Source organism: Pan paniscus, chromosome 3, assembly GCF_029289425.2.
Source record: "Pan paniscus chromosome 3, NHGRI_mPanPan1-v2.0_pri, whole genome shotgun sequence".
NCBI lineage: Eukaryota > Metazoa > Chordata > Mammalia > Primates > Hominidae > Pan > Pan paniscus.
The window spans coordinates 150627176-150915533 of NC_073252.2; the positions used below are offsets into that span (position 1 = coordinate 150627176).

General features: G+C 40.9%; 5 protein-coding genes and 1 pseudogene across 19 annotated transcripts; 3 read left to right on the forward strand and 3 right to left on the reverse strand.

The window, feature by feature from the left end:
- Positions 1 to 19952: 19952 nt before the first annotated feature.
- On the reverse strand, positions 19953 to 38108 carry TIGD4 (tigger transposable element derived 4). 3 transcript variants are annotated; one of them, XM_055111920.2, is made up of 3 exons: positions 37820 to 38108; positions 30005 to 30093; positions 19953 to 29848 (listed from the first exon to the last, which is right to left on the reverse strand). In XM_055111920.2, the coding sequence occupies exon 3, from the start codon at positions 29304 to 29306 to the stop codon at positions 27768 to 27770; it is 1539 nt and encodes a 512-aa protein (XP_054967895.1). In that variant the 5' UTR covers positions 29307 to 29848; positions 30005 to 30093; positions 37820 to 38108; the 3' UTR covers positions 19953 to 27767. The 3 variants fall into 3 exon arrangements, with proteins under 3 accessions (XP_054967895.1, XP_054967896.1, XP_003815943.1); XM_055111921.2 differs by having other exon boundaries at positions 31728 to 37989; XM_003815895.4 differs by lacking the exon at positions 30005 to 30093 and having other exon boundaries at positions 37820 to 38097.
- Positions 38109 to 38125: 17 nt separating this feature from the next.
- ARFIP1 (ADP ribosylation factor interacting protein 1) lies at positions 38126 to 171039 on the forward strand. 10 transcript variants are annotated; one of them, XM_055111923.2, is made up of 10 exons: positions 38225 to 38428; positions 49107 to 49223; positions 88543 to 88644; positions 122493 to 122601; positions 129715 to 129810; positions 131433 to 131545; positions 139950 to 140171; positions 141706 to 141863; positions 147114 to 147288; positions 169192 to 171039. In XM_055111923.2, the coding sequence occupies exons 3-10, from the start codon at positions 88552 to 88554 to the stop codon at positions 169345 to 169347; spliced, it is 1122 nt and encodes a 373-aa protein (XP_054967898.1). In that variant the 5' UTR covers positions 38225 to 38428; positions 49107 to 49223; positions 88543 to 88551; the 3' UTR covers positions 169348 to 171039. The 10 variants fall into 10 exon arrangements, with proteins under 10 accessions (XP_008967156.1, XP_008967154.1, XP_008967157.1 ...); XM_055111922.2 differs by having other exon boundaries at positions 38291 to 38563; XM_008968906.6 differs by lacking the exon at positions 49107 to 49223 and having other exon boundaries at positions 38147 to 38563.
- On the reverse strand, positions 52837 to 67093 carry LOC103785625 (ribosome biogenesis protein NSA2 homolog; annotated as a pseudogene).
- Positions 171040 to 172276: 1237 nt separating the features above from the next.
- On the forward strand, positions 172277 to 239024 carry FHDC1 (FH2 domain containing 1). Of its 4 annotated transcripts, XM_063603590.1 has the most exons (14): positions 172277 to 175301; positions 176069 to 176249; positions 177567 to 177633; positions 202247 to 202871; positions 212738 to 212799; positions 213455 to 213557; positions 219901 to 219986; positions 220080 to 220180; positions 222148 to 222218; positions 222355 to 222462; positions 224243 to 224313; positions 227317 to 227434; positions 231715 to 231879; positions 234000 to 239024. In XM_063603590.1, exons 4-14 carry the CDS (start codon positions 202374 to 202376, stop codon positions 236070 to 236072), a joined length of 3456 nt encoding a protein of 1151 aa, XP_063459660.1. In that variant the 5' UTR covers positions 172277 to 175301; positions 176069 to 176249; positions 177567 to 177633; positions 202247 to 202373; the 3' UTR covers positions 236073 to 239024. The 4 variants fall into 4 exon arrangements, with proteins under 4 accessions (XP_063459660.1, XP_008967158.4, XP_034815167.3 ...); XM_008968910.5 differs by lacking the exons at positions 172277 to 175301; positions 176069 to 176249; positions 177567 to 177633 and adding an exon at positions 194742 to 195282; XM_034959276.3 differs by lacking the exons at positions 172277 to 175301; positions 176069 to 176249; positions 177567 to 177633 and adding an exon at positions 195299 to 195557.
- Positions 181413 to 194639, forward strand: LOC117980091 (PSME3-interacting protein-like). The gene has a single exon (XM_034959278.3). The coding sequence runs from the start codon at positions 186600 to 186602 to the stop codon at positions 187398 to 187400; it is 801 nt and encodes a 266-aa protein (XP_034815169.1). The 5' UTR covers positions 181413 to 186599; the 3' UTR covers positions 187401 to 194639.
- Positions 194091 to 199490, reverse strand: LOC103785621 (uncharacterized). The gene is made up of 4 exons (XM_063604067.1): positions 199335 to 199490; positions 197990 to 198283; positions 195797 to 197312; positions 194091 to 194597 (listed from the first exon to the last, which is right to left on the reverse strand). Exons 1-3 carry the CDS (start codon positions 199488 to 199490, stop codon positions 196305 to 196307), a joined length of 1458 nt encoding a protein of 485 aa, XP_063460137.1. The 3' UTR covers positions 194091 to 194597; positions 195797 to 196304.
- Positions 239025 to 288358: the final 49334 nt, after the last annotated feature.

Sequence of the window (288358 nt, forward strand, 5' to 3'; positions counted from 1 at the left end):
TAACTTTCATGCGCGTCCGTGTGAAGAGACCACCAAACAGGCTTTGTGTGAGCAACATGGCTGTTTATTTCACCTGGGTGCAGGCGGGCTGAGTCCGAAAAGAGAGTCAGCGAAGGGAGATGGGGTGGGGCCGTTTTGTAGGATTTGGGAAGGTAATGGAAAATTACAGTCAAAGGGGGTTGTTCTCTGGTGGGCAGGGGTGGATCTCACAAAGTACATTCTCAAGAGTGGGGAGAATTACAAAGAACCTTCTTAAGGGTGGGGGAGATTACAAAGTACATTGATCAGTTAGGGTGGGGCAGGAACAAATCACAATGGTGGAATGTCATCAGTTAAGGCTGTTTTTACTTCTTTTGTGGATCTTCAGTTACTTCAGGCCATCTGGATGTATACGTGCAAGTCACAGGGGATGCGATGGCCTGGCCTGGGCTCAGAGGCCTGACATTCCTGCCTTCTTATATTAATAAGACAAATAAAACAAAATAGTGTTGAAGTGTTGGAGTGGCAAAAATTTTTGGGGTGTGGTATGGAGAGAGAATGGGCGATGTTTCTCAGGGCTGCGTCAAGCGGAATTAGGGGCGGCGTGGGAACCTAGAGTGGGAGAGATTGAGCTGAAGGGAGGTCTTGTGGTAAGGGGTGATATTGTGGGGATGTTAGAAGAAACATTTGTCGTATAGAATGATTGGTGATGGCCTGGATACGGTTTTGGATGAATTGAGGAACTAAATGGAATAAGAGAAGGAGAAAAACAGGTATAAAAGGTCTAAGAATTGGGAGGACCTAGGACATCTGATTAGAGAGTGCCTAAGGAGATTCAGCATAGTCCTGCCAGCAAAGATTATTTATTTACTTCAAGAGTTTAGAGTGGCAGTTTGGGGATAGCACCAGGAGATATCAGCTGTGATGGCTTGGAGAAATAGTGTAAACCGGCAGTGTAAACAAGAGCAGGGCATATATGAGTAGTTGAGAACGGTGAATAGGAGTGTGACTAGATAAAAGATAGTAGGGATGACAAGTTTTTTTGGGGCACAGTCTAAGTTGGTCTGGTGTCAAATGAGACTGGGGCCTAATAAAAAGGAGCATGTATACAGGAGCTTAAATGGGCTGTACCTTGTAGAAGTGCAAGTGGTAAAAGTATTGTCCAGTCCTTTTTAAGTTGGTGGCTGAGCTTGGTGAGCTGTGTTTTTAAAAGACCTTTAGTCCGTTCTACTTTTCTTGAAGATGGAGGACCGTAAGGGATATAAAGGTTTCACTGAAACCTACTAAGAGCCTGAAAAACTGCTTGGCTGATTTGACTAATAAAGGCTGGTCTGTTATCAGACTGTATAGAGGTGGGAAGGCTAAACTGAGGAATTATGTCTGACAGAAGAAAAGAAATGACTGCGGTGGCCTTCTCAGACCCTGTAGGAAAGGCCTTTACTTATTCAGTGAAAGTGTCTATTTGGACTAAGAGGTATTTTAGTTTCGTGACTCGGGCATGTTGAGTAAAGCTAATTTGCCAGTCCTGGGTGGGGGCAAATCCTCAAGCTTGATGTGTAGGGAAGGGAGGGGGCCTGAATAATCCCTGAGGAGTAGTAGAATAGCAGATGGAACACTGAGAAGTTATTTCCTTGAGGATAGATTTCCACGATGGAAAGGAAATGAGAGGTTCTGAGAGGCGGGCTAGTGGCTTGTACTATAGCATAGCCTGCCTTTGCTGGTGTGTGGCGATTAGGCCTGGTGGAACTGCCATCAATAAATCAAGCGTGATCAGGGTGAAGAACAGGAAAGAAGGAAATATGGGGAAATGGGGTGAATATCAGGTGGATCAGAGAGATACAGTCATGGGGGTCAGGTGTGGCATGAGGAATAATGTGGGAGGCCAGATTGAAGTCCGGGCCAGGAACAATGGTAATTGTGGGACTTAAAGAGTGAGTACAGCTGAAGGAGCCAGGGAGCAGAAAGTATATGTGTCAGGTAGGAGGAAGAAAATAGATTTTGGAAGTTATGAGAAATGTAGAGAGTGAGTTGAGCATAGTTTGTGATTTTTAGGGCCTCTAAAAGTATTAAAGCAGCGGCAGCCACTGCACGCAGACATGAGGGCTAGGCTAAAACAGGTCAAGTTGTTTGGACAGAAAGGCTACAGGGTGTGGTCCTGGCTCTTGTGTAAGAATTCTGACCATGCTAACCATGCCTAGGAAGGAAAGGAGTTGTTGTTTTGTAGAAGGTGCTGGGGTTTGAGAGATCAGTCGGACACGATTGGCAGGGAGAGCACGTGTGTTTTTATGAGAATTATGCCGAGATAGGTAACAGATGAGGAAGAAATTTGGGCTTGATTGAAGTAATGGGGGCTGTCTGTGAAGCTTTGCAGCAGTACAGCCTAGGTAATTTGCTGAGCTTGATGGGTGTCAGGGTCAGTCCAAGTGAAGGTGAAGAGAGGCTGGGATTAAGGGTGCAAAGGAATAGTAAAGAAAGCACGTTTGAGATCTAGAACAGAATAATGGGTTATAGAGGCAGGTATTGAGGATAGGAGAGTATATGGGTTTGGCACCACGGGGTGGATAGGCAAAACAATTTGGTTGATAAGGCGCAGATCCTGAACTAACTTGTAAGGCTTGTCTGGTTTTAGGACAGGTGAAATGGGGTAATTGTAAGGAGAGTTTATAGGCTTTAAAAGGCCATGCTGTAGCAGGCAAGTGATAACAGACTTTAATCTTTTTAAATCGTGCTGCGGGATGGGATATTGGCATTGAGTGGGGTAAGGGTGATTAGGTTTTAATGAGATGGTAAGGGGTGCATGATCGGTCGCCAAGGAGGGAGTAGAGGTGTCTTATACTTGTGGGTTAAGGTGGGGGGATACAAGAGGAGGACGCAAAGGAGGCTTTGGATTGGGAAGAAGGGCGGCAATGAAATATAGCTGTAGTCCAGGATAGTCAGGGAAGCAGATAATATAAAGTGTCTCAGCCTAATAAGGGAACTGGGCAGGTGGGGATAACTAAAAAGGAGTGCTTAAAAGAGTATTGTCTAAGTTGGCACCAGAGTTGGGGAGTTTTCAGGGGTTTTGAAGCTTGGCCGTCAATACCCACAACAGTTATGGGGGCAAGGGAAACAGGCCCTTGAAAAGAAGGCAACGTGGAGTGAGTAGCCCTCATATCGATTAAACAGGGGATGGACTTACCCTCCACTGTGAGAGTTACCTGAAGCTCGGCGTCCGTGATGGTCCAGGGGGCTTCCGAGGCGATCGGGCAGCGTCAATCTTCAGTCGCTAAGCCAAGCAGATCTGGGAAGAAGTCAGTCAGAGAGCCTTGGGCTAGAGCTTTAGGGGCTCTAGGAGTGGCTGCCGGGAGAGCTGGGCAGTCTGATTTCCAGTGGGTCCCTGCACAGATGGGACATGGCTTGGGAGGGATCCTGGGCTGTGGGCATTCCTTGGCCCAGTGGCCAGATTTCTGGCACTTGAAGCAGGATCCTGATGGAGGAAGTCTTGTAGGAATGCTTGACTGCTGCGGCTTAGGCATTTTGAAGTTCTTGTATGCAGGAGGTGTGGCTGGGTTTTGTCTCACAGCAGAGGCAAGTAATTGTAACTCAGAAATGCATTGCCGTCTGGCTGCTTTCTCTCTATTATTGTACACCTTGAAGGCGAGGTTGATTAATTCCTGTTGTGGGGTTTGAGGGCCAGAATTTAATTTTTGGAGTTTTAATGTCGGCAGCAGATTGGGTAATAAAATGTATTTTGAGAATAAGACGGCCTTTTGACTTTTTAGGGTCTAGGGCTGTAAAGTGTCTCAGGGTTGCTGCCAAACAAGTCATGAACTGGGCTGGATTTTTATATTTGATGAAAAAGAGCCTAAATGCTATCTGATTTGGGATAAAGAAAAAGGAGCATTAACCTTGACTATGCCTTTAGCTCCAGCCACCTTTTTAAGAATAAATTGCTGGGCAGGTGGGGGAGGGCTAGTCATGGAATGAAACTGTAAGCCAGACCAGGTGTGAGGAGGGGAGGTGATAAAAGGATTATAGGGTGGAGGAGTGGAGGCTGAGGAAGAATTGGGACCTAGCTTGGCCTGTTGAGGAGGGGAGAGGTCAGATGGGTCTGTCGAAAAGGAAGATTAGAAAGACTCAGTGACGCTTGGGGTTGGTACTGAGGGGACAGGCGGGAGGGAAAGAAGGAAGATTTGGGACGAGTTGCACTGGGCACAGAGACTAGGAAGGGACTGATGTGTAAAAGAATGCCTGGATGTCAGGCACCTCAGACCATTTGCCCATTTTACGACAAGAATTATTTAGATCTTGTAGGATGGAAAAATTGAAAGTGCCGTTTTCTGGCTATTTGGAACTACTGTTGAGTTTGTATTGGGGTCAAGCGGCATTGCAGAAGAAAATAAGACGCTTAGATTTTAGGTCAGGTGAGAATTGAAGAGGTTTTAAGTTCTTAAGAATACAGGCTAAGGGAGAAGAAAGAGGAATGGAAGGTGGAAGCTTGCCCATAGTGAAGGAGGCAAGCCCAGAGAAAAGAGTAGAGACACGGAGAAGGGGTGGGGGTTTCTTCCCCTCCAGAAAAGCAGAGAAAGGGTTGGGGCATGGAAATAAGGGATTGGGGCACAGAGATAAGAGATTGGGGCGTGGACATAAGCGATTGGGGGATTCTTGTCCCCTAGGAAAGCGGGACTTGCTGCTAACGGTGAAGGAGAAGGGGTTGAGGGGTACTTGCCCCTGCCCCAGGAAAGCGGGTCTTGCCACTGAGGGTGAAGGAGAAGGGGTTGAGGATTACTTGCCCCTGCCCCAGGAAAGCAGAGAAGGGGTAGAGACAAGGAGAGAAGGGGTTGGGGTACTTGCCCCTTCCCCAGAAAAGCGTGACTTGCCGCTAAGGGTGAAGGACCAAGGCAGGCATCCCTGCGTGGTCTGACACCCTTGAAACGTGGGTGTATAATCAGAGAGGCATCCCTGCAATGATTAAACACCAAGGGAAGGCTGCCTTCCCAGTCCGTGACCGGCGCCGGAGTTTTGGATTCACGGATAAAACATGTCTCTTTTGTCTCTACCAGAAAATGAAAGGAATTGAAATTAAGAGAAGAGAGAGATTGAAGTGTGGCACCAAGATTGAAAGGAGAAAGAGGTTGAGGGATAGTGAGGGAGGTTGGAGAAGAGAGTAAAAAGAGGCCGCTTACCGGATTTGAAATTGGTGAGATGTTTCTTGGGCTGGTTGGTCTGAGGACCTGAGGTCGTAGGTGGATCTTTCTCATGGAGCAAAGAGCAGGAGGACAGGGGATTGATCTCCTAAGGGAGGTCCCCCGATCCGAGTCACGACACCAAATTTCATGCGCATCCATGTGAAGAGACCACCAAACAGGCTTTGTGTGAGCAACATGGCTGTTTATTTCACCTGGGTGCAGGCGGGCTGAGTCCGAAAAGAGAGTCAGTGAAGGGAGATAGGGGTGGGGCCGTTTTATAGGATTTGGGAAGGTAATGGAAAATTACAGTCAAAGGGGGTTGTTCTCTGGTGGGCAGGGGTGGATCTCACAAAGTACATTCTCAAGAGTGGGGAGAATTACAAAGAACCTTCTTAAGGGTGGGGGAGATTACAAAGTACATTGATCAGTTAGGGTGGGGCAGGAACAAATCACAATGGTGGAATGTCATCAGTTAAGGCTGTTTTTACTTCTTTTGTGGATCTTCAGTTACTTCAGGCCATCTGGATGTATACGTGCAAGTCACAGGGGATGCGATGGCCTGGCCTGGGCTCAGAGGCCTGACAATAACTACTCTGCCCAAGGTGTTCCAAGAATTGCTTACAATCTAACTGTGTTTTGTCTTCATTTCCTTGATGACTCTTTTGTGCAATTGCTTCTGGGTGTCCCTTTCTGTATTCTTAGGGAGAAAAGGCAAAAGTTTCTGGCACCTTAATAGGAACTGTTTTGTCAGCTGCTCATAACTAGAAAAGCTGAATCAAGTGGTCTTTTAGTCTTTCTGAATATTTCAAGCATCTAGAAACCAAGGTCTTATTCATTTTTGCATTTTAAATGTTGTTTGATTTACAACCAGAGGCCTTATTTACCAATATCCAGTAAAAGTCATATTTTAAGAGATATGTACATAATATGGCTGACTTGCTTTCTAGCTGACTCATGAAAAAGCCATATACTTACATATATGAAAGCAGATATATGCATATCTCTGGCCGATGCCAAATGAAATCTCTTATCCACCTGCATGACACATAGTTTAATGTGGTACATCAAAACTGATTGGGTCTTGCCTTCCAGAAAAGGAGCTGGCATAGACACAAGGGTGGCATGAGTCAGAAAAAGATGAAAAATACTTATCAGTTTCTTCTTGGACCTTCGTGTGCTTTTGCACTTCATACACAAAATATATTATGTCCTTGGAAATGGCCCTTTATACCTCCTCCCCTCCTACCATTGTGTCAGTCTAATATATCATAGCGTAAGCCAGATATAAGCCTCCTTTTGGACTGAGCTGGCTGGTAAATTAACTTATGCTAAACGGCTGTCTGCCCATGACTGTCAACTCTATCATCCTTGTCTGTCTCCTTTTCCCTTTCCCAGACATTTCATTTCACTATGGATGACATTTCATTTTATTCTCAGTGCATTTCAAATCCTTGCAATGTATGAAAATTTTCAGTGAACAGAATACTCCACTGACCCTTCTGAAACTGACAAGGATATTTGTGTGCCCCAAACTAGTTCAATAATACAACACTGCCTGGCTTCCTTTTCAGTTTACACTGGAGAAGCTGAGTTCATAAAAGAGAGCATTTGTCTCACCTGCACTTGAATCCCAAAACTGAACTTAAACATTATAGACACACGCTATGTCTATAATTTTTGACATTATAGACATGAAGGTCCTTAATGGGCTAGTGGGCAAAAGCCATCTAGGAATCAGAAATCAACAGATATTTTCCGAGCACTTGTAGTGTGACCTTGGATGCTAGTTTCAAGATCACCTTAATGATAGTAGTGGCATTATGGCAGCGGCTGGGGAGGCACGGCCTAGGCTATGCACTCCACAGAGCCAGCGGGAGCTGGGAACAGGTGGGAGCCTCACCCCCTTCCGAGTTAGAGGGGCAGGAGCCCCAACCTCCTGGGTGCACTGCAGCTGCCCAGCCACAGCTGCAGACCCGGGCATCCCTTCACTCTCGGAGACCCGGGAAGCCCACCTCCCCTCGCAGGATTGGAAGTGTCTGCTCCAACTGCCAGGCCTCTCCCTGCTCCCAGTGCCCGCTCTGATTTTGGAGCAAAGTTGAGGCTGAACCCAGGCACTGTTGCAACCCAGCTGGGTGTGCACGCGCTCAGGGCAGTGCTGACTCACCAGCCCTTGCCACCTCAGCCCCCTCCGGACTTTGGGCACCGAGGAACATGGGAGGGAGGCCGAGGGGTGGTGAGGGCAGCTTGGCACAGGCCTGCAGGCCCACCTCGACATGAACAGCCTGGGCACCGTGGGCTCGTGGACAGCAGGTTGATGGCGGTAGGGGGCAGACAGGTTCCTGGGCAGAAAGCAGTGGGTCCTGTTCTGTTCCATTGATCTATATCTCTGTTTTGGTACTAGTACCATGCTGTTTTGGTTACTGTAACCTTGTAGTATAGTTTGAAGTCAGGTAGCGTGATGCCTCCAGCTTTGTTCTTTTGGCTTAGGACTGACTTGGCGATGCGGGCTCTTTTTTCGTTCCATATAAACTTTAAAGTAGTTTTTTCCAATTCTGTGAAGAAAGTCATTGGTAGCTTGATGGGGATGGCATTGAATCTGTAAATTACCTTGGGCAGTATGGCCATTTTCATGATATTGATTCTTCCTACCCATGAGCATGGAATGTTCTTCCATTTGTTTGTATCCTCTTTTATTTCCTTGAGCAGTGGTTTGTAGAACTCCTTGAAGAGGTCCTTCACATCCCTTGTAAGTTGGATTCCTAGGTATTTTATTCTCTTTGAAGCAATTGTGAATGGGAGTTCACTCGTGATTTGGCTCTCTGTTTGTCTGTTGTTAGTGTATAAGAATGCTTGTGATTTTTGTACATTGATTTTGTATCTTGAGACTTTGCTGAAGTTGCTTATCAGCTTAAGGAGATTTTGGGCTGAGACAATGGGGTTTTCTAGATATACAATCATGTCGTCTGCAAACAGGGACAATTTGACTTCCTCTTTTCCTAACTGAATACCCTTTATTTTCTTCTCCTGCCTAATTGCCCTGGCCAGAACTTCCAACACTATGTTGAATAGGAGTGGTGAGAGAGGGCATCCCTGTCTTGTGCCAGTTTTCAAAGGGAATGCTTCCTGTTTTTGCCCATTCAGTATGATATTGGCTGTGGGTTTGTCATAGATAGCTCTTATTATTTTGAGATATGTCCCATCAATACCTAATTTATTGAGAGTTTTTAGCATGAAGCGTTGTTGAATTTTGTCAAAGGCCTTTTCTGCATCTATTGAGAGCCTTCAGAAATAACACTGCGTATGTACAACTATCTGATCTTTGACAAACCTGAGAAAAACAAGCAATGGGGAAACGATTCCCTATTTAATAAATGGTGCTGGGAAAACTGGCTAGCCATATGTAGAAAGCTGAAACTGGATCCCTTCCTTACACCTTATACAAAAGTCAATTCAAGATGGATTAAAAACTTAAACGTTAGACCTAAAACCATAAAAACCCTAGAAGAAAACCTAGGCATTACCATTCAGGATATAGGCATGGGCAAGGACTTCATGTCTAAAACACCAAAAGCAATGGCAACAAAAGCCAAAATTGACAAATGGGATCTAATTAAACTAAAGAGCTTCTGCACAGCAAAGGAAACTGCCATCAGAGTGAACAGGCAACCTACAAAATGGGAGAAAATTTTCGCAACCTACTCATCTGACAAAGGGCTAATATCCAGAATCTACAATGAACTCAAACAAATTTACAAGAAAAAAACAAACAACCCCATCAAAAAGCAGGCAAAGGACATGAACAGACACTTCGCAAAAGAAGACATTTATGCAGCCAGAAAACACATGAGAAAATGCTCACCATCACTGGCCATCAGAGAAATGCAAATCAAAACCACAGTGAGATACCATCTCACACCAGTTAGAATGGCAATCATTCAAAAGTCAGGAAACAACAGGTGCTGGAGAGGATGTGGAGAAATAGGAACACTTTTACACTGTTGGTGGGACTGTAAACTAGTTCAACCCTTGTGGAAGTCAGTGTGGCGATTCCTCAGGGATCTAGAACTAGAAATACCATTTGACCCAGCCATCCCATTACTGGGTATATACCCAAAGGACTATAAATCATACTGCTATAAAGACACATGTACACATATGTTTATAGTGGCATTATTCACAATAGCAAAGACTTGGAACCAACCCAAATGTCCAACAATGATAGACTGGATTAAGAAAATGTGGCACATATACACCATGGAATACTATGCAGCCATAAAAAATGATGAGTTCATGTCCTTTGTGGGGACATGGATGAAATTGGAAATCATCATTCTCAGTAAACTATCGCAAGAACAAAAAACCAAACACTGCATATTCTCACTCATAGGTGGGAATTGAATAATGAGAACACATGGACACAGGAAGGGGAACATCACACTCTGGGGGCTGTTGTGAGTGGGGGGAGGGCGGAGGGATAGCATTGGGAGATATACCTAATGCTAGATGACAAGTTAGTGGGTGCAGCGCACCAGCATGGCACATGTATACATATGTAACTAATCTGCACATTGTGCACATGTACCCTAAAACTTAGAGTATAATAAAAAAAAAAAAAAAAAGAAAGCGGTGGGTCCTCGGTGAAACCCCACTTAGGCCAGAAACGGCCTGAAGCCTGGGGGCTGAGCTGCCAGTTCCGCCGGGAGTGAGAACTTATGGTGCTTTTTCCAGGTCCGCCCATTGCTGCCCATGGACCAATAAGCACACACTTCCTCCCCTCTGAAGCCCACCCCCAATCCCCAAGCCAGACTAGGGGACGACCTGCCTGTGGATGGAGCCATCCACTCTGGGCCTCCTCTTCACTGAGGGCTGCAGAGACAAGGAGACAACCTGCCTGCAGATAGGAGCTACTCACTCTGGGGCCTCTCACTCTGTCTCCTCTTCGCTGAGGGCTGCAGAGAGGGTGGGATGACCTGCCTGCAGATAACAGCCACTCACTCCAGGTCTGTCTGGATGACCCGTCTGTGGATAGGAGCCACCTACGTGGGTCTCCTCTCCCCTGAGGGCTGCACAGATGTTGGGATGACCTGCCTGTGGGTAAAAGCCACGCACTCAGGGTCTCCTCTCTGCTAAGTGCTGCACAGATGTTGGGATTACCTGCCTGTGGATAAGAGCCACCCACTCAGGGTCTCCTCTCCACTGAGGGCTGCACAGATGTTGGGATGACCTGCCTGTGATAAGAACCATCCACTCTGGGTCTCCTGTCTGCTGAGGGCTGCACAGATGTTGGGGTGACCTGCCTGTGGATAGGAGCTACCCACTCCAGGTCTCTTCTCCACTGAGAGCTGGACACTCATTGGGACAACCTTCCTGTGGAAAGGAGCTACCCACTTTGAGTCTCCTGAGAACTGTTCTATCACTCAATGAAGCTCCTCTCCACTTTGCTCACCCTCCAGGTGTCTGCCTACCTCATTCTTCTTGGATGTGGGACAAGAACTCAGGACCTGCCGAATGGCTGGTCTAAAAGAAATGTAACACAAACAGGGCTGAAACATGCATCCCCTGCTTGCCACATTGCTGGGAATGAGAAGGAGGGAAGAGCTGTGGTCCCTTGTGAAGCCCAGACCAAGGGGCTCCCTGAGCCAGGGCTGTGACACCCTCTTTGGGGTTTTGAAGTTCCTGGTGTCTTCAAGCTTCAGGGTGCCACCACATTCCCCTTGTCCAGAAGCGGGTGCCTGCAGTGGAAGCCAGGCACCTTAGAGACTTTAGAAGAAGGCAGAGCAACCAGTGCTCAAGGCCCATCCACTCCCACCCCAACCCCAGTCTCAGCTAGAGCAGCTCTTCTTTTCCACTGAGCATTTGCTAGAAGGCATTGGGAGGGGTGGGGAAAGCAGCCTCAACAATAATAATGCATGCATGTACTCTGTAAATACTATCTGGGGATGATGGTGATATTATTGGGAATTCTAACCTATATATGAGAAAGGGAAACAACAGCTTCCTAATTTCCAAATGCATTATGTTTCATTGGGGAGAATGGTTCTATCAGGTGGATCAGGCAGAAGTAACATTATATCCTGTGAGAGAAAGATCTGAAACTTTTAATTGATTTATATTTAAACCCCAACCCTCCAACTGGTGAGCTGTGTGAACCTCAGTTTTGTCATTTGTAGTAATGGAACTCATGAACCTCCTTTATGGGATTATTGTGAAGAACCACTTTGTTTTTTGTTTTACAGCTGGAATCTCAATGCCTTGAATAGTACCAGGTGGTGGTAGGTGCTCGATAAATATTTGTTGAATTAATAAATGAAATGACGGTCATGAAACTGTCAAACCCAACATCTGGCTCATCGAAGATGCTTCATTTTCTTCCTGTGCAGATGACTCAATTGGATGGAGTCAGAGATGTTTTCAGGGAGGGAGTAGAGTAAAATAGTAATAATAGCTAACACTCTATGTACCAGATACTGTTCTATAGGCTTTCCACATATTAATTTCTTTAATCCTCAATTCCTAGAGTCTTCACCAACCTGAGAAAATTTCCTAATCTTTGCCCTTAGGAAAGTTAGTTAACCTATCTCTGCTTCATTTTGCACATTTAAAAATGGAAATAACAGTACTCACTACTGACCTCATAGATTTGTTATGAGAATGAAATTGGTTAATCCATATATAATTCTTAGAACAATTCCTCATACAGACTAAGCACTCAATACGTTTTTAACTCTGATTAGGTTGTGAAATCTCTATTACTCTGTATTTTACTAATGATGTTCTTCTGAGTTCAATAAGTAAATGCTTTAAGAATTCTGAGATGAGAGAGGTCAATGTAGGCAGTAGGGGCACTTACTAGAGAACTTACTAGGATTTAAGCTGGGCCTTCACTAAATGTGGGTGGGCAAAGAGGAGTGGGAAGGACATTCTAGGAGGAGAAATATATGTAGCTAGGGGTAGTGTTAGAGTCATCCTCTAAAGTGCTTGACTTCTGGTTTGCTATTTAATAGTTTTCCCATCTGTAAAATCAAGAAAATATCTGCCCTATGGGTTACTTTTATTAGGATGTTATATGAACTAATAAACATAAAATGCTTAGTACAGTGCTGGGCACATTGTAAGCATATAGGTAGTTGGTACTACTGTTTACCATTAAGGGCAGACATAGGCCAGGTCCAGCGGTTCACATCTGTAATCCTGGCACTTTGGGCAGCCAAGGCACGTGGATTGCTTGAGCCCAGGAGTTCGAGACCAGCCTGGGTGACATGACGAGAACCCGTCAAAAATTAGCTGGGCATGGTGGCACACACCTGTAGCCCCAGCTACTTGAGAAGCTGAGGTGGGAGGATGGCTTGAGCCCAGGAGGCAGAGGTTGCAGAGCCAGACCCTGTCTCAAAAAAAAAAAAAAAAAAGAAAAAAGAAAAAAAGAAAGAAAAAGGAAAAAAAGGGGGTAGACATAGAAGTTTATGAGACAATGCGAAAAATAGCCAATTCCATTCAAGAACTGAGCTAGTCGTGGTTCCCCAGAATGTATCATTAACTTTGCGATTTTTCACTTATATAAGACCTTATTAATAACATATATCTGGTTTAAGTGGAGTCTTAAGTTTTAATGGTTTGGATTTGGGGTATGGAGTGGGAATTGGTTTTAAGTATATGACTTAGAATAACTTTCATACTTTTATACTTGTATTTAAGTTGGTTAAAGTTACTTTGCAACTGAATTACTGAAAAGTAAACCAAATAGTAAATTTAGTGGAGAGGTGATTTGCTCTTTCTTCAAACTCTTTCATGCAGACAGAGGTTTGCTCCTTTTAACTTGCTGCCAGGGCAAGAAACAAGAAGTAACATGAGACACATGACTTTCCAGCCACTCCTTAAAATGCTTAATATAAACTTCTAGCTCCCAAAATACTTTTCTTGACCTCAGTGTTCTTTTAGACTGGTATTTCCTACTTGATCCTTTTATCCAACTCCAACCCCAACCCCAATATCTTCTTTTTTTTTTTTTTTTTTTGAGATGGAGTCTCGCTCTGTCGTCCAGGCTGGAATGCAGTGGCACAATCCCGGCTCACTGCCAACTCCGCCTCCCAGGTTCACGCCATTCTCCTGCCTCAGCCTCCCGAGTAGCTGGGACTACAGGCACCCGCCACCATGCCCGGCTAATTTTTTGTATTTTTTAGTAGAGACGGGGTTTCACCATGTTAGCCAGGATGGTCTCTATCTCCTGACCTTGTAATCTCCCGCCTCAGCCTACCAAAGTGCTGGGATTACAGGCCTGAGCCACTGCACCGGGCTAACCCCCATATCTTAAAAGAGCATGAGTTCAGGCCTAACTTTTCCTTTCATATCTATTGTGGGAATTATTTTAATCATTTAAAAAAGTTTCTTTGTGAAGATTACATGCACACTTGGAATGAAATGGCATTTTCTCATTGGAACTTCATGCAATCAAGGGTGGAGTTTGCAGATTTATCTACAACACATGCAAGCTCTAGGTGAATTAATAGACTCATCTTCTACAATCTATATTTGGAAATATTGTAAATGTACACTTTCTTCTTTATATATGACATGAAAGATCAAATTAAAGACCTTTACAAATTTTTCCCAAGTGCCTTGTTCATTTCTGCGTCAGGTCCTTTGCCCAGTTTTCCTTACCTGGATTTATTTCCCTGCACTTTACCTGTTCAGGCTTGAGACTCTGCATGAAGCCGTCCCGACTACATAGCTCATACCAAGCTCTTCTCTGCACTTTTGGAATTATTTTATCTCACTGATTTGAAACTTAGCTTTATCATTCAGTGCATTTATTCTGTCTTCCCAAATTAAAGGGTAAAATCCAAGGTAGAGAACAAGTCTTTAGTTCCTGTGTATCCCAGCTCACTACCTAACACAATGCATTGGCAGAGAAGGCCCTCAAAATAACATTTTTATGTTTATGTGACAGTCTTCTTCTCAGTTCTGAAATAGCTTCGCTAATAATGATTGCATGATTGAATAATTTTCTTTGCTCTGAAAACAGAAAACATGTCATTCTTGTATTTCTGATACTTCGCTAGTTGATAATATCAGAGAGTGTCGCAATGAGCAAGTCATTATGGAGATTCTGCCTGGTACTAATTCTAGACTCTATGTTCAACTTCTAGAGAGCACAAGTCCACAGATAGTTCTATTTATTAATTGGATTTGGCAAGGAGAGTTAATTCCTTGCAAAAATAGACAAGCAAACTATTAAAAATAACATTCAAAGGAGAAGGCTAAAAATAATATACAAAAAAGCGAAATTGCTTAATTCAAGTAAAAGTGTAGAAAAAGAATTCTATTAAAATTCATTTAAGTATTTAGTGATAACGTTGAAGTGTTTAAAAAAGAGGCCAAATGTGGAATGTTAGCTCAATCTCCTCAGCAACTGTTTTTTTTTCTTTCATTTTTAAGATTTTGTTCAGCTTTTAATAATGAAGACTTTATAAGTAGTGAAAAGATGAAGCAAGATTTCTTAACAGTGAATCTTCTGAAATGTTAAATAAATTTTATATACAGTTGGTCCTTCATATTCATGAGTTCCACATCTGTGGATTTAACCAAACTCAGATCAAAAATATTCCGGGAAAAAATAACAACAAAAAAAATGGATGGTTGCATCTGTACTGAACACGTACAGACTTTTTTCCTTGTCATTATTCCCTTGACAATATAGATAACAACTATTCACATAGCATTTATATTGTACTAGGTATTATAAGTAACTTGAGATGATTTAAAGTACATAGAAGGATGTGTGTAGCTTATATGGAAATACTAAACCATTTTATATAAAAGGTTTGAGCACTCATAGATTTTGGTAACCAAGGCGTTCCTGGCCAATTCCCCGTGGATACCAAGAGATGACTGCACATGTCCCTTTTCTGGAGAAAATCCAAAGCTTTATTTGTATTCCCAAAGGGGAGCTTGTAATCAAAAGAGATTTTAAAAACACAGTGTTCTTCCTACGCACTACTCTGTTTGTTTGTTTGTTTGTTTGTTTTGAGACGGAGTCTCGCTCTGTCACCCAGGCTGGAGTGCAGTGGCACGATCTCAGCTCACTGCAGCCTCTGCCTCCCAGGTTCAAGTGATTCTACTGCCTCAGTTGGGACTACAGGTGTGTGCCATCGCACTCTGCTAATTTTTGCATTTTTAATAGAGACAGGGTCTCACCATATTGCCCAGGCTGGTCTTGAGTTCCTGGCCTCAGGTGATCCGCCCACCTCAGCCTCACAAAGTGCTGGGATTACAGGCGTGAGCCACTGCACCCGGCCTTACTCTGAGTTTAATAGGAGAGATGAAAATACTTCCAAATTACCTTTATTCCAAGTATGTCTCGAGTTTCAGTGCATTTTTTACTTACTTTGAAGTAAACAAAAACCCTCTACCTTTATCGGTCTCCAAGTTAAAAAGAAAAACAAAACACAGGTAGCATTCAAAGGCTTAATTTATATAATAATCCCTTGGACCTAGGGAACTTGACAAGGATTTCTAGAGTTGCTCTTGAGAGCTTTGAACATCTGGAGTCCTCATAGGAGTGGGGCTGCTAAGTCATTAAAAAGTGTTAGCTTTTTAGTTTGCCTGATTAAAAATATAGTATCATCTCCCTTTGGTCCCACAAAACCCACTAGAAGCACTTAACTGATTCCCACATAGTTAAACCATTCTCTGGGCAGTTAATTAGGAACTATGCCTTTCCCAGACTCCAAGAAGTTTTCAAACTGCTCAGCATAGTGTGTCTATTACACACATTATTAAAAGAAGAAAGGTTGCCTGTGCTTCTGGTAAAAACTCCTGCAGAAAATAAAAATCAAAACTATCTTGTAACCAGGAGGATTATGTGGAATAAAGTCAGTTTTCAAGAAGTCTGGCTTTTTATTTATTAAACAGAGTGGGAATGGAGCAGGGTGAGAAGAAACACCAGCTTTCAGTGAAAGTCATTTTAAAGAAGCTTGTCCCTGTTTAATGCGCTCATCATAATGCAGTGAATGACACTCCAGCGGAGAACATCGGTCACTCCAGTGATAACAGAATTTGGAAAGGATGGTGAACAGTTCTAAAAATATTTTTTAAATCTTTTATGCTAAGGATAGCTGCAGAATATAATTAAAATACCAAAGAAAATACCCCAAATTAAAAATTTGAGAAAGAAACTTATATTCTGTGGTTCACATATCCTAAAATTAAACTTTTTACTCTTCCTTCTTGACACCTGAGCCCCAACCTGTCCTACAGAACACATCTTGTTACTATACTGAATGAGAATAAAAAAGAATGGGATATTGTTTATTAATCACTTATTCTCTAAATAAATATTTGTTTTGCCTTTTGTCATTTTTTTCTTTGAGTGTTTTCAAATCTTCCTTTTGAAGTTCAAACCTTAAAATACAGTTTTCAGGTGGATTATTTACTTCTTTTCCAATTACTCTCCAAGTAGGCTGTTAATTACCAATGAGGCCATTTGAGATCACTGACCTAACATAATTCAAGCTGCCCCATAAAAAGCTATACCTCAACACAGAATTAGGAGAGCCCTGGTTATCATTCAGTGTGTGCTTTATTATTACATACTATATTTATATATATTTGTAAAGAAGTGGCAGAAAGGGAATCAGGAATATTAACAATAATATTAAAATCCCTATTATTGTTTTTGTAAGGATGTCTTTTATAGCATGACCTATGTATTTGTTCCACATATGCTCATTCTTACCAGCTTATAATTTATGGATGTTTGGTGCGGGGCAGTTACAGGGATCTCAAATGGGCTCAGTTCAGGTTCTATTTCAAGGGTAGGTATGGGAAGATTTCCCTTCCTCACCCTTACAATCTCATGAGGTCTCCAGGCCCTACTGCCCTTCTCTGGGGAGTTCAAAGAGAGGTTGCCCACATAGAGAAGTGGACAAAATAGGCCAAAGTCTAAGGCTAAGACTGGAATCATTTCTGCAAGGTGGTCACCAGGAAAAGTACTGGCTGCTGTCAAAGGAAGTCCTCTCTAGAGATGCTGAGAGGAGGAAGAGGCATTAATGCAAGCCCATAGGTCCAGGCAATGGACATTGCTCATTCCAGTGAGGGCTGGACCATCTGCAGAGCCAACTCAGCTCCCACAGCTCCTTGAACTTCAAATAATGTCCCTCCCAGTGACCTTGGCTCTAATAGTCCTCATTATTGGGAGGCTCCATTGATCTTCCTGCTCTCAGTCCCCTCATCCACTTTCTTTCCATGCCTGGAGGGAATCCTTTTCAATGTTGAGAGGCAACTCCTCTTTCCTCAAACTCTACTTTCTTGCTAACACTTGGCTATGCTCCACGTCCCACTATTCTGCTTATGATCCAGGCTTTCAAAAACAAAGACGGGAAGACTTCTCCCTCACCTCCTACATTTTTTTTTCCTGTAAATAAGATAGCTACTACTTTCCCAGCCCTAACTACAGGTCAGTCCCTGCAAGGCCTGCCCTCTACCTCACCACACTTTTCCTTACTCTAGAGGCTTTCAGTTCCTGAACTGATACAGCCTCTCTCTCCCCAAGAGCCTTTGTCCAGAATGGTCTTCTCCTTCCTCTAGTTGCTCATGTCTACTTAACTCCTATTTATTATTCAAATCTCAGGTCTCAGCTCCTGATACTTCAGTGAATCTTTCCCTGACCTTGAGTCTAGGTCAAATTCCCATATTATGCAATTTTATAAAAGTAGGTACCACTCCTTGAGAGCATTTATAGCAATTGCAATATTATATTTGTTAGTGTCTTTATTGGGTAGTGTCTGCTTCCCACACTATACTGCCAGTTCCTTGAGGGCAGGGATTTTTTAATCACTCTCATCATTAAATCCCCGGTGCCTAACAAGAGGAGCATGACAGGCTCTTGCTGAATAAAGTCCTTTTTCTCCCCACTGTAATCTTTAGAGTCACTAGGATTGCATCAGTTCTATTTGTGAAAACCCCCTCAGTAACTAAATAAATTAGGTCAGACCAATCTGGACTTCCAAAGGATTTAGTATAATTTCTCTAGCAGAATAACTAAATCTGGAGGACAATGACCAAATTTAGAAGAAAAAGGCTGAAAGTTGAAATTCCACTTGTACATGTAGCCTAATTACAATTCCTAATTCCGCTTGTACTTGTAGCCTAAGTACAAGTAGATGTTGTAAAAGGTTATTAGCTTCATAGTAGATTTAAATTGCACATACTACAATTCAGGAATGAAGAAATATTCTTTTTTAAACAAGTTAAACTTTACTTGCTCTCAAGCCCCCATTTCTGTTTGGTAGCAGAAAAATAACAAACTTAATTTTTCCACTTAAATATAACTGTCTTGGGCTGGGTGCAGTGGCTCATACCTGTAATCCCAGCACTTTGGGAGGCCAAGGTGGGCAGATCATCTGAGGTCAGGAGTTCAAGACCAGCCTGGCCAACATGGTGAAATCCCGTCTCTACCAAAAATATAAAAATTAGGCAGATGTGGTGGCACACACCTGTAATCTTAGCTACTTGGGAGGCTGAGGCAGGAGAAATGCTTGAACCCAGGAGGTGGAGGTTGCAGTGAGCCAAGATCACACCACTGCACTCCAGCCTGGGCAATGCAGCGAGACTCTTTCTCAAAATAAATAAATAAATAAATACACACACACACACACACACACACACACACACACACACACACACGTTATTTAGACATTGTAATCTTTAAACTGTTCCCTAGCATAACCTCTGGGTGCAGATGCAGGACTTGTTACACATAGAAAAGGCATAACTAAACAGTAAACTAGTCACTCTATGGTGTGGGGTGAATATCTTTCTGCAAAGTACTCCAAGAGTTGAGAGATGCAATTCTGGATCTTTTTGGGGGAATGGCTCCTCATTTGAGCAGGTAGTGACATGAAAATGGCTCCTATCTCTATGCTAAGTCTATTTTGTAATACAGAAAATAAGGTGTTTGGGAGGCTGAGGCAGGCGGATCACCTGAGGTCAGGAGTTCGAGACCAGCCTGACCAACATGGAGAAACCCCATCTCTACTAAAAATACGAAATTAGCTGGGCATGGTGGCGAGCGCCTGTAATGCCAGCTACTTGGGAGGCTGAGGCAGGAGAATTGCTTGAACCCGGGAGGCAGAGGTTGTGGTGAGCCAAGATCGTGCCATTGCACTCTAGCCTGGGCAACAAGAGCGAAACTCCAAAGAAAATAAGGTGTAATACCAGCCAATAACCCAGGCCGTGACCTTGCATTAATGATTAGAAGAGTTTTTTGCCTTAGAAGAAAAAGTTAGGGGAAAAGAAAACAAAAGCCAAGTCTTTATTCCTAATACAGGAAACAAGACTATCTGTATCTTTTAATTTACTTTTTCCATTGAGCAAATATTTAATCATGTCAATAGTCTGCTATGTATTTAGTAGGTACTCCTGGGGAGATACAAAGGAATTATACGATAGTCTCACCTTTAAAAATATTCACAATCTTCTTGAGATTTGACAACTAAGAAAAAAATAATTTAAAGTGGAGTGAAGTGGGGCTCTTTATCTTTTGATTTTCTCCTTGACACAATGGCTAAGAGTTTTCTGATCAAAGAAGCCGACTCCTTTGGCCTTAAATTAGGCTAATGTACAAAGATGAACATATAATTAATTATGTTAAACCAGCAAGTCTACTTTTTCACCAATTCAATACCATGCTATAGTTTCTATTTTACTTGGCAAGGAATTTTCTAGCCCTGTGGTGATGGTAAAATATTCAACAAGAAGAATTTGCAAGTCAAATTTAGAAAATATCCTCTTCAGTTCAGGCCAACATCATAGCATATACACTCAAGTATAACAAAAGAAGTTAAAAAAATTTGAGCCTAGACATTTCATTCAATATATAAACATGTATATTGAGTCAATTCTCTATTAGAAACATTTAAATAGTTTCAATCTTTTATTTTTGTTTTATGCTATTATAGTACTGCAACCTTTTTTCCGAGGTTCTGCAATACAAAAAGCTCTGAAAACCTTTTTGTAACCCATTTTGTGGTAAAAGCTGAATGGACGTGAACTTATTTAGCAATAAAACCTACGAAGTTATTAAGCTATTTATGATCTTCACTTATCTGACTTCACATGAATATATGTTTCACTGCAGAATTATTTTATTGTAGGGTGTTGTTCCAGTACCTACTGGGGGTGTTATACAATATACAGCATATGCAATATTATCTTTTTTAAATATGAGAAGTTCTGAATTCTGAAACACATATGCCCCAGGGTTTTGAATATGGGACTTTGGAACTGTAGGCATTGCAACAAATATCCTTAACATTTTTGTTTTGTCAGGATAAATGTATATCGTGTATACATATCAAGTCAAATTATCTGGGTTTGAATCCTTGTTCTGTCATTTATTAGCTGTAGCTATACTTAAATTTTTTCATCAGTAAAATGGGGATAAGATTTCGAATTCTAGGGATTAAATGAGGTAACATATGCAAAACACTTAAAATGTCTGGCAATTAGTAAGCATTTAATACATGTCAGCTATAATTATGATAACATAAGAGTGCACCAATTTATAACCAATTTATCTTTCTAACAACAGTGCATCCATTTCCCTATGCTTTTGTCTACATTTGGTATTATCATTTTTGTGTATTGTGACAGGCCAAAAAACAAAGAGAGAGAGATCCCATTGTTTTGCTTACATTTCTTTGATTTCCAGCGATGTTGAAAATATTTTCCTACTTTCATGAACCATTAGTATTTTTACGCTCTTTTTCTTGAGTGTCACAATTTTATAAAGATCTTCCCTATTACAATATTTACATTTCCCATTACAATATTTACATCTACCTGTATTTTTTCTTAGTATTTGCAAGCCTATTTGTTACTGTCTTTCCTTCCTTCCTTTCTTCCTTTTCAGAGTTTAATCCTAAAAGGATTAATTTTCGTATACGACTTTAAAAATATCCTATAGAGTTAGCCAGTTGCCCCAGTACCAGTTAAATACCAGTTACTGAATAATTCATCTTTTCTCCGCTGATTAAAAACTCCATTTTTATTGCATACTAAATTACTGGTCTTCTTCTAGATATTATATATTAATCCTTTGATTGATCTATTATTTCTTTTCTTTCTTTTTTATTTATTTTTTTGAGACCGAGTTTCACTCTGTCACCCAGGCTGGAGTGCAGTGGCGCAATCTCAGCTCACTGCAACCTCTGCCTCCTGGATTCAAGTGATTCTCGTGCCTCAGACACTGAGTAGCTGGTATTACAGGCATGCACCACCACACCCGGCTAATTTTTGTATTTTTAAATTTTTTATTTTGTAATTTTTGTATTTGTAGTACAGCCCCATGTTGGCCAGGCTGGTCTCGAACTCCTGACCTCAAGTGATCCGCCTGCCTCGGCCTCCCTAAGTCCTGGGATTATAGGCATGAGCCACTGCACACAGCCTGATCTATTATTTCTCTTGCCCACACCATATTGTTTTGACTTCTGGTATGTCAAATACTCCATTATTTTGATTTTTCAAAATTTTCTTAGGTATTGATACACATTTATTCTCCCACATGAAAATCAGAATGCATTGGCAAAGTTTTCAACAAAACTGCCTGGGGATTTTGATTGGAATTAACTTGAGGAAAACTAGCATATTCCATATTGAGTCTTCTCATTTATTCAAGAACATAAAATGTCTTCATTTCTTCATAAACTTTATGTATGTTTCATAAACTTTAAAGTCCTTTTTAATAGCTATAGCTGATTAACAAGTTCTGAAATAAGCATGCCCTTTTAATTTTTAGCAAATGGAAAACTAAATTGATTAACATGTGAATACCTTTATTTGTACTAGGTAGTTGTGAGGGACTGAATGTTTGTGTCCGACCCCCGACCCTCGGCAAAATTCGTATGTTCAAGCCCTTACCCAGAATGTGATACTTGGAAATGAGGGGGAGGTAATTAGGGTTAGTTGGGATTTCATGTTGGGAGTTAGTGCCTTTATGAGAGACACCAGAGAGCTTGCTCTCTCTCCATGCTCACACAAAGAAGAGGTCATGTGAGCACAGAGTAAGAAGGTGGCAGTCTGCAACCCAAGAGGAGAGCCTTCATCAGAAACCAACCATGCCGATGCCCAGATCTTGGACTTCTAGCCTCCAGAACTGTGAGAAATAAATTTCTGTTGTTTAAGCCACCCTGTCTGTGATACTGCAATATGGAAGTCCAAGCAGACAAATACAGTAATATATTTGTTACTTAGTGTGTCCCCAGACTCTGGGTTACTCCAGGCTTCACAAGTTAATTATAGCCCAAGGAAATAGGAGAACTGAAACAGCAAATATGGCAATAGAAAGGGCTATTTTGTTTGTAAAGTGCATTTTACTGTATTGCTTTGCATAAGGATTCAGAAAAAATAAAGGATTCTAAGTCACCTTTTTCCCTCGTTCAAAATGAAAACCTCTCTATTTTTATTTATTTTTTGAGACAAGGTGTCTATCACCCATGCTGCAGTACAGTGGCATGATTTTAGCTCACTGCAGCCTTGAGCTCCCGGTCTCAAGTGATTCTCCTGCCTTACCCTCTTGAGTAGCTGGGACTACCAGCTCCTGCCACCATGCCCAGCTAATTTTTATTTTTAAATTTTGTGTAGAGATGGAGTCTTGCTCTGTTGGCCAAGCTGGTCTTAGACTCCTGGCATCGAGCAATCCTCCTGCCTTGGCCTGAAAATAGTTTCTGGGCTCCATATTTCTAGAAATGCTGGTTTCCCTATTTTATTGCATAGAAGAATGCCAATGAGAAAACTGTTATTGATGTTTAGTGACCACATGTTACCATTTGGGCATATTTGGAAGTGGTAACATGGAAGTACAATATAGTCATTCCTTATACTTGTGGAACACTTTACTAAATACATTTATATATATATAAATTTTTTAGTATTTATTGATCATTCTTGGGTGTTTCTCGGAGAGGGAGATTTGGCAGGGTCATAGGACAATAGTGGAGGGAAGGTCAGCAGATAAACATGTGAACAAGGGTCTCTGGTTTTCCTAGGCAGAGGACCCTGCGGCCTTCCACAGTGTTTGTGTCCCTGGGTACTTGAGATTAGGGAGTGGTGATGACTCTTAACGAGCATGCTGCCTTCAAGCATCTGTTTAACAAAGCACATCTTGCACCGCCCTTAATCCATTTAACCCTGAGTGGACACAGCACGTTTCAGAGAGCACGGGGTTGGGGGTAAGGTTATAGATTAACAGCATCCCAAGGCAGAAGAATTTTTCTTAGTACAGAACAAAATGGAGTCTCCTATGTCTACTTCTTTCTACACAGACACAGTAACAATCTGATCCCTCTTTCCTTTCTCCACATTTCCCCCCTTCTATTTGACAAAACCGCCATTGTCATCATGGCCCGCTCTCAATAAGCTGTTGGGCATGCCTCCCAGACGGGGTGGCGGCCGGGCAGAGGGGCTCCTCACTTCCCAGACGGGGTGGCCGGGCAGAGGCGCCCCCCACCTCCCGGACGGGGCGGCTGGCCGGGCGGGGGCTGCCCCCCACCTCCTGGACCGGGCGGCTGCCAGGCGGAGACGCTCCTCACTTCCCGGACGGGGCGGCTGCCGGGCGGAGGGGCTCCTCACTTCTCAGATGGGGCAGCCAGGCAGAGACGCTCCTCACCTCCCAGACGGGGTGGCAGTCGGGCAGAGACACTCCTCAGATCCCAGACGGTGTCGCGGCTGCGCAGAGGCGCTCCCCACATCTCAGGCGATGGGCGGCCAGGCAGAGACGCTCCTCACTTCCCAGACTGGGCGGCCGGGCAGAGGGGCTCCTCACATCCCAGACGACGGGCGGTCAGGCAGATGCTCCTCACTTCCCAGAGGGGCTGGCGGCCGGGCAGAGGCTGCAATCTCGGCACTTTGGGAGGCCAAGGCAGGCGGCTGGGAGGTGGAGGTTGTAGCGAGCCGAGATCACGCCACCGCACTCCAGGCTGGGCAAGATTGAGCACTGAGTGAGCCAGACTCCGTCTGCAATCCCGGCACCTCGGGAGGCCCAGGCGGGCAGACCACTCGCGGTCAGGAGCTGGAGACCAGCCAGGCCAACATGGCGAAACCCAGTCTCCATCAAAAAATACAAAAACCAGTCAGGCGTGGCGGTGCGCGCCTGCAATCCCAGGCACTCGGCAGGCTGAGGCAGGAGAATCAGGCAGGGAGGTTGCAGTGAGCCGAGGTGGCGGCAGTACAGTCCAGCCTCGGCTGGGCATCAGAGGGAGACCGTGGAAAGTGGAAGACGGGAGAGGGGGAGGGGGAGAGGGAGAGGGATTTATATTTTTGTATGCAAAATTTTCTTTCAGTCTCGTTCTATGAATGGAGTAAACTCAGATTCAGAGAAATATATGTCTATCACAAGGTAGCAGAGAACTACAGTTTGATTTGACTTATTCCACTGAATGAAACTTTTTCTGAGAATGTATTGTATGCACACTATGGTCCCCACCCTAGGTCTTTCTGTGCTGTGGTGGTCGGATTTTCTCTTAGCTTCTTGACAGACTCAAGCCATACTGTACTTACTTAGCTCAGGCTAGATCTAAGGATCTAGCCTACCACTGGAGTCTGAAACCACAGCCAGATGTGTAGTGCTGCCTCTCCTAAGGTGCAAACCTCTCTCTGCCAGTCCCTACCAAACTGGAGCCCCTAATGGACCAGCAATTGAAAAGAGTGTCTCTTAACAGCTGAGGTATTTGCTTGGAAAGCTCTCCTTCAACCCTCTCTTTCCTCTTTTCCCCATTCTGGTTAATCTGCTCTGTATACAGTGAAAAGAAGGTTTGAGATTTGATCTCAGGTCCAAATGGGAAGCCAGGCAGGCCACATGAAACTCATAGGCCTTAATTTACTCATTGTCCTACTTTATCCTGAACTAAACCTTTCACTAGTAGTTAAGTGGCCGTTGGAAGTGAAATGATGTCCCAAATTCAACATAAGACTTGCTCTTGATGAAGTAGAAGGAAGCAAAAACATTGTTGAAACAGTAGGGATTTGCAAGGCAAGAATAATGAAAATAATGCCACATTAAATTGAAAAACAGGCAAACTAAAGTTGTGTTTTGAAAAGACAAGCAATATTTAGTTCTAACTTTGTAATGATTGTGTATGTAGAAGATAAATCAGGAGCAAGATATGCAGCAGTGATTGTCATCTGAGGAAAAGTTAATTTCTAAAATTTTTATTCAAAAATTGCTTATATGTCTTCTAAACTACAAAAGAGTGCACAGTAACAACTTATCTTTGAATGTAAATCTGTGGGCATTTTAAATTCTTATTTATAATAGCTTTGTCTTATTTTTTTAAATTAATTTTACTTTTTTTGAGACAGGGTCTCACTCAGTCACCAAGGCCGGAATGTGGTAGCACAATCACTGCTTGCTGCAGCCTCAACTCCTGGGCTCAAGCAATCCTCCCACCTCAGTCTCCCAAGTAGCTGGGACAACAGGCACGTGCCACTGCATCTCGCTAATTTTCTTATTTTCTGTAGACATGGGGTCTCCCTATGTTGCCCAGGCTGGTCTTTAACTCTTGGGCTCAAGTGATTCTCCTGCCTTGGTCTCCCAAAGTGCTGGAATCACAGATGTGCACCACCATGCCCAGCCTTGTCTTATTATATTATCTTTAGATACATTATGCCTCAGAAATATTTATGGATCATGGAATGGATCATGTCATATAGGAGAAAAAAAAGAGAGTGCTTTCAGTACTTTGGAAATATTGAACTTATTTTAAATATTTTCAAAAGAACTACACTGGAACCTCTGTGATTGACTGGTACAGAATTACCAAATCTGATGGCGTCCCAGTATTTCACTAGTAATAGTGTTCTCAGAAGAGCTCTTATGAATAGTGCTACCAGCATGGATCCAGCATATTTTCTTTGCCCTCAGTCCCCTAAACTCAAGGGAAGAAAATAATACAATTTTCCTTCATAGAGTATAGATAAGAAGCATTGTGGTACATAGAGGAATACAGGACTAGGTGACAGGGAACAGCTGCATTTTAGTTTTGGCTCTGAGATATTTTTAACCAAATCATTTCATCTTTCTAGGTTTTAATTTCCTCATCTATAAAAATGGAGATAACAATTCTTTTATCATTGAATATCTGGAATGATTAAATAAAACAGACCACAAAAAAAGAAAAAAATTATTGAGGAGCCAATATATGCCAAGTGCTATAGTTAAAGGTGGAACTCCTAAGAGCTCCATTAGACCCATGATTGTACCAAATTACAATTTTAAATCAAATCATTAATAAAATGCTTTCAAGTAATCCTTATTTCACTCTAAAAGAAACTTTAATTTTAATACATTTTAAGGCTTACTATTACCAACTCTCAAAAGCAGAATAAATCAACAGTTGAAAAATAAAAATGCTTCCTAAAGATATTTCCTTCCAAATGTGTCATCTGTTGGCAGACTAATAATTCATAGTAAAAATAATCTGTATGTTTTACATTTTTATAAAATATTTTTCAAAGGGGATACTAAATTGAGTGTAATAAGTTAAATAAGCAAACTAGCTAAAATTTAACAATGGAAAAGTCTCACAAATTATTGTTACAATATTCTACTATCTAAAGACTACTTTATAGATGGAAATCAATTAATTCCATACAATATTTTAAAACATTTTATAGATAAAACTTCCTCAAACAGAATTTTAATCCAAAGTGTTACCCATCAAATTTGGGGGAAAAAAGGATTACATACATCAAAATATGCTAAAAGGACATTTAGTTTTACCTGAAAATAAAATTCAGTAAAATCCAAAAAATAATTAAATATAGATTAAAAGCTTGAGCTGTTAAAATTAGAAAAATATCTAGGCATAACTATTACACTATAAATATCACAAGAATTTAATAAATGTTTCAATAATATATTTTTCTATTAAACACAAATATACATATAAATATTCAGGAAGAATCCATAGCTTCTAGTTACAGATGACAAACCTGATAGGGTCACAGCTTTTCATTTGACCTGATATACAAATAACTTGAAAGTAGTAAGACTCATATTTTTAATCATTTTGGTATATAGTTAAGTCAGATTTTATTTTCAGCAGGTTTCCGTAATTTCTTATTAGAAAGGTCAGCTAGTTATTTGAAAAATAAATTAAAATTACTTTATCTTTGATATTTAAGTCTAGTTAGAATACATATGGCATATATATATATCTTTATAAAAATAAACTATTGCTAGATTTTTTTCTGAGATTAGGTAGATAAATTAAAATATTCTAGAACATAATCTGAACTTAAAAAAACAAAATAGAAATCACCAATTCAATGTGTAAATATAGCAGAAGAGTTCCTTTTATGTTTGACATATTGACCATATGTGTCTAGTATAGCCCTTTGAAATACTTTTACTCCCTAAAACCTTGTTAAATAGAAATTTGTACTTTTTTATTCAATCATTATTTACTAGGGAGTTTTGCTATTCAAACCAAAGGTTTTTGCAATTAAACCAAGGATTAGCAGTTTTCCATTTTTTATGTTTAAGTGGTGTGGTACAACTCCTTTACATACCTTATATAATAAAATGTATCAGGAAAAGCTATTACTCTTTAGATGTACAATACATAGTTACTTAGGTGATAAAGAGTTAATAAAATTTTCAAGGTCTGCTAAAGAATTTTGAAGTCCGTCATTCATATCTTGACTTCTGAGAAATTTTTTCAGAGTATCTAAAGCAGTTATTGCCTCAGATTTTGATGGTAAAGGGAGTTCAGTTCCTGGAGATCCATCATCATCCTCTTCATCAGAAGTGTAAAATCCAGTTTCATCCGATTTGCTTTCTTTGGTGCATACGGAATCACCATTTGGTGCTGCTTCACATGTCTCCAAATCATCATCCAGGGCAGCATATTCTTCTATAGATAAACCTTCAGGAAATTCTACTCCTGCCCCCAGAGCATCAGCAACCAAATCCAGACCAGTATCCTTCTCTGCATTTGTTATGTCACTTTCTCCCTTTTGAGATTTGAATCCTGCCTCTTCATAGCTTTTAACAATAGTCTCTGGGGTTACAGCCCTCCAGCAAAGATGCAATGTATCAACTGCATCTAGTAGTGAAAATGTAAATTCTTTGCTACCTTCAACAGAGCTTAAAAATTTCTTGATAAGACAGTGTCGATATTTGATTTTAAGGCTTTTAATAATGCCTTGTTTCATAGCTATACATTTGGAAGATAAACATGATGGAAAGAATGCTAACTCAATGGATTTTAGGTTCTTTACCTCTGGATGTGCTGGAAAAGACTCAACAAAAATCACCACTCTTCGTTGCTGGACTTGAAATTTCTCATCAAGCTTTCGCATCCATTGTTCAAATACATCGGAGGTCATCCATGCCATTCTGTTAGCTTCATAACACACAGGCAATGATTTTAAACCTTTGAAACAATGTGGATTTCTCTTTTTTCCAATGACAAGCAAAGGAAGTTTCTCTGAGCCATCCATGTTTGTGCCAACCACCAGAGTTATTCTGTCTTTGCATAACTTTCCAACTGAACATGTTTCGCCTTTAAATGCAAATGTATTGGTAGGTAACATTCGATAAAGCAGCCCAGTCTCTTTTATATTAAAAACATTTTTAGGATGATAATCATTTAAATAATAAGGAAGTACATTTTGGTACCAGACAGTCGAAGGGTCTACTGGTACACCTGTAGCTTCTACAGGTTGAGCTCTGAATACTAAACCATACCTGGATTTAAAACGATCCAGCCAACCATTACTGCACTTAAAATCATTATGGCCCAGTTTCTGGGCAAAATCATTAGCTTTTAGACGTAACATCGGACCATTAACTGGTACATTTAGACACTGAGCAATTCGATACCACCTCATTAATGCCTCTTCCAGATCTGTGTAAAAAGCAGTTCTCAGTCTTTTTCTCTTTGGATCAAATCTTAGAGATTCAAAGGCTTCTAGAACTTTGTCTTTATTCTTCATAATAGAAGACAATGAATTTTTCTTTATTCCATATTCAGCAGCAATCTCTGCTTTTTTCTTGCCACTTTCCACTGCATTTATGATGTCGATCTTTTCCTCAATGGATAGGCTTTTCTTTTTCTTCACTGTTACAGGCAGAGTTGAGGCATCTACAGAAGCTTCTGCCATCTCAGCCAGTGCTTATGTAGAGATTACTCTTCTTAACTTCCTGGTGACTGTTTCTTTAAATAAATTTGTTTTCCAGTATAATATAGATTGCTGCTTTCTATCCTACTTTATACACTAAAAGTTGGTAAGTGTCTAATAGTCTTATTTTGTAGGAACTTGATGACAAAATATGCTTTTTCAAAGATCTGAAGAAAAATATTATATGCAACTAGAATATTTTAGAAGAGAAACTTCCTTCCTAGTACCTTGTATAGCTCAGTTTATAGCTTATTCAGAGTTGTAGAAGTCAAGCTAAAATAGAAATCTCATTATATAAAACCTGTCCAGTCCTGCTGATGTATTTTTGGAACTTCAATCCTTTAAGATGATCCATTTTATCCATGCACACATTCAACCTCCTATTAATTCTCCATAGAAGGCCTCAGAGATAAGAAAAAACGTTCAAAAGTTTTCATGCAACTATTACCCATTAATTTTCAAGTTTGTTCATGGTAAAGAAGAAAATGGTAGAATCCTTCTAGAACTTGCCAGTATATCTTTTTCTGTTGTTTGAAAAATTTAAAAAAAAAAAGCAATTTTAGCGATATGTCAATTGAATATTAAAATAATGCTTATACCCAATTATGATGTTCTTAATAATGAAAATAATAGAAGCATGGTTCTGAAAATACAATAAAGTTTCCAAGAGAAATGCTTACCTCCCAAAGGCCTCTCTGTAAAAGCTCTCTAGTTCTGTTCTACAGATTTGAATTCTCACTTGCCTTTGAATGCTTTATAATATATAGTTCTGAAATAAATCAGATAAATTTAATCTATTTTGAAAATGTGGGCTTACCAAAATTAAAGAACTAAAAATGATGCTGGATAGATGCTTGGTGGCTATTTTTCACATGAGGTCACAGACTGCACCCTCTAACTTCTCCAAAAGAAAACATACTCAGACAGTAGTCACAAGGTTCAACTTTTAATAGCACATGGGAGACAGTGTCTCTTTCATAGGAGTCTGACAGAAAATGCTTCCCTAAAAAATCAAGTGACAATTCTATTTAAAAAAAAATCTAAATCCCATTCGAACTAAAAGCTTAAAAACCCAATACCTTTTTATTTTTATGATTTAAAATTTTTCTCTTCTTCTTTTTTTTTTAACCCTTATCCTGTTAGTAGGCTAAGAACTCAGTAACTTTTGTATTAATTTGACACATTAGCTGAAGGTACAGAGGCCAGAAATACTGGACAAAAGGCATAGAAACAAACAATTAGGAGAGTATAATGCAGAAAAAGATGTAGACTAAGAACAGGAAGGATAGTGACCACAAGTCTTAACGTCTCAGGTCTTCTACTTTCTATCTGTAAAAAAAAAAAAGGTGCCAGGCAGTTCTGAATTGAGAAGTGACTCTGCTATTTAGTACTCATGTGATCCCAGGTAATTTACTTAACCATATGAAGCTTCAGCTTCCTTATCTGTAAAATGGGAGTAACTACAGCACCTATCTCATTATTGTGCATTCAAAAAGATTCAATGAAAGAGTGTAAAGCACGTAGCACAGTATTTAGTACTTTAAGAAAGTGCTCAACAAATAGGTGGTGATGATCTCATCATCATTATCTCTCTCATGTCTTTTGGCTGTGTGAATCTACAATTTGGAAAACTATAAAATCCTACTTGCAAACAGAAGCAAGAATCCCACCTTAAATCTATACTCAAAGTAGGGCTTTTCTTTTTTTCTTTTGAGATGGAGTCTCACTCTGTCGCCCAGGCTGGTATACAGTGGCACAATCTCGGCTCACTGCAACCTCTGCCTCCCAGGTTCATGCGATTCTCCTGCCTCAGCCTCCCAAGTAGCTGGGACTACAGGCACACGCCACCACGTCCAGCTAATTTTTGTATTTTTAGTAGAGACGGGATTTCAACATGTTGGCCAGGATGGTCTCAATCTCTTGACCTCATGATCTGCCCGCCTCGGCTGCCTCCAGCCTCCCAAAGTGCTAGGATTACAGGCGTGAGCCACTGTGCCCGGCCTAAAGTGGGGCTTTTCTTAAGCCATGAGAACAGTCACATGGCCCCAGATAGGCTCACCTCTACTTTCCCAAGTCAGCACCTCCCTTATCAGAATCTGTGGGGCAGCCAAGATAATAACAAGCTAATTTGATGAGCAGTGTTACTTCTGTGTGAGTGTGGGCACTCCATTCTTCTTGCTGGGCTTCCTGGTTTCCCAGGTGATGCACAACTTTTTGCACAAAATCTTTTGACAAAACTTTTGCCAAAATTCTTCTGCCCTTGTTGTCCAACTCAAAGGAGGAATTTTTAATCATAGGAATTACAACCAGTAAAGGAATTCTTTTTTTAAAAAAGTGTCATTTCGAAAAAAGTCTTAAAAATAATGATAGCCCAGGGTTTTAGTTTTTAAATGGTTTTACTACCTGTATTCCAAATAACTAAGGAGGAAGGTAAAACTGGATTTCATTGGTCCCACAGTTACAATGTGGTTAAGAGCAGTCCAGAATCCAGGCTTTTAAATGTCAAGTCAGCATTCTTTTCAACTATATTACAGTATCTTTGAATCACACTGGTGGGGCCTCCTGTGACCATAGTTACAGATTCTATGCTCCCAGCACCAACCTAAGCCAGCATTTCCAATGCCTTAAAAAAAAAAAAAAAAAAGCAACATTAGGCCTCCATGGAAGAATAGGCCATTATGAATTCTGTGAACACAAATAGCAACTCTGTCTGTCAGCGAGGGCAAACCTAAGTAATAAGATTTGACCATACAACTAACATTAAAAAAACTTGCTTGTATATGGGATCTCTTCTTATGTTTTCCTACGATTTCCTGTAAATATGCAATTATTTCAAAATAAAAATAAAATTCTTGCTCTTATTAGGAAGATACCAACCTTCAGAAATTGACATAGCAAAAACTAATTTTTCAAAGACAAAACCAACCAAATTTACTAAGAGAAAGAGAATCTCTCAACTTCGTCCTTCCTTCTTTCCTTCCTCTTTTCCTTCCTTCCGTCCTTTTTTCTTTCCTTCCTTCCCTTCCTTCCTCCCTCTCCCAATCCCTCCCTCTCTTCCTCCCTCCCTCTCCCAATCCCTCCCTCTCTTCCTCCCTCCCTTCCTTCCTCTCTCCCTCCTGCCTTATCTCATTTATCAGAAATAAAATCTATCATGTCAAACAGCAAGGATTATAGAAAAAGTAACTTGAATTTCTTCTTTTCCCATCCTGGTTAAAGTGACATAATATATACTATCAGAGATTGCTCATTATCTTGAGAAAACTGAAAATGTGATAACTTTATTTAGGAAGATTAGGTTTTTCCCCTGAGTTAACATTAGTCAAAGCTGCAATTTTCCATGATAAGATACATCTTTATTCCTAAAAACAATCACATTTCTAATGCCAAACAGACAAATTAGACTTTTTCCCTAGAAAAAAATAAGGCATCAATACTACCTGATCAATGACGCTGACATTCTCCAAACTCCAACAGTATAACATCTAGGATATTCTTTTGCAAGGAGTAATGGCAGCAGCTAATATTTCTCAGAATAGTCATCCTCTCAAGCTCATTAATCATTCTCCCTCTTGAAAATATTACAGCAGAGAAATGCTATTCTACATGTTAGGGAATATTTTCTCTATGTCAATGGTTAAGCTAATCAGAAAATAAGAATATGCAAATCATCAAAAAAGACTCACCAAATTAATTTCAAATAAAGAAAACAATGGTCAATCCTACTATTAATAAGAAAAACATAATCTTTTAAAAAAAACATACATTTTTGTTTTTGCCTATCAGAATGTCAGTATCTAGCGTTTGCTGGGGTGAGGTAACAGGTTGTTAAGAGGCACATAAATTGTTACAATACGCTTATGGAGGGCAAATTTGCAATATGATATACAAACCTTAAAACTGTGTATAACGTTTTATCTAGCAAGTCTATATCAAGGATTTTTTTTTTTTTTTTAAGACGGAGTCTCGCTTTGTCACCCAGGCTGGAGTGCAGTGGTGCAATCTCAGCTAACTGCAACATCTGCCTCCTGGGTTCAAGCAATTCTCCTGCCTCAGCCTCCCAAGTAGCTGTGATTACAGGCATGTGCCACCACGCCCGGCTAATTTTTTGTATTTTTAGTAGAGACGGGGATTCACCGTGTTAGCCAGGATGGTCTCCATCTTCTGACTTCGTGATCCGTTCACCTTGGCCTCCCAAAGTGCTGGGATTACAGGTGTGAGCCACCATGCCTGGCCTATATCAAGGATTTTATCCCAAAAGAATAATTATAGATGTAAAAATAATTTCTTACAAATGTATTAGTTTTCTACTGCTAATGCAACAAATTACCACAAACTCCATGCCTTAAAACAACACCCATTTATTATCTCACAGTTCTGTAGATCTTAAGTCCAGGTGGGCTCAACTGGGTCCTCTGTTTAGGGTCTCACAAGGTAGAAATCAAGATGTTGGTCAGAAGCTGGGCTCTTATCTGGAGGCTCTGGGGAAGAATTTGCTTCCAAGCGCAATCAGATTGTTTGCAGAATTCAGTTCCTTGCTGTTGTAGGACTATGGTCCCTAGTTTTTTTTGTTGGCTGTTGGCAGGGACTACTCTCAGCTTCTAGAGGCTTCCCTCAGGTCCTTGTCTGTGGCCCTCTTCATTTCGGCAATGGAGAACATTCCTCCTGTAGAATCTCTTTCACACTTTGAATCTCTCTGACTTCCTCTACTGCCACAAGCAGGAGAAAACTCTCTGTTCTTAAAGTGCTCACTTGATTAGGTTAGGTCTACCTAGAATATTGCCCTTTTGATTAATTCAGAGTCAATTGATTAGCAACCTTAATTACATCTCCAAAATTCCCTTGCAAGTAACATAACATAATCATGGAAGTAATATCCCATCATGTTCACAGGGAGAGGGAATTATACAAGGTAAGTGTCACTGGAGTTCATCTTAGAATTCCACCTGCTACACGGGACTATTCCCTGCATTGCTATATAATTACAGACAAAATTGAAAATATGCAACAAAAAGGATTCATTCAATAAATTACAAAATATCTACATGCTGAAATACTATTGTGCCACACAAAGAGAATATTTAATGATATGAAAAAATTCCATGATACATTAAGTGAAAAAAGCAAAATATAAAATTATATGTCAACAAATACAACATACACTAAAAATTACATCAGAGCAGAGGCTCATGGTTATTCCTACACAGCTCACTTCCAGCAAACCATAGAGTGTCAGTAGCAATTTGTTAAATAAATGAAGAAATATATATCTACATAGATATAAAGAAAAAAAAATACATTGACCAAAATGTTGAATGTTCTCTCTAGGTACATGAATTATAAATAAGTTCAGTTTTTTCCTCTTTATAGTTAAAAACATTTTTACAACTCTAATGTTCTACCTTTTTTTTCTTCCACAACAGTCATCTTAGAATAATGTTCTACTTTTGCACCAAGTTATTAAAAAAAAAATCAGTATCAGAAAACATAAAGCTGGCATTCTTCCCATTCAGAATCTCTAGGAGTAATGAGTCACTCTCCTTTTATCAGTAGTTTATACCCCTCTGCAGAGAATCAACTACTTTCCAAACTTAAGAAAGCACTCACTCATTGTCTTCTACAGATAGATAGCAACTATATCCACTTAATCCCACTTGTACCATTACCCTAAGTAGCAGGAGTTGCTGGTATTCTTGAACTTGCCTGGTATGCAACAGACAACATATTTCCATAACTCAACTAGAGTTGGCCAATTTCCTGGTGTTATAAGAGAATCAAGTAAGTCCAAAGTTCAGTTTCCCCAAAACCATCTTATTTATCATGGCAAAACATGCAAAACAGTAGTATAAAGCAGACTGAAATGGGGGCTCAAATCAAAGGCTGTAAGATCCAAAAACAGGGAAAAATGAATTCTCACAGGGAAGATAAATAATGGGTTCATGACAGAAGTAGCATCTGAACTCAACTGTAAAGGATGGATAGGTACATCACAGGTAAGGAAAAATAGGAAAACATTTCTGCTGATAAGAATAGACAATAAAGCATGGAAGAGGGAAATATGCAGTTTGAAGCATATTAAACATTTCTTTGCAACTAAAGTTTCATATCTATGTCTATATTGGTATTTATACCTATCTCTATTAGTTGGCTAAATTAGCACTTTTCCTTCAGGTATATAAAAGAGAGTGCTCATTTGCAAGATTGAGGCCAGATCTTGGTAAGCCTTTAATGCCAGGATAAAGAATTAGACTTCATTGAGTATGCCACAAATGCCATTCAGGGCTACTAGAGTTCCCCACAAGCCCCATGAATAAATAGAACCTGATTTTTCAAAAGCCAAATAAACAGCCAATAGCAGTGCAAAGTTAAATGAGTAGATAATCTCCATGTCATAAGTATATATGGAAGGCAGCTATTCCCTTTTTTCTTACCTCTCTAAAAATAAATGACAATTCAGAGAAAAGTAGTAATCTTCTATTCTAAACAAAATGAGCAGGCAGGGTCCCCCAAGTTTTAGGGCAAAGGAAGAAAGGAAGAAAAGAAGGGAGGGAGGGAGGAAGGAAGGAAGAAAAAAAGGAAGGAAGGAGGGGAGAAAGGAAAAAAGAAGGAAGGAAGGGAGGGAGGGAAGGAGGAAAGAAAAAGAGGAAGAAGGAAGGAAGGAGAAGGGAGGGAGACAAGAAGGAAAGGAGGAAAGAAAAAGAGGAAGGGAGGGAAAAAAGGAAGAGAGGGAGAGAGGGAAGAGAAAACAAGTCTCCTCTAAGCAGGGCCAGGCTTAAAATGATGTTTTTCTGTTAGTACCAAAAATATTCCCCAATCCAAAGAACGCTGGTTTGCTGCTTCCATTGTCTCAAAGGATGTATAGAATTCCACTATTTTCCATCACCAGCTGAAGTAGTTTCTAGTGTTTTCTTGGAGCCAGACTACATTCTAATTTCCTTCAGGGCAGTGGAAATCATGGAAAGATTAATCCTGTGTATATATAGCCTTGCACAGCGTAATACTGTGGATGAGGATTAATCATACACAGTACCAGAATTCACTGAAGAGTATCTAACTGGGTTAGCATCTTCACCAAGCAGAAGTTAGCATTAGTTCCAAATCCATCTGAATCTCCATCAAAACCATCAGCAGCTGCCAAAGAAACTATGAACAAACTAAAGCAAGTCTTCACCTTTCCAAAATAAGAAACACTTCAGAGTCTGACAGTCTAATAGTTAGACTAACTTTAGTCAAGCTAAGCATCTCCAAACTCAAGAGACAGCTAGCAGGAATCTTTAAGATAACAGCCAGCAAAAACAATTTAGTATTATTCATTGTCCACATCATTCAAGCACCGCTGAGTCCTACCGTACACTTCCTCCAAGTCACCCTTCTGAAACCCTAGGAACAACACTTGTACTTAGCTGCAAGTTCTGTAGTTGCTCAGTTCCTACACAATTACAGCAGTAATTAATTTAGATTGGGATTATTTTCTTATAATTGAGAAGACTAACGGTCTCCAAACTAACAAGATGGCTTTGTACAGAAAAATCCAAAGTAAGCTATAACAATTGAAGTTACAGTTTGAGTGGGTTGGCATATATATTTGCTCCTTTCTTTTGTTTAAGACAGAACCACTTAAGATGAGAGATTTATGTTTTGGAATTTCAGTATTATTTTTGTAAGAGGTGGTATCCTAGAGAGCTCAATCAATATTGTTATACATTGGAAACATTTATGGTGCCATAGGTATTTACTATTCACAGATCTGGGGAAGATACCTGCCAGGGATATTTCACTACACTGAAACTCCCTGGAAATCTGTAGAGGTAGAGCTCTGCCTTTGGGCATTAGTCATTAAAAATGTCTTGTCAGCTACTGTGACAAGTAAAGGCAGCTGAGAAGTACGGTCTAAAGAAGGGTAAATCTCGCCGTGTGCACAGTTACCCTTCGCATTTCTACAAGCGAAATGGGAGTAAAAATGAGCATTCAAAGCTGTCAAAGGAAAAGCAGTCCAGCAGTTCGAAGGGATATTCTGTGATGGACCAACTGTATGGTACAGTGTGTAAATGAACTTCAGGTCTATCTAGCGCCACGGGGGAGCCACGCTTTCGCACCACTGAGCTCTGGGGATGGGGAGAGTAGTGCAGGTTGGGGCCCCGTTTAGGAAACTACGAAGGGCTCTGAGAGAGCGAATTGTTCAGCAGTTTCCGTAACAGAACAATGATCTATTTAAGAAGTAATGGGGCAAGCAAAGAAAGCAGAGCTCCGTCATCCGGAAAAAGAAAGAGGAGCCAGAAAGAAAAGTATCAGGGAATCTACTGTGAGAGAGCGAGCAAAAAGCAAAAAGCGATCACAGATCCAGAGCAAGTAAGAGCTCAGGGATGCCGGGCCCGGGGGTCTAGCCTTTCTGAAGGGAGAGGGCTCCCCAGGCACGGGGGCAGCGCCCGCATTCCGTCTGCTGCCTTATCTTCGCTTTCTCCCTACCACCCCCACCTTCCCCGCGGGACTGGAATAACCTTCTTCGTGCTCTCCGGTGGCTGAGAAAGCAGCTTTCGCTCTTCTGTGGTAGCGTGGAGGTGAGGTACATCCACCTCCACCCTCCCGGCACCAGCTCACGGTCTGTTGGGGGGTCCTCCCAACGTGTGAGGCTAGGGTGTGTGAATGAAAAAGAGGGAGGCGGAGGCCTCCTGGAGACCTTCGACCTCTCAAGACCAGGCAGGGGCGCCCTTCCGCAAGCTCCCAGCTCTAGCCGGTGCCTCTGGCTCCGCGCGCATTAGGTCGCTGCCAGAAAATTACCCGGGCAACGACACCGCCGGAGTCCCGGATGTGGTTGCTAGGGCAGCAGAGGGAGGGGCGTAGCCCGCCTCCCTGAGAAGGGCGGAGGGATCCTCGTGGGAGGTGCGCTGACACCACCGAGACGTGGCCGGGCAAGGCCGGATTGAGGGAGAGAGAGGCCGTCCAGGGCCAGGGACAACGCTACTTCCGGTCTCCTCACTTCCGGCTTCGCTGCTTTTGGTTCTGGTTCTGGAGGCTGGGTTGAGAGGTCGCCGGTCCGACTGTCCTCGGCGGTTGGTCAGTGTGAATTTGTGACAGCTGCAGTTGCTCCCCGCCCCCGAGCAGCCGAGGTGCGTGGGGGAAGGGGAAGAAGGAAAAGGTCCGGGTCGCGTTTCCGCTCACTTTTTGCCAGGGTTGAGGCGATTCCAGAGAGCGGTGGAAAGGATAAGCCTCGACTTAGAAGCTACCGAGTTACTCTAAGAAAGGTGAGGGCGGAGCTGGCTCGCCTGGGAAGAGGCGGGGGAAAGATGGTTTGAGGTGGCTGGTGGGGCGGGCACGTTGCCTACGGTTCACCGTTCCGAACTTTCACAGGGCACGCCTCTCCTTAGTCTGTGCCGTATCTGCCCAAGTGTTATGCCTTTGGTTTCTTCTGTCCTTCATTCCTTCTGTCCCTCTGAGTGTGCCCCCGAAACAGTCGAGTGAAGGTGTAGGACCGGCCCTTGCAGGGAGGCACTTTCTTGGCTTTGCATACATTGGGTGGGAAAAGGGGTTGCAGGATCCAGAATCCGGACCTTTCTTGACAAAGTGTCGGAGTGGGCCACCTTCAGGCTTGCTGTCCAACCCTCATTTCTCCCCTCCTCTCCCTGCATCCCCAGCTTCCTCTCTCCCGCAGTGGGAGGAAGGGAGATAGTGACAGTCCCTCTGAGAGGTTCATCTGGCAGTGGTGCAGGGAGGAGTCTTGCCTGTGAAATGTCCCAAGCCCGACTGCGTCTGAGGACGTTCAAGGAATGCTGGAGTTTTGGAAAGGGAGTTGTTCAATTGTCTTCTGCTCCGTTCCTGTTTGCCAAGTTACTACTGTTTACGTGTCTAGGAAAAGGAAATAATTTTTTAAAAACAGTTTTTAAATGCTAGACGTTTTTCCCTTTTACTTTATTTTGTTATTACTTCCTTTGTTTTGTTCTTACCTTCCTCTTGAGCCCTTTGATTTCAAAAAGTTTACACTTTATACTTCCTGCAGATCCTTTGGCCACTCTTTGGATTTCTGTCCCCCGCCCCTACCCTGTTTTCTCCTAAAGTATAAAATTCATCTAACTACATTATTATTTGATAAGGAAAAGCCGGAAGAGATCCAGAACTTCGCATAAACTTTTGCTTTCATACTTTCACCTGTAAGGGTGTGTTCATGTTTGCCATTTAATGAACTTAATTGGCATAGAAATGTGCACCAGAAATGGTTACCTTAAGTCAGCCGTCTGTTAAGGCTTCAGGAATTGGCCTTTTCTTTTTTCTTTTTTTTTTTTTTTTGATACAGAGTCTCACTCTGTCGCCCAGGCTGGAGTGCATTGGCACGATCTCGGCTCACCGCAACGTCCACCTCCCAGGCTCAAGCTTTTCTCCTGTCTCAGCCTTCTGAGTAGCTGGGTTTACAGGTAGGCGCCACTACCGCCTAGCTAATTTTTGTATTTTTAGTAGAGACGGGGTTTCACCGTGTTGGCCAGGCTGGTCTCAAACTCCTGACCTCAAATGATCCTCCCTCCTCGGCCTCCCAAAGTGTTGGGATTACAGGCGTGAGCCACCGCGCCCGGCCGAATTGGCCATTTCATTGCTGTTCTCTCAGAGCGGCTACAGATTACTATATTTTACTGCTGTCTTAATTCTGCTTTTCTTTCGTTTGTCCTGTGGTGTTTTTTGTTTTGTTTTCCTTGCTTAGCATGACCCACGTCTTCTCCCGACTACCAAGTCTAACACACTTTTATCTGAGAAAAGAGAAAAGATTTCTAATGTATTTTGTGGATTAAATCCCTGCCTCAGTTACTTTAGTTTCTTTCCAAATTGATAAACTGGTTTTCCTTGGATTATGATTTGCCTTAATCCTGGATGATGACTTGGGGTTCATGGCCTAAGGGTCAACAACTTTCAGGGGTCTTCCTCATTCCCACCCCTGAAATTATATGCAGTTTTGTTTGAGTGAATTTTTTTCCCTCCTGGGGAAAGTGTCCATTGTTTTTATCAAATTCTCAAAGGAGATATACAGCCTCTTGATAGATTAAAACCACCACTTAGGCAGTGTCTTGTTGAAGTTAGTGAAAACAGGTTTTGTGTGTGTATGTGTGTGTGTGTGTTTTCCACTTAGGCAGTATCTTGTTGAAGTTAGTGAAAACAGGTGTGTGTGTGTGTGTGTGTGCTTTCCCAAACTGTGCAAAGGAGATATATAGCCTCTTGATAGATTAAAACCACTACTTAGGCAGTGTCTTGTTGAAGTTAGTGAAAACAGGTAGGGGTGTGTGTGTGTGTGTGTGTGTGTGTGTGTGTGTGTTTTCCCAAACTGTAAATTGTTTGCTTTGGGACCAAGGAAAGGAGAATGCAGGGATTCTTCTAGTTTGATATTGAAATCTCTCCTTTAAAACATTAGTGTTTCTAAATTCCTTCCTAGACTTACAGAAGGAAATGAGGCTGCCCACTTTATTTCCTGATTTGTGGTTTTGAGGTTTCTTTTTAGGGATAGCTGTTTGTGGTCCATGCTCTGGAGATCCAGTGGATTTACAGACTGATGCGCCTATCTTTGATATGTATTAAATATCACCAACCAACTAGGCACAGTTCAGAGTAAAAAATTTAAATTCTAGTTGTATTTTGCTTTCATTTTCTTAATTTTTTTTGTTTGAGGCATGTACCTTAGGATTTGATTTGGCTTTGCTAGGAAGAACAAACAGATGTTTCAGTGGTGTGGTCCTTTGGAATGTTGTTGCTTGTCTTGACATCCCCTTTCCCTCCATTCTGTATGAGATATTTTAATGATTGTTTCTCTCTTGTGAATATGTTAGTATCCTTCCAAGCTTAATGTAAGTTTTAGAGTACATATTTGAACTTACTGATTCGGTTGTGAATTATTTGTTGATTGAGGGTTGCAGTTCTAAAGGTCTGATACTTTTTTTTTAGAATGTTAACTTGAAGACACCTATACAGCTCATCATAGTCTATCATGAGTATCCAGTTTCTTCTGCTCACAAAATAAGTTTTCCTCTGTCTAGCAACCTCACTTGGGGGAGCAGTCAACATAAGTTTATAGAGAATAGCGTATGCTAGGCTGGGCACGGTGCCTCACACCTGTAATCCCAACACTTTGGGAGGCTGTGGCGGGTGGATCACTTAATGTCAGGAGTTCAAAACCAGCCTGGCCAACATGGTGAAACCCCATCTCTCCTAAAAATAAAAAAATTAGCCGGGTGTGTGTTGCATGCCTGTAGTCCCAGCTACTTGGGAGGGGCTGAGGCAGGAGAATCGCTTGAACCCAGGAGGCGGAGGCTGCAGTAAGCCAAGATCCCACCACTTCACTCCAGCCTGGCCAACAGAGTGAGACTCCATCTCAAAAACAACATCAACAACAGACTAGCTTATGCTAAATTAGTTTCCTTTTAAGGTAATGACAAATTCGGAAGATAGTTTATATCTAACACTGTAACAGTTACATTTATTTGCTTACCATGTGCGTTAAGCTAAGTGCTTTACATTATTATCTCAAATGATAACCTTATAAAGTGGCTAAAGTCCTCATTTCTATAGGTAAAGAAAATAAAGCTGAATGATTAACTGAAGCTAAAGTAGTCTGCTCAGAATTGCACTGGTGGAGCCAGTGCATGGCTCCACCTACGTTGTCTGACTCTAGACTACTACTGTAGACAACTTCTACCATGCGTCCATTATGTCCTTTTTGAAATGAGTTGGAGATATATCACCTGATTTTCTATCAGGTGTTGAGAAAAGGTTGTTTCCTTTCTTAATCTTCAGTGGATGAACATCTGGTTGAATATCATACTGAGAAGTTTGACAAAAAGAAGTGAATTTGGAGGAGGCAGTTGGTAGGGGTTTCCTATGGGGATGGATATAAGTCTCTGGTGTGTGTGTGTGTGTGTGTGTTAGAACACACACACCTACTTGAAATAAAGAATTGTAAGTATTATAAATTCTTGAAATGAAGATTCAAATAATAAGCAGATGGTGTGTGTGTATATGAGGAGGGGAAAATGTGAAAATGAAGATTATAAGTAATAAACTGGGCATTGTAAGAGTCTGGAAGTATAAATAAATTTTAGAATAATACATTTGGGATGGAAAGAATAAATTCAGAATGGAAGAAGGAGTAAATTAAACAGGAAACTTTAATATGGTTATGGATGAAAAACTAAAATATTTGTACAGAATGGAAAGTGAGTTGTTCCACTTAATATGGAAGTTGATGACTTAGGACCATGACAATCTAAAAGTCAGATATGTAGCACTACTTCTGGATGTATGAAAAAGACTATTGGCCTGAAAATAATTTTGTTTTCCTTGATCTTTACTAGCTTTTGGCAGTCATGGAAGCTGCCGAATGGCTCTTGCAGATTAACAGATATTCTTTATGAGACAAAAGTATTTATTTTCTTTTTCTTTTTCCTTTATTCCTATTCTCCTCCTTCTCCCATCTCTCATTCCATTCTCCTCCATTCCTTCTAAGCCTTTGTCTTAGGATGGGCATAGGCAGGTGTTGCTCAAACCTTTAGTTGTTCCTGAAAAAGGAATATAAAGTCTCTTTATGAAATACACTTTTTTCCCTTAATGAACATACTTATTTAAGTGAATGCTGTTCTTCAGAGTAGGCAATCTGCTTTGAAATCTTCTTCTAGTATGACTGTCGGTTCAGATTGAGACATACAAAAATGAAGTTCTTGCCTGGCTTCGTCACTTCGTGACCTCAGTCACCAGAATCTGAATAACTTTGGGTATTTGGAAAAAATCAGATCCTCTCTTGAAAGACAAAGATTTGGGGATCTGAAGGTAGTTGCAAAACAGGCAATTGCTCAAATCTTTTGTGAAAATATGGCAGTGTCTTTACCATGTTCTCACCTAAGATAAGAATTTATATTTTATTTTTGTATATCTGTGATAGCATTGGACTAGCAGCTCCTTGATGTTGAAGCTTGAGCCTCATTGGTCCCTGGGGAACAGTGACATACTGCCTTTGGAACAGGATCATAAAAGCAGCAGAGTTAGTGGTAAGCCCTAAATCTTCCAGAGGAGGGAGTCAGTTCGCCAACTCCAGTTTCTGCTAGCCTGAGATACTCATCATGGCACACATAAAAAATGATTATAATTGTATGGCAGACTAGAGCCAGGCCCTCCCTGGTTCCTTGGAAGCTGTGGAGTGGGGGAATGGGTCACAATTTCAGCACATCTGTAATCCATTCTTGGCACACTGTTTGGAAGTCTTTGCCCTAGAGAAAAGGAATATGTTACTCTGTTTAATACCTTCTGTTTGTTTAGCATGTAATAATTTACAAAGCACTTTCACATACATCCTCATTTTATTTTTACTCCAGCCATACCAAATAGGTAGAGCAGATAACATCACCACATTAGAAATAAAGAAATTGAGATTTAGGTAAAGTGCTTTGTCCAGGGTCACATACCTAAAAAGGGATGGATCAGGAATTTATACCCTCAGTGGAAAGAGCCCCTGGATTTAAGCCCGTGATCTGTAATCTCTAAAATGGCCAGGACCTTATCTGTTTTGTTTCAGTGCTATATGTTGCCCAGGCTGGTCTTGAACTCCTGGGCTCAAGCGATCTTCCCGCCTTGGCTTCCCAAAGTGCTGGGATAACAGGCATGAACCACTGCATCCAGCCTAAGTATTATAAATTCTTGAAATAAAGATTCAAGTAATAAGCAGAAAATGGAAGGATGTTTTTTCTATTCCTCTAATCTCTCCACCCACCACACCTCTCTCCCAGTTAATTTGAAAAGTAGGTATTGGGGAATCAGATGAAATATATGAGAAAGCTGTAAACCTGCACTGTCTAATGCCAGGGACGCTAGCCACATGTAGCTATTTAAGTTAGTTAAAATTAAATACAATAAAAGATTCAGTTCCTCATTGTACCAGCCACATTTCAGTGTCAGTATCATATGTGGCTGGTGGCTACTTTATTGGACAGTGCAAATTTAGAACATTTCCAACAACATTGGCCAGCCCTGATAAAACTTTAAAATGCGACATGGTATGATGTGATACATAATTCCTATGTTGTTGAACCGCGAGTTTAAAAGTCTGCTACCCGTGGTGCCTAGCAGTTTTTGTTTTAGCTGATGAAATGTTATTGCCATGTTCTCTCTCAGCTTTTTGTTTTAACTAAATCCAGATGGTCAAAGTCTAAGTCTAATGTTTTTCTTGGATATTTGGGGATTATTGTTAGCTGCTTTTCTAAGATAAAGATGTCAGCTTCATTAAGGGCATGAGTGTTTTCTGTCTGCTTTGAGCTGTAGATCTATATGTCTTGCTGTCTTGTTGACATCCTTTCTTGAATATCTTAAAGGTATCTCAAATCCAGTATGTCTAAAATGAAACTGATTTCCCCTTCCCTCCCTACAAAACTGCACAACGTTGGTTCTTTCTTTGTTCCTTTTTTCAGTGAATGACACAATTATCTTTTCATTGTAAAATTCAGAAAACTAGAAGTGATCCTTAATTCCCTCTCCCTGAGAGATCCAATGATTGAACAAGTTTTTAAAATCTTACTTTCTACATGACTCTTGAATTTTTCTATTTCTTCCTGTTTCCACTACTGCCACTTCATCTTGCCTGAAAGTTTTACAATAGCCTCCATTCTTATCTGTCCTCTCTAATTCATTACCCATCTTGAAGGCACAGTGATTTATTTTGAAACACACATTGGATTATCACTCTCCTTCTTCCTCCCCCAGTGCTTTTATGGCTTTCCATTGCTTCTAGGATCAAAATAAAACTGCTTAACAGCGTTTAGCTCTCCAGACTCATCTTGTACCACGTTCTGCATAACTCTCCAGTTCAACCATGCTGGTCTTCTTTAGTCCTTTATATGCACCTTGCTCCCTGCCATTTTTGCAAGGCTTTTGTACATGCTTTTCTCTCTGTCTGGACCATTCTTTCTTTACTTTCATTTCATTTCACTTGTTAGTTCCTAGTCATCCTTCACACCTCAGCTGAAGTTTTGCATCCTTAGAGAATATGCTAACTTCCCACATTAAGGTAATAGCATCATACATTTCCCGCAGTTTGCAATTTACATTTATTCATGTGACTGTAAGATTTTCTTTCTGTTCAGTGGCCTATAAACTTCATGAAGGTAAGGTCCATATCTTGTTTTCTTTTTTGGCTCATTTTTGAATCCCTAGAACCTAGCTCAGTACCTGACACCTAAATTTGACTCATTAAATTTCCAAGTTAATGGTATTAAGGATTTCAGTTCATCGAGTTTTGTAATACAAGAATTTGAATATGAATTTTTATAAAAATAGTGTTAAAATGGTAGTACAGTTTGAACATTCCTAATCCAAAAACTTGAAATCCAAAATGCTGCAAAATTAAAAACTTTTTTGAGCCCAACATGATGCTACAAGTACATAATTCTACACCCAACTTTATGTGATGAATCAAAGTCAGAATGCAGGTGTACAACAGTTTCCCCAAGAGAAAAAAGACCTGCCTAGCCCCCTTCAGCTGCCATATATCTTTTCCTCACACAGCCAGATACACCTACGCAAGCATGCCCACAAAGGGCAATACAATGCCATGTGTATGTGTAAGAAATGATTGGTGATACGTAGCATATAAATTCAGAGACGGGAATGATGGTGATGTCAAACAACCACAGACTGTCCACATGAGTGGCTGAGATAGTGACACCTTTGCTTTTGGATGGTACAGTGTATACAAACTTTGTTTCATGCAAAAAATTATTAAAAGTATTATATAAAATTACCTTCAAGCTATGTGTATAAGGTGTATATGAAATGTAAATGAATTTTGTGTTTACACTTGGGTCCCTTCCTGAAGATACCTCATTATGCATATGGAAATATTCCAAATGCCAAAAAAATCTGAAATCCAAAACATTTCTAGTCTCAAACATTTTGGAAAAGGGATAATCAACCTGTAATTAAATTTTCAGTTTGACTATTTCTTTCAAGTGTATGGAAATAAATTATTAGGCCGGGCACAGTGGCTCACGCCTGTAATCCCAGCACTTTGGGTGGCCGAGGTGGGTGGATCACTTGAGGTTGGGAGTTCAAGACCAGCCTGGCCAACATGGTGAAACCCTGTCTCTACTAAAAAATATACATATACAGATTAGCTGGGCGTGGTGACCTGCACCTGTAATTCCAGCTACTTGGGAGGTTGAGGTGGAAGATCGTTTGAACCTGGGAGACAGAGGTTGCAGTGAGCCGAGATCGTGCCTCTGCACTCCAGCCTGGGCGACAGCAAGACTCTGTCTCAAAACAAAAAATGTGTTATTAGTAGCTATATAAAATATAGTAATATAGCACAGTATTCTTACACTATTTTGTAATAGACCCTTTTATTTTTGGATGGTTTTAGTTTTACAGAATTACTGTGAAGATAGAATAGAGCTTCCCATACCCACTTTCCCCTATTATAAGATAGGCTGTGCACAGTGGCTCATGCCAGTAATCCTAGCACTTTGGGAGGTCAAGGCAGGTGGATTGCTTCAGCTCAGGAGTTCAAGACCAGCCTGGGCAACATGGTAAAACCCCATCTCTACCAAAAATACAAAAAATTAGCCGGGCATGGTGGTGCCCATCTGTGATCTCAGCTACTTGGGAGGCTGAGGTGGGAGGATTACTTGAGCCCAGGAGGCGGAGGTTGCAGTGAGCAGAGATTATGCCACGGTACTCCATCCTGGATGACAGAGCGAGACTCCATCTCAAAAAAACAAAAACAAAAACATACTACATTAGCATAGTACATTTGTCACAATTAACCAATATTGGCACGTAATTATTAAAGTCCATATTTTATTCAGATTGCCTCACTTTTCCCCAATGTCTTTTTTTTTTTTTTTTTTTTTTTTCTGTTCAAGGATCCCATCTAGGATAGCATATTACCTTTAGTGGTCACGTATCCTCTCGTTTTGACAGTTTCTCAGATTTCCTTGTTTTTGATGACAAGTTGATAGTTTTGAAGATTACTGCCTGGTCAGGTGTTTTGTAGACTGTCCCTCAGTTGGGACTTGTCTGCTATTTTTCTCATTAGACTGGGTGATATGTTTCTAGGAGGAAGATCACAGAAGTAAAGTGCCATTCCCATCACATCATATCAAGAATAGAGACTTTTTTTTTTTTTTTTTTTGAGGTAGAGTCTCACTCTGTTGCCCAGGCTGGAGTGCAGTAACGCAATCTCGGCTCACTGCAACCTCCACCTCCTGGGTTCAAGCGATTTTCCTGTCTCAGCCTCCCAAGTAGCTGGGTCTACAGGTACATGCCACCATGCCCGGCTAATTTTTGTATTTTTAGTAGAGAGAGGTTTCACCATGTTGGCCAGGCTGGTCTTGAACTCCTGACCTCAGGTGATCCACACACCTCAGCCTCCCAAAGTGTTGGGATTACAGGCGTGAGCCACTGTACCTGGCCAAGAATACAAACTATTAATATGACAGTACCATTGATATTAACCTTGACTACTTGGCTTGAGATAATGTTCATCAGTTTTGTCCACTGTAAAGTTACTGTTTTCCCCCTCCTTTTGTATATTGTACTTTTTAGAAGAAAATCTCTCTGTGAAGCACACAATTGGGAATTGGGGAATTATGCTTTACCTCTTTAAGGGTGAAGTGTCTACATAAATTTTTGAAAAATCTTCTATAAGAGTTTTTTGTCTATTCTCCCCTTTCAGTCGTTTATTTATATCAGTCTGACTCATGGATATTTATTTTATACTTAAGGGTAAATCCAGTAGTACTTTATTACTTCGTTGCTCAAATTGTTTCAGCTTTGGCCACTGGGAGCTCTTTTAGTTGGTTCCTGTATTCCTTTGACATACTCCTGTCTTTGTGAGACTTTTGTTCTTGTTTTGTTTGTTTGTTTTTGAGCACTTTTAACTTTCTGGTATTACAAAATGCTCTAGGCTCACCTTGTGTATTACCTACCACAGGCCTAGAATCAGCCTTTTCTCCAAGGAGTACTGATTCCTTCTATTGGAGAATAGTGTTAGAAACCAATATCTGGGCACTATGTTTGCTCATTGCTGTTGGAATGTCATTGCTTCTAGGCCCTCCCAGTGGACAGAGTAAGGAAATATATGTGTGTACACTAACTCATGTATATACACATATCTATAAATATTTCTATATGTCACTATATATATGTTAAGCTATATTTTCAGTTTATTTCCTGTGAGCATTTTTCATTAAAAAAATTACCTGTGAATATTGAAGGGGTTTATTTTACATGGTTTTGGGAATTTAGTAACAAAAAGTAACTCTCCAATTATCCATTGCTAAGGGACAAAAGCAGTTCAGATAATACCAAATAACAGGTAACCTGTTTGATCTTTGAATGAAATCAATTACAACAACAGAGATGACCACCTCTCTTGGTTCTTGGTTGGCTTCACTGCTAATGTTCTGGAACTGAGCCATCTATGAAGAATGAGGCCACAGCATACTGAATAATTTAGAGTTAATTTACAGCTAGTTTTCTTTTCAGAGAGTAATTTAGTTTTGAGAGTCTTATCATTTTACTTCTCATTGGTTTCTCTGTAACACAGTCTGAGTGGGGAAATTAAAAAGACTTCTGCAGACAGTCAGTTTTGTTACCTAAGAGTTGGTTATGGTGGTAGAGATAGGCATAGTTGAAAATCTGTTAGGTTAACTTTTAAATTGTTTCTTATTATGCATATAATTCAGAATTAACTGTATTTTGTCAGGGCTTTCTATTTTTGAATTATCTAGACTGATGTGTTTATCTTTTTTTTTTTTTTTTTTTTTGAGGCAGAGTCTCAATCTGTTGCCCAGGCTGGAGTGTAGTGTCACAGTCTCGGCTCACTGCAACCTCTGCCTCCCGGGTTAAGCGATCCTCCTACCTCAGCTTCCTGAGTCACTGGGACCACAGGTGCGTGCCACCATGCCTGGCTCATTTTTGTTTTTTGTTTTTAGAGAGACGAGGTTTTGCCAGGTTGCCCAGGCTGATCTTGAACTCCTGGGCTTAAGTGATCCACTGGCCTTGGCCTCCCAAAGTGCTGGGATTACAGGCTTGAGCCACCATGCCTGGCCCGATGTGTTTATCTTAATAAGCAACCTGAACTTAATTTATCAATGTGTAGAAGAAATTGTAGGTATTTAGCAAAATAGCTTTTACAGATACCAGATAGTTGTTAATATAAAGACAGAAGAATAATGTAAATTATTCTGTATTATCTTCTTTGGTTATTCTATTTATAAAAATAAATGTAATATACTTTGAACATATTATGTGGTAAGCCATTTCCAGTTCTTTTGCATTGGACAGTAAGGAAAATGATTTGTTTTTCTTCTTGTTAGGAGAACTGTCATCATAGAAAACAAAATCATTTTAAATTGTTTTGACTGAAAAGCTTCTATATTTTGGATATTTTCAACTCTGAACATATAGTTTTAAAATGGAGTCATGTATGGTAACTCAATTTTTTATTGTAAACAAGTCAGTTCAACTTGAAAATTAATATTCAGTTACGAAATCAAAACAAGTCTTTTCCAGGTTTTAAGCAATGTCATCTTGGTATAAGCTCTGTTTTCTGAATATAAACCTATTTTCATTGTAATTTCTAAAAATCCAGTAGGTTTCTGGATTTTGTAAAGACGTAAATGCAGATATAATTGTGCAAATTTCATAGTATTTTATTTTGAGGTGAGAATTTTGTTATAGTTTATAAAAGATATTTTCCTCTTCAGACCTCAAGGCTATTTTGGGACCTACAAATAAGTATGACCACCAGCTGCTTCAATTCTTGCTATTCAAAAGGTTAATAGTCTTTAAGTTAAATATAATGTGATATTATTCAACAGAAAGAATATGTTTTTCCTTTTTAACCTCGAACAAATTCTGTATCTGATGTTTAAAAAGTATTTTTAAAAGTTGTGGTAATATAAAAATGCGTGGAAATTGTGGCTGAAGCATTAAAAATAACTTGCAAAATAAATATATTCTAATGGTAAAGAAAAAACTGATCTTACCATTCTGTTCCTGTTTATCCATGAATGGGAAAAGATGGGCATATTCCAGTAGATTTCATCAAAAGTGAAAGAGATAGAGCCACTTAAAAAAATCTTTGGAATAATAACTCATCTCTGGAATATCAAGTCTAAAGAAACTAAGCAAAATCACTTTAAAACAAGCCCACGTTTTGCTACTTTTTGCTCTCAGTGTTTTCTATTTACCTCCTTTTATTGTCCTGGACTCACCAGTCAGAAGTTCTTGATGCTGTATATCATTATTTATAGTACTTTTCAAACTTTTTTTTACTAAAGTACCTTTAGAAAGAGTAATAACCCTTCAGACATTTCTTTGAAGACTCATATTTTATCATAAAAATTCAGTCAATTTCTTTGAAGACTTATGTGTGTTGTTTTATTCAAGTGAATTTTGCTTTAGATTCTATATTTATTTTAGTGAAAAATAATGTAAATTCATATTCCAGTATGATGTGCCATGTTTATCTTGTCTGCTATGGTTGTATCTGCCCTCCTGTGTCTTGGGCATACCACTTCAGACCACCTGTTATATGAGTACCTGAATTTGAAAAGCTCCCATTATGATTTATGTTCAACAACACTCCTGCCACAGATCCTTTATCATTAGACTTCTGAATCTTTAAACTCAGTGTTGTCATGGAGACTCTGAAGGGGTTTTAGGGATCCTGGCAAATCTAATACCCTCTCTTTCCTGGGTGCTAAGAAGACCTTAAATGCATTTAAGAGTGGTAGAGTATAAAAGTCTCCCTCACTAAAATTTGGGAAAGGATCTTATAAGGTTTTCCTCTGTATAGATTTGGTCTATTCAGTATGTATATATAAAAATGTGATTTTTATAGTAAAATCAAAGCAGCTACAAAGAGTTGGATGGATTTTAAACTTGAGGTGACAAATTCTAATTAATAATTCACTTTGTAGGTCTTTGGTTCTTACACTCTTTTGTTAGCAAATACCTCTGGCTGATTTACAGTAGAACCCCCAGAGATGACTTAACGACATTTTGGCCTCCAATATAACTGGTCTGTGAGGGCTGAACATCAGTGGTGGTTTTGTAATAGTAATTTATCACTCTGTTTTAAAGACAGCTTTCAAAGATAACTGAATTCTTACAAAAATTAGAAAATGTATAACCTGAACAGCACAAATTATATAGGTCATTAACTTCTTAAGTCTTGTTACTCCCATGTATTTTGTTATCAAAGTTATAAACAAGAAGACCTTTAAGAAATAAATATGAAGTGGATCAGAGCACTTAAAGAATGAGCCGAGATAGCACCATCGTACTCCATCCTGGGCAACAAGAGCGAAACTCTGTCTCAAAAAAAAAAAAAAAATTTTATATATATATATGTATATATATATATATATAATATTTAGTACCTATCTCTGTAATTCTCAGAAATTTGATTTATGTTTCTTTATCTGCCTTGAGTTATTTGGTCTTTTCCAGAGCTGAATGATAATGATGTACAGTAGTCTTCCCATAGTCTTGGGGGAGATGTTCCAAGACCCACATACCTGAAACTGTGGATAGTCCCAAACTCCATATGTACTAAGTTTTCTCCTATACATACATACCTATGATAAAGTTTAATTTGTAAATTAGACACAATAAGAGATTAACAACAGTAATAATAAAGTAGAACAATTATAACAACATATTTTCTTAGTCTGTTTGAGTTGCTATAAAGGAATACCTGAGGCGGAGTAATTTCTAAAGAAGAGAGGTTTATTTTCAGACCATGGTTGACAGCTGATAAACTGTGGGAAGCTAAAACATGGATAAGGTGGGGGACCTACTATATTTTCCTCATTGGTGCTGTTTTATACAGGCGGTCAAATGAAAACTCCTATTTCCCAAGAAAGTAAGACAGCAAAAACGAACTGCCTTAACCTTCCATTTTTCCATGTTACTCTTCACTATCTCTACAGGTTCCTTCTTCCTTTATTCTGGCCTCACTGGAAGAGATTTTCTCCTTTTATTTAAAGGGTAATTCCTCTACCTTTGTTCAGAATTTCTTACTGTTTTTAAAAAACTTTTAATCTAATTTTAGACTTGCGGAAGAGCTGCAAAAATAGTAGAGTTCCCTTACATTCCTCACCCCATTTCCCCTAATGCTGACATCTTACATAACCATAATATAATTATTACAAGTAGGAAATGAACATTGATATAATATTATTGATTAAACTATAGCTCTTATTAGAATGAAACCAAATTTTCAACTACTGTCCGTTTTCAGTCCCAGGGTCCTATATAGGAACCCACATTGAATTTAGCAATTTCTCCATAGTCTCTTTTAAAGTTTCTGACATTTTGCTTGTCTTTTATGACTATGACACTTTTGAAGAATACTGATCAGTTATTTTTAGAATATCTCGCAGTTTGGGTTTGTCTGATGTTTTCTCATGATTGGACTGAGCCTATGCATTTTTGGCAAGAATACCACAAAAATGATGTTGTGTCTTTCTTAGTGCATTGTATTGAGGGGTTTATGATATATGTCTTACTACTTATGATTACTTGATCACTTGGTTGAGTGTGTTGTTTTTACACTGTGAAGTTACTATCTTTCCCTTTTTAGTTGTTAAGTATCTTGTTGGAGCTACGTGGAGACTGTGTAAATCCTGTTTCTCCTCAAACTATTGCTCTCTAATTTTAGCATCTCTCAAGTGGATCTTGTCTGCAGTATTTGTGATATTTGCCTGATGTTGATTGTTTCCCACTTTGCTTCCTATGTTAATTTACTTATCGTAGTCTATTGTGAAGAAGAGTTGTCGCTTTTCCTCCATTTACTTATCAGATTGTTTATATCAATATGGACCCATTAATATTTTACTCCTTGTTTTTGATCTAGTACTATCATTTATTTTGTTGCTGTATTCGTTCCAGCATTGGCTGTTATGGGCTCCTTCAGGTTGGCTCCTGTGTTCTTTCAACAAACCCCCATCTGTTTTTGAAGTTTTCTTTATTTTCTGACACCATGTCAGCATGTGGAAATTACTATGGTTCTGAGAGTCAGAATTATTACAAAATATATCGCGTATCCAGAGAAGTGTCACTCCATCCTTAGCCTTGCTACTCTGTTCCCAAGCCCTTTCCAAACTCTTCTTTCCACCCCTTTCTCACCTGCCCAGGGTAGGTAACCTATCTCTTTAGTTTCTGGTTTATCCTTCCGGTGTTTTTGTTTGTTTGTTTGTTTGTTTTTGCTTTTTCAGTAGAAATGTGTATTTTCTTATATCCCCCTTCATTCTTACATGAACATAACATACCATAGGTATTTTTTTGCTTTTTTCAGACTTTGCTTTTTTCAGTTAACACTGTGTCCTGGAAATCACTTCATATTATAGAGATTTTCCTCATTCTTTATTTCCCCCCACAGTTGCATAACTTGGATGTACCATAGTTTATTCAGTCACTTTCCTGTGTGCCATATTCCTACCATAGAAAGGTAATTGAATATGGCACATCCACGTTTCCAATATTTTACAATTACAAAGAATGCTAGAGTGTGTATTTGTCTTTGTATATTTGGAGGTATATTCCCAGGGTGGATTCCTTGAAGTGGAATTGCTGGGGCCAAAGTTAAGTGTATATGTCATTTTGTTACACATTACCAACACTCCCTCCAGAATGGTTGTACCAATTTGTATTCCCATCAGCAATGCATGTAAGTGCCTGTTTCCCTTACATCCTCACTAATGGAATGTTTTGTCATATTTTAAAATTTTTGTGAGTCTAATAGATGAGAAATGGTATTTCAGTGTTGTTTTAATTGGCATTTCTCTAATTTTGAGTGAATTTGAGCAATTGTTACTTATTTGAGGGCCCTTGTAATTTTTTTTTTTTTTGGTGAATTGAGTGTCTTTTTTCCTGTATCTGATTTTTGGTCCTTTTTCCCTTTGTTTTGTTTTTTTCCGCCCCATTTTAATGTTTACAAGTTAATAATCTCTTGATGATTGCAGACAGGTATGGCTGTTTGGTAGTATTCAGAAACATTACAGTAATGGTAGTTTTTTCAGTTGGTGTGTAGTGCTCAATAATTATATATGAAATTGCTGTCAAACCAGTAAGACTGCATTTATGCATCCATCATTTTCAGGATTGTTGATAACCTGGGCATATTTCCCCAAATAACTTTGCCTCCCTGTGTCACAAGGCCCACTTCACTCACATTTACCTCAGTGACAGTCTTTGGTAATAACACCCGAAGTTGTATACAGCGGGAATGAGGGATTCTTCTTTACGCCAAGTATTGATAGGCAAAAGGTGGCTTTCAGTTCAGGTTGTGTTACATGGACTTTCTTGAAATGCAAGCCCATTGGCCTGATGAATCTTTCATATTTAGGTGGTTTTCTTGTAAAGACATCTCTAGCAAAGCAGACTTCAGTAACCATCCTCTTCCATGCCTTCTTCTTTCTCTTTCCTGTTTGAATAACTTAATGCTTCTGTTTCTCCCTGGGCACATACTTTAGGCAGAGGGACTTCCCATTTTCCCTCATTCTCTTTTCGTTTCTGTTTAATCATATTGGAAAGTACTTTAGCTCAAGATTGTCTCTCTGTCCTGCTGATAGGCAGGTACTGCTCCCTGTGGAATCTTTTCATCATTCTTTTGTTTGGTGTTTCTCTTTTCATGCATCTTGATGGTCTTTTTTATTTGTATTTTCTCAGCATGGCGCTGTTTATGATTAAGCTTAGCCTTCAGACCAATCATTTTCTTTGCTTTCTTTGAACATTCTTGAGCTTCTCGACTTTCCTTCTTTCTCTTTCTCTCATGGTAATCCAAATGGTATAGCATTTATGGTGTAATTCAATATATTCATTCTGTGGCACGGTGACGGCTGCAGAGCGCCCAGAAGCAGCCCTTGGGGTGCAAAAATGCTCTCCTTTCCCTTTGTTTTTAAGAATTCTTTATATATTAGCCTTTTATGGTGTATGTTGTGAATATTTCATCTTAGTTTGCTTTGCATGTACTATGTGTGTTGTCCAATTAAAAAATTTTATGTAGTCGATATTTTCTTTTATTGTTTCTGGATTCTCCTTTCCCTATACCAAATTTGAGCAGAATTCATCCATTTTTTTTCTAGTACTTTCTCTGGTTTCGTATTTTATATCTAGATTCCTAATCCATTTGGAGTTTATTCTGGAGTATGATATGAGATAGAGATCGAATTTTATATTTTCCGGATAGATACCTAGTTTTCCTGGCACCATTTATTGAAAAGTCCATCTGTACTTTAGTGATTTGAGATGCCACCTTTGTTATTTACTAAATTTCTGGGTATATTTGGGTCTAATTCTAGACTTTTTAAATTCCACTGGTCTATTTATGTGCTAGTCCCACACTGCTTTAATTATAGATGTTTTTTGGTGTTGTAGTGTTTGATAGAGGTGGTCTCCTTGTGGTTTTCCTTTTTCAATGATTTCCTACCTATTCTTGCATGTTTGATTTTCCACATCAACTTGAATATCAACTTGCCAAGCTTTACAAAATAGCTTGTTAGTATTTTCATTGTATTGTATCGAATTTATAAAGTAAGGGAGAAATGACATCTTTATAATGTTGTCATCCTGTCTTAGAATGGGGATATCTTTCTCTTTGCTCAAGTGTTCTTCAGTGTCTTTCAGTGGTGCTGAAATTTTCCTTGTGTAGTTTTTACACATTATTTAGTTTATTCCTAACTATTTAATCTTTTTATTGCTATTATAAATGGGATTTTCTCTGCCATTATTTTCCCTGATTGTTGTTTTTGTATAGGAGAACTTTTTTTGTATGTTAATTATCTTGCTACTTCATTGAATTTTATTTTTGAGTTAATTTTATTATTGATTCTTCAAGGGTTTTTAGGCTACCATTATATCATCTGCAAATAGAGATAGTTTTACTTTCTCCTTACCTATTATTCCTCTGATTGATTTTTCTTAACTAGTTGATTTGGCTAATACCGCTGGTATGATGTTGAATAGTAGTAGAAATGGCCGGGTGCGGTGGCTCATGCCTGTAATCCTAGCACTTTGGGAGGCTGAGGCGGGTGGATCACCTGAAGTCAGGAGTTCAAGACCAGCCTGGCCAACATGGCGAAACCCTGTCTCTACAAAAAATTAGCTGGGCATTGTGGCAGGCACCTGTAATTCCAGCTACTCTGGGTGGTTGGGGCGGGTGCTGAGGCAGGAGAATCGCTTGAACCCGGGAGGCGGAGGTTACAGTGAGCCAAGATCGCGCCACTGCACTCCAGCCTGGGCGACAGAGCGAGACACCGTCTCAAAAAACAAGAATAGTAGTAGAAATGGTGGGCATCTTTGCCTTTTTCCTGATCTTATTGGAAATGCCTCTGTTATTTCTTTATTAAATAATTTAATGGTTGTAGGACTAAAATGTATATATTTTATCATGTTGAGAAATTACGTCCTAATTCTTGTTTCTTTGAGTGTTGGGTTTCGAATGGGTGTTGAATTTTGTCACATACACTCCATCTCAGTGGTATGGAGAAAATTGTATGTTTCCTACCTGCCTTAGATTTATGAATATGGTATGTACTAATAGATTTCCTAATTGAACCAATCCTTTACCTCTAGGATAAATCCCATTTGGCCATGTTGTATTATTTTCTTAATGTATTACATTCTGTTAGCAAACAGTAAAATCGTTCCCTCCAGTGTATTTCTAGAGTAAAAATTTGTTTCTTTGCATTATTGTAGCTAAAATGGTGTCTGGTACTTATTTGTGTGTATATTTATCTCTGTGATTAGATTCAGAGTGCTTTTAGAGCTGGAACTAGAGTTTACTTTTTATTACCCTTAGTGCCTAGCAGAATTCTTCATATGTAGTTGGTATTATCTAAATTTTACTGAACAAAAATAGAAGCAGAAATAGCACATTAAACTTTTCTTGAATGAAATTTGAGTATAATGTTTCACTTAGCAAACAGTCACATCAGTCCTAAAGAGCACTACCACCACATGAAGGTCAGGGAGATCTGAGTTCTGGTCTGGAACTTTGTTTTACATAGGTCACAAAAACTAACATTTTGGCATCAGACATCACAGTTTTTTCATCTGTCAAATCAGTTGACGCTCTGATCTTTTAAAATCTGTTTCATATCTAAATGATCTTATGAAATTAATTTTTACTTATTGCAGTGTGCATTTTTACATTTTGCCAAATAATTTTTCTGAATTTTTATTTGTCTTTAGAATGGTTTGCCTGTTGTAATGAATAGATATACATATGATTATGGATAATTTTGAAAAGCAAATTCTGAATACAAATAAATTAGTTATTATTTTCCCCATTTTTTAGTTGAACAAATTTAACCTTCAGAGAAATGGCGACTGATTTAGAGGAATTGGTAAGGCTGGAGCACAATATGGGGTTTTCTGTCTCCAGTTACAGTGTTTCTGTGCCAATCTGCCATCTGTTTATGTGACACAGTACTAGGCACAGTGTTTCTTCAACTAAGCCAAGCTACTGTGATTCAGTGTGATAAGTTTTAATGTAGGATTTAGAGCTGGATTATTTATGTTTAGTCCAAAAATCAAAGACGAATTCTTTGCACAATATGTATTCCTTGCGGGGGATTCAGGGTTCCTTGTGATTTAAAATAGCTTGAGTGTTTCACATTTGGCAAAGCAGTGTTGTAGTTACAGGTAATCCTGAGAAGCTAGAGAATTATGTATACGGTATGTATCTTAGTTCATGGATTTGATTTTTTAGGATCAGATCTCTGAATCTATCCTGTTGAGAGATGGTCAGAGGAAGATTGTGCATGTGTGTTCTAGGAAAGATTGACAGCCTAGCCAATGATGGGATTCATAAAAATAAATGAAAGTATTCTGTTTGTGGTTTACCGTTGTGAGTTTTGTCTTTGTAATTGTCACTCTGATAGATGCTAAACTAGAAATTTCCTGCTCAATAGGGAGTTAAGTCTGGATGACAGTGATCTGAAGGAAACTACTGCCAAGCAATTGATTGTTCATACTTGTCTGGAAATTAACATTGAAATCCATGTTATGCATTCCTTGTGTTTTTAGCTATACCCAAATATGCAGCATTCATGGGGAACATTCTTATTAAATTTAAAAAAAGAACAGGTACGGGAGTATAAGCTGAATTTATCCTCCAATTTAAAAGCATTATATGAGTTTACAGTTAACAAAAGTACAGTTTAGGAATATTTTATGACTTTAAAATTCCCTACTCATTAGTATTCTACTAATTTAAACCTGCATGTTTAAAACTTATGGGTCAGATTTGTTACCAGAAGAACAGTAGCCTAATAGGCAACATTCATTAAGGGCCTATTAAGTGTCAGGCGTTGTACTAGGTTTTACATATATCATCTCATTTAATGCTACAATAACCCTGTTGATGTTTTTCTCCCATTTTATAGATTAGGCAACTAAAACTTGGAAAGGTCAACATAGCTTTTAAGGAGCAGAGCTATGATTTGAGCCGCAATGAAAGAAAAGATGAGTAAATTTAGGAAACTGTATAGAAAAAAAACTATTTAAAAGTAGAAGCAAGAAATTGGGGAAACAAGCAAATTAGGTATATTTTTATAACAGTGACAACAAAAAAAGCAAAGAAATTGCATTAGATATTTATTAGTTTATCCTGAGATTGTAGTCTTAATTCTTCTTTTCTGTCTGTCCTTCAATATAGTAACACTAGAACATATACCTATTTCTAATATTTAAGGAAAATATACAGATATTTGCACTCTTTTGTGTAACTCAGACATCTAAAAAGTGAAATGAGTACAGATCCTGCATCCAAGGTCGTATTGTTTAATAGAGGAAATTTAAATGAAATAAAATGCAGAATAATAATTCCTTTAGCGTGGTACAAGTCAAGCATTGTGGCAGTTCAGAGGAGTAGCAGCCAGGAATATCAGTGAAGGTGCCATTTATTCTGAAGTCTTATAGCGTGGGTACAATTTAAACTACTTGAACAAAAGCACAGATAAAGAACATTGAGAAATACGTATGGAGAAGAGTAAGTTTGATTTCATAGGGTATCTGAAGAAACATGATTGGTAGAAAGAAAACAGGTCAGACCATAGGAAGGATTTTGAGTGTCAAGCTGAGGAGTCGGCTTTTACATTGTAGACACATCGGGGAGGGAGACAGACCATGTTAAAGATATACGTAAGTTATTTTATAATGTAATGTAAACTAGTGTTTACTGCTGTAAAGCATAAGGGGCTAGAGTGATGAAGAGTGCTAATTGACATAGATTGGTCAATGGTAGCCCTTCTGAGGAGTTGATGTTTGAGCAGAAACCTAAATGAGGTGAGGAAGAGAATCATGTGAAAATTCAGGAGTAAGAATTTTCCAGACAGAGCAAAGAGCAAGAGCAAAAATATTAGTAAGATTGGTGTGTTTGAGAAACAGTGGAGAGGGCTCTGTGGGTAGAACTGCCTGTCAGGAAAGATGGAAAGGAATGTGGTTCAAGATGTAGCTAGCAGCTAGGATGGCTTTCCCTAGAGTAAATGAATTTCTGTATCATCTGTGTTCAGTAATTATCTGGATTTCACCATATTTGCCTTATTCATTCATTTATAATAATAGGTTTGAGAATTACCTTCCTACTGAGGCCATGAAATTGCCAAGATAGATAGAAGAAAGAAAGAAACACAAGGCTGCAGACAGTAACATTTATAATCATATTTCAAATCTGTCTTGATTGTGGTCTGTTTTAGAAAAGTACACTTAGGGTACCCATAGTGACAAAGTTACAAAGAGTAGCTGTGCTGGTAAATACTAGTATTATTGGAACTACTTCAACATTTGTTCTGTTAGTCTTGAGCTGAAATCAGTGTGCTATAATTTTACATTTGATTTTCACAACAGCTGTGTTATATATAGGTGAGGTTAAAAATCTCATTTTATAAATGAGGAAACAAAGTTATACAAGTAAAATGAGATGCAAAGGATAAAAAGAGACAGAGCTGGACCTTAAGTCCGTGTCTCTTAATATGTTGGTTAGTTCTGCAATTTCATTAAGTAGGCTTATTCACCTAATAGTTTTGAACCATGTTGAATTACCACATTGTAATAAATATATTAACCACTTTTCAAAGGCCATGTTTTTACTAATACAGAAGGAAATTCCAAAAACTATTTGAATTATGAATTTTAATAGAATTACTTCCTTTTTTCGTAGGCAAAAATCTGAATAATTTCATCTGACACAGAAGGCATTTGTGTTTTTTGGTATTGGAACAAAATATGGTCTCTCTTGAGATGCATAATTAGTCCACTAAGCACTGCAGTCTTCATTGTCTGAAGCCATAACTAAAACAGTTAGGATTGAATTAGCTTTGTGTCATTCTTTTCTTCTTTCACTTTCTTTACTTTCTTCATTGCTTTGCCTGGAATTGACTGAACTTAAGAATTTGATCCTTCAAATAGGAAGAAAATATAACTACTTGATAACAGAACAAAATAGCTACTTGACATATGTCGTTAATAACCTGAACATTGGAAATATTTCACAGTACTTTTTATTGCATTTTCAAATAACTTTAAAAAAATAGTAGATTTAAGAAACAGCTAGAAATACTTTATTATACCACTTTGTTTTTGTTTGCTCAGTGGTAAACTGGATTAAAGAGCAATGTAAATGTGTTTTAGAAAATATAATGTCTTACGCAGTTCCACAAATCTAACCAAGGCTAAGGCAAGTTCTTTTAGATCCTTTCTAGAAAGTTTCTACATTGTTTCTAAGCATTTTAGAAATTACGTTTTACTATGAATAATGTAATGAATAGCAGGAAACTTATTTCTGGTGTGCCTTTCTTTTGCATTATTAAGATAGTGTTTTAGTCTTTGGATGACTCTTAATTTCCATATGGTATTAGCCTATAAATGCTAAATCGTCAAATGTAAAGCCATTTATGTTAGTCTCAAAGTGTATTTTCAGGATTTGAAAAATGTAAGTAGCATGAGAAAAAAAGTACATTGACTTTTAAATTTTAGCCCTGTCTTGGGCAGCTACAGAAAAGGCTATAGACTAGGGGTTGAATTGTCAGGGAGGAGAATTACTGTTTATCCTCAGGGTAAAGATGAAGTTAGTGGAGATTTGTCCACTGTCCAAATTGGCCAGTATGAAGAAAGGAGGGGGAGACTATGGTATGAGAAGCAGCTAGAGAAGTAGGTAGAGGTCAGACTGTAAGCAGTTTTATGAGCCACGTTATCGCGATTGTAGTACTGAGAAAGTTTGCTGGAGTGCTATTTGGTCCACCAAAGGACAGGAGGGAAGCTCTTCTCCCCCAGTGCAGTTGAAATGGGTTACATTTATGACATTGAGTGAAAAGACCCACAGGGCCTGCCAGTCTAAGAGGCAATTTATAGCATCAGGCAATTTTCAGAATTTCTCACCCTTGACACGATTGACATATTTGGGTAATTTTTTATTTTGGGGAATTGTCTTAAACAGCATTGTACAATGTTTTCCAGCATCTCTGGCCTCTGCCTTCAAAATGCCAGGAGGACACCATTCCCAGCTATAACAACCAGACATTGCTAAATGGTGGGTGGTGGGGAGGTGGTGTCAAAATCCACCCCCAACATCCCCAGTTTGAAAACCACTGAGCTGTCATGATCAATGATAACATGTGCATATTTTTGGGCGGTTGATGCCATTTTCAACAACAGGCTTGTTATCCTGGAACTCCTAATTTCCAGGTGTCCTAGTTTAATTCTGCAACTGCCAACTGCTAGGAGTAGGAGGTTCCTGGATGCGCTGTCTCTAAGGCTCTGGGATTAGCAGAAGACAGCCCTAATGATATAAATGGAGGTTAATGCATCAGTCTGCAGTTGTTGGAAGTGAAGGGTCAGAGTAAATTAAGATGGGTGCTGCTCTTAACTGCTCATGATAATATGGAGATAAAAGAAACAACAGTACAAGTTGTCAACATCAAGAAAGCAGTGTGTTTGATTCATATAAATGTCTGAATGTGTATATATATATATAATATAACATGTATTACATATATATTTTATATATAATATAACGTATTATATATAATATATAATATAACGTATTATATATAATATATAATATAACGTATTATATATAATATATAATATAACGTATTATATATAATATATAATATAACGTATTATATATAATATATAATATAACGTATTATATATAATATATAATATAACGTATTATATATAATATATAATATAACGTATTATATATAATATATAATATAACGTATTATATATAATATATAATATAACGTATTATATATAATATATAATATAACGTATTATATATAATATATAATATAACGTATTATATATAATATATAATATAACGTATTATATATTATATATAATATAACGTATTATATATTATATATAATATAACGTATTATATATTATATATAATATAATGTATTATATATAATATAACATGTATTATATATTATATATAATATAACATGTATTATATATATATTTTATATATAATATAACATGTATTATATATTATATATAATATAACATGTATTATATATTATATATAATATAACATGTATTATATATTATATATAATATAACATGTATTATATATTATATATAATATAACATGTATTATATATTATATATAATATAACATGTATTATATATTATATATAATATAACATGTATTATATATTATATATAATATAACATGTATTATATATTATATATAATATAACATGTATTATATATTATATATAATATAACATGTATTATATATTATAATATAACATGTATTATATATTATAATATAACATGTATTATATATTATATATAATATAACATGTATTATATATTATATATAATATAACATGTATTATATATTATATATAATATAACATGTATTATATATATTTTATATATAAAATATATATTATGTATATTTTATATATAATATATATTATAATATATATAATATATATTATATTATATCTTTATATTACACTGCCTCTCCTAGAGTGACTGAAATACATGAACAGGCCCTCCCAACTATATATATATATATATATTATATTATATTATATATATTATATTATATTATATATATTATATTATATTATATATATTATATTATATATAATATAATATAATATATATTATATTATTATATAATATAATATAATATATATTATATTATTATATAATATATATAATATATATTATATTATATAATAATATAATATAATATATATTATATTATTATATAATATATATAATATTATATTATATTATATTATATAATAATATAATATAATATATATTATATTATTATATAATATATATAATATTATATTATATTATATTATATAATAATATAATATAATATAATATTATATTATATTATATATATTATAATATATATAATATAATATTATATTATATTATATATATATATATAGTTGGGAGGGCCTGTTCATGTATTTCAGTCACTCTAGGAGAGGCAGTGTAATATAAAGATTAAAAACTCAAACCAGGTTGCCAGGTTTGAATCCCCAGGTCATCACTTGCTAGCTGTGTATCATTAAGCAAATTTCCTAATCTTTCTGTTTTCTTACGTGTGAAGAGTATTGGTGTGAAATAGGAATAATAATGGTACCTAGGTCAGAGATTTGTTGTGAGGTTAAATGAGATAATGCACATAAAGTAAGTAGAATTAAATCAGTTAATATGTAAAATTAATGTGAAAAACATAGAATAGTTCCTGATATATGGTGAGTACTCATTAAATGCTAGCTCTTATTGTTGTAGAGCTTCATTTGCAAGTGGATACATTATTTAAATTAGTTAATTTCCTTAACCTTTTTAGGCTGCAGTCTCCTCATCTGTAAGATTGGGAAAATCATATTTACTTCACCAGGGTAGTTGTGAAGGCTGACTGAAATGATTTATGTAATGTGCTTAGCACAGTGGCTGGCATGTAGTAAACTCTCAATAAAGGCCAGATTTTTAGTGATTAGTGTTAGGATTAGAGTAGGGAACTATGAAGGTATCAAACAAATTTTATAGCATTCTGACATTCTAAAAACTTGCTAGACCATTTCAGAGTTATCACCTGATACTCAAAAGCATTCATAAAGATATTGGAAGACCATATTCCATTTATCCACTTCCTGATTGTAAATCTGATGTCAAGGTCTTATGTTGTAAGCAAATGAAACCAGTTCCAGCTCATTTACTTAGAAAAGGGATTTACCAAGAGGCTATGAGGTAGTGTATAGAATTGCCTGGAGCATTGGAAAACCAGAATCCAGGCCCACATATCTAGGAATATTGATCCAAATCATGGTTGAGCAGTGGTCCAATGACGGCACCATTGCTTAACACTGGATTTGGCAGTTTGCACTGCCAATACCTGTAGCTCTGGTGACTGGATGCTGCCACTATGGTCACTTCTGACCTGGAAATTTGATCTTGCTGATTATTTTTGCCCCCTAGTGAGTTCTTTGATATCTTTCTTCGTAACCCTAGTTTCTGATTCTAAGTCTGGGGCAAGTGGGCTTTGATTTGGCAGAGCCTAGATCATGATGGCAGTGCCCTAGAGCTTGGGAAAGAATAGTATTAATGTAACTGAATATAGCACTCATATGTCAAGCGCTCTTCTAAATACTTTATGTTTTTATTTTGTGCCACAACAATGCTATGAGGTAGGTACCATTATCATCTTACAGATGAAGGAAGAGAGCTTTAGGAATTTGCCTAAGGTTCACAGCTAGTGGAGGAGCCATGAATTGAACACAAACAATCTGGCTTCAGATATTTGCTTGAATGTCTGGTATTTTGAGCTTTTATGTAATACAAGGCGGGCTCTGCCCTTTCCCAAGCCTCACAATGTGGAGGCTTTCTCCAACTTTGGTTGGGGCCTGGGGCTGGGCAGCCAAAAATAAGGAAATATACATCATACTTGGCTAAAGTCTTACTTGGCAAACCAGTTATGCCTGTATTGCTATTTTAAAAGATCTAAAATGAGGAACAGAGGAATTTTTTTTCTTCGTGATTGCATTTTATGTTCTGCCACTCTTCAGATATTTGCCTTTCTTTAGATATTCTCTTTGAGGCAGTACTTCTAATTTTCAGACTCTGGATCAAACACAGGGAAAATAGGTTTGTAAATGACACTTAGAACTATGCAGTCATTTTTCTAGTGAGAGAGTATTAGTGTAATTTATTTTTTGTGGGCAGGACACATTTTGGAAAATGACAAACTTTTTTTGCTGCTGGGTTGTGGAGCTGATTAGTTCCTCTTTGTAGGTGGGCACTGTGATCAGGGTCACACACACCTCCCGCCACCAGACTGGTATAGTATGGTTGCTCTCTGGGTGGATTGGGGGCCTGCAGGAAAAATAGGTCCTCTGCCATTAGAGATGATAAAATGTAATTTTTACCTTTTTTTCAAAATCAACAGTTTATTGAGGTAAAATTTACATATAAGTGTACTCATTTAAAATGTGCAGTCTAATGAGTTTTGACACATATATAAACTTGGAAAACCACAGTCATAATCAAGATGCAGAATGTTTCCATCACCATACAGTTAGTTTCTTGTGTCCCTTTGCAGTCAGTTCTTCCCTACATTACTTGTCTCCCAGGCAACCACTGATCTGTCATAACAAATTAGTTTTGTATGTTCTAGAATTCTATACAACTGGAATCATAATAGTATGTATTCTTTTTGTGCCTGACTTTTTTTTTTAGCTCAACATAAGTTTTTTTTTCTTTTTCTTTCTTTTTTTTTTTTAGAGACAGGTCTCACTCTGACACCCATGCTGGAATGCAGTGGCAGAATCATAGCTCACTGTAACCTTGAACTCTCAGGCTCAAGTAGTCCTCCCACCTCAACCTGCTGAGTAGCTAGGACTAACAGGCATGTACCACCACAGCAGGCTAATAAAAAAAATTTTTTTTAGAGAGCATCTCGCTATGTTGCCCAGTTTGGTGTCAAACCCATGTTTCGAAATTAATCAAGAGTTGTTGCATGCATCAGTAGTTCATTCCTTTTGTATTGCTGAGGAATATTTCATTGTATGGATATACCACAATTTGTTTATTCATTAACCTAGTGATGGACTTTTTTTTTTTCTTCTAGTTTTGGGTTCTTATAAGTAAAGCTGCTAGGAGTACATGTCTACAAGTAGGGACATTTATTTTAATTTCTTTTTGGTGAATGTTTTTGTATAGAATGGCTAAGTCATATAGTCAAGTATATATTTACCTTTACAAGAAACTGCTAAACAGTTGTCCAAAGTGAAGTACTTTTTGCATTTCCTACATTCATGTATGCAAGTTCCAGTTGCCCTTCACTCACATTTGGTATTATAGTCATCTTTACTTGAGCCGTTATAGTGGTTATAGTGGCATCTTATTGTGGTTTTAATTTGCATTTCCTTGATGACTAATGATGTTGAGCATCTTTTAATGTACTTACTCGCCATTCCTGTACTTTCATTTGTGAAGTGTTCTGTTACGTTTTGGCCATTTTTCATTTGTGTTTTCTTACTATTGAATTGCAAGAGTTATTTATATGTCTTTGCTGTCAGTCATTTGTTACATATAGATATTGTAACTGATTTTCTCCTAGTCCGTGGTTCACCTTTTTGTTTTTTTTTTTTTTTGATGGTGTCTTTTGAAAAGAGGTTTTTAATTTTAATGAGGTCCAGATTATCAGTATTTTTCTTTTCTTGTTTTTGCTTGTCTAAGAAATTTTGCTTACCCACGGTCATGACTCCGTACTATTCCACCCCAAGATAACCACTGTTCTGCCTATATCATCAACACTTACTGGTTTTCTTTTTGAATTGGATCACGTAATATGTACTCTTTGGTTCTGGTCTCATTTGCTGAACATTATGTCTGTGAAGTTTTTTCCATTTTTTTTTTTTTTTAAGACAGAGTTTCGCTGTTGTTGCCCAGGCTGGGGTGCAGTGGCGTGATCTTGGCTCACTGCAGCCTCCGCCTCCCAGGTTCAAGTGATTCTCCTGCCTCAGCCTCCCAAGTAAATGGGATTACAGGCATGCGCCACCACGCCTGGCTATTTTTGTATTTTTAGTGGAGACGGGGTTTCTCCATGTTGGTCAGGCTGGTCTTGAACTCCCGACCTCAGGTGATCTTCCCACCTTGGCCTCCCAAAGTGCTGGGATTACAGGTGTGAGCCACCACGCCTGGCCTCCATTTTTTTTTTTTTTTTTTTTTGTAGCAGTAGTTTGTTGTGTTTTATTGCTGTGTGGTAGTTCATTGTATGACTCCACCACAGTTTATTTGATAGACATTTGGATTGTTTCCAGGTTTTGGCCATTATAGGTAAAGCTGCTATGAATATTCTTGTACTTGCCTTTTAATGGACATGTGCATTTATATTTCTTGGGTATATTTCCTAGGAGTGGAATTGCTGGGTTATAGGATAGTCGTATGTTTAACTCAAATAGTACTGCCAAATAGTTTTCCAAAGTGATTTTTACCAACTTTTACTTGTACCAGCAATGTATAAGAGTCTAGTTGCTCTACATACTGGCTACTACTTGGTTTTGTCAGTCTTTCTAGTTTCGGCCATTCTAATGGGTGTATAATGGTATCTGGTGGTTTTAATCTGCATGACAAGTTGAGCTCAATGACTTTGTAGCTCCTTCCCAATGCTAAGGTTTTCTGTGTGTTTTACAAAGTGGAGCCGGGCGTGGTGGCTTTTGCCTGTAATCCCAGCACTTTGGGAGGCCGAGGCATGCAGATCATCTGAGGATGGGAGTTCAAGACCAACTTGACCAATATGGTGAAACCCCGTGGTGTTTCACCACATGGTGGCATGTGCCTGTAATCCCAGCTCCTCAGGAGGCTGAGGCAGGAGAATGGCTTGAACCTGGGAGGCGGAGATTATAGTGAGCAAAGATTGCACCACTGCACTCCAGCCTGGGCGACAGAGGAAGACCCGTCTCAAAAAAAAAATAAGTGGCAAGTGTTGTAGCATGTAAACACAGGTCCTTAAATAACAGTAGGTGTTCTTGGGTTTTTGTGTAAATACAACAGATATTTGTATAGCTAATTTTGCTGTATTAACCTTCCTCTCTTATATAGGGCATGCTTATAGCACTGGTTCTACCTGGCTGCACATTAGAATCACCTGGTGAGCTTTTAAAACTATTTTAAAAGCATAGTGGCCATTCATATGGGTCCTGACTTGTAGATGTGTATTCATAGCAGCTTTACTTACGAGAGCCCAAAACTAAAAAAAGTCCGTCATTAGGTTAATGACTAAAGAAATTGTGATATATACATACAATGAAATATTCCTCAGCAATACAAAAGGAATGAACTACTGATGCATGCAACAACTCTTGATTAATTTCAAAAGATTAAAATTATGATCTCTATGGAGAGGCAGAAAGCTCCCCTGGTAGTTCTGAGATGCAGAGGGTTGATAATCGTTGGCATGTACGAATGGAATATTCCATTGCTTCTCAAGGGGGCTTGCTGTACCCTTTAGGAATGAAGCACCAACTATAAAATCTTTATTAGATATGTGTCATGTTAATTTATCCCCAACTTTGACCCATTGAAAGGATTCAAGAAGCTAGTTCCCAGCCTTCACTTTTTTGGTTGTACAATATACTAGCTCTCTAGGTAAGTTCTATGCTCATATTTTTAATTTTGCATTACTCTTCATGTTACAAGGCTAATTCTGCTTTTAAAGTACATTCTACGTACAACTCAAGAAAATCACCCATTATAAATGCACTCTTTCTGTTAGCACTAGAGCAGTAGTCATGGTCATGTAAGAGTATTTGCTCAGCTTTGATCTTCTCCTTTAACATGATTGTGGATTTAGAATGTACTTGAACTTAACAAGGAACAACCCTAAAAAAGGCACATGATTTGATTGTTGCTTTGTAAAATAAAAAAATGAATAAAATGTTCAGCTTTTTGTTTATGAATATAATAGTGAATCTCACCTTCTATTGGTATGCAGGTTTGGTACATGACGATGCCTTTAGATCATCTCCAAAAAAGTAACATCATAATTGTATTGTGACATCCATATGTATTGGATTTTTAAAGATTGTTTCCAAAGATTCAGCTGTACAGAGTGTGTGCCTAATACTTTTCTAACTTGGAAATAATTCAGTGGTGGCTAAAGCTGGCTTGTACTGCCTGCAAAAGCTGATTGGTAAATTTTCAAGAATTTGTAAGCCAACTGTTAAACACAGCCATTATTTTAAAAATTATGTAGAGTTATTATTAAATACATATATTAAAAATAAAAGTAATACCTCCTCAAACTTAGTAGTTCCTAAATATGTTACTGTCTTTTACTGTTATCTGTGCTCTTAAAGTTGTGTCTGTGGTGTTTCTGTGGTAGAAATACAATATGATGTTGTGCTGCTGTATATCTCTTTCTGCTATATGATGGTGTGCTGGCCAGGCATGGTGGCTCACGCCTGTAATCGCAGTAGTTCGGGAGGCTGAGGCGGGTGGATCATGAGGTCAGGAGATCGAGACCATCCTGGCTAACATGGTGAAACCCCATCTCTACTAAAAATACAAAAAAAAAAAAAATATTAGCTGGGTGTGGTGGCGGGTACCTGTAGTCCCAGCTACTTGGGAGGCTGAGGCAGGAGAATGGCATGAACCTGGGAGGCGGAGCTTGCAGTGAGCCAACATCACGCCACCGCACTCCAGCCTGGGCTACAGAGCGAGACTCTGTCCCAAAAAAAAAAAAAAAAAAAAAGATGGTGTGCTATTCCACATCTCTTCCTACTATATGATAGTGTGCTGCTGCGTATCTCTTTCTACTGTATGACAGTGTGCTGTGCTTATCTCTACTATATGATGTTGTGCTGCAGCGTATCTCTTTCTACTGTATGATGGTGTGCTATTGCATGTCTCTTTTTCCTGCCTCTGGATTCAGTGAGGTCACGTTCGAAGCTTGAAATTGGCCACTGTAGAAGTATTGGCACCATGGAAATGGACAACAGCCACATGCTAAGGTTAAGCCTTTTTTTTTTTTTTTTTAGTTTAGAAAACTGGTTGTTAAACATTTACTAGCACACCCACTCTGGAGACATTGTTCTTTATTCAATGAATGCCTTCTGTGTGCCGGCTACCCTTCATAAGTGCTTTGAATAAATCTTTACTTAATTTCCTCAAGTATTATCCGATATGTTTCTTAATATTATAGATGAGAAAAACAAGATTAAGTAATGAAGATCAGAAAGCAGCTGTTATATTGTACAGCTGGGATTTTAACCCAAGTCCAAAGCCCTTAGTCTTCTCATTATAGTGTGTGGTGTCTCTGAGGCTTTGGAATAAGTTTTATAGAAGAGAGATCATTTGAGCTGAGCCTTAAGTTATGGGCAGGATCTTACTAGATATTGAAGTTGGAAGAATATTTCAAGCATTGTGAACAATTTCAGCAAATGTTCATAGATATCAAAGTACATTTCATGTTCCAGAAATGATAAGTAGTAGATTCAGTAATAGAGGATATCTAGAAGAGTAAAGTTAAAAGAAGTGAAGCCCGAAAAGTTGATTGGAACCTATTGTGAAGGACCTTAAATAGTCTCAACCTTAGAACAAAAGAGATTGTTTTTATTCCTAAAGGACATAATTATGTCCCAAAGCATTTTGTATAATTATTTTGGTTGTCTAATTTGAATTTAAATTCAATTTCAATTTAAAGCATGAGTGAGGTATCATGTATATTTTTTGTCCAGGGAGATAACATGGAGCTTTTGGTTTGGGGCCTTATTCTGCTGATTTGTATGTTGGCTGTTAATTTTCAGTGCTATAATTAATGGTTAGTAAATGATGTTCCCCAAAATGGGTCATTCTTTGTAGGGAAGAAAATGAATAGATAATAGTTGCAATGTTTGCATATCTTTTGGCAAATGAGTATTCTTATTACCTACTTTACGGCATAAAGTAGTATTGGTTTATCATTGTCTTTCTGATTTTCAGAACATCGGTTTTTTATTTAAAGTCACAAACCCGGAACAATACATAGTTCCATTGCTGTAATTTTTTCTGCTGTATCTGCATCATGAACCATTTACTCCCCTTACCCCCAGAATCTTTTTTGCAGTATCTTCTGCCTTTTGTTGTTGTTGTTTTGAGATGAGGTCTTGCTGCGTCAGCCAGGCGGGAGTGCAGTGGCACGATCATGGCTCACGGCAACTGTGACCTCCCTGGGTTAAGCAATCCTTCCACCTCAGCCTCCTGAGTAGGTAGGACCACAGGCACATGCCACCAAGCCAGGCTAATTAAAAAAAAAAAAAAAAGTACAGACAGGGTCTCCCTATGTTGCCCAGGCTGGTCTCAAACTCCTGGGCTCAGGCCATTCTCCCTCCTGGCCTCCCAAAGTGCTGGGATTGTAGGCGTGAGCCGCCCCGCCTGGCCTTCTCTGCCTTTTAATGTTCCACACGATTCTTCTCTTGAGTTCTTTTGTCATTCTTAACAGTTAATGCCATCCACATCCCTAAAGTGATGATTTCCAGGTTTATGTTTTCAGCCTGGAGCTCTAGACTTGCATTTTGAAATTCCAAATGAACTGGTGGACTTGGATACCCCACAAACATTCTCAAATTCAGAATGTCTACACTAGACTTAATCTCTGGCCTTTCCAAGCCAAATAAACCTCTTGCTTTCCTTATTTTGGTGAGTGACATGTTTATCTTTCTAGTTGCCCAAGCCATAAATGGGAAGACAGTGAGAAGAGGTAGGTCATTCTAGATTCCTCCTCCTTTTTCATTTCCACAATCCAGTTACTCTGTAAGTCTCTTATTTCTGCTTCCTTAATATCTGTTGAATCCACCTTTTTTCATTCCCACAACTTTGATTCCAGTTGTTATGATTTATTGACTATATTGTAAAATAGTCTTTCAAATAGCTTTTCTGTCTTTAGTCTGTGATGCTTTCCTTCAGTCTAGCCTCCCACCAGGCTGTTTAAAATACTGTCAGCCCTCTCTGTCCATGAGTTCTAATCCATGGATTCAGCCAACCTTGGATTGAAAATATTTGAGGGGGAAAAACAATAAAAAATAATACAGTGTAACAGTTACTTATATAGCATTTGCATTGAATTAGGTATTACAGATAATCTAGTGATGATTGAAAGTGTACAGGAGGATAGGCATAGGTTATATCCAAATACTACATCATTTTATATAAGGGCCCTGAGCATCGGTAGAATTTTGTATCCATGGGATGGGGAGTGTGGGCTGGGGGGTCCTGGAACCAGTCCCCCACAGATACCAAGGGATGACTGTAAATTGATCAGACTCCTCTTGCTTTCTTATTCCTTTCAGTTTTTTGTTTGTTTTTATGCTTCTCTACTCTGCGTTTTTCCTCTCCTCCTCTTTTCCTGCCTTTTCATTTATTATTTGATAATCTGAATATTTTTAATGTTGATTATTGGAATATTTTTATTTGAATTCCATTTTTATTTTTCTGATTACTTTTTAGCTGTACTTCTTTGCATTATACTTTTAGTGGTTGCCATAGGAGTACAGTATATATCCTGAAATTTTGTAGTCCACTTACAACTAATAATGCACTGCTTCACTTGAAATATAGAAATCTTACAACCTTTTAGGTCCATATTTTCCTTACCTTTCCCCTGTTTTTTGATAATAATTGTTATTATAGATATTATATCTTGATACGTATTAAGCCCCAGAAGATAATCTTATAACATTTTCTTCAAGCAATTATGTGGATTATAAATAAATTAAGAGGAAAAGGCAAAAGGGAAAAAATAGGGTTATTTTTTGTATTTACCAAGTTATTTACCATTTCACTTCCTCCTCCTTCTTTTCTGAAAATCCACCTTTCTCTCTGATTTCATTTCCCTTCAGCCTGAAGAACTTCCTTTAATATTTCTTGTAATGCAAGTCAAGTCTTGGTTTTGTCCAAAAATATCTATTTCTCCTTTATTCGATATAGAATTCTAGGTGGACAGTTTTCTTTTATTCTTCTTCTTCTGTCTTCTTTCTTCTTCTGCTTTTTTTTGTTTGTTTGTTTCACTGTCACCCAGGCTGGAGTGCAGGGACATGATCATAGCTCACTGCAGCCTTGACCTCCCTGGGCTCAGGTGATCCTCCCACCTTAGCATCCCAAATAGCTGAGACCACAGGTGTGCACCACCATGCCTAGCTAATGTTTTTTGTATTTTTTGTAGAGACGGGGTTTTGTCGTATTGCCCAGGCTGGACTTGAACTCCTGGGCTCAAGCCATCCACCCATCTCAGCCTACCAAAGTGCTGGGATTATAGATATGAGCCACCACTCCTAGCCAGTTTCTGTCTTTCATCACTTTAAAAATGTTTCAGCTCAGGTGCATTGGTTCATGCCTGTAATCTCAGCACTTTGGAAGGCTGAGGTGGGAGGATCATTTGAATCTAGGAGTTTGAGACCAGCCTGGGCAACATAATAACACCCTGGTCTCTACAAAAAATTAAAAAACAAAAAATTAGCCAGGCATGGTGGCACACTGAGGTGGAGGATTGCCTGAGCTTGAACAGTCAAGGCTGCAGTGATTCATGATCACCCTATTGCACTGCTAGCCAAGGGCAACAGACTGGGACTCTGTCTCAAAAAATAAATAAGGTAAGATAAGGTAAGGTAAAGGTAAAAGAATAAGCAAAAGTAAGACTACAACTTTCCCCCTGGGTACCCTGGCCACTGCTGGATGCACAGCATGGATAGCACTTAGCTCAAAGCTAAAAGCCTAGGAGACGGAAAGTTACTTGCATAGATCCCTGTTTCCATTCTGCAAGTGAGCACGACCTCCCCACCAGAGTTTCTGTTTACTTTCTGATACTTTCAGGGGATTTCTTTTTAAATTGTGTTCAGTTTTGTAGTTGCATTCTTGCAGGTGTGGGGAGGTTCAGTAGGGTCTTTGTCATCAGTCTCAGAAGCAGGAACCTGTGTTCTTTTTACCTGTCCTCAGAAGCCCCCTGTTATGTTTCTCCTTCTACCTTACATGCCATTCTTTATGAGTTTTTTCTGCTAGTGCCTCTTCATTTCCCTGTATCTCAGATTTTGGGATATCCCAGAGTGTAGTTTTTAGATTATTCTTCTTCTTCTTTTTTAATCTCTACAGACTTTCTAGGGCAGGAGTCAGGCCAAATCCATGCTCATTCATTTGCATACTGTCAGTGGCTGCTTTGGGATTGCAACAGCAAAATTGAGTAGTTGCAACAGAGACCTTATGGCCCACAGAGCTTTAGATATTTACTGTATGACCCTTCATAGAAAAAAGTTGTTGACTCCTGTTCTAGGTGATCTCATCCAGTCAGAGATTTAAGTGCATTTACACACTGATGTCTTCTAAATTTCTTATTCCCAGCTTCAAGCTTTTGTCTGGACCTCAGGCTCATAAATCCAGTAACCTACTTACCTTCTTCGCTTGCATATAATAGGCTTGTAAACTTTGATATGTCCTAAACTAAATTCTTGATATTTCCCTTACATTGTGCTCTTCCCCCAATCTTGTCCAATGGCAATTCCATCTTTCCAGCTATTCAGGCCAAAACTCTTGAGAGTTATCCCTGACTTCTCATTTTTCCTTATCTCACATCTGTCTGTAAGGAATTCGTGTTGTCTTTACCTTCAGAATATACCTGTAATCTGACCACTTGTTTACATCCTCAGCTACTGTTCCCTTACTCCAAGCTACTATCATCTCTTGCCTAGACTATTCCAGTAGGCTCCTAATTGTTCTCCTTCTGCCTGTGCATGATTATTGTTTGATTCCAACACAGCAGCAAAAGAACAGTACTTTAAAAACCTGAGTCAGATTGTTTTACCCCACTGTTCAAAACTCTCAGGTAGATTTTCATCTTACTCAGAATAAAATCCAGAGTTCTCATGATAATTTTTGAAGTCACACACCTTCTTGCCACTGGCTGTCTCTCTGCCATTTCCTCCTTTTCTCCCCCTTGCTGTCTTCCCTCAAGCCACCTGGCCTTCTTGCCATTCCTTGAAAAGCTGAGCATGATACCACCTCCTGATATTTGTACTTACTGTTCTCTCTGCCTGCAGTGTTGTAGCTGTCTTTATGACTTACTCCCTCACTTTATTCAGGTCTCACAAAAATATACCTTTTCTGTGGTTTTCCCTGACCACCATATCTAAAACAGCACAAGTGTGAACACATATACACATACATGACCATGAACATTTATGACTGTATGACATGTATATTTGTTTGTTTTTCCCAACTAGAATGTAAGCTCTATGAGAGCAGGGAGCTTTGTCCGTTTTGTTCTTCACAAAACATCACAAAATATACTGTATGTCTGAAATTGTACCTAGCACATTATAGAGTTTGATAAATTAGTTGGACTGATGAATGTGTGAGTGAGCAATCACCATTCTAGCCAAGTTGCTTTACTTGCAGTTTCTAGAATATATGACTCTTTTTCCACTCTCCTTCTTATTCCTCCTATTGAGGATCTCTCCTTTACTATATTCGTAATCTGTTATCGTACAAGATTTAGCTTAAATGTTACCTCTGTTAAGTTTTTCATCTTATTGCTCACAACATTGTTTCCCTCTTTGTGCTCACAACACTGATTATAATTTTTTATCTGCCAAAAACACTTTAAGTTTCTAGAAGGCTAAAAACTGATTTATATTTCTGTTTTATCTCATGCACATTGCCCACAATAGTAGGTATATAGTAAATACCTGTTGAATCACCAGCTGTTTTTAGGAGGAGTGAAGTAGAACATAATAGTGTAATTTGAAAAGGTAGTGATTATTTAGAGAGCTGGATGTTAGTCTTCCTAATTAAAGTCCAAATACTAGTGTGTGTATATCTCTTATTTGCAAGGAACAGAAACTTAACTCCAGTAGCCACAAATAATCTAGATGTAGTGTGAGAATGCAGTGACAGGAAGGAAAATAGGTATTTCAAAAATGCCAAGACCATTAAATGGAGAAAGGATAGTCTAACAAATCATGCTGGAAAACTGGATATCCACATGCAAAAGAATGATGTTGGACTCTTACCTCACACCATATACAAAAATTAACTCAGAATGAATCAAAGACCTAAATGTAGACCTAAGACTATAAAAGTCTTAGGAGAAAACAGGAAATGTTTTCTGACATCTGATTTGGCAAGGATTTCCTGGTTATGAAACCAAAGCACAAGCAACAAAAGTAAAAATAGACAAATTGGACTACAAAATGAAAAACTTCTGTGCATCAAAGGACACAACAGAGTGAAAAGGCAACCTATAGAATGGGAGAAAATATTTGCAAGTTATGCATTTGATAAGAAGTAAATATCCAGAATATATAAAGGACTTGTATAACTCAACAACAACAAAAACCCCCTAACAACCCAATTTTAAAATGGGCAAAGGACTTGAATAGATATTTCTACAAAGATGATATACATGTAGCCAACAAGCATATGAAAAGATACTCAATATCATTAACCATTAGGGTAATGCAAATCAAAACTACAATGAGATATCACTGTACACTTATTAGGATGGCAGCTATTAGAAAAAACAGTAAATAACAAGTGTTGGTAAGATGCAGAGATTGGAATCCTTGTGCACTGATGGTGGAAATGTAAAATGATGCAGCTGCTATGGAAAACAGTATGGTGGTTTCCCAAAAAATTAAAAATAGTTCTTTTTTTCCCCAAGATGGCAGACTGGAGACATTGTTAGCATGCCTGTCCCACTTGGAAAGACAAAATAGTGTGTAGAAATTCACACTGTGAACATTTTTCCAAGAAGCAACATAGGAACTTAACAGAAAAACGGAAACTACAGACCCTCTGAAAGAAGCAGCAGGCAGTAGCCTACACCATGAACCCGACAGAAAACGGTGTCTCCAGAGCTTGGGAAGGGGAGAGACAGCTGCGGTGACACACACTCCCACTGGGGAACCCAGTAATCCAGGCCATGAGGGGAAGGCTTTAACCCTGTCCAGCACTGGAGCTGATTTAGTGAGCAGTGGGGAATATATGGGAAGGAGCGGCATCAGGATGGGCTTTGCATGCACGCCCAGACTCCAGCAGGGATGGAGGGAAGCCATTCCCTATCACAGGGGACCTCATGTCAGCTAACTCAGGCTGAGGTCACAGGTTGAGAGAAGCTCCCAACTGAGATTTGTGCTATAAACTTGAGTGAGGATGAACACCATTGGCCAGAATTAAGGGAGGAACAGTAAGTGTGCTGTAGCCACAGGAACAGAAACTGGGCACTCCTGCTTCCACAGACTGGGAATGGTGTTTCTCGGAAACTGTGATTTCTGTGTCTCTGAATAGGTTGGTGGCCTGGGGGCAGTTTTGCCTTCCAAATGTAGGCTGCCTAGGACCTAGCTGGCTGCTGCTAGCAGAACACTATGGGTTGTGAGACCTGCCTTGCCAAGTGCATAGGAGCTGAGTAGGACTTAGTGCTGCCTGCAACCCCTCCTTCCCACGCAGATTCTTTTGTACAACAAAAGCATGTGCGCTTCTCCCTGGAACATTACCCCAGCAGCCAGGAAACTACCTTCTGAGCACAAGGTGCTGCTGCTTGTGCTCGTACCTGGGGAGCCAGAGAAAGGACTTGCCTGACCCAGCCCCCACCCAGCTTTGCTCCTTCACTTGCCCTGGTCGTGTAACACAATGGGCAGGGGCCTTTGGGAATGCCATGGCCCTGCCTGTTACCTGAGGCAGCAGAGTACCTCCCCTGGGTAACATAAGGCAAACACAAATTCCACCACTACCACTGTAGCTGGTGCAGTTGCAAGTGCTACCTCCTGGCTGATGGACAGCTGGCACAGCCCCGTTACAGCATCTGCAGGCACAATAACACAGCACTCAGGAAAGAGAAAACTGTGGCATGACCTCAACTATTGCCATCGCCTGCATCACCCTGGCTAACTAGAAGGCCTTCAGTCTGTTCATGTACCCAGTACATTACTGCTATGCTGGCATTTCAGAAAGGCAACACACTAAGGCTCTTTACAAGGAAATCTCAATCTACGTCACTTCCCTCCCACCCCCATCGGAGCTGCTGCTGGTACCTGCTGCTGGGAGACTAGAGGACAGGTTACGTCACTGAATCTATTGCAGACATTCCCCAGCACCAGCCTGGAGTATGGCAGCTTCACTGGGCAGCTACACCCAGAGGAGCAGCAGGATTCACAGTATGACCCTCAGGGACTGCTACTCCTAGGGGAAGGGAGTGAGTGAGTGAGCCACATTAAGGGAGTACCCCGTGGGACAAAGGAAACTAGACTGCAGGTCTTGAATCCATGAATTTTCTACTTGGGGGAAGTTTCTTTCAGCAGAGGCACAAGTGCAGTTCTGGGCTTGGTAGAGAAAGTGCAGCTCTACCTCAACAGTCAGGCAGCCCTGGTGCTCCTGAAGGGTCTTGGAGAAGGAGATTACTTCTCCCTCTTGCCCACCACTGCAAACATAGCTACAGCTTCTCCTAGGGAGCTCATTGCAGGTGCCTCTTTAGACAGCATTTCTGGAACATTTCAGGGTGACTACATCCACATAGGAGGAGTGCCTTCTAGATTCAGGTTTGCATGAGAGGTGGAGTCACAACTCCTCTGTATGTGTAACATCAGCATTCCTGTAGATGAGAAGAGGTGCCTGTTTGTGATCTGAATAGCTGGAACACTGGGTCAAGAGTGTGATTGGGAGGTAGACTGCTTTCCTGCTGGCTTGGAAGAAGAGCTGTGGTGGCTCCCCCACCCCCAAAGAAGACCTCAGTGCATTTCACCGAGAGCTTCCACAGCCACTTCTGTCAAGGCTGGGACCTCTGCCCACCATTACAGTATTGCATTTACCCACCTGTCTTTGCTGCGGCCAGTTTTTACCCATGGGCACCTCCTACTGGCATAAACCCTGAACTGTTCAACCTGGTGAATAAAATACTGGGGAAAAAAATTTAGAAAGTGCACACTACTGGGGAACAATAAGCTTCATGAGACCTCTGCCATTCCAGCCCCACAGGAGACAGTGAACCTTCTCACACACTGTATTAGTTTGTTCTTACATTGCTAAAAAAACTGTCTGAGACTGGGTAATTTATAAAGAAAAGAGGCTTAATTGGCTCATGGTTCCACAGCCTGTTCAGGAAGCATGGCTTGGGAGGCCTGAGGAAACTTACAGTCATAGTGGAAGGTGAAGGGGAAGCAGGCACATCCTATATGGCTGGAGCAGGAGGAAGAGAATGAAGGGGGAAGTGCTACACACTTTGAAACAACCAGTTTTCATGAGAACTCACTATCGCAAGAACAGCAAGGGGGAAATCTGCCCCCATGATCCAATCACCTCCCACCAGGCTCCTCTTCCAACATTGGGAATTACAGTTCAGCATGAGATTTGGGCAGGGACACAAATCCAAACCATATCACACACCCAGCACATTTCTCCTGCAACTAGCATCTGGCAAAGCCATCACACAAAGACTCTACATAACCAAGGAACTCATACAGAGTCTTCACCACTGAAAGCACCCGGAGCTGAAGCTAAGTGACAGTAAACTACAAACATTTAAGTCACATGCTCAAGGGGGAGAAAAGGAAATTTTTAAAAGAACCCAGTACAATAAAAAATAAATTCAAAAAATAGTTAGAAGAAATAGTCTGCTCACATGAGAAGGAACCAGAAAACTAATTCTGGCAATATGAAAAAACAGAGGGAGAGTCACCCCCAAGAGATCACACCACTTCTCCAGCAGTGGATCCAAATTAAGATGAGATCTTTGAAATACCAGATAAAGAACTCAGAAGGTTGATTATTAAGTTACTGAAGGAGATACAAAAGAACAGAAAGGCGAAAACCAACATAAATTTAAAAAACAATTCAGGATATGAATGAAAATTTTCTAAATTGATATTTTAAAGAAAAACCAACCAGAACTTCTGGAAGCGAAAGACATATTTAGGGAACTACAACATGCAGTGGCAAGCTTTAACAATAGACTAGACCAAGTAGGAAAAAGAATTTCAGAGCTCAAAGACAAGACTTTTGAATCAGCCCAGTCAGACAAAAATTATGACAGAAGAATTAAAAGAAATGAACAAAGTCATTCGGAAATAGGGAATTATATAAAATGGCCAAACTTAACAATTATAGGTGTTCCTAAGAGAAGAAAAAGAAAAAAAAAATTGGAAAACTTATTTAAGGGAATAATTGAGGAAAACTCCCTGGCCTTGTTGGAGATTTAGACATCCAAATAAAAGAAGCTTAAAGAACTCCTGGGAAACTCATTGCAAAAAGGACATCACCAGGGCATATAGTCATCAGGCTATCTAAAGTCTGCATGAAGGAAAGAATTCCTAGAGCAGTTAGACAAAAGCATCAGGTAACCTATAAAGGAAAACAGACTAACAGCAGACTTCTCAGCAGAAACCTTATAAGCCAGAAGGGATTGGGGTCCTATCTTTAGTCTCATTAAACAGAATAACATCCAGCAAAACTAAGTTGTATAAATGAAGGAGAAATAAAGTCTTTCTCAAGACAAGCAAATGCCAAGGGAATTTGTCAATACTAGACTAGCCCTACAAGAAATGTTAAAAGGAGTTCTAAATCTTGAAACAAAAGGTTGATACACATCAGAATAGAAATTTCTGAAGGCATAAAATTCACAAGGATTTCATAAAACAATAATACAGTGAAGAAAACAGTCACTAGGTAACAACATGATGATCTATTTAAAAGATACAGATTGGCAGAATGGATAAAAAAATTGCAAACCAAGTATCTGCTGTCTTTAGAAGACACAGATAACACATAAGGATTCTTACAGACTCAAGGTAAAGGGATGGAAAAAGATTTCACACAAGTTGAAATCAAAAGCAAGCAAGAGTAGCCATTATATCAGATAAAACAGACTATAAAAGCAACAGCAGTAAAAAAAAAAAAAAAAAAAAAAGACAAACAAGGTCATTATATAATAGTAAAAAGTTCAACAAGAAAATGTTACAGTCCTAAGCATATATGCACCTAACTTTGGAGCTTCCATGTTTGTAAAGCAATTACTGCTAGACCTAAGAAAAGACACAGACAGCAACACAAAAATAGTTTGGGACTTCAATACTCCACTGGTGACAGTAGACAAATCATTGAGGCAGAAAGTCAACAAAGAAACACTGGTGTCAAGCTACACTGTAGAACAAATAGATCTAACATATTTATAGAACATTCCACCCAGGAACCGTAGAATAAACATGATTCTCATCAGCACACACAACATTCTCCAAGGTATATCACATGACAGGCCACAAAACAAGTCTCAATAATTTTTTAAAAATCAGAATTATATCAGGTATCTTCTCAGATCACAGCATAATAAAACTGGAACTCAATTCTAAAAAGAACCCAAAACCATACATAGACATGGAAATGAACAATCTGCTCTTGAATGTTGTCTGGGTTAACAGTGAAATAAAGATGGAAATTTAAAAAGTTTTTGCAGTGAATGATAACAGTGAAACAAGTTTTCAGAACTTCTGGGATACAGCAAAAGCAGTGCTAACAAATGTATTGTGCTAAACACCTACATAAAAAAATATGAAATATTATAAATTGGCAACCTAACATCACACCTCAAGGAACTAGAGAAACAAGAACAAATCAAACCCAAAGCTAGCAGAAGAAAAATAACAAAGAACATAATTAAATGAAATTGAAACAAAAAAATACAAAATATCAATGAAAAAAAGCTGGTTCTTTGAAAAGATAAGCAAAACTGATAAACTACTCGCTAGATGAACCAAGAAAAGAACACAGAAGATTCAAATAATCTCAATTGGAAATGAAAATGGAGACATTACAACTGCTGCCACACAAATACAAAACATCATTCGAGACTACTGTGAACACCTGTTATGCATACAAACTAGAAAATCTAGAGGGAATAGATACATTCCTGGAATCATACAACCCCTCAAGCTTGAATCAAGAAGAAATAGAAATCCTGAACACATCAATAACAAGCAGTGAGATTGATTCAGTAATTTAAAAATAAATAAATAAAACTGCCAATTTTAAGAAGCCCACAGCCAGATGGAGACAGCTGAATTCTACCAGATATTCAAAGAAATGATACCAATTCTGGCTGGGCACAGTGGTTTATGCCTGTAATCCCAGCCCTTTGGGAGGCCAAGGCAGAGATCACTTGAGGTCAGGAGTTCGAGACCAGCCCAGCCAACATGGTGAAACCCCGTCTCTACTAAAAATACAAAAATTAGCCGGGCATGTGGCGTGTGCCTGTAGTCCCAGCTACTTGGGAGGCTGAGGCAGGTGAATCACTTGAACCCAGGAGGCGGAGGCTCCAGTGAGCCGAGATCACACCACTGCACTCCAGCCTGGGCAACACAGCAAGGCTCCATCTCAAAAAAAAAAAAAAAAAAGAATTGGTACCAATTTTACTGAAATTTTTCCAAAAAATTGAGAAGGAGGGATTGCTCCCTAACTCATCCTATGGGGCCAGTATCACCCTGATGCCAAAACCAGGGAAGGACATAACAAAAAAGAAAACTACAGACCAATATACCTGATGAACATAGATGTGAAAATTCTTAACAAAATATTAGCAAACTGAATCCAATAGCACATCAAAAAAATAATTCCCCATGAGGCCAGGTGCAGTGTCTCCCGCCTGTAATCCTAGCACTTCGGGAGGCCGAGGCGGGTGGATCATTTGAGGCCAGGAGTTCCAGACCAGCCTGGCCAACATGGTGAAACCCCCTCTCTACTAAAAATACAAAAATTAGCTGGAAGTGTTGGTGCAGGCCTGTAATCCCAGCTACTCGGGAGGCTGAGGCAGGAGAATCACTTGAACCCAGGAGGCCGAGGTTGCAGGGAGCCTTGATCATGCCACTGCACTCCAGCCTGGGCGACAGAGCAAGACTCTTATCCAAAAAAAAAAAAAAAAAAAAGTAAAAAGGTAATTCCCCATGATCGAGTGAGTTTCTTTCCAGGGATTCAGAGATGGTTCAGCATATGCAAGTCAATAAATGTGATTCATCATATGAACAGAATTAAAAACAAAAATGGTATGATCATCTCAATAAATGCAGAAAAAGCGTTTGATAAAATTCAGCATCCCTTTATGATAAAAACCCTCAACAAACTAGGCATAGAAGGAACATACCTCAAAATAAAGCCATATGTGACACACGCAACAGCCAGCATCATGCTGAACAAGGAGAAGCTGAAAGTATTCCCCCAAGGACTGGAACAAGGGAAGCATGCCCGCTTTCACTGCTTCTATTCAACATATTATAGTACTAGAAGTCCTAACCAGAGGAATCAGGCAAAAGAAAGAAACAAAGGGCATCCAAATTGGAAAAGAGGAAGTCCGGTGATCTCTGTTTGCCAATGATTGGATACCTAGAAAGCCCTAAGGACTCCTCCAGAAGACTCCTCAATCAGATAAATGAATAAAGTCTCAGTTTACAAAATGAGTGTACACAAAATAGTAGCACTGCTATACACCAACAACAGCCAAGCAGAGAATCAACTCAGTAACTCAATTCCTTTTACAATTGATATATATATACACACACACACCACACATACATACACACACACACACATACATATACACACACACACTTAACCAAGGAGGCAAAAAATCTTCACAAAGAGAACTACAAAACACTGCTGAAAGAAATAATAGATGACACAAACGAATGAAAATACATTCCATAAGAATCTGTATTCTGAAAATGACCATACTGCCCAAAGAATCAGTGAAATTCCTATCAAAATATCAGCATAATTTTTCACAGAATTAGAAAAAAAAATCCTAAAATTCATATGGAACCAAAAAAGAGCCCAAATAGCCAAAATCCTAAGCAAAAGGAATAAATCTAGAGGCATCACATTACCCCACTTCAAACTATACTATAAGGCTATAGTAAACCAAAACAGTGTGGTACTGGCATAAAAGTAGATACTTAGAATAATAGAGCAGAATAGAGAACCCAGAAATAAAGCCAGATACAACCAACTGATCTTTGACAATGCATACAAAAACAGAGTGGGGAAAGGACACACTATTCAATAAATGGTGCTGAGGAAATTGGATAACCATGTAGAAGAATGAAACTGGACCCTTGCCTGTCACCACATACAAAAATTAACTCAAGATGGATTAAAGACTTAAGATCTGAAACCATAAACATTCTGGAAGAAAACCTAGCAAAAACTCTTCTGGACATTGGCCTAGGCAAAGAATTTATGACTAAGACCCCAAAAGCAAATGCAAGAAAAACAAAGATAAATAAATGCAACTTAACTAAACAAAGCTTCTGCACAGCAAAAGAAATAATCATCAGAATAAACAACCTACAGAATGGGAGAAAATATTTGCAAATTATGCATCTGACAACCAATATCCGGAATCTACAAGGAACAAGTAATTCCATTAAAAAGTGGGCAAATGACATGAGCAGACATTTCTCAAAAGAAATACCCAAATGGCCAACAAACATGAAAAAATGTTCAACATCACTAATCTTCAGGGAACTGCAAATTAAAACCACCGTGAGATACCACCTTACCCCACCCAGAATGGCCGTGATTAAAAAGTCAAAAAGTAGATGTTGGCATGAATGTGGTGAAAAAGGAATGCTTATACATTGCTGGTGATAAAACAGTATGTAGAGATCTCAAAGAAGTAAAAGTAGATCTACCATTTAACCCAGCATTCCCACTACTGGGTATCTACCCAAAGGAAAAAAGTCACTATATCAAAACTGCACATAGGTGTATTGCAGCACAGTTCACAGTTCCAACGATATGGAATCAACCTCAGTGCCCAACAACCAATGAGTAAAGAAAATGGGGTTTATATATACCATGGAATACTACTTAACAAAAAAGAATGAAATAATATCTTGCAGTGACTTGGACAGAACCAATAATGGTAGGCCATTATTCTAAGTGAAACAACTCAGGAATCAAAAAACCAGATACTACATGTTCTCACTTATAAGTGGGGACTTAGCTGTGGGTACACGAAGGCACACAGAGTGGCATAATGGACATTGGAGACTCAGAAGAGGGGAGGGTGGTGGGGAGTGAGGGATAAAAAACTACCTATAGGGTACAATGTACACTACCGGGGTGACGGGTGAACTAAAACCTTAGACTTCCCTACTATGTACTTCATCCATGTGATCAAAAGCCACTTGTACCCCTAAAGCTATTGAAATAAAAAATTTTATTTAAAAAATAGAATTACAGTATGATCTAGTAATACTACTTCTGGGTATATATCCAAAAGAATTGAAAGCAGGATCTTGCAGGATCTTGCACACCCATGTTTGTAGCAGCACTGTTCACAATAGCTAAACGTTTGAAGCAACCCAAGTATCCATCACAGGATGAATGGATACATATATGTGGTATATACATACAAGAAAATATTACCCAGCCTTAAAATGGAAGAAAATTTTGACACATGCTACCACATGGATAAACCTTGAAGACATTATGTTAAGTGAAATAGCCAATCACGAAAAGATAAATACTGTACAATTCCACTTACCTAGAGTAGTCAAATTCATAGAAACAAGTAGGGTAGTGGTTGCCAGATGCTGTGGGGAGGTGGAAAATGGAGAGCAATTTAATGGGTTATACTGTTTCAATTTTATAAGATGAAAAAGTTTTGGAGATTGATTACATAACAATGTGAATATACTTAACAGTACTGAACTATACACATAGGTTAAGATGGTAATTTTTATGTTACGTGTTTTTTACAATAATTTTTAAAATCTAGGAACAATTCTTTCATAAGGTCATAATTTAGAAGCAGTGGCAGATTTAGACAGCATTATTACTATTTTTAATTATTTTCAAGAGCAGTTTTCACAGCAAAATTGAGGAGAAAGCACAGAGAGTTCCCCTGTACCGCCTGTTCCCATACATGCACAACTGTTGACATCCCTCGCTAGAGTGGTACATTTGTTAAAATTGATGACCCTACATTGACACATCATCAACCCAAGTTCGTACTTTACCTTAGGGTTCATTCTTGGTGTTGTACATTCTGTGGATTTTGGCAAATGTATAATGACATGTATCCGCCACTGTAGTATACAGAAAAGTTTCTCTGCCTTAAAAACCCTCTGTGTTCAGCCTATTCTTCCTTCCTCACTAACTTCTAGCACCCTCTCGTCTTTTTACTGCCTCTATAGTTTTACCCTTTCCAGAACATCATATAGTTGGAATCATACAGTATGTAGCCTTTTCAAATTGGGTTTTTTGTTTGTTTGAGACAGCATCTTGCTCTGTTGCCCAGGCTGGAGTACAGTGTTGTGATCTTGGCTCACAGCAGCCTCTACCTCCTGGGCTCAAATGATCCTCCCACCCCAGCCTCCCAAGTAGTTGGGACTACAGGAATGCACCAGCACACCCAGCTAATTTTTGTATTGTTTGTAGAGACGGGTTTCACTATGTTCCCCAGGCTAGTCTCAAACTCCTGGGCTGAAGCAATCCACTGCCTCAGCCTCCCAAAGTGTTGGGATTACAGACATGAACCACTGCACTTGGCCTAGGTTCTTTCATTTAGTAATTTGCATAAATTTCTTCCATGTCTTTTTGTGACTTAATAGCTTATTTACGTTTAGTGCTAAATAATCTTCCATTTATGTATGTACCACATTTTATCTGTTCACTGAAGGGTCTCTTGATTGCTTCCAAGTTTTGGCAATTATAAATTGTTATAAATAAATAAGGCTACTGTAAACATCTGTGTGTAAATTTTTATGTGGGTAAGTAAGTTTTCAGTTCATTTGGGCAAATACCAAAGAGCACAATTGCTGAATCATATGTAAGAGTATGTTTAATTTTGCGAGAAACTACCAAACTCTGTTTCATAGTGGCTGTACCAGTTTGCATTCCTTCTAGCAGTGAGTGAGAGTTCCTGTTGCTTCACATCCTTGTCAGCATTTGGTGTTGTCAGTGTTACAGGATTTGGCCATTCTAATAATTTTGTTATAGTATCTCATTATTGTTTTAATTTGCAATTCCCTTATGACATATGATGTTGAACATCTTTTCATATGCTTACTAGCCGCTTTACATTGTCTTTGATGAAACATCTGTTTTGATAAAACATCTGTTCTGATCTTTTGCCCATTTTTAGTTGGGTTCTTTTCTTAATGTTGAGTATTAAGAATTCTTTGTATATTTTAGATAACAGTCTTTTATAAGATGTGTTCTTTGCAAATACATTCTCCCAGTCCGTGGCTTGTCTTCTCATTCCTTCATATTGTTTTCTGTGGAGCAGAAATCTTAAATTTTAATGAAGTACAGCCTATCAGTTTTTTCTTTCATGGATTATGGCATTGGTGTTGTATCTAAGAAGTCATCACCATACCCACGGTCATCTAGGTTTTCTCCTATGCTCTCTTTATGAGCTTTATGGTTTACATTTTGCACTTAAGTCTGTGATCCATTTTGAGTTAATTTTTATGAAAAGTGTAAGATCTTTATGTGGATTCATTTTTTGCATGTGGATGTCCAGCACCATTATTCCAGCACCACTGCGGAAAATACAGTCTTTTCACCTTTGCATTGCCTTTCCACTTTGTCAGAGATCAGTTGACTACATTAATGTGGGTCTGTTTCTGGGCTCTCTGTTCCACTGACCTATTTGTCTGTTCTTTCACCAATACCACATTGTCTTGATTATTGTAGCTTTCCAGCTAGTCTTGAAGTCTGGTGATAGACAAGGAATTATTTTGATAACACTTGTCAACTAAAGTTTGTGGATTTTTAAGCTAGTGATCTGTTACCAACCTAATTCTACTCTGCCCTGTGCTCTCATTTGTCTTCGCAGTACTCCAGTTGGAAAAATGGAGCTGCTGTGGTTGAATTAACAACCAAGCTTGGCTTTCTGTAATTTTTTTTTTCCAATTGTAAGTAGTGTTCTATCATAACACTATTTAAGAGGCAAGGATAGTGCCTCTGGTACCTACAACAAATATGTAACTCATTTTTAATTAAGAAGTTTAGGTTAAGTGAAGTTAAAGCAGCCAGATGGAATTTTAAAATTGTATATGTATTCTGATTATTATACAAGTATTTGGTAGGTTGCAATGATAAAAAATATTAAAACGGTGGCTTGTAAGTACTATAAACATGAATACAGTCTTTATGATTTGGTATTAGTTACGGCGCTTTTTTTCTTCTTTTGTTTTAGGAGTCTACCATGGCTCAAGAATCTCCCAAAAATTCAGCAGCAGAAATTCCAGTGACTAGTAATGGAGAAGTTGATGACTCTCGTGAACATAGCTTTAATAGGGTAAGAACACTTTTCTTTCTCTTAATGCAAAGAATCATGATAAGTCTTTAAATGTTGAGATGAAAGTAATAGACAAAATTTAATATAGGATTGTTTTCTTAGATTGGCTTCAGTCAGGAATCTAATGTTATTATATAGGGATGACAAGGAAGGCCATTTTAGTAGTTTGTCAAGATTAAGCTCCAGGCCAGTAAACTATTAGGCTTTGGTTTATTTTCAGTAATTGATCAGCACAAAAGTATGTCTGATGATTTTGGTATCTAACTTTATAAGACTACTTAATTCTGTTTGTAATAAAAAGATTATCCTTTTAAAATTGGCACTAATATCTTTTCTATATATATGTCATTTAGTACATAATTTCTAAATAGCCACTTCTGATTTTGCTGTTCATTTTCTAAAGTGCCATACTTGACTCAGTGGAAAATGATACTCAGGGTGCATTTAATTTTGATCTGTCTCTCAGTTGAAATTTAATTTTATTGCATTTAAATGGGAACACCATGGGTTTGAAGATAATCTGGGTTCAAATTTCAGCTATGCCACATTTCTAGCAGTATAACCTTGAGCCAGTTATTTATTTAATCTCTTCAGGTTTTTGTTTTCTAATCTCTACAATGAATATCTTATTTACTTTCATGAAGATATTAATATTAAATGAGATAATATGTCTAATATAGTCATAGAAATGATAGTGATGGTTATTATTTCTGGAGATACTTGCATTAAACATTCCTTTTTATGACATTTGATGCAAGTGTACAACTTAAAAAACAGAGTTTTCGTATTTTTGAAAAAGTAGTGGTTGAAATGTACTTAAATTATTATGTAGTTTAAATAGGACTCTTTACTCCATGTGTTTAAGAATAAAATCTTTTAGTTAGCAGAAGGTGATAACTTAAATCAGGACTTCTCAGTCTTAGCACTGTTGACATTTTGGGCCAAATTATACTTCGTTGGGTGTATTGGCCTATACATTGTAGGATGGTTAGCACATCCCTGGCCTCTTCCTACTATTTAATAGATGCCAGTAGTACCCTGCAGTTATGACAAGCAGATATGTCCAGATATTGCTGAATGTCTCCAGGAGAGGGGAGAAATTCCTCCTTGGTTGAGAATTACTGTTATAAATAGATCGGTTTAAATAATAGTAGAAATGTCCACTGAATTTCATTTATTTTTGCATTAACAGTCTTTTGAAAGGAACTAGTATGTCTTCAAGCTCGAGGTTTATTTTAATGGCAAGTACTTTAACTTGGTTTCTGAGCACTTGTGGTCCAATATAGAGTGACTCATAGAACCAAGAGACTTTTAAATTCTGAGCACACAAAAGAAATTTTCATTTCAGATTTTAGTCTTTCCAAGACACACCTGCATAATAAAGAAACTCAAGTTAGCATCATTAGACTATACCAATTACTTGATAAACTTTTACTAATTTTAATACTAATTATGCCAAGATTCAAGTTAATGATTTCTTCATCTTATTTTTGGTAACAGCTCTTTTTGCAAGCTTACTATGCAAGTATTTACTGAATATCTGCTCTGTACCAGGTACTGGGGATATACAGTGAACAAAAATATCTGTCATCAGGTAGTTGATATTTTAAAAGACAATCTGATGAAAGCTAAGGACCTTTATCCAAGAGTAATGCAATACGTAGAAAATGTTGCATTCATGGTTAGGGAAGTCACTTGCCATCTTAAGCCTATTTTTTTCCTTCTTCTTCTTTATTGAGGTATAGCTTCTACACAGCAGAAAGCACAAATGTTAAGTGTACCGCTCAAGAGAACTACCGCTCAGATAAAGATGTAGAACATTTCCAGGACCTCAGAAGGCTTCCTTATGCCCTCTAGGCAATACAACTCATCCCATCCTGGGATAACCACATTAACCTAACTCTATAATCATAAATTGCTTTTGGCTGTTTCTGAACTACCTATCAGTGGAATCATACAGTGTGTACTCTTTTTCAACTGGTTTTCACTCAACATTATGTCTGTGAGATTCAGTCATATTGTTGCTTATAGCAGTTTTTCTATCTTTTTTTTTTTTAATTTTGAGTTCTGGGATACATATGCAGAACGTGCAGGTTTGTTACATAGGTATACATGTGCCATGGTGGTTCGCTGCACCTGTCAACCCATCATCTAGGTTTTAAGCCCTGCATGCATTAGGTATTTGTCCTAATGCTCTCCCTCCCTTTGCCCCCCACCCCCCGAGTATTTCAGTGTTTAAAATTGTAGTATAGTTTTCCAGTGTGTTAATATACCACAGTTTGTATATCCATTCTTCAGCTGATTGTTATCTAGGTTGTTTCCAGTTTATGATTATTATGAATAAAGCTGCTGTGACCATTCTTGTACAGATTTTTTGGTGTACTTGATTATTTGTTTCTGTTGGGTACATACCCAAGAGTGAAATTGCCAGGTCACGAGTATATGAATGTTTGGCAAATGGTTGGACCAGTTGGCAACACCAGCAATGAATGAGAGTTCTAGTTGTTCCACATCCTTACTAGCTCTTCATATTGTCATACATTTCAGTTTTAGCCATTCTTATAATGGTATCCCATTGTGGTTATAAAATGCTGTTCCCTGATGACTATGATGTTGAGCACATTTTCATATTCTTATTGACCATTGGAGATTGTCTTTTATAAAGTACTTTTCCAAGCCTTTTGCCCATTTTTCTACTGGGTGTGTGTCTTTTTTTCTAATCTATTTGTAGGAGTTCTTTATATATTCTGGGTATATGCCATTTGTTTGGATGTATATATGCAAATATCTTCTTCCAGTCTATGTCTTGTTTTTGTACTCTATTAATGGCATCTTTTGATGAACAGAAGTTGTTAATTTTAATGAAGTCCAATTTCTCAGTGTTTCCTTCTGTAGTAATTTTTATGTCGCATTTAAGAAATCTTTGCCTACTTCAGTATCTTGAAGACACTTTGTTTCTTCTAAAAGTTGTGTTGTTTTGTTTTTCACACTATGGTCTGTGATTCATCTTGAATTAGTTTTTGTGTATGATGTGAAGTAGGGACCAAGATTTTTCTTCCTCTCATGTAAATATTCAATTGATCAGCACTGTTTTTTGATAAGACTCTGCTTTCTATACATATGCAAAAAAATTAAATTGGATCCTTATCTTACACCATACACAAAACTAACTCAAAATAAATTAAAAGCCTAACTGTAAGACCTGAAATTATAAAACTTCTAGAAGAAAACATAGGGGAGAAGCTCCATGACATTGGTCTTGGCAATAATTTTTTGATATGATGTCAAAAGCACAGGCAACAAAAAAATAAACAAGTGGGACTACGTCAAACTAAAAACTTTCTGCACAGCAAAGGAAACAATCAACAAAATGAAAAGGCATCCTATGGAATGGGAGAAAATATTTGTAAACCATATATCTGATAAAGTGTTAATATCCAAAATATGTAAAGAACTCATACAAGTCAATAGCAGAAAAACAGCTCAATTTAAAACTGGGGATTTGAGTAGACATTTTTCAAAAAAAAAAAAAGTACAAATGGCCAACAGGTATGTGAAAAGGTGCTCAGCATCACTAATCATCAGAGAAATGCTAATCAAAACCTCAGTGAGATATCAGTTCATACCTATTAGGATGACTATTATCAAAAAGTCCAAAGGTAAGTGTTGACCCTTATATACTGTTAGTGGAAATGTCAGTTGGTACATCTGTTGTGGAAAACAGTATGGCAATTTCTTAAAAAATTAAAGTAGAATGACCATAAGATCTAGCAGTTCCATATTCAAAGGAAATTAAATCACTGTCTTGAATAGTTATCTATACTCCCATGTTCTTTGCAGCATTATAAACAATAGCCAAAATATAGAAATAACCTAAGTGTCTGTTAATGGATGAATGGATAAAGAAAATATATACATACACATACACCCACAGACAATGCGATATCATTCAGGCTCTATTAAAAAGGAAGAAATCCTACCATTTGTAACAGCATAGGTGAACCTGGAAGATATTAGGCTAAGTACAATAAGCCAGACACAGGAAGACAAATACGGCATGATTCTGTACTTACATGTGGAATCTTAAAGTTGAATTCATAGAAACAGATAGTAGATAGGTGATTATAGGGAGTACGTTAGTCCGTTTTTGAGTTGCTATAAAGAAATACCTGAGGCTAGGTAATTTATAAAGAAGAATTTTGTTTTGGCTCACAGTTCTGCAGGCTGTACAGGAAGTATGATGCCAACATCTGCTCAGCTTCTGGTGGGGCCTCAGGGAGCTTTTACCCATGGGGGAAGGCAAAGCAGGCACATCACATGGTGAGAGAGGGAGCAAGAGAGAAAAGGTGGAGGTCCCAGACTCTTTTAAACAACCAGATCTTGTGTAAACTAACTGAGCAAGAACTCACCTATTACCAAGGGAGTGGTGTTAAACCATTCATGAAGAATCCGCCCCCATGATCCAGTCACTTCCCACAAGGCCCCACCTCTAACATTGGGAATCACATTTCAACATGGGATTTGGAGGGACAAACTTTGCCCCTAGCCCCCTAAATCTCTTGTTCTTCTCACACTTCAAAATGTAGTCATGCCTTCACAGTAGTTTCCTAAAGTCTTAACTCATTCCAGTATTAACTCTCAAGTCTAAACTCTCAACTAGAGACGAATTTCTTCCACCTATGAGTGTGTGAGACCAAAAACAAGTTATTTACTCCCAAGATACAATGGTAGTACCGGTATTAGGTATACATTCCCATTCTAAAAGGGAGAATTTGGCCAAAAGAAGGGGAATAGGCCCCACACAAATCTGAAACCCAGCAGGGAAATCATTAAATCTTAAAGTTCCAAAACCATCTCCTTTACTCTGTGCTCTGCATCCTGGGCACACTGGTGCAAGGGATGGGCACCTCAGGCTTTGGGCAGCTCTGCCCCAGCCTCCATGGCTGCTTTCACTGGTTGGAGTTGAGTGCCTGTGCCTTTTCCACACTGAGATTGCAAGCTGTTGGTGGTTCTACCATTCTCGGGTCTGGAGGGTGGTGGCTCCCTTCCCACAGCTCTCCTAGGCAGTGGCCCAGTGGGGACTCTGTGTGGGGGCTGCAGTTGCCAAACTTCTTTCAGTCTTGCATTCTCTGCACCTACAGGCTTAACACCACATGGAAGCTGCCAAGACATATGGCAGCTTATATTCTCCAAAGTGGCAGCTGGCGCAGCTGGGATGTGGGGAGCACTGTCCCAAGGTTGCACAGGGCAGCAGCATCCTGGGTCTGGCCCACAAAACCATTCTTTTCTTCTAGGCCTCTGGTCTTGTGATAGGAGGGGCTGTCCCAAAGACTTCTGAAATGCCCTTTAAGGCCTTTTTCCCATTGTCTTGGATGTTAGCACATGGCTCCCCTTTAGTCACGCTAATCTCTCTAGCAAGTGGCTGCTCCACAGTCTGCTCGGATTCTTTCTCTACCACAGGGCCAGCCTGCAAATTTTCCAAACTTTTATGCTCTGCTTTCCTTTTAAATATAAGTTCCAACTTTAAGTCATTTATTTGCTCTCATATCCAATCTTAGGCTGTTAGAGGCAGCCAGGTCACCTCTTGAATGCTTTGCTGTTTAGAAATTTCTTCTGCCGGATAACCTAATTTGTCACTCTTAAGTTCAAACTTCCACAGATCCCTAGGACATGAATGCAGTGCAGCCAAGCTAGGGTGTACCATGGGTGACTTTTACTTCAGTTCCCATTTGCTTCCTCATTTCCATCTGAAACCTTGTCAGCCTGGACTTCACTGTCCATATTTCTATCAGCATTTTGGTCACAACCATTTAACCAGTCTCTAAGAGGTTCCAAATTTTCCTTCACCTTCCTGTCTTCTTCTGAGCCCTCTCAATTCTTCCAACCTCTGCTCATTACCCAGTTCCAGAGCTGCTTCCACATATTCAGGAACATTTATAGCAATACTTACTCCTCGGTACCAATTTTCTGTGTTAGTCCATTCTTATGTTGCTATAAAGAAATACATGAAACTGGGTAATTTATTAAAAAAAAGAGTTTTATTTGGCTCACAGTTCTGCAGGCAGTAAAGGAAGCGTGGTACCAACATCTGCTCCTGGTGAGGGCCTCAAGAAGTTTCCAATCATGGTGGTAGGTAAAAGGGGAGCAGACACATCACATGGTGAGAGCAGGAGCAAGAGAGAAGGGGGAGGACCCAGAGTCTTTTAAACAACCAGATCTCATGTGGACTGGGTGAGAACTCATCACCAAGGGGATGGTCCTAAACCATTCATGAGGGATCTGCCCCCATGATCCAGTCACCTCCCTCCTAGCACCATCTCCAACATTGAGAATCACATTTCAGCATGAGATTTGGAGGAGACGAACATCCAAAACCATATGTTGAAGAGGTGGGGGAGGAAGATTTTGATAAAAGGATACAAACCTGCAGTTGACGGGTAAGTTCTGGAGATACAATATACGGCATGCTAACTATAGTTTATTGACTATGTGATGTTTTATATACTTGAAATGTGCTGAGAGTAGATCTTAAGTATTCTCACCCACACATACAAATACAAATGATAACTGTGAAGTAATGGATATGCTCATTAGTTTGATTGACTGGTAATCCTTTCATAGTATAAATGTAAATGGAAACCACGTTGTATACCTTACAATTAAATACAATTTTAATTGTCAATTATACCTCAATAAAGCTGGGAGAAAAAAAGACTATCCTTCCTCCACTGGGGGCTTTGTTTTCAGATGATTGTATGTGTGTGGGTCTGTTTCTGGTATCTCTTTTCTTTCTTCTTTTTTTGGTCTGACCTTGAAGCAATAACACATTGTCTTATTTATTTACTACAGTAATTAAAACTGGAGTAAATGTCAGCTCCATTCTTGATACCGGTAGTTTATTTCACCAGGTTTGTTCTTTGAGGTTGCCTTGCACATTAAACTCATTCATGAGTCTTAAGAACATTTATTTGCCTTTGAGTAGCACTGAAACAAATTTTTCCCCCTTCCTCTCAAATTTTAACTTTAGGATAAAAAGTTTTATTTTTTATTTTTATTTTTCCGCAAGTTATTGAGGTACAGGTGGTATTTGGTTACATGAATAAGTTCTTTAGTGGTGATTTGTTAGATTTTGGTGCACCTGTCACCAGGCAGTATACACTGCACCATATTTTATCCCTCGTCCCCCTCCCACTCTTCCCCCCAAACCACTGAAGTCCATTGTATCATTCTTACATCTTTGCATCCTCATAGCCTAGTTCCCACATAATCAGTGAGAACATACGATGTTTGGTTTCCATTCCTGAGTTACTTCACTTAGAATAGTAGTCTCCAATCTCATCCAGGTCACTCCAAATGCTGTTAATTCATTCCTCTTTATGCCTGTGTAATATTGCATCATATATATACACCACAGTTTCTTTATATACTCATTGATTGATAGGCATTTGGGTTGTTTCCATGATTTTGCTATTGTGAATTGTGCCACTATAAACGTGTGTGCAAGTATCTTTTTTGCACGACTTCTTTTCCTCTGGCTAGATACCCAGGAGTGGGATTGCTGGATCAAATGATAGTTCTACTTTTAGTTCTTTAAGGAATCTCCACACTGTTTTCCACAGTGGCTGTACTAGTTTACATTCCCACTAGCAGTGGAGAAGTGTTTCCTGTTCACCGCATCCACACCAACATGTACTGGTTTTTGATTTTTAGATTATGGCCATTCTCGCAGGAGTGAGGTGATATTGCATTGTGGTTTTGATTTGCATTTTCCTGATCATTTAGTGATGTTGAGCATTTTTTCATATGTTTGTTGGCCATTTGTGTATCTTCTTTTGAGAATTGTCTATTCATATCTTTAACCTACTTTTTGATGGGATTATTTGGTTTTTTCTTACTAATTTGTTTGAGTTCATTGTAGATTCTGGATATTAGTCCTTTGTCAGATGTATAGATTGTGAAGATTTTCTCCCACTCTGTGGGTTGTCTGTTTACTCTGCTGACTGTTCCTTTTGCCATGCAAAAGCTCTTTGGTTTAATTAGGTCCCAGCTATTTATCTTCGTTTTTATTGCATTTGCTTTTGGGTTCTTGGTCATGAAATCCTTGCCTAAGCCAGTGTCCAGAAGGGTTTTTCCAATGTTATCTTCTAGAATTTTTATAGTTTCAGGTCTTAGGTTTAAGTCCTTAATCCATCTTGCGTTGATTTTTGTATAAGGTGAGAGATGAGAATCCAGTTTCATTCTCCTACAAGTGACTAGCCAATTATCCCAGCACCATTTGTTGAAAAGGGTGCCCTTTCCCCACTTTATGTTATTGTTTGCTTTGTCAAAGATCAGTTGGCTGTAAGTATTTAGGTTTATTTCTGGGTTCTCTATTCTGTTCCATTGGTCTACATGCCTATCTTTATACCAGTACCACACTGTTTTGGTGATGGCTTATAGTATAGTTTGAAATCAGGTAATGTGATGCCTCCAGATGTGTTGTTTTTGTTTAGTCTTCCTTTGGCTGTGTGGGCTCTTTTTTGGTTCCATATGAATTTTAGAATTGTTTTTTCTAATTCCGTGATTCTTCATTCTTGATGGTGGCATTTTGATGGTGACTGCATTGACTTTGTAAATTGCTTTTGGCAGTATGGTCATTTTCACAGTATTGATTCTACCCATCCATGAGTATGGGATGTGTTTCCATTTGTTTGTATCATCTGTGATTTCTTTCAGCAGTGTTTTGCAGTTTTCTTTGTAGAGGTCTTTTGACTCCTTCATTAGGTATATTCCAAAGTATTTTTTTATTATTATTTTTTGCAGCTATTGTAAAAGGGGCTGAGTTCTTGATTTGATTCTCTTCTTGGTCACTGTTGGGCTATAGAAGAGCTACTGATTTGCCTAGATTCATCTTGTATCTGGAAACTTTGCTGAATCCTTTGATCAGTTCTAGGAGCTTTCTGGAGGAGTCCTTAGGGTTTTCGAGGTAAACAATCATATCATCAGCAAACAGTGACAGTCTGATTTCCTCTTTACCAATTTGGATGTCCTTATTTCTTTCTCTTGTCTGATTGCTCTGGCTAGGACTTCCAGTACTATGTTGAAGAGGAGTGGTGAGAGTGGGCATCCTTGTCTTGTTCCCATTCTCAGAGAGAATGCTTTCAACTTTTCCCCATTCAGTATTATGTTGGCTGTGGGGTTTCTCATAGTTGGCTTTTATTACATTAAGGTATGTCCCTTGTATGCTGATTTTGCTGAGAGTTTTAATCATAAAGTGATGCTGGATTTTGTCAAATGCTTTTTCGGCATCTATTGAGATGATTGTTTAACTTTTGTTTTTAATTCCGTTTATGTGGTTTATCACATTTATTGACTTGCATATGTTAAACCACCCCTGCATCTCTGGTATAAACCCACTTGATCATGGTGGATTATCATTTTGATATGTTGTTGAATTTGATTAGCTAATATTTTGTTAAGGATTTTAGCATCAATGTTCATCAAGGTATCAGTCTGTAGTTTTCTTTTTTGATTATGTCCTTTCCTGGTTTTGGTATTAGGGTGATGCTGGCTTCATAAAATGAATTAGGGAGGGTTCCTTCTTTCTCTCTCTTATGGAATAGTGTCAAAAGGATTGGTACCAATTCTGTGTTGAATTTCTGGTATAATTCTGCTGTGAATCTCTCTGGTCCTGGACTTTTTCTGTTGATAATTTTAAAATTACCATTTCAGTCTCTCTGCTTGTTATTGATCTGCTCGGGGTATCAAATTCTTCCTGATTTAAGCTAGGAAGGTTGTATTTTTCCAGAAATGTATCCACCTCTTCTGGATTTTCTAGTTTATGTGTGTAAAGGTGTTCATAGTAGCCTTGAATGACCTTTTGTTTGTCAGTGGTTTCAGTTGTAATATCTCCTGTTTCATTTCTTCGTGAGGTTATTTGAATTTTCTCTCTTCTTTTCTTGGTTAATCTTGCTAATGGTCTATCAATTTTATTTATCTTTCAAATAACCACCTTTTTGTTTCATTTATCATTTGTATTTTGTTGTTGTTTGTTTCAATTTCATTTAGTTCTGCTCTGATCTTGGTAATTTCCTTTCTTCTGCTGGGTTTGGGTTTGGTTTGTTCTTGTTTCTCTAGTTCCTTGAGGTGTGACCTTAGAATGTCAGTTTGTGCTGTTTCAGTTTTTTTGATGTAGGCGTTTAGCACCTCTTTGCACTTCTTAGCACCACCTTGCTGTTTCCCAGAGGTTTTGATAGGTTAATTTCCACCTTGTTTTCATTTTTGAGCCAGTGCTCATTCAGAAGCAGGTTATTAATTTCCATGTATTTGCATGGTATCAAAGGTTCCTTTTGGAGTTGATATCCAGTTTTATTCCACTGTGGTCTGAAAGAGTGCTTGATATAATTTCAATTTTCTTTTAAGTTTATTGAGGTTCATTTTGTAGCCTATCATATGGTCTATCTTAGAGAAATTTCCATGCGCTGTTGAATAGAATGTGTATTCTGTGGTGGTTGGATGAAATGTTCCATATGTATCTGTTAAGTCCATTTGTTCCAAGGTATAGTTTAAATCCATTGTTTCTTTGTTGACCTTCTGTCTTGATGACCTGTCTAGTGCTGTCAGTGGAGTATTGAAATCCCCCACTATTATTGTGTTGCTCTCTATCTCATTTCTTAGGTCTATTAGTAATTGTTCTATAAATTTGGGAGCTCCAGTGTTAGGTGCATATTTGTGTAGGATTGTGATATTTTCCTGCTAGACAAGGCCTTTTACCATTATATAATGTCCCTGTTTGTCTCTTTTAATTGCTGTTGCTTTAAAATTTGTTTTGTCTGATGTAAGAATAGCTATCCCTGCTTGCTTTTTGTGTGCATTTGCATAAAATGCCTTTTACCACTCCTTTAAGTTTATCTGAGTCCTTATGTGTTAGGTGAGTCTCCTGAAGGCAGCAGGGCCTTCCATTCTGTGGCTCTGTATCTTTTTTTTTTTTTTTTTTGAGACAGCGTCTCGCTCTTGTTGCCCAGGGTGGAGTGCAATGGCGCAATCTTGGCTCACTGCAGCTTCCACCTCCTGGGTTCAGGTGATTCTCCTGCCTCAGCCTCCGGAGTAGCTGGGATTACAAGGCACCCACCACCACGCCCAGCTATTTTTTGTATTTTTGGTAGAGACAGGGTTTCACCGTGTTGGCCAGGTTGGTCACCAACTCCTGACCTCAGGTGATCTACCCGCCTCGACCTCCGAAAGTGCTGGGATTATAGTCGTGAGCCACTGCACCCAGTCAGTTCTGTATCTTCTGTATCTTTTTTTTTTTTTAGATGGAGTCTCGCCTCGCTCTGTTGCCAGGCTAGAGTGCAGTGGCGTGATCTCGGCTCACTGCAACCTCCACCTCCCGGGTTCAAGTGATTCTTCTGCCTCAGCCTCCCGAGTAGCTGGGATTACAAGCACGTGCCACCATGCCCAGCTAATTTTTGTATTTTTAGTAGAGATGGAGTTTCACCATGTCGGCCAGGATGGTCTCAATCTCCGGACCTCGTGATCCACCCCCCTCAGCCTCCCAAAATGCTGGGATTACAGGCATGAGCCACTGCGCCAGGCCAGTTCTGTATCTTTTAAGTGGAGCATTTAGACCATTTGTATTCAATGTTAGTATTGAAATGTGAGGTACGGTTGCATTCATTGTGCTCTTTGTTGCCTGTGTACTTTTGTTTTTCGTTTTTGCTTTTTAATGTGTATTTTTGTTTTATAGGACCTGTATGATTTATGCTTTAAAGAGGTTCTGTTTTGATGTGTTTCCAGTATTTGTTTCAAGATTTAGAGCCCCTTTCAGCAGTTTTTGTGGTGGTGGTTTGGTAATGGCCGATTCTCTCAGCATTTGTCAGAAAACGACTGTATCTTTCCTTCATATATGATACTTAGTTTCACTGGATACAAAATTATTGGCTGATAATTGTTTTGCTTGAGGAGGCGAAAGATAGGGCCCCAATCCATTCTAGCTTGTAGGGTTTCTGCTGAGAAATCTGCTGTTGATCTGATAGGTTTTCCTTTATAGGTAACCTTGTGCTTCTGTCTCACAGCTGTTAAGATTCTTTCTACCCCTGGACCGGCCTGCTAGCCCACATGCTCCGATGTTAATGACATCGAAGGCACCCGTCTCGCGGAAATCTCAACTGCACAACCCCTACTACACCCCAATTCAGCAGGAAGCAGTTAGAGCAGTCGTCAGCCAACATCCCCAGCAGCACTTGGGTTTTCCTGTTGAGAGGGGGGACTGAGAGACAGGACTAGCTGGATTTCCTAGGCTGACTAAGAATCCCTAAGCCTAGCTGGGAAGGTGACCACGTCTACCTTTAAACACGGGGCTTGCAACTTAGCTCACACCCGACCAATCAGATAGTAAAGAGAGCTCACTAAAATGCTAATTAGGCAAAAACGGGAGGTAGAGAAATAGCCAATCATCTATCGCCTGAGAGCACAGCAGGAGGGACAATGATCCGGATATAAACCCAAGCATTCGAGCCAGCAATGGCTACCCTGTTTGTGTCCCCTCCCTTTGTATGGGAACTCTGTTTTCACTCTATTAAATCTTGCAACTGCAAAAAAAAAAAAAGATTCTTTCTTCGTCTTAACTTTGGATAACCCGATGACATTGTGCCTAGGATCTTTTTGCAATGAATTTTCCAGGTGTTGCTTGTGCTTCTTGTATTTGGATGTCTAAGTCTCTAGCAAGGCAGGGGAAGTTTTCCTTGATTATTCCTCTGAATATGTTTTCCAAGCTTTTAGAATTCTCCTCTTCCTTAGGAACACTGATTATTCTTAGGTTTGGTTGTTTAACATAATCCCAGACTTCTTGGAGGCTTTGTTCATATTTTCTTATTCTTTTTTCTTTGTCTTTGTTGGATTGGGTTAATTCGAAGACCTTGCCTTCGAGCTCGGAATTTCTTTCTTCTACTTGTTCAATTCTGTTGCTGAGAATTTCCAGAGCATTTTGGATTTCTAAAAGTGTTTCCATAAAAGTTTCCTGAATTTTTTATTGTTTTTCCTTTATACTATCTATTTCCTTGAATATTTCTCCCTTCACTTCTAATGTCATTTTTTTGGATTTCCTTGCATTGGTCTTCGCATTTCTCTGGTCCCTCCCTGGTTAGCTTAATAACTAACCTCCTGAATTCTTTTTCAGATAAATCAGGGATTCTTGGTTTGGATCTGTTGCTGGTGAACTTGTGTGATTTTCTGGGGGGATGTTGAAGAGCCTTGTTTTGTCATATTACCAGGGTTGGTTTCCTGGTTCCTTCTCGTTTGGGTAGGCTCTGTCAGAGGGAAGGTCTAGGGCTGAAAGCTGTCGTTCAGATTTTTTTGTCCTATGGGGTGTTTGCTTGATGTAGTACTCTCCCCATTTTCCTATGGATGTGGCTTCCTGTGAACCAAACTACAGTGATTTTTGTCTTTCTTCTAGGTCTAGCCACCCAGAGAGTGTACCTGGCTCCAGGCTGGTACTGGGGGTTATCTGCAGAGTCCCGTGATGTGAACCATCTGTGGGTCTCTCAGCCATGGATTCCAGCACCTATTCCAGTGGAGGTGGCAGAGGGTGCAATGGACTCCATGAGGGTCCTTAGCTTTGGTGGTTTAATGCTCTGTTTTTGTGCTGGTTGGCCTCCTGCCAGGAGATGGTGCTTTCCAGAAAGCATCAGCTGTAGTAATGTGGAGAGGGACTGGTGGTGGGCACTGCCCTAGAACTCCCAGGAGTATACGCATTTGTCTTCAGCTACCAGGGTGGGTAGGGAGGGACCATCAGGTAGGGGCAGGGCTAGTTGTGTTTGAGCTCAGACTATCCCTGGGCGAGTCTTGCTGCAGCTGCTCTGGGGGATGGGGGTGAGATTCCCAGGTCACAGGAGTTGTGTACCTAGGAGGATTATGGCTGCCTCTGCTGAGTCATGCAGGTTGTCAGGGAAGTGGGGGAAAGCCGGCAGTCACAGGCCTCACGCAGCTCGCACGCAAACTGAAGGGCTGTTCTCACTTCCACTGTGCCCCCACCAACAGCCCTGAGTCTGTTTCAAGGCAGAGAGCGTGATAGGCTTGAAAACCTGACCCAGGCTACCCACCTTCCAGCTGCGAAAGAAAAGGGCTTGGTTCTTGCATGGCCTGTGGAGTCTGCACACGGGATTTGTGCCCTCCCCTGACTTCTGGCCAGGAGGCTTCTAGCACCGTTCAAATTGTTACAAAGTTCAGCTGGAGATTTACTTCTCACTGTGGAGTTTTACCCCCTGCTCCTCTGGTCACCCTCCTGATGGATCCCTGTGGTACCAGGCAGGAATGGCCTGCTAGGGGACCCAGCGAGCTCCCAGGGCCTTTCTGCTGCTTCGTGTACCACTGTATTTCTCTTGGCTCTCTAAACTTGATTCAGCTTTAGGTAAAATCAGAAACTTCTCCCACGAACAGACCTTCAGCCTCTCCAGTGGGAGTGTGTTTGGGAGAAGAGGCTCTCCCTTTCCCACTTCCGTAGTTGGGGCACTCACAGTACTTGAGGTGTCTCCTGGGTCCTCCGGGAGCAGTCCGCTTCCTTCAGAGGGTCTGTGGGTCCTCTCGGGATTGCTGATTTGTTCTTGCCGTCAATCTGGAGCTAAAATTTACAATGAAAAGTTTTATTAGAATAAAGTGAATTAAACTGCAACATATCAGTATGAGTTATTTGCTTATTCAAAGCCAATAATTTCCTCCTTTGTGAATTCATTGATTGATTTAAATTAAATTCTCTTTTTAAAGATTCCCTTGCAATTATTTTACTTCCTATTGGAAGGCAGAAAAGGAAAACATAGGTTGTCTTGGTGGTCTCTCCTTATTGAATATGAACCTTATCAGTGGGCAAGCCTCCATAGAAGCAATAACCTATTTCACCTCCTTAAAGAAATTCAACATAATACAAATTAATTATTTCTGTTTGTACCTGCTGTTATTAAAAATAAACACATCAGATGACACAAACTAATAGGAAAACCTTCCATGTTCATGGTTTGGAAGAGTCAATACCATTAAAATAGCCATACTGCCTAAAGCAGTCTACAGATTCAGTGCTTTTCTATTAAACTGCCAGTATCATTTTTTCACAGAACTAGAAAAAACTATCCTAAAATTCATATAGAACCAAAAAAAAGAGTCCAAATAGCCAAAGGAATCCTAAGCAAAAAGAACAAGGCTGGAGGCATGACATTTTGCAACTTCAAACTATACTCTAAGGCTATAGTAACCAAAACATCATGGTACTGGTACAAAAACAGGCACATTGACCAATGAAACAGAATAGAGAACCCAGAAATAAAGCATCACACCTGTAGCCATCTGATTATTGACAAAGTCAACAAAAATAAGCAATGAGGAAAGGACTTTCTATTCAATAAATGGTGATGGAATAAATGGATAATCATATGCAGAAGAATGAAACTGGACTGCTGTCTTTCACCGTATATAAAAAATTACTTCAGATGGATTAAAGATTTGAAGATAAGACCTCAAAGTATAAAAATCCTACAAGAAAACCTAGGAAACACCATCTGGCCATTGACCTTGGGAAATAATTTATGAATAAATCCTCAAAAGAAATGGCAACAAAAACAAAATTGACAAGTAGGACCTAATTAAAGAATTTCTGCACAGCAAAAGAAACTACCAACACAGTAAACAGACAGCCTACAGAATGGGAGAAAATATTTGCAAACTATGCATCTGACAAAGGTATAATATCCAGAATTTATAAGGAACTTAAACAATTGAACAAGCAAAAAACAACCCCATTAAACAAATGGGCAAAAGACATGAATAGACGCTTTTCAAAAGAAGACATACAAGTAGCCAACAAACATATGAAAAAATGCTCATCACTAATCATCAGAGAAATGCAAATCAAAACCACAATGAGATGCCATCTCACACCAGTCAGAATGGCTTTTATTAAAAAGACAAAAAATAACATACCGGCAAGGCTGCAGAGAAAAAGGGAACACTTATACACTGTTGATGGGAATGTAAATTAGTTCAACCACTGTGGAAAGCAGTTTGGAGATTTCCCAAGGAACTTAAAACTACCATCAGACCCAGCAATCCCATGACTGGGTATATATCCAAGAGAAAATAAATCATTCTACCAAAAAGACACATGCACTTGTATGTTCATCAGAGTGCTATTGACAATCACAGAGACATACAATCGATCTAGGTACCCATCAATGGTGGATTGGGTAAAGAAAATGTGGTAGATATACATCATTAAATACTATGCAGCCATAAAAAAGAACAACATTATGTCTTTTGCAGGAACATGGATGCAACTGGAGGCCATCCACCTGTTTTTGTTGCTGCTGAATTAACACAGGAACAGAAAACCAAATACCATATATTCTCACTTATAAGTGCTAGCTAAACACTGGATACTCATGGACATAAAGATGGCAAGAATAGAAACTGGGAACGACTAGAGTAGGGAGGGAGAGAAGGGGGCAAAGGGTGAAAAACTATTGAATACTATGCTCAGTACCTGGGTGACAGTATCAATGGTACCCCAAACCTCAGCATAATGCAATGTATCTGAGTAACAAACCTGCACATGTAACCCCTGAATCTGAAATAAAAGTTGAAATTAAACACGCGCACCCACACACACACACAAAGAGCATATGAGTCATTTACATATTTAATAGTTTTGAATTAAAATAAAACTCAGCCATGTGCTCTCTTAACCCGTGAGTGAAAACAGTATTTCAGAAGCATCGTTTGACTATTTTGAATAAATTACCCTCAAGATCTTTTAAGCATCTGTTTACCTCAATTTTGGCTTACTTTTCCCCATTTATTTTTCTGAGGAATAAGTAGGAAAATTGCATTTAACTCCAAATTCATTTTTCTATTTTAATAGAGATAAAATTTTATAGAGAAAATAAGTATATTAATATATTTTATAGACTAGTGAAGAGATCTCATATGTAAAACTGAATCATAACCAAAGTTTTCTGAGGTACTTTACTTATATACATGTTTCTTTTATACTTGTTTAAAATCTTATAATGGCTTTTGTTGAATGCATAATGCACTTTTAAAAGTTTAGTCTGTTACATAAAATAAAAGTGGTAGGTTATTACGTTGTCGTAACCTGGCTGGCCAGCTGGTGTCACTGTGGCACAGGCAATGAAATTACAATTTTTTTTTTTTTGTTCTTGTTTGTGTTTCTCATTGCAGATATTTGATTTTTCATTTTACTTCCTTTCTTAGTCTGTCCTAAGAGAGGCCCTGGTTAGCTTCACACTCAATATTCACATCTATGTAGAGATGATTTGGTCCTAGCAATCCCTTTGCCAGCAGTTTAGTCATTGCCTCGTATGTTAATGTTTTTAGGTTTGTTCTTTTTTTTTTTTTTTTTTTTTTTGGGACAGAGTCTCACTCTGTCGCCCCCAGGCCGGAGTGCAATGGTGTGATCTCGGCTCACTGCAACCTCCGCCTCCCAGGTTCAAGCTGTTCTCCTGCCTCAGCCTCCCAAGTAGCTGGGACCACAGTCATGTGCCACCATGCCCGGCTAATTTTTGTATTTTCAGTGGTGACAGGGTTTCGCCATGTTGGCCAGGCTGGTCTTGAACTCTTGACCTCAGGTGATCCTCCCGCCCTGGTCCCCCAAAGTGCTGGGATTACAGGCATGAGCCAGTGCACCCGGTGTCTTCTTTTTATTAAGATGGGGCAGCAACAGCCAGATGTGGAGAGGATAATCATCTTAGTATTATCTCAGTTTTTTACAGCAAAAATATTTCTGCTTCTAAATAAATGCATTTTATTTAGAAAATAAAAATAAAATTATTATTTTAAGAATTCTTTAAAATTATTCTTTTAAAAATTATTCTTTTAAAAATGATTATTACAATTTAATCTAAATAATTCAAATTACTCTGATTTGTAAACTGTGTGTAGCATTTGTAATGGATGCTGTTATAGTGCTGGTCCAAATTAATTAGAAATTTGCAACTCATACCATGAGTTTAAGAGCAGAAGCAAATCATACTAACTCCACATGGTTGAAACTTCTTGTGAATTAATTTATAGTTGGTAGATTTAAAGACATTGCCTCCTTAGACCTAACTAAAATGGAATTTTTCCCGTGGAAGGCCCAAAACAAAAATCCAGTAATGTAGGGTGTTTTTACCTATGAACACTTTTTCTAGCAAAATGTCCATACACAAACCTACCAAATTTTGCATTCAAATTTAGTGAGCTTAGGACCCCCTGAACCCTGCATAAGGGTTCTCAGGTTCCCTGAGTCTTAAGAACCCCCCACCTGTAAGTTTTAAGTGAAATCACAGAGTATTCGTTCAGTAGAACTACCTTAGAGATCTCGGAGTCTCACTATGTTATTTTATAGTGGAGAAAAAAGGCCCTTGAAGTTGTTATGGAATTACCCAGTATTAATTAAATAGCTGTACCAAAAGCTTATGTGATTTGACTATAACTGCAGTGAGTGCAAGAGCGCTCTCTTTCATTACCTTATTTCCAGGATTTGGTAACAGTTTTTGGCACGTACTACCAAAGAGGGCCTTTCAATAAATGGTGAATAAATGAATGTTTATTCATGTAAGAACGAAGACGAGGACTAGAAACCAGATTTTTAGACTTCTCTGAAAAACCAGGGAAGAGATATTGTAATCTTATATTTGATACATCTTGTGTCCTTAATTTCCCTGCATGTGGTATTTGGGTTTGTGAGTGTGAGTCTTTGTTGTTATAGTTTTATTTTTAATGATTTTGTTGAGCTAAGTCGTTTCTTCATTCCCTTGTACTTAGCAGTCTGCAATATCATACACTACGATCTGGAGAAGATTTGGGAAAGAAATACAAGAAATTGTTGGAACACTGTTCCTCCAACTCCTACCCCCACCAGTCACATGTTGTAACTTACTTATCTCCTTTTCCCAAGAGATTGGAATCACTGTTAGGTCAGAGATAGTGTGTATACACAGCACAAGTTTTGGTTCATAGTAGTTGCTCAATAAAAGAATGAATTCTAGTAAATAGACTTAAAAGTTGACATCTTTTCTCCTTCAGCCATCCTACCCTAGGGTTTTCATAGCATGTGATTACAGTTTGTCTCCATTCTATATAGGAATGCAATATAATGTTTCCACGTTACTCACACGTAAAAAATGTAGTAGCTCGGTCAATGGCAATAATGATTTGATGGGGGCTTTTTCAGAGAGCCAGTTTTGACCAGATATGTATGTTGATCCCTTTTAGAGGTATGGCAAATGGTTTTCAAGGATTGTTTAACCCATACAAATCTAGATTCATTTTAATACTGTTTGCTTTTCAGCTATAGGCTATACTTTTAATACTATTACTACAAATTAAAATTTTAAGTATATTTTTAATATACACATACATTAAATTAATTCTGGATTGAGAGTCCTGTTGAAAATACAATTCATAATGAAAGGTTGAAGGCTTATCTGTCTTAATTATAATCTGAGAGTGTGCCCTTATTTATAAACAAAAGCTATTAGTAATATGTTTTTTTTTATTTCTTGGAGGAATTATTTTGTTGAAAATACAATTCATAATGAAAGGTTGAAGGCTTATCTGTCTTAAATTATAATCTGAGAGTGTGTCGTTATTTATAAACAAAAGCTATTAGGAATATGTTGTTTTTAAATTTCTTGAAGGAATTATTTTGAATGTAGATACATATAAATATTTCCACAGTGATAGTATGTGAATGAATTCAGTATTTCTTTGATGCAAGTTGGTACATGATTCAAGCTTTTGAACTACTTAGAATCTAGACTAAGTGGGTGAGGCCAAGAGGGTAGGCAGTGAACCACCAAAAGGTACTTGTAAGTTCTTGTTAAATATTGTTGAATGAATGAGAGAGAGAGGGAGAAAAGAAGATTGAAATTGTGTGTCTGTGGCAGGCAGGTGTGTGTGTGTATGGTGGTAAATGGAAAAAAATCAATAAAAATGTTAGATTTACTCTCTTGATTAGATGGAATAAGATACAGGAGGATATTGTGATCATAAAGTGAGTTATTAAACTTACTTAAAGTGAGAATCTAGAAGTGTTGCTTCCCAAGTGATGACAAGATCTAAGAGTGGCAATTTGAGTTTAGGTTGCCTGAGTGGAATATGGGGTATGAAAGATGAAAAGCATTAGAAATGAAGATGTTAATGAAATCTGAGACTAAGGTGTAGATTGGGTTATACTAAGTCTAAAATGTCTTTTATCTGCCCTGACACTTTTTTGGTATGTTGTCCAACTACAGATTCCCAAACCTGATCCAGATTACCAATTTTACGCATTTCTGCAAGTATACGGAGGGAAAATAAAATCACATACCTTTACATATCATTATTACTATCCCCTGTCATTCTGCATCAGCATAGGTAGGCAGGCTCATGGAACAGATTTTAAGTGTTTTACAATTTATATTTTAAAATATAGCAACATACTACCTACCATAACATTAGTGGACTGTATTTTTAATGATCGGTGAAAACTTTCAGCCTAGACAGCGAATATATCAGCTTGGAAGGAATTGCTAACTGAACATCTATAATCATTTCCTGAAAATGTGCCCAACAACATGCAAAAGGTTAGAAACACCCAGTTTAATGGTGAGAGTTAGGGATAAAGCAGAAGCCCTAGATGTGCCAAAGTCCTCAATAAATATTTGAAATTGACTGGAAAGAAGGTAGATGACAATGTTGAGGTGGGGACGAGGGCAGTGAGGAAGGTGACACACAGGAAACGGGGGGTAGGGTAGGGGCAGAGTTGCACAAGAATGGAAAGCAGTTCTCTACAACAGTTCCTCAAAATAGACTAAGGATCACCTGCATCAGAATCACCTGATTTCCTTGTTTTGAAATTCGGATTTCTGGGCTTCACATTCCAACTCAGTGAGAATCATCACACAGCTAAGAGCAATCTGCATTTTTAACAGGATCCTCAGGTGATTCCTACTGAAATTAAGGTTTGAGAACTGGTTGTTTAGAAGTACCAATAGAGAGTTTAGAAAATGCTGACCCTGCCTTCTAACAATAGAATATTGATAAGTAGAATGTTGGAAGATAATCAGTTTTATAAAACTCAAGATAATTGTGGAGAAGCAGAGAGGCCACTTAAGGGGGGTTAATAGTGTTACAGAACTGGGGATGTGGAGGCTGTTGTAATAATAGCTTTGCTTCTGGCAGATACTTTTTATAGACAGCTAACTGTTAAACTAACAAAGGAGATTTTAAATTAACAGAATTCATCAAACATTTAACATAAGTGTTTTAGTTTGTTTCTTTAAAAAATTTATTATGTAGATGCTTTGGAAGGTTTTGTCCATTTTGAAGCATGAGATGTTACTGAGAAAATTTCTTGCCAAATGAAGTAATAGACACTCTGCTAGATGTCAAGAATACAAGTGGTGAACAAGATAGATAAGCTTCCTGATCTTAGCATATGGTCTTCAGAATGGGAAGAGAGGATATAGACAAATTAATTTTAATACCATGTGAAAAATGTTGTGCTAGGCCAAGTATAGCATGGTCTGAGTACTGGTGGGAGCATGGAAAGATTACCTGAGTGATTACTATATAAGCTGAGGTCTGAAGGATGACCTAGCCAGATAAAGGGTGAAAAATATTCTCATCAGAAGCAACTGTAACAACCCGAAGGAAGTGTGAGACCATAGAACTGGAAATTCATGTTGTTGGAATGGAGAATGTGAGGGCAGGTGTGTGAGAAATGAGACTAGAGAGATAAGTAGATAGTAGATCCTGCAAAACCTTGAAAACCATATTGAAGAGTTTAGTCTTTACCTAAAAGGCAATGGAGAGCCACTAAATGCCATAAAAATGGGAGTGTCTCAGTTGGGTTCACATTTTAGAAAACTGTCTCTGTCTAGTTTGAAGAATTGATTGCGGGACTGACAGTACTAGAGACATGGGAAACAAGTTCAGTCATCAAGGGCAAAAGAGGAGTGAGACTTAGGACATTCTCAAGGATATATATTTTAAAACAAATTTACTGAACATTTTGTGTTCTTCATGTGTTGGTTTTACACTACAGTTCAAAAGTATTACCATGCTAAATTTTAAGTTCTAAACTTTTGTTTTTAATGTCATAATTATAGTAACCTCTATTAAAATATGCAAAATGGAGACGTTATTTTTCACAGCTTTATGAAAGCTATTACTACAAATATTACTTTGTATTCTTTTAAAAGTACCTAAAATGTACAAAAATGTATTTGGAGCTTTTGCCAAAAGCATATTTTGTTTTAGCTTAATTGTTTGAAAAATATTTTTAAAAACTATTAAATACTCAAGCATTATGCTAAAAGCTTGAATAAAAGGTTAACTCAGGTTTATCCCATTTTATTATACACTTGTTAAGCTTGGCCTTGCAAAGTGTTAAACTTTGAATTGAATGTCAGCAACATAAAAATGCAAATTAGGAATTTTATGTTGTTAATTATAAATGGGTCCATTGTCTCTGAAATATATTCTGGAAAATATAGGAGTAAATTCAGTAGCAGATACTTTATAAGTTGCTAAGCTAGGCACAGACTTATGTAACTGATACACTTAAAAAATTTAAGGGTTGGCCAGGCGCGGTGGCTCATGCCCGTAATCCTAGCACTTTGGGAGGCTGAGGCGGGCGGATTGTCAGAGCTCAGGAGTTCGAGACCAGCCTGGGCAACACGGTGAAACCCTGTCTCTACTAAAATACAAAAGAAATTAGCCAGGTGTGGCAGCGTGTGCCTATATTCCCAGCTACTCAGGAGGCTGAGGCAGGAGAATTGCTTGAACCTGGGAGGCGGAGGTTGCAGTGAGCCAAGATCACGCCATTGCACTACAGCCAGGTGACAGAGCGAGACTCTGTCTCAAAAAAAAAAAAAATTTCGGGTTATGTAAAGAAAGCACATTTAAAATTTTGGTGAACTGTGAGGCTATATAATATTACTTAGAGAATGAGTATTTTATTGAAAACAACAAACTCATAAAATCCCGAGTATTATCTCACAAGTCATAAATTCGTCTCACATAGCCCCTATTATTTTGTGTTTCATTTAGCTGCCGAACCACATCAGAATGATAGTTCTCTTCAGAATTGGAATTGAACCTATTTGTATCGTTTTTGGTTAGGCTCCTTCTGTTAGTAGCAGCTTAGGCACAGGAAGGCCTTAGTGATTTTCAGATTTTACACCTGTTTTACCTATAGGACAGTAGAGTTTTCTTCTGGAAGAACTTTTGTTTGTTTAGTAAAGAACCCCAGCAGACAGTAGGGAGGGATTTGAGTGACTGTAATGTCCTCAGCTACAGTTGTCTCCATTTGCATTTAAGATTTTTATTGATATGTTTTGTTGTTCTCATATTGTTAATTGGTTTTTGGTTATTTTGTATAATCTTTGTTCCTTTCTTTTTGCCTGATTGTTTCTCATTATGGTTTGGTGGTTTTCTGTATTGGTGCCGTTTGAGTCTTTTCTCTTTGTCATTTATGTGTTTGCTTTACCTGTGAGTTTTGTGTGTTCATGTGTTTTGATGATGGTAAATGTTGCCCTTTTGCTTCCAGGTTTAGCACTCTGTTGAGCATTTATTGTAGTGCCTGTCTACTGGTGATGAATTACCTCAGCTTTTGCTTATCTAGGAAAGACTTTATTTCTCCTTCTGGTAATTTTGTTGGATATAGTATCCTTGGCTGGACAGTTTTTTTCTTTCTGTACTTCAAATATGTCATACCATTTTCTCCTGGCTTCTGTCTCCTGAGAAATCCACTGATAGTCTTATGGGGGTTCCTTTATAGGTGATTAGACACTTTCCTTGCTGTTTTTAGAATCCTCTATTGTTGACTTTAGACATTTTGACTATAATGTGCCATAGAGAAGATCTTTTTGTATTGTATCAGTTTGGTGATCTGAGAGCCTCCTGTATCTGGATGCCTAAATCTCTTGCTAGACTTGGACAGTTTTCATTTATTGTTATATTAAATAGGTTTTCTAACACTTTCATTCTCTCTTCACCCTCTGGGACCCCGATAATATGAATATTTGGTCACTTTATGTTGTCTCATGTCATGAATACTTTCCTCATTCTTTTTTATTCTTTATTTTTTTCTGATTGGGTTCTTTCAAAAGACCTGTCTTCAAGTTCTGAGATTCTTTTTTTTTTTTTTTTTTTTTTTTTGAGACTGAGTCTCACTCTGTCACCCAGACTGGAGTGCAGTGGGGCACGATCTTGGCTCACTGAAACCTCCGCCTCCCGAGTTCAAGCAATTCTCCTGCCTCAACCTCCTGTGCAGCTGCAATTACAGGCACGTGCCACCACACCCAGCTAATTTTTGTATTTTTAGTAGAGGCGGGGTTTCACCATGTTGGCCAGGCTCGTCTCAAACTCCTGACCTCAGGTGATCCACCTGCCTCAGCCTCTCAAAGTGCTGGCATTATAGGCATAAGCCACCGCACTCAGCCAAGTTCTGAGATTCTTTCTTCTGCATGAGCTAGTCTATTATTGAAGTTTTTGAATGTATTTTGTATTTCAAGCAATGAATTCTTCAATTCCAGAATTTCCATTTGGTTCTTTTTTTATGGTCTTTATCTCTTTGGTAAATTTCTCATTCATATCCTGAATTGTTTTTCTGATTTCTCTCTATTGTTTTTCAGAATTCTCTTGTATCTTCATCTTGAGAATCAGTAGTTTGAATTCTTTTTCCAAGGTTTCCTGAATTTCTTTTTGGTTGGGATCTGTTGCTGGAGAATCATTGTGATCCTTTGGAGGTATTATATTTCCTTGCTTGTTCGTGTTTTTTGTGTCTTTACATTGATATCTGGTGTAATCGTTTCTCCATTAGTTTGAATTTGCTATTGTAGGGGAGGACTTTTTCCTGAAGTTGTATCTATGCTGTTGGGTGAGTAGGCTACTTTGACTTTGATTCTTGTGCAAGCAGTAGTGTACTCTCTGTATAATTTCTTTGGCTGTATACAGCATTAGTGGTATCTGTGATTTTCCTCAGTGGATTAAGTGTACAGTTGTTAGTGGAAGCTGTGGTGAAGTTTTGCTTTAGATGTCAGATAGGTCACTCTTTGGGCCCCAGTTGTAGCAGTGGTGGGCTGAGCATGCCTGTCCTTTGGCCCCAGGGTGGTATATGCTGGCACCAGTATTAATGGGTCCAGGTGAACGGATTTTTGGGCCTCCAGATGGCTTACTTGGATGCCAGTAGTGGCGGCAGTGGGCCAGGCAGGTGGGCAGGTTCTTGGACCTCTAGGCAGCTAGCATAGCATGGGCAATGGCAGTGGCAGTAGCAGACGACCCTTTGGGTCCTGAGTAGTGTGCATGGGTATTGGCAGTGGCTGTGATGGGCTGGGCGGACAAGTCTCCAGGTTCTCAGGGAGTGCATGCAACTAGGTGCCAGCTGAGGTGGTAGCAGCTGAGTGGGTAGTCCAACCTCAGGTCCTCTGGAAGAGTGTTCAGGTGCCAGTGGTAGTGGACTGGGCTGGGCAATGCTGTGGCCCCCAGACTATGTGTTCTGGCACAGCTGCGGGGGATGGGGAAGCCAGGTTGGGTAGGCATGTCCTCAGGCCCCCCATGGTGTGTACAGGTGTGCTAGCTGTGGTGGGGAGGGGTGGGGTGCAGAATGCGTGAGTAGGAGGTGGCAACAGCTGTGCTTCTGCACTTCCACTGGAGAGGGTGGTGCTGCCTTTAGTGACTGGCGGCAGCCTAGGCTGGTGGATAGGGAACATCTATGCCCCTTAGATCTCGGCCCCTGCAGTGCTTGTGCCTCAGCCCTGGATGCAGTAGTCTGCTATCACTTGCACCTAAGTCCTAGGGCCTGCAGCCCATGCTTCTCTTGTTTTTCAGGACAGTGTGAGATCTGTTGGGAGCAGAGCTCTGAAATGGCACCTTGCCGTATCTGCTTAGATCTCAGGGAGCATGTGGGACCCAGAGTGAGCTTCCTTTCTGGGGCAGTGCCATCACACAATCTCCTGGCAGCTCCCTACGTTTGTTTCAGGTCCCATGAGGGTCCAGGGGCTCTCCTGTAGCTAGGATTGCAAGAGTCCACAGTGGGAATGTAGACTTCTTAGGGTCTGTCATTTACCTCTTTCCCATATTGGGAAGTCTCCCTTTGCCTCCCAGCTGATCCTGGCAGAGCAGGTTGCCTTGCTTCCTTCTCCTTCCTTGCTTTAGATATTTCCTGTCACTTTTCTGTTGGATTCCAGTGGTCTCTCTTGGATGATGTATTCGAGGTGTGATATCTACTCTTTTGGTTCTTCTTAATGGAGGAAGGGAGTGCGAAATGCCTCTAATCAGCCATCTTGAAGCCCCTCTCTCAAGTTTTCTTTTCTAAGAGGCCATAGATGACAAGATAGGTATCTCTATAACTGCTTGAAAAGTTAGGTAATCAGAATTATCTATCATGTGTACTATTTAATAACACATTACTTAGCTCCCCTTCTCTCAGATAGTACTGCTATTATATCTCTTTTCCAGAAATTTACACAATATTCTATGACAGGAGAATGATACAGATGAGTGTTGTTCTTTCTGATAAAGTTCCAAGGATACATCTAACATAACCATTCTGGACCTATACAGTCAGCTGTCTTTATCCCAGCTTCTGTATCCCAGGGTCCACATCCACAGATTCAACCAACTGCACTGAAAATATTTGGGGAAAATGAAATAAAATGAAAAATAACAATACAATTAAAAATAATACAGATTTAAAAACAATATAGTATAACAACTATTTACATGACATTTACATTGTATTTGGTATTTTAAGTAATCTAGAGATTAAAGTATACGGGGAGGATGTGTATAGAGTATAGGCAAATATTAGGCATTTTATATAAGGGACTTGAGCATCCGCATGTATTTTGGTATCCAAGGGATCCTGGAACCAAACTTCCAAAGGACAATCCTGTGCCATTTGTATGTTGTTTGTGTTCAGATGTTAGGGTTTTTTTACATTTTTTGTATTTTGAGGGGTGTTTTGGTACTTTTTTCCTTAAGGAAAGCTGTTACACTCACTAAAACATAAGCCACTGAAAAGCTGTCAAGACTTAAGCAAGGCAACATTCAAGGAAGCCATTCCAAAAATAGTTGACCTAATGACCAAACTTGCAAAGTTTACAAATTATTTCAGTGATTTGACAGCATTTTATTTTGTCTTTCAGAGAGGGAAGATTCTAGTAATATAAATATGAATGAAAGGAATGCTAATATTTAAAACTGGAAACCATTGATTTTAGATATTGAAAACTAACTGGGAAAGTTAAAGGTCACTTATTCAGTGAAATGAACAGACTTGGAGACTCGGTTTAAAAATAGGAAGTAAATAAAAATTGAGTGTAAGGAATGTTTTCTTTTTGACTCTCTAAGTGTTCTTTAAAACAATATGTAGTTGAAAAGGGCGTTGTCCTGTGACAAGAGGTTTTAAGTGATATTAGGAAATGAGTGAATGGGATAAAGGCAGTTCATCTGTTTTGTACCAGTAGGAAATTACAGTTTGAGAACATATTTCTGTTAGTGCACTTAAACCGAAGCAGGTTCTGAAATAATGTTTTTTTAAAGCTATTTATTTAAATAAATCTTTTAGAAAACATACTAGCTAAAGTAAATTCTAAGTCTCCAATAAATTGCCTATGGCTGCTTACATTTATTATACATTACAGTTAATATCGTTTCTGGAGGCTTAGTCCTAACCATATTGCTAGTTAATATCAAAATGACATACTTCTGTGTCCCAGTTTTCTCATCTGTAAAATGGGAGTGAAAGCACTTCAAGTGTTTGTCAAGATTAAATGAGGTAATATATACACAGTTCTTGCTTTGTATAGTTCCAATATACATTAATTTCAGTTAGCACAGTTTAGTTAAATAACACCAGTCCCTCAGCAACCCAGCTTATTACTCTCTCACTTTGTTCAGGACTCTGTTCACAATTTATCTCGTCAGAGAGACCTTCCCCAAATACTGCATCTGAAGTGGCAACCTTTATCTGTCACTCTCTATCCCTCTTATCCTGCCTTTAAAAACAAAAACTTATTTACTTGTTTATTACTTAATTACAGGACTTATTACCACCTATGTTTGTTTACTATCAATCTCCTCCCTTCCTATGTCCCCACCCCCCAGAACATCAGTCTATGTGGGCAGGGACTTTATCTGTTTTTCTTTCACTGCCGTGTCAGTAGTGACTAGAGCAGTGGCTGTCATGAAGTTGGTGGTCATTAGATGTTGATTCAATACATAAGTAAATAAATAAGCCACCCCTGTTGGGTCACACCTGCAATTCCGCCACTTTGGGAGGCTGAGACGGGCGAATCACTTGAGTTCATGAGTTTGAGACCAGCTGGGGCAACATGGCGAAACTCCATCTCTACTAAAAATACAAAAATTAGCTGGGCGTGGTGGTGCATGTCTGTAATCCCAGCTACTCGGGAGGCTGAGGTGGGTGGATGGCTCGAGCCCAGGGGGTGGAGGTTACAGTGGGCCCAGATCACACCACTGCACTCCAGCCTGGATGATAGAGCCAGACCTTATCTCAAAAAAGTAAAATAAAATAAGTAAATAAATAATTTATGTTCCATAGCTCAGGCAGTACTTCCTTCCTTCCTATTTTGTTTTTTATGGACTTAGTCTATTCTGAATTCTTCTGATACTTAGTGTTTTTACTTTGGCACCACGTTCAATTTTTATGTTAATGTCTATCTTGTCTCCAATGAGATGGCAAGGAGTGTACCTTATCTCTTTCTCTGACCAAAAAGTCTAATGTAAGAATAAGCAAATATACATTAAATTATATTTCAAAATAAACCCGTTATTATTGCAGCTTCTTAATCTACATGGCATTGAATCATAAATCCTTTAGTTCATTCAACAAATTCATTATTTATCTATTCAAATATTTATTTGATCCCCCTATATCTCAGGTACTATTTCAGGTGCTGGGTATATAGCAGTAAACAAAATAGGCAACAACCCTGCTGTCATGATGTATAGTATAGTGAGGGGACACAAAAATAAACAAATATACACATAATATATCACTTAATGGTCATTGCTATGAGAAAAATAGAACAAGGTAAGGGGAATAGGGATTTCTTTTGTGGAGGTTGGAGGGGATTGCTATGTTGTATGTTATCTTTAAAGGAGCAAGCCCTGTAAATCTCTGATCCAAACCTCATATCCAAACCAGATGGTAAAAAGACTTTTAGTAGGAAATCTAATGTTTTGAGAGACCCATTTGAGACCCAAGACCAATATTTTTCTTTTCCTTTATAAGAGACATACTAGTTTATCTCTCTTTTTTGTTTTTTGTTTTTGTTTTTGTTTGAGGCAGGATCTGGCTCTGCTGCCCAGTCTACAGGGCAGTCGCACCAATTGGCTCACTGCAGCCTCCGTCGCCTGGGCTCAAGCCATCCTTCCACCTCAGCCTCCCAAGTAGCTAGGACTATAGGCGCATGCCACCATGCCCAGCTGAATTTTTGTATTTTTTTAGAGTTGGGGTTTTGCCATGTTGCCTAGGCTAGTCTCAAATTCCTGAGCTCAAGCGATCCTCTTGTCTCAACCTCCCAAAGTGCTAGGATTACAGGTGTGAGCCATCACATCATGCCTGACCAGTTTATCTCTTTGAAAGAAAGAGTTTGATTGGGATTTTATGTACAGTAGGTAACCAATCATGTCTTGAGGTCTAGAATTCCTCAGATGCCTCACTTATTGAATATAGAGTGATGTTCTTCAGAATACCCAAGCTTGTAGTCTTTTGAGGATTTTCACAAGTGTTCCAATGACTGTTTCAAAGACCAGTTTATCTTTCAAATTCTCTTTAGCAGCCTTTCTTTGTTTATGAAAACATTCCTATCCCTACTGAAGGTACTTATTTTTAATGATCTTCCAGCTGGGCTTTTCTTGCATTTTTTGGTTTGTACTCTGTATATTCCTTACTTTTTGTATCAAACTCATCACCTTCCCTTTAAAGCATGTCTTTTTTCCCACATTTTTTGGTCTCTCACTCAGAAACTCTATTTCTACTAAAGGTGTCGTTTTATACATTTTAAAACAGATCTCTCCGACTTGTAAATTCTATCTAGTTGCCCTGTTTAAAGTCACTGGATATCAGAAGTTAATTATATGGTTAGTTTCCCATCTAGGCATGCTCTAATATAATTAAGATGGGGTTGTAAGTATAATAAGGGTGGAAATACTTATAATTTCATGACTTTGTCACTCAAAAAATAAAAATCACTCATCCTAAGTGATATGAAAATACATTCTTAGATATAATGGTCAGTTTTACATATAAGAAAATAATCTTTCATCATTCCAACTTCTAGTCTCCAGAAGAGTTCTATTTAAAAATTGGGATGAAGGAGAAAGACATTAATACATGAAGTACCAGATGTTGTAGTGTACTTTTTGTATGTTGTCTATGAAGTAAGAATAATTATCCCTTAACATTATCATGTTACAGTGAAGAATCTCAGCAATTCAGACTATTTGCCTGGGGTTATGCAGCCATTAAGTGACTGAAGCCAGGATTCAAACTCAGGTATATCTGAGCTGACTTCAGAGCCCACATTGCACCCATTATATCAAACTGCCTCATCAAATGATTGCTAGGTATTATTTTTTTGAAATAATGGATGCATTTGAAATCAGAGCCAGTTCTCAGACATTTTCACTGATGTCCAAAGTGCTAAACAATTTTGTTTGCCTTCTGAAACTCCACCCTGTATCTCTCAGTCCAAAAAGCATACTAAAATGCAACAAGAGTCACAGAGATTACCTTGAACCTACCGTAATATAAATACTTTGCACACTGAAGTTGATAAGTGTTTTGCTTTCAACTACTATTAGTAACAAATCACTTTACACACATCTCACTGCCAGTGTGATGAAATCCCAGGTTTGAGAACTACAGGATAAAGGAGCCATTCCCAGACACAATCCCCTCCGTTTAATTTATTTCCAATAATAAATTAGTCACTAACTGGACAGATATTTGTTTAGCTAGAAAAAGGAAACCAAGCTGCAAAATTGGAGATTTAAGATTGAATGGATAAAACTAAAATGGCTAAAACTAAGCAAAGATACTTATGACAAGGTAGGTTTTTAGATTTCATAGACAGCCTACAAATGTTGTTAATAGACAGTAGAAGGTCAGTATATGGGTGTTTGTTTTTCCATTCTTAGGTGTTAGGATCTGGAGGGAATTTTAAAAACTATTTTTAATTTAATTGAACCAAATTGGCTTTTTTATACTTCAGTTTTTAAAATGCTTTAGTAAAAATATCTAAGAATAGTTTTAAGCAATGTAAAACTTGACCTTTCAGAATGGAAATTATATTAAATCCTGTGTACTTAATTTAAAATCACAGATTCTAATAAATGTTCATGGTTAACTAAAGAAGTTTAGTGATAGAGATTCAGCATGCTCTGGACCTGGGTACCTAATCGTAATATAGTCCCAGAGAGTCCTCCAAAGATGATGCAAAGTAGAGAAAAGCATGACTCCATGGCCTAGCACCTAGAAGATTCTATTCATCTTTAGGAACTGTTTTGTTTCTATTCTTTATAGCCACCTATTTTCATTTGCAGCATATACCTTTTCTCAGAAGTATAGAGATGATGAACCAAGTTATCCTTACTGTATTTCTATGACGTTGTATAAGTTAGTAAGTTCCTCATTGAAAATAGTGAAAAACTTAAGGAAAAAAAGGTAATTAAGGGTTGCTTATACATTGGTCAAGAAAAACATCAAGTACATTTAAGGAGTACATTTAGAACATTAGAATCCAGATGGAAACTTCTTCAGCAAACATTCCAAAATAGGGTGTTTTCAAGTTATAATATACAATATGTCACTTAACTTGTCCTACAATATTTTTATTTCAGTAGCAGAGTAGATATAATTGTTTAAGATTAAATCTTCTTGGCTAGTGATTTAATAATCCCTTTGCATTTTGGTTCATGATTATGGAAATTAACTTCTGAAAGGGCTTCTTATTTCAGTAGTATATATTATCTTAGCTATACCACTTTATTGTTATATTTAATGTATGGCTATACCTTGAATTTTCATTAAAAGTTTGTATTTTAATTACTCTTAATTATTCTAAATTTCATCCCTTCTGTCTGTTCTTTTGGTCACCTCTCCATCCTAAACTTTAGCTGTTGAATACTTGAGATACAGTGGTATCTTATGATTAATCTTGCCTCAGTTTCTAACTCTTCCAAGCTGTTCTTACATGTCTACCAAATTAATATTCTTTAAGCAATGCTTTAACCAAATCAAGTAAACCCGTTACTCAAAATTTTCTAATTCATTTACCGCTATCTCTCAACATAGACCTTTAGCGACGTTGGCCATGGTAGCCTAGTTGCTGGCCTCCATGCTATCCCAATAATATGATAATGACTGCCCAGTGCTACCCACCCTCTTCCCTGAAAGTTTGTCTACTAGATTGAAGATGAACCCTTCCTAACCCTATTCCATCCCTCCAGCGTTCCATATCATCCATGTTGGTCACTGATGCAGCTTAGAATCCATCTCTTCCATTAAGACTTTTTCTTCTATTGAATGCACACTGATCATTTCCTCTTCTGAATTCTTAACTACATTATAAATTGTTGTATACTTTCCTCTTTGATTGCATGTTGCCTTCACCTTCTGATTAAGATGTGTATGTTTTGTCCTAGGTTTAAAAAAAAAAAAAAGGATAACTGTCTTTGGAGAAATATCCTGGACCCCTGCTATAGGCTCTATACTTGTACCAGTACATCAAGAAAAGGTGTAATGGTTTAGAAAAAATATATAACAGTAGTTATATATATTTATGATCTAAAATCTGCTATCTTAAACTACGATCAGTCTAAAAATTTAGCTTACTAGCTGTGTTTACTTTTAACTTGTCATAGCCCTGAAATTCCCATGAAAATTTAATAAAGGTAAATAGAAAAGTGATTTTATTGTAGATTTAATGCCTTCATTTCAGTTTGATTTCTCTGAAGTTCTAATCATGTGGATAGGCCAGATTTAAGTCTACATTATTCATAATTGTTGCATCACTTGAAGCCAGCAGACTGTAGCCTCAGCTTTACTTCTTGGTGATTTTACAGTTTTACTTGGCCTTTTTGCCTAATCATTACTTAAGCCCTGAGATTTAATTTACAAAGTTCTGGAAAAAAAAACTTAGAATATACTTAACTAGGATTGTGCCTTTTAAAGAACATTGTGCTTCTTGACTTTTTATACTTTTTAAGCTCTTAAGACCCAGTGTTGAATATTATTTTTATTATAATAAGGTTCTGTTATAGGCTAATTTGCAGTTAGGTTAACTATTATCATTGTGCAATGTAAATCTAAATAAGTTTTGCTTACCTCACCCTGATTGAAGTCAGAGAAGCCCTCTTGAAATGGAAGGGAAATTAACATGGCAAGTGAATGATTTGTTTATACTGTGCATTAGCCAGGCTCATTGTGATTATATTAGGTGTCAGTCAGCTTTTACATATTAGACATGGAAATTGAATGATCTTAATTTTGCTCATTAAAATAATTTTTCTGATGTATCAGTAAGATTAAAATTTTTACATTGAATTTTAATATCTGCCTGCTGCTTAATTCCAGAATGATGAAAGTGTATTGTATGTGATGTACACAATACCACTTAATACAAATCTTGCTGTATTTGCTGCTGATTATACATCATTATAGAATGCCATGATAGCATAAGGGAATACCGCATAGCAGAGAGAAAAATAATCTAAGATTTGATTAAAAGGATACAATTATTCTGAACTGTTACGTCATGTGGGATTTTTTACAAAGTTTTTTCTTTTATTTAAATCTTGCTAAGGATTTGAAGCATTCATTACCATCTGGACTTGGTCTCTCAGAAACCCAAATTACATCTCATGGCTTTGACAATACCAAAGAGGGTGTTATTGAAGCAGGAGCATTTCAAGGTAAGAGCCCATATATTTGTAAAGATGGCTGGGATGGAGGATGGGAGAAGTTCACCAAATGCTACCTTTATTAATAAAGCACAAGAATGGAGCCCTTTCATTCTGTGATAAAACATTGATTATAAATGTATTCCTTTTTCTCTTCAATTTAAGTAATAGAATTATTTGAGTAGTCTCCTTTATATAAACAGATCAATGTGCATGATATCACTGGTTATTATTTAAGAATTGGTTATAAAATACTGAAATAAAAACAAAAATTATGTCAGAAATGTAGATGTAGATTATTTTAACTTGTAACCTTGAAATTTATAAATCAATGTTGATTTTTATAAATACATATTTCTTATTTCAAAACAAATAGAAAAATGAACTTTTTACGTTATATAGGAGGTCTCCAAGACCACACTCATTAAAAGTTTGTATTTTAATTACTCTTAATTATTCCTAAATTTCCTCCCTTCTCTCCATACTTTTGACCACCTCTCTATCCTAAACTGTAGCTATTGAATACCTGAGATATAGTGGTATCTTATGATTGATCTTGCCTCAGTTTCTGACTCTTCCAAGCTGTTCTTACATGTCTGCCAAATTAATATTCTTTAAGCATTCTTTTAACCAAATCAGCAATTTGCTAGGAGAATTCACAGGACTTACATAGTGACACTCATGGCTATGATTTATTATAATGAGAGTAGCAAGCACGATCAGTAAAGGCAAAAAGTGCATAGGCTAAGTCTGAGGAAAACTAGGCATAAGCTTCCAAGAGTCTTCTCCCAGCTTAATCACACAGGAATTGCTTAATTCCTCCAGCAGTGAGACTGACAACATAGGTGAAATTTTGCTAACTAGGGAAGCTCATTTGAAACTCCATGCTTGGGATTTTTACTGGGGGCTGATCACATAGGTTTCTCCATCTGTTACATACCAAGATTCTAGACTTCCAGAAGGAAAGCAGGCAAGCAGCATAAGCCACATTGCAGGTAAACAGCTTAAGCACAGTGAGGCACTCGTAATCATTCTGGCAATGGAGGGAATCCTCCCAAAATTCAAGTTGCCGCATGCCAGCCTTTTTAAGGATAGCAGTTAGACCTGCTGTGTTAACTCTTTTCTGCACACATCTCATATCTATGTCTATTTTTAATAGAAAAATATTGGCTCCTTTCTTAATGCTTTTACTTGTGATAACTTTTTTAAACTTTTTTTTTTTTTTTTTTTTTTTACTCGAGTGAAAGTGAAGCCGTGTAAACATTTAGATGTGGGAAATAGATTTTCTGGACAGTACTGTAAAGTAGTAGCTACAGTTTATGTTCAGTTCAATTAAGCACATATTAATTTTAATGCTGCATTACATTTTACAAAATGAAGAAACAATTATGTCCATGCCTTTGTAAACCATAGCCCTCATGCAGATATTAGTATTCTGTATTTTTTTTTTTTAAAGATGTAGTCTCACTCTGTTGCCCAGGCTGGAGTGCAGTGGCGTGATCTTGGCTCACTGCAACCTCTGCCCCTGAGTTCAAGTGATTCTCCTGCCTCAACATCCCAAGTAGTTGGGATTACAGGCGCCTGCCACCACGCCGGGCTAATTTTTATATTTTTAGTAGAGACGGGGTTTCACTATGTTGGCCAGGCTGGTCTCCAACTCCTGAGCTCAGGCAGTCCTCCTGCCTGGGCCTCCCAAAGTGCTGGGATTACAGGTATGAGCCACTGCGCCCGGCCGTATGCTGTATTTTTTGTTGTACAGTTGGCCAATACTTTATTTAAAGAACAGTTTAGATTTTGAAGTATATTCTCTGCTATATGGGTCCTGGAAATAGACGTTTAGGATAATCCAGTATAATATCCTCTCCTTTAGGCTGTGAAATGAATGGACTGTCTACTGACATCATTTTTTTTCTCTTTTCATACTTATGTTTAGAAAAATAAAGGGAGCAATCATGTCAGTGTCTTAGGAGTCATTCTGAAGCATCATGGCATTCTTATATCAGGGATAATTTTGAATTTGGAAGGGCTGACTGAGTACCTAAAACTAAGAGTGCTGAAAAACATAAGGCTTACTTTGCATAATTTGGTACCATTTTTTGACTAATCACCAATTCTAAAATTTAAATGTCAACATAGAATAAAAAACTAATTTTACTATTAAGATATTTTAAATATATATATTTTTTTTATTGATCGTTCTTGGGTGTTTCTCACAGAGGGGGATTTGGCAGGGTAATAGGACAATAGTGGAGGGAAGGTCAGCAGATAAACAAGTGAACAAAGGTCTCTGGTTTTCCTAGGCAGAGGACCCTGCGGCCTTCCCCAGTGTTTGTGTCCCTGGGTACTTGAGATTAGGGAGTGGTGATGACTCTTAACGAGCATGTTGCCTACAAGCATCTGTTTAACAAAGCACATCTTGCACCACCCTTAATCCATTTAACCCTAAGTGGACACAGCACATGTTTCAGAGAGCACAGGGTTGGGGGTAAGGTCATAGATCATCAGGATCCCAAGGCAGAAGAATTTTTCTTAGTACAGAACAAAATGAAAAGTCTCCCATGTATACTTCTTTCTACACAGACACAGCAACCATCCGATTTCTCAATCTTTTCCCCACCTTTCCCCCTTTTCTATTCCACAAAACCGCCATTGTCATCATGGCCCGTTCTCAATGAGCTGTTGGGTACACCTCCCAGACGGGGTGGTGGCCGGGCAGAGGGGCTCCTCACTTCCCAGTAGGGGCGGCCGGGCAGAGGCGCCCCTCACCTCCCGGACGGGGCAGCTGGCCGGGCGGGGGCTGACCCCCCACCTCCCTCCTGGACGGGGCGGCTGGCCGGGCGGGGGCTGACCCCCCACCTCCCTCCCGGACGGGGCGGCTGGCCGGGCGGGGGCTGACCCCCACCTCCCTCCTGGACGGGGCGGCTGGCCGGGCAGGGGCTGACCCCCACCTCTCTCCTGGACGGGGCGGCTGGCCTGGCGGGGGCTGACCCCCACCTCCCTCCCGGACGGGGTGGCTGCCGGGCGGAGACGCTCCTCACTTCCCAGACGGGGTGGCTGCCGGGCGGAGGGGCTCCTCACTTCTCAGACGGGGCGGCTGCCGGGCGGAGGGGCTCCTCACTTCTCAGACGGGGCGGCTGCCGGGCAGAGGGTCTCCTCACTTCTCAGACGGGGCGGCCGGGCAGAGACGCTCCTCACCTCCCAGACGGGGTCACGGCCGGGCAGAGGCACTCCTCACATCCCAGACGGGGCAGCAGGGCAGAGGCGCTCCCCACATCTCAGATGATGGGCGGCCGGGCAGAGACACTCCTCACTTCCTAGATGGATGGCGGCCAGGAAGAGGCACTCCTCACTTCCTAGATGGGATGGCGGCCAGGCAGAGACGCTCCTCACTTTCCAGACTGGGCAGCCAGGCAGAGGGGCTCCTCACATCCCAGACGATGGGCAGCCAGGCAGAGACGCTCCTCACTTCCCAGACGGGGTGGCGGCCGGGCAGAGGCTGCAATCTCGGCACTTTGGGAGGCCAAGGCAGGCGTCTGGGAGGTGGAGGTTGTAGCGAGCCGAGATCACGCCACTGCACTCCAGCCTGGGCACTATTGAGCACTGAGCGAACGAGACTCCGTCTGCAATCCTGGCACCTCGGGAGGCTGAGGCTGGCGGATCACTCACGGTTAGGAGCTGGCGACCAGCCCAGCCAACACAGCGAAACCCCGTCTCCACCAAAAAAATACGAAAACCAGTCAGGCGTGGTGGCGCGCACTCGGCAGGCTGAGGCAGGAGAATCAGGCAGGGAGGTTGCAGTGAGCCGAGATGGCAGCAGTACAGTCCAGCTTTGGCTCGGCATCAGAGGGAGACCGTGGAAAGAGAGGGAGAGGGAGACCGTGGGGAGAGGGAGAGAGGTGAGACGGGAGAGGGGAGAGGGGAGAGGGTCTCCAAACAATTACTTGTAAAAGCAATCTTTTAAATATTTTTAATGAAATTATTTAGCTGGCATTTTTCCCCTTAAAGTTATTTTATAATGGTATTATACAATAATTGAAATCAGTTGGCCATCATGAACCGATATACATGAGCATTAAAATGCCCATCAGTTTCACTTGCTTATAGATACATCCTAATCCTTCCAATTGGAATAAGAAAATATATTTCGTGATAATGGTAGTAATATATGTCTCTCTGAACTGAGTTTGTAAAACATTTTAAAATCCAAACTGTATTGTTGATCAGTGTATTAGGAAAATAATCATTCTGCTGCTATACTTAAATTAGTTAAGCATTTGTTGGAAAGTTGTGATTGTTTTAAGATATATGTAGATAAATTGGAATGAACATGAGAAAGAATAACATACAATGGTTACAATCTGGAAAATAGGTCTTATGAAAAAATGTTAAAGGAATTAGGGCTGTGTTAGCTCTCTGGAAAGATGACTAAATGATAAATTATGACTGTTGCTTAAACAGTTAACAAGAAGAGTATAACCATCTACTTTTTCATCTATCTAGAGCAAATTAAAAAGTTATACTTAAATTCAGCTTAAAAACAACAAATATTGAAATCGGCCTAGCACCAAAGATGTTGCAGAATCAGTAATAGTGGAAATCATGAATAAATCAAAGCTCACAAGAGTGAAGTGTACTTGGTACCAGGGTTTTGTTTTAATGGGGGTATAAATCTTTGCACATATGTATTCATCTTTCTAGATTTTTGTTGTTGAGATGAAATACATTTAATTCCCCGAATTTAGCCAGTTAGTAAGATCCTGTATTATTGAGAGATCCTGTATTATTATTTATTTTTTAGTTGGTATTGGTGAATGATTTTGGTAACAGTTGTTTAAAGGGTTAAAGTATTAAAGATACAGAAAAGTGATAATTACCTTTGAAGGTAAATCGAAAAAGCTGAAGTCCCAGTTACAGCCACACTACATCATTTGCTATTTTACTTTGAAAATTTACATATCATTTGTTATATATATTATACACATCTCATGTAGTGCTATGGTTTATTTCTTATGCAAGATTAAGAAACTGTAATAACTAGAACAATAGAGCTCCTATTCCTGGGGTCAAGACATGGAAGTACAATGGTCTTCTTTTATTTTACACTTTATTTTAGAATCCCTTATGCCTTGGACGGTAGAGATACAGTCTTTGTTTAAAATGGCGATTGAACTGGATAACCTATTAAAATGCCTTCCAACTCAGCAAGTAACTTGTAGATTAGTGATTTCTATATTGAATTTAATAATGGAGATATTATGGTGTTCAGAACATCTGAGTCTCTAATAAGAAACTATTTTAACTTCTCTGGGCTTCATTAATCTTACCATTTAATGTGACAGTTTAGTTGATTTCCATCATCCCTTCTGGTTTTAAATTTTATAATTTAACAGATTTAAAGAGAAAAATATCTCTCATTTTGAAAGTTAACAACAATCTATTTAGTTTAGGTCTATTGCATGTTTGAATTTTAATGTGAGATCCAGTTCAAGTTAAGGTATATTTTATACTGTTAGAACTCGTGACTGTTTCTATGTCAGAATTTAGTACATCTGGAATATGACCAATTATTACTAATAGTAAAGAAAGTAGACATGTCTTTCTTATTAGGAAATTTAATTATGAACTTAATGCATGTATTTTTTCCAGAGAACTGGGGAAGAGTGTAATTGAAATAAAAGTACATTATAGACATTAAAATATTCTCAGCTAAACATGGAAGGACTTTAATATTTTTTCAGTTTTAAAAACCTATTACTCCCTTTTTTTGTTTAATGCTAGACATTAGCAACAATGTTGGGTAGTCAGTGTTTCTTTCTTTCTTTCTTTCTTTCTTTTAATTGAGACAGAGTCTGGCTTTGTCACTCAGGTTGGAGTGCAGTGGTGCGATCTTGGCTGACTGCGGCCTCCTCCTCCTGGGCTCAAGCAGTCCATCTACCTCAACCCCTGAGTAGCTGGGACTACAGGCTTGTGCCACCACGCCCAGCAAGATGGTGTTTTGCCATGTTGCCCAGGCTGGTCTTGAACTCCTGAGCTCAAGCAATCCATCTGCCTCTGCCTCCCAAAGTGCTGGGATTACAAGCATGAGCCACCGCTCTCAGCCAGTAGTTAATATTTCTTACTTTGTAGATAATTAAGGCTCAGAGATGTTTAGTAATTTGCCACGGTGTTCCTGATATCATGTGGTAGATAGAGCCAGAATTTTAAACTCAGTGTTAGAATTTAAAACGTAGTTGTGTTTCATTCAAAAATTGTGTTGTTTCCTCTGGTTCTCAAACTTGGTTGTGTTTGAGAATCATCTTGAGTGGCTTTTGCAAAAGAATAGATGCCTGTTTCACTGATAATCAGTAGATCTTTTTGAGTATCGCAGGTATGTTTTAAAAGCTCCAAAAGTGATTCTTATAATGTCAAAAAATATTCTACATCAGCACTTCTCAAATTTCAAAGTACACACAAATCACCTGGGGAAATCTTATGAAAATGCAGGTTTGGGTTCAGTAGGTCTGGGCAGGGTCTGAGATTTTGCATTTCTAACAAGCGTCCAGGTGAATTGAAGAAGGTCCTCTATGTCCACATTATGAATAGCAATGAGACACACTATGTGACATTTGATTTGTGATTTGAAATTTTTGGCTACAATTCCTGTGAAGGCTGTAGTTCATTCACATTTCTTATAAGAGATATGAGAGCATGTTTTAATATCCCTTACATGCCTTTGAATTTTTATTTGAAGAGCTTTTCCTTTATATATGAGAGTAGCAAGTTATGAAATATTTACTGAAGCTTTAAATCGTCCAACTATGGGACTGTATTCACATTCTGTTAACTGATTTTGGAAATAGTAGAGTCCAGTTAAAATCCTGGTTAGATGTCATCTTACCAGATTTCATTATATAGTTACATATTTTGTTTAGTTTTGATAGTTTGATGAAAAGTTTATATAAAAACTGAGCCTGGTAGCATACATTTATTATTAGTCCTTCCCTGAAAGAAAACAAATATATTAATTCCAACTTTTAATCCTAGTGTTTGAATATTTTAAAGGAAATATCAGTAACCCTATATTCAAAATGTACAGTATGTGGAGGAGGAAAAGGATTTTCACAGTTAAAATGTCTACCTTTTCAGGTTCCCCAGCACCGCCACTGCCATCTGTTATGTCTCCTAGCAGGGTTGCAGCTAGTCGACTGGCTCAGCAAGGAAGTGATTTAATTGTTCCTGCAGGTATTCACTGCACTGATTGGATAAAGCACTTATTGCTACTGCTGAAGCTACACTAATTTACTCAGTTTCATAATCACTTGCTTTATATTCTTAGGTGTGTGTGATTCTGACTTTTTTGGTGGCTGCCTTATTAACAATAAAGGAAATAATTTTTCTAACTGTATCCTATCTTTGTGGCTTTTCAGAATAATACGGCTGTATCTCACACCTGAAACTTAATCCATTTTAAAATTAAAACATAAAATTTGATTTGCTTTAAATCATTCTTTCTTTGCTCTGGAAAATGTAGGTTTACTGTTTGATCCTAAACTCTCATCTTTGCAGCTCTGCCTTCTATTTTCAGTTGAAGGAAAAACAACCTTCAACAATTAGGTTGGTTGTTTTTAAGAATGGATTAAATGAAAAAGGTCTTGTCTTCTTACTTTTAGCTTTAACTTACAAATAGTTTGCAGATTGCAACACAATACTATTAATTTACCAGTTATACCCAATGAAAAATACTTGGGAAAATCAGTATCTTTACATTCAATTTGCTCTGCACTTTACCGTTACTGGACTATAAAAATGGGAGAAAAAATGAACTCCACGTTTCTTCTTATATGAAATGTTAACATTTATATTTTGTTTTGTGAGAATTTTGTAAATTCTTAAATGTGTTCTATTTTATATACCATTCTTGTTCTCGGACTGGTAAAGCTATGGGAAAGATTGGTCTGATTGTAGGAATAAGTGAGAGAAGAAATTTTGGGGGATTTTTACTGGGGGCTGATCACATTTTTACTGGGGGCTGATCCTAATTTTTCTCTTTTCCTTATTTCATTATTCTTTTTAAATTATTAGAAAGTTTCCATCCCAAAACTGAAATGAAAAATATTTTGACTATGAAAAGTATTTTACTATTAAGAACTATATAGTTGTAGAGTTGCTTTCATATCAAAAATTCTTAATTGTTGGAAGAGTACATTGTCAGGAATTTACACTGCTTCTTTATTCATTATGGCTCTTTTTGGTTTTCTTACCTTTTTTTTGTGGTCTCTTGAGAAAAAAGAGGTACAATATAGATCTTGTTTCAACCCAGCCTTTCATACTAGTGATAGCATATCTTTAATGACTATTTGAATTGAACTACTGTATGAAATTTGAATTATTTTTTTCAAATTCTCCAAAATTATAGCAACATTCTATTGTTGTTGTAGTCTGCACATTACAGTGAAAGATCACTGTGGGGAATACGTGGCCTTTTAGATTTTTATCGACCAAGATACTTCTTTTTTAGTGTCATTAGTGTATAAAATTAGTTGTGGAAATTTTATTTTTCTTGAAGTAAGCGGCAGCTTATATAGAAAATAAGGCTGATTGCAGCAAGAATTTTTTTGTTTGTTTGTTTGTTTAAAGAAGACAGATAAGTCACATGGCATTTGTGTTCAATGGACAGAAGTGTTGTTTAAGTAATTAGGAAACTATCCTCAGCGATTCCAGGAAGTTCTAGTTCTTTACTTTGTGGGAACCTTTTTTCTTTTTTTAGATGCATAAGAATTTTAATTTGAACAATGTCAGGGTTTTGTTTTCTTTCCCTGCTTGTCTTCATCTGGATTGTGTTTTTATCTTTTGTTATCTTGCAGGTGGCCAGAGAACACAGACAAAAAGTGGACCAGTTATTCTAGCAGATGAAATTAAAAATCCTGCAATGGAAAAGTTAGAACTTGTTAGAAAATGGAGTCTAAACACCTATAAGGTTTGTAATTATTTAATGTTTCCACCCTAAATGGCTCTAAAAAAGTTCATTTATATGTTTATTCAAGTCATTATGTTGCAATTAAATGCACATAGAGAAGAGAAAATGCCATCTAAACATGGTAGAAATACAGTTTGAAAATGAAGTATTTGTTTTATCATTGATCTTTGCATGTAATTTAAGAATTTAGTACAAAAGAGTAAAAAAGCTATTAAAATGCTTATTAACCGATAATGTACATAATTGAAGACATGTACTGCTTTGGAATTTATTTAGCTGTAGAGCTACTATAGATATATTTGCTCCTTCCCCTCCTTTTGATACTTTATAGGAGCTGAAGGTGAAGAGAGGTATATTAGTTCTCCAAAGTTTGAAATTCTCTGATTTTACTATAATAACTAAGCATTAACTATATGGGCAACACCAGATTGCAAAGTAGTTGTGTTTCTAAAGTTTGTTAACATTCTTAGTTGCATTGCTTCAGAGTAATTGGTGATTATTTTTCTTATGCCCTCCATAAAACAAATAAGCAAATTGTTTAACCCATATTGTATTTGATGTATTACAAGCAGCTCAGCCCCCAAATCCACTTAGTACCTTTTGAATTTTAACAGGGACAAGACTGTAGAATTCGTGGAATAGTTAGGATGAAAGCCCTAGCAGCTCAGGTTAGAACATTAGCCACAATTCTCCCTGTATTCGTGAACTGATTGTGGGTCTAGTGATTGGTAAATTAGGAATTGTCTGTATTTTTATACAGAACAGGCCTTTCTTACATCTTCTCAACAGTAAAATAGAAGTGAATTTATTCTTTCAGTTAATACCTTAAAAATATGATGTAGAAGTCTTCTACAAAAGTATAGGTTTTCTTAAGATGGTAAAACCTCCCTGAAACATGTTACATGAATCTGTCCAAAAATTATTTAGCTCATGTAAGTGTAGAATCTGAGAAATCCTAGTGGTAGTCTTCAAAAAGTGATGCTTGCTTAAACTAAACTCTTCTTCTAAAATATTCACGGATTTCTATTGCATCTTCTTGCTGATTCCACATAGCCAGTCAGTCGTTAAGTCCTATGCATTCTGCCTTCTTAATATTCTTTCACCTTTTCCCCGTTCTCCTCCATCCCAGCCTTCACAGCCATAGTTCATATTTATTACTCTCTCACATTACTGTAACAGCTTCTTAACCAATTCGCTAAGACTACATGTTCGACTCTGCCTAACGTGGGTTCGCTCCTGCTTAAAATCCTTCAGTCAATCCCCACTGTTTTTAGAGTGGCATGAATCTGACCTCTATCTACCTTTCCCACTCTGTCTCTGCCTCTTTTCTATCTATGGATCAAGTGATTCATACCAAATTACCCAGAAACTTCCTAAACAATCTGTGCTTTCTCATACTTCTGTAACTTTGTTCATAAGACTATATTTGCCTCCTCCTTGGCATTCCCTTTGATTTTACTTGTTCATCTTTCATACTAGACTGAGCAAGTTTAAGCTTTTTGTTCATTTGAGTCTTCCTTTCATGTTGTTTAGTTGATGTTTTCGTTGTTCATTATCTATTTGTTCCTATGTGTTTATGTGTTATCTGCTTCTTTTCTTGCATCTCTTATCTCTACAATAATCTGAATTGAATCACTATTAAGATTCCATATTTATCTCATATTAATATGCCACATTTAGCCTATTAAAAATTTGTGTTAATGAAAATGACAACTCTTTAAAATGTTATACATATGGTATAGTACTATTTGAAGGAGGCATTATTTTCTTTAAACCTTATTTTTAAATGACAGTTTTTTTCATTAGAACTTAACTTGGATATTTTAATCTAGGTCAAAAAAGAAAAAGAAAGTATCTGACTTACATGATTCTGTGGAGTTAATAGTCCAGTGTGTCCTGGCTGACATATTCCACTCAACCAAAAAAAGTTCATAGTGTAATGACCTCATGGGGTCTGCATGACTCTCTGTGTTCTTACTGCTTTTTGAGCTTCTCAGCTCAAATTTTAGCTAATGTTGGGCATTCACTATCATTTGGATAATGCTTCAAATACTGATTCTGATTTGGTTGATTCAGGACTGTGCTTGTTATCCATTTTACTGTTTGTTTGTTTGTTTGTGTAGATAGGTCTCACTCTGTCACTCAGACTTGAGTGCAGTTGTATGATCATGGATCACTGCAACCATAACCACCTGGACCCAAGTGATCCTCTCACCTCAGCCTCCTGAGCAGCTGGGATACGGGCAGGCATCACCACTCCTGGCTAATTTCTTATTTTTTGTGGAGAGGGCGTCTCCCTATGTTGCTCAGGCTGGTCTTGAACTCCTGGGTTCAAGCAGTCCTCCCACCTCAGCCTCCCGGGACTTACAGGTGTTGAGCCACCACGCCCGGCCCCATTTTACTCTCTAATAACTTGATTCTGGCTATGTCTTTGGTCCTCTCTCTTTCATGCTTTCTACCTTTAATTTCTTCGGTTTCTATTCTGTAACAAATGCTTTAATGCTTTTCCTTAAAGGGAATATTTAGCTTCATTTATTGGTTGTTAATTTTGGTCCCAAGACCAACATGGTGATTCAAAGCAAATATATAATAGGAGCAATTTTAGGTTTAGTCATTGAACATATCTTCTTAAATATTATTTTAATCTACCTGATTTTATTCACAAAATTTGAATCCAAAATCTATTTTCTTATTTATTTTCATCTACAGAAATAGTTGAAATAATAAACTATGGTTTACTTAAGTTTTTTATTTTTATTTTTTCCTAGTCTAGAATAGAGTGCTTTTTGAAGTTTGTCTTTTTTAAAAAAAAAAAAAAAAAAAAAAGAATAATCTCTCAGTTTCAGCATTCAGAGCTATTTGGCATCTTTCCCAAACTTTTTTCTTAATGTTTAAGAATTTGCCATTAGCATTCACACCCTTATCAAGTTAACCTTTGATGTCTTTAAACCAGTATCTTTTAAACTTTCATGCCTGTTTTTCTTGTCATGTTGCCTCATTCATTTATTGGTTGACCTACTTCCCCTGTTCATTTTCCTTTTATACTACCTTCTCTATCCCTTACCTTAATAATCCTTGTTGTATCTGTCAGTTGTTGCCATAAGTTTATACTTTTGCTTGTACTTAAATATCTTTATTCTTTTTTTTTTTTTTTTTTTTTTTTTTTGGCACTACAGAAGAGCTCTTGGTGCTATTTGATAGGGTTTGGCTGTGTCCCCACCCAAATCTCAACTCCAGTTGTATCTCCTAGAATTCCCATGAGTTGTGGAAGGGACGTAAGGGGAGATAATTGAATCATGGGAGCCGGTCTTTCCCATGCTATTCTCGTGATAGTGAATAAGTCTCACAAGATCTGGTGGGTTTATCAGGGGTTTCTGCTTTTGCTTCTTTCTCATTTTCTCTTGCTGCCACCATATAAGAAGTACCTTTCGCCTCCTGCCATGATTCTGAGGCCTCCCCAGCCATGTGGAACTGTAAGTCCAGTTAAACCTCTTTTTATTCCCAGTCTCGGGTCTGTCTTTATCAGCAGTGTGAAAACCAACTAATACAGTAAATTGGTACCAGGAATGGGTTGTTGCTGAAAAGATACCCAAAAATGTGGAAGCGACTGTGGAACTGGGTAACAGGCAGAGATTGGAACAGTTTGAAGGGCTCAGAAGAAGACAGGAAAATGTGGGAATGTTTGGAACTTCCTAGAGATTTGTTAAATGGCTCTGCCCAAAGTGCTAATAGCGATATGGACAATAAAATCCAGGCTGAAGAACTTATTGGGAACTGGAGCAAAGGTGACTCCTGTTATGTTTTAGCAAAGAGACTGGCGGCATTTTGCCCCTACCCTAGAGATTTGTGAAACTTTGAACTTGAGAGAGATGATTTAGGGTATCTGGCAGAAGAAATTTCTAAGCAGCAAAGCATTCAAGTGGTGACTTGGGTACTGTTAAAGGCATTCAGTTTTATAAGGGAAGCAGAGCATAAAAGTTTGGAGAATTTGCAGCCTGACTATGCGATAGAAAAGAAAAACCCATTTTTGGGGAGAAATTCAGGCCAGCTGCAGAAATTTGCATAAGTAGCAAGGATCCTAATGTTAATTGCCAAGATGATGGGGAAAATGTCTTCAGGCCATGTCAGAAATCTTCACGGCAGCCCCTTCCATCACAGGCCTGGAGGCCCAGGAGGAAAATGTGGTTTTGTGGGCCAGGCCCAGGGTCCCTGTGCTGTATGCAGCCTAGGGACTTAATGCTCTGTGTCCTAGCCGCTCCAGCCATGGCTGAAAGGGGCCAATGTAGAGCTTGGGCTGTGGCTTCAGAGGGTGGAAGCCCCAAGCCTTGGCAGCTTTCACATGATGTTGAGCCTGCGGGTGCACAGAAGTCAGGAATTGAGGTTTGGGAACCTCTGCCTAGATTTCAGAAGAGATATGGAAATGCCTGGGTGCCCAGGCAGAAGTTTGCTACAGGGGTGGGGCCCTCATGGAGAACCTCTGCTAGGGCAGTACAGAAGGGAATCGTGCGATCAGAGCCCCCCACACAGAGTCCCTACTGGGGCACCTCCTAGTGGAGCTATGAGAAGAGGGCCACCATCCTGCAGATCCCTGAATGGTAGATCCACCGACAGCTTGCACCGTGTACGTGGAAAAGCCTCAGACATTCAACGCCAGCCCATGAGAGCAGCTGGGAGGAAGGCTGTACCCTGAAAAGGCACAGGGGTGGAGCTGCCCAAGACCATGGGAACCCACCTCCTGCATCAGCGTGACCTGGATGTGAGACCTGGAGATCATTTTGGAGCTTTAAAATTTGACTGCCCTGATGGATTTTGGACTACATGGGCCCTATAACCCCTTTGTTTTGGCCAATTTCTCCCATTTGGAATGGCTATACTTACCCAATACCTGTACCCCCATTGTATCTAGGAAGTAACTAGCTTGCTTTTGATTTTTACAGACTCATACGCATCTCAGATGAGACTTTGGACTGTGGACTTTTGGGTTAAGACTTTGGCTGAAATGAGTTAAGACTTTGGGGGACTGTTGGGGAGGCATGATTGGTTTTGAAGTGTATGGACATGAGATTTGAAGGGGCCAGGGGTGGAATGATATGGTTTGGTTGTGTCCTCACCCAAATCTCAACTTGAATTTTATCTCCCAGAATTGCCATGTGTTGTGGGAGGGACCCAGGGAGAGGTAATTGAATCATGGGGGCCGGTCTTGTCTGTGCTATTCTTGTGATGGTGAATCAGTCTCACAAGATCTGATAGGTTTATCAGGGGTTTCCGATTTTGCTTCTTTCTTATTTTCTCTTGCCACCACCATGTAAGAAGTGCCTTTTGCCTCCCGCTATGATTCTGAGGCCTCCCAGCCATGTGGAACTCTAAGTCCAATTAAACATATTTTTATTCCCAGTCTCAGGTATGTCTTTATCAGCAGCATGAAAATGGACTAATACACTACTTAAATACTCAGAGTACACAGTTGACTGTTGCATAAATTCATAAACCAGTATAATGCTGATTCATGGTATTTTGTACACTGTCACTGTATTTCACCCACCCTTTCCCAAGTAGAGAATCTACATAGGTCAGTAATTTACTTTAGCTTCCTTTTGCCTCTTGAATTTAGCATCATTTGTCCTGTTCTTCAAAATGAATTTTTCATTTATATGGAAAACTGAATAGGACCACCAGCTCATTGTAAGTGATCTCCATTTTCAGGGACTCTGAGGAAGGTTAAATAATTTAGATTGTTAATTATCTTCCATTTTGAACTTGCTTTATAATATATACTGATCTCCAATATTACATTTTATTTCAGTATATACTGGAAAGCAATTTAAATAAAAATCCACTGTAGAGATCATCTAAGACACTTCCTCTAGGACCCTGATGAGTTGGGAAATGGGTGGCAACTTTATATCTTCTCACTACAACTTCCTTTACAAAGCTTCCTGTAGGAAATCTGTAGTACTCTCATTTCCAGATTCTTTAGGTTTTGCTGAAGAGTGTAGATTTATCAGATTGGAATATATGTGAATCTAGTTTTACAACTTCTTTCAAGTGTCCAGTTTATCTTAATTTGCCTTATAATCAGTATCATCTTACTCTTCCCACTGCTTTGGCTTCCTGGAAACAAAAAACATTTCCTCATTAATTCTTCACCTCTATGCCTGCTTGTAACCGTTATTTCTGTGGGGAAAAAAAAGGCCACTCAGACAGCAGTGAGTACATTTCTCTCACTGTGCTAAGAAACAATCCTTCTTCAATGAATTCTGACTTAATGGATTATTATATCTAGGCTGTTGTGAAAGTACCACATGCTTTGGCTTGTGAATAGAGTAAATGTCTCTGATAATATTGCATAGGGAAAACCCTGGTGTGGAAGAAAAATATGGGAATAAGTGACCTATCTATCTCCTTTATCTTGTTAAAATTTCTGGCATTATTTCTTGCTGATGGTTTTCTTGTTAAAATCACATCTTCAGTTCAACGTTTCTCTTGTGATTTCCATTTCCTAGGAGTGTTTGTACGTTTTCCACAGTAATACTTTATCCCCTTCTGTGGTTTTGATCTCTCACCTGTCCTGTTATTTGTGATTAAGGATTTCTCTACTTTTAAAAAATAACACTCTTTTGTTAAAAAAAAAAAAGTTTATAAGGATCCTTAGTTGATGAGAATAGAAAATGTGTTGGGAAGTAGAAAAATATATAAGCAGATTTGTGTATATTGACAAGAAAAAGTCTCAGATTATTTTGTTCATAGAAAAGAAATATTCAGGATATTATATATAGCATAATCTCATGTTTACTCTAAAAATATCTGAGATTGTATATGTTTGAAGGAAAGTCTAGTATACCTATCAGACTGTTAATAGTAGTTTTCTACTATTCAGTGTGATTAAAGGAAGAGGAAATTCACCTCTTATTTCATGCATTATTTTAATTTTTACCACAGACATTAATTCTGTAACCAGAACTTTGAAGAACATGATAAAGAGCAAGTTTTAAAAATTGTAGTACTGGCCAGGTGCGGTGGCTTATGCCTGTAATCCCAGCACTTTGGGAGGCCAAGACGGGCAGATCACCTGAGGTCAGGAGTTCGAGACCAGCCTGACCAACATGGAGAAACCCCGTCTCTATTAAAAATACAAAATTAGCTACGTGTGGTGTCGCATGCCTGTAATCCCAGCTACTTGGGAGGCTGAGGCAGAAGAATCGCTTGAACCCGGGAGGTGGAGATTGTGGTGAGCTGAGGCTGCACCATTGCACTCCAGCCTGGGCAACAGGAGCGAAACTCCATCTCAAAAAAACAAAACAAAACAAAAAATTGTAGTACTTATTTACTACTTTTTAAGAATATTTCTGATAACATTTAATGATGAGGTATATATTAATGCCCCCGTTATTCTTAAAATGTATTATCGAATGAAGTTGAGAGTAAAACATTAATACTAGAAAACTTATTTCCATGTGCTTTGAAATTAGATACTTTTTAAAAATTACAGGTTTCTAGGCTGGGCACAACGGCTCACGCCTGTAATCCCAGCACTTTGGGAGGCCAAGGCAGGTTGATCAGTTGAGCCCAGGAGTTTGAGACCAGCCTAGCCAACATGGCAAAACCCCATCTCTACTAAAAATACAAAAAATTAGCTGGGCTTGGTGGCGCACGCCTGTAATCTCAGCTACTTAGGAGGCCGAGACATGAGAATCACTTGAACCTGGGAGGTGGAGGTTGCAGTGAGCCGAGATTGGACCACTGCACTTCATCCAGCCTGGGCAATAGAGAGAGACTCCATCTCAGACAAAAAAAAAAAAAAAAAAATTATAGGTTTCTGTATTATTATTTCTGGGGCAGAATACAATAACATAACATCATATAATACCACACTGTGTGAGTAAAAGTAACTTAGTAGTTTCTCTCTCTTCCTCTTCCCCCCCCTTTAATTCCTTCCTTCCTGTTTCTTCTTTCTTTATTCCTCATTCATACACACATATATATATACAAGTCATTTAAGGGGGAAGATAGAAGTAAAAGAGCATTTGAAAGCAGTAGGAGAGTAGTATTTTGGTGTTCTTATTATTCCTATATTAACAGTCTATATTAGTCTTAATGCCAAATATCTCTGTTTTAGATAATCTACCCAAATGTACTAAACTTGCAAAATAATTATGTGAGAGAGTTCTTATGGAAGTATATAAGTTTGCTAGATATGTCTTAAAACTTCCTTTGATTAGTAATAATTATATTAGACACATCTGGTGAATTTACTTTCTGAGTCCTGATCAACTAAGGGAGCTGACAATTTTCAGTTTGTTACGCTAGCTTGTTTGAATCCAAAAAATGGTGTATGCCATATGCTCTAGCATTTATATTTTGTTTTGTTTTTTCTTTCTAAACAAAATGCATCTTCCACTTTTAGTGTACTCGACAGATTATCTCTGAGAAGCTAGGCCGTGGCTCAAGAACTGTGGACCTTGAACTTGAAGCTCAGATTGATATATTAAGGGATAACAAGAAAAAATATGAAAATATTTTAAAACTGGCTCAAACATTGTCGACCCAGCTTTTCCAGATGGTACATACCCAAAGGCAACTTGGAGATGCATTTGCTGACCTGAGTTTGAAGTCACTAGAACTTCATGTAAGATTATTCTAAATAACTATTAGGGATGGGAGAAAATGATAATAGAAGTATTCTAAGAGGTAATTTGTTATTGTGATTTGCTGAACTCTTAATGAAAATGGAATTCTGAGATTCTCTTTTAAGATATTTCATATCACTTTAAGAAGGCCCTCTTAAAGTGATATGAATTCTGTTTACTTTTTATGAATTATCGTATGTATATAAATCTTTCATATTTTTCTTCCTGTTTGTTAATATTTTATTTTGCCTTTTACTCCTTAATCAATATCAAGGGTTACTGTTGTAATATGTTCTGTTAACTTTTTCTAAAAGTTGTAAAAATGTTGTTTTCTGTATTATTCTATTTCCAGTAACATTTATGTAGACTTCAGTGAAGTGTGTAACTTAGCTTGTGGAAATTTGGTGCCAAAAATCTTAAGCTGTCCTGCCTTTCATTTTAGTTTTTACATACATTGATTGGTAATCTTTTTATGTGGTCCTTTATCTGCCAATATTTGCAACAAATCAAGGTCTATAATATTTTGAAGACTGAGTACAGAGTGGAGTTACATGGACATCTCTTAAATGGAAAATGGTTTTAGCATAATAAGGATAATTTTACTTTCCTGCTATTTTCTGAATTATTGAATACTTTGTCACCTAAGAAGCGTAATTACAGCTATTGCAATAGCTTTAAATTTGTATCTTCTAATATTTTAGTTAATTTAATATTACATTATTTGTTTCAACTGAAATTGAAAAGTGTTTTGTAACAAACTGGAGAATTATCAAATTAAATGATACATCTTAGAATATGTGATCAGTTTTTTATTTGGTTAGGTGCATTCCTGATTAATCTGTTAATTAGTAAAACTTGCACTGGAAAGCTTTCACTGCTGAATGTACAGAGCTAGAGTTAGTTCTTGCCATATCCGAAGGAGTCATGTGTAATGTTTACTGCACCAAGATGCAGTTTATTCAAAAAGAATGAACTAAAGCTGGTGTTGAGTGATCCTTCCTCAGTTGTGTGCCTAAATAGAGCTGAGCTTGGGAGTCAGCTAGTCACCAAGTTTACAAAGAAATATGTATTGTTAATATTTATACTTTGAGGAGAATCAGTCAAAACACAAAAAAAATGCACTTTGTTTTATGTCTGAAAGTTTTAACCAATTATTACCTAATTTGGCTGTGAAAGTTATAGTTTCTCTGATTAATAATCTGCTATATTTTTCTTTCCAACAGCTGTGCTTATAGTATAATAGAAACAAAATGTAGAAATGAAAATATTGTTTCTACTACAAAGTAACTTAAAAAAATTATTTAGCTTTTAGGTATGTATCTGAGCTGATGACAATTTTGGTTTATTGGACTTTTTCAGTAATTATATGGCTAGCTGTGATTTCGATTCTTAAAGACGGAAAGAAAAAGTAAAACTGCTACAGCTAGATCTCTATCTAAATCACGTATTTTCCCATTAGTGACGTGCTTGAGATTTTTAAGTCATTTTTACTGATTTATTACTGAATAAATTAAGGTGACTTCTTTGTTTTAGGAAGAATTTGGCTATAATGCCGATACCCAGAAACTGCTGGCTAAAAATGGAGAGACTCTTCTTGGGGCCATTAATTTTTTCATTGCTAGTGTGAACACTTTGGTGAATAAAACCATTGAAGATACATTAATGACTGTGAAACAGTATGAAAGTGCCAGGTAAGGTATACATTTTTACTGTGTTGTCTGTTTTACAGATGGCATATAATTCAGTTAATTTTTTGGTTACAAACAACAGAAACCAACTCTGGCCAATATGGGCAGGAAAAAAATGTACTGGAAAGTTATAGGATGCCTCTGCAGACTTGGCAGAAAGGGAGAGAACAAGATTCTGGAAACAACCAAGAACCAAAGCCAAGTTAAGCCTCAGAAGACTCTAATTAGAACCCCTATGCTGGGTGCCTCTAGTACTTGATGCTGCCACAGCTACCATAAATAATTTCCTAAATACCCATGAATACTTGCTTCATTGCCTTGAGATTATCTAATTGAGCCTTGGTCATGTGCCCAAACCCTGCCTTCTAGTGAGTAGGGAAATGGAGGATCTCCCAGCTCTGGCTTCTTTAGAAGAGGACAGGGCCCTATGTTCTACCAGGTAGGTATTACGTGGTCCTCTATACTCTTGCCTAAATTTACCTTTCATCCTTATTACCACTGCTTCCACAATAGCCAGACCCATACTTTCAGTTTCTATTGAATAAATAAGCTCGTTTTGCCTCCATGATTTTTGTTTGTTAGGATATCAGTCATCTTCCATTTATCCAGATTATAACAAGCCTTCAAACCCTTTCAAATTTTACCTTTTATATAAATTAAATATTTGACTTGTATTTTGATAACTTTATAATGCAATGTTTTTATACATCCTATTTTAATGGGTTTTTATATATCCATATTCATATATATATATGTATATATACAGTTTCCCTGTCTCATAACTATCCTGTTAAATGGTGAACAAAATATATATTAATAAATATATTAATAAATATTTTGAAGGGTCTAAAATATGGCAGACCTATAATAGCCTTTTTCACCTTTTGATTCCAGGCCCAATTTTTTCCCCATATGCCCTACCACTTTTATTTAAGTATCATTCTAGTCCCTTTTGAGGTTTTTTTCTTTTGAGCACTCAAAATTCTTATTTTCCATTATACTTTTTATGCATAGTTGAAGATAAACTTTACCTTTTAGAAGGATAACTTTACTCTTTGCCTCTTATTCTAGTTTAATGGTATGAGAAATATCTGTAAAAACTCCAAACTCATCTAGTATTTTTGCAATTGAGTGCTTATTAAATATATATTTTCTTAACACTTCAATTAAGTAAAAGCCCAAATCATTTTGAAAAGTTAATTTTTGATGTTTTCACAGGAAGAGATGCTTCTGTCCCATACCATGTTTATTTTGTCATTTTCCATTTAGTATTAAAGTATGAGATTCTTATTGATTTGAAAATGAAGGTCAAACAGCTGTGGTTGTATGGAGGGGTAAGGGTGAGGATAGCTGTTAGTAAGATAGCCTTCCGTGGAAATCTCTTCAATAACATTCTCAGTAATTGGTTTTTCAGTCTCAATTTAAATCCTTTCATGGAAATTATATTTTTCAAAGGGTTCATTATGTATATGAATTTTAAAATTCATTTATATAAGTTTTACTTGATCCTTTTCTAAATTTGTCTGTTCCTTATTCATAATGTCCTAATTTGTTCATAATGGTACTGTTTCTTTTATCTCTAATCATTTTAAATATTCATATTTTCTAGTCCTTCTGATTGTTTTAACATTTATGGGTTTTAAAGATGGATATTGTTTTCTTCCAAAAATACCCCCACCACCTCCTAGTTGAGAACTTTGTGAATCTAGTTTCTCTACTTTGCAATTGTCTACCTATCCTGAAATATATTTTCGTTAATAATAATCTCTTTCCCTTCAGCTTTTATTTCTAAACAGTTTATAATTAATTTGTAGAGGAGAAAACACTCTAGAGGTTAAATGGTTTGCTCACTTGTAGTCAATTTCAAAGGCAAAATAAGAACCCATTGGTTCTCTATGGTTCACATTTTATCAGTAGGCCTTATACCTGAGTATTAGTGCCCTAAGTATAATGTGGTATAAGATCTCAGATTATAAAATACAGTATATAGGTTCATTTGGAACTTTTGAACAAAATTATAAATCAAGTTACATGTACTTGGTAGCTGGTTTCTTAAGGGAAACCCTTACACAGCCTCTGTGTGTACTTTAAAAAACAACAACAGTAATGTTGTTTTTGTTTTATGTCATCCCGTAATTTATCCTTTTTTATTCAAATTACAATGTATGATCTTATTCATTAAGCTTAGCTTGGGGTTTGACTTTTCTGTTGTTTATGAAATAGCTGTGGAATTGGCTAGTTGTTAACACTAAAACCTTGCCTACTGATGGATAATAGTCAAAAAGAATCCAAGGTTAAAAGTTTTTCAGTAGCTGAATTTCCTTCTCTGTCAAAGCCAGAATTTACTGACTTTTAGGGCAAGGGTCATCTATTTGATCAGTGCAAAAAGTGGTAATTTAGGCAAATGCCCGAGTGGCCTTTTAATCCTCCCTATTATGCATTGTGTACAAGTATTTCCTAGCCCTCTGGTGCTTCATGTATAGAAAATCTTGTAACAGCCCATTCAACACTTCTCCACAGCAGCACCAACAAGGGAGTCAATTGTGGTCGAGACTTTTCAGATGTGGACACCTGTTCTCTAGAAGTTTTACATAAGCCATAAAGTAACCGTCACTAACTTTGTTGATATGGACTCAGTTCAGACGGGCAACCTTGAAGTGAAGTTGCTTTTTGAAAACTTAGTGAGCTTCTCTTCTTGGTGGTAATGAGCACTGTTAGAGAAGCTATTATGGAAAGTTTTACTTTGGTACCACCTACAAACTCTGAATGTAAAATTAAGAAATATAAGGTCAGTATTATAACTTTGAATATGTTTGAGTTAATCACTGTTGTTTAGAAATGCGCTCCAAGGCTATTGAAGGATATTTGTCCTTAGATTAAATCACCATGTATTACTATTTATTTAGTTCTACTTTTTTCTCTTTTATTTCCTATTGTTTTTAGTGTGCTTGCTTCTAGATACCCCTCTTCTAATTTGGCCATAATAATAAGCATTCTAAAGGTATCAGTTATTACCAGGTATCCTGTGTGTTTTATCTATATGAAGTTTTTGTGGAGATTTTTGTTCACATTTATAGATTGAAAAACTGGAGCACAAAGAGATGAAATAACCAGCTCAAGATAGAGCCAAAAGGCAGAGAGGTCATTCAGCTTGGCTCCTGAACCCATGGATTTAACTAACTAGTTATTATTGCCAAGTCAGTCTTGCCTCCTAAATCTTTTGTATTTGTCTCCTTAGCTCCAGTGCCTTTGTCCTGATTCAGTGACTCATTTCTTATATGTCCATCGTTTTCTAATAGGTTTCCTTGCTCCTGATTTTTTAATCATTTATTCTATCCTCCATCTCTTACACTACCACCAGGGTCATCTTTCTATCCTGATACAATCATGTCATTTTTATGTCAGATCAACATTCTTCAGTGGCTTCCCATTACTTCTCCTACTGGATTAAATTTAAATACTTTAACATGGCCTGTAGGGCTGCTTACTTTCAATCCTGCCTGCGTGTCTAATGTTAATTTCTTCCATTGTCATGTTCCAGCTTCAGATTCTGACATACTGAATTCCCAAATGTGTCATTGTATCTTACAAATCTATGCCTTTGTCCATGCTATTCTCTTCAGAATCAGAGTATCCTACTGATTTCCCTATCCCAATTCACCTAGCCAGCTTTTACCATCCTTCAAATTTTAATTATAGTATTTTAATTCTGTCTGAGATACCTTTTCAGATATCTAATTAAATAATTATTCCTCTTGATTTCCATTATACCTTACCCTCATTTATGGTAGTTCTTATTATCTCATTTTGTTGTAATTGTTTACAAGGTTCTCTTCCTCTAGAATGCGAGTTTCTTGAGGATAAACATATCTGTTCATCTTCATAGCTCTACTTTCTAACGCAGTGCCTGGAACGTGGAAAGTGCTTACTTGAGAATTGTTGAATGAATCAATGTATCAGTGAATGAATGAATGGTTCTCTTTTGACCCTGAAAGAGGCCAATTAAATTAAATCTTAACTCATACTGCTAAACTCAGTATGAGTTAAGAATAAATTAGGATCAGTGTGAAGGACTGATGTATTCTTTCTCAAGTCATATATACAATATAGATTATGTTATTTAAAGTATTGTTAATTCCCAGAATAGGAGATGTGAATTATACCCCTAATATCTCCAAATAAAGAGCTTTAGTTTTAGGGTATAAGCTTTGTGATTCTGATCTTGACTAAATTAGAGGTCACTTTGCTGCTTCTTTGCTGAGTACCGAATAGTTGAAGCTGCTGGATAAATCACTGTTTAATAAGCAAGATAGTACTATACTTAGACAGGCTCTGTGATAGAGCTATTATGAGGAGTTATGGGATCTTGGAGTGATGACAGTGGTGGGGTAACTATTTGAGTTGATGGGGGGAGAATATCAGAGTGAGGCATCTTACAGAACACAGGATGGTAAGTGCTCTACAATAGATACTGTTGTTACATTCTGAATACTGATGTTACAGAAATTCATCTAGAGTTGTGTTGTCAAGTATAGTAGCCACACATGTCTGGTGAGCACTTGAAATGTGGCTAGTCTGAATTGAGATGGGATAGAAGTGTAAAATACACAGTGGATTTCAAAGACTCACTACCCACTCTCCAAATGTAAAGTACCTATGAATAATTCTGTTATATTGATTACATGCCACAATGATTAATATTTTAGATATATTGGGTAAAATGAAATATATTGATAACAGGTGAAATTAATTATTATTTCATTGTAACTACTAGAAAATTTTAAATTACATGTGTTACTCACATTACATTTTTGTTGTGCATTGCTAACCCAGACTTTTTTCAGAACCATTTACACTTCCGTTAGTTTTAGTATGCCATTCTAGAGTCTGCTGTCCTTACCTGCTTTGCCTCATCAGTACTAAGCAATTCACTTGGGGTATTTATTCTACCCTTGATCTTGTTTTGACATTTATTTTTTTAAACTGGTTTTTAGATTTTGGAAATTTTACTTGTCAGTTAATACTGTGCTTTGAGAGAAATAGTTAATGAGATTAACCAGCAGCTTTGTTCTTATTTAAATAGCTCTTTGTTTTTAAAGAAATAATGATTTCAAAAGCGTCAAGTAGAATATGTGTGAGAATTTTATATATTTTATTGTATAGTATGAGACTGAATATTACATATTTCCAACCCATTTTTTGAACATACTTTACTGTTCTTGTAGTATGCTTCAGTTACTCTCTTCTTTCCAGGATTGAATATGATGCATATCGCACTGATTTGGAAGAACTGAATCTTGGACCACGTGACGCAAACACTCTGCCAAAGATTGAGCAGTCACAGCATCTCTTCCAAGCACATAAGGAAAAATATGATAAAATGCGCAATGATGTTTCTGTCAAATTGAAATTTCTAGAAGAAAATAAGGTAAATTCTTTACCTTCTAAGGTCTTTCTGTGGACTTTGAAGTCACCCTAAAGAGAGATAGTCAGTTTTTCTGTTTCTGTTAACTCTCTTGTATGACAATTGCAAGAAGGAATTCCATTTGTAATCAGTGTTTGAGTTTTTAGAAGTATACAAAATATATTTACCTTTCTTTGAGAAAAGTTATCAATGCCACCGTCCCAGTCTTTCACATATAACACATGGCAAAAAGTATTTGATGGACAGCCATTGATCTTTGGATTGGCGTTGGTAGCAAGTGCTTTAAAAATTGAAATAATGATAGATTATGCTCTGAATATTTTGAAGCTTTTCTGTTAATGATAGGTACAGATTTCAGGAAAAGAACTATGGCATTCTTCTCAGCAATTGATAAGTGAAAAATAGCTAAAAGGTCCAGCTTAGGGCTGCAGTTAGCATAACCTAGGAGAAGGAAGCCAAGAGATCCATTTTCCACATTTTTTTCATATGTGAACACATCTAAGGACTAGAGCAACGAGGGCTGAACTGGACCAGCTGTAGGTTTCAGCAGGAAGTGGATTCATGTACTAATAGGCTCCTGTGTTTTGGTTTAAGTAAAAGGACGGTTTCTCATGTTTGACATATCTCTATTACTTGCATATTCAGCTTTGTATGCAGGATTGCAGTTCTGGAAATGGGAAATGAGTGAGCATGGTACGGAATAGGTGTAGTGCAGTCCTGTACAGATGGGTCTCACCATTGCATGTTGGTAGTTTTTTCTGTGCATTTCACATCCTGTGAAGTCATGACAGGTCTTCAACTGTACTCTCTTCCAGGTACCCTCTTAAAATTGTTTTTCAGTTCTCTCAGGAAACAGTCATGTTTATATTCTCCTCCATAACATCAAAGGGCATTTTAGTAAACTATAACTGTCAGTATCTTATTGTTTTCTTTAACATTTCCTTAGAAACTCTCATGGCTACTATAAAACCTATAAAATAATATATTTCTTTGGGATCCACCTAGTCTGCACTTTCACTGACTTGTTTTTAAGCTGCTATGGGTGAAAACTACTCACCAGAAAACATTATAGTGGCAATAAAGGAAACCTCAGCAGAGTTGTTAGAAAAATTGCCTGGCATCATTCAGACAGAGCCCAGTGCAGCCTTCTAGTATTCATTAGCTGAGCACATAAGATTGCATTCATTTTAGTCATACATATATATATATATATATATATATATATATACATATATATATATATATACCTATTTTAGTGTGTGTGTCTGTGTGTGTATATTTATGTGTATATATAAATATATACACATAAATATATATACTATATATGTATATATACTATATAGTATATATATGCACTATATATAGTATATATACACTAATATATACTATATAGTATATATATGCACTATATATAGTATATATACACTAATATATACTATATATACTACTATATAGTAGTATATATACCATATATACTACTATATAGTGTATATATACTATATATACTATATATAGTATATATACACTAATATATACTATATACACTATATATTAGTGTGTATATATAGTATATATACACACTAATATATAGTGTATGTATACTATATACACACTAATATATAGTGTATGTGTACTATATATACTAATATATAGTGTATGTATACTATATATATACTAATATATAGTGTATGTATACTATATATATACACTATATATTTTAGTCATATATACATATTCATTTTAGTCATATATATTTAGTCATATATATAATGGATGTGAATATATCAATATTTAGATAATAGACATTGTATATTTTAAATATAAAAATATTTTTGACATTCCACCCTATCATCACTACACAATAATACTAAAAGAGGTATGCTAGAAGAATATACGTGTTTGATAGAAAAGTAGACTAACATAGTGAAACATAAGGTTCACGTGATTTAAAGGAAGAGAGAATCAAATGGTAATTGGAAGCCAGATTATACCAAGCCTTGACCACATACAGACTTTGAATTGTGGCCTTGGAATGTGTACACTGAGCAGGGAGGGAAGAAGGAGACACTTTAGTTTACAGAGGGAGGGAAGAAGGAGACACTTTTCATTTATAGAGCCAGGTCGTCTCTATAAATTTTAAATGTCAATCAGATGAATGTTACTTCTAATTTTATCTTGTAAATATTGAAGAATTTTTAAAGTTGAGAGTAGCAGGAAAAAGTCATTTAGAAAGTCTCTTTCTTTCTTAAAGGAAGAAAGAAAATAGAAGCACACATACTAATTAGGGATCTTTTATAGCCAAATGAAATGATTAAGAGCCTGAACTAGGGTCTTTGCAATAGCAGCATGAAGGAAGGAATATGGTGATTTTAAGGCTGCACGACAGGGGTCGGAAAACTAAAATGGGAAGCTGGTGTGGCCTGAACGGGGTAAGGGTAAAGGATTGGGAATTTTTTCTATTTGATCCAGTGTTTAGTTTGAGATGATGACAGAATACTCAAGTGGAAACAATTGGTAGGAATTTGATGATGTGTGTTTACAGTTTGGATGAACAGGGTCAGGGCTTCAGATATAAAGGCTTGGAAGTCATTGCTTTAAGAATAATGTTATTAGTACTATTAAATAAAAATAGAAAATTGCTTCTATTCTCAAGGATTTTATATTCTTAGATGAGGTCTTCCTCTTTTTGGGCTGCTGTAACAAAATACCATAAACTGAGTAGCTTATAAACAAGAGAGAATTATTTCTTTCAGTTCTAGAGGCTGGGAAGTTCACAATGAAGGTACCAGTGTCTGGTGAGGGCCCACCTTCTGACTCATAGATGGCTCCTTGCTATATCCTCACGTGGTGGAACAGGGAGGGGTCCCTCCCATTCCTTTATCATGAGGGCACTAATCCCATTTATGAGGACTGTACCTCCCAAAGGTGATTAGTACCTTCTAATACCATCACATTGAGGGTGAAGATTTCAGCATTTGAATTTGGCAGGGACACAAACATTCAGACTGCAGCAGATAGCATAGATATTCTTTGTTTTGGCTTTCCACAGTTGTCATCAAGGTTAAGTTTGAATTTGAACTGAGTAATCAGCTATGTCTAAAGTAAAATCTATAAAGAAACTTTGGTCTTTGTATGTTTTTTATTTAACTCTTCAAAACGATAAGTATTGTCAGACTGTTCTTTTAAGTAGTAATTGTCATTTAGAAGAAGACAGAGATCCATGAGAGAACTTTTCTTTGTTTTTTTTGTTATTGTTGTTGAGCAACGTTTACTCTTTTCTGTTACTTTTAATAGCTTTAAAAAGGAAGGAAAAGCAGGTTTTTAGCCTAGGAACTGTCTGTCATCCCTGTTTGCTTTCTTGGTAATTTGAAATGCCTCAAGTCTAGGTTTTTTGTTCTTTTGTTAAACTAGGTGAATTTGTACCTCAACATCTCTTTTATGTGTGGTTGCCAGGTAATCTACTTAGCACTTTAATTTGTTTGTTCGTTTGTTTGTTTCTTGTTTTTGTTTGAGAAGGAGTCTCGCTATGTTGCCCAGGCTGGAGTGCAGTGATGTAATCTCTGCTTACTGCAACCTCCACCTCCTGGGTTCAAGCAGTTCTCTTGCCTCAGCCTCTCTGTAGCTGGAATTACAGGTGCGTGCCATCATGCCCAGTTAATTTTTTTTTTTTTTTTCTAGTAGAAACAGGTTTCACCATGTTGGCCAGGCTGGTCTTGAACTCCTGAGCTCAGGTGATCCACCCACCTTGGCCTCCCAAAGTGCTGGGATTACAGGCATGAGCCACTGCACCAGGCCCAACACTTTAATTTGAAGAAAACATAGTATACTCTTCCTATTTCTTCCCCCCAACCACTCACCATCCCCTGCTTTTTTTTAAAGATAGTGGATCTCACTATGTGGCCCAGGTTAGATTTGAACTTCTGGACTCAAGCAGTTTTCCCACCTCAGCCTCCCAAGCAGCTGGGACTACAGGCGCATGCCACCACATCCTGCTAGTCATCCTATTTCTTAACAGGAAGAAATGAAACATCAATGAATGTGCTGTTCTGTAATTTGATAATGTCCTAAAGACTACTGCAGTATATACACCTGTTTTTGCAGCTTTTCTCTCTCTCTGTCTCTCTTTTTGGCTTTCTTTTGGTTCTCATGTCATGGCTTTTGGAATATCTTTTCATAACACTTCTCTTCTAAAATGAGAAGCCAGATAACCAAACAACGAGAATAGGGCATAAAGTAAAAGCAAGTAGTCCTTGAGTATGGGACTAAAAGCCAGCCGTGTGACTATAGTAATAAGCTTTAGCATTTAGTGTTTTTCTTTATTCCCTCTTAGAACTTTTTTAAAATTTTGAGACAGATCAGGAGTTAGGTTCTTAGCTATAAAACTGATGTGTTTATATGTACTTAGTCTAGCCTTTCTTCCCTATGGCAAAAGAAAGAGGTAAGGTATATAAAATACTCACATTTCTGCATATATGCGTGATAAATGCACCTAAGGGTATTTGTCATTTACCCTTAATGAAAAAGATGTGTTGTTCTACTAGTTATAGTTCGTATTTTCTGTCTCTTCACCCCGTGATTTAGTTGTGTTTGCCTTTAACCTAAACAATCCTTATTCATCTCTGATATTCTCTTCTTTGTTTACTAAACCACATTGAGTTGTGTAGCAGTAAAGACATAGCTCATTAGTCTTCTAATATTTCTCCTTTCATCAGTATTTCTTCTTTTTGAGACCTTTAAATAATGTAACTTGAGCTATTTTGTGACTTAAGGCAGTTTGTTTACCTGTTATTGTTTCTTTCAGAGTTCAAAACAAAACATAGGCTAGTTTAGTAAAGAGAAAGAATAATAGACATTTCTGGTGCTTTGTAGACTTTGTGAGAGTAGATACCATGCTTTCTTTTACAGCCCTCATAAAGCCTAGCAATGGTGCAGGTATATAGTACTCATTCAGCAAGTGCATGTTTGCCTTCTTCCCAGAATTAGAGGCGCACTACAGGGATTGGAAGGAGATGGAAGTGAATGAAAGTCAACTCGGAGAGGATAAAAGGCAGAATCCTGATTACCTCACTCTTTGCTTTCATGAGGCCAAAGCATAGTCTCTCAGAAATGCTTCTGTTTTCTGCAATGTTTTCTGTTTGCATGGAAAGAGGAGGCAAAAAGTTAAAGAAAAATATGCAGATCAATGTAAGCAACTCATGTTTTTTTTTTAGATAGCTTTTTATGTGGCTTGGAAGTATAAAGATGTGAAAAAATAGTTGAAGGTTAATTTTTTCTTTAAGGTGACTAATTTAACTTGGGAATGATAAATCTCAAGGGCAATGAATATATTGGGAGTGGGATCTGAATGTATCAGAAGATTCAACAAAGCAGTTTGGGGTATAAATATAAAAAGCAAGGGTTTTATTCTTATTTTAAGAAGTGTAAAATACACTCCTACTCTAAGGTAATGTCAAATTAGCTATAACTATTAAATGCAGGTTTGTTTCATTATTATGTTATATTTTAGTGACTTAAAGGATGACAGAGGAGGCAGAAGAAGATGAACCAGACTTGGGATGTATCCTGGACACATATTTGATTTATATAGTTACTTAATTAAAAAAAATTTCTTAAAATTTATAGTCATTCCTAATCTTAGATTGATATGAAAACTGTTGTTTTCACTCACAGTGTTTCATATATAATCACAATACAGTAACATTCCTGTATATTAGGATTTCTTTTCTGATATATTATTTAACACGCCTGTAATCCCAGCACTTTGGGAGGCCGAGGTGGATGGATCACTTGAGGTCAGGAGTTTGAAACCAGCCTGGCCAACATGGTGAAACCTCGTCTCTACTAAAAATACAAAAATTAGCCTAGCATGCCCATAATTCCAGCTACTCCCAAGGCTGAGGCAGGAGAATCATTTGAACCTGGGAGGCAGAGGTTGCAGTGAGCCGAGATCGCGCCACTACACTCCAGCCTAGATGACAGAGCGAGCCTCTGTCTCAAAAAAAAAAAGAAAGAAAGAAAAAAATGCTCAAAGCCTAGTACTTTTTTGTAAAAATACACTAAAGGTTTGGAAAAGCTTTGAGGGCAGAAGTATTCTTTGCTTACTAAAACTTCTCTTTGAGAGGAAAAAATATAAACCTCAGAATTTAAAAAATAGATACTTGTTGCCAACGTTTAAGGAGCATGTTAATACCTAATGTGCACAAGGAGATACATTCTTGAAATCTCTTTTCCCATTGTCAAAAGAAAAAGAACCCCTATTTCTTCTTGAGTACTTTAAAAATATTCATGCCAGTGACTTAATGTCACCTTTACTTCTAAAGCAAAAACAGTAGTACTTCTTGGTGTGTGCTCCTAGGGAAAGTGAGATTAAGTTATACAGGTGAAAGAACTACCTGGTTCTAAATTTTAAAATAAGCATTTATGGATTGATGTCTGTAAGCGTAACAAGCAACCAGGGAGTTCATAGTGCTGGACACAGAAGAACCTGCCTTTCAACACTGTGCCAAATATTATTACATACATTTGGATTCTGTGAGTCATTCTCTTATTCATGCAACTTTAATTCCAGACTTAATTTTGGCTGTGACTGGTGCTCTCAAGGGAAGGTACATGGTCACTTAAGAGTGGTTGGGGAAGGCCTTCATGAGGGAGTGATGCTGAACATTAACATCACTTAATGTTGAGAAAGTGAGAAACTGAGAACCAGAGAGTATTCCAGGAAGAAATACCAGCATGTGCAACTGCCTTGTGGCAGGAGAAGGTGTGGTATGGTGAAAGAATGAATGTAACTAGAGCCAGTTTGACCAGAGCATAGGGAGACAGCTGGAGAGGTAAGTGGTGGCCAGACTATGTAGCCCTGATAGGCCATATTAGGGAAAAGTTTAATATCAGTGGGAAGCCCTTGAAATAATTCTTAGCAAATGATAGGTCTAAAATATGGAGGATAGATCTTAGTAGGGCCTAAGAGTAAGTATAGTAGCTTAGACAAGAAATGGTAGGAAGTTGGATTACAATAGTGATAGTGGAAATGGAGTGAACTGAAGGCTTCAGGAGATATTTAAAAGGTAAAACAAATATAGGTAAAACAGTAACACAGACTGATGCATAATTAGCACCTTTCACATTTTATTCCTTTATTCAGCAAATATTGATGGAGTGGTCTTTTTATTTGTATTTATTTAGTTATTTGAGACAGGTTCTCACTGTGTTGCCCAGGCTGGAGTGCAGTGGTGCAGTCATAGCTTACTGTAGTCTTGAACTCCTGGCCATAAATGATCCTCCTACCTCAGCCTTCCAAGTAACTGAGACTACTGGTACATGCCACTGCACTTGGCCTTTTTTTTTTTTTTTTTTTTTTTTTTTTGAGATAGGGTGTTGTTCTGTCATCCAGGCTAGAGTATAGTGGTGTGATCATGGCTCACTGCAGCCTCTACCTCCCAGGCTCAAGCACTCCTCCCACCTCAGGCTTTAGAGTAGATGGGATGACAGGCACGTGCTGCTAGGCCTGGATAATTTTTTAATTTTTTTGTAGAGACAGAGTTTCACTATGTTGCCCAGGCTGTTTTCAAACTCCTGGCCTCAAGCAGTCCTTCTGCCTCAGCCTCCCAAAGAGCTAGGATTATAGTCGTGAGCTGCCATGCCAGATCTTGTGGATTGCTTTTTATATGCCAGTCACTGAGTTAGGTGATAGAGGTATAATGGTCTTACACTCGTAGAGCTTATAGTCAAGTAAGACAGATAGGCATTAACCAAACAATTACGTAAATACAAGCTGTGGTAAGTGTGATGAAGGGAAAATAGAAATGTCATGTGTATATACAGAGGACTTGGCCAGGTGTGTGTGTTGCGGGGGAGGGGCTGGGGTATCATGGAAGGCTTCCGTGAGGCAGTGATATTGGGGCCAAGATAGAAAGAGAGAGGAGTAAGGTAAAGGTATGTGATGGAAGGAGATTTTAATTAGAAGAAAGAGCATATGTTGACGGTCAGTGAGGCCAGAGCATAATGGGAACGGGAGAAATAGCACTGGATGAAGCTGGAGAGGTAGTTTAGGGCCTACACAAAGATGAAATAACATAGGTACAAGGTTATTCATTGCAGCATCACTTGTTATTTCTAAAGATGAGAGAGAACTCAATGGTTCAGCAGTAAAGGACTAATTGAATAAACTGGTTTTTTCATACAGTGAAATACTTTGCAGCTATTTAAAAAAATGAGAATGCTAATGATAGAAAACTCCTCAGGACAGACAATTAAATGAAAAGAGCAAAGCACAAAGTAGTGTTTATTGTACAGTATCTTGTGTGTAAGAAAAGAAAGAAGAATGTATAATCATATTTTCTTGTATTTGCACAAAGAAAAACTGGAAGGATTAATAAAATCAGTTACCTATAGAGGGAACAGGGTGAATGGAAACAGGAATGAAAATGAAACCTCTCACCGTATACTTTTTATATCTTTAATTTTGAACCACATATATGTCTTACCTATTCAGAAAAATAATACTTTTAAAAAGATAGGAAAATTAAGTTAGCTAAGAAAAAAAAAAGTTAGCTAGAAAATGTTTCTTAAATACTGTGCCTTATCTTTTTTTCCAAAATGAGACTTAAAATAGACATGTATTTCCCAAATATAGTCTTTAATTTTCCTCTTAGCTCAAAATTAGATGATTAATTCTGTGTTGGTGAGAATAGAAAAAGTTAACTTAGAATGTGAGTTCTGTTGCAACATCATTCTTAAATGACAGAGTAGAAATAGTGCAATACCGTACCTTTCATTTACAGAAGAAAATATCTTAACATATGGTGCAACATTTGCTGCTGTTAGTGGTTTGTCTTTTTAAACACACATGGAAGAGGAAAAATTTGCTTGTGGTTTGCATTGCCTCCTTTCTCTCTTTAGAAATGAGGCAGAAATTAACTGTCTTTATATAAACCATACAACCAAAAAGAATTGTGAGTTGTAGGTTGATTTTTAAACTAGACTCATCCAACCCATACCTGTTTGGAATAAATCAAGGTAATTGTAATTGTTGAAGAGTGAGTAGGGATGAAAGCCTGAGTGGGTGCTGGGGAGAAGTACACCTAGCTAACCAATTCATATAGTTTTTTTTTTTTACCAGTTATGCTAAGATTCCGGCATGACAATTTTTGTAAGGGAGGGATATTTTGTATACAGTATTGAAAAGCTTTCCAGGAAGGATAGCTTTATAATTATGAATTACTGTTCTTATAGACTTGGTTCTTTTTCGGCAATCATAAGGTACTTACATATTTTCTAACCCTTTTTGGTCAGAAGCTATCAACTTACTATAGAGTAGGATTAGAGTTTCTTATTCTGCTGTATATGTTGGAGGTGAGGGAATTGTTCCTTTCACTTTGAATGAAAAGAATTCACTTTAAAAATTTACTTTTTAATCATTATTGCTGTGATGTATCTGTTCTAATGGTTGATATACATGTGTGCTCTTCAGATCCACATTTCACTTATTTTGCCAGCCTTGGGTATTATCCAACTTGATTTGCCAGGTTTGTGATAAAGGTGAGTTTTTAAGTGATCAATGTGATACTTGAACAGATCACTAATAACTGCATTGGTTGTGCTGTTGATGATGGTACTGGGTGCTTATGGCTGTGACTTTGCTATACTTTTTTAGTTCTTAGTAGTTATGGTTCCTTCAGTTTGCTTAAAAGTAAAACCTTTAATTAGTATTTCTGAGTAAAGTCTCAGAAGACACTAGCAGTGTTTAAGAATTTGACTTTGCAATGTTCTTTTTTTTTTTTTTTTTTTTGAGACGAGTCTCGCTCTGTCGCCCAGGCTGGAGTGCAGTGGCGCAATCTCGGCTCACTGCAACCTCCGCCTCCCGGGTTCAAGCAATTCTCTGCCTCAGCCTCCCGAGTGGCTGGGATTACAGGCGCCCACCACAACGCCCGGCTAATTTTTTTGTATTTTTAGTAGAGATGGGGTTTCACCATCTTGGCCAGGCTGGTCTTGAACTCCTGACCTTGTGATCCACCCGCCTCGGCCTCCCAAAGTGCTGGGATTACAGGTGTGAGCCACTGCGCCCGGCTGCAATGTTCTTTTTAACCTTTTCTTGAAATTCTCTCAGTAATGACTCAGCGTTTTCATGTTGACCATAATTTCCTTCCATGACTTATCTATACTTTGCTGTGTTAGATTAAAACATTCATAACTTTTTTCCTCATTCCTCATAAACTTAATAACATCCTGATTTTCTATCCTTATTTCTTCCCTTAAATTTTCAAAGATGCTTTTTTAAAAATTCACCTTAAGTTTTTTAAGGTGCTTGTTTTGTGCAATTATGCCTGATCCTAAAGAACTATATAAGGTATTATCACAAACTGCCTACAGAGAGGCAACTTACAGTCTAAAGGAGGAATTTAAATAAAATCAATTATATATAAAACGCTAACTTAAACATGAGAAAGAAATACAGAATTTGATGAAGAAAAATGTTAGTGTGGGCTCAAAGTACCTGGTAAGCTAGGCAGTTTGACTTGAGCAGGACCACACAAGAATGGGTAACATGTGCATAGGCAGGAAAGAGTCAGAAAAAAAATTCTTGGAGAAACCCTGGATCATATGTTTAAGTGATTTGTAAACTTCTGTTGAATCATCTGTTCCCTTCTTGAAGCACAGCATACTATTACTACTTACAGGCTTTTTGAAAAGAAGAGTAATTGTTTTGTCCTAACAAATTTTGATAAGGCTTTTCCATTGGATGGGCCATTGGTTTGACTAGTTCCTATTGCCCAGTGTCCAAAAGCTGGTGAGCACAGGGTCTGCTGATCCCTGCGGTGACTTGTCCCCATTTCGTCACTTACCAGATAGCTCCAGCAGATCTGGATACCTGAGCTTTCTGTTTCTTGTTATCTAAATATGGAATCCAGTGATTCCCTCCACCCCCTCCAACATCTGCCTACATATGTATCCCTTTTTTTTGGATTTCATAGGGATTTTGTGAGTACCTCAAGGGACAGGGACTAATTCTGAACTTGAGATCAGGAATGGGGTAAAGATCTGAGAGAAGTTATAGGATGGGTAAAAAAAGAAAACATTGGTGGGATCCCCTCCTCTTTCTATTCCCTATGGCCTTGCATGCTATTCCTGGGATCTCACTACCCCTAACTGTAACTATGGACTTTTGTGTGGTTTTGTAAAGAGGATTCAGTGCTGTCAAGCCCATGATTGTCAAATTTCTCTGTTAGGTTAATAACGATCTCCCAACTTTTTTTGAGATAACTTTATATCTCTCATCTAATTGATGAAATGAAATACCCAATTCCTTACCTACCCTTTTGTACCTAAATTGATTTTGGACTCGGAGATCAGATGGGAAATTATGATACTTTATGTTTTCTCTGCCAACTTGAAAGTGTGTTCATCCCTTCCTCCTCCGCATAGTACCCAGGCCTTTCTCCAGTTAAAGCACATAACGTACTATGTTGTGATTGCCTGCTAGTCGGTTTTTGCCCCTAGAGGTGCTCCATGGAGCACGGCCTTCCTACATTGAGTATTGAGTTAGTCAGTGGACACTAATCTTTGAGTACTATAATCTGTAAATGGAGGAAAGTTGCTATAAGGATTTTTATATATATAATACCTATATCTGTATAATATGTGATCTAGATGATTATATACCAGTGCACAGATGATAATGCTGGGGTTCAGAGAGGTTGAGTAGTTTGTTCAAAGTCTCACAGCCAGACTGGGATTCAAATCTAGATCTCTCTGACTCCACAGCCCTGCTTTTAGTTAAGTATAATACAATGCTGTAATGCTGCCCAAGGTGAGATTGTTCAGATAGCAGAGAGAGAAGATGGAAAGATAACCTTGGAAAACAGAAGCTATATTGATCACGTCTAAACTTGGAGCTCTTGGAAGGAAGGAAGGAAGGGTGGAAGGAAGAAAAGGAGGGAGAAAATGAGAGAGGGAGAAGGGAGGGAGGGATCAAAGGGCGGGAACTAACACTGTAAAAACATAGAACAAAAAAGACTTTTTTTGCTAAAGGTGAGAAAATCTCCGCACTCAGAATGTTAATGTATGTAATTATTCGATAAAGAATTATAAGACGTCACCACAGTTCTGTGACCTGCTGTTACTGGAGTCTATAGGTAATGTTTCATCAATTTTCTTCTCTTCAGAACTCTGCCTTTTGTTTTTCCTTCTTAAGGACTTTTTTTAACCTTCTGCTTGTCAGTGATTTGTTAAACCTATCCCAATGCGTCAGAAGAATGTAAAAACCTATTTTTCTACCCCACTTGTAGTTCATATTTGTCTTTCCTTCTCTCACTCCCTTCCCAGTGCCCACACCCATATTTTTATAGTGTTTCTCTTTCTCAAACAGTAGTTGCTTTAACATGACAGGCATTTCCAAAGCCATTGCAAACTAATAAAATTATACTCCACAAACCTAATAAAAGGCCAAGGCAGGTATATTTTCTTGCCTCTTATTCTTCTGATCTCTTTCTGGGAAAAGTTCAGTGATGGGCAGGGAAAGCATAGAATGGTATATTTTTTAATAGGAGTAAAGAAAGGAGTTGATACCTTACACGTTAGCAGTTGGGGACCTCTTACCAAAATATGATTTTTACACTTTTTTCTTACACACCTTTTTCTTACAACCAGCTACTATCCCAATATTTTTGTACATTTAATATAAACCCCTATTTCATAGAATTATTGGGAAAGCCAGTAACTGCTTTGAAGAACTTAACAATCATAAATATTAGGTTGGTGCAAAAGTAATTGCGGTTTTTGCCATTACTTTCAATGGCAAAACCTGCCATTACTTTCAGTGGCAAAACCTGCAATTACTTTTGCACCAACCTAAATATATGAAGACTAATAACTTATTTTAACCGGGAATTGCTTTTTTAAACAAATTTAGTGCCTCTGAATAGGAAGGTCATATAATCTAAATTTTATTTGAAAAAAAGTTAATTTGGTAGAAATAAACTGTCTTTTATATGATTTTGATGTCGACAAGGTAATGCTTATCATTAGTTTTTTCAGTCAGTAACTTTGTAAATGTTATTTATGTTCTATTGATACATGCTGTGTAGGCAAGAGAAAGTTTTCGGTGTAGTCCACTTGGCATCATCTATCAGTTCTGCTCTTAAATTTCAGTTACCTAGTTTCTATTTAAAACTCCAGCTTGTCTTTCTGCCTTAGTAGTCAGTGTTAGAGTTTGTTTTGCCCTTTAACAATGAAAGTATTGTATGATATGTTTAGGTCACTCAACAGATGTTGCCGTAGTGGTTTTGCTCATTGTTTGGCAGATGTTTACGAAAGTTCTTCATAAGTGACTTTGTAATGATTTAGTATATTTCTAAATTGCTGTAATTGTTTCTGATATTAGGTTTTCAAAATCTGTCAAATTTGCCGCCATTCCATTATAATTGTTACCTCTATCTTCTTTTGCTCCTGTTTTAAATCTCTGCCTTTCTGTTGTATTAATATTTTATATTTTAAATCATTTCTAACTTAGGACATAAATAGTTCAATAAAGACTTTTTCCTACTCTGTAAATATGGGAAGATTATATAAAAGTTTAATGTTTTATTAATCTTCATAGTTTTAGCAAGAATTAACTTTTATTTCTTTCGTCTGCTCCAATCCTGTGTTAGATCCTTGTCCCAAGGATGTTTTAATACAACTTCAAGGCTAGAGACAAAATTGGGAACAAGGTTAAAGTGCTGTGTGTCTTTTCTACACTACCACTTTTCCTTTAAGTGCTCTGTTGCCCTTTCTTGTCTGTTTCAAATTTTGTTTAAAAGGTTTCTAAAATGTCTATTGCCCATGAATAGAAGCAGATTAAAATAGGTGAAAGGACATACTTGGAACTTGGAATAAGACATTCCTGAGTTTCCCAGATCCCAATCCATCTATCACCTGTCTAAACTTAGGCAAATTACTTAACTTTCTGAGTTTTCTTTATTTTTTGTTTTTCAACTGTATCATGGACTTAAGACTGTACAAGGCCAAATGTAGTGGCTCACACCTGTAATCCTAGTGCTTTGGTAGTCCAGGGTGGGAGGATCACTTGAGGTCAAGAGTTTGAGACCAGCCTGAGTGACATAGAGAGACCCCGTCTCTACAGAAAATAAAAAAGTTAGCCAGGTATGGTGATGCGCACCATTATTCCTAGTTATTCAGGAGGCTGAGGTAGGAGGATCACTTGAACCAAGGGGATCAAGGCTGCAGTGAGCTATCACTGTGTTGCTGCACTCTAGCTTGGGCAACAGAGTGAGACCCTGTCTCGGGTCTCGGGGTGGGCGGGGGGAGACTAAACAGAGTAGATATAAGGGTAATGCATTATGTGTCATATAGAAGGTGTTTCCAAAAGTTAGTGCTCCCCCAGTATAACAAAGCATAGTCTACCAAAAATACCTGAAATACCTGCTCTTTCTTTCATTCTGTGCTCCTCAGTTCCTGTGGGCTGATAGCTTAAATATAGAAGTAAATTGAAAAAAGGTAAAGACCCTGAAATATTTCCTGGAACATTTTGGCTTTTTGTCCTTTCTCCTAAAAGTGGGATTTGAACTTCCTCTCACCTCACTTTCTTTGTCTCTCTCTGAAAGCCAGCGAGCGGTATTTGAGAAACCAGAATCTTTCCCAGGTTGACTTTTACAAGGTCAAATTGCCTGGTAAAGTGAACCTGATAAACCAAGTAAGCCAAATAAACTGAAATAATAATTTTATGTTCTACTGAAACTGCTTGTATAGTAACAGCACGATTCTCAAAATTGCAAAAATTTCTTATTTTAAAAGTTGTATTGCAATTGCTTTTCTAATACTACTTAATTATTCCCTTTAATTGGTAATTATTTCAATGTATTTAATAACCAAAATGTTCTGAGGATTCTCTGTAGCATATCGGGCAGAATGGCATTGAGGACATTATACACATGCATATCATAGTACAAATTAGTTAATAAAAAATAGGCAGAAAATCTTCTAAGTTTTTAATTCATTTAGTTGAAAAAGAATATTCATATTGAGGATTGTTCATTATGTTTTGATTGGATGAGTCAACACACTATTCTTATGTAAATTTGTATCTGATTTAGAAGATACACTACCAAAGTTAAGCTTGTACTACATTACAGTAACCAATACTAATAGAAAAGTGAGATAAATTATCTGTTTTGTTATAAGCCAAAGTGAGAACAATTAGCTTTTTAGAAAAAAAAAATAGCTTCTTATATTTGAGGATGAAATTTTATACTTCATTTCCATTTGGAGTTTTTTTTTTCTTTTGTTTTTACATTATAATTACAAAATTGTGAATCCTCAAAGGTCCCCTCTATACCAGGAAACTGATCTGATGTGCATGTATACTTTAAAAGGCTTTACACATCAGTCTTCTAACAATTACTGGGAGAATGTTTCTTGTGTATATGGGTATTGTATCATTTTGTTGTGAAAACTAGAATTCAATCCTAAAAAGCACCATCTTTGATTTCCCATGGATTAAGTTGCATTGTGGGGTGGGGGGCCAGTTTAAATACAACAAATACACTGAGCCTGAGCCTTTGTTAGTGGGCTACTGAGTCTTCCTCAGCTACAAAAGGAGCTGTCTCTGTGTTTAGTCAGCTACTTGGGGGTGGGGAAACAAACTGACTTATATTGACATTTGCAGGGCTAGTTAAAAATTTTTGGATGCCCTTCCCACTTTCTTTCTGACTCTCTAACTTTCTAGACTATTAACAGCAGCTCCCTGCAAGGCTAGTACATGAATTAAATCCCATACTCTGCTTTTATTCTCTCCTCTAATTCTAAAAGATTGGAAGTTAAAATTCTTTTTTTTTAAGTTATTTTTATTTTTAAGTTCATGGGTACACGTGCAGGATGTGCAGGTCTGTTACATAGGTAAACGTGTGCCATGATGGTTTGCTGCACCTATCAACCCATCACCTATATATATATGTGTATATATATATATATATATGTGTATATATATATGTGTATATATATATGTGTATATATATGTGTATATATATATATGTGTATATATATATATATATATATATATTTTTTTTTTTTTTTTTAACAGAGTCTCGCTCTGTCACCAGGCTGGAGTGCAGTGGCGCAATATCGGCTCACTGCAACAACCTCCGCCTCCATAGTTCAAGCAACTCTCCTGCCTCAGCCTCCCGAGTTGCTGGGACTACAGGCGCGTGCCACCACGCCCGGCTCATTTTTTGTATTTTTAGTAGAGACAGGTTTCACCATGTTGGCCAGGATGGTCTCGAACTCCAGACCTCGTGATCTGCCCGCCTCGGCCTCCCAAAGTGCTGGGATTACAGGTGTGAGGCACCGCACCTGGCCCCATCACCTAAATATTAAGACCTGAATGCATTAGCTATTTATCCTGATGCTCTCCCTCCTCTGGCAACCCCCCGACAGGCCCCAGTGTGTGTTGATCTCCTCCCTGAGTCCATGTGTTCTCATTGTTCAGCTCCCACTTATAAGTAGAACATGCAGTGTTTGGTTTTTTGTTCCTGTGTTAGTTTGCTGAGGATGATGGCTTCTAGCTACCTCCATGTCCATCTAAAGGACATGATCCTGTTCCTTTTTATGGCTATATAGTATTCCATGGTGTATATATACATTTTCTTTATCTGGTCTATCATTGATGGGCATTTGGGTTGATTCCATGTCTTCACTATTGTGAATAGTGCTGCAGTAAACATATGTGTGCATGTATCTTTATAATAGAATGATTTATATTTTTGGGGGGTATATACCCAGTAATGGGATTGCTGGGTCAAATGGTATTTCTGGTTCTAGATCCTTGAGGAATCACCACACTGTCTTCCACAATGGTTGAACTAATTTACATTCCCACCAACAGTATAAAAGTGTTCCTATTTCTCCACAGCCTTCCCAGCATCTGTTGTTTCTTGACTTTTTAATACGCCATTCTGACTGGCATGAAATGGTTGATGGACATTTGGGTTGTTTCAGTTTTAAGCTATTACAAGTACAGCTATTATGAACTTTCATGTAGAAGTCGTTGCTTTCATTCCTCCTAGGCAAATACCTAGGAGTGGAATAATTGTGTTACATAGTAGGTGCATGTAAGGTTTTAAGAAACTGACAAACTTTTCTAAGATGCTTATACCATTTTGCATTCCCAACAACTGTGTATGATAGTTTCAGTTGCTCAGCATCCTGGTCAGTAAGGAGTATGGTCAAGGTTTTTTAATTTTAGCCATTCTAGTGTATGTGTAGTGGTTTTAATTTGGATTTTCCTAATAACTAAAGATGTTGAGCATCTTTTTATGTGCTTATTTGCCATCTTTGTTTTCCTTGATGAAATGTCTGTTCAAATTTTTTACCTGCTTTTTGGTTAGGTTATTCTTATTGAATTGTAAGAATTGTTTTTTTTTTTTTTTTTTTGAGATGGAGTTTCACTCTGTTGTCCAGGCTGGAGTGCAGTGGTGCAATACGGGCTCACCGCAGTCTCCACCTCCTGGGTTCAAGAGATTCTCCTGCCTCAGCCTCCCAAGTAGCTGGGATTACAGGTGCCTGCTACCATGCCTGGCTAATTTTTATATTTTTAGTAGAGACAGGATTTCATCATGTTGGCCAGGCTGGTCTTGAACTCCTGACCTCAGGTGATCCACCCACCTCGGCCTCCCAAAGTTCTGGGATTACAGGCGTGGGCCACCGTGCCTGGCCAAGAATTCTTTATGTATTCTAGAATCAAGTTCTTTGATACCTGTTTTGCAAGTATTTTTTCCAAATATATGGCTTACTTTTTCACTTTTGTGTCTTTTGAAGAGAGAAATATTTTTGAAGTCCAATTTATTGATGTTTTTCATTTATAATTTATGCTTTGTGTATATTGTTTAAAACTCTTTGCCAAACCAAAGATCATTAAGATTTTCTCTTATGTTTTTTTCTATAAGTTTTTGTAGCTTTAGCCCTGACACTTGGGCCCATGATGCATTTCAAATTAAATTTTGTATGTAATTTGAGATACAAGGGTCAAGGTTCATTTTTCATGACTTAATCCTTGAATCACTTCTCTGTCCACTCTCTTAGGCGCTTATCTAGTCATGTGGCTTTAAATATCATCTGTATATTAATGACTCGCAAATTACAACTCTAGCCCAAACTGCTATTTTAAGAGATATCTCAAGCATGTCCAAAACTAAGCTGTTAATATCCACCTTTTCTCCTCTTCCATGCCTGCCCCTCTCACAGTCTTTGCCATTTCGGTAAATGCAACTTCATTCTTTCAGTTGCTTGGAGCAAAACTCTTAGCACATCTTTGAGTGTTCTCTTTCTCTGTCACCTCCCATCTTGATCTGTTGTCAGATTCCATTGGCTTCATCTTCACATTATATTCAGAATCCCACCTCTTCTCACGATCTCCTCTTTTACCACTGTAGTCCAAGCCACCATTACCTCACCCAGGTTATTGCTGTAATATTCTAATAGGTCTCTCTCTACTTCTACCTTTGCATGTTTATTAAATTAAATGTTGTCATTTTTCTGCTTAGAACCTACCAGTAGCTTTTCATCTCATTCAGACAAGGAGCCAGATCTTTTTAATGATATCTAAGGGCCTGCACCATCTAGCCACCCATTACCTGTCTTACCGCATATACCAGGCCCTTATTCACTCTGCTGCAGTCATACAGGCCTTGTTGGTGCTTCTCAAACATACCAAGCACACTGCCTACCTCAGGCCGTTTGAACTTGCTATTTCCTCTGTCTGGAATGTTTTTCTTCCAGATAACTTAAAAGTTTATTCTCTCACTTCCTTAAATCTGTATTCAACTGTTACCTCAATGATCCCTTCCTATTTAATTGCAACTCTCACCCAGACATACATCTCACATTCCACATTGCTGCTTTATTTTTCTCTGTAACATGTATCACCATCTAACATACTATATATGTTAGATGTTTCTCTTTCTTCCCTCAATAGAACATAAACTTCTTTTGAGAAGAGATGTTTGCCTTTTTTGTTGATTGCTTGCATTCCCAACCCCTAGAGAAGTGCCTGACACATAACAGTATGACCCTGTGTAATATTTATTATATGAATGGAGGTAAGTAACATTTTAGGTGGGTTTTTCCCTCTGAATATAAAATGGGAACATTGTGAACAGTGCAAGTCTTCAACAAAGTTGATGTAGACAGACTTCAGCTCTCATAATCTTTTTCTCTTTTTTAATAAACAAAAGAATGTTTAACATACAGACAAAATATAAAGAGTAACAAAAATAACAAAAAAAGCAGCCATGTTCCCACCACCCAAGTTAAGAAACAAATATTATTAATACTTTTGAAACATCCTTTGTGCTTTACCCTTACTTTATCCTCTCTACTCTCCTCCCTCTATAAACCTATTCTGAATTTGTTTATTGTTCCTATTGGTTTTCTTTATAGTTTTGCCACATATGAATATAGCATTCACATATGAATATATCATTCAGTTTGAACTCTATGTAAGTGGAATCCTACCACAGGCATTCTGCAAGTTGTTTTGCTTGACCTGATACTCCTGAGTTTCATCCAGTGATGCATGTAGCTACAGTTCATTTATGTTTACTCCTATATAGTATCCCCATTGCGTTGAGAGACCACTCTATCTGTTCTCCTGTATATACAACTTTGTGGTGGTTTTCTTGCTTTTTTAATGCTAAAAACAGTGCTGCCATGAACATAATTGTACATGTTTCATGAAACACACATGCAAGTTTTTCTATGGCAGATTCTTAGCGGTAAAATTACTGTTCCATAGGGCATTTATATCTTTCATTTTACTAGTTCGTGCCAGATTGTTTTCAAAAACAATTGTACATATTTATACACCCGTCAATAGTATATAGTTGTTATAATATTTAGTTTTCTTAATGTGGAGGGTATAAAGTGGTGTCACATGTTAGTTTTAATTTGAGTTTTCCTATTTCCTAATGAGGCTGGATATCTTCTCAGTTGTAATTAGCCATTCCTGTTTCCTCCTCTGTGAAATGTTTATCTGTGTTATTTGCTCTTTTTTAATTGGGCTGTTTTTGGTTTCTGGGAGTTCTTCATATATTCCAGATACATATTCTTTGCCAGTTATATATAAAGCAGATACCTTTTCCCAGTATGTAGCTTATTTTTTCACTATCTTTTCATGAATGTAGCTTATCTTTTCACTATCTTTTGATGAATATAGGCCGGGCACGGTGACTCACGCCTGTAATCCCAGTACTTTGGGAGGCCAAGGCGGGCAGATCACGAGACTGTCTTGGCCAACATGGTGAAACCCCGTCTCTACTAAAATACAAAAAATTATCCAGGCGTGGTGGTGCGTGCCTGTAATCCCAGCTACTTGGGAGGCAGAGGCAGGGGAATCGCTTGAACCCGGGAGGCAGAGGTTGCAGTGAGCTGAGATGGCGCCACTGCACTCCAGCCTGGCAACAGAAGCAAAACTCCATCTCAAAAAAAAAGAAAAGAAATTCTAAATTTTAATGCAGTTTAATTATCAATCTTTTTCTTTATAATTTATGGGTTTTATAAGCCTTACTTAAGAAATTCTTTCACATATAACATCATACAGTGATTTTTCTACCCTCTGTCAGGGCAGATTGCCCTTGAAGCGCTCCTTAGACCTGTCCCTGACAACCTGTTCTACAGAAGAGATCTGAGACTCAGTCACAATGGCAGAGGCGACCGAGACCAGCTCAGTTTTGGAAATCATTTTCAGAAATGGCTAGAGAGAATGTGGTGTGTGTGTGTGTGTGTGTGTGTGTGTAATATAGTGAAACAGAAATTTTCTATCCTGTTTTTTCATTTAGCATCATGTTTCAAATATTTTTACATCATTTATTATTAAAGTTCAATTTTAATGAATGTCATATTGGATGGGAATCAGAATTCTTATTTAACATTTTGCAGTTGTAAATAAGACCTCAGATGTCTGGGCTTAGTGGCTTACGCCTGTAATCCCAGCACTTTGGGAGGCTGAGGCAGGCAGATCACCTGAGGTCAGGAGTTTGAGACCAGCCTGGCCAACATGGTGAAACCCCATCTCTACCAAAAATACAAAAATTAGCTGGGCATGGTGGTGCACACTTGTAATCCCAGCTACTCGGGAGGCCAAGACATGAGAATCACTTGAACCCTGGAGGCAGAGGTTGCAGTGAGCCAAGATTGTGCCACTGCATAACAGCCTGGGTGACAGAGCAAGACTCTGTCTCAAAAAACAAAACAAAACAAAAGAAAAACAACCTCAGGAAACAGTTTATAAATCTTTTTGATGCATTGTTTATTTCTTTAAGAAAGACTTATAGAGGTAGTATGACTTGGTTAAAATATACTCTTGATATCAGCAGAAGTAATAAGCAGTTGAAAATAATTGAGAGTCATATGAGCATTAAGTAAATTGATTTTCTGAGCAACACTTGCTACTTGCTTGATTCTTTACAAAGAAAGTCAATATTTAAAAGTATCCAGCCTACTTGGCTTACATAAAGCTTAGATTTAATGATGTCCATATTTACTATTCATACATTGTGTAGCAATTATATATAATTTTCCCTTTTTGATATCTCACATGATTTTGAATGTACTTAGTTTGAGGAGGATTTAATGATATTTTTAATTAATCCTCTCAATAATGTTTGAAAATGGTTAATAGGGTATATATTTGGGCATCTTAAAACTGACCTATTCTCTTTATGGTAATTAAAAAGTCATCAAAGGCTCAGTGACCCTGCAAGGCAGTGTACACTTGGTATGTGTGAAATACTTGGTCATTATTAAGCCAGCTTTTCTTCAAGAGAGATACACTATTTAATTAAGGAATGTAATAAATCACTCTCTATTTTATTGTTATTGGTGTTAATGCTTGGTCTTGTAACTCTGCCCTGTCCACAGGTTAAAGTATTGCACAATCAGCTGGTCCTTTTCCACAATGCCATTGCCGCTTACTTTGCTGGGAATCAGAAGCAGCTTGAACAGACACTTAAACAGTTCCATATCAAATTGAAAACCCCTGGAGTGGATGCCCCATCTTGGCTTGAAGAACAGTAAAATCACAGCGGAAAATAAAAAGAAAGTCGCGTTGTTATATTTCTAAACAAACCTAACAAGAATTAAGCAGAGTTGGGGGAAGTGGGAGGGGTGACAAGCATTATAGTGATTCTTGCACAAACAGCTTTAATTTTTCCGTTTTTCATACTTTAACAATTGAACTGTTAAGGGTGGTTTTAATGTAAACAGTTTCTATAATCTGAACACAATAATTTTCCTTTTTGAGAAATCCTTTTGTATTGTGAGGGTTGATGGCTATTTCTGTAGTTTGAAAACATCTAATAGAGATTTGCACTGACAAGATAAAAATTCAAGGTTTTTGGTCCTGGAAATGAGGGCCGATTGTAACTTTTCCAAAGGGAGGTTTACATGATTTGTATCAACATCAGATATTTTATATGTGAATATATTAAACATCTTTAAGAGATTCATTTTCATGTATTAAAGAAAAAAGAAACTATTTTGCAGAGTAAAGTTATATGGTGTTCCTGCAGCGTCCACACAGAGGCAGCAGCTCTAATGAATGATTAGCTTGTGGAGTTGTGGCAAATACCTTTTTAAAAATGAATCTGTACCACTGTAATTTTATTTAGGCTTTTTTTTAAAGACACAGAAATCACACTGTCATTTCTATGAGGCTTTTAAGCTTATGAATTTGCTTCACCCAAAGTCATTGGACAGTTACATTTGCAATTTCTTTTGGTTCATAACAAAACCTGCTTAAGAGAATTTTTTTTTTTTGACAGGTGGACGTGGGAATGGAAATTCTTAATTGTTTCTGGAGTAGAAATCTGTACTTAGAAAACTAGTTTTTGGGTCAGTTCCATTTTGATAGAAGTGAATACATAGACAGCCTTTATTGACTTCCATATGTAACAATACCGTTTAAGCCTTAAATCACAGATATGTGCCTTCTCAGATACAGTAATTCTTGTTCAAGCAATGTACAAAATCCATAAAGAAACCCCTGTTGGATAATGTTTGATGTGTCTATTCCTTCCATGGAATGGAGCACTATGTATGAATGTTGGGTTTCTTTGTACTTGTTAAGCCACATTTGAGGTTTATGGTAAAAGTCATCTTTTGAGTTTGCTCTTTGGTTTTTCTTCGTTCCTTTTGAGGATTGGGAAAACAGAAGGATTCTTTGATTTGGGTAATGAAGAGGTAATTTGGGACAGTGTGGTGGTACCAGGAAGAAAGAGGATTGGAAAGGCCAGTACTGTTTTAGTTGCTCGGCACTGTTGGTTTTGTTTTAATGTGGTTGCCCTGTCCACTACATGGTTCTATCAGTAGTGTAATCCATTTTCAATGTAAAGCTCTTTTAGTTTTTGTCATAGACATAAATTAATATTTTGAGAGGCATCCCTCACCTGTTCATTTCTTCTGTGTTGAAATGAAGTACTTAAAATTACCGTTATACATGAACTTTGTGGACTGTAAGATTTGTTATATATGTTCAAATGCCTTTTAGCTGGCTTTTTAATTAATATGCCTGTTTTGAGTGCTTAATACAATGTAATGTGATTATAAATCATACCTATTTTAAATCATTCCTTCCTGTATATTTGTACTCAGAGAGCCTTATTTTATTCTTCCAGCAGAATTACTACTTGTGATAGTTCATTTACATTCCCCAGAATGTGCCTCTAGTGTGAATTTTGTATTCTTATTAAACGTGTTTGCTGCAGTAAATCATTTCTCTGGACCTTCATAGTTTAAGAAGTAACTATTTGGAAACTCTGAAGACACATAATTTGCCTTTTCTGAACCTTAAAAAAAAAGGTACTTCTGTCACTTATAATTGTTTTAGCTCAGTAAGCTATTTTTTTTCAATGTGAATCTCTTTTGAGAGCTGAACATGTCCATTCTTAACCACATTTCAATAACAGTTACTGTAGCTAAGGAGCTAAATAGTTTCATGGATTAATTTTTTTCAGAATAAATTAAAAATGTCCATGATTCTGATAGTGGGCACATGACCAAAAGAAAAAAGTAAATCAATATATTTAGCCAATGGTCCATTTACTTTGTTAGGAATGTAATTTATGTTCATTATAGAAAAGAATTAGAAGAAAGTTTCAAGTAATAGAAGATAAGTACCTTCCCAAGTGAATAAATACTGCATGGAACCACTCAACACCTCTGAAGTTGGATATTTTAGTTTTGGATTTTAGTATTACAAGCTCTATTTTGAATATCCTTTAATATACATTTACATCTTTGCACTTTTACTTACTCCCTTAGGTTATAGTCCTAGAAGTGAAAATGGGCCCTCAAAAGTATATACACACTTTTAAAACTTTGTAATATATTGCCTGTTTGCTTTCAAGAAAGACTGTGCCAATTTACACCTCTAAGAGCATACACATGTACCTGTTTAGTATATTTTTTAAGCCAGTGCTGTATATATAAAATGAGATAATGAAAGAGAAAAACAGGAAGATAAAGCCTGAACAATCACCAACTGGAGAGTTTGGGGATGCTGGGTGTGAGAGCAGGGAATGGATGAAAATGGCTGGCTTTTCTCTCATTAAAATAGAAGTTGTTATTCTAGAAAAAATAATGCACTGAGGAACTGGTCTGTGAAATTAAACTTTTCATCCCAAAGCTTCCAAATCTTAGGGTCCAGGAACTATCTGGGTTTGCAAAAGCAATTTAGCTGAAATCTAGGCTTTAAGAAGCATCTTTTCCATATTCAAAACACACTGATAATGTTACTGAAACTTATCCTATAGAGTGGGAAACTAGAAGGTTCCTTAGAGATTATGTAACACACTTTTTTTTTAACAGATGAAACTATCAAGGCTTCAAAATATGTTAAACTGACTTAGCCAACCCCCATCTCCAAATGTAATGCCGGATGAGTATTTGCAACTATATACTTGAATTCCCCTTTAAATCCTGCCATTTCAACCGCATAATTAAATCAATATGTCAAAAGTGTCAAGTTTCTTCTAAAGTTAAGTTTAATGTGTATTAAATATCTTCCCATTGGGGGAAAAAAATCCATCTCCCCCCAAATGGCTTCATACTAGGTAGATTGCAAAGTATGCAAGATGCTTGCCTTTCTATCCACTGACCTTTAACTTGCAGTATTCTGCAAAAGAAATCAGGTGAGCTTGAAAAGTGTTATATAAAGTAAAATTATGTATATTGAAAAAACTAAAGATAAATTTCTTCTAATCATGGAACTGTTAATTGAAAGAATAATGTAGCTACCTCAAAATGTGCCCATTCTTTAGTTTTCACTGGAGATGACTGTAGTTTTGAAAAATAAAAGTAAATTATCTGAGTTGCTAGTCATTCAAGTATAATTTATGCTAATTTCGTGAAGTACTACTTAAATACCTCTTTGCAATAGTCCTAAATATCCTTTGCCAGTAGCTCTTTTTTTTTTTTTTTTTTTTTCCTTTTCTTTTTTAACCTTTCAGTTTGCCTGGGAGAGTTGAAACTAGCTGAAATCTTTGATCACTCATTTTTTTTTTTTTTTTTTTTTGAGACGAAGTTTCACTCTTGTTGCCCAGGCTGCGGTGCAATGGCGCGATCTTGGCTCACTGCAACCTCCGCCTCCCAGGTTCAAGCGATGCTTCTGCCTCTCAGCCTCCCAAGTAACTGGGATTACAGGCATGCGCCACCACGCCTGGCTTATTTTATATTTTTAGTTAGAGACAGAGTTTCTCCATGTGGGTCAGGCTGGTCTCGAACTCCTGACCTCAGGTGATCTGCCCGCCTCCACCTCCCAAAGTGCTGGGATTACGTTACAGGTGTGAGCCACCACACCCAGCCCTAATCACAATTTTAACCAAATTTAGGTATTTTCAAAAATCTAATTCCCCTTTAAGACTACAAATTTTTACATTAGCTAAGACTATCCAGTTGTACGTAGGCTATTTTCTGATCAGAAGACCAGTTGTATTTTGCATTATTTCAAAGCTTTCCCAAGGTCACAGTTCCTTTACTATTTTTACAGTATAGCAGGACCTATTAAAATAGGACAATGCAAACAATTTTTTTGAGGACTTTCATTAAATTCCCACTTTCATTATGTTCCCACTTGAAGGTTTCCTGTTCAACAGATTTCGCAGCATAAATGGGCCTTTGTAATAAATTGCCAAGTGGTCATCGTAATGTACAGGAAACTACAAAGTTCAGCTTTGTTTTCATGAAATAAAGTTTGACTCTTAGTAGTTTATGTATGTTAAGTGAGAACTGTTAGTCTGGTATCAGCTCTGGTAGGGAAAAAGGAGAGTAGAAATATGAGGGAATTAGGTCCAGTCTGAGCACCATAACTCTACTCTTGTGCAGTTAATTGATTAGTATGCTATCAGAACTGAGAATTCTGGGTTTTTTAAACAACGGAAACTGTTCCACAAGAACCAAAATCACAGTTTTGTTTGGGTCCAAGCTAGGCTTTGCCATAAACTCTGTCAAAGATTGCATGAATTGTTGATTCATAAGGAAGATGTAAGAGGAACAGGATACCATTTTGTCGATTTTAAAAGTAACTTTCTATGACTTAGACTTTCATATCACTTTGCCTTTGGTACAGGTGTATATGTTCATATAAATAACTTACAGGTGAAATGTACATCTAGCTGGTATAGGGCACATAGGAAGAAGAACCACAGCCATATATATCTCGCTACATCTTGGAGCTTTGATTATTGACGTTCTACTAAAAGCAAACTCTGTAAAAACTTTTTTTTTTTTTCAAATGAGTGTAAAGCATTATAGAGTAGTGAGAGGAAAGGTAACTTTAATCTTGCCAGCCTTCCTGAAAAGTTTTTAAATTATGAAGCCTTAGAATAATCAATAAAGTACTCAAGATAAATTATTTATATATGCTACTTTACTGTTATTCTCCTCCTAAATGATTTCTGATTCTATGTTAGGAAGCTTTTTATAAAAACTGCCTAAGGCTTTTTTATAGAATAATTATTCTTTCCTTTGAGGAATATATACTTATTATGACTAGACATTCAGCTCTTAAGAAAAGCACGGGGTATGTCTTATTCACCCTGTATCCCCAACTCCTTGCATAATTTTCTTTTTTGAGACAGAGTCTCACTCTTGCTCAGGCCCAGCTAAGTTTTGTGCGTTTAGTAGAGACAGAATTTCGCCATGTGTGTCAGGCTGGCCTCAGACTCCTTCAATATACGTAATTCCGCCCGCATCGGCTTCCCAAAATGCGGGATTACAGGCGTGAGCCACTGTGCCAGGCTTCCTTGTATAGTTCTTAATTCAAAGGAGCCATGTATAAAAATTTGTTTTTTTGATCCAAAATTCAAATGCAGAAAAATATTCAGTGCTTGCACTGCAATTTCATTTGAATGAGTTACAAAAGAGGCAGTACACTTATAACTTACTCTAAATTAATGTCAGGATGTTACCTAAGACAGTAGGATGTTTACAGAAGAGTGGCCAGCTTTTAAAATAGCCGTTCTTCTGTAATGGCCATTCTTTCTGTAGTAGAAAGAATGGCAGAATTAGAGAAATCACCATGTTGAAACCATGACTGAAATAATTGATTTACACAGGGATGGCCAATGGATGCTAATATCATTAGGTGAGAGATTAATGGAAAACAGACTATTTCCATAGTACCAAAGTATTACCCTACAAATGGCTCAATTCGAAATGGGAAAAAGTACCATTAATAAGAGATTTGTGCTTACAACCTAAATTGTGATCAAATTTAGAATCATGAATAGTAATCATTGTGCCTTGGATATAATGAGATATAAATTATACAGTATCACGTATTTCTGCTGGAATTGTTCAATCTGCAGCTAATCAAGTATTTTACCTTAAATTCCAGTGTACAGAAGATACAGGGAGTTAAGGAACAATTTAAATGTTACCAAGAAGAATCAATTGGACAAATCCAGAATCTGAGACATTCTACAACATAATTGGCTTGGTTTCTTCAAAAAGTCCATCACAAAAGAAAAAAAGTTAGTAATACTGTTAGAAAACAAAAGATTTGAGATCATAATTCAAAAAAAGTAGCTATATAAGACATTTGAAGGAAAAACTGAGTCACTTGAGTGTGTATTTGACACTGCTAGGAACTTATGTTTTTTTAGGTATGATATTATATTGTGGTAATATAGGGGAACAGCTTTATTAGGAATGCATGCCTAAACTACTTAAAGCCAAAGTGGCATGATGTCTGCAGTTTACCTTTAAATGGCTCAGCAAAAATACATACATTCATATGTATTCACATATATGGAGAGAAAGCTGGAAGAGAAAAAGGAGAGAAAGATGTCAAAGTAAATATGGCAAAATGTTAGCAATTGTTGAAATAAGTGGGTGGATATGTGGGGTTCCATAGTACTAGTCTTTTTCTTTTTAAAAATGTTTTTCATAATAACATTAAAAAAAAAAAGGATATTTGGTCCAGAAAGGCAGCAGGACCCACTAAATCTTTCCTCTTGCACCAGGGTTGCAATCAGAGGCTTTTTTTGGTATAGAGAGTGACACCACTTGCTCTACTCCTACAGATACTACAATTTCTCCTCTAGCATGGGAGATAAATTGATTTGTATTTGGAAACAGAAATTCAAGTAAGCATAAAGTTGAGCAGTTTGTCAATAAAGAGTACAGGACAAGTGAAGAGGCAAAAATAGTTTAGGATATGACTATGTAAAAAAGATTCCATATAGGAAAACATGCATTCACTAAACTGGACCTTTTTCTCTTGTTTTTTTCTCCTCAGCTCATTTCCAAATTGAAGCTTTTCAAAAAAATTGCTATATTACTACAGGTATGTGCCACCATGCCCAACTAATTTTTGTATTTTTTTTAGAGACGGGTTTCGCCATGTTGCCCAGGCTGGGCTCAAACTCCTGGGCTCAAGTGATCCTCTCGCCTCAGCCTCCCAAAGTGCTGGATTACAGGTATGAGCCACTGTTCCCGGCCCCAAATTGATGCTTTCTAAATAGCTATTTGAAAGTTCAAGGGAAGTTAAGTTCAAAAACAAAACACTAACTTTCTTTTAGCCTAATAATGATGGTTTTTTCTGTCTCAATTTTTTTGCCCTGTTGTAAATTAGCATATACTACTATTCTGTACTACTATAGATTTTTTTAAATGAAGCTGCTTAGAGTTTTATTTACTATAACAACTTGAGACTACTTAAAAATAAGTATTTATACACTGGTAATTTTTAATAATGGTTATTTCCAATCCAAAAATATATTTTATGAGACGGCCACATTTTCCCTAATTCACACTTCTAAAATTAATAAAATTGCTTAACTCTTTAAAGCATTCCTCAAATAAGTAATGGATATTTATTTATATTGTTCTCAAATTCTCTTTTTCCAATTCCCCACCCCATCTCAGATAAGAACAAAGAAAATACTATGGATTAAAATTTTCTGACTAGTTTGTATCAATAACAGAAGTAGCAAAAAGGCCAGGCAATGTTTGGAGAATTGAGTTTTAACCATGGCAATGGTTACTATATAATCACTAGTACTATCAAGTGAGTTAGAAAAAAAAATGTAAGTTTAAACAGTCATGAGTATTTGCTGAATGACTGGTCAGCTTGCCTGTGTTGACTTTCATTCGCCGCCTGATTCCACTAACACCTTGAAGAGGGTCAGATGATTCCTGAAGTGGGCACTAACAATTTCTTTTTTCTCAAAATTTTGTTTCTCTGAAAAGGTTCACCATATTTTCTCTGTGAAGTTTAGTTAGCATTTTTCTCCAATGAAGCCAGCCATAAAATGAGGGAAAAAATTCGTTAGAAATAGCAAATGAACAGCCATGTCTAATGACAAAATTGTGTGTGTGTCTATAAGAGACCTTGCCTAAACTCACAAGGGAAAGGCAAGTATTAAAGCTTCATAGTAGGCTGTGGCCCTAACTTGCCCCTTTGTTCTTTTAAAAAAAATATAATGACATACTAAGAGGCTATTGTGCTGTCTTCAAGTTTTCAAGCTTTTGGAGTCACTATTTATGCTTATGACTAGAGCAATGAAAACAAGTCTTTTTTCCCCAAACACAAGTAGCTTCAGTCCAAGCCACTCCAGACTTCCTTGCCAGTGACCTCAACACTGACCTTGATTTATTCTAGGAAGAACTCTGCCTGTTTAGTTCTTTTAGCTCATTTTTATGTGAATTCCGATTCACTAGTAGTGAACTAACTTCAACAATTTCATTTCTAGTCTGCTGACTTTTCATTATTATGGTTTTGTTTTTCCTTACAGTAGCCTTTTTGGAATCCTGTACACCTAGCTTATGGAAATGCGTTAGCCCAAGCCGTGACAGAGCCAGGTAATTGTCTTATCAAGGCCATACTTAGTCTTGTTTAAAAGCAGGCATCCCCATCTCTTTGGTGTAGCCCTAAAAGAAGTGGAGGATCAAAGCCACATGCTTCAATTCTCAGTCCTCTTTGCCTGATCACTTTATCAAATTTCTGAAGAAAGAACTCAATCCATCCCTCTTCTTCCCAAACTGTGTCAAAGCTGGACTTGTTTTTCAGTCCAACACTGAGCCACATTGCTCTGGGTGGAGCATCAGCATGTCTTCTGAAAGGTTTCACTTAATTGGCCTGTATAAGTCTACATTTCTTGGTTCACCTAAAATCTTATGATACCTGGCTGTTCCCTTCATGCACTCTTACATCTTAACTCACTGGTACTAGCAAGTAGATTATTTTTTTAATGTAAGTTTAAATGGTCATGAGTATTTGCTGAATGACTGACTGGTCAGCTTACCCACGTTGACTTTCACCACCTGATTCCACTAACACCTTGAAGAGGATCAGGCTTCAAAGAGCTTGGATCTAGCAGATTTGCTTCTGGCCCATAGAAGCCTCTTGAGGGCAAGAACTGTTTTGAACATGTTTGTAGCCCTCCTCGTGCTTTGCACGTAAAGGTCACTCAATGTTTTCAATAATGATAATTAGCATTGCTGGGGCACTTAGCCTTCAATGACTGGAGGCCCACTGGCAACATTTGCTGGTGATGAAAATCACAAGCAATGTGAAAATACATTGACTACTAACAGCTGTCGAGCCTTGAAGGTAAATACTACAAAGATGTGAAGTTGAATAAGACAGGCTTGCCCTTAAACTTTTGGGTTTAATGGGGAGCAAGTCCATACAAATCATAAGGAGTGAATGGTCAGGAGAAGGGAGGGATCAGTGTGGAGAATATACAATTAGTGGCTGAGGATGGAGGCAGCCAGCCTTCAGCTCCAGAATGGAATGTCTTAATTCTGAGCATGTGTGTTTGTTGGGTGGGGAAGAAGGCATTTTACCATTCTACCGTGGCAGCTAGGTCAGTGAAGATGGTCCTATCCATGTTGCCAAATAAATCTCACATAAATCTTAAATATAGTACAATATTATTTCTGTGTAGCCTTTGAATCTTAATACTTTCTTTTTCCCCACCAGACATTCTAACATAGAATGCTTGACTCCTTTTTACCTAGTAGCACTAGAATATATTCGGACAGTTGAAGTGGCAGAATTCATCTGAAGCTTCTAGGTCATTAGGGTCATTGTTGGCTAGAACATTTAGCAATTTATATGACTTTAGTTTTGATTTAGAGGCCAGTCTAACTGCTGCCATTTTTTAGAAGGAAAATAAGTTAATAACTAGTTAGCCTACCTGTTCAAGTGTGTGGATTCTAACTACAGGCACACAAGGACTGGGTTGCATGGGTGTTTCAAGGTCACCCAGGGGAGACAGAGTCTACAAACACGGCTTTCTGGAATTGGAAGGCAATTCTGGTAGGGAAGTTCTTTTTTTTCTTTTTTTTTTTTTTTTGGAGACTCTCTCTGTTGCCGAGGTTGGAGTGCAGTGGCGCAATCTTGGCTCACTGCAGCCTCTGCCTCCTGGGTTCAAGCAATCCTCCTGTCTCACCATCCCAAGTAGCTGGGATTACAAGGTGCCTGCCACCACAGCTGCCCAATTTTTTGTATTTTAGTAGAGACAGGGTTTCACCATATGGTCAGGCTAGTCTTGAACTCCTGACCTCAGGTGATCCACCCCCATTGGCCTCCCAAAGTGCTGGGATTACATGCGTGAGCCACTGCACCCGGCCTGGGAAGTTCTTTATTATAGTATCTATTTTTGCAATCTAATGAAGAAGAAATTGACTGATTGTGACAGAGAACACACTCACACACACACATAAAATGTGTCTTCCTTGGTTATCTCAAGAACTTTGGCTAAAGGTAGAATAGTATATGACTTTTGTTAAAAACCTTGATGCCAATAAAAAACTGAGGATAAGTCATAACCTTCAAGTCAAAACTGATGAAAAGGGTACTTGAATTAGTTAGACATAGGAAGTGTTTCCTGAGTCATAGTGAAAATTTTCTGATTTGTGAAACAATTTAAAGCCAAGAGCACAGAATATTAGGTTGGAAGGAAGCATTTCCTTTAAGATAAAACATTTTTAGCATCAGGCCACAACAAACAGTTGGAACCCAAACAAATAAAACTTATGGGAGCTGAAAATTAGTTGAAGGATAGAGTTATCATTTTAAGCCTTTAAAATGAGGAGAGAAAGCTGAAAACAGTGAGATGCAATAAAAGTTTAAACTTTGGGTTAAAAAAATAAAAATCTCTTGTAATTTTATTAAAAGTAAATCAATACCTTAAGAAAATTTCATTGTTCTACCCAATTCTTTAGTATATGTGTCTTTTTAAAAAAAAACCCAATCTCTAGAAAGACCATTATAAATAATTTCCCTTTAATTATAGACAACTTGATCATATATAAGTTTTTTCCATAAATCCTCTTGTTATGACTTACACAGACCATTCATGACATGCTTGGACTTTCTTGTTTGTCCTGAACATCCCTTTTTCTTAAACAACCAGTCATTTTATTCTAAGGCAGAAATCTACCATATAAAATTATTTCTCATATAAAATTATTTTCCTTTTAACCTTTCTTGCTAAAAATACCTGTTATATTTATAACTTCCTTTACCTTGCTTTTATTTACTGGTTACTTTTACCTTATTTCATAAATAACTTTTAAATGACTTTTGAATTAGACAAAAATTATTTTCCTTTAAATAAGAACACATTTCTTTTTTTAGAAAAAATATTTTCCTATAATATATATTTTTAAAAAATTGGAAATGACCCAGACATTTAATGAGTATCCATTATTTAACTTAATATAACTTTAGATTCTAACTTATATGACAAGTTTATTTACAAGGATTTATTCATCACATTTATCTAATTAATTTTTTAATATTTTACCCAGATTACTTATGAAAACTGTGATAGTTATCATTTAATGTTATTTCCCAGTTAATCATTTTTATAGTCTGTGAATTTCAGGTTTTCCTAAGTAAGAACCTTACAGTTAGATAAATATTTTCTTTCCTTCCTTCCTTCCTTCCTTCCTTCCTTCCTCCCTCCCTCCCTCCCTTCCTCCCTTCCTCCCTTTCTCCCTTCCTTCCTTTTTGCCAATAACTCAGAGTTTAGCTGTTTCCATTAACTGAACAATATTAAATACCTTATTTATCAAACTTTGCACAAGCAAAGATAATTTTCCTTTGGGCTGCATTTATAGCTTTATAACCCTCATGCCAAATTTTGACATCTAGCAGAGATAAATATGAAATCATTTTACCAATAAATTTAGACACAACATACCAGAATCTCTGGGACACATTCAAAGCAGTGTGTAGAGGGAAATTTATAGCACTAAATGCCCACAAGAGAAAGCAGGAAAGATCCAAAATTGACACCCTAACATCACAATTAAAAGAACTAGAGAAGCAAGAGCAAACACATTCAAAAGCTAGCAGAAGGCAAGAAATAACTAAAATCAGAGCAGAACTGAAGGAAATAGAGACACAAAAAACCCTTCAAAAAATTAGTGAACCCAGGAGCTGGTTTTTTGAAAGGATCAACAAATTGATAGACCACTAGCAAGACTAATAAAGAAGAAAAGAGAGAAGAATCAAATAGATGCAATAAAAAATGATAAAGGGGATATCACCACCGATCCCACAGAAATACAAACTACCATCAGAGAATACTACAAACACCTCTACACAAATAAACTAGAAAATCTAGAAGAAATGGATAAATTCCTTGACACATACACCCTCCCAAGACTAAACCAGGAAGAAGTTGACTCTCTGAATAGACCAATAACAGGCTCTGAAATTGTGGCACTAATCAATAGCTTACCAACCAAAAAGAGTCCGGGACCAGATGGATTCACAGCCGAATTCTATCAGAGGTACAAGGAGGAACTGGTACCATTCCTTCTGAAACTATTCCAATCAATAGAAAAAGAGGGAATCCTCCCTAACTCGTTTTATGAGGCCAGCATCATCCTGATACCAAAGCCGGGCAGAGACACAACCAAAAAAGAGAATTTTAGACCAATATCCTTGATGAACATTGATGCAGAAATCCTCCATAAAATACTGGCAAACCGAATCCAGCAGCACATCAAAAAGCTTATCCACCATGATCAAGTGGGCCTCATCCCTGGGATGCAAGGCTGGTTCAATATACGCAAATCAATAAATGTAATCCAGCATATAAACAGAACCAAAGACAAAAACCACATGATTATCTCAATAGATGCAGAAAAGACCTTTGACAAAATTCAACAACGCTTCATGCTAAAAACTCTCAATAAATTAGGTATTGATGGGACATATCTCAAAATAATAAGAGCTATCTATGACAAACCCACAGCCAATATCATACTGAATGGGCAAAAACTGGAAGCATTCCCTTTGAAAACTGGCACAAGACAGGGATGCCCTCTCTCACCACTCCTATTCAACATAGTGTTGGAAGTTCTGGCCAGGGCAATTAGGCAGGAGAAGGAAATAAAGGGTATTCAATTAGGAAAAGAGGAAGTCAAATTGTCCCTATTTGCAGATGACATGATTGTATATCTAGAAAACCCCATTGTCTCAGCCCAAAATCTCCTTAAGCTGATAAGCAACTTCAGCAAAGTCTCAGAATACAAAATCAATGTACAAAAATCACAAGCATTCTTATACACCAATAACAGACAAACAGCCAAATCATGAGTGAACTCCCATTCACAATTACTTCAAAGAGAATAAAATACCTAGGAATCCAACTTACAAGGGACGTGAAGGACCTCTTCAAGGAGAACTACAAACCACTGCTCAAGGAAATAAAAGAGGATACAAAGAAATGGAAGAACATTCCATGCTCATGGGTAGGAAGAATCAATATCATGAAAATGGCCATACTGCCCAGGGTAATTTATAGATTCAATGCCATCCCCATCAAGCTACCAATGACTTTCTTCACAGAATTGGAAAAAACTACTTTAAAGTTCATATGGAACCAAAAAAGAGCCCGCATCCCCAAGTCAATCCTAAGCCAAAAGAACAAAGCTGGAGGCATCGCGCTACCTGACTTCAAACTATACTACAAGGCTACAGTAACCAAAACAGCATGGTACTGGTACCAAAACAGAGATACAGATCAATGGAACAGAACAGAGCCCTCAGAAATAACGCCACATATCTACAACTATCTGATCTTTGACAAACTTGAGAAAAACAAGCAATGGGGAAAGGATTCCCTATTTAATAAATGGTGCTGGGAAAACTGGCTAGCCATATGTAGAAAGCTGAAACTGGATCCCTTCCTTACACCTTATACAAAAATTAATTCAAGATGGATTAAAGACTTAAACATTAGACCTAAAACCATAAAAACCCTAGAAGAAAACCTAGGCATTACCATTCAGGACATAGGTATGGGCAAGGACTTCATGTCTAAAACACCAAAAGCAATGGCAACAAAAGCCAAAATTGACAAATGGGATCTAATTAAACTAAAGAGCTTCTGCACAGCAAAAAAAAAACTACCATCAGAGTGAACAGGCAACCTACAAAATGGGAGAAAATTTTCACAACCTACTCATCTGACAAAGGGCTAATATCCAGAATCTACAATGAACTCAAACAAATTTACAAGAAAAAAACCAACAACCCCATCAAAAAGTGGGCGAAGGACATGAACAGACACTTCTCAAAAGAAGACATTTATGCAACCAAAAAACACATGAAAAAATGCTCACCATCACTGGCCATCAGAGAAACACAAATCAAAACCACAATGAGATACCATCTCACACCAGTTAGAATGGCAATCATTAAAAAGTCAGGAAACAAAAGGTGCTGGAGAGGATGTGGAGAAATAGGAACACTTTTACACTGTTGGTGGGACTGTAAACTAGTTCAACCATTGTGGAAGTCAGTGTGGCGATTCCTCAGGGATCTAGAACTGGAAATACCATTTGACCCAGCCATCCTATTACTGGGTATATACCCAAAGGACTATAAATCATGCTGCTATAAAGACACATGCACACGTATGTTTATTGCAGCACTATTCACAATAGCAAAGACTTGGAACCAACCCAAATGTCCAACAGTGACAGACTGGATTAAGAAAATGTGGCACATATACACCATGGAATACTATGCAGCCATAAAAAATGATGAGTTCATGTCATTTGTAGGGACATGGATGAAATTGGAAATCATCATTCTCAGTAAACTATAGCAAGAACAAAAAACCAAACACCGCATATTCTCACTTATAGGTGGGAATTGAACAATGAGAACACATGGACACAGGAAGGGGAACATCACACTCTGGGGACTGTTGTGGGGTGGGGGGAGGGGGGAGGGATAGCTTTAGGTGACATACCTAATGCTAATGATGAGTTAATGGGTGCAGCACACCAGCATGGCACATGTATACATATGTAACTAACCTGCACATTGTGCACATGTACCCTAAAACTTAAAGTATAATAAAAAAAAGAAGAAAAATAAATAAATAATTAAATTTAAATGATAATGTATGTTGACGATTCTGGAGCCATTTCTAATTTCTAGTTCATGAATGCCTTTAAAACCAGCTTATTTACTAAAGATTTATTCAAGTTACATGAACTTGAAATAGCATTTGACTTAAAGTCTCTATTTTTTCTGATAAGGTATTTGATTTAAAGCAACTTTTTTTTTCTTTAAGCCACGTAATTAGACCTCTTTTATATATTTTTAGCAATGAAACATATGACACATAAATGCGTAGACGTATTAGACATGCAGACAGAAGTAGATCTTTTAGGTTCATAAAACCTTTTTTTCCTTCTATTTTAGACTTCCAATTTCTTGGTAGCCTATTTTATTACCCTAGGCAGTTGTCAGCTAGATAGCCTTAAATTTGTACATTAAAGGAACTCTTGGGTGAAAAAATCAGATAGCTAAATTTACATCTCAAGGTACAGAGAGAAAGAGTCTGATGGCAATAGAGGGAAATTAAAAACAAATGCCAAATCAAACATAAAATTATAGAAATCTATCATAGGATTGTATAAGAAGACCAATTTTATTTAGATAGGTAGTTCTAAACTGGATCTCTGATCTCTGGACTGAGCCCACACTGAATCCTGGGTCTCCAAAAAGAGAATTATTATGAGGCTAAGACCACATGATGCTTTTACAGTGCATCCTCCTTTTTTTTTTTTTTTAACAAAGACATTTCCCTAACTGTCTAATCTATACTCTTCCTTACTTTAAACGCCCAAGTGTAACCTCTGTTATAGTAACTATTTTAGTGAAAAAGAAGAAGAGGGAGAAGGAGAAGAAGAAGAAGGAGGAGAAGGAGAGGAGAAGAAGAAGGAGGAGAAGGAGGAGTAGGAGGAGGAGGGAGAAGGAGAAGGAGGAGAAGAAGAAACCAGGTAACATAATACAAAAGCAAGGAGTTTAAGACCTGAGATGAACTTGTCTGTTTACGCTCTTGGGATTCCATAAGGAAAAACAGAGGTTTCTCCCCAAAAGAGAGTCTGGCACCTTCTCTGTTTTCTTTAAGGAATGCCTGTTAGAAACAGGCTGTTAGAAACTATTTTAGGTTCCTCATGCAGCAGAGGGTGGCAAGAAAAAGGAGAGACAGCAGAAACAAATGAAAAAACAGATTCAGTCCACTGAGAAGGAAAAAAAAACTTGATAAAAACAAACAAACCAAGGTCCTAGGAGGGAAAAAAACAAAACAAAACATGAAGGCCTTTAAAATACAGACACACACACACACACACACACACACACACACACACAATACACACAAACACATCTTGGATGTTAGCTTTTAATTAAGCTGATTTTTAACCATTAAGCTCCCTAAAAAAATTCTTTTAAATCTCATTTCCATATTTTAGCTAGGACACATTGCTGATATTTCAAAAGTAACACGAATACCAAACCAGAAAGGGCTTGATTTAGGAACAAAACCCAGGCTGATGTGATGAAAAAAATAGGGCAGAACCTTAGTTACCAAACTGCAGTGTGAGGTGATGCCATTGCTTTTTTAGTTTGGCTTGGTTAGTTAAAAAAAAAAAAAAAAGGTGGCCTTGTTATGTAACTGAAGCCCTTTAGGTAATCTAAATAAAAAATCTTTCCCTTTTTTTTTCTTTTGCTGGCCGTTTTTTCTTTTTCCCTTTTTTACTTTTTCAATTATGGGAATTTAGCCAATTCAGAGGCCTTGTTCCCCACAATTTGGACTTTCCTTTGGATTTCATCAAGGCTGATAGAGTTGGTCAAACCCAATGGGGAAAAAAAAACAAAACAAAAATACAAACAAGCAACAGTAACAACAAAAACAGCTAAGCAAATCAAACAAACAATTGCACAATTTATATGATTACTGAGTACTCTAATGGTAAGAATTTAAGACCAGCTGATTGTGAATCTTAACTTTAGCTAAGACAGAACCCTGATTCAGCTACTTATCTAAGAATGGGTCTCAGGCTGAAGACTGCTCTCTACCATCCTAGAAGCAGGAAAAATCTCAAATTGTTTTGAAGTGAGCTCAGACTCCACAAAAGAGTTACCTGCCTTCCATTGTCATGGAAGTAGGAAAACTTGCTCTCCTTGTTGGAAGCAAGTGAAACTCCAGAAGAGGGGTTGTATAGCCAAGTAAACTTTAGATCTCGACCAAGTTTTGGGAGATCAGGGATCCTCTAAACGGGAGGCTCCCAGGCCTCAGCCAAGTATCCTATTGGTTTGAGCCATAAAGATAGCTCAAGCTGGTACCAAGCACCAATAAGAAATTTGTCAAAGGTCAGGGGAACCTCCACTCAGAATCCCGTTGTGGTTGCCAATTGTGAACCCAAAATATCTGAGACAGGTCTCAGTCAATTTAGAAAGTTTATTTTGCCGGGACTCTATAGTGGCGATTGGTTGTTTCATTATGGATGGAGGGGATGATGGTAACCTTGTTATCAAAAAGAGGTTTGTGTCTGAGGCAGAACTAGATGAACGGTGCAAAAGGAGGCAAGAAGAATGGGAGAAAGTTCGAAAACCTGAAGATTCAGAAGAATGTCCAGAGGAGGTTTATGACCCTCGACCTCTATATGAAAGGCTACAGGAACAGAAGGACAGGAAGCAGCAGGAGTATGAGGAACAGTTCAAATTCAAAAACATGGTAAGAGGCTTAGATGAAGATGAGACCAACTTCCTTGATGAGGTTTCTCGACAGCAGGAACTAATAGAAAAGCAACAAAGAAAAGAAGAACTGAAAGAACTGAAGGAATACAGAAATAACCTCAAGAAGGTTGGAATTTCTCAAGAGAACAAGAAGGAAGTGGAAAAGAAACTGACTGTGAAGCCCTTAGAAACCAAGAACAAGTTCTCCCAGGTGAAGCTGTTGGCAGGAGCTGTGAAGCGTAAGAGCTCAGAGAGTGACAACAGTGTAAAAAGACTGAAACCGGACCCTGAGCCAGATGACAAGAATCAAGAGCCCTCATCCTGCAAGTCTCTCAGAAACACCTCCCTGAGTGGCCCCTCCATCCACTGCCCCTCTGCTGCAGTCTGTATCAGCATCCTCCCAGGCCTGGGCGCCTACTCTGGGAGCAGCGACTCTGAGTCCAGCGCAGACAGTGAAGGCACCATCAATGCCACCGGAAAGATTGTCTCCTCTATCTTCCAAACCAATACCTTCCTTGAGGCCCCTAGTTTCTCTGTCCTTACACAGGGAGCTCCTCCCCAGTAGTAGATCGGACCATTCACGCTGCCTTACAGGCATTATGTCCCTCAAAAAAAAACTCCTTTGCCTGCATCCTGTGCACAACATGACATTTTTAACCAATGCAATCTAAAAATGTGCTAGAATCCATCTGTGGCCCAAATCGTGTTTGGTTTCTCGTTCTACTCCAGTGCAGATGACCAAACCTGTCCCGCTGCTACTTTCCTCACTGATATTGGGAGGAGGGAAAGGCCCAGCTGAAGTTCTACTAAAAATGCCCTAGGAGAATAGGCACCGGCCGACTTGCCAAAGGGTTTAGGCTTCATTGCTTTCTATTTTTTACTTTTCCCCAACAGCACAAAGAAGTAAGGGCAGTTACTGGACAGGTGTTATTGAAACATTCTATTGTAGATGAATGTGTTGTTTGGTTCTACTGCATTGTGGAACATGTGGGGGAAGAGAACTGACCCGGGTGATGAAATGGAGCCCTTCCCTGGAACTCACCAGTCCTTGATGTTGTGTGACTAAGTAAAGATGATAAACGTCATCTGCTGGGGGTGTCACTTCACACTCGGCATGCATTGTGAAAGCTTTCCGTATCCTTGGCCATTCCCTCTCGCCTCTCTATCCAACCCCATTTATGCATGAAGGGACTGCTAACAAGAAAGCTTCCATCTCAAACCTTTTCTCTGCTTGGGAAATTATTTTATGTTTGTTTTTGAAATGATTTAGTTTAAGATTCTAAATTTTAGAGAAAAAAAAAGAAAGTTTATTTTGCTAAGGTTAAGGACACACCCATGATATAGCCTCAGGAGGCTACAATGACATGTGCCTAAGGTGGTCAGGGCACAGCTTGGTTTTATACATTTTAGGGAGACATGAGACATCAATCAATATATATGTAAGATGTACATTGGCTCAGTCCAGAAAACTGGGACAACGAGAAGCATGGAGGGGCTTCCAGGTCATAGGTAGATAAGAGAGAAATGGTTGCATTCTTTTGAGTCTCTGATTAACCTTTTACTAAATACACAACTTACATGTGAGAGGGGGCATAGAGGAACAGTCACTTATACCTTAGTCTGGCTTAGTGAAACAATAAGGCAAAGGAAGCACAGATACGCATTTGTCTCACATGAGCAGAGGGATGACTTTGAGTTCTGTCTGTCCTTTGTCCACAAGGAATTTCCTTGTGTGCAAACTGTGAGGGAGATATGTCACTTTTTAATCTTGGTAGCTATCTCATTTAGAAACAGAATGGGAGGCAGGTTTGCCCAACGACACAGTTTCCAGCTTGACTTTTCTCTTTGGCTTAGTGATTTGGGGGTCCCGAGATTTACTTTCCTTTCGCACCATCAAGGGACTTCTGTAGACTCTGTACATGAGTACAGGGATCACCAGAGACCCCCTTTTTATGAGTTCCCATGCAGTGGAGCTGCTGAGGTAGGATTAATTTCTCTGCCTTCTTCCCCTGCCATAGACAATGTTTAACCTGATTATGCTCTGCAGGCAAGTAGCCACCCTTGGATATTAATCTCCTTATCGAATAAGATAAACTGTGAAGAAGGCATGCCGTAAAGGAGGGAATGCAAAGCTAGAAAATATGTTCGAATCTGTCATGGGAAGCATGGAGGGAGAAATGAAGATGTGTGGACATCTAGTATTTTCTCTGCTTTCCCTTCTCTCTGGTCCTTTAAAATTTTCAATTCTCCTGAAAAGAAAAATTGTATCTTGTTTTTGTGAAGCCATTTCCAGCATGAAAACAATTCCATTTGACAGTGTAAACTGTCCTGTGCTTAGCTGTGTGCTTGCCCTGCACTCCCTCCCTGCCCCCAACTGTGTGAAACAGACGCCTGCAGTGACACTGCCCATCAATCACCCCACAGGAAGCAGGGCACCATTCAAAACCCCAAAATGCAGAAACGTGTTCACCTGTGCCTTCTGCACAGTGGTGGGGTAGGTAGGAAGCCTAGGGTATTACTTGGAAAACAAGCAACATTTTAAGACAGATTAAGTGTAAACTTGTTTGCTCTTTTCTCTGGCATAGTTTTGAGAAATCACCACCAACTGGATACATTGTAATGTACAGATAAATTTTCTTCTTTTTTACTATCTAATTTACAATTTAATATCTAACATACAAAAGTTGATCAAAGGCACAAAAACACTAGATAAAAGGTTGAATATTTAATACCAACCCTTCTGAGTTAATTACCAGATCCTTGTTTTTCAGTAGGAGGCCAGCAAGTTAGGAGTTAAGATGAAAGGAGTCCTAGATTTAACCCCAAAAGACCCCCCTTCAATTTTAGCTAGGTCAGGCCCACAAAGAGATGTAGATGTAAACTGATTATGATGCTAAGTGTTTGACAGGGATCCTCTTTGTGTCCAAGGCCAGTCAAAACTTGAATAATAGTATTTCCGACAAAAAGCTTGCCCCCTTTGCTTTTTAATGGTGCATTTTAATTATTTCTATAAATCTGCTTGAGAAATATTAAGATTCTGATTGTTGTGGACTGGTTTATTATTTGCTACCATACCCAAAGTATTTGCCTTCTCATTATAGAAGCTTAGTGCAAAGAACTGTCCAGAGCTAGTTCACTAAACTAAGCACACACTCGATTTCCAAGGGGAGCAGAAAGGGCTTTACCAATTGCTAAGTCACCAACATGTCCCTTTGCCCATCTTTCTATGTCCTACAAAGACTTACGTGGGGTGTGCACATAGTATTTCCCCAGGGAAACACACACACACACACACACACACACACACACACTCTCTCTCTCTCTCTCTCTCTCTCTAATATTGTTGATTGATTAGGTTTGTTTGGAGACTGCTTAAACTGTGTGTGTTATGGTTTCAAATTACTGTTTGCTCTTCTAACTTCTTAGAAGGGTAAACAATTTGAAAACAGTTTAAACCCATAGCAAAAGAAACTGGCATCTGACAAACTCTTTAACTTAATTCCTCTTATTAAGACTCATATACTGTTTTCTGGTGATAAATAATGGAAAGAAATGATAGGTTTTGATGTTATATTTTACAGCTGTTTTTCTCCTCAAGGTTTGAATGTTATAACAGCCAGACCCTACACAAACACCAACCAGTTTTCTAAGCACTGAGTCAATTGTAAACTAAAAAGAGCTCTAGCTGGAGGTTTTCTGGGTGAAAGCTCAGTGATATCTACAGTTTTTTTTTTTTCTTAGTCTCCTCTTCCATCTCCAGCCTCTAAAACACACACACACACACACACACACACACACACACACACACACGAAAAACAAATGGATGGACAATTTGCTCTAAGGAAATACAGTATAGATAGGCAGGCATGAGAGTCATCACATTATCTTACTACCTCATTCCTGTATGTTGGGTAAAGGTTGTCTTTAATCTCTCCTACCTTCAAACAAAGCAGGCACTATTGTTGACAAAATACCCCTATTTACTTCTGGCAAGGCAAATGTCATTGATGCTACCTTAGATACTAACATCACATGTGGAAGCATTTTCTATTTTAAACTTTCAACCCTGTCTTTACAAAAAATACAAAAGGTAGCTGGGCGTGGTGGCATGTGGCTGTAGTCCCACCTACTTGGGAGGCTGAAGTGGGAGGATCAGTTGAGCCCAGGAGGTTGAGGCTGCAGTGAGCAGTAACTACGCCACTGTATACCAGCCTGGGTGATGGAGCGAGACCCTGTCTAAAAAAAAAAAAAAAAAAAAAAAAAAAAAACCTTCAAAAATCACTACTTAGCATTCAGAAAAATATTTCTCCCTTTTCTCCCTCTTAATGATCAGAGCCTAGTCATTACTTACAGTATTTAAAGGCAACTTACTATTTAAATTTCTTAGCCTTCAAAAATGAAGTATTGGCTGGGTGTGGTGGCTCACATCTGTAATCCCAGCACTTTGGGAGGCCAAGGCAGGAGGATTGCTTGAGGTCAGAAGTCAGAGACCAGCCTGGGCAACACAGTGAGACCCTGTCTCTATTAAAAAAAAATTAAAAATAAACTAAAAAAATCAGAAATAAAGTATTATTTTTTCAGTTCAAAAGTTGTTTGGGGCCAGGCACAGTGGCTCATGCCTGTAACCACAGCACTTTGGGAGACTGAGGTAGGAGGATGTTTGTGTCACTGTACTCTAGCCTGGGCAACAGAGTGAGACTCTAGCTCAAAAAAAAAAAAAAGTTATTTGGAAAATTGCCAATAAGGTATTTGATACAAATTTGCGTTTTATAGTAACAGTAACAATTCTGCTGATTTTATTTTGCACTTGCCACTCTTTGAAGGAAACAAGGTCAGAGGATTGGCAAGCCTTTGCATTTGTCTGCAAATCTGTTTAACCATAATGTGGACAGAGTTTGTTTCTTTCTGCAGTTTCCAATTTTAAAAGGCAAAGATAGCCTAGAATCTTAATACTGAACAACTGATCTAATCAAATATATATTTTAAGAAGAATAACAATTAAAGATTAAGTAAAGATCTCAGTCTGTACCCTAGAGGGCCCATGAAGTCAGCTCATGAATTAGACTCTTACTCCTTAAGCGAATACTAAAAGTCTGTTTTACATGGATTCTGAAATTTGATTCATTTTGAAGGCTTTGTTTAGTTGTTCCTAATGACAGATTGAAACACAAAATACTTGATGTAGGAGAAACTAAAAGCCTCTCTGGGCCAAGGAGGCAGAAGCCATAAGAATCAGAATAAACTGGGTGTAGGAAATACAGCATTCTGGAAAGGGCAACCCAGGGAGAGGGAAGAGCAAGCTGCAAATCGAATCAGGAAAACACAGCAGTTCTTCTGCAGGGCCTGGTACCAGTGCCTGGTACAGACCCATTTTCTGGGCCACACTGAGTTATCTAACACACTTTCTGGGAGGTTTGGCCTGGTTGGAAAAGTGAGAGCTGGTCACACTGCCCACTGCTCAAGAGGCCTGCAGTGGCAGCAGTGCCACCTCCAAGCCACGAATGCCAGTAGCTGGGCAGACTTTGGGCACACTGGGCTTCAGGAGCCTTTCCAGACTTACTTAAAGGCTGGTTAGCACATTTGGGGGATACAGATGGATAATCAGCATATTAATAGATGAAGAATAAATTGTCTTCTAGATTTTGCAGCTTTAGATCCAATCCATCAAGATATGAACTCTATTGAAGAGTTGTGCCATGCTTCATTCAAGCACTTTTTGACCACATCCTATGTACAATTTGAAAAATAAGAGTCAAAGTAGGCCAGGCGTGGTGGCTTACATATGTAATCCCAGCACTCTGGGAGGCTGAGGCAGGTGGATCACAAGGTCAGGAGATTGAGACCATTCTGGCCAACATGGTGAAACCCTATCTCTACTAAAAATACAAAAATTAGCCAGGTGTGGTGGTGCATGCTTGTAATCCCAGCTACTTGGGAGGCTGAGGCAGGAGAATCACTTGAACCTGGGAGGCAGAGGTTGCAGTGAGCTGAGATCGCTCCACTGCATTCCAGCCTGGCGACAGTGAGACCCCGTCTCAAAAAAAAAAAAAAAAAAAAAAAAGTCAAAATAAGCATGACATATTCAGGGGCAGTACGTCCCACTGCTTGAGTGAAATGGGACGCATCCAATTGTGGGAGATAAACGTAGGATGCTGCCGGATTGTCAGACTGAAGAATGCTGCCTTCTTCCTGTAGGAACACATGGGAATCTGCAGAAGGTTTTGAAGAGGTAGGTAGCGTGATGAAATCAGACTTTTAAAAACAGTGACCTGACAGCAGTTTTGGGATGGATTTAGGAAGAAGAGAGAAGCAGAAACAACACCAAGGTAGTGGATGTAGGTATCCAATTTAACTTCTCTAAGCTAGGAAATCAGAATGCTTATAGGATCATGGTGAGAATTAAGTGTGGTGCCTGATGTGTGGCCAACAGCAGATAAATACTTGTTCCCTCTTCCACTACTTGGGGTTACTGCGGTGATGGTGCATGTGAAACATAAAACAGGTTACTTGGGAAAGAGCAGCAAATTTAGCAAATACTTGAATTTTAAAGAATTTAAGAGAGACAAGCAAAGGAAAAGCTAGGATTTCAAACAGAAAAACCAGATCTTAGGTAAAGAGGGGGAGGTGGTGGGTGTGGGAATAGTACTAGTTTTGAGGGAAAGATGAGTTGATTTTTGGATATTTTAATTTGGACTTGAAATTTTACAACGATAATATGGATTCAAGAGTCCCTGACATTGAAGAGAAACCCGGAGATATACCTTGAAGCTCAAGTTTCCAAGCCCCTCATTTTCCCTGGGCCCTTCCAAGGATACATGTCTAGTATTATGTTTGTAAGTTTTTATTGCTTTCCTTTAAGAAGTTCCCCCAGGAGTTATACAAGCTTCAGGTCCCACGACATCTGGATGGGTTCCGTTTGAAATCAGAAGGTATTTCTGTGGGATACCGGGAGATCAAGAGTTGGAAGAACCTTGTTACTGTCCTCAAAGGAAGAGAAGGGTCAGCAGAGAAGTCCAGAGAAGCATAGAGAAGGCCTTAGGGTAGGATGCTGCCAAGGAGATCAAAGGGATGAGGGGCTGAGAATGGGTCACCAGACTTGACTTCTCAAAAAGTAACTGTTTTTAGAGTGCATGCTCAATACAGTTGGGGGTGAGGCCCACTGTCATGGGGTTGAGGAGGGAGGAGTAGGCAGGGGGTGTGGACTCCCCATTTAACAAGGTCGACAGTAAGAGAAAAGAAGATGCCACTCAACTCCTCACTTTCGATCTGCTGTAATTTAACTTGAGCCTGAACAGTCAATATTCCTTTGGGATTGATATTAGCTCCCTGAGCATGACATTGTCTTTCTCTTTATTACATTTTCTTACTCCTTAAGATTTTAAGATTTTCTTAATTGGATCCATTTCTCTTCATGCTCCATCAATGGCCAAGAAATGGGCTATTGGCAGGCACAGTTTTGGTTTTGGGGTTGATTGGTTTGTTTACACTAATAGTTTCTCTTTCTCGATCCAAGGCTCGACCAAGGAGGTCAGGAATTCTGTCCTGGGAGTTCAGGGACTGAGGACCAGGATGGAGGAAGCAAAAGGCGTCAGGCATTAGGCTGGAAACGTCTTGGTCGGTTATCTAGGATCAAAGAGTCAAAGGTAGCGATGACTTCATCCCCGTAGAGGGCGCCTCCCTACCCCGACAGTGGATTTTCGGTCAGCCGGTTTGCCCGGGATGTTTTCTTTGACTACTTGCTTCTCACTGGCGCCCCGAGTCACTTTGAAGAAAAAAAATGTGATTAAATCGATTCCCCTGTTTCTTTCTGTGAGGAGTGTGCCTTTCCCAGACAGCGTGCGTTCATTCGATAAGGCCTGGCAAAATTTTTGAGGGGTCTTTTTACGCTTTAATACAACCTAAAGGTTTCTGTTACCATCATCATTGAGAATTAAAAACAAAAACAAAATAAAAAACGGTAACAAATTTACAGGTTGGCAGGCCCCAGGGAGGAGCTGACCTTTGCGAAGCTCTAGCGCAGCCAGGTTTCAGCTGTAGGGGTTGGGACAGGACAGTTCGCCCAAGTGCTGCTAGCTCTCCAGGGAGAAGCAAGTGTTGGGGCAGAGGGTGGTCTGGCGCGTGCGTCGGGGGGCGTGTGCGGGTGTGTGTGTGTGTGTGCGCGCGCGTGTATATAAGAGTGTGTGCGCGCCCGTGTGCACAAGAGACGGTGCCTGGGAGGCTGCCGCAAAGACTCCTTTGTGAAAGGCACTTGCAGGTTCAGAAGCCAGCTTGGCGCCTCCTCTCGCCCGTTCCCCGAGGACACCTGGCTCTTCTGGGCAGCCCAGCTATCTCCCTCTCCTGCCGCCCCTACTTCTCTCGGTGGCCCCCGGCCTAGCCCCGCACCAGCCTTCGGGTGCGGGAAGCAGTGTGCCCCGAGGCGTCTCCCCCGGGGCCCCGCGCAGGTGAAGGTGAGCGCGTGGCGGTGACGGTGGCGCGCGGAGGGTGGAAGGGGAGGTGAGGGAGGGGCGGAGCAGGAAAGGGCGCGCTGCCCTTCGCGGCCGGCCAGGAGCAGCGGGGCCGCAGCTTTGTTACCTGAGGCTGCCGCTGCGCCCCGCCCCGCCCTGCCCCCTCGCGCTCCGGGGTGGCTGGGCCTGCAGTGACCGGGAGGAGGCGGCTGCGCCGACACAGCGGCGGGAGGCTGCAGCGGTCTGCGCGCCGGGAGCGGGGGGGGCGCTGGCCGCGGGTGAGTGCGGGTCGGGCGGCCGAGGCGGGGGCGACCGCGGCGCGGGACACGGGGAGCTGGAGCCCCGCCACTCGGGAGGGTCAGGGTTGGGGTGTTGTCCGGGACCCGAGGCTGAGGCGCCGAGAAGCGCGGCTGATGGGTGCCGGGTCTCGGCTTCCTCCGAGCCTCACCGGGAAAGCTGGAGAGGAGGTTCCAGCTCCCTCCACATCCACCCCGGTGACTTTGGCGGCCGCCCTTACCCGGCCACGGAGAACAGCGATCGGTCCCTGGAGGCGAGGACCCGCCGGTGTGGACCCGCGTCTGGAGAACGAGCTGCATCGCCAGGCTGCTGCGGGTCGCACCTGGGCGGTTGACTATTAGTCGTGGCTAAGACTTTCAGATCAACCGCCCCCTAGTTTATCCCGACCCTTGGGAGACAGCGGCGTCCCGCACGGAATGCGCAGCCGCGGCGCCGCGCTCGGTTCCCTAGCCAGCCAGGGGCCACGCCTGGCCCCTGACACAGTGGTGGGGCGGTGGCGGGGACCTAGTGCGGTGGTGCGGACCAAGGACCAGGCGCTTCTCGCCCCGACAAACTTGTTCCGGCCGCGCGAAGTTCGGGTTGCAAGTTGCGCCCCGCGCCTGCAGGAGTGTGGGGAGGGGGAGGAAGCGGGTGGGCTGGGGATCAGCCTCCAAACAAGGGGTGTCCCCAGCTCTTGGAGAGCGGGTTCTGACCGGTTTCAAACGCCAGGAGTCTCCCCTCTGTTTTTCTCAGCGGCTCGATCCGGCTCCCTTTTGGCAGAGCCGCAGTGCGGCCGTGAGGCTTTTCCCCCGCGCCTGCGACCTGGATGGGGGACGTGGGAAGATGTCGCGGCGGAGGCTCCGGGTGGGTTGGGAGCGCGCGGCCGCCGCAGACCGGGTGTCTGCGAGCCGGAAGACCCCCCCTTTCGTTTCAATCACACGGACACCTCCCCTAGTTAGCCGTCTCCCACCCAACTTCTGGGCGCAGCGTGCTAAACCCCCGCAGAGGGGCTGGCGCCCCGGGGGGCGTGGCGTGGGGGGCGTGGGCTTTCCAGCCTGGGCCCCTCGGGGAGAGGGGGCAGGGCCAAGACCCCCGCCCAACTGGAGGGGCCGGGAATGGGCGAGCGGGTGCGGCGGCCGACCCAGCAGCTGCAGCCGCCGGACGGGAGAGCAGTCGGCGCTGCAGAAGGCCGAGGGTCGTGCAACGCCGGCGCTGGGCGCCCGCCCCGCAGTCCCCGCCCCGCAGGCCGCGGCTTCTCTTCCCGCCGCAGAGCTGGCGCGGCGCGTGTGGGCGTCGATCTCAGCGCGCACCGGCGCCCCACCCTCGCGCCGCGACGCCCTTCTGCCCGGCGCTGATAAGGACGCGGCTGGGGCTCCGCGCGGCCCGCGGGCCGCCCACTCGCGTTCAGTTTGCTGACCCCAGCGCGGCTCCCCGGGGATTTGCGGCCCAGCCGGTGGCGGCTGAGCCGGTGGCTTGTTGGTGAGTGGCTCGGGCGGGGACCGGGGTGCCGGGTTGGGGATGTAAGGAGGCTGCAGACAGCTGTCTAACGCGGAGAGCTGGTGAACTGCTACGTATCCAAACTTGAAAGAAGTGGTGTCCCAGGACCCCCCAGGCCGAATGTCTTCCGGACTTAATGGTCGGTTTTCAAACTTCCGTGTGGACAGAAACGACCTCCGAGATTCGGCCGTCTGTGACCCCCTTCTACTGACCCACAGTTGTCTTCCTGGAAGGAGCAGCCGGCCCTTCCTTCCCTCTCTCTAGAGCATCCTTTGGCACGCATGTGCTTTTTTTTTTTTTTTTTTTTTTTTTCTTTTTCTTGGTTTTGGGACAGTGAGAGAAACTGAAAATGAACATTCAAATACAGGCGTTTTTCCTCTGCTCTCGGGTGTTGGTCTCGGGCGCCTATGAATATTTACATTGTGCTGCAGATTGAAGGCGCTTACTAGGAACGCGTTGTCCTGGGTTCTTTCACTACTGCCTGGAGCACAGGCAGACGGAACTCACAGAAGAGTTGGACGGTCCGGCTCTGGCCCGACTGTGTAATTGTACCGACTGACATTCTGTGTTTAATAATCAAGAAAGGTTTTGAAAGATAAGTGGTGGTGGAGGAGCCTTTTCCCGAATTAGTGGAGTGAGAGTAAAAATTCCATAGTTTAGAATTGTCCGTACTTTCCCCATCCTTTTCTTCTCTCCCAAATACAATAAAATAGGGCTGTGTGTTTCTCTACCTCTGCTCTCCAAACTCGGCTTGCTCTGCCCTGGTTTGTCATCAGAAGCATGTGGGCCAGCCCTTCCTGCCCCCACCTCATCTGTGGCACATGCCAGGAGTCAAGGGGAAAGGTTTTCTGGCAGGTTTTCCTTGATGTTCCTTTTGATTATTGTTGACCAAAGGAGTGAGTGACCAGCTGAGCACCAAGACCCTCGTTCTAAGCACCAGAACCACTGGTGCAGAACCACTCATTCTGAGCACCAGGACCACTGGTGCAGAACCACTCATTCTGAGCACCAGAACCACTGGTGCAGAACCACTCATTGTGAGCACCAGGACCACTGGTGCAGAACCACTCATTGTGAGCACCAGGACCACTGGTGCAGAACCACTCATTCTGAGCACCAGGACCACTGGTGCAGAACCACTCATTCTGAGCACCAGGACCACTGGTGCAGAACCACTCATTCGGAGCACCAGGACCACTGGTCCTCGTTCAGGAAAGCCCTGAGCTCCAAACTGACGTCCAGGAACATGCTCTCCCCTTAAATATACTGTGAGATGAAGCCTACATACTCTTTTCTTGGCTCCCCTCAAGAGACTAGAACGTCTTTTTTTTGGTTATTGTTGTTTTGTTGTTGCGACGGAGTCTGGCTCTGTCGCCACGCTGGAGTGCTGTGGCGTAATCTCGGCTCACTGCAACCTCCGACTCCCTGATTCAAGCGATTTTCCTGTCTCAGCCTCCCAGGTAGCTGGGACTACAGGCGTGCCACCACGCCCAGCTACTGTGTGTGTGTGTGTGTGTGTTTGAGTGTGTGTGTTTCAGTGTGTGTGTGTTTGAGTGTGTGTTTGTGTGTGTGTGTGTATTTTAGTAGAGACGGGTTTCACCATGTTGGACAGGGTAGTCTTGATCTCCTGACCTCGTGATCTGCCCACCTCGGCTTCCCAAAGTGCTGGGATTACAGGCGTGAGCCACCACGCCTGGCCGAGACTAGAACTTCTAGGGGTGTTTCTGACACCAAGGAAAAAGTACAGCGGGCTGTTTAGGCAAGAGAGCTTAGGAGGGGGCCAGGGGCAGCTTTGAAGACCCTTAACGAACGTTCTAAGATTTTTTGTCTGCCAATTAACTAAAAGTTAAGTACGTGATCACAGCATCGCTTTATTGAAATTTCACATAGTTAGAAGATGCTCAACTGAGCTACAGCCTCCTTGGGAGAGTCCATCACTCAAACACAACTCTGATGGGTCATGAGTAGCACTCAGGGGACTTGAGGAGACATTCCCATCTTCAGAGCCCAGCCATGACAGCTCTGCATTTTACTCAGAGCTGGGCACTTGTCAGCCTTAGCAGCTACCTCATCCTGTTGCTGAGGTTTCCAACCTGTAGCTGAGATCTTACATACAGGCCTGTCTCTGTCTGCCCAGGGGCAGATTGATGGGACTACTTAGCATTTTCCAGACAGAGTGGGGGCTAATCCCATTGTCCCTACTGGCAGTTGTCAGCTGTGAGAAACAGGCAGCCAGTGTGGTCTGTTAGGGCTGCAGCATCACCTGCGTTCTCCTAGTGTACCTGGAGAGTGTGTGTTTGCATCTCTACTGCGGGCAGTACTGCAGCAAATCCATCGTTCTTTTGTGTATTCTCTATTTTAATTTCCATGTGGCTGTGGAAAGGGTTAGAATTCTGTCTGTACTCCACTTTTCCTGCCACCTCTTTCACATTGGACATCCTGGCCCAGGGGGAAACCCTATTGGAGTAAAGGTAGTAAAAGCATTAGCGTCTTGGCTAATCATTGCTGGCGAACCTATTCATTAGAAGCCGTTGGGGGGCTAGGATCCTTGTGTGTTACCCTGGGAAGAAATTAATCAGACAGCATACCGGGGACAGTGTTGTACATTTTCTTTTGTTTCCTTTAACTTTTAAAAATAACATTCTTTTACATGGGGCATTGGTTAGAATCATCCCAATGCAGAGCTAACAAGTGTCACTTTTTACTTTGACAATCGTTTATCTAGTACTTCCTCTTTGCAAAGCACAGTACTAAAACATGCACCTTTCTGGCTTTGTTGTTAGGAGACAGTGAGGTTGCATAACCTTGGAGTATATAGTCTTCCTTAGTCTTTGTCAGTATCTCTGTATTTGCATTGTGAGGTTTAGTGGCGCATCTGTCCATATACAGCACTGAATGAGTTACTGCTTTCTAGATTGGAGACTTTTTGAGCTTATCACCATTCTTAACAGGGATGATCTATAAATAAGTCAGCATATCTGGAATTGGAGGTAAATTGGAGGATTAACAGCTCTTCTATACATGAGATATTTTATGTACAGAAGTATTTTAAAATATGTAAGGATAAACTGCCAAAATTACCTGCACAGTCTTGAAAAAGAAGAGTTCAAATATAACTATAAACTGTAATTGACAATGAGTCATTTGCTTTAAGGGTGCCAACTATGAAAACAGCCTAGTTATGCCCCTAATGATAATTATGAAAACTCTTTCTAGAAGCCAGTTACATCTCAAGTGAGCTGTATGTCAGCTTGGAAAAATATTTTCTATTTTACTGATTTAAAAATTATTCGGTGGTGATGGCTGCACAACACCGTGAATGTACTTAATGCCACTAAATTGCACACTTAAAAGTGGTTAAAATGATTTTTTAAAGTATCCAATTAATAGCTGGAGATGCCATTTTCCTCCCATATAGAGGCAGTTTTCAGAACTCTAATATTCAAATGTTTCATTAAAATATTTGCTTTTGTAATATGGAGACAATTTAATAGATGATCAGCAAGCATTGTGAAAGGACAGCTCTCACAAACTTTGGTAGCAAAGAATGGAAATATTACAAGTTTGTTCCTAGCGGCCAGGGGTAACTTGGCATTTTATCTATAAACCCAATACATATTTTAAAGCAAATGTAATGCCTGTGAAAATAAAGGGAAATTATATGCACATATGATAACAGCTTGTTATTGTTATAAATAATAGCTAACTATGTACCAGGCATCTTGGTAAGGACCATACATGTGTTAGCTCTTTACTTTTATACAAACCAATGGAACAAGTATTTCCTCATATTGTAGATGAGGATGCTGAAATGTAGGTGACGTTACCGACCTCAGCTCATGTTGCACATCTTGAAAGTAGCAGAACTTTCTGAGAAAAAGCAGTCTATTCCTAGAATCTCCACTCTTATTCCCAAGGCAGCCCTGCCTTTTGGATGTAGTTCTGTGTAAATCATTTTGTAATATTTGAATTTGTGAGATCAGATTGTTTACTTCTGTGTAGTCTAAAATTATTTCATCAACTTGTGTTTGTAAGTATGGGCTTTGACAGTGGTGCTGTAAAAAGATAATTACACCCCGAAGTGCCGTGTAAAAAGCCATTGTGTATGGCCCTTTGTGATCTGGAGGAAATAGTCCCCTTTCCACACTCCCATCTAGTTGGGGTACTCACTCAATAGCCTGCATGGCGTCCTTTCTACACCCCCACTTACCTGTTCTCGTATCTGAAGAAATTTAGTAGTTTTGACCTCTCTTTCACATCAGATCAGTAACAGCCCAGCATGAAAAACAAACGTGAAGTTCCATAAAAATGCAACCCACTAAAGTAAGTTGGTGACTGTGTATAAGGGACATGTGGCAGATGTGACATGGGCAGCGTGTCCTTGGGCGTGCGTATCTCTTCTTTGCTAAAAGTGTCAGAAGCAGAAGAGGTAGGTGATGGTTTCCAAAGAGTGGCTTAACTAGAATCTAAGATGATAGAGGTCATTTAATGTGTTCTCCTAATTTTACAAATGAGAAAACTGAAGTCTGGTGAGGCAAAGTGACTTGTCTAAAACTATAAGCAGTAAAGCTTGATTTAGGGCTGGAATCTCATTTTTCATATCTGCTGTTCTTTTCTCTATTTGGGGGAAAGCCGCATCACCAAGTAGAGCATAAATATGGTGGCCCTGATTCCAGGGAAATGAGCTAGGCCATTATTATATCATCTGCAAATGCCCTGTCTTATCCGTCCAAGGTGCAAGATGTCTTTTTTGACCCACTGATTGGTAGGAGACATGTCCAGACTGGAAAAAGGTAGGGTCACTAATGCCTAATGCTTCAGCAGTTTGGGCAGTTTCCCTAGGGGTTGGGCAACCATTGTCCAAAGAGAACGAACTAGTTAGTAAACAAGTAGTTTATTCATAAAGTGAGCAATACTTACTGGGCCTATAGCAGGCTCTCAATATAAATGTGCTTTGTTGATTAATATAAGGTTTCCAATTGGATTTGTTGCAATTTCTTTGGCAGAATTTCCAGGTAGTAAAATTTGATTCACATTTAGAAAAGCGTTGGGTCCTTGTAATGCAACTTGGGATGTGTTGCCCCTCATTGATTTTCATATCCAACTCATATGGGAGGATTGATACTAGCCTCTGAAGGGAAATGCTGATGCGAAACTGTTTGTAACTGATTTGATATTTATTTTATCTTGCTAGGTTTGGAAGAGGACAGTTGCCCTTTATTCTGGCGGCAGATAGCAGGTGAAAAAGTGCTACACAAGTTTGATGTTTGTGTCTTCTTCTCCAAGGCCAAGAAATTATCTCCATAGGAGGCAACAGTACTATGCATGTTATGAATTGTGTCTCCTTGGTCAGTGATAAAGAAAATGGGAATATTGCCACAGCACCTGGATTCATGATTGGGCAGACACCTCCTCCAGCACCTCCTCCACCTCCTCCTCCACCCCTTCCATCTCCACCATGTTCATGTTCAAGGGAAGAGTGTCCTTCCTCCCCTCCTCCACCCCCACCACCTCCACTTCCTGGGGAGCCTCCCATCCCACCTCCCCCACCAGGCCTACCCCCAACTACTCACATGAACGGCTACAGCCACCTTGGTAAGAAAAAGCGGATGAGAAGCTTTTTTTGGAAAACTATTCCGGAGGAGCAAGTTCGAGGCAAAACCAACATCTGGACCTTGGCAGCCAGGCAGGAACATCACTACCAAATTGATACAAAGACCATTGAGGAACTCTTTGGGCAGCAGGAAGACACCACCAAGTCTTCCCTTCCTAGGAGAGGAAGAACTTTAAATTCTTCCTTCAGAGAAGCTCGAGAAGAGGTAAGAATGCAAGGTGGAGGGCTAATCCTCCACACACTGCATTGTTTTGTGTTTTGGGATGTGTGTACATTTCAAATAATTGCTAGACACCCCTAAGAAATGAGATAATACAAGCGAATCTGCCTTGGAAATGCTAGGCAGGGTCTTTACGATGAGCTTGAGCTGAGTATTGAGAAAGTGTAAGAAGTATGCGTGCTGTATCCTCCCAGACGCCCTGGTGGATTATGACCTCATGCAGAGAACATGCTATTTGGGATCACTGCCCCTATCTCTAGCACATCTGCTGAAGGTTCCCCTGTTGGAGAATTCTGCTCAAGTCCAGGATTGTTAGTCTCGGTTGAAACAAAAACTGAGTTTCTAAAATTGGTTGTCTGGAATGAACTAGAGCTGACTGGGGCAGACTACCTTTTGTTAAATAGCATCATCAGCTGACGTCCATCCTTAGGATTTTACCCTTATTTTCTCCTCTAGTTTTTATATAACAAGTGTTTCGAGATGGCCTTCATTCCTCAGATCTCTGAACTAGATTATGGCCATTGGGGAACAGAGGCTTCCAAAGAGACAAAGCATAAAGCTGTTTTCAGAGAGATTGTGTAGGAAGGATGTTTCTAGTTAACACTAAATATGTTACTTTGAGAAAAAATAAAGCTATTAAGTTACAGGAAGTTAACTGAAAGCATGACCCCAGAGCTGCAGATCACCATGTATTACAGAAACTGCATCAAAAATTACATTTATAAGTATTGTCAGTTTAGAAACTTGAAGAAACCTCTACCTGCTAGAAAAAATGAATAAAAATAAAAAGGAAAGAATGCTGCCCCCCCACACGCACACACAAAGCACAACAACAACAACAACAACAAAACAGAGAAAGACAACAGAAATTCATCATTTAAAAATCTGTCATAAAGGAGCAGAGAAAACAGGTCAAAGATGGAGTTGATTAGATAAGAGAGTAGGCAGGGCCCTGGGATGGAGTAGCAGCTCCATGCATTATTGAATTCTTGAGCCAACAATATTGACCTCTTTTCTCTTTCTCTCTCTTAACTCCTTCTCTCCACTAATTCACTGGGGGGCCCTTAAAGCTGATTGTGTGATCTCCTGTTGAAATAGCCAAGAGTCTATTTTTTATGAAATGCAGAAAACACTGGGGTTAGAATTCTTGAAGTGTAAACTATGGCATAAATTTGAGAAGGAAATCTTCATGAGAAACGCTTAGTGCCGTCAGTGCTGAACACAGGCTTGCCTGTCTCTTCTTTTTATGCAAAGTCCTTTTATTTGCTGGAGTATCCTTTCAATATTGGAAGGAGCAAGAAGTCATTTCCTTAGTACCCTGGCCTTTGCCCCAGCTCCCAACAGAGGTTCTTTATTATACAGTAGGTCATTTCTCACTATTGTCTCCCAGCTCTCTTTACTGAAATTCAGGAATACTGAAGTAATTATTGGGTGGGCCCATGTGGAAATGAGGCCTGTGTCTCAGCAGAGCACCTGTAATAGAAGAGGGCTAGCTCACCGTGTCCCAGGGAGGCAGCTGTCAGGCTAGATAGGTGGCATCGTTTGTGAATTGGGAAAATTTCAAGAGGCTAAGGGGAGCTTGCTGCTTTATGTTTCCACATTAAAGAGAGGTTAAGAACCACTCAGAGAGAGAGAGAGGAAAGTGGCAGGGGTGTGGCATCTTTTCTCAACTATGATAGAAGCAGAGATGTCCATTTCTAAACCAGATCTGAAATTCAGGGAAAAAAATAATCTTTCTCTTGCCTTCCTCCACCCCTGCACCCTATGCAGATTTTTACACTTTTGTCATTAACTTGTTTTTTAAGAATTATGTTTTTAAATGGTTTAAAAATTATTTTTAATTGTGGTGAAATAACATATAACATAAAATTTAGCATCTTAACCATTTTTAAAAAGTATTTATTTTTTTGAGACAGAGTCTCATTCTGTCACCCAGGCTGGAGTACAGTGGTGCACTCTTGGCTCACTGCAACCTCCACCTTCTGGGTTCAGGACATTCTCATGCCTTAGCCTCCTGAGTAGCTGAGATTACAGGGGCGTGCCACAACACCCAGCTAATTTTTGTATTTTTAGCAGAGATGGGGTTTCACCATTTTGGCCCGGCTGGTCTCGAACTCCTGACCTCAAGTTATCCGCCCACCTCGGCCTCCCAAAGTGCTGGGATTATAGGTGTGAACCACTGCGCCTGGCCTAACCATTTTTAAACAGCTTGTTGACATTAAGTACGTCCACATTGTTGTGCAACCATCACCACCTTCCCTCTCCAGAACACTTTTCGTGCTGCGGAACTGAAACTCTGTACCTGTTAAATCAGAACTGTCTGTTCCCCTCTTTCCCTAGCCCCTGGCAGCCACCATTCTACTTTCTGTTTCTATAAGTTGGACTCCTTTAGGTACCTCCTGTAGATGGAATCATATCATATTTGTCTTTTTTGTCACTGGTTTATTTCACTTAGCATAATGTCCTCAAGGTTGATCCGTGTTGTAGCATGTGTCAGAATTTTAAAGCTGAATACTATTCCATTGTATATGTAGACCACATTTGTTTATCCGCTCATCTGTTGATGGACAGCTGGGTTGCTTCCACCTTTTGGCTTTTGTGAATAATGCCGCTGTGTATATGGGTGTACAAAAATCTTTGCTTTTAATACTTGTAGGCCCTAGTCTGAGAGACAGCATACTAGAAAGAAAAATTAAATCACCATGACTGTGTATCATAAGATAATCTAACTTTGCAACTCTTCAGTATTCAAGTATGATAAATAGTTGAGAATGATCCCTTTAAGTGCATTAGGTAATGCTGTCACATAACAGAGATTATCCAGAATTACTTTCAATTTTCATGTTATCTGTAGCATGGCTAGAAGTATTATATATACTTTTTTACAGTAAAAGAATATGGTACATGCTATTTTCTTCCTTCAATTTTCTTCTGAAGAAGTTAGAACTCAGCAGGGTTCTTGTCTAATAAAGATCAGTAATAAATCTTCCAACTCACTTTGCAGTAAGCGGAGTCCAGGGTCAAAAGTAATAGTCCTACCATCTGTCTGTGTGGACTGCAGAATTCCCTCCACAGCCTGTTCAGCAGAGGGACTGCTCCTGAGCCCGGAGCCACAGCATCACCATATTACAACACAGGCTGCAGTTCTGGAGGTTCAGACTTGCCCAGACACAGATTATGACCCTTGAAATATCATAACCTCCTACAGAAACAGCCCGACATTATGTGATTGGCTTATACTTTAAAGCCGTATACTAATAAGTTCCATTGTACTCGTGAGGAAGAAATTTGCTGGAAGATAGGGAAGATTGGAGAATGGCTGAACTTAGAAAGAACAACATTTAAATAGTGAGTTAGAACATTTAGTACAGGGCCGGGCACGGTGGCTCGCACCTGTAATCCCAGCACTGTGGGAGGTCGAGGCAGGCAGATCACTTGAGGTCAGGAGTTCGAGACCAGCCTGGCCAACATGGTGAAACCCCGTCTCTACTAAAAATACAAACATTAGCCGGGCATGATGTTACATGCCTGTAATCCCAGCTACTCAGGAGGCTGAGGGATGAGAATCGCTTGAACCCAGGCGAGGGAGGTTGCAGTGAGTGGAGATCGCGCCACTGTACTCTAGCTTGGGCAACAGAGCAAGACTGTCTCAAAAAAAAGAAAAAAGAAAAAAAGACATTTAGTACGGGAAGATATGAAATGTTACTATCCTTGTATCTTTGTTAACTAAAAATTAACTCAAAGAGACTGTAGATATGATGGTATAATAATAATTAAGCTGTAATAAAGCAATTAGAAATAAAGACATATTACTGGGGATGAGACGAGAGAGATTCAGCTCAAACTCATCTTCTTCTCAGAGTTGGCTGATCCCATCCCCTGAGAAGCTCTGTAGTTCCTGACCCTCTATTACTGACATTCCTCAGGCCTCCTGGGAGCCTTCCACCAGTGTTAGCTGAGGGTGTGCGTGTCTGCCTCTACAGTTTGACCAGCTCTTAAGGGGAGGGCTGTATCTTAGCCATTTGGTATCCTCTAAAGGAAACAAAAGGTTACTGAACTGGACAGAACTGAACCCAGAGCACAAAGGGATCAGCTTATGAGGCATCAACAGATCAAAATTGGGGCTCACAAAGAAAGCACAAATATTGAAACACCTCAGATCATTCACTATGATGTCTGTAGCAATATAACATTGACCATCTAGGAAATAAGTAAAATGGCTAATTAGAAAAAGAAGGCCACAGAAGAGAGAGAGAGAGAGAAGGGAAGGATGGAAGGAAGACTGGTTTTCCTAAATTTATGACAAGTAATAAATACTTTATTCTCCCACACTATAATTCAGCTGTCAGTCATTCTCACCTTTTGTTATGATGCCGGTATGTTCCAGAATTTCGGGATATGCTCACAGTCCAGAACTGTAGAACTAGATAGAGCATTTCAAATACATTTGGGAAAAAATGTGCTTCAACTGGATTTTCATTTTTTTTTCCCCAAAGTTGGGAGAGAGGACAATTTCCAATTGACAGCCAACTAAAGTGAAAAAGAAAATGAAAAACCATCAAAACCCGAAAGCTAGGTCCATATTGGAGGATAGAGGAAGATCTTCACATTTTTGTTTTTCAGGACTTGAAGTGGGATGGAAATAGCCACTATGTAGTGTTACTCAAGTAGGTAAAGAAGCCCCCTTTGACGTAAAAAACAAAAGTGGTTTAAAAGTTTCTTCCTTCACCTTGAGGACATTATGCTAAATAAGCCAGTCGCAAAGGACAAATACTGTATGATTCTCTCATAGGAAGTACCTAAAGTAGCCAGATTCATAGAGACAGAAAGTAGAATGGTGGTTGCCAGGAAATGAGAGAGGGGAATGGAGAGTTAATTGTTTTTTGTTGTTGTTGTTTTGAGATGGAGTCTCCCTCTGTCACCCAGGCTGGAGTGCAGTGGCATGATCTCAGCTCACTGCAACCTCCACCTCCTGGTTCAAGCAGTTCTTCTGTCTCAGCCTCCTGAGTAGCTGGGACTACATGCACATACCACCACGCCCAGCTAATTTTTTTGTATTTTTTAGTAGAGATGGGGTTTCATCATGTTTGCCAGGCTGGTCTTGAACTCCTGACCTGAAGTGATTTGCCCACCTCAGCCTCCCAATGTGCTGGGATTACAGGTGTGAGCCACCGCACTGGGCTGAAAGTTAATTGTTTAATGGGTACAAAGTTTCAGTTTTGCAAGATGAAGTGCTCTGGGGATGGATGATGGTGATGGTTATACAACAACGTGGATGTACTTAATGCCACTGAACTGTATTCTTAAAAATTGTTATGGAGCCAGGGCAATTTAGTGAGACCCCCATCTCTACAAAAAACTTAAAAATTAGCCAGACATGGTGGCTCGTGCCTATAGTCCCTGTTACTCGGGAGGCTGATGCAGGAGGATTGCTTGAGCCCAGGAGCTGGAGGTTGCAGTGAGCTGAGATAGTGCCACTGCACTCCAGCCTGGGCAACAGAGCAAAACCTTGTCTCAGTAATAATAAGAAGAAGAAGAAGAAGAAAATGGTTATGGACCAGGCACGGTGGCTCAAACCTGTAATCTCAGCACTTCTGGAGGCCAAGACAGGAGGATAGCTTGCGGCCAGGAATTCAACACTAGCCTGGGCAACATAGTGAGACCTCATCTCCACAAAAAAAAGTCTTAAAAATTATCCAGGTGTGACAGCATGCATCCGTAGTCCTAGCTACTCAGGAGGCTGATGCAGAAGGATTGCTTGAGCCCAGGAGTTTGAGGCTGCAGTGAGCTATGATCACACCACCGCACTCCAGCCTAGGTGACAGAGCAAGACCCTGTCTCTAAAAAAAATAAATAAATAAAAAGTTATGATGGCAATTGTTATTTGTATTTTACCACAACTGAAAAAAAGTTTCTTCTTCCTTCAAAGGATATGGGAGGCAGATTTTGTAGTGGATTGATGAAGTGAATTGAAACTACAAAAGTTGTAGTAGAATAAACTAGAAGAGCTGATTTGGAGGTTTTAGCAAGAGTGATGGTGTAGCCACATGCCTCACTGAGTGGCATAGTGCTGCTGACTGTTTCAGTGGGTATCAGCACAACCCTGGCCCCCTGGCAGTTGCGGGGAAACTGTGAGTAGAGCCCAGGCCCCCTTCGCATCCTAGCAGGAAATCCTTGAAATGTTGAAATGAGTTGAGTGCGTTAATTACCTCATTACCTTATATTTCAAGCTGCCTTGTTTGCCACTCTTTGGTAGGAATTTTGGGGGAAGAGCTAACGAACTCTGCAGTATGCTGACTGTACCCGTGGCACCGACTTCTGTGGCGGTCCTGCCTGCATGTCCTGGTGTGACCAGAGGAGTAATTACCAGTTGATTGGAGCTGGTGGGAGGGAGGGGATGATGCAGCTCACTCATTGGCTGGGTTTGTTTATCCCTCTTCTTTGGGCAGTTTCTTGCCTCTGATTTGTCAGCTTGTGCAGCCAGTGAGTCCCACTGGGATCCCATGTGCAGATTCCACTGCTCTGAATGATTCCAAAACACCACCCAACCCGACCCGGCTTTGTTTCTGAATGGCCCAGCTTTGAGAGAGCAAGCATTTGGGAAGTGAGATAAGCTAATTTACATGTGCAGTGATAACCCTCTTTAAAGGACTTCAACAGTCACTCTTATAACATTGCTTTGGAAGGATCGAATGCGATAAAGTGGAGAAAGAGACTCCTCAGACACCAGGCAAATCTGAGGATGCCTGGAGCGAGTGGGACTGTCCCTGAATGATATCAGTTGTCTCATTTTAATGTTGTTTGGGTGAAGTGCTGGGCTCTGTTTTTCCTGTAAGGTGCTCAGTTACAGCCAGCTCGGGTTTTCCCTTAGGAATATCACCCAATTCTCTTTGTTTCTGAAACACAGCTTGAGCTGTAGAGACGCCTGCTTCTACAGCTGGGCTGCCCCTGTGTTGGGGCACTGTGGGCTGCTTCTGTAGGGCCAGGGCTCAGGCCCCTGGAGGCTCTCTTGACTGGGGAGAACATGATTCCCATCTGTCATCTCTCAGATACAGCTCTGGGGTCACCAGGGGACTTGGCCAGGCACACGTATAGCTTCTTACACATCTGCCCCCATTCCTGGAGAAAACTCACAATGCAAGCACCATGCTGGTAGGGAACATTTGCTACGTCTCTATAGGAAGCTCAGTAGTATGAAAACCCACAGAAACTAGAGTGAAAAGGAGTCAGAGAGAACCAGGCTAACCTATCAGTTCAACACTGCTCTGGGAAAGTTATAAAATGATGTCTATGAGGCTTAGTTTCCTTACCTGTCCAGTAGAGACCATAAGAGTAATTTTCTCCTTCACTTTTCCTGCAGCAATGTCTCTGGATCTAGGCTGAGTGAAGAGAGTCCCAGAGGGTTGAGGGGTGAACAGGATGAGCGTGGGGCTTGGTTCACGTGGGGTGTGGGAGAGCACTGCAGTCAAGGGTTGAATGTAGCAGAAGGTGGCACTTTCATGAAAGGAATACGAAACAAGTCATTTATCCATCCTAGGTGAATGCAGAGGAAGTTCTTTGAATGCGCTGTGTAACTATATCAATATACAGATTCTTATGCATGGCCTTTTAATTTATTAATTATAATGAACCCAGTTTTCTGTCTTAATAAATTGAGATTCCTTTTTTGGTATGACCTTTTAAAGGGTGTTGAGTTTGACAGGTTTTATTCCCACCCTTTCTTTCTCTCCTCTCCTCCCTTTACACTGAACTTGAACTGCAGTCCCTAGATAGGATTCCTATAAGGAGGCTGCCCTTTCAGCTTGGGAGTTTTTATTTTATGGCTGGCAGGTGATTGTGTTAACATGAAATAAACCCCTAGGTTAGTAAATAATGTGACTGTTAAAGATTAGTCTTCAAAAGAAGGCAACCGTACTCTTGTAAAAATTTAACCTTATAGCCAGGAAGTGACATTAACATTGGTTAACAGTCTCACTGCTGGTTATAAACTCAGAAGCAGACCCAGAGATCAGGAATTTAGCCTGAAACCTGATTCTCTTTTGTTCACAGTGAATCACATACATTTGGAAAGAAAGAGCATTATAACAACATTCCTATTTTAGCTAGTCTCCCTTTACCAAAAAACAAACGGGAAAAAACTGCAGCAGTTTTCAGGTTATCTTTCCTCCACGCAGCCGGGATGTTTACACCCAGAGACAGAAATGGCTTCTGTATTTAACAGCCAAAAAAAGTTCTAATTTCTAGTCTGATAAAGCCACCTGAAATTTTGATCAGTGAAAACCTGCTACAGCCCAATCTGGGTTTTGACAGAATAGCTATCCCATATTTCATTAAATAAAAAGATGCCATGTATTGTAAGGCACATCCTGATTCCAGAGATCAGAAAAATGCAAAAACAAACAAACAAACAAAAAAGTATCTTAGCCTTGGTGAAACGTATACAGCACAAGATTTTTCGTTTTAAAATTGTGAGTAAATAAAATGTAGGACACTACCTTACACCCTCCTAAAAGGTCTATTGGACATATGTAAACTTTTTGAATGAAATGAAATTTTTCTTTTAGAAAAAAATTTAATGATGTTTCTGAAATATGACTTTATTGGTTCTTTTACGTCCATAAATCAGGGTTGGGACTCAATCTGCCATATCTTCAGAGTTGTTTTTTATTTTCTCAGTTCAAATCTCACGTGATTCTTGTTAGGCCAAGACATCCATTTCTAAATTGAGGCTTTTAAATGCGGGTGATATTATTCTAAGAGGAAATTGCTAAATTTAAAACATTTAAAGTGTATATTTACAGTCCTCCCTCCATGACTGCAGATTCTGCATCCTCAAATTCAACCAACCATGAATCAAAAATATTCAGAAAAAAGTAGAAAATAACAATACAACAATAAAAGATAATACAAATTTAAAAATACAGTATAACAACCACTTACATAATTTACATTGTCTTAGGTATTACAAGTAATCTAGAGATGGTTTAAAGTATGCAGGAGGTTGTGCATAGATTATATGCAAAATACTATGCAATTTTATGTAAGACTTCAGCATCGTTAGATTTTGGTATCCCCAGGGGTCCTGGAACTAATCCCCTGTGATACTAAAGGATGACTGACTTTACAGATACTTCTCGACTTACGATGGGGCTGCATCCTAAAAACCCATTGTAAGTCAAAAATATTCGGAGTTGAAAATGTGGCTGGGCACAGTGACTCATGGCTGTAATCCCAGCACTTTGAGAGGCCGAGGCAGGTGGATCACTTGAGGTCAACAGTTCAAGACCAGCCTGGACAACATGGTGAAACTCCATCTCTACAAAACATACAGAATTTAGCCGGGCATAGTGGTGCGTGCCTGTAGTCCCAGCTGCCCTCGGGAGGCTGAGGCAGGAGAATCACTTGAACCTGGTAGGCAGAGGTTGCAGTGAGCCAAGATGGTGCCACTGCACTCCAGCCTGGGCAACAGAGCGAGACGCTGTCTCAAAAAAAAAAAAGGAAGAAAATGCATTTCATATCCCACTAAACCCATAGTAAACTTGAAAAATCATAAGTTGAACCATCATAGGTCGGGACCATCTGTATACTAAAAGTTATATAATATTAAAGTAGGTATGTGTTATTATTACATTTAAGGAACTATAATACCACTGTAGAAAGTTTGGGGAGATGATAATCTTTTAATATTTGTAAAACTATGTTAGGAATATCTGTTAATCACCAGATTTATACATTGGGAATTATTCTCTGATAAATTAGTGTTGCATTTTGATCGGGTTTAATTATCTTCTTTCTCCATCTCTTTTTATTTGAATTTAGTAATCCTATGTGTCCTTATTTTTTTTTTCCAGATTACTATTTTGGACGCAAAACGGAGCATGAACATTGGGATATTTCTTAAGCAATTTAAGAAGTAAGATTTTGCACACGTTTGAAATTTTAGTCATATCCCTGCTGTCAGCATCAAAGTCTGTGGGTGTGACTGAGCTGAATTCAAATTCCTCACACCTTCAAATCCTTCTTAGACGCAGGGCTTGATGTGTCTGCAAGTGACTGTCACTTTCTGCTGTTTTTCTTCAGGGAAACATAACATAGTGGCTTGAAGTATATGGAGAATTGCCCCAGGGCATCCATTCAAGCCTGTCCCATCAGGGACACCTTTAGAGTCACCTTTAGTGTCGCCCCTTCAGTGGAGGTTGGACTGATGAGTCAAATAGCGGTCAGAGTTTTGTGTTCTGAAGTATAAGGAGAAGGTTGCGCAGGGGTTTCAGTGAGACCAAAGAGGATTATTTTTCTCGCAACAAAAGAGACTCCCCGTGGTTGTTGCTGCTTTCAGCCTTTTTGGGATGCCCAAGGATGGTGCTCTGGGTGAAGAGCCCTTGAGTGGAGTGTTGGGTTCCCTGTTTTGAGGCAGTGGGGCTGTTATGAGCACTCACACAAAACTGCCAGCCAGACTGGGAAGGAGGTGGGTGGGAAGGAGGGTGGAGGAGATTTAATTTCCACTGGCTTGCACCTCTGTTGGCACTCCAGCAAACGTGAAACGGAATGTGATTCATTGTCTTTTCAAGGTCTCCTCGGTCCATTGTAGAAGATATTCATCAAGGAAAAAGTGAGCATTATGGATCAGAGACCTTGCGAGAATTTCTTAAGTTTTTGCCAGAGTCAGAAGAGGTAAGAAATTCAGCGCATGAGTTGTAGATGTTAGGAGTGATCATAAAAGCTTAATATTTTTAAGTGTGTCAAAGCTCACATGGAAAGCCAGGAGCAGTGGCTCACACCTGTAATCCCAGCACTTTGGGAGGCAGAGGCAGATGAATCACCTGAGGTCAGGAGTTTGAGACCAGTCTGGCCAACATGATGGAACTCTGTCTCTACCAAAAATGCAAAAATTAGCCCGGTGTGGTGGCAGGCACCTGTAATCCCAGCTGCTCAGAAGGCTGGGGTATGACAATTGCCTGAACCAGGAAGGCAGAGTTTGCAGTGAGCCAAGATCATGTCACTGCACTTCAGCCTGGGCGACAGAGTGAGAATCTGTCTCCAAAAAAAAAAAAAAAGAAAGAAAAAAAGCTCACATGCTCACATGGGAAGGGCACTCTCCTACCCAGAGCCAGAGTTTTCTCACATAAAAGTAAAAAGTGACCTGGTAGAAAAAGCATGGATTATGGAGTCAGAGAATCTAGATTCAGATTTGAGCTATTCCCTTAACTGAGAAAATGGGGCAAGGTTCTTAACTCATGTGAACTTTAGTTTCCTCACCTGTAAAGGGAGGATAATGATGCTGACCTCATTGGATTGTCAAGATGATGAAATCCTAGTTAATGCATCTAACATGGCACTTGGCACGTGGGAGCTCAATAAATTTTCACCATCCAAAGAAAAGGATTCCTTTTCTGTCATCTAAAGATGACCTTTGCATAGTATAAACCCAGGTTATTTTATAATCCATATACTTTTTTTAAAAAAAGATAAAAACAATCATTTTTGAATAAAGATGCTCTAAAATTTTGGGGAGGTAGGTAAACTGTTAATAAAATCTTGTCTACATAATTAACTCAAAGGTGGAAATTGTTGTGATAGTAATGCATACTACCATGATATAAAGTTATTTATTTTTCTTGGACTGAATGAGTTAACTGCATTGTTGAATGGTTAGGAGCTTGATAGAAAAAAACCCAGAAAAACAGTTGTATAAAACCTTCCAACATTTTGATATTGTCCTTTATTTCTAAGGAAAAAATTCCTTGAAAAATTTCAGTAAGAAATTACACAAATACCTATGCTTATAGATACCTAAATAATATAGATTCTTACAAAGTTTTTTACTTTATAAGTAAAAGTAATAGATGACTTTCTTTTTTTGAGACAGTCTTGCTCTGTCGCCCAGGCTGGAGTGCAGTGATCTCGGCTCGCTGCAACCTCCACCTCCCGGATTCAAGCGATTCTCCTGCCTCAGCTTCCCAAGTAGCTGGGATTACAGGTGCATGCCACCACGCCCCGCCTAACTTTTGTTAGAGATGGGATTTCACCATGTTGTTCAGGCTGGTCTTGAACTCTTGACATCAAGTTATTCACCCGCCTTGGCCTCCCAAAGTGCTGGGATTACAGGCATGAGCCACTGCACCTGGCCAACTTTTATAAGTAAAAAGTAAGGGTGACTTTTTAACATGTTATCCTTTTCACAGGCACTTCTGACTTCTCCCTCCCCTTTCCCACTCTTCTTCCCAGACATAATGTATGTAGCTTTAGTTTAGTGTCGTTAATAACAAGAGAGATATAATTGTATTTTTTCTTTTACATTGATTAATGTTAAAGTCACAATGCCAAATTTAGGATCTTAGTGAGTAACTAGAGATCTAGTTATATCTAGGTGTTCCTATTAACCTGGCCGCTCTCTCTCCCTCAGGTTTTCTCTTTGCACATTAAGTGTAATTAACCCAAGCCAAGATTAATTAGCAGCAGTTATTAATGTTAGTAGTAGAGTCTTGAAGTCTTAAAGGAAGGGCACATTAAATCATAATTTACCCTGGATTGTACATACTGAACAGTCCTTAATCTTTTCTGTAAAGGATAGGAGTTCCAAAATCTTTGTTAGGATAGATAGTTTTTAATTAATTTGAGTTTTAAAATGATGTACTTGCTCTTGAAACCTTATTCCTGCTTGGGCTGTTTTCAGGCCTCCTTTAGGACCTCTCTGTGTACCCACTCCTAATTGACCTCATCGTGTTGTTAAGTGAGGATCAGATTTGACAGCGCATGTGAAAGTGCTCTGAAAAGCTTTAAATTGCTAACTAAATCAAAGTTAGGCACGAGGGAGGCTGCCAGCTCAGCTTCATGCAGTGGTGAGGTGGGAAACTGAATACAATTTTCTTAATATCTTCATTTCTCATTTAAAATTCAAAGGTGATTAGAAAATGCAAAGGGATTTTTCAAAGAAGCAAGTAAGCTGTCAAACCTCATATTTAAAAGAACTTTGTATTTTTGGGTTGTGTGGGGGTATAATTCAAAAGGAAGACTGTTGAGGGCAAGGTGATGAAAACCCATCCAGGCACTGCCTTGAATCCCCGAGACTCTGTCACCCCCAGTTAGCTAACCCGGGAGATGGGGTCCTGCTGAAATGAAAGTATTGGCCTGGGACCCTGAAGTGCCTTCCCAGCCACTGAACCAGGCAGCAGCTGTTTCTCCCCACAACCTCCTGCTGCGGGGTCATCCTCAGTCTGAATATCTGGCGTGCTTGGTCACACTTCGCCTCCTTGTTTACATTACTGACTCTGAGCTTCAGCTCACCACACCCTCCAAACTCAACTGGGAGTTTCCTTCAGCAGGAACACCCTGACAGTCCCCAGAGCCGGCAGGAGCCCCTTCCTAAACCCTCCCGGGTATCTGTGCTGTGGGAGGGGGTCTCGGGGAAAGCCGAAGCCGCTCCCTGACTGCTGCCCACTGTAAGGACAAACTTTTTTGTATCCCCTGGCACCAGTCAGACCCAGGGCCAACCCTGGAGTCTTTGGGTCTCTGGATGGAGGTTGGAGGATGCGGAAGAGGCCAAGGAGGAGACAGGGCCAAATAAGAGAGGTTTAGGAATGTGGCAGAAATATGCTAATAAATTCATAAGTGGACACATAACCACGTGGCTCTCAGCCTATGTGTAACGTTCTGTGCTCATTTTTAGCACAAGTAAGGACTAAACCTTTATTGAGTGCCCCCATGTACCAGGCACTGACTGGACAGGGCAGAATGAAGTGACTGAGCCTAGTGCCTGGCACATAAAAAAATCAATCATAGCTATGATTCTTTTGTGTATTTTTCATTTAATCCTTGCAGCAATGTTTTAAGACACTCCTTGTTTTACAAATGAGAAACTGAGGCTCACACGGGTTAGTTATACCTTGTCTGGTGTCACATGATTGCTGAGTGATACAGCAGCGGGGTGGACTTGAGCCCTGATTCCGCTGAGCCCAGTGTGGTTCTGCTGCACTCCACTGCCTGCCTTGGAGGAAGGAAGGGCAAAGGTTGTCAAAACCCCGCCTCGCACTGCTGGCCTGCCAGCCTTTTCATCACCTCTGCTATCACAAAGTACTGGTGTGAATAAGTGTCACTTGAATAATACTGTAATCTTATCAGCATGCTGAAAGATATAAACGGAAACAGCCCTTTTCTCTCCTGCCTTCTCAGCTGACAAGCCGACCAAAGCCAAGGTTAATTTGTTGTTGAGAATTTCTCTGCCCTCTACCACAAATCTTTTATCTGGCATGTTTGTTCATCTTTCCTCTAATATAGGTTCACACTTGCAGAGGAAGAAGGTGGGCCCAGAAATGAAACTCTGGGAGTGTGTTCTTGTCCAGCACGGAGTTCCCAAGCCAGGGAACCCCCCCACCGCGCCTGACCAGCCCTTCCTCTGTTGTGGGCTGGTGCTAGACATGGTAGAAACTTTCTGTTCTCCTGAAGCAGCTTGAGTTGCCTCTGCTGGACATTTGTAGTATCTCTTTCCCACCTTCTTGGTTGACTCTGCTGCTGGGAGGGGAATGACAGGAAGCTCATGAGTCTTCTGTTGGGTGGGTGTGTTTGTGGGAAATCCTGCCATTTCAAGCCATGTGACTGGAATTAGATAGGATGAAGGAGGTGTGCCCTTTGGAGTGTGAGAGTCTCAAGGAGCCTGCTCTCACTGTTAGGACAGCAACCAGGCACAACCAGGGCCATAATGAGTGTCTCTTGGCTCAGCCCACAAAATTATGCCTAACCATGTTTAATAAATGGTTTTTTTGGTAATGAGAATGCATAATAATTATAGGGTCTGTTCACCTTTCTTTTTTACTTCCCTGCTGCTGTGAAGATCCAATAATCCCTCTTAAAGAACATAAATCTCATCTTGAAATTGAACAAAGAACTGTATACATGGCATTTAAATTAAGTACGGTCTTTCCATCACCCTTCTCTTGAAATCCATACATTTTTTTTAGCTTTTTACCTAAGTGAAGGAGATTAATCATTGTTCAGTTACAGTTTAGTGCATGTTTAATAGAAACATTTACCGAGTTTACTTAGCATGACCTGTTCTTACACTTTAGACCGAAAGCCATGCTGTGATTTTCAGAGGCTTCACACATGCTACATATATGGTCTTATACAACTTCCCTTTGCCCCTGCCCATATATAGTGAATTGTTCAACTCTAGTCCAGAAGGGATTAGAATTCATCGTGTAGGTTTCTCAGCACAGAAGCCAGGGACTGATTTGGGCTTAGCTAAACCAGAAGTGCCATGTGCCCTTAAATTTAATAAGGCTAAAAATGGTCAATTCACTTTGAGGCTCTACCAGTAAGGGAAATGCAATTACATAAATGGCTATTTTCTGTCCTAAAAGAAGAAAATAGTCTTAAGAGTCAGACTTAGTACTAGGGTGTGAACTCGAAGTGTTACATTTTATATTTTCAAATAATTGAGGTAGATGTTTCAGTTTGTGGATCTTTGCAAATACTCCTTTCTTTATATTTTTGAACTGTCATTTCCTATTTTGCAAGGAACTTAAAATCATGTTATTAATCATAACCAAGGGAGTGGAAGAGAATAAGCTTTATAAAGAATAATATGAAGTGTTAGCTACTTACTGGCAACAGTTAGCTGCAAAGATAGGCTGTACACTTCACTAATAGTATTAAGGTACTACTTACCATAAAGAATTTTGTTGGATGACTCTCTATTTAAACAGTGGACTTAGAAGTGGTTTTGCCATGGGAATGGCCCAGTGTTCTGTGTGGGGAAGGCATGATTTGTGATCTAATGTTGTTTGAAAACTTTCCTTTCATCTCCACTCTCACCTATTTGCTTTTTGGCTATATACCTGTTGTCAGAACTCTTCTCTTTTTCCTGTATTACGGTTGAAGGAATAATTGTTTGTGTGTTTAAAAACTTAGTTTAGTTTATTTTTTAAAGAGTGATCATGTTCATTGTAGATATCTTAGAAAATAAAAATGAGCAACAGAAGAAAATAGCAGACAACTATAATCCTATCACCTAGTGTATGTGGGGCTTTTGGGGGGAGGGGTTTCCCTATGTTGCCCAGGCTAGTCTTGAACTCCTGGCCTCAAGTGATCCTTCTGCCTTGGCCTCCCAAAGAGCTTAGATTACAGGCATGAGTCACTACCTGAAGATGTGGGGCTTTTTCATCTTTTTCCTGTGTACGTAGCTGTGCGCATGGGAGGATTGGAGGTTAATAGATACCTTTTAAAAAAATTGTAGAAATGGATGTACATATAGTATGTACATCCTAGTGTACATACTATTTTATTGCCTAGTCTTTTCAGGCTGGAACCCCGCTTTTCCAGAAGCTGACCTCCTTTCCAGGAATCCACAGTACAACGCTTCTGCCAGGGTCCCTGGGGGCAATCTTAACATTGATCGTCCCGTTGTTTAAGCAATTTTCCTATTTGTCTTCCTGCTGAAGAGCAGATACGTACTCACCTGAAGACACAGTAGTCTCTTCCTTTAAAGCTATTATATGTGAAGTGGGATTTGACCACTGAAAGAAAATCTGTGTTAGATCTTACTCAGTCTAAGTATTTTATATACAAAATACTCAAAATAAGATTTTTTTCCATTTATGACTTAAAGAACCATATTATAATGACTCTACAGTCTTTTATTTCTTCTCCCAATGATCTCATTTCCAGATTATTGCTTACAGAAAATTTTCATCCTTAGAACTGATTTCTTTTTAGTCCCTCCCTTTTGTAACCTTCCTGAGGATTCTGCTGGCTCCAGCTCTCCAGTTTACACGAGACTGTGTATCTATAGCTACATAAGTGACGCTAGCTCTTTGCTTTCAAATTTGTGAGTTTGTATTTTTCTTTTAAAAAAACCAAATAGCAGATGGGAGGATTTCCTTTTTTGTCTTTTCTAAATTAATTTGAATTTAGCACTAAAATCCTATTTTTTTAGAAGAATTGGAAGATGAAATTTAAATAATCTTAAATTTTATTCATAAGTGATTTTATATACCCCCCCTTTCCATTTGTCTTTTAGGTAAAGAAGTTAAAAGCGTTTAGTGGCGACGTGTCGAAGCTGTCTCTGGCAGATTCCTTTCTGTATGGCTTAATTCAGGTGCCAAAGTAAGGATACAGTCGCTGGTTATTATTCTTCACGCAGTAAGATTTTTAAACTAATGACATCAAATTCTACAGTTTTACTTTTTTATTTTTCAGCTATTCACTTCGGATTGAAGCCATGGTGCTAAAGAAGGAATTTCTACCTTCTTGCTCTTCTCTATATACAGATATAACAGTTTTAAGAACTGCTATAAAAGGTGAGTCAACATATGATCCTTCGCAGAATTTGTTTTTATTAATTTCGATAGCAGTTTTTTTAAAAAGCCAAATGAAATTGGACATGGAAAGTCCTGAATTTCTGATATACCCTTAAAAGGGAAATGAGATGTTACTAGGCATGCACTTAAGGTTGATTTCCATTGACATTTTTCCCCTGTAATGAACGTTAATTTACATATTACCCTTCCACAGAAGGGAGTTTCTTTCATCTCAGGCTTCAGGGTCAACCTTGCTGGTTACGGCTTGCTCTTGTTCCTCTCCTGGATGAGCTTTCTCTGTGTATGTTGGTATGTGGTGTGTGCATGTGTGGTGTGGGCTGTGCACGTACACAAAGCCCGGGCCCCTGGCCCAGCTGCCTCTCTCCTCCCTGTCGTGGCCTCTGTTGGTGGCTGGGACCCAGCCTTTCCAGAAGCAGACCTCTTTTCCTGGGGTCAACCGTGTGACTCTTCTGCCAGGGTTCCTGATGTTTCTGTTCTGTGGTGTCGTCTCCCACTCCTCCATACTCCAATTTCTGCTGAGCTATTTAAATTTGAGAGGGGCAGATAGGCCATTTTCATTTATTTGAAAAACTCTTTAAATTCTTGCCTGCCCAGCTTGGATAGCCTCTTCTCAGAGCTGCCCTGCCGTCTCCTTCCGGAGGGGTGGGAGCTTTGGTTTCTGGCATCTTGGCACTGAGAATCCCGGCGGAGTTGCAGCTGGCTTCTTTTCAGCTCGGGGCCATATTCTCTGGCCCTCCCTGACCTTCACGCTTTTCAGCATGCGTCAGTGCCAGTCTGATTTCCTTTTGGTCATTTTCTGGATTTCTAGTTATTGTTTTAGAATTGTTTATTCCTATTTGGTTTTCCTGTTTACTTGCTCTGGCCTGTTTTGAGATAAAATTTTTCTCTTTGGTCCATCGTATTTTCTTCATTTTAGAGAGGAGACTAAGAAGGAAAAAGATTTTTAAAAATTTCAACATACAGGCCTTTAAACTTTTTTTCCATACACACTATTGCAGCGACTTTGGAAGGTTTGTTCTGGAAGAATGTGTTTTTATATTGAGCAATGCAAACTTGTGGGCATGGTAGAAACATTTCTTATCTGGTCATCCTTCCAAAACTGGCCTTCTTAGATAACACAATATAGGCAGTGATCCAACTGTAATTTTTTGAAAATATTACCAGACTTAATGGAGAATATTAACTTAAAAATGTCAGTGACATTTTATTATTTGATAGTGTAATTTTAATGTTTTCTTTTTACCTTTCTAAATGTATTAAAAATTTTTAATTTTGTTTCTTCGCATGGGTGTACAAAGGATTTGGTGTTAATAAAGAACTAGTTTACCAATATATTACAATGATAAGTTTCTTTCTAAAACTTTCAGCCAATCCAAATGAAATGTGTGGCTTTGAATAAAATGAAAAGATTCCCTGGATGCCTGGGCCCTCGCGGTTTGTGCTTTGCAAGTTATTTACATGTTCTCCCAGCTTGTTTATTTTTTATCTCTTCATAACTCATTGACTAAGCAAAACGTTGCTTGCTGTTAGTTTTCATATTCCATAAATGTGGTCTCTTTGAGACTGCATACTCAAAGAGTAGTGGATATACAAGGAAAAATTAAATAACTGCTGAGAAGGAAGTTAACTCCTGTCTCACGGGATACTGCTTTGCATTAGGCTTTTGCATTTTTCACTAATTGAAAATTTTTATTATTGAACTATTTTGTGCTATTTAACTATCATACCTATTTGATTTCCAAGTAAACACTGACACGGATTGCCGGTAGCAAATGATGTGTTAGGTATCCCATAGAATGTATTGCTTTGTTTGTTTTTTCCGTTTTATATACAGTTTAAGGTCACAGTTTGCTTCAGATACACTTGAACTTGGATGTGGTAGCTGTCTTTTGTGCATTTGAAACTGAAGGCATCTCTAAGGTGCTGTGATGTGTTCTTTTTGATAGAACTGATGTCATGTGAAGAGCTGCATTCAATATTACACTTGGTGCTCCAGGCTGGGAATATCATGAATGCAGTAAGTAAAATCCAAAACAATTGTAATGTTATGTTTTCAACCTTGTCTATCTAAAGGTGTTTGTGTGTGTGTGTGTGTGTGTGTGTGTGTGTGTGTATGTATACATAATTTTTTCTTTTTGATTTGTCTTCTTTAGGGAGGGTATGCCGGCAATGCAGTAGGATTTAAACTGTCTTCTTTGCTCAAATTGGCAGACACAAAAGCAAACAAACCTGGGATGAATCTCCTGCACTTTGTCGCACAGGTATGTGGAAATGATTAGGACTTAGAGAACGCATATGAATACCCCTTGGAGGCAGTGAAGTTTTTCCCAGGCATAAGATGGTGTCCAGCAGGGTTAGGAAAGGGCATGGCAAGTTCCAAGACGGTTCTGTTTGTAAAAGCGCCATTAGCAGATTCCTGAGTTGTACTGCACCCAGGGCTATAGGGCTGAAGGGAAGTGGGAGAGTGAAGCAGAGAGGCTGGTGAAGCCAGCTATGAAGGATTTAAGTGTCAAAGGTGGGGAATTTGGATTTCATGCTTTAGCAGTGGGGAACCAACAGGAGTTTGTGCACAGTGTAATAGCTTGACTGGATCTCTTTAATAGCTTGACTGGATCTCTTTTGTTTTTGTTTTTAGGCAAATAAGGCACTGTGGAGGCTGGGTTAGAGTAGAGAAAGAACTAGAAATAGGAATACACCTCCGCAGAAGTTGGCTGTGATTGTTTGGTGAGCGTTGAGGGAGGGTAATTGTCACAGGGACAGAGAATAGAGGATGGAGGATTGAAATATTTCTGATGTGGAATTGACTAGATTTGTGACCAGTTATGTGTAGAAAGGTCATTTCTGTCTTTCTCCGTGAACCATGCATTTGAGCGCCATGCTGCTAGCACAGGGTTTGGGGTCTGACCCTATCCATTGCTTTGTTTTTTTTTTTTTTTTTTTTTTGACTGGGTCTCTATAACACCAAAAAAGTGAGGTACAAAGTGGAAAATCAAGGACAGTTATATCTTTGTTTTGAAATGATCTCAGCTAATTGAACTGATTGGCTTTTCCTCCATTGAATCACTCAGTTGTTTTGACATCAGTGCTGTAGTCGTAGCTTTAACCTGGGGAGGAAGCCGTGGTGCAGTCTTGTTTTGAATGTGAGCTTCAGAACACGACAGGACTGGGAGATTTTGACTGTCCTTTGCTAGCTGTACTTCCTCAGGCAAGTTACTTAAACCTGAAGACCCTCAATTTCTTCATCTAATGCTTGAGAGTAGTGATAACTTACCCCAAAACTAGGTAATTGAGAGTGCTGAAGGAGCTGACTCCATAAAGTGCTTATCTCAATGTTTGGCCTATGGTGAGCTCTCCATAAACAACCATACACACTATTATTACTATATTCTTCAGAAGACAAAGGGCCATGTTTAGCTTGGGACTTAATTGAAAGGTTAATTTTCAGGCATTAAAAGAAGAAAATGTGTTCCTTGCCCAGCAAGGGTCATGGATAGTATTTGGGCAAAGCTCTCCTGAATCCAAGTTTCCAGGCCCTCTGGGTAACTTGGTCTCTGTCCATGTGGGGAAGCCTCCTGGGTCAGTCATTGCTTCCTTCCCACTTGCCTTCCTCTCACCTTCTGAACAGGTGAAGAATCCAAACACTGCCATGGCTCCTGTACCTTCTGATTAAACTCTGTTTGCAAACTGGTTTAACAGCTGAAGGTATCTCACTCATTTAAAGGCATGCTCACAGGTATGGGTGGTATTTAAGCAGGATATATTGGTTTCTTTCAGAAACAAGGGGCCCTGCTGAGCTGCAGCCAAATGCTCATTAATTGTATTTTGTGTCAAGATCAATTGCTCTGGAAAGTTAAATGTATCTTGAGAGTAGGAGAGTTCTAGCAAATCTTACTAAGAGTATCAGAGTTCATGTCTCAGTGAAATGCTTTGAATGTGTCAAGTTTAAAAACAGGAGCAGTGATTTTAAGATTCCTTTAAGCCCTAAGAAAATTATTTCCTTCCAGTTTTATCAACATAGAGAAAATTCTGTTTTTGTTCCAGGAAGCCCAAAAGAAAGATACCATTCTTCTAAACTTTTCAGAAAAATTGCATCATGTTCAGAAGACTGCTAGGTGAGCAAGTGAATTGTGAGAATTCAAGATTCTTTACCTTTTTATGAAAACTGATAAATAGTTAAAACTTTTAGATTCCAGTTTGAAGTCTAAAAGGTTTTGTTTCATTGAACTTTCAGACTGTCCTTCATTTGCTTAACACAGGTGTGTGTGCACCTTTGGAATTTGGGGGTTTTGAAAAATTAATCTTTATTTGTAAACTAAAGAAACTATTTCAGTCTATTCTAATGAATGTCATCAGTATAAAAAATATGGATTAAGAATTTCAGATCCCTCCACGCCCAAGAGATAGAGCTTAAACAGCACCACCTATTTCCTTGGGAGTTGGTATATATCAATCAAACTTTCATGGCCACATTTCACTGTTTCCTTGTAGAATCTAACATGGTACATTTATTTTCCTTTGCATTAAAAGAGTTTGGAACCGTACCAAGAGCTGTGAAATGATTTTACTTTAAATTAGTCACTCACAGAGAAAGGCACATACAGAGAAAGTATCTGCCAAACATAAGGCTCTAATTACATCACTCTAATTTGCTTCTGATCCTAATGTAGATATGTATCTTAATGTAGCTAGACTCTGTGTGTATATACTATTTTGACTTTTGTATATGTGTTTTAAAATTTATATTACATCCACACATCCCACGGTAAATGTTCAATAACCAGCTGTTGGAGAAAAAAGTCCTGATTTGTAGCATTTGCTGATTTCCGTGTTGTAAATACCGTAACCATGGCTGATGTCAAGCTACTGACATACATTACTGAATGCAAATTAGGAAGAGACACCCGCAGTTGGTTCTCATGAGCAGGTTCAGCCACCGCTTAATGTGTCAAGCCAGTTCCTAGCATATACTTACTGAGTGTATCCAACTATGACATCTGTGAACCATATGCATATAAATAAATGAACCATAGCTCACAGCCCTGCCACTGGCCTGTACCTCAAAAGTTACTGATTCTATGAATATCTAGCCACAGATTACATGTCTTTCCCAAAGTGGGATTATCAGTTCAAAGGTGTAAACAGTTTATAATTCATGTTTACAGATCTCTAGATTGTTCTCTAAAAAGAATGGACATCTTATAAGATAGGAACTTTTGACTTACTGAAAGAAATTTGTGTGGGAACATTTTTACTGTAATTAGTATAAAAATATTCCTAAGAGATATATAGATAGAAATTAGCATTATATTTTTGAAATGGCGTTTCTGGTCAGAGCTGGATTGGAGCTAGATATTGTCTTAGAAAAATCCTATTCAGCAAGCTTGTTTATTTGAAATGGAAGGTGAAATACACTTGTGAAATACAAACAGGTCTCAGATATGTGCCGGTGACCAGTGAAGGTGGAAAACTTTATTGCACAAAGAAACATTTGAATTGACAATGGAAGCATGAATGCATCCTAATTTATGAATTTCACATGCATTTTAGGTTTCGCCTACTCAGTTTTCTGGGTAACAAAACCATCATTCACATTCTGCCTATCTTTTGTTTTTTTTTGAGATAGAGCCTCGCTGTGTCACCCAGGCTGGAGTTCAGTGGTGCAATCTTGGCTCACTGTAATCTCTGCCTCCTGGGTTCAAGTGATTCTCCTGCCTCAGCCTCTCAAGTAGCTGGGACTACAGGCACCCACCACCATGCCCAGCTAATTTTTTTGTATTTTTAGTAGAGACGGGGTTTCACCGTATTGGCCAGGCTGGTCTCGAACTTCTGACCTTAGGTGATCTGCCCGCCCCACCCTCTCAAAGTGCTGGCATTACAGGCCTGAGCTACCATGCCAGGCCCACATTCTGCCTATCTTGATTTGATGTATATAACAAAAGCATTGCAATCAATCCAACTGTTAATTTGCAGAATTAGGGCTGGCTGTGGTGGCTTATGCCTGTGATCCCAGCACTTTGGGAGGCCAAGGCAGGAAGACTGCTTGAGACCAGTAGTTTGAGACCAGTCTGGGCAACATAGTAAGACCCTGTCTCTACAAAAAATTTAAAAATTAGCTGGGTGTGGTGGCGCACACCTGTGATCCCAATTATTTGGAAGGCTGTGTTGAGAGGATCACCTGAGCCCAGGAGGTCAGTGCTGCAGTGAGCCATGATCTTGCCACTGCTCTTCAGCTTGGGCAACAGAGTGAGACTGTCTCTTTAAATAATAATAATAATAATAATAATAATAAAAATCAGCTGGGCCTGGTGGCTCACACCTGTAATCCTAGCACTTTGGGAGGCTGAGGTGGGCAGATCATTTGAGCTCAGGAGTTCTAGACCAGCCTGGCCAACATGGCGAAACCCCGTCTCCACCAAAAATACAAAAATTAAGCTGGGCATGATGGCACATGCCTATAATCCCAGCTACTCTGGAGGCTGAGGCATGAGAATTGCTTGAACCCAGGAGGCAGAGGTTGCAGTGAGCCAAGATCAGGCCACTGCAATCCAGCCTGAGTGACAGAGGGAGATTGTGTCTCAAAAAAAAAAAAAAAGTTGCACATTTGTTAGCTATGTTTTAGTTCTCTGTAAAATATAGAAAGCGTGCTCTGGCCACCTGTGGAATCTGCTATTTTCTCGCTGTTACCCTTAGTGTTAGAATTATCAACATATATTGCCTTGCTTCTTGTGGGTTAGAGTTTCCTATTTGTGTTTAGTGGCCCATGGAAAGCATATGAATCCCGGAAGCCGCTGGCATTTAGTTTGTAATGCTTATTGCATAAAGGTGTTCAGAGCTAGTTTATGAAAAGGTTTGCAGATCCCATGGTTTTGATTATCTTACCATCAAGAGTACAGTTACAACCTGCTCTCTTTGAACCAGTATATGTCTTTAGAAACGAATCACTTCTTAAAACAGGAGGAAACACAAAAGATCTAAGTACAGGGGTAGGTAAATATCATCACAGTAGCTCTCCCCTTCTGTTTCCAAGGTTGAACAACAGTTAGTCTTATTTAATATACCTACATGACACATGGCTTCCTTGTTCCAACTGCCCACTCTCCCCTTTCTTCTTTTAGATTATCTCTGGAGAACACGGAGGCAGAACTGCATTTGCTGTTTGTCAGGACAAAATCACTAAAAGAAAACATCCAGCGGGATGGTGAACTTTGTCAGCAGATGGAAGATTTTCTTCAGGTTTGTAGGTGACTCAAGTCAGTCCCTCTAATCTCATCTCCCAGCAGCACCCCGGGGCTGGTTAAATTTGCATGGGTGTATTTGTGGAAGCAGCAGTTCCCATTCATATTTTTTTTCTCCAAGTTAGTCAGAGGAACTTGGTATTTCCATGCCCATTCTTTGCAGAGGATGTTAAATGTGATCTAAGCCTGATCTATTTTTTTTTTTGTCTTTTCGTTTGTTTGACTTGTTTGTTTGTTTGTCTTGAGAGGGAGTCTTGCTCTGTCACCCAGGCTGGAGTATAATGGTGCGATCTCGGCAAACTGCAACCTCCGCCTCCCTGGTTCAAGCAATTCTCCTGCTTCAGCCTCCCGAGTAGCTGGGGGCTACAGGCATGCACCACCACACCTGGCTAATTTTTGTATTTTTTCAGTAGAGACGGGGTTTTGCCATGTTGGCCAGGCTGCTCTCAAACTCCCGACCTCAGGTGATCCGCACTCACTGGGCCTCCCAAAGTGCTGGGATTACAGGTGTGAGCCACCGCGCCCAGCCCAAGCCTGATGTATTTGTTTAGGGACAGTGCTTCTGCGAGGCTCCTGTTGTTCACTGCTCAGTTTGCACGATTGCAGTTTACTGTGGTGAACTGGTATCAGCCATGGAGTTGCACTTGGGCTATACCTGGCAACTCAAGTTTTGTTTCTAAACCAGTTAAACTTTTGGATAACAGAACAAAGTTCCACAGAAATCAAGATGCCTTAGAACTTGGGCTGTCATTTCTTCACTTGTTTATGTTGAAGAAACAAGCTGCGTTTTGGCATGTTTTATAATGAGAGCAGCAGAACACATGAGAGCTGTGCCCGTCAACACCAGGAGTACACAGGGCCCACAGGGTGTGTCGGGAGCTGCTCCAAATAACATCAACAAAAAACAGCAGAGTGGACATGTTTGTGACAGCTCACTGTGACTCACTAATCGCATAGTCTGACATACTTCTTTTATCTTCCTTATTTAAAAAAAAGAAAAAAAAGGCACCATCTCATGCTTTTAGTCTTCAGCGAAAGGCTATGCTACCTGAAGTGTTGTTAGTGTTTTGAGACCTGTGAGGTGGATTCATGTAGCAGGGCTGCCCTTGGCACTGGGGAGGAACAGTGTGCTCCTGAGGTTGTGCCAGCTGAAGCCTTCGCTTCTTAATTCAGCTCCTTCAAAATATTATGACCTTCGGCGGATGCTTGATTTTGTTTGGCTCTGCTGTGAGTTTATTTTTATTATTAAACATGTGCTCTGTATTTTCCTTCAAGTAAAACCAAACTAATTTTCTTGTTACAAACACCACCACCAATACCACAAAAATACTGAACAGTAAACGAATGCATTAAACAAATCCGGAAAATCAAGAATAAGGACCATTGCACATCAAGATTAAAATTCTGGATGTTTCATTCCTCCAAGTTCTCATATTAACTATTACCATCTCAGTCAATATTCACACAGAGAAGCTTAGGATGAAGAACAGCTCTGACTTAGCCTCACCTCTGGACTGCTTTTCATAGTCAGTCTTGTTTTAACTCTTTACACTTCTTTCTGGCAGTCGTTTTTTTTTTTTTTTTTTTTTTTCCGAGACAGAGTCTCACCCTATCACCCAGGCTGGAGTACAGTGGCACGATCTCGGCTCACTGCAATCTCTACCTCCTGGGTTCAAGTGAGTCTCCTCCCTCAGCCTCCTGAGCAGCTGAGACTACAGGCGCATGTCACCACACCAGGCTAATTTTTTGTATTTTTAGTAGTGATGGGGTTTCACCGTGTTAGCCAGGATGGTCTCAATCTCCTGACCTCGTGATCCGCCCGCCTCCCAAAGTGCTGGGATTGTAGGCATGAGCCACTGCGCCAACCGAGTCATTTTTATCTCTATAAGTAAAACGTTTCATACAGCTGCATACTTTTCTTTCTTAAATTCAACTTCCTTTTGAATAGGTGAGATAAAATTTTTCGAGGTAGGTCAGGGTCAGGGCACTCAGGTCTCTGAACACCAGTCTGAATGCTGGACTCAAACTCTATGCCATAAGAAGTGGGGAACTCTTCAAGGATTCAGAGCAGAAAAATGACAGAAACACATTTTTGCAGATCTATTTCAGCATTTTCACCCTTGGGGTAAGAAATACTGAGTAAACTTGTTTGAAACTTCAGTGTGTAGCAGGCAAGTTAGAGATGTAAGGTTGACTTGGACACTACAGCTGCTAACCTGTTGACATTCTTGCTTTGCCAGTGTAGCTTTGAACTTTTCCATTTCTGGCCCTAATCATGTAGAACTCCTGCCCGGTAACTTCAAGTGTGGTTACTGTTCAGATCCACATTCAGAATGTTTCATTTTCCCAAGTCCAAAGGGTGACTTCAGTGTGTTTAAGATTTTCCTTCCTGGTACTCTGTCAATCCCCACAGGATCTAGAGATGAAACATACGAGGTGGAGCTGAACTCCCATGTAGATTCTTGTCAAGAGGCCTATTTTTCTGCAGTTGAGCTGTTCTTGGCTGGAATCCATCTTTCCCCCTGTGGAAGAATGACAGGCAAAGATTTATCCTTTCATTAATACCATTCCTCCATAAAGAAAAATACAGCATGAATGCACACACTGCCTTGGGCTACTGACTCAGGTGGTTACTTTCTCTGGTATTTGGTTTCCTACATAGTTTTCGTTTCTTACTACCTCTTGAGTGTGTTTGGTTTAAGAGAAGGGCTTTTAAGGGGGAAAGTGGGTTGGAGTGGGTAATAGGTGGCGTCTTCACAGAATTTCCCTGTAGGTTCTGTAGCTCTCCACACAGGTTCAAACAGCAGTTCTACCCCTCCAAAGTGGGCAACTTTAGCTTTACCATTTCCCAGCCCATCCCCACTTCACTCAAAAAATGTTTTCAAATATAACCTTTTTTAAAAACATGATACATGTGATTTCATAAAGTAACATACTTCATTCATTCCTTCTTCATATAACCATTATTTCCCAGTAAACAAGGAAGCAACATAGGCTAGGCTCAGTGGCTTACCCCTGTAATCCCAGCACTTAGGGAGGCTGAGGTGGGAGGATGGCGTGAGGCCTTCCTGGGAAACATAGGGAAACCCTGTCTCTACAAAATATTTAAATATTAACTGGGTGTGGTGGTGCATAGCTATAGTCCCTGCTACTCAGGAGGCCGAGGTGGGAGGATTGCTTGAGCCCAGGAGGTCAAGGGTGCAGTGAGCCATGATCACACCATTGTACTCCAGCCTGGGTAATGGAGTGAGACCCTGTCTCAACATAAGACTTCAGTGTGATTCCAAATGTTCATTCTCATGGGCTGTGGCTGCTGTGGAGCCCTTTTTCTCCGCACCATACTGCTTCCTCATGCAGCTCCCCATGTTGTCACTGAACTGCCATCGGGGAAGTGTGTGTGACCCTTGGACATGGCAGATTCCATGCTGAAGGCCTTGGAACTCATTGGAGGAAAACAAGCTTCCTTTCTTCCCATCTCTGTGTTGAGGCAGTACCAGAATGCACAGGGGCCTCAGAGACTTATTTGTCCTAGAAGAATTAGGAGAAAATGAAGAAGCAAAGAGGGTGGTTTTGTAAAGGACAGTAATGCCTAGCCATCGGGACCCATCAGAATCTCCTGGGGTGGTGCTTTCAGAAAATATTAGTGTTGGGTCCACCCCAAACCTGTGAAATCGAACGGGAGGAATACAGGCATGGCCTGTTGCCAAGCTTCCCAGCTGACTTGGATCAGCACCCCGGGTTTAGCTATGAGGGTTTTGGTCCTGTGGGGGTGACCCTGACCCTCACAGAGCTCATTTGGGATTAAGCTTAGACACCCTCTCAGTGGGGCAAAATTGATAATGCATCAGTAGAGCGAGTAGCTTCAGGGACCCTAAAGTAAACTCTTGACCAGTATAAGACTCAATTTTAAGAGGAAGAAGAACAGATGCAAAATGGATCTTCCTTGGTAAAAACCAGTTGTATACCTGTGTAATTTTTTTCAGTGACATTAAAAGTGAACATTTTGTTAGTGACATTCTGCAGGTTAAAGCTCTTAAATCTATCTTGTTGCTTAGTCTAGGTCTCACACGGGACTTCACCTTGCTTTCCCTGAGGTTTGTTCTGGGTTGAATTATTTTCCTTTTGGCTCTGATTGCATTGGCCTTGCAATAAACCTTCCTTTTCCAAGACCTGAAATGAAACCCCAGAGCACGTCTTCTCTGGGCACCGGATGCAGTGCCCAGCGCCGCCTCAGCTGACAATGTTTACCTCAGTGTGTGTTCGTTTGTTTTTCCGCAGTTTGCCATAGAAAAGCTGAGGGAACTGGAATGCTGGAAACAAGAGCTCCAGGATGAGGCCTACACCCTTATAGATTTTTTCTGTGAAGACAAAAAAACCATGAAACTGGATGAATGCTTTCAGATATTTAGAGATTTCTGTACCAAATTCAACAAAGCAGTTAAGGTACGTCTGGCAGCATCTGTGTCTCGGGGTTGTTTGGATTTTTATTTTCCTTCTTCTCGACCTAGTCATCTGCTCACCACAGAAAGGCACTTTGCATCTCCACGGTTTCGGGGACATCTGGCCCAGGTGGTATTGCCAGGCTCTCGGCTGGGATTGCTGGAAAGTGGCTCTGCCATCCCAGCCCCGAGGGCTTGCATAGCATCAGGGGGAGGCATTTGACTGCCTCTGCTACTTTGGTGCACAGGCTCCCTGACACTCACATTAATGCCTTGAGAGCATTTTGTTAGTAAAGTTCCTCCATGATGGCTGTCATACCATTTAAAAGTCTCTTGAAGATCCTGAATGTCTTTCTCTCCCGCTCCCAGAAGAGAATGTCCTCTTCCAGGGAGACTTCTGTTGTGGTGGGGTGATGGAACGGCCCTCCCTTTCCCTTCTTCCAAGCTCTGCTGCCGTCACTGTGGGATTGGCACCAGGGCAACCATGTGGTCCTCCCCAGAGCGGTCTTCCAGATTCCCAAATAACCACAAAGCCTGCTGCCATACTGAGCAAAACAGCTACCTTTCTTGCCCTTCAACCACCAATTCCAGTCATCTCTGGGTTTAATGTAGAAGCCAGAAAACTCTCTGGGTTGCTTGGCTTTCAAGTAAAACTTTAATTCATCAATTGAAAGCAAACCGGCCACTCACATCCCTTCATTTCGGGTGGTGATGAGGAAGCAAAGCTCGTGAGTCATCTCTCCCCCTCCAGTTGGAATGCAGCTTAGTCCATAGCTGAATTTCTTTGAGGGATTGGTCAGATTTCTCTCAAGCCCAGAATTGCTTTGTGTTCTCGACCCCTCCTTTCTCTATCCAGTTAAGAGAAGGAGGCTCAGCCTGTGGCCACGTTTGCGCTCCTCTGGCCAAGAAGTGAGCTCAGCTGTGGGAGGCAGTGGTGGGTGTCAAGGCCAAGTTGGCTCTTAATGAGGCCCTCACTCCCAGGAATTCCATAGGCCTGTGAGGCCACCTGTGTGATGCTCTCAGCCCCACTGTCCAAAGAGCCAGGCACCGGCCCCACCACCACCACAGGCAATCTTTAAAGAAGGCCCGAGAGACTTGGGGACGAGGTGGGAGGCTGAGGCCAGAGCTGCAGGCGAAGCCAAGAGTCCCCGGCTAGAGCCCCACAGAAACTTGGAAGGGAAAGGCCATCATTGGAGGAAATTGATTGTCAAGTAAAACTGCTAACAATAACACATTTGGGCTGTGAGATCCACATATTTCCATGACACAAATCTATTTAAAGTGCATGGCCAGGTGGTAGAGTGTGCTTTGGTATGTGAGCTTGCTCTGGTGCAGTTTCGATGGGAAGGGCTGGGTTCTCTGGAGCAGGGTGAAGGTTCAAAGATTTGTAAAGCACACCTGCTCCTCTTCCTCTTCTCTGATTGTGGGAACAGGCTAGGACGTGAGAGGCAGAGCCATGTGCTGCAGGCTGCAGCTGGCAGAGCCACCATGCCACGTGTGGTGTTGCTTTACCAAGGAGCAGTCAGGGAACAGAGCTGAACAGAGCATCTCTTAATATTGTGGCTATACATTAATACATCCAAATCATTGTTAAGTAGAATGTGCTACACATGAATGTGTGTAGGACAGATCCATGCTGCACAGAAGTATAATTTGAGGCTCACTCTTTAAATACCCACAGTATTTTTCTCTCAGCTATTGCCTATATAGCCCTTTCCTGGAAGTCGTCTCTGTCTTATACTGCTCAGAAACAGAGTTGGCTTTCCTTGGAGTTGAGGTCGCATGCATATGTATGTGGAATGGCAGCCTCCACTGAGCAGTGCCTTGGCTGGAAAGCTGGAAGTTGGGCCCAAGGATCGGATAAAAACTGTAGACAGATTGTTGGGCCAGGTCTACAGCACTCACCCCTTCTGCTCAGATCCCTAGTAGCTTTGAAGAGCCTCACCCTCCCTCTACACACACACACATGCGTACACACAGAGAGCCTCTTTCTCAGTGTAAGACATGACCCAGAGCTCCCCTCCATGCCTTGTATCTTTCTTTGGCTCTTAGCGTAGGTGGCTCTGGAACTGCACATTGGTCCCACATGTCTCATGCATCTTCGGGCTTCTCTCCATCCCTCAGGACAACCACGACCGGGAGGCGCAGGAGCTGAGGCAGCTGCAGAGGCTGAAGGAGCGGGAGCAGAAGCAGCGCTCCTGGGCAACTGGGGAGCTGGGGGCATTTGGCCGGAGCAGCAGTGAGAATGATGTGGAGCTGCTGACCAAGAAGGGTGCAGAGGGCCTGCTCCCTTTCCTGCACCCCAGGCCCATCAGCCCCTCCAGCCCCTCCTACCGGCCCCCGAACACCCGCCGCTCCCGCCTCTCCCTGGGTCCCTCTGCTGACCGGGAGCTGCTGACCTTCTTGGAGAGCTCCACCGGCAGCCCTGAGGAGCCCAATAAGTTCCACAGCCTGCCCCGGAGCAGCCCCCGGCAGGCCCGGCCCACGATAGCCTGCTTGGAGCCTGCAGAAGTGAGGCACCAGGACTCCAGCTTTGCACACAAACCTCAGACCTCGGGGGGCCAGGAGGAGGCCCCCAACCCACCCTCAGCACAGACGCACCAGCTTGCAGCCGCCCAGCCTGAGGACCCTGCCTCTGCCTTCCCCAGAGCTCGGCGCCAGGGCGTCAGTGTCCTCCGAAAGAGGTACAGTGAGCCGGTGAGCCTGGGCTCAGCACAGTCCCCTCCTCTCTCGCCATTGGCTCTGGGAATTAAGGAGCATGAGCTGGTGACAGGGCTGGCCCAGTTCAACCTCCAGGGTTCCCAGGGCATGGAGGAGACCTCCCAGCTGACTCTGAGTGACTTCAGCCCGATGGAGCTAGAGTCTGTGGGGCATAGGGGCCCGCAGTCCCTCAGTGCCAGCACCAGCAGCCTGACACCCATGGGCAGTGATGCCCTGGGGAGTCTCAGCCCAGCGCTGGAGGATGGCAAGGCTGCCCCCGATGAGCCTGGAAGTGCAGCTTTGGGATCTGTGGGTAGCAGCGACCCTGAGAACAAAGATCCTAGACCTCTGTTCTGCATCTCGGACACCACCGACTGCTCACTGACCCTGGACTGCTCAGAGGGAACCGACTCCAGACCCAGAGGCGGGGACCCGGAGGAAGGCGGGGAAGGGGATGGCTCCATGTCCTCTGGGGTTGAAGAAATGGGGGACAGCCAAGTCTCCTCCAACCCTACATCCAGCCCCCCTGGGGAGGCTCCTGCCCCCGTCTCTGTGGATAGTGAGCCCAGCTGCAAGGGCGGCCTGCCCAGGGACAAACCCACCAAAAGGAAAGACGTTGTAGCACCAAAGAGAGGCTCCCTGAAAGAGGCGTCTCCCGGGGCCTCCAAGCCCGGGAGCGCCCGGCGGAGCCAGGGGGCAGTGGCCAAGTCTGTGCGGACCCTGACCACCTCAGAGAACGAGAGCATGCGCAAGGTCATGCCCATCACCAAGTCTAGCAGAGGCGCCGGCTGGAGGCGACCAGAGCTGTCATCCCGGGGGCCCTCCCAGAATCCCCCCAGCAGCACAGATACTGTGTGGTCACGCCAGAACTCCGTGCGGAGGGCCTCAGACACGTCGCCCGGGAGGCCCTCCACAGGCGCCGAAGAGCAGAGGCTGCCGCGGGGGAGCAGCGGCTCCAGCAGCACCCGTCCGGGGAGGGACGTTCCCCTGCAGCCCAGGGGTTCTTTCAAGAAGCCCAGTGCCAAACCACTCAGGAACCTCCCCAGACAGAAGCCTGAGGAAAATAAGACCTGCCGCGCCCACTCCGAGGGCCCTGAGAGTCCCAAAGAAGAGCCCAAGACCCCGTCAGTGCCCAGCGTCCCCCATGAACTACCGCGTGTCCCGAGCTTTGCCCGGAACACAGTGGCCTCCTCCTCTCGAAGCATGAGAACAGATCTTCCTCCCGTGGCCAAAGCCCCCGGCATCACTCGGACAGTGTCGCAGCGGCAGCTGAGGGTGAAAGGGGACCCCGAGGATGCCGCTCCCAAGGACAGCAGCACTTTGAGGCGAGCCAGCAGTGCCCGGGCCCCCAAGAAGCGCCCAGAGTCTGCGGAGGGTCCCAGTGCCAACACGGAGGCCCCTCTGAAGGCCAGAGGGGCTGGGGAAAGGGCCTCCCTCCGTCGGAAGGACTCCAGTCGGACCACGCTGGGGAGAATCCTCAATCCCTTACGGAAGTGATGGGTGCCTGTCCTCTCCTGCCTCCTGGGATTCAGACTGGGATTCAGACGGTGAAGACTGACTTCTGGGACGAGGATGGGGAAAGAGGCAGCATGTCTTTGTTACAGATAAAGCAGCCACTGGTGCCACTGCTAGTGACGCTGTTGGGATGGCACAGTCCAGGAGGCCTGTGGACTGCAGCCTGCTGTGCTGAGCCCTGCTGCAATCCAGCGTCCAGATGGACGCACGTTCACTACTGTGACGGCCGCACCTCCCCCATGCACCCCACCCTCCCCCAAAGCCCGGATCCCGAGAAAGACTTAGTAGGAGTGTAAGGTGACATTCTTATGAAACAAGTCAAAAAAGTTTTTTTCAGGCCAGTTTTTATATATCAAAGACTTTCTTTTTAATATAAAAATTAGCTAGGTGCAGTGGTTCATGCCTGTAATCCAGCACTTTGGGAGGCTAAGATGAGTGGATTGCTTGAGCCTAGGAGTTCGAGACCAGCCTAGGCAACATGGAGAAACCCCGTCTCTATCAGAAATACAAAATTTAGCCGAGTGTGGTGGCACATGCCTGTGGCCCCAGCCACTCTGAACGCTGAGATGGGAAGGTCACTTGAGCCCAGGACCCCACCACTGCACTCCAGCCTGGATGACAGAGTGAGACCTTGTCTCAAACAAAACAAAACAAAAATGAAATGTTCTAGTTTTGGTTCCTTTTGCAGAGTGAAATGCCTCCCAGGAAAAAAATACATATGTATTTTTTTGCGACGGTCGTGCTCTGTCTCCCAGACTGGACTGCAGTGGCACAATCATAGCTCACTGCAGCTTTGACCTCCCAGACCCAAGTGATCCTCCCACCTCAGCCTCCCTCGGAGCTGGGACTACAGGCATGCACCACCACGCCTGGTTAATTGTTTTTTTTAATTTATCTTTTGTAGAGATGGGATCTCACTATGTTGCTCAGGCTGATCTCGAACCCTGGGCTCAAGTGATCCTCCCACCTCAGCCTCCCAAAGTGCTGGGATTACAGGTGTGAGCCACCACACTTGGCCAGTATATCCTCAGTATGAAGATATTTTTATCTTCCTGTGTTCCCTGGCTTCAGAGTTTCACCTGCCCACACAGGGTCCGTTGCTGGCAACTGGACTTCCCCATAAGCCTTGGGTATCCTGTGATGGGCTGTGTCTCCCTGAAGATTGTCTGGCTTGCCCACTTCTCCGTGCATGACTCTGGGTGTGAGTCTGTCTAGGAACAGGAGGGAAAGTTGGACTCAGACAGAAATCAGATGCTTCCATGTATTCAGGGCGCGCATTGTGAGCAGTGGAGTATGAGCCTTGGGGGCCTCATGGTTGCAGGGCAGGCTTCCCTGCAGATGGGTGGCAGCCCCTGGTAGAATGCTGGATTTCTCTGGAATCTAGAAGTGCCATATTTTAGTGGAAAGGCATCAGGGCTGTTTGACAGTGTGCGTCTTTCCAATCCCATGTTCCTCCATTCGTGTGTCTGTTATAAAACTGAGTGAAGGCTGCTATGACCTGTGTTCACTCTGGTTACAGGGAGGTGCAAACCATTCTGTCTCCCAGCCTTTCTTCTCTCTTTGTGTGCTCCCAGCACTTCCTTCTTTTCTAACATGGCCTGGAGAGAGTCTCTCTCTCCTTGTCTCTGTCTCTTAATAATAGTTTTTAACGTGGACATCTCTTCCTTGGTACAGTGGTTTTTAAATCCTGAGAAGAACCAAGTCAGGTGTTTTAAAACAGACTAAAAGCATGAAATTGCTTTCAGAAGAATGTATATCATCGGGAAAAGTTTGGGGGCAGAATGGGGGAATCAGGCTTTATTCAAAAGAAACAGTTGAAAACATGAACTTTTTCTACCCAATGCCCATTTCATGACTCCTCTGAGACTAATTGGGAAATGGGGAAATTCTTGGAACTTTTTTTTTAAGAAACTTTTTTGTGTGTTTTTTTATTTTAGGTCACTTATTAGTGAAACCTCATTTTAGATCTGACATTGGTAGATAGATGGATTTAGGCAAATATGATGCGTTTGTGGGGAATCCGCGTGGTTGACGTTAGAGCCTCCCTTCTGCAGACTGTTGCCTGTCATCTAAGCGAATTGGAAATGCTGAGCTTCCATAAGTCAGCTGAGTTTTAAAGGTAAACGTTATGGCTGAAGTAGTAAAGCACCTGACCACAAAACCTCTTGTAAAAACGGCCCTGAGTAGGTATTTCCAGGGCTCCACAAAGTTGCTTATGGGAATCCTGAGCTGCTTTTCACCATCTCAAGAAGCCTAAGAAGTTATATATTTAATCAGGTAGACAAAACAGTTCAAAGCATAAGGTCCATGGTGGTGGAAAATGGATGCAAGTGATTCTAAGTTTGTGGATTTGTGGATAGCAGAGGGGTCGGGACCTCTTGGAGGAACCCTGGGTACCAAGCTCCCAGGCCCTCCCTCTATCATGGATGCTGGGTGACTTTGGGAAGTCACCACCTCTTCCCAAGCCTGTTTCCCATATCACAGATGTGGGGCCATGGCCTCGATGATGGTCTCCACAGGTCCTTCCACCTCTGTGAGTCCAAGTCAGGTCAATCAGCAAGGACCCATCTCTGCCCTGGGTCAGCTCCTCAGAACCAACCCCCAGCATCTCTAAAGCAAAAGCCTCACCTCAAGCGCTGCTCAGAAGAGAGCACCTTCAGCATGAGTTGTTGCTGGAAGGTCTAATAAGCTGTGTTTCCTGGGAAGTGGTGCTTTACTTAGCCCTGCGGACAACTTCTGTGTGCATCTGTGTGAGCAGATGATCATTGTATTACCTTTTATCGGTAGTAAGCTTGGAAAAATAATTTAAGAATACAGTGGAGAAATGTAAATAAGTATCTATGTAAATTTGTTTAAAATAAACAATGTATTTAATGGTCCATTTATATGTTCTTTTATGTAACATGTAGTTTAATAAAGTTCCTGTTTATGAGAGTCATGTTTCGTCTCAGCTTCTTCCATGGATGTGTCTGTGTGATCTTGCTGGGAGAGTATTCAATTTCCTGCCCAGAGAGAAGCAGAGATCCAGGAGGCTAGGGAGGGTTGGGATGCAGCTGACTTGTCCTCCAAAGGCTCAAGAGCCTAAATGAGGCCATTGGCTGTGTGTCTTCTTGATAGCACAGAACCTGCTCATAATTGAGGGCTTAGGGAGTGGGCCTTGCCCCAGGCCGTGGGGATGTAACCCCACCTCTGACACGCAGGCTGTCGATGGAGTGCGCAGCTCACGTTATTCCATGCTGAGCTGAGATTTTGTCATCTCCGTGGGCCTGGCAAGTCTAGATGGTGTCCTGGGTGTCCTGCATTTTGGTTCAGGACACCATTAGGAAATCACAACTCACCTCATGGCTGACTCAGGAATGAGCAGAGAGGAGGGAGAGATGGCTTGATATGACCAGCATTGTGCATATTTGAAAAGGAGTGGGGATTGTGCCTCAGATACACCTCATACCTCGGATTATGTCATGTTTCAGTCCTAGCTACTTGCCTGCTTTATCTGAAGTGGGCTAGAGGAACATCCCTGGGTCAGAATCAGCAGATGAGAGTAAATGATGTTCTTGTTGGGAGTTGCTGCTTGCTCCCTGAACATGTGGAAGTTGGTCTTGTCTGTGTTATAAGCAGTTTGGGACACCAGACTCCTCCCTAAACCTTCAGTCCTGCTGCTCAAGGGATTACTGACATGTACCGCCCCCGTCCCCCCACCAAGAAAGCTTTTTATTTTTCTAATGGGTCTCAAGTAATCTTCCATTTCTCCTTCCCTTTTATTTTATGGCTTTCATAAAGAACCTGTGGCTTCATCCTCCTAAAGAAATTCATTAAATTAAAGGGGCCACCATCTCCTAATTGTTCATTCAAGACTGCATATTTATGTGTTAGGGTGAGGGACCCCAGAAGACTTTGGAAGAACTATTAATCCACCTTCGGGGGTGTGTACATTTGTGAATTTCTGCCTGTAAGGGTGCAGTATCCTTTCCCTAGCTCCCCCCATATGGCAATGATGACATTTTGCAATTTTACAGAATTTTCCATTGAAACTTAAACTTAATTCATCATTATATTTTTGCTGCATGCTCCAACCCTGTCAGAAAAATAGAAGAGAGAATTTTTTTGGTGCGTGTCCCCAAACACATATAATCATCAAATGTATAAACCAAATTTGAATAAAGGACATTGCATCTGATCACTCATTAAGCGCTGCTTAAAATTATGTGGGCTGTGAGCACAAACAAACTGGGGCACCGGGGTCTCTGCAAAATCACCCTGCTCAGTATCTGTGGGGGAAAGAATGCATAGCTCAGGCCGAATCTGCGGCAGGGTGGAAAACATAACCCAGAGCACCCACTCCTCAGGGCTTTTCGTCCACTAATATCTCCTGGTTTGGATGTCCCACAGCTCACTGGATCTCCTAAGTGAAGACAAGAGTAACGTGGTAGTTGAAGAAAATGGCTTTTCTGTCTGCTGGGCCAAAGCTCTGCAATGGGGCTTTTGGCTTCCTGATTGGTAGGTAGGACAATTGGACTGGCCGCAAGCAGCATTCATAGTTGTTCATTCACAGACCCTTTACCAAGGGCCCACCAGAAGCCTGACATCCCTATGAGCTGTGGAGGGAGGCACCTGGGCGTTTCAGGGAGGATGCCTATTCCAGGTTCTCACTGATGGAGTCGTGCCAGGCTCCTGGAGTCAGGTCCTGGGCTTTCCCCTGCCCGCCTCAGAAACACACTAAAGGGCTGAGTCATGCAGGCAGTCCCCAGCTCACAAGCAGAGGATGTTCCCCAAGTTTGCTTGTGGTGAGATTTGAGGATTTCAGAATGCACTTTCCCAGAGCAACCATGTCATGCATTATGGGTATGTTTTCAGGATAGCACATTAGAAAACTATTCAACCTGTCTGCTGTGGTCTGAATGTTTGCTCCCCCTCAAATTCCTGTGTTGAAATCCTAACCCCCAAGGAGGTAGGATTAGGAGGTGGGGCTTTTGGGGAGTGATTAGGTCATGACCTGGAGCCCTCATGAATGGGATTAATGCCCTTATAAAGAAGGCCCGAGGACGCGCAAGCATCCCTTCCACCATGTGAGGACACAGCAAGAAGTGACCGTCCGTGAACGGGTTCTCACCAAACATTGGGTTTGTCAGTGCTCTGATCTTAAACTTCCCAGCCTCTAGAACTGTGAAAAATACATTTCTGTTGTTTGTAAGACCTTAGGTCTATGGTATTCTGTTATAGCAGCCCAGGCGGCCTAAGACGCCAGGTGTGGGTAGATTACACCACCGGAATTTCTACAGAAGAGAAGCTCACTTACAGCAGTGTTCCTGAGGGAAAAGGTCAGGAGTGCTGGGAATGTTTCTCTTCTACCTCCTGCCATCAAGTGGAGGTGAAGGCACTGCAGCTTCAGGGCACTAGTGACCGGAGGAGTGGTGTCCACTCTCCACTGCTGGAGAAAAAAAGATCTCTCTGCTCTTGAGGTGGGGCTGAATGCAGAGGCAGACACAGGGGTTTCCATCTCCCAGGACAACTCCAGGAAACATGGGTCATTTCTATAACTGCAATTGCCTTTTGGCTGTTCTTCCTAACAGAGAGCACACTGGGCCAACAGAAGGGTGCACATCCTCTGCCTTCATTTTCTGGGAGGGAGGCTGGATTCAGCCTAGCCTGCTAGACAACTAATGAGAAGGTGGCAGAGGCTGTGGGGAGGCCACCTGTGTGGCCAGGGCCGTGGACCCATGAGCCAAGGCTAGCTGGTAGCTGGGGAAGTGAGCCACCTTGGTGAGAGCTGGGATGTTCACTGCAGGTGGTGAGCTTCCCTCGGTGCTCCTGACTTGACAGTGTTGGAGCATCCAGCGGCACTCACAGCATGGAGTGCTCCTGCGCGCAGCAGAATTACTTGGGGGTGGTGATTCCTAGTCCCACCCCAGACTCACAAGCCAGAATCTTTCTGATAGGCCCCCAGATTTTCACTTTAGCAATTTTCCACTGATTCATTTTCCCTTCTGCTGTTGAGACCCACTAAGCTGGAGAGAGGCAAGAAGGCAGACTGGTAAGAATTCCACGATTCCCATGCAGGCTAATGAGCTGTTCTCCATGCTGGACCCCTCTTAGAGCCTCTGTCCGGGCAATGTAGGTGTGTTTCGCTCTGAGCAAGCAAGACAGAAGCATTTACTCTGAGCTCAGCATCCGATTAAGAGGAGAGCTGCCTCAAAGGAGTCTGAGGAGCTGGTCTAACTTAGATCTTAAAACATAAAGACTTGCAGTCGTATGCATGGCCACCGAGAGTCTGGAGCTCTCAGTCACACAACATTAGAGCTTCCATAACAATGGTTCCTGGGGGAACATTGGAAGTGACACTTCACTAGCATCTTGCCATAGCTGCCCTTTGGACAGATTATAATTTAGTGTATGTGAAGCATTTTACTAACAAGTGCTGAACAATGCCACACCCCTGTCTGAGTACCCCAGTAAGAATTTGTCAGCAAAGCTATTCTTTGGAACCCTGTTCCCTGGACTTCATGGGTGTTGGAGCTTTCCACAGCCTTCACGAGGATCACTTCAACTTGGGCCTTGGGAGCCCCATCTAGCAGCTTTGGTTCCTTCCCTCTTGCTCTGTGCTGGGGCCAGGCAGGCCGGCATCTGCCCTGACCTCACCGGTCAGGAAGGAGGTGGGGTGCAGCTCTCCAGGATGCTGACTCAGAATGCAGGCAGAAGAAGGGATGCGGCAAGACAGCCTCCCACCCTATTTTAGGATGTGGAAACCCTCCCCGGAAGAAGGACTGAGCCTGGTTCTTTCCAAAGTGGCCAGCATAGAATAATTGACCATCTTCCCACTCCCGTGCTGTCAATGGCTGCTCATCAGTCTGACAAGGTTGTTGGAAGAATCTGGACAGTTTTGCTACGTTCAGGGACGGTCTTGCTAGCCTAGGCAAGTGCTGAAGAAGGGTTTGAGCTATATTTGAATGAAAACGATAGTTCAGCCAGGCTCAGTGGTACACGCCTGTAATCCTAGCTACTTGGAGCCCAGGAGTCTGAGACCAGCCTGGGAAACCTAGTGAGACCTCATCTAAAAAAAAAAAGAAAAAAAGAAAATGATGATTCAGCTTTGGAAGCTGCCTCAGCAGAAAGAACAGTGCCTCCATTCAGCTATGGCTGAGTGGAGCCGTCAGCTTCCCATTGGCTTTATTTCCTTCTTTCCCAAGGCACAAGAGGTTCCCACCAGCTGATTCATCCCCAGGTAGGAGAGGGAAGAGGTGGGCTCCCTGCAGGGCAGGCTTCTTCACCACTGCTGAGAGACAGAGGCAGCAGAACAGCTTCCCCACCCCCACAGGGCCTCCTACTCCCAAGTTCAAGATCAACTCCAATACAATAGAACTGGAGTCACTAGATAAGCAGCGGGGTAAAGTGTCTAATTGTTCTCAGCTCTTTCTCAAGCCCCTGCTTTTCTCAACCAGCTCACAATGGGTTGAACTCTGGCTGGAGCTTGTCTTCCAAGAAGCTCGTGGCTTTGCACACAGTTACTCACCACATTCCTGCTGTCCTAGTGACCAAGCAGGAGGTGAAACGTCATTCCCATTTGTCAAATATCATTCCCACTTGTCAAACATCATTCCCACTTGTCAGGGAGGAATTCCTTCCAGGAGTTGTGAAGGGGGAACTTGTGAACCAGTGGTTCCATGTGGCTAGCTTTGGCAATGTTCCTGGAACGATAGCACCAGAATGAGGCCCACCTGGTCACTGGACACTGTCCTCAGCCCTGGAACCTCCCTTTCAGGAGGAACCTTATGAGCTGGAGTAAGACGAGGAGAATGACCAGGCAGTCAGGGTGTGGGCACCATGCTTCACGGTGAGCAACTGAGGCTGCCAAGACCATTTAAGCTTAAAAAAGGCTAATAAGAACCTGGTGGTGTTATTAATCTTATTCTGTGTTGTTCCAAAACACAACAGAGATAAATCCTCAGGGTCAGGATGAGTTCATGCCAAAGCTGCACATCTACCTACCTCCCTGGGCTGGAGGCCTCAAAGCCCCTTCCACTGGGATACTTGAACTTGTGAAATGACTGCCCCAAACTCAGTTGCTGGGCTGATCAAGTAGGCCCTGAAGGCCACTTGTCCCTCATGGGGGTCACCTCCTGGGAAGGCCAGCTGCACCTTAGCATGCCATGAGAAGAGGCTTCCTGGTTATCATCATCATCATCATCACATCAAAAGTGTTTTGTTTTGTTTTTTTTGAGACAGTGTCTCACTCTGTCTCCCAGGCTGGAGTGCAGTGGCACAATATTGGCTCACTGCAGCCTCCGCCTCCCAGGTTCAAGTGATTCTCCTGCCTCAGCCTCCCGAGTAGCTGGGATTACAGGCACCCGCCACCAAGCCCACTAATTTTTGTATTTTTAGTAGAGACGGGGTTTCACCATGTTGATCAGGCTGGTCTCGAACCCCTGACCTCAAGTGATCCACCCACCTCAGCCTCCCAAAGTGCTGGGATTATAGGCATGAGCCACTGTGCCCGGCCCAAAAACGCTTCTTGAGCAGCTCCTAGGTGTAGGACCCACTGTCACCTTGAATAGCATTTGTACATTCCTCTTGGATTCACCCACATCGCAGAGCTCTGGAGTACAAGGACCATCACCTTATAACAGATTCACAGTGGGAGTTAGGAAAAGTCTGTGACTCCTGGAAGCGCTGAGTCTTGCAGGGATTCTGGAAATGAGGTGCTCAGGTCTGTGTTGTCCAATGGCTCCTCAGAGTCCCAGTCGTCCTCCACCCCAGCTCGAATACGTCTTCTTCTTCTTCTTCTTCTTCTCTTTTTTTCATTTTAAGACATTTTATCAAGGAGAAATTTGAAGATACACAAAAGTAGAGTGGCATCATTTCACCAAAGCGGAGATATGGATAGCAAATAAGCACATGAAAAGACGCTCCTGATTATCATTAGCCATTAGGGAAATGCAGATTAAAATCACAATCAAATAGCACCATATACCTATCAGAATGGCTAAAATAAAAAACAATGAGAGGCCGGTTGAGGTGGCTCACGCCTGTAATTCCAATGCTTTGGGATACCGAGGTGAGCAGATCACTTGATTCCAGGGATTTGAGACCAGTTTGGCCAATATGGTGAAACCCCATCTCTACCCAAAAATACAACAATTAGCCGAGCATCGGGGTGCACAACTGTAGTCCCAGCTACTCAGGAGGCTGCAGTGGGAGGAGCACTTGAACCTAGGAAGCAGAGGTTGCAGTGAAACCAGATCACACTACTATACTCCAGCCTGGGCAACGGAGTGAGATTGCATCTCAAAAAAAACCAAACCAAAACAAAACAAAAAAACAGGGACAACATCAAATGTTGGAGAAGGTGCAGAAAAACAGGATCACTCATACATTGACTGGTGGGAATTGAAAATGGTAGAGTCCCTATGAACAGCAGTTTGACAGTTTCTTACATGCAGCCATAAAACCCAGCAATTGTTCAACTTGGCATATGTGCCAGAGAAATGAAGACCTAAGTTCATGCAAAAGCATGTACACTTTTATAGCAAATTTATCCATAATAGCTAATAACAAGAAACAATCCAGAAGCCCTATAACAGGCCAATGGGTAAATAAACTGTGGTATATTCATATAATGGAATACTACTCAGCAATAGCAAGAAATGAACTATGAATACATGCAAACACCTGGGTTAATTTCCACAGAATTATGCTGAGTGAAGAAAAGCCAATCACAAGAGGTTACATACTGTATAATTCCATTTGTACGCCATTCTTAGAATAACAAAATTATAGAAATGGAGAACAAAGTAGTGGCTATAAAAGGGTGACACGAGGGATCCTTGTATTGATGGAAATGTTCTGTAGCTTGACTGCATCAATGCCAATATCCCGATTGTAAGATTGTACTCTGGTTTTGCAATATGTTGCCATTGGGGGAAACTAGGTGAAGGGTATACAAAATCTCTCTGTAGTATTTCTTGCAACTTCGTGTATGTGAGTCTACAATTTTCTTTCTTTCTTTCTTTTTTTCTTTCTTTCTTTTTTTCTTTCTGTCTCCTTTCTTTCTTTGTTTCTTTCTTTTTCTTTTTCTCTCTCTCCTTCCTTCCTTCTCTCTATTTTTCTTTCTTTCTTCTTTCTTTCTTTCTTTCTTCCTTTCTTTCTTTCTTTTCTTTCTCTTTCTTTCTTTTCTTTCTCTTTCTTTCTTTTCTTTTTTTGGATGGAGTTTTGCTCTTGTTGCCCAGGCTGGAGTGCAATGGGACGATCTTGGCTCACTGCAATCTCTACCTCCTGGGTTCAAGCGATTCTCCTGCCTCAGCCTCTGGAGTAGCTGAAATTACAGGCATGTGCCACCAAACCTAGCTAATTTTGTATTTTTAGTAGAGATGGGGTTTCTCCATGTTGGTTAGGCTGCTCTGGAACTCCCGACCTCAGGTGATCTGCCCGCCTCGGCCCCAAAGTGCTAGGATTACAGGCATGAGCCACCGCACCTGGCGGGGTCTACTATTTTCTAAGATTACAAACCTTAATTTAAAAAAGTCTTAGGGCATATAAAAATAAAGCAACATTACATTCTCAAGCCTGATACAAATGAAGGCCGGGCACGATGGCTCATGCCTGTAATCCCAGCACTTTGGGAGGCTGAGGTGGGCGGATCAGTTGAGGTCAGGAGCTCGAGACCAGCCTGACCAACATGGCGAAACCCCATCTCTAGTAAAAAAAAAACAACAAAAAAAATTAGCTGGATTTCGTTGCACACTCCTGTAGTCCCAGATACTCAGGAGGCTGAGGCAGGAGAATCGCTTGAGCCTGGGAGGCAGAGGTTGCAGTGAGCCGAGATTGCACCATTGCATTCCAGCCTGGGCGACAGAGCGAGATTCCATCTCAAAAAAAGAAAAAAGAAAGTATATTACACACATGAAAACAATTTCTGCTATAAATATTACCATATTGTATTATAATAGCAACAATCAAAAATTGAAGCAAAGTAACTAATTAGTTTCATAATCAGTAGATGCAAAAACCAAAGAAAATATTCTGAAAAGAATCTGGACACCAGTAATGAAAGCAACAAAAACACAGAACTCTTTCTACTTATCACAGGCTCTTATGAGAATTACGGTTAAATTTTTAAAAATCAGAAAATAAAAGTAATGTTAAAATGGCATTAACAAAAGGCAGCTCATTGGTAGCAAGGCCCCAGGGGAGCCATGCGTTCACAAACTAGACTGATGGTGTGGTTTTTTAAAGCCAACTTAAAACTGGCAATTACAACCATAACGAATTCGATTATAAGAAAATATGGAAACTTATGATGACAATTTACAATAATGACAAGTGAAAGCTCAGAGAAGCAACATGAAAAGCGTCCGCCAGCTCAAATGCTTCCCTCCATCATCTTTCCTCTGACCCCTGGCCTTGGAATAGATCTTTCCCTCTCTTGAGCTCTTGGAGCACCTGGGGTCATCACACTGATCCCCACTTGCCTGGCTCGACAGTTGTTCTGTTTGTTTGGCTGCTGAACTGGGCAGTGACCTTCTCAGGGTGTGTGTGTGTTGAGGGGGTATATTTTTTCATCTGTGGAGCTCTCCAGGACACAGTGAGGGCCAGCATTAAGTGGGTGCTCGCCGTGTGCAGGCTGATGGAATTGAATACACGAAGGGAAGATGCTGGGATCTCCCTGGTCCTGGGGAAACACATGATCAAGACCCACTGCCCAGGGCCCTGCTCATGATCAGATCTCTGCCTCTGCCTGGGCTTGGCCTCGGCGGGAAAAGGTGACAGCACCCAGGGCTTCTGTTGAAAGCTCCCATAGAGGGAGCAAAGAAATGGCTTCTGGTAGGGGAGGGTCCTTTGAGGCCAGAAAAGGGACAAGAGCAAAGATAAAGAGAGCACCAAGTGCCCCAGGCACCTAATCTAGGCTTTACATTGAGAGGAATGGCAAACTCATGGCATCCCAGAAATCCTCAGGCTTGTCAGGAGGCAGCTGGAGTGGCCACAGCCCCGCTGCAGGCGGCTGCCTCCACCTGTTCTGAATGCCCCTACGCCACACCCTCAAGCCCTGAGCAGGAAGGAGCAGCCATTGTGCATTTCAAGGCATGTCCCACATCTGTAGTTTGCAGAGGGCCCAACATATTCCAGGCAATATTGGGAAATGGACAAGCTGGGTGCTTGCCCTCTACCAGCAGCTAGGTAGGGCCAACTAGGCCATTTATTAGCTATTTGGCCTTAGGCAAATTGCTGAACATCTCTGCTTGGGAACAATAGCTGTATATAATCGCAGAGCAATTGAGAGGGTTAAATGACTAAATGTGTTGAAACAGTATAAGTGTTTGCCATTATCACTCTTCTAGGTCATAGCACAGACATGGCAACTTCTCAGTTGGAAATGCACCCCTGGAGTTCTGCCTGCCAGACAGAGATGGATGTAGAGACCTGTGTGCATCAGGTGGGGAGTCACAGCAGCCTGATGACTCAAGGCAGTGACCTTTGATGCCTTGACGTCACCCGTATCTGCTTGGTGACCTTGGGTAGGTCATTGAACCCAGCTATGCCTCTATTTCTGCTTCCTCCTCCACTGGAGGATGCAAGGCATGGTTCCATGACACCTGACAGCACATTAATAGCCAGATTGTGTCTAATTTATTGGATCTATAAAATGCATTTGCTTCCAAAGCCCATGATCTCATCCTCAAGGCCAAAGTCTTCAGGGGAACCCCTCCCACCCAGGACTCCTGGCATCCCTCCCTCCCAGAGAATGTTTGCCCAACACTTATAAGAATGGAAGGTGCCGTCTACATAGCAGCAGGCACTGTGTCCCTTCAGGGAAAGGTCAAGGGAACACACTGTGCCCAGAGCTCTCCCTTAAGGTCAATAAAGCCCAGCAGAAGAAGGAAGAACAGGGAGGCTCTGTCTCTGGGGCCCAGGACTCTCTTCCCTGACTCCACCTTGGGATCACCTGCTTCCCAGGCACCACCTGCACTGGTGTGTCCTCCACCCACATTGACGCTGCCACCCCAGCTGTGAAGAAGGCAAGACAGGAGGGGAGGAGACATTTAGTGCTCCAGTGACTGTGGAGCACTAGCAAAGACGAGGCCACGAGATGTTAGGGAAGGAGCAGAGGCCTGGAGCTCATGAAACCTCCTGGCCTTGTCGTGGGCAGACCTGGGCAGTCACACATCCTCTCTAAATGTCTGTTTCCTCATTCTTCCAAGGGAGGTGGGCTCAATGCCCAAGTTCCCATCAGGGCTGAAGTTCTTTGATTCTCATAGCACAGTTCTTGGTAAGAGTGTTAGGGTGTTGACCCCCACTGCAGCCCACCCCTCTGCTCCAGTGCTCACATCTTATGCCAGTAGCCTCCACCCATCTCCTAGAAGGGTCTCGAACAGCCCTTCCCTTGCTGCTCTTTGTGATCCCTTCCAGAACCCTGGGGCCTCTTTGAGGACCTGTGAATACTGATGGGTGATGGCATGAGCTTTGGAACCAGACAGACCTGATTCAAATCCCAACTTTGCACCTACTGATTGGGTTACCTTGGGGAGTCACAGGTTCTCATCTGTAAAACAGTAAAAACTATGCCTACCTTTTGGGGTGGTTATTTAAGTGGTGCATAGGAGGTGCTCAATAAATGGTCAATTGAATTATTAGGGAAGTCTGTTCTGTGACTATTTCCTGTATGCTTCATGACAATGGCTGGCACTTTGTTCCCTGATGGGGACACATGTCAGAAAAATGGTGGCTAGTCAGACAGGCTTACACCCCTGTTCCATCACAAATGAGATACAACCGTAAGATAAAATAATGATGGCTTATCATCCAGCACCAAAGGAATTTCCAAAAGAGAAGTTCTCCAAGTACTTTGAGCATACCAGACCATTGCTTCTCACATGAGGGTACACTGTTTGGCTGTTTCTAACAATGAAACACATCTCTAAGGCTTGTCACCATGGAGCCCTCTTGGAGGAAAGGACCAGGAATCTCCCAGGGACCTCTATCACATTTCAAACCTGTGGCCCTCCCAGCATGGCTCTGGTGGCTCAGCACAGAGCTTCAGCCTGTTGGATGCTGCTCACGGATGTCAGATGGTGCGGGGCGAGCTGGGAGCCAGCCTGGGTTCCTGGCTGATTGTCCAGGTTTCTGCTAACTCATTGTGGGACTTAGTGACTAAGCAAGCCACTCGTTCTCTTTGTGCCTCTGCAGCCCAGAATGGAAAGACGGCTTGTCACCTGCCTATCTCACTGGAGTGTAGTACGGTGAAGGGAGCTCATTTTAAAAGGGCTTTAATCTTGAGTGACCGGTGGCATATTGGAACCAAATAGTGGTTTTAACCACATAATATTCTTCCCAGGAGCTAACTCTGAATGTTATTTTGCTGTAGATTCAAAATAACATTGCTCAGATATTTATATGTTTACAGCATATATTTATAAACATACACTCAGATGTTCATAAACCTGAGTGTAAACATAGCCATCAGGAAAAAAGGTTCACCTAGCTGTTTCTTTCTTCATTCTGCTGGTTGATAAATTGGCCTCCCTGAGAAATTTTCCAACCCCTCAATTCCAACTCAGTCCAGTAACCAATAGAACTGGTGGCATGACCCATCTACGTCAGGATGGAATTTCTAAGAGCTTCAGACTCCAAGTCAGTTGGAACCCCAAACATTTGGAGCTAAATCAAGTAGCACAGGTTATCTTGTCTGCTGACATCTGCTGACTCTGGTCCCCAGGGAGTTGAAACTACGGATGCAAAACACATCTGTCCTGTTAGAAGTCAGGAGGCCAGGTGGTGACCTGAAAAGGACACAGGGCAGGGAAAGAGGGATGTGGGGGGAGGGGTTCTGTGGTCTGGCATGTTCTGTGTCATGCATGATCTGGATGCTGATTACTTGGGCACGTGCAATTCGCGAAACTTCATCTTTACAATATGTACAATTTTTTCCATGTATATATACAGTGTTTTAATAAAAAAAAAAAAACACACAACAGGGCCATGCAGGATTTGGGGGCATTCATGACGGAAACCCATTTTGAAGGCTGCTTCTTTGAGAGGCACTCTGACACTTACCATTCAGACCCCTGCTTCAGGAAAAGTGCTGTCATAAACCTTGACCAACTGCCCACATTAATACCCTGCTCAATTTCCTTGCCAGCAGCTTTATGGGTCCATGGGTTCCAGCAAAACTTTTGACTTCAGCACATCAACACATCATACCCACACTCTGCAGAGGCTTCTGGACGTGTTGTGCTCAGAGCGAATGCTGAAAAGGCTGTGGGAAAGATTGGGCCTCTAAAGGCCCTCAGCCCCGCAATGACGTCATTTCCTCCAGCCAGCATGCACTCCCATTAGAGCCGTCATTTCCTCCAGGTTCTGTGCTTACCTGCCCAGGTGAGTCAATGAGCTCATCTGAGGTTTGAGGCGGTTGTCCTGGAAAGAGAAAAAACACTAAACAACAAACATGAAGTAGTACCTGTGCCTCCCGCCCCCTAGGAGGCCTTCACCTTGAACTTCACATAGGAAAGGCCAGCTGATGCCAGTGCGTGACTTCAGACTGGGCACTCATGTGCTAAGATAAACACGGCCAAGCCCTTTAAACAAACATTGTGGAAATGTTAGGCCGAGCGGTCAGAAAATGGAACCAGGCAGAGGATGGGACACAGAGAGTGCCAGCTGGGGGCTAGAATCTTCTCCTGCCACCAAGGAGCCGTGTGACTGGGGCAACTCACCTGCCTTCTCTGGGCCTTGAGTTCCTTAACCCAAAAGTAAGAAATTGGGTCAGAGTAATTTCTAAGTTCCCTGAAAAGAATGGAATGAAATCACCATGCCCATGCAGTCAGCATTTGTACAGGCTGGTGGGCTGGGTTTGCATTGTCTTATTTTGTGCTGGACTGCAGGAGCAGAAGAGGAAGCTGACCACATGCCTCCATTCTTGGTGCACAGTTGTCATCAGTCTGTGCAAAGCCCTTCCATGCCAAGTATTATTCTATTCTCCCCTTTTATCCCTAGTCTCCTCTTCTCAGCAGGCACCCACCACAATGTATTTGATATCTGTTCTTAGATAAGTGTGGTTATATATGTGGGAGGGTGTGTGTATGTGTATGTATATCTATCTATAGATATATCCTTGTAAAATACGTAGCACAGTTTGGGGTATGTTTTAAATTTACATAAATGGTAGCATGTTGCAAATCTCATTCCGTTTCTTCACTCTGCACTCTGTTTTGATGATCCTTCCACGTTGCTGTGTGTACATCTAGCTTGTTAATCTTGTTAATCTTACTGATGCATAGACTTTTTTTTTTGAGACAGAGTCTTGCTCTGTCACCCAGGCTGGAGTGCAGTGGGGTGACCTCGGCTCCCTGCAAACTCCACCTCCCGGGTTCACGCCATTCTCCTGTCTCAGCCTCCCGAGTAGCTGGGACTACAGGAGCCAGCCACCACGCCTGGCTAAATTTTTTTGTATTTTTAGTAGAGACAGGGTTTCACCGTGTTAGCCAGGATGGTCTCGATCTCCTGACATTGTGATCCACCCACCTCAGCCTCCCAAAGTGCTGGGATTACAGGTGTGAGCCACCACGCCCTGCCAGAATTCTCTTTTTCTCTTTTTGAGACAGTCTTGCTGTGTTGCTCAGGATGGAGTGCAGTGGCGAAATCTCGGCTCACTGCAACCTCCGCCTCCTGGGTTCAAGTGATTCTTGTGTCTCAGCCTCCTGAGTAGCTGAGATTACAGGTGTGTGCCACTATGCCTGGATAATTTTTATATTTTTAGTAGAGGCGGGGTTTTCACCTTGTTGGCCAGGCTGGTCTTGAACTCTTGACCTCAGGTGATCCGCCCACCTCGGCCTCCCAAAGTGCTAGGATTATAGGCATGAGCCACCGCGCCCGGCCTGATGCATATAATTCTTTGGTATGGGTTAACCACATTGTTTTTATCCATTTCTCTCACGCTGGACACCTATGTTACTTATATACCATGTAGCACACATAGCACCACTGTGAACATTTCCACATCATCCCCTTAAGGACCTCAAAGAGAGTCTCTTGGGAGCTGCTGCCTCATAAGGCAGAGGTATGTGCAGTGTCCTGACTAGATGGCTCTAGGGGTCAGGGCAGAGGAGATGGCGGCACAATGTTGGGGAGGGAGAGGCTGGAGAGGGGCCTGCTGAACAGGAGCCATTGTCTGGCTGAGTCGTTTGGTGCTGGTTCCAGATTCTCTCCTCTGGGGAAGGCACAGTTTTTTCACTGGATCCTATTTTAAGAGCTGTGCATCCCCTTACTTTATAGCCCGCATCATGGTTTGAGTTAAAGGTGAAATGATTTACTGTTTGACTGTCTGTCTCTCCTCCTAGACCATGAGTTCTCCGAGGGCAAGCACGGTGGCTTTCTCACCCACAGTTGTATTATGCCCCATGCCTGAGACAGAGCTAACACAGCAGATGCCCAGCAAACAGCCAGTGGCTTTATAAATCAGTGAGTGAGCTTGAGCTGTGACAAATACGAATGAAGCCTCCAGGTACTAGGGAGGGAAGAGCAGTGTCCAGGCCACAAAGCTTAAGGAGCCCTCACTCTCTGGTGCGATTCTCCATAGGCAAGACCTGAGAATGAGGGTCTCCCTTGTCTCATCCCAGACACAGCTCTGAGCCTCAGACACAACTTTCACCTGCTTTTTTTTTTTTTTTTTTTTGAGACGGAGTCTCACTCTGTCACCCAGGTTGGGGTGAAACGGCGTGATCTTGGCTCGCTGCAAACTCCTCCTCCCAGGTTCAAGTGATTCTCCTGCCTCAGCCTCCCAAGTAGCCAGGATTACAGGTACCTGCCACCATGCCTAGCTAATTTTTGTATTTTCAGTAGAGATGGGGATTTATCATGTTGGCCAGGCTGGTCTCAAACTCCTGACCTCAGGTGATCTGCCAGCCTCGGCCTCCCAAAGTGCTGGGATTACAGGCGTGAGCCACCGCGCCCTACTTAGGAAAGTTTTAACTGCAAGTTTAGCATCTAACCTGGTGCCTTCCTCTTCCCTCTCTCTTCTTTCCTCTCTCTTTCATTGAGCATCAATTATGTGATAACCCTGTGGTAGCATGTGGGCTTCCAAAACTCTCAAGAATCACTGTCCAGTGGGGGAGGGGGTTGTGAAAATAAGTCATTGCGATGCATAAAGAAGAGTTTTTTTTTTTTTTAATGACAATGTCGTCACCTGGGACACTGGAGGCAGAGAAGAAGCCCTGGCTAACTCAGGCGGCATTGAGGAGGGGACTCTTGGGGCTGAATTCTGTCAGGAGGGCGGCGGTGAAGAGCCATCTGAGCCAGGGCCACCATGTGGAGGTCTGAGTGAGGACAGCACAGTGCCTTCAGGTGGCGTGAGGGTCCTGAGTTTCTGGAGCAGGAGGCTGAGGCCCAGAGGCTGGGTGGTGATGGGCTGGGGTGCAGGGAGGTGAGGCTGCAGGGGGAAGGGAGGGAGGCAGAGCATATCCCGGGGGCAATAATTCATCAAAGAACAGAGGAGGCAAGAACAAATTTGCACTTGAGAAGATCCTCTGGAGGTGTCTGGTGAGGAAAGACTCTGAGGGCAGGCAGGGATTGTGAGGCTATGACCTTGGTAGAGGTGACAGAAGCTGAAGATCTGTCCCCGGCAGCTGTGGTGAAGGGAGATGGGCAGGAGGAGCAGAGGGAGGAGGCGTGGCCCTGGGCACCTGGGGCCATCTGAGTGGAGACGGGGTGGGCAGCCTTGGAAGCCCAGGGTCACCGCTTCACACGCATTCATGGAAAGCTGTAGAAATGTGTAGCCCTGGGTGTCCAGAGAACTGAGGATCTGCAGTCCCAGTGAATAGGGTGTCACCGGGGCAAAGAGTGAGAGAGCCCTTCTGAGCCAGAGAAGTGCCTCCCCTGTGGAATAGGGGTCCCCAGTCTCGTAAGGCAAGCAACCATCAGCAAGTTGTTTTCCGGAAAGGAGAAAAGGCCACTGGGCCGACTGTCAGCCTTGCCTGGAAGACGGAAGACATGTCCTGCCCACTTAGACCCTGGGAAAGGTTATCCAGGTTGCATGGCTGTCCCCATCCTCAGGACAGAGAGGATGTGGCCCAGCCAGGGGGCAGGCGCAGCTGTCTGGCAGAGCACTTCCATGGGACACCCACACATGGGGAGGATGGCTTCGCTTTGTTCTTGTGCTCACCGGCCATGACAGGGGAGCCTCTTCTTTCCCCTCTCCTGAAATGGAAACCTAAACGCAGCCTCTGAAATTAGTAGGGCCATCTTGACTACACCATACTGAGGAAGCCGCATTACCTGAGGGAGAAATAATTATCTTTCTGCTTACTTCAACGTTGACTTTGCTGAAGAGAAATTTTCTTCTCCTCTCCACCCATTCACCAAACTGGACTTTCAGGCTCTGCTGCTCTCTGGGAAAGTGTTCAGGGGTTACCAGTGCCTCAGGTCTCTCTTCTCCTCCTCCTCCCACGGGCCCCCTACCCCCAACAGCTCGGTTTGTTTGTTTGTTTCCTCTGAATCCCTCTTTTGTCCCCTGACCTCAGATCCATGGCCAGGTGGCCAAGTTGAACGCAGGTGCAGCCTCAGCAGTCCTCCTTCCCCTAGGCAGTGCTGCCAGGCTCTCTCCAAGGGCCCTGGAATCTGTCGTCAGCACAGCCTTGTCTGAGCAGGAAAACCCCAGGCTACAGCCGGCTTCCTGGCAGAAGTGAGCTCCCTATGCTTAGAAATGATGCCAAAAATTGGCCTCTGAAGCCGTTTCAACGCTGGCCATACTCGCTTCCCTCCTGGGCCCCTCTGGCAGCTCCGTGCCCTTCCGGAAGGAGGGCCACGTTCTCTACCCTCCTGTGGGAACAGAAATTGGGGAGATTTTTCAGCCCAGCTTGGTTAGAGTGACACGTAGCTGTGGATGTCTGGTTAGGGACATGTCAAAACCGCTGGGAAGCTTATGTTTTTTAAATAAAAATAGAACAAATTCAGTTGGTGTTTCCAGAAAGTTCACCCTGTGGCACTCTGGTGACCTCCCTTCCTTCCTGGCCTCCTTCAGCCCTTCCTTCTGTCTTCCCTCACTTCCTACCCTACCTGGGCGGCAGGAAGACCCCCTAGGAGGCTCAGTGGGGTACAAATCCTAGCGAAAGCTGCCCAGGAGGATTCGGATACAGCACAAAGCTTGGGAAGCTCCACCTTATCACATGTTGCTAGTGCACTGCCTGCTGTGGCGGGAGGCCGTGTCATTTAGATGAGAAATCTGGGCCTGAGTCTCTGGAGAGAAAAGGCCTGGGAAAGTGGGTAGGAAAAAAGAAGGCGGTTGTCTGGGACTGGTGGGGCAATTTGTGTCCATGGAACCCAGTGAACTATTTGTCCCTTCGGTCAATAAAACATTTGACCTCATTCCTGCAGGGTCTAAAAGTTTGAAGCCTAGACTTTCTTCCGCATCTTTGAATTAGACCATTTTGCTATGATTTAAGCCAGAGTTTTGAATTCCTGGGTCTACCTACAGCCCAGGTAAAATAGGAAGAGAGAGAATGTAGAGGGAGTGAGAGAGGATGTGGGGACAGCAGTTATTTTGGATTCTCAAATATTATTTATTTTGTGAGATGGGGTCTTGCTCTGTTGCCCAGGCTGGAGTGCAGTGGTTGATCATGGCTCACTGCAGCCTCAACCTCCCTGGGCTCAGGTAATCCTTCCACCTCGGCCTCCCCAGTAGCTGGGACTACTGGTGTGCACCACCACGCCCAGCTAATTTTCATATTTTTTGTAGAGATAAGGTTTCGTCATGTTGCCCAGGCTGGTCCTGAACTCCTTAGCTCAAGCAATTCACCCGCCTCAGCCTCCCACAGTGGTGGGTTTACAGATGTGAGCCACCGTGCCCTGTAAGAATTTATTTTTAAAAAATTGTTTATAGTGGTTTTTATTTCAAACATTTATGCTATAAAAAAGTGCAGTGTACAAAGTAAGAGCCACCCTCCCTGAATATGACAGCCCCAAACCAAGTCCTCCCCTCAGGGCACCCACTCTTAAGCGGTGCATCCCTGAGGCCCTTTCCTCTGCACCGATGCTCGGACTCTCCGTGTGTGCCATTTTGCAGTGGGGTCACGCTCCACGTGTTGTTCTGCCACTGCCTTTGGTTTCTCGACACTGCCTTGTGGACACGCAGGGAGAGCTTGCAGCTGGTGACAAGCTCTCCAGCAGGTGAGTAATCCAGCAGCTCTTTCTGCCTCGAGGTGGGTGAGGTAACCTCTCTGGGTGCCAAAGGCAGGAGCGAAGAGAGTGATTCACAGAGCTGTTCTCCTTATTTGTCCAATTGGGACCAGCCTGGTTCACTGAAGTAAGAGCCCAGGAAAGATGAGCGTTTTTATTTACCTTAGTGAGTCTCTGGTTTAGTGTTTCTTCTTAAACACTGAGTTCACAGGGCTCCTAAAGCAGACCGGAGTCGCAGAAAAGGGCACTGGACAGAGTCAGTCCACAAGTATCTGCTGAGGTCCTACTATGCGTCAGACACTGTTCAGGCACAGGGTTGTGCTGAAGATGAGAGCAACAACGTCCCAAAGCTCTGTCATGTTGGTGGATGTGTCATGCTGGTGGGGGAAAGACAGAGAAGAGTCAGGTAAACATATAAGTACCTTTAGACACTGGTCACTGCTTACAGAAAATACAGTCAGGTGAGCTCATAGTCCCTTGAAGGGGAGACAGAATCAGCAGACTTGGGGTCCAGCTTCCACCCAGCAAGAACTGTGTGACATGGAACACGACACTCCCCTCTCCTGGATTTCACTTTCCTCAGCTGCACAAAGACAGCGCTGGACCCAGTCACCTGGTGCCACCTTCTAGCCATAGAAAGAGCACACAGGAGGTGCAGACACAATGTGCTGTGACTATTTCTTCCCAGAGTTCCTGTTCTATGGTTGCAGCCTCTAGGAAGGGAGATACTGATTAAAAATCCTTCAACAAATGGCCAAAGCTCTAGAGAACACAGAACAGCAGGAAGAGGAACCCAGCCTTGAGACCAATATATTTTATACAAATTCAAAGCAACTTTGTGCTCTCTGGGCCTTTGCTGCAAGCCCAAGTGAGAGGAAAGTCAGGTGATTCTCCAGGTTTGGGAAGCTAGGCTCCCACGGCCAGAAACTGCAGGGCAAGGCAGAGGCCCGAGACCTGGGGAGGAAGGTGGAGGGAGGCGGCGCTGGAGGAGAGGATGGCAGGAGCTTCCTAGGCCCTTGGGAACCAGGGTCTGCCACAACGCCCGTCAGCTGAAGAGGCTCCCCTTCCACGTGTGACCTCCCAGCTCCACCACATTAATCCCTCATGGCATGGCCCCGCCACAAACAGGGCCAGCAGATCTCGTTTGCTGAACACTCCCGGGACCAACCCAAAAGGGGACCTGAGTTCAGGCACCACCAAGAAAATCCTGCTTTGCAAACAGGACCAGTTTAGCCCTGGAGAACCAGAGGTGGCAGGAAGGAGTGGAGAGGATCTCCGCCTTCCCCTCCCTCAAAGGAAAGTGACTCATACAATTTCTTTCTTTTTTTAAATTCACAGGTTCACATGCCATTTAGAAAGTGGGTTCAGTGCCTGGGGACTTGACCCTGAGCCTTATGGACTCCAACAGCGGTAGGATTGTGAAGTTTAATCAATGATGAGATTTCCCCACCTCAGCCTGACAGGAATGACACTCAGCTGAGAAGATGGCAGTGGTGCTTTTCCTTTAGGGGAAGAAAGGAGGGCCCCCGGAAACCGTCTGTCCTATCTGATTCATGCTCATTCATAATGCAGCAGGCTTAGGAGCTGCAAATAACATACTAGTGCAAGAAGGCAAGCCAGTCAGGCAGTCTCATATATCACTGCTCCATCTGTCACACTGACACAAGGATTCAAACTACTGAGGCCTGTGTCTCTTCACAGGGAGTTGAGATGGCAAGAAGCAGAGGCAACTTGGGGGAGATGCCCATTTTAGGGTTTTGATGAAAGCGGAGTGAAATAATGCTCAGTATAATAGTCAGACACAGTAAGACTGAGTGCCGACCATGTGACAGGCACTGTGACAGGCTCAAGGAATCAAATATCAGATCAAATAAGACGCTGGCATGGGTGGACCTCAAGGACGCATTTACCTGGGAAGGCCCCTGGCAGGTGCTCAGTGCCAAGTACAAAGTGCAGTAAACGCAACTTAAAGTCCTGACGTTCCCAGATCTAGGATGACCCAGGAGTCCAATGGGAAAGTCCGAAGGGCAGCCACAAGCCAGCAAGGGACCGCTTCCTTTTTCTCCTCTCCACAGCCCAAGGAAACACTCCCTTGGAATCGTAGAAAGGACTAAAGATTTCTCCATTTTACAACCAACAGACATTAAGCAACATGAAAGAAATGCTTCCCTGGACTTAAAGTAAGGACTAGAGATGTGCTGATTTTGTACCTAAAATAGATTGAGATTCCTGGGAAATTTTGGCCTGAGATCCTGAACCATCTGGCCATGCCCTAAGCCTTTGCCTTTGCTGGCAGCAAATACGTTCCAAGCTCCTCTAAAAATTTGTCAGTCAAGCATTGATACATTTACAGGGAGAGTGAGAAAAAATATTACTGAGTTTGGGAGACTAAGGCCTTAACTCTGACTTTGAAAGTCTCACTAGGATTTCTTATGGGCCTTGGGGCTTGGTTTATTTTCAAAGGCGACCACTTCAAGCTGCACCCAGAGAGAAGCTCAGGTCGCACAGCGCCGAGTTTCTGAGAAGGTTACTAACAGCTGTCCTTAAAATGTACCACCTGCCCTGCCTCTTCCCTCCTTGGGAGGAGCTGTATAAAATGAGGAGCCGTGGCCCTAGGGGAGCTGGAGAATGTTCCTGAGCGATTATAGATCTGGAGGTCTGCATGCATTTGCAGAAGCTCAAATCCATCTCTTTCCCATCCTTCTGTTTTGAAGAGCCAGGCCCTTCCGCGTGGTCCTCAACAGGGTGATGGGGGTGGGCGATGTGTCAGAACAACCTGGAGAGATTTTAAAAAATAGATTTGCCACCTCCACCACCTCTTCCAGTTCTCTGGGGATGGGGGGATGGGGGAGAGCGGGATATTTGGAGAAGTGTTCCTGGGAGGCCTCATTGACTGGCCTGATGGCTTACCACCACCCCTGACCCCACAAACTTTTTGTTAGTTCTTATGTTAGTTCTTTTTGTTAGTTCTTATGTTTCAGAGAATGGGCTCCGGAGTTTGCAAGATGTGGATTTGAATCCCAGATCCACCACTTGCTTTTTGCTCATTTTCTCACCTTCCCAGGAGGGTCGGGACGATCATGAGATAATGCAATATGTCCGGTAGGTAAAGCCCCCAATACAAGCCGTCCTCTTCTTTCCCTCAGGCACGTGGGCCAGGACAACAAAGAGAACTGTCTGCTGGCAAAGGCAGCTGTGGCAGAGTCTGCTACGATGGCCGCCCCCAGGAGCTCTCTCTGCCATGGCCAGGGAGCACTGGGGCAGTCCCAGAAGGCAAAACCAGTGAGAGGGGCTAGGACCCCATGGCTGCCTAGGGGACTCCTCAGGAAAAACCAAAGCTGGAGTGGCCCTGAGGAAGCTCTGGAGTGACTGAGGACCTAGTGATTTTGGGGACATGGGGCTTTCCATGCTCAAGACAGGACAGTCTGGGGCAAACCCCACATATCAGCCACTCCAGCAGCTTTCGTCTTCCTGGGGGTAGCTGGGGGATGCTGCTTAAGGACGGTCACTCCTAGAACAGCGTCTAGGATGAAGAAATATGGCTCACGAGGACATTTAAAACAACAAACCTGATCTCACTGCCACCGGGGCCACAGAACCCCACATGGGTGGATGGGGCAGGCTGAGGCCGCTCAGTGGGGTGCTGGAAAGCTGGGAGGCAGGTCAGGGGCCTGCTCTGGGAGACTTCTTTTCTTTCTGTTTCCTCCTTTTTTCATTCAAATCTCCACCTTCAAGGGAGGGGGCCTTGGACAGCTGTACCCTCATGAAAGTAAAGAGTAGCTCTTTCCGGTCTGCCACCAGGAAGCAAAGGATTAGGGGACCCCACACAGCTTCCTTTGGGGGCTGGTGGGAACAGCCAGCACCCTTTTGGGCTGAGTCACAGGGAGGTCCCGTGCGTCCTCCCCTTTTCCTGCCTGAGCCATGATTTGCCCATGGCCAATGTGTGGCCTGTGGAATTGGCGCTGGGCAAGCCTGCGGCTGGGTCCCAAGGCTCCTGCTCTAGGCAGGCATCTGCTCTCTTGCCTGGCTTTCCTGCTTGTTCTCTTCTCCCTGGCCTCTTCAACCCCTGATAAATAAGTCCCTTTCTCCTCCACTCTTTACCCCACTTTCATTTCTTTCTCTTCCATCACTGTGTCCTGAGAAATAAAGGAAGGCCTAGGCAGCTCCCTGGCCCCATGCCTTCTCCCTGCCCAAGAAGTTCTTAAATGTTTAAGGGGAAGGTGGTTTTTCACAAAGGAAATGTTCACTCCTCCACTGGACTGTGAGTTCCACGAGGTCAGGGACTGTGTTTTCCCTGCCCCTTGCTGTCTCCTGGTATTGGGCATGTAAACATGTGTTCATGGATTATACAAATAAAAAAGAAGACTGCTTTTAACAACGGTGGCCTCTGAGGACAAGTGACATAGAGAGAGAAGGAGAAGATGTTAAAACTTTTTATTTATTTACAATTTCCTTCTCTTAAAAATGTTGACTTTGGTCAGGCCTTCTGGCCAAGTGGAATGTAGCCTGAGGTCATTGTCAGGGTCTTCGCAAGAGATGGATGTTGCAGGAGGGGCTGCTTCACCTCCAGTTCCCATGGGAGCTCCATTTATACAGGGAGAGAAATCAGGGAAATGAGAAGCAAGGAAGTGGGAGGAAGGTGCACATTTAGATGAATTTTCTCTATCACTCCATCTAGCCAGCATGTAAGCTTTGTCTGTCCTGGTTCAGAAAAGCTGGTTTCTCTCCAGAATCCAGAGGAGGGAAGGAAGGAGCTAATTTTATTCAGCATCTACTGTGTGTCATGCACATCACATAATTTATATCACTGATTCATAAGAATCTAGTTTGATTGTGATCCTTATTAAACAGATGAAGTTCAATAATTCACCTAAAGTCATGCCCACGAGAGGTAAACCCGGGATTTAAACTGACCTTCCTACGCTTAAGCCTGTCACCCTTCTTCCATTATGTTATGCTACCTGTGGTTACAAATATAAAGAAAAAATCAGTTGCCAGAGTAGAAGAGGGTAAGGGGGAAGCATCCTCTAAAAGTTGGATGAGCCTCACAGGCATATGAACAATGCTGGACGTAAGTGGGTACTTACTGTAGGATCCTATTTATATGATGCTCAAGAACAGGCAAAACTAACCTAGGATGCTGGAAGTGAGAACAGTGTTTGTCTCTATGGGTGGGGATTGATTGAAAAAGGACAGGAGAGAGCTTCACTGGGATAATGGAATTCTTCTATATTTTATTTGGGTGATGGCAGGAATAGTGTTTGTAGGAACATACTCTGGGGAACTGCTCAGGTTTTTCTTATGTTCTGATCTAGGTTCATCAAACCAGGCCAGGCACAGTGGCTCACACCTGTAATCCCAGCTCTTTGGGATCCTGAGGTGGGAGGATCACTTGAGGTCAGGAGTTTGAGGCCAGCATGGGCAACATAGTGAGGCCCCATCTCTACAAAAAGTATGAAGAACTTAGCCCAGTGTGGTGGTGTGTGTCTGTAGTTCCAGCTACTTTCGAGGTTGAGGCTGAAGGATCACTTGAGATGCAGGAGTTCGAGGTTGCAGTGAGCTATGTTCATACCACTGCACTCCAGCCTGGGTGACAGAGCAAGACTCTGTCTCAAAAACAAACAAACAAAAGTTAGAATCATGTTTGTAAATATTAAGGACTTGCATTCAGCTTTGGGCTCAAGGCCAGCTTGTAAAATTTTAGAGTGGCTCCGACTGTACATTTTGAACCCAGCTATCCCTCCTGTGGCTAAATCGATATTCCATGATGGAGTCATCAGCTGTCTATTGATTTAAACTCTTCAAACTTACTTATAATATCATCAACCTGTATTCTATCCTGGGCTAATGAATTCTTTTTCACCTGTTTAAAAAGTAGTACTTGCTTTTACCTGTTCTGTAGCTACTTTCTCCAAGTCTCAAGGAAATACTTGTTAGCTCAAGTATTCCAAAATATTTTCCTTGTCTGAGATGTGCATGATGTCTTACATTTGAAGCATATTTTCTCTTCGACCTCCACCTTCCAGAACTGAGGTTCCCTCCTTCTTGTCTGGCCTAGTTGATTCTCTGGGCTCATCTAAATGCCACCCCCTAGTCCCCTTCAATGTGGCTCTTTGTGCCAATAATATCTCAGGACAGCCTCCCTACTGTGGTATTTAAGTGAACCTCTGGGTAATAAGATGCTCGTGTCAAATTCGGTGATTTGTTGAGGGCCAGCTGGGCATCCACTTTTAATAAAAAGCCTTCTATTCCTCCTCTGTTCCTTGAGATAATCAGAAGAGAGAGCTCCAACAGGGCCATTCTTCCCCAAGAAAGCCTTGAGCACTTCCCCCAGAGTGTGTGGGGAGGAGGAGGAAGGCCACACCCAGGCACTTATGTCAGCGGGAGCCAGTGAGGCTCTTAGCTACATCAGCCCCAGACACTGGTGCCAAATTCATGCTCCAGACAAAAGGTGTCAAATTCATGCTCCAGACAAAAGGTGTCAAATTCATGCTCCAGACAAAAGACGAATTCCTACCTGTCCCAGAGCTCTACTTCCCCTTGAATATTGGAAACTGTGATGGTGCAGGGTCTGCTGAATATTGAGAGAAGTGATCTCTCTTCTGCTTACTCTGGAGCAGGTCCTATGATGGACAGCCTCCTCCCAACACCCAGGGAGAGAACAAGCCAGTGTGGAGTGATTCTGTTTCTCCTCTGGGCGGGGACTTGGACTGCCCATCACTGAGCCCTTGGAGTCACCGCTCACCTCAGCCGGCCCCCATTCTGCCCCGTCAGGGCTGAGACCCAATGCTTCATAGGCAATGCTTCCATGGGCATCCCAGGGGGGTGGCTGACTTTCCAGTGACACCTGAGTTTGGGGAAGGTTCAGAGGGACAAGCTGGTCTTTCTAGCCTGGGAGTGTGTGTTCTGATTCCCCCTGAGCTATATCATTAATCTCTTTCCAATTCCATCAAGGCTAAATTAACGTGGGAATTCCTCGTGTTACGGGTTGAATTGTGTCCCCCTCCTCCCTATGTTGAAATCTTTATCCCAGTACTTCAGAATGTGACCTTATTTGGAAATAGGGTCACTGCAGATGCAATTATTTAAGGTCATTCTGGAACAAGATGGGCCCCTGATCCCATATGACTGGTGTCCTTATGAAGGAGGAAGTTGGGACACAGGCACACACAGGGAGAACCCCACATGAAGATGGAGGCAGAGATCAGGACGGCGCTTTTACAAACCGAGGGATGCTGAAGATTGCCGGCAGCCTCCAGAAGCTGGGAGAGAGGCCTCAGGAGGAACCAGAGTCCAGAACTGGGGGACAATACACTTCTGTTGTTTAACCCACCGGTTTATGCCACTTTATTACGGCGACCCTAGCAAACTAATACACCTGTGCCAAACATTTTCTCAACTTCAGAACTTCTCAGAGCCTTTACTAGAAACAATCTGTGTGCGATGATTTCCATATTTGACCAAAGGACACTTTTTTTTTCCACTGGGCATCTGGCAGGGATTTCTTTACAGGAACACACCCTGGGAAACACTGTTGTAGCTTCATCAGGATCTACCCATTAGAAAGAGAAGATACTGTTTCAAAACCACAGCCTGAGACTTGTGTCGTGGGTCCTAGCACCCAAATCACTCAATGTTTCTGTGCCTCAGTTTCCACATCTGTGTAGCCAAAGTAGGTGGTCTACTCAGCGCCTGCCCTGGGTGTGATGCATTACAGGTACTTTGCAGATGCCTGGGGAACACCTTCTAGTGTTGTTTTCAGGAAAGATACCATAAATGATGCCAGGGTTGGAGGTGTATTGGAGCTGGGGTCTCTTGTCAGCTCTGCCGTGGAGCTGGGAACACACGCAGCAGGGACCACGGGATGGGGAAAAGCTTCCCTAATCAGTCTGCTTAAAAACAATAACAGCAGCAGCATGAGCCAGAGGCCTTGAGGACAGCCTGAGACAAAAGTTCCCAGAAGGCAGATTCACACAGTCTGGAGGCAGCCTCCTTGGCTCCTCTTCTCTCCAGCCGCCAGGCAGCTCGTGCTTCACCCAGGGCTCTGTAAGCTGCACTCTCCATGGTTTCCAGACAGAAACTGTGGCCAGTGTGAGCTCTAGGAAGGGGCCGAGGCAGGCAGCATGGAAACTGGTGGCTGTGAGCTGAAAATAAAACAACACTGAGCCAGGGAGTGTCACTTCCTAATTCCTAGCTCAGGATGGATCTGGCAGATAAGTGGGAGGAGTAGGAGATGAGGGCAAAGGGGTGAGGGACACCGATTGTTATGCCGCGAAGACCCCGCCTCCAAAAGCACCCAAGAGCACCGGGGCCCCTGCACTCACCTTGCAACTGTGAAACCCACTTCTAACAGCTCACGCCCAGTGGAGGAGGAGAGGGTGGGTGGCAGGGCTGGGCAGCTGCTCTATGCGTGAGAAAAGTGCAGTGACATCAGGTTAATAATTCCCCCTACCCTCAAAGCCTCTGAGGGGACTCGGGAGAAGCAAAGGAAGCTGCAGCAGTTCTGTGGGCCACGCAGGGTGGGTGTGAGGTGCCTGAGAAAAACGAGGCTGGAAGGTGGGTGGAGGCCGGACCATGGGGTCTTGAAAGTCCAGAAGGATTTCAGGTCTTATTCTGAGGACTATGGGGAAGTGAAGTTTTTGGGGACCCAGAAAGTGACCAAGACAGGAATCTCTGAGGTACCTCCCTGAGAAGTGGTCAGGGTGGTACAGAAATCACTACAAAAGCTCAGGGCCTACGAGGCTGGTTAAAGAATAAGATAACCCTTACCCCTCCTCATACCTGCTAGAATAGCTAGACTTAAAAGGATGAATGATACCAAGTGCCATCAAGAACACGGGCAGCAAGAACTGGCACACGCTGCTGCAGGAGGCCCTCTGAAAAAGAATACAGGGGAGAGGAGAGCCATGTCCTGCCTCTGCTTATAAAAGATGAAAACTCAAAGCTCTGACTGAGGTCTTTCTAAGAAACTGCCAAACAATTTTTCAAAGTGGTCTTGCCACTTTGGAAAGAGATTATAAAACCACTGTGGAAAGCTATTTGACAGTTTCTGATAAAATTTAACATATATCTACCCTATCTTGCAGCAATCCTGCTGCCAGGTATTTACCAGGAAAAATGAAAGCATATGTTTCAAAGATCTATATGAAAATGTTCATAGAAGCTTTTTTCACAAGGCAAAAAACTGGACACAACCCAAAATTTCCAGCAACAAAAGAATGGATAAACTAAGTGGGCATATTCATGCAATGGAATACTACTTAGCAATAAAAAGGAGCCAACAGCCAGTTGTGGTGGCTCATGCCTGCAATTCTAGCACTTTGGGAGGCCAAGGTGAGCAGATCACCTGAGGTCAGGAGTTTAAGACCAGCCTAGCCGACATGGTGAAACTCCGTCTCTACTAAAAATACAGAAATTAGCTGGGCGTGGTGGCAGAAGCCTGTATTCCCAGCTACTTAGGAGGCTGAGGCAGGAGAATTGCTTGAACCTGGGAGGCCGAGGTTGCAGTGAGCCGAAATCACATGCCACTGCACTCCAGCCTGGGGGACAGAGCAAGACACCATCTCTAAATAAATAAATAAAAATAAGGAGCCAACTACAGATGTGCACACATGGATGAGCCTCACAGGTACATGAACAACGGATAAAGTGGGCACTTACTGTATCATGCTCTTCATAGGAAGCCCAAGAACAGGAGAAACCAATCTAGCCTGCTGGAAATCAGAACAGTGACTGAATTAGTGGGTAGGAGTTGATTGGAAAAGGGTAAGAAAGGCTACACTGGGATACTGAGATTCTTCCATGTTTTTTTTGGGAGATGCCAAGAATAGTGTTCGTAGGAATATACTCTGGGAAACTGCTCAGGTTTTTTCTTATGTTCCGGTCTAGGTTCATCAAACGTACCCATTAGAAAGAGAAGAGGATGCTGTTTCCAAACAGCAGCCTGTGCCTTGTGTCTTGGACGCTGGCACCCAGGTCAGTGAACTTCTCTAAGCCTCAGTTTCCACATCTGGACAGACAGAATAGGCAGTCCACTCAGGGTCTAGCACAGGAGGTGATGCATTACAATAAGAACTTTTCTCAATAAAGAAAAGTTAGCTAAAACATTAAGCCAGATTAGCTGTAGTCCCTTGGAGTTATTCACTTCAGCCATATCCTCATCAGCTTTGCGTTTGTTCCCTTTAGAGGGGAGTGAGAGATGGCTCGCCCTTCTGTTCCTCCTCTTCCAGGAAAGGCCCTAGCCACTTCTCACTCCCTTCCAAAAGAGCCAAATGAGCAACCTAAGAGAGAGAATGTGGGGCTAGGCACAGTGGCTCACGTCTGTAATCTCACCATCTTGGGAGGCCAAGGTGGGAGGATCACTTAAGGCCAAGTGTTCAAGACCAGCCTGGACAACATAGTGAGACCTCGACTTTACAGAAATAAAAAAATTAACTGAGTGTGGTGGCATGCACCTGTAGTCCCAGCTCCTTGGGAGGCTGAAGCAGAAGGATTGCTTGAGCCCAGGAGTTTGAGGCAGTAGTCAGTTACGATCATACCACTGCATTCCAGTCTGGGCAACAGAGCAAGACTCTGTCTCTAAAACAATTTAAAAAAAATAGAAATAAAAAGAGAGAGAAAGAGACTGTGAAAGACAAACAACACGAAGGCTCTATGCGTACAGGAGATTTTACGCGCTTCATCTCATTTCATCCTCAAAACAGACCTCTGTGGTTTCAGGATAAACACTAACCCCGTCCTACAGATGGTTGAATTACCCAGCTCAAGCGTCATAACCCAGATATGAACCCTGTTCTCCTGGCTCCTACCAGGTGAGGGTTAAAACTGCAGTGGGAGTGGTACATCTCAGTTCCTAAAAAACTTGAGTTGCAGAGGAAATGGGGTTATTTGCATGCAAACAAACAGTGATTAATTAAGAGAGGCAACTATAAGGTACTTTCCCTGGGCAGGTTCGAATTGCAGAAGGAGGGACTGCTGGTTGTATACAGTTCACCTTGGTGCAAGACGGTGATCCGGGTGAGTATGTGCCCAGTCCTCGCGAGTATGTGCCCAATCCTCACTGACGGCAGCTGGCCAAGCTCTATGTTGGTGAGGACCACTTCTCTCTCACCCCCGTTCCCAGGGAAATCATTAGGTGCCAGGCCGGCACGTTCTAGAAGATGCATTAACTTGGAGTTTTCTGGAGGAGCAAACGCAGAGGATTCTGAGGAGAGGACTTGTCAGAATCCATTCTGTCTCCAGACAACCAGGTTAGTCAGCATTTTCCTCTTGGGCCTGGCGCCCTGTGCGGCACAAAATCCAAATGGGCCGGAAGTTCGCGAATATTCACATTCTTGCCTTCCTTCCCATAACTCAATTTTGGAGGTTTATTTTGTTTGTCGGAGTGGTTTTTTCTTTTTCTTTTTTTCTTTTTTTATTTTATTTTAATTGCTCACTTGGGGACTGAGGTCTGACAAAAGATCAGAACCTTATGATTATGCCGAGTTTAGAAGTCAGGCTAAACCCAAGGACTGAAAGTGTGCTTTAGAGGAAAATGGGTGCATCCTACTAATAGAAAACTGCGTAGAGCGCTTGGAAGAGGTGATACTGAAAATACTTCCTAACCCAGGAGGTCCAGGCCCTGGCCAGTCTTAATAAAGGCGCGGGGTCTTGGAGAGTTCAGCCGCAGCAAACATTTGGGGGAGATGAAGGAAAGTGGGAAGGCCCAGGGCTGCTGGGGAGCCTCCTGGGAACTCAAGACAACAGCTATCCACCAACTGCTACCAAAGTATTTCATTTTCAGCAAGCAGTTTCCCTTCACTTGTGCAAACATCTGAATACTAGCCCCGCAGCTAGCATTACATTTTAAGATGGAGAAACTAAAGCTAAGGGAGATTAAAAGATCCAGCTAAGGTCATGCAATAATACCCCAGCTCAGGCTATGACCCTTCTCTTTGGATCCTCAGCCTAGTACCAGGAAAAGCATCTCTCTAACATTTTGTAGTTAGCCTGCCTACCCATAGGCTTTGTCAATACCATAATATTTTGAGTTATTTATAATTAGATAGAAAACAGGCTAAGAGCCAAGGAAGTGTTATCTATATGAAGCGTTGGCAAATGTTTTCTGTAAAAGGGCACCTAGTAAATATTTTTGGGTTTGTGGGCCATGCAGTCTCTATCACTCTGTCTTTGTAGTAGCAACAATACAAATAAATAAGTAAATGGGTGTGGCTATATTCTAATAAAATTTTGTTTATGGGCTCTGCGTTAAGCTGTTCTTGCATTGCCATAAAGAAATACCTGAGACTGGGTAATTTATTTAAAAAAGAGTTTTAATTGGTTTGTGGTTCTGCAGGCTATACAGGAAGCATAGCAGCTTCTGCTTCTGGGGAGGCTTCAGGAAACTTACAATTGTGGTGGAAGGCAAAAGAGGAACAGGCATGTCACATGGTGGGAGCAGGAGCAAGAAAGAGAGTGGGGAGAGAGGGGCCACACACTTAAACGACCAAACCTTACAAGAACTCACTGACTATCACGAGGTCAGCACCAAGCTATGTTGCCCGCATTATCAAACACCTCCCAACAGGCCCCACCTCCAACATCAGGGGGTTACAATTCAACATGAGATTTGGGCAGTGACAAATATTCAAACTATATCATTCAGCCCCTGGCCCCCACCAAATCTCATGTTCTTCTCACATTGCAAAATGCAGTCATGCCTTCCTAATAGTCCCCCCAAATCTCAACTTATTCCAGCATTAACTCAAAAGTTCAAAGTCTCATCTGAGACTAATCTCCTTCCACCTATGAGCCTATAAAATGAAAACAAGTTATTTACTTCCAAGATACAATGGGGGTACAGGCATTGGGTAAACACTGGGAGAAACAAAGGGAGTAAGTAGTTCTTTACCCAAATGTTTACATTGGGGTAAACAAAGGGAGAAATTGGACAAAAGAAAGGGGATACAGGCCCCACGCAAGTCTAGAACCCAGCAGGGGAGTCATTAAATCTCAAAACTCCAAAATAGTCATTTGATTTCATTTCCTGCATCCAGGGCACACTGGTGCAAGGCGTGGGCACCCAAGGCCTTGGGAAGCTCCACCCCTATGGCTTTTCAATGCTGATATTGCAAGTTGCTGATGGCTCTACCACTCTGGGGTCTGGAGGGCAGCAGCTCCCTTCCCACAGCTCCACAAGGCAGTGCTTCAGTGGGAACTCTGTGTGGGAGCTCCAAACTCACATTTCCCCTCCATGCTGCCCTTGTAGAGGGCATCTTTGGGGGCTCCACCCCTTCAGCAGGCTTCTGCCTGGGCACCCAAGCTTTTCCATACATCCTCTGAAATCTAGGTGGAGGTTGCCAAACATTCTTCACTCTTGCAGTCTGTGTGCCTGCAGGCTTAACATCATATGGAAACCACCAAGGTTTATGGCTTGCATTCTCCAAAGTGGCAGCCTGAGCTGTATGTGGGCCCCTTTGAGCCATCGCTGGAGCTGGAGTGGCTAGGATGTGGGAACCAGTGTCCCGAGGCAGTACAAAGCAACAGGGCCCTGGGCCAGGCCCACAAAAACATTCTTTCCCCCTTGGACTCTGGGCCTGTGATGGGATGGGCTGCCACAAAGATCTCTGAAATGCCTTAAAGATCTTCAAGGTCTTGGCTGTTAGCACTTGGCTCCCTTTTAGTTACGCAAATTTCTCTAGCAAGTGGTTGCTCCACAACCTGCTTGAACTCCTGCCCTGAAAATGCTTTTTCTTTCTCTGCTACATGGCCAGGATGCAAATTTTCCAAGCTTTTACTCTCTGCTTTCTTTTTAAATGTGAATTCCAAATTCAAGTCATTTCTTTGTTCCCGCATCTTAGCATAGGTTGTTAGAAGCAGCCAGGTCACATATTGAATGCTTTCTGCTTAGAAAATTCTCCCACTGTATACCCTAAATCATCATTCTGAAGTTCAAACTTCCACAGATCCCCAGGGCAGAGGCGCAACGCAACCAGGTTCTTTGCTAAGGCATAACACATGTGACCTTTGCTTCAATTCCCAATAACTGCCTCATTTCCGTCTGAAACCTCATCAGCCTGGACCTCATTGTCCATATCACTATCAACATTTTGGTTAGAACCATTTAACTAGTCTCTAAAAAGTTGCAAACTTTCCCTCATCTTCCTGTCTTCTTCTGAGCCCTCCAAACTCTTCTAACCTCTGCCTGTTAGCCAGTTCCAAAGTCATTTCCACATTTTGGAAATGCTGCACTCCTGGCACTAATTTTCTGTATTCGGCTGTTCTTGCATTGCTATAAGAAATATCTGAGACTGGGTAACTTATTTTAAAAAAAAACAGGTTTAATTGGCTCATGGTTCTGTTAGCTGTGCAGGAAGCATAGCAGAACCCTCAGGAAACTGAAAATGGTGGAAAGCAAAGGGAAAACAGGCACATCACGTGGCAGGATCAAGAGAGTTGGGGCGGGGGAGGTGCCATACATGCACACAGCTAGATCTTACAAGAACTCACTCACTATTGCAAGGAAAGCAGCAAGCCATGAGGGATCCACTCCCATGACACCTAAACACCTCCCACCAGGCTCCACCTTTTACACTGGGGACAACAGTTCAACATGAGATTTGGGTGGCGACAAATATCCAAACTATATCAGGCACTAAAATTTGAATTTCATGTAATATATTCACATGTCAAAAAATAGTATTATTCTTTATTTTCCCTCCACTTTTACCATTAAAAAATGTGAAAAACGTTATTAGCTGCAGGTCATATAAAAACAGGTGGTGGGCAGGATTTGGGTCCTGGGCTATACTTGTCCAATCCCTGGACTGAATGGTTCAGGCCTGTTAAGATTCACCATTTCTCCAGCATAGTGTTTATATAAAATGGAAACTAATGGGCGGTGTGGATTATTTAACTCACCCACCTGCATGGGTAAGCCTGTAGGAATCCCTGAATTCCAGAAATCTGGAGGCTGCAGGTGCACGGTGGGGAGCCTGCCCAGGGTTTTGTGTGTGTGCAGAATTACCCTGTGGAACCAGGCACAGGCTCCCCAGGCCAAGAACATCCCTCCTAAAGCCCAGCCACAGGCCCTCGCCTGATAATTATCCTGTCCTGGTTCTCTCTATACTTATTTGAGAAGACGCCTGTTAAGAGCCAGTATTTAGACTTCTTAATCTTCATCATGTTATTTAACATAACAAAATAGTTGTATGCATGGGGCCTAGACTGCCAGAGTTTGAATCCCAGATATCACTGTGCTTTCCTTGAATAAGTTGATTATCTTCTCTGTGCCATATTTCTTCAACCATGCTGTGGTGAGAATTAGCTGAGTCAATACTTAGAAAGGAGCTTTAATGTGCCTAGTAAAAGTTAGGCATTATTATGCCTGTTCTGCTTCCCTCCTCTTTCTCACCTGAATCCATCCATCCAACATTTATAAAGTGTCAGGCTCTGTGTGGGAAAGGAAATGTAAAACCAGGGGAGACTTGGCACTGGTCCTGGAGTCCTTCAGTCTATTCAAGATTTGAGCTGTTTCAGTTAGCTATTGCTACCATCTCAAAACTTAGCGACTGCAAATAGCAGCAAACATTTATTTGCCTACAGTTCAGCAATTAGAGCAGAGTTCAATGCAGATGGCTCATCTCTGCTCCACATAGTGTTGGCGAGGGTGGTTCTACCAGAGCTGGAGGATCCAAGATAGCCTTGCTCACAAGTCTGGTACCTCTGCAGGGTGGCTGGAGCACCCAGGAGCTGGCTGAGTCAAATTCTCTCCCCTCAGCATCTCTCTCTCCATGTGGTTTCTCTCTCTAGCAGGACAGCTGGATTTGTGTACATGGCAGTTGGCTCCCATGAGGGTGAAAACAGAAGCATGTGTTTCTAGGAAACACACGCCAAGGCCCAGAGTCATACAGTGTCACCTGCACCACGTGCTATGGCCAAGGCAAGTTATAAGCCAGCCGAGATGTGAGAGGAGGCCAAGTCATCTCCACATCTTGGTGGGAAGAGCATGCAGGAGAGCAGGAGGAACTGTGGGTGCCGTCTTTGCAGCTCTTTAGCCACGAAGCTGGGGACAGAAAAACAAGGGAGTAAGCACCATGTCTGGCTGCTTAACCCTTTACCACAAGAGCCTACAACAATGTTTCTGAAGTCACTCAAAAAATATTTATTTATCTGCTAGTTTTGAAGAGTTATCTTAATTTTGAAATGAATTGTCTTTTCAATGCTTTGTTCATTTTACTGAAAAAATATTGAAATAATGCTAATGAAAAATTACAGTTTCCATTCACTTACTCCACCCTAACTCAGAAACTTTGGCATGCCACTTTCTATTTGTATACATTCCATTTTTATGATGATGAAAGTTGTATAACATGATGGAAGATTTGAGAAGTAGACAAGCCTTTTACAGTCTGTTCCTATATAATTCTGTATTCAGCAATTTTTACTTATTACAATAGCAAACATTTTTTCCACCTCCCTACGTGGTCTTCATAATTACCTTTTAAAAAATAGCTGCTATAATGTTCCATTGTGTTGATTCACCTCAATCCATTAAGTCCTTCCCCTTATGGTCATCTAGGCTGTCTCTGCTGTGAAACATTTTTCCATGTTTCGAGAGAACCTTCCTGATTATGTCTTTTGAAATGGTTGAATGATAGTTCATCATGTTTATCTTCCCTAATCTGTTAAAACATATGTCCCTCATGTTGGCCATCTTGGCTGTGTGCACAGACTAGGCCAGAATTGAGGCTGCTCACAGAGACACATGCTGAGATCAGGACAGGCTAAATCTGTGACTCAGGCAGAAGCAATGGGCAAGTCCAGGGGAATCAGGGCACCAAGGCACTGGGTCACAGAATAGCTTGACCAGCCCTTCTGAACTGCCTTTCCTCCTGTTTATCAATCAGTCTCACATGCCCAAGCTTTTGTCCTAGGATGTCTCAAAATGCCTCTTGCCTCTTCTCAGCTTCTTATTGTGATTTTTTTCAATGTTACAATAAACATATGGTGTCATAGGATTTTTTTATTTCTTTTGAATTATTTTATTAAGATAAAATTCCAGGAGTGAATTACTAGGTCAAAGGGTATGCATATCTTTGTGGCTCCCGCTATGAATTGCAAAATTGCTCTCTGAAACCGGGGTTGTTGTTGGATGTTACCGTTGAAAATCAGTCTGGATGCAAATGGGCATCTCCAAGTGTGCAGCTTTGGTTCTCTCATGTTCTCATTGTTGTCTTTGAGAGCTCACTTTTCTACCTGCTCCCTTACATTCAGGTCTCCAAGGAAAAGAGAGGCATCTTATCAATTTTAACATCCCCAATTCTACCACAGTGCTCATTTCTACAGAGTAGAATGGAAATATTTAATAAATCAATGAATGATTATCTGCAATGAAAATTATTTTCTCAGGCTTAGGTTCAAATTCCATTTCCCTAGGCCTTGTTCATACTCCTGGGCCTCAGTTTACTCAACTATAAAATGGGAAGAACATCTGCCTTGCAGGATTTGTGTAGCGATTTGAGATGGTGTTTTTGAAGAGTCTACCATGGAATCTGACACAATGAAAAGCAACTATTTTTATTATGATGTCCTGTGCTCATTCACTGAATTTCCCATTGTGATAACCACTCATATACTTCTGTCTCTATGTTAGGATCTAGCTGTTTTGCTCACAAACTTGAATGCATTCTTCATATACTCCAGTTTTATAGTCTTGTCACATATTCTTCAAATATTTTCATCATTTTTCTTATAGAAGTTTATAATTTTATGTCTACATTTGTACCTTTTTTCTTTGAGATTTCTTTTATTTTTTGTTATATTCTCACAAATCTGATATATATTCCATTGTCTACCAGTTTTTCTGTGATTTATTTTTTTTTATTTGAAAAATTTAACCCACCAGTCTATAGTAGAAGATGTACCTCTAACTCAGTATTTCCCCAGGCTGGCATACTACCAGATTAGTTTACTTGAGCTGTTGAAGCACAGTACCAAAAGTTGGGTGGCTTAAAACGACAGAAATGTATTCTCTCACAATTCTGGAAGTCAGAAGTCTGAAATCCAGGTGCTGGCAGGGCCTGCTCCCACTGAAGGCTCTGGGGAAGATATGTTTCCTGTTTCTTCCAGCTTCTAGTGGCCCCAGGTGTTCCCTGGCTTGTGGCTGTATCATTCTAATCTCTACCTCCGTGCCACGTTACCTCCTTTTCTTTTCTGTTTGTTTCTCAAAACTCCCTTTGTTTCTGTCTTATTGGGACACTTGTGAGGGCATTTAGTACCTACTTGCATAATCCAGGGTAATCTCATCTCAAAATCCCTAATTTAACCACATCTGCACAGACCCCCTTTTCAAATAAGATAACATTGACCAGTTTTAGGGATAAGGACTTGACATCTTTGAGTGGTCGCTATTAAATCTACTACAAGCACTTAAAAAAAACCCAACTCATTCTCTGTTCTTCAGGGGAAAGAACAGCATGTGTCCAAATGAGGTTAATACAGGGAGATGAACTCAGGAAGGTTGAAGGTGGGCTCTGTAGGGTGGGGGAGCAGCCCGCCTCTGAGTTCTGATTTAGATCCTCAGTCCCACCTGTGGGGAAGGGGCCTATTTTAAATTCTATCCCATCAGTGTTGTCAACGGAAGCTCATGCTCTTGGGGTCTGGTGTGGAGACATCTTTTAGACTCTGGTGACTAGTTAGCTACCAATATCTTAGTGACAGAGTACCCCGCTGGAAGATTATATCTCTCTGCCTTCCTTGCCTCTTGTTGTGGCCATGAGACTAAGTTCTGGTTAAAGATATGCAAATGAGAATTCACTGGATGGAATTTTCAGGGAAATTCCCTCAAAGGAAGACACATAACTGGGCAGTGACCTCATTTCTCCTTACCGTTTGTCTTCTTTCTGCCCGAAATACACATGTGATGGCTGGAGCTCTAGCAGTTATATTGAGCCATGATGTGAATGTAAAGCTTGAAGCCAGGTACTAGAAAGAGTGAAACAGAAGTCTAGACAGAGCTAGAACCCTGATGAGCTGCTGTACTAGTTCAGGGCTGCTTACTTATGTATTTATTTTATGTGAGAGAAATAAGCCTCTAACTTAGTTAAGCCGCTTTGGTTAGTTGTTGTTAATAACAATACATCTCAGTGTCTAATTGGGATAATTTCAAAACTTTATTCCCTATCTTTCTTTATTGACGTTTGGCACGAGTTTTCTTTACCTATGGCTTTCGGTTCAAATGTCACTTCTTCAGCGCTACCTTCTTTTACAAACCACCGTATCTAAAGTTGCCACGCACGTTATTACATGCTCTGTCATGCTGTCCTGGCTGATGTTCTTTATTGTGCCTTTCATACCAGCAAACACCAGCAATTAATCCCTCCCTCCCTCCCTCCCTTCCTCCTTCCTTCCCATCCTCTTCCTTCCTTCCTTCCTTTTCTCTCCTTCCTTCTTTCCTTCCCTCTCCTTCTTTGTTCTCTGTTTTCCTTGCTGTAGACTGTAAGTTCTATGAAGGCAGGGACCCTGCCTGGTTTGCACCATGCCTGTTCCTGGGAGAGAGCTTGGCACATGGCAGGTGCTGGATAAGTATGTGTGAATGGATGAGCCTGTGTGAGAACCAAAATGGGACACTGGGAGTAGGTGGTGCTGTTCAAAAATTTCCTTAGGGGAAATCCAAGAAGCCTGAGTGGAAAACCTGTCAGTGCAAGTGGTTAAGAGTCCAGGGTACTAAGGAGAAGGATGATGTAGACTTTCTCTAATCCTTCTCCTCCAGAGCGTAGAGCACAGCCAGTCAGGGCCCCATTGCCTAAGCACAACATGAATTCAGACTCATTGCCTGCACCCACTATTGCTCTTGGGGTCTGGAGTGGAGGCATCTTTTGGACTCTGGTAGCATAGATGACTAGTTAACTACCAATACCTTAGTGACAGAGTCCCCCGCTGGACGATTATATCTCTTTGCCTTCCTTGCCTCTTGTTGGCCTCTACCAGCTGGCTGTGCTGTATGATCTCGAATTCCTAAAGCTTCCATGTCAGGATCTAGCTTGGTCCCATGGAGAAATAACCACCCTGAGACTAGGGAAGGAGGGTTGTTAACTAACTGAGCCCCCAACATCCCTAGTGGCACAGGCCTTTTTCTCCCTGGAAGATATTTGACAGAAATGGCTCTGGTTTCTCCGTCTTATTTCTGGGTTAAATCCCACTAGTCTCAGTTGCCCAGTCCAGGTCTTACTCTGTATTAGTCCATTTTCACACTGTTGTAAAGAACTACCTGAGACTGAGTCATTTATAAAGGAAAGAGGTTTAGTTGACTCACAGTTCCACATGGCTGGAGAGGTCTCAGGAAATTTACAATCATGGCGGAAGCCAAAAGGGAAGCAAGACACATCTTACATGGCAGTAGGAGGTAGGGGGGAGGTACTACACTTTTAAAACCATCAGATCTCATGAGAACTTACTATCAGGAGAACACCACAGGGGAAACCGCCCCCATGATCCAATCACCTCCCACCAGCTCCTCCCTTGACACGTGAAGATTACAATTCTAGGTGAGATTTGGGTGGGGATGCAGAGCCAAACAGGATCACACTCCTTCGTGGAGCCTTGCCCAGTTTCTTTGGTTCACCTGGGTTTTTTCTGTTCTGATCGCCATGCCTCTCATTTCGATGTCATTTGTTCATTTACTCTTTTATTCATTTAACTAAAAGGGCCTCCTCTGTGCGGGGCACTATGCCAGTCACTGGGGGTTAGAATGAGAGCAAACATAGACATGGTCCCTATTGATCACATATCAATTATCTAGCAGATGTTTCCAGTTTGCAGTGCTTTGGCAGTCACCAAGTAGAATAAATGCAAGGCCACAGTTAGGTGACATACACAAAGCAGACAACACTAAACAGCTTTCAGCCACCATACTGCAAGCACTCATCTCATGCCAGCTTGGTGACAGCTGCAAAAAAAGCTTTCCCATGGGCCACGACCTGTTTCATGCTTTTAAGGCGGCAGACTGTGCATATCTGTGAGCTGCTGTTTCGTGGGTCTCCTGGGGCTGGAGCTGAGAGCAGGACTGTCAGGAGGTTGCTGTGGGCAGTGGACTCTGAAGGGCAGCCCTGCTTTCTGAAAGACGGCTGCTGAGCACAAGTGTGGGAGAAGGAGAACTGTCACCCCACAGAAAAGTGAGACTTAAGGTCTGGGGGACTAAAAGGCAGAGGGGACGGAGGTTTTGATTCTTTCAGTGAAAGCCCATGAGCCCACAGCAGGGTGGCACAAAAGCCAACTAAAGAGACACAGAAGGCAGAGAGGCTGTCCTTCTTCTTCTCCTGCGTGTGGGTGGGGATGGGGGTGGGGGTGGGGCTGGGTCACACAGAGCCTGCCTTTCCCTGCTTGGCAAGCTCAAACATGCTCTTAACACAACTGGTCAACCAGTGCGCTCTGTTCCATGACCTCAAATACAAATGCAATCAACTCTCCATTTTAACATTGCTTTTTAATCTAGAATCCAAACGACCCCGAAGCCTGTTGTTCCTATCATCGACTGGTGTGACTAAGAGGCAGCTTCTATGTTATATCACAGGGCCAGCAAGATGTAGCCAGTCCCCCACACGGCTCACAAGTGCAGCACTGTATCCATGGGTAATTTACACGCAGGGCGATGTCCCTGGGCCCCTGCTGGATTCTGAGGTGTCGACAAACCAGCACGGGTGGGCCGTGTTCTGGAGCACTTTAACCTTGGGTGTATTTCACTGGAACTTGATTCTTTGAAAATGGCACGGCGTCTCTGGCACCCAGTTAATTAGAATGTTGAAGCAACCAGACCAGCCCATGGTTGACCTTGCTGGGCCGGCTGTGTTTACTGAATGCATGTGGAGCACCCACTTTGTTATGATCTGTCTGTTTTTAATCCCATCTGGCTTCTCCCTGCCACCCAGAACACTTTGGGCTTCTCCCGCCCCTGTGCTGCAGGCTGCTCAGGGAACGTAAATTCATTTTGGAGATTAAGCAAAACATAATTAAGAGGGCAAATCTCTTAGAGGAAAGAAAATCATAAACAGTGATGCAGTCCAGCCAAAATTACCTGCTGCTTTAACCACCTGTTTATCTGCCCTTTCACTGAGCGTGGTGAGTATTTTGGAGTTGACCTTCGTGGCTCTGTGGCTCTGGAAGCTTCGACACGTGGTTTTGTTGGCAGATCTTCATTCCTGGTGTTTCACCAGGCTGTGAACTCTCAATTGCTGGAGACCAGAGCTTCAGGGGACCTCACTCCAGCACATGCTCCACCCACACGCATGGGCCTGCCTTCACCGGGATGCGTAAGGCTTCCAAGGGAAACCACCAAGGTTCCTTGGGATCAGCAATGTGATGCTGCGAGTCTGTGGGAGTAAAGATGAAGCAGCAGCGCCGGCTGGCAGGGTGTCTGCTGAGATTCTGTGTCCTCCAGGTGGCCCCGGGAAGGGGTGGAAGCTGTCCTCACCCAGAGAGCCTAGTGGAACAGCCACTGGTGACCTCCCAACCCTGTCTCCAGAATGATCCCCCAGCTTCTACCACTTCACTACTGCCCCACTCCCCTCCTTCCCCACTCTCCTCCTGCACCTGTTATGGTTTGAATTGTGTGCTCCATACTCGAAATAGAGATATGTTGAAATAGAGAAGCTCTTATCCCAATTCCTCAGAATGTGACCTCATTTGGAAAGAGGGTTGTTGCCGATGTGGTCAGTTAGATGGAGTCATACTGGAGTAGGGGGAGCCCCTAATCCTAGATGACTGGTGTCCTTATATGTACACAGCCACGTGAACACAGACACACAGGGAGAACGTGGCGGGAGGACGAAGGCAAAGACTGGAGTGATGAGGCTGCAAGCCTAGAAACCCCAAAGACTGCCAGCAAGCCCGCAGAAGCTAGGAAGAGTCAAGGAAGGACTCCCCTGTGGCTTTCAGAGGCGGCATGGCCCTGCCAGCACCTTGACCTAAGTCTCGAAGCCTCTGGAACTGTAGGAAAATATATTTCCTCTGTTTTAATCCATCCGATTTGCAGTACTGTGGCACAGCAGCTAATAGGCAGGAAACCAACACACCCTCCCAGCTCATTAGGTTGCCCCAGAGGTTAGTTTATTGTGAAGCTCGTGAAGTGTAAGATTCGGATCCTTCCTTGTGCAGGCTCCTTCCAAAGCCCTGTACCTCATTTTGTGTTTGCAATTTTGTATGCTTTCTCTTAAAAAATGTTCCCCCCAGTTGGGTAAGATTTGGACTCCCCAAAACCCGGATCTGGATCCACAGTCCTTGCCCTGCTTGAGCTCCAGCCCAGGCCCCTCTGCCAGGGCACAGCAGAGCCAGAGCAGGGCTCTGGGAAGCCCCCTCAGGGCAGACCCACACGTTCCCCTTGGGTTCTGTGGCATCCCTGCTCTGTGGACAGCATCACCATCAGGAGGCCATGGGAAGAGAGCTCAGTGTTAGGTTGTTTTATCCATTTGTCGGGGAAAAGACTGAATTAGAAACCTTCCGGGGTCTCTTCCAGCCAAGTGCCTTGGGGATAACTGCATAGACTCACATTCTTTCAGAGTCCCAGTGAGAAGAAGCTAAAGTTCCAGCCGGCAGCCTCTGTTTGAATAGAGCCGAAGAGCCTGATGTGATGAGAGCCAGAGCCCTGGGGAGGCCTGTCGTGGCTGCAGTGTGGCCACCGTTAGCCCAAGCTGCTCTGCTTCATGGCTTCCCCAGTTCCAACCAGCACTCATCTTCATTCCCCACATTCAGATGGGCAGAGATGGCAGAAATGCCTGCTCACCACTGCCATGTGCACACACGCACACACGGACACGTCGCTTGTCCCAGTGGGGCTTCGTTCTCATCCTGCTTTCCCACCTCCAGGCCACTCCTAATTCAAACCAGTATCTCAAACACTTATGTGGCATTTAGTCTGTGCTAGGTGCTGTGGCGAACGGCACAAGGGTCCTGGGAACAGTGCATTCTCTAAAGAGGGAGACAGATGTGAAAGTAAATAGCCACACTGCATATAAATAACATGAAAGGACGTGGTGAAGGCCCGGTGTGTAAGCAACATGCTATCTGACTTCTTGAGGAGCAATGAATTCTGATTTGGGTGGGGGGTGGGGAGGTTTTATGAAGGAGGCGCTGCTAAAAATCATGTGATAGATTGACAGGCCTGACCCATCAGGGAAGAGCAAAGTTCCTGGAGGGCCCTGATAGGAATCCTCAGCAGCTGGGCTTGGGAAGGTCCAGGCACCTCACAGAGGTAGGTCCAGGTGACTGGGACACGGGAGGGCTCCAGACAGCCACTATTTGCCACACGGAACCAAAGCATTTCACTATTTTAACAAGCGGTTCAGCTGGTCTGGAGTATCCCTGCTGGCTCTCAGCCCTGAAGTGGCGTGAGGGCTGGGCACGTCGACAGCACTTGATCCGTTCCTTCCCTCTGGAAATGCATTTCCTTCCATTACCAGAACAGCCTCTCACAGTTTGGCCTGCCTCTTCTCATGCTATGTCGAAACAAAGCCACCTGCCTCCCATGAAAGACAGCATTGTTTTTCCACCTGAGCCACCCACACCTGGGCAGGTAGAACAGCGGGTCCCCACTCCAGGGAGCTCTCCCACTCGGGCCTGTCATGGCTCACACCCCGAGCAGCTGCGGTGCTTGCCCTGTGTGGAGGGTAGCAGGGTGCCTCCTGGGCAGCAGAATGGTGGGGTGCACTGGATAACGAGACAGTGGGTGTGGCTCCCATGAAATAAACAACCCCTGGGCATTGCACATTCAGGCACAGTGCTGCAGTTTTCTTAAAGATGTAATTATCTCTGGGAAAGCTACTCTCCTCAGAGCTCACCGACCCTTGGGGGATAAAATGTTGACAATAGGAAGAAATGTATGAGATTTCATTTTGTTTTGTTTTGTTTTTCTTTAGACAATTGAGCCACCCACAATCACAGTTATGTAAAAGTCTCACTCCTGTAATCCCAGCACTTTGGGAGGCTGAGGCGGGCGGATCACTTGAGGTCAGGAGTTCCAGGCCAGCCTGGCCAACGTGGAGAAACCCCGTCTCTGCTAAAAATACAAAAATTAGCCAGGAGTGGTGGTGCATGCCTGTAGTCCCAGCTACTTGGGAGGCTGAGACACAAGAATGGCTTGAACCAGGGAGGCAGAGGTCGCAGTGAGCTGAGCTCGCACCACTGCACTCCAGCCTGGGCGACAGAGAGAGATTCTGTCTCAAAAAACAAACAAACAAAACAAAAAAACACACTTCCATAAAAGCAAATTCTCATAACTGAAGTCTCCAGGAAAAGAGCAAAGACCAGAACCCTGAGCATACGAGTGAGGGTCAGGCGCAGGCCCTCAGGGTGGGGTCTAGGGGCACTAAACCCAGGCTGCTTCCACTGCTGGCTGCTTCAGGGGCTGGTGTTGCTAGGGGTGTGGCCCTGTCTTTAAAATGCCTGTTAAGACATAGATTACCTGGGCAGAGCCTTTGAGATGAGTTTTTAAATTTAGTGGAGTGCCTCATCTGAGACCTTCAGGCAAGAGTGGAGCACAGAGGAAAGGGGGTATGTGGCATGGCATTCTGAGTGTGGGGGTGGGGAGGGGGAGAGAGAAATGCAGAGAGAGAAGGCACCAGCCACAAGCCTTGTCGATGGGAGGTGGCCTGAAGACCCTGGGCCCCTCAGGGCTGGCACTCCCGCAGCTCTTGTTGTCTCTGCCCTGCCACAGAGCACATATGCTCACACCTACAACTTCTCCACTCTGACATCAGCAAAGGGACAGCAAGTTTTATGCTTCAGGTTGTTTTCTTGCCTCCAGTCCTAGAAAAGCAAACCTGTAGGTGCTGGACCCACAGAGCACCTCTGAGCCATCCTGTCTGCACCTCCAGGTGCCTGCATGTCCCCGCAGGCCCAGGACTTCTCTGTGCTGGCTGGGCAACTCTTGCTCACTTCCGTTTCTCACAGCCTCCTCTTCCCCCTTTCTCCCATCTTTGTCATTTTTAATCCTCTCACTTTCCTGTCCACCTTCTCACAGTGTCTTTCTCAAGAGAGAAGCAAACTGCGGGTCAAGGTGCACCACCAGCCCCCAACAGCTAGCTTCCGAATCAAGTAGGATGGAAATGGTTTATTCCTCCAAAGACTCTTAAAAGAGCAGCCCCTGCTGCAGAATAGAAAGAGGCTCCAGAGGAGCAGTGAGCTCGAGGAACCCCCCTGAAGATCCCCAGTTTCTGTATGCAGCTGCCTCAGGCCCAGACAAATTCTTCTATCTGGAGCGTGTCCCCACAGATCTTCCCGGCCGCGGCTGTGGTCCGCGTTATCTCAGGCTGTCAGGTCTCAGAAATTAGAAACCATCTCATTTCATCAGGGTCATCCCACACCGTCTGCCACCATAGATGGAGAGGATTTCATGTGATGTTTTCTGAGGATGGTTCTGTTGTCCCGGGAGAGCCCTTGGCGGACGCGGTAGTGCCAGTCAGAGCCTTTGACGCTGTGCAGCCAGGTGGCTTATTCTCCCAGTGACTTTCCAACCAGATACTCTCAGGCAGAGTGAAGGGCTCCACTTAGAAACTCCCTTTCCCATTAACTCGTCAGAGTTATGCCATTCCTCTTTATTCTTTTTAAAATATTTATACTCAAAGAAATTGTATGGGGAGTGAGCACACACCAATCATATAACTGTCAAATGAAAGCCTTTCCTTAAATGTTCAAGGGCGCCGGAGGAATAAATTTGGAGTCATGCAGATCTTGTTTCACGAGTGTGTACATGTGTATGAAACTTTATGTGGGTGGAAAACCAACAAGAGAAAAAAGAGAGCAGAAACTGTTGTGTGATTGCGTTTTCCTGCCGGAGACATCCTGTGCTCTGCATCTGATAACCTGCCACCAGTGAGCATTTTTTATGGGTTTTGGAGAACCCATTATGTGCATCACATTGGCATGATTTGGGATTTTAAGGCATGGTCCTTCTCCTCAAGAAGCATATGATCTTTGGGGGAAAATAGAAAAGTTACATGTGTGATTCACTATGGAGCCCCCTCCCCAGTGCACCCCCTAAGTAAAGTTGATGTATGCAGTGCTCGGTGAGGTGTTCTGAAGGGAAGTTTAGAGGGGAAGAGTGGCGTGGGCTCAGGTTCCAGGAGAAGGCTCCACGGGTGGGTGCTCCAGGTCATTTGGGGAAACAGCAGGTGCCAAGGCACAGAGGCAGGAAAAATGAACACGGGTGGAGGCTTGGAGGGGCTGCAACTGTGCTGTCATTCTACTCCTTGATTCAGGAAAAGATCAGGGGGCCAGGCAAGATGGCTTACGCCTGTAATCCTAGCACTTTGGGAGGCCAAGGCAGGAGGATCGCCTGAACCCAGGAGTTCGAGACCAGCCTGGGTAACAAGGCAAAATCTCATCTCTACAAAATTACAAAAATTAGCCAGGTGTGGTGGCACACACTTGGGGAAGCTGAGGTGGGAGGATCACTTGAGCTTGGGAGGTCAAGACTGCAGTGAGCTGTAATTGTGCCACTACACTCCAGCCTGGGTGACAGAGTGAGAGTCTGTCTCAAAAAAATAAAATGTAATTTAAAAGATTAGGGCCTTTGATTCCTGAAAACTCTGATTGGAGACCATGAGCAGGTCACTTATTCTTGAAGCCTCAGTGTGTCATGAGCAGAAGGCTAAGAGGTGAGAGTCCAAACATGTGACCAATAGTAGCAGCACGGGCACCACCCAGTAAGATCTGATACTGGCTGAGGTCCCTGTTTGGGCCTTGTATTAACCTTTTAGCTGCAGTGTCATGAGGAGATGGCAGTACAGAGTGGCAGGGGGTGCCTGGGGCTCAGGGTGGCAGCTTTTACAGAAGCATCTTGTTATTTTAGCAGCCAGTACAAATGTACTGGTGTGTGCCAGGAGAATGTCAGCCCTGGTAATCATGATACTTGTTCTGCTGACCTTATATGGCTGTGGTAAAGATCAAATATCATAATGAACATGGGAGCACTTTGTAAAGTGTCACAGGCTATGCAAATATGAATTGTTGCTAATCCTGTCATTACAGGGTGTTATGATACAGTGTGGTATGCTGGGTAGAAAACAGAAATGCAAGCCTATAAAATAATCATGTAACCAGAAAGAGAGAGATTGTTGGGACCATTTATAATTGGATATTGCTTATTTTATTTAAAAAATATATCATTTAACATAAAGTGCTAAATATTAAAAACTTCTAATATGTCACATTCACAGCAGGATTATAAACCCAAGAGCAAGAATTTGTGACTTACTGCACTTTGTATCCTTTAGAGCAGAGGTTCTCAAACTCAAGACTCTTCACACTTTTATTTTTTAAGAGACAGGCTGGAGCGCAGCAATGTGATCACAGCTGACTGCAGCCGGGAACTCCTGGGCTCAACAATCTTCCCGCCTGAGCCCCCTGAGTAGCTGGGACTACAGGTGCATGCCACCGTGCCCAGCTAAAGTCTTCAGACTCTTAACAAATTATTAATGAGTCTTCTCCTTTGGGAAGATAGATTAGACAAAATTCCATATTCCTCCCACTATGTACAGCTAAAAACTCTGCACATTCTGTCTGAAACAGACATAAGAAAGCTCTGAAAGGTGAACAGAAGGTGCCAGATTGGCTAGGAACCGCAGGACCCAAGGAGTCACACAGTGGTAAGTTCCTGGGCTCACTTTTTGTCGCGTATATTCCAGACTTGGAGCTGAAGAAGCAGGCAACCTGGAAATATCAATGGGCGCAGACCAGAAAAGCCCCAACAAAAACCTCCTCTCTCCAGCCAGAAGCCCAGGAAAGGGGTAGCAAAACAAGACGGAAAACTTGTAGACAATAATCACCCTAGGCCAGCCAAAACCCATGACCACACCCAAACCCAGGCGAGCAGAGGCAGGTGGGGTGCCTAGGCCTGTACTCTCATGAGGCTGTAACGAGGCTCCTCAGCACCCTCAGCGGGCTACTGTCGGAGAAGGCCACAAAGGGAGCCAGGATATCATCTCTGCCAGCCTCTGAGTCTCTCTTTCACACACACACACACGCACCACACATATACACACACATACACACATATACACATGTATACACACCACACTTACACACACGTGCACACACACATACACCTACACTACACATATACACACATACAAACACACCACACACATACACACATACACACACACCACACACATACACACATCACACACAACACACATACACACAACACACATGCACACACATACACACACATATACACACACGTGTACACCACATACATACACATGTACACACACCAGACACAGCTACATACACATATACATACACATACATACACATACACACACAAAACACATATACACACATACACAGACACATACACATATGCAGACACATACACACATCATACACACATACACATACCACACACACATATGCACATACACACACGTGCACCAGACACACATATATACACACAGACACACACAAATACACTCACACCACACACACACACACACACACACACACAGTGTTGGTCCAGTTGTGCTGCTGTAAAGAAAGAAACACCTGACGCTGAGTAATTTTTAAAGAAAAGAGGTCTATTTTGGCTCATGGTTCTGCAGACTGTACAGGAAGCATGGTGCTGGCATCTGCTTCTGGTGAGGGCCCCACAAAGCTTCCAGTCATGGCAGAATGTGAAGGAGGACCAGCATACCACACGGCAAGAGCAGGAGCAAGAGAGAGAGGAAGAAGTTCCAGACTCTTTTAAGCAAGCAGATTTTGTGTGAACTCACAGAGGGAGAACTCACTCATTACCTCAAGGACAGCACCAAGCCATTCATGAGGGATCTGCCCCAATCACTCATGCACCTCCCACCAGGCCCCGCCTCCAACATTGGGGATTACATTTCAACATGACATTTGGAGAGGACAAACATCCAAACAATATCATTCCACCCCTGGCCCCCAAATCTCATGTCCTTCTCACGTTGCAAAACCATCATCCTTCCTCAAGAGTTCCCGAAAGTCTTAACTTGTTTCAGCATCAGATCAAAAGTCCCATGTCGAAAGTCCTGACTCTCATCTGAGATTCAAGGCATGTTCCTTTAAACCTGTAAGAGCTTGTAGGATCAAAACAAGTTATTTACTTCAAAGATACAATGGTGGCACAGGCATTGGGTAAGCATTTCTGTTCCAAAAGGGAGAAGTCAGCCAAAAGAAAGGGGAAACAGGCTCCACACAAGACCAAAATCCAGCAGGGCAGACGTTAAACTTTAAAGCTTCAACAAAATCCTTGACTCCATGTTCCACATCTAGGGCACACTGATGTAAGGGGTGGGCTCACAAGGCCTGGCAGCTCTGTCCCTGTTTATTTGCAGGGTGAAGCCCCTGTGGGTGCTCTCATGGGTTGGAGTTGAGTTCTTGTGGCTCTTCCAGGCTCAGGGTGCAAGAGCCCCCAGTTGTGTGGGGTCTCCAACCCCACATTTTCCCTTGGCATTGCTCTAGTAGAGGCTGTCTGCAGGGGCGTGGCAGTGTGGCAGTCTTCTGCCTGGGCACCCAGGCTTTCTCATGTGTCCTCTTAAATCTAGGTGGAAGCTGCCAAGCCTCCTTCACTCTTGCATTCTGTGCACCTGCAGGCTTAACAGTGTGTGGTAGCTGCCACTTATGGCTTGTGTCCTCTGAAGCTGTGGCTTGAGTTGTACCAGGGGCCCTTTGAGCCATGACTGGAGCTGCAGCAGTGAGGATGCAGGGAGCTGTGTCCTGAGGCTGCACAAGGAAGTGGGACTCTGGCCACAGAAACCATTCTTCCTTCTGGGCTTGTGATGGGAGGGGCTGTCCCAAAGACTTCTGAAATGCCTTTGAAGCCTTTTCCTCATTGTCTTGGCTATTAGCGCTTAGCTCCCTTTTAGTCATGCAAATCTCTCTAGGAAGTGATTACTCCACAGCCCACTTGTGTTTCTCACCCCGAAATGCTCTTTCCTTCTCTATCACATGGCCTGTTTTGAATTTTCCAAACTTTTATGCTCTGCTTTCCTTTTAAATATAAATTCCAAACTTTAATCATTCATTTGCTCCTGTATCTGATCACAGGTTCTTAGAAGCAGCCACGCCACTTCTTGAATGCTTTTCGGCTTAGAAATTCCCTCCACCAGATGCCCTAG

What these genes read in the sequence shown, in the direction of transcription:
- TIGD4 (XM_055111920.2), bottom strand. Translation starts at nt 29,306, where the DNA reads ATGGCAGAAGCTTCTGTAGATGCCTCAACTCTGCCTGTAACAGTGAAG.
- ARFIP1 (XM_008968906.6), top strand. Translation starts at nt 88,552, where the DNA reads ATGGCTCAAGAATCTCCCAAAAATTCAGCAGCAGAAATTCCAGTGACT. An exon ending in TGATTTAATTGTTCCTGCAG is followed by an intron (nt 129,811 to 131,432) that starts GTATTCACTGCA and finishes GTTATCTTGCAG; the next exon opens with GTGGCCAGAGAACACAGACA. An exon ending in AAACAGTATGAAAGTGCCAG is followed by an intron (nt 141,864 to 147,113) that starts GTAAGGTATACA and finishes TCTTCTTTCCAG; the next exon opens with GATTGAATATGATGCATATC.
- LOC117980091 (XM_034959278.3), top strand. Translation starts at nt 186,600, where the DNA reads ATGGATGGAGGGGATGATGGTAACCTTGTTATCAAAAAGAGGTTTGTG.
- LOC103785621 (XM_063604067.1), bottom strand. Translation starts at nt 199,490, where the DNA reads ATGTCCAATGTGAAAGAGGTGGCAGGAAAAGTGGAGTACAGACAGAAT. An exon ending in TGCAAACACACACTCTCCAG is followed by an intron (nt 198,284 to 199,334) that starts GTACACTAGGAG and finishes CCTGGACGTCAG; the next exon opens with TTTGGAGCTCAGGGCTTTCC. An exon ending in GTTCTGCACCAGTGGTTCTG is followed by an intron (nt 197,313 to 197,989) that starts GTGCTTAGAACG and finishes AGGATGCTCTAG; the next exon opens with AGAGAGGGAAGGAAGGGCCG.
- FHDC1 (XM_063603590.1), top strand. Translation starts at nt 202,374, where the DNA reads ATGCATGTTATGAATTGTGTCTCCTTGGTCAGTGATAAAGAAAATGGG. An exon ending in TTTCTTAAGCAATTTAAGAA is followed by an intron (nt 212,800 to 213,454) that starts GTAAGATTTTGC and finishes TGTCTTTTCAAG; the next exon opens with GTCTCCTCGGTCCATTGTAG. An exon ending in TTTTGCCAGAGTCAGAAGAG is followed by an intron (nt 213,558 to 219,900) that starts GTAAGAAATTCA and finishes TTTGTCTTTTAG; the next exon opens with GTAAAGAAGTTAAAAGCGTT.